We start from the raw sequence: 288358 nt of genomic DNA, 5'->3' as shown, positions 1-288358 counted from the left end.
TAAAACTCAGGATATGATGTTTCTCATACAGTTTGATTTACCATTGAAAATCACCCATTGCCCCATAGCCTAAAGCCCTCATGAATCCAGACTAAATAAGGGAGGCAGAATAATAAGTTCCTTTTGCCGCATGCTTCCTAACATAGTAAAGGGTGATAATATTTTGTTTCAAGCCTGACTTGGACAGAGAGAGGATTTTATGAATGATGTCTCTGTCAAATAAAACAATATATTCTGCCCTCTTTTTTTTTTTTCAAGTATTTACTATGAAGGTACAGTAATCAAAAGAATGGGGTTTTGGCGTAAGGACAGACATGTAGGAACAGAGTGTCTAGAAATAGACCCACACATATACAGGCCATTGGATTTTGACAAAGGTTCCATGATAATCCAATGGAGAATAGTCTTTCCCACAAACTTTTAAAAGATCCTGAACACTTACAAGATATACAAAAAATAATTCAAAATCATAGACCTAAATGGAAAAGCTAAACTATAAAATTTATAGAAGAAAACATAGGAAAACCTTTGTCACTTGGGTTAGGCAAAGTATTTTTAGACAAGACACTAAAAGCATGAACCACAAAAGAAAAAAAATTGGTAAACTGCACTACATCAAAATTTTAAATTTCTGCTGTTTAACATGAAAAAAACAAGCTATAGACTTAAGAGAAAATATTTCTATAACACATATCTGAGAAAAGACTTGTATCCAAAATAAATAAATGAATCTTCCAATTAAATTATAAGAAGGCAACCCTACAAAAACTGAACCAAAAATTTGAATAGATGTTTCACTAAAGTTATATGTATAGAAAATAAGCACGTGAAAATAAGCTTAGTATTATTTTTCATTACAAAAGTGCATATTAAAACCCCCAATTCAGGGGAGGGATAAATTAGGAGGTTGGGATTAACAGATACACACCACTATACATAAAATAGATAATCAACAAGGACCTACTGCATAACACAGGGAACTCTACTCAATATTCTGAAATAACCTATACAGGAAAAGAATCTGAAAAAGAATAGATACTTAACAATCTGTGTTTCATTAATAAGAGAGATGAGAATGGTATATGTTTCCAGTAACTTTCTTAAAAGTGATATACGAAATATCTGGTGTCAAGTCCTCTGGTGCATGTTTTTAAACTGAAGTATAATTGAGTTAAAAAATAATATTAGTTTCAGGTGTACAACATTTTGATTCAATATTTTTATAGATTGTACTCCATTTAAAGTTATTAGAAAATAATTGCTATATTTCTCTGTGCTCTACAATATATCCTTGCTGCTTATAAATTTTACAGATAGTAGTTTGTATCTCTTGAACACATACCCTTATCTCACCCCTCCCTCATTCCTTCTCCCTTCTGGTAACCACTAGTTTTTCTCTCTATCTGTGAGTCTGTTTCTGTTTCGCTATATAATCCCATTTTTTAATTTATTTAGGATCCATGTATAAGTGATTACATAGAATATTTCTCACTATCTGAATCATTTCACTAAGCATAATACTCTCTAAGTCCATTCACATAGTTGCAAATTTCATTTTTTATGGCTGAGTAATATTCCATTGTGTGTGTGTGTGTGTATATATATATATATATATATATATATATATATATATATATATATATATATATACAAAATCTTCTTTATCCATTCATCTGGTGATGCACATTTAGGCTGCTTCCATAATTTGGTTATTATAAATAATGCTGCTATGAACATTGAGGTGCATGTATCTTTTCTAATTAGTATTTTCATTTTATTCAGGTATATACCCAGGAGTAGAATTGCTGGGTCATATGGTAGTTCTTCTTTTAGTTTCTGAGAAACCTCCAAACTGTTTTTCACAGTGGCTGCACCAATTTACATTCCCACCAACTGTGTAAAAGCGTTCCCTGTTCTCAACATCCTTGCCAACATTTGTTATTTGTCATCGTTTTGATGATAGCCATTCTAACAGGTGTGAGGTGATATCTCACTGTGGTTTTGCATTTTTCTGATGATTAGTGATGAGCATCTTTTCATGTGCCTTTTGTCCATTTGTATGTCCTCTTTGGGAAAATGACTATTCAGTTCTTCTGCCCATTTTTAATGGAGTTGTTTGGGTTTTTTTGCTGTTGAACTGAGATATTTATATATTTTGGATATTAACCCTTTATCAGTCATAACATTTGCAAATATTTTCTCCAACTCAGTAGGTTGTCTTTCATTTTGTCGATGGCTTCCTTTGCTGTGCAAAAGTTTTTATATTTTATTATGCTGCATTTATTTATTTTTACTTTTATTTCTTTTGTCTTAGGAGATAGGTCCAAAAAATATTGCTATGATTTATGTCAAAGAGTATTCTACCTATGTTTGCTTCGAGGACTTTTATGGTTTCTGGCCTTACAGTTAAGTCTTTAATCTATTTTATTTTGTTTATGTATATGGTATGAGAAATTGTTCTAATCTCATTTTTTTCCATGTAACTGTTCAATTTTCCAGCACCACTTATTGAAGATAATGTCTTTTTCCATTGTATATTCCTGCCTTCTTTGTTGTAGATTAATTAACCATAAGTGGGTGGGTTTATTACTGGGCTTCCTATTTTATTTCATTAACCTATGTGTATATTTTCATGGCAGTACAATTCTGTTTTGACTACTGTAGCATTCTAGTATAGTCTGAAATCAGGGAGCATGATACCTCCAGCTCTTTCTTTTTTCTCAGGATTTCTTTGGCAATTTGGGGTCTTTTATGGTTCCATAAAAAATTTCAGATTATTTGTCTAGTTCTGTGGAAACTGTCATGGGTATTTGATGGGGATTGCATTAAATCAGTAGATTGCTTTGAATACTATGGACATTTTAATAATATTAATTCTTCCAATCCAAGAACATAGGATACCTTTCCATTTCTTTATATCATCTTCACATTCATTCCTCAATGTTTTATAGTTTTCAGAGCATAGGTCTTTCACCTCCTTGGTTAAGTTTATCCCTAGGAATTTTATTCCTTTTTAATGTGAATTTAAATGGGATTGTCATCCTTTCTCTTTCTGATTGGTCATTAATATTGAATAGAAAAGCAACACATTTCTATATATCTTGTATCCTGCAACAGTACTGAAATCATTTTTTAGTTCTAATAACTTTGTAGTGCTTTTTGGGGAGACTTTGGGGTTTCCTACGTGTCATCATGTCATCTGCAAATAATGACAGGTTTATTTCTTTCCTTCCAAACTACATGCCTGTTATTGCTTTTCCTTGTTTGATTCCTGTGCCTAGGACTTCTAATACTATGTGAAATAGAAGTGGTGAGAGTGGGCATCCTTTTCTTTCCCTGATTTAGAGGAAATGCTTTTAGATTTCACCATTGAGTGTGACGTTGTGGTAGGTTTGTCATAAATGGCCTTTATTATGTTGAGGTATGTTCCCACTATGTCCACTTCCAGGAGAGTTTTTATCATAAATCGTTGCTGAATTTTCTCAAAAGCTTTTTCTACATCTATTGAGATAATCACATGATTTTTATTCTTCAATTGGTTGCCTTATTGATTTTCTGTCTGGATAATCAATCCATTGATGTCAGTGGGGTGTTAAAGTCTCCTACTATTATTGTATTATTGCCCAGATCTCCCTTTATATCTGTTAGTATTTTCTATATGTAGGTGCTTCTATATTGGGTGCATATATGTTAATGAGTGTAATATCCTCTTCTTTTACTGATCCCTTTATCATTATATAATACCTGTCTTTCTTTATGGCATTCATTTTTTTTAAACATCATTATTGGAGTATAATTGCTTTACAATGGTGTGTTAGTTTCTACTTTATAACAAAGTGAATCAGCTATACATACACATATATATCCATATCTCTTCCCTCTTGTGTCTCCCTCCCACCCTCCCTATCCCACCCCTCTAGATGGTCACAAAGCACCAAGATAATCTCCATGTGCTATGCGGCTGCTTTCCACTAGCTATCTATTTTACATTTGGTAGCATATATTAGTCCATGCCAATCTCTCACTTCGTTCAAGCTTAACCTTCCCCTCCCCATCTCCTCAAGTCCCTTCTCTAAATCTGCATCACTATTCCTGTCTGCCCCTGGGATCCTCACAACCATTTTTTGAAATATTCCGTATATGTAAGTTAGCATATGGTATTTGTTTTTCTCTTTCTGACTTACTTCACTATGTATGACAGACTCTAGGTCCATCCACCTCACTACAAATAACTCAAATTCGTTTCTTAGTATGGCTGAGTAATATTCAATTGTATATATGTGCCACATCTCCTATATCCATTCATCTGTCCATGGACACTTAGGTTGTTCCATATCCTGGCTATTGTAAATAGAGCTGAAATGAACATTGTGGTACATGTCTCTTTTTGAATTATGGGTTTCTCAGGGTATATGCCTAGTAGTGGGAATACTGGATTGTATGGTAGTTCTATTTTTTCATTTTTTAAGGAACCTCCATACTGTTCTTCATAGTGGCTATATCAATTTCCATTCCTACCAACAGTGTAAGAGGGTTCCCTTTTCTCCACACCCTCTCCAGGATTTACTGTTTGGAGATTTTTTTTTTATGATGGCCATTCGAACTGGTGTGAAGTGATACCTCATTGTAGTTTTGATTTGCATTTCTCTAATGATTAGTGATGTTTAGTATTCCTTCATGTGTTTGTCAGCAATCTGTATATCTTCTTTGGAGAAATGTCTAATTAGGTCTTCTGCCCATTTTTGGATTGGGTTGTTAGTTTTGTGCATATTGAGCTGCATGAGCTGCTTGTAAATTTTGGAAATTAGCCCTTTGCCAGTTGTTTCATTTGCAAATATTTTCTCCCATTCTGGGTGTTGTCGTTTCGTCTTGTTTATGGTTTCCTTTGCTGTGCAAAAGTTTTTAAGTTTCATTAGGTCCCGTTTGTTTATTTTTGTTTTTATTTCCATTTCTCTAGGAGGTGGGTCAAAAAGGATCTTGCTGTGATTTGTGTCATAGAGTGTTCTGCCTATGTTTTCCTCTAAGAGTTTTATAGTCTCTGGCCTTACATTTAGGTATTTAATCCATTTTGAGCTTATTTTTGTGTATGGTGTTAGGGAGTGTTCTATTTTCATTCTTTTACATGCAGCTGTCCAGTTTTCCCAGCACCACTTATTGAAGAGGCTTTCTTTTCTCCATCGTATATTCTTGCCTTCTTTATCAAAAATAAGGTGACCATATGTGTGTGGGTTTGTCTCTGGGTTTCTATCCTGTTCCATTGACTTATATTTCTGTTTTAGTGCCATTACCATACTGTCTTGATTACTGTAGCTTTGTAATATAGTCTGAAGTCAGGGAGCCTGATTCCTCCAGTTTCATATTTCTTTCTCAAGATTGCTTTGGCTATTCAGGGTCTTTTGTGTTTCCATACAAATTGTGAAATTTTTTGTTCTAGTTCTGTGAAAAATGCCAGTAGTAGTTTGATAGGCATTGCAGGGAATCTGTAGATTGCTTTGGGTAGTAGAGTCATTTTCACAATGTTGATTCTTCCAATCCAAGAACATGGTACATCTTTCCATCTGTTTGTATCATCTTTAATTTCTTTCATCAGTGTCTTATAATTTTCTGCATACAGGTCTTTTGTCTCCTTAGGTAGTTTTATTCCTAGGTATTTTATTCTTTTTGTGGCAACCATATATGGGAGTGTTTCCTTAATTTCTCTTTCAGATTTTTCATCATTGGTGTATAGGAATGCAAGAGATTTCTGTGCATTAATTTTGTTTCCTGCTACTTTACCAAATTCATTGATTATCTCTAGTAGTTTTCTGGTAACATCTTTAGGATTCTCTATGTATTGTATCATGTCATCTGCAAACAATGACAGCTTTACTTCTTTTCTGATTTGGATTCCTTTTATTTCTTTTTCTTCTCTGATTGCTGTGGTTTAAACTTCCAAAACTATGCTGAATAATAATGGTGAGAGTGGGCAACCTTGTCCTTTTCATGATCTTAGTGGAAATGTTTTGTTTTTCACCATTAAAAACGATGTTGGCTGTGGGTTTGTCATATATGGCCTTTATTTTGTTAAGGTAAGTTCTGTCTCTCCCTACTTTCTGGAGGTTTTTTTTTTTTTTATCATAAATGGGTGTTGAATTTTGTCAAAAAGTTTTTCTGCATCTATTGTGATGATCATATGGTTTTTATCCTTCAATTTGTTAATACGGTGTATCACATTGATTTATTTGCATATATTGCAGAATCCTTGCATTCCTGGGATAAGCTCCACTTGATCATGGTGTATGATCCTATTAATGTGCTGTTGGATTCTGTTTGCTAGTATTTTGTTGAGGATTTTTGCATCTCTGTTCATCATTGATATTGGCCTGTAGTTTTCTTTCTTTGTGACATCTTTTTCTGGTTTGGGTATCATGGTGATGGTGGCCTTGTAGAATGAGTTTGGGAGTATTCCTCTCTCTGCTATCTTTTGGAAGAGTTTGAAAAGGATAGGTGTTATCTCTTCTCTAAATGTTTGATAGAATTCACCTGTGAAGCCAGCTGGTCCTGGAATTTTGTTTGTTGGAAGATTTTTAATCACTGCCTCAATTTCAGTGCTTGTGACTGGTCTGTTTATATTTTCTATTTCTTCCTTGTTCAGTCTAGGAAGGTTGTGCTTTTCTAAGAATTTGTCCATTTCTTCCAGCCTGTCCATTTTATTGGCATATTGTTGCTTGTAGAAATCTGTCATGATCCTTGTTGACCATTGAGGGGAGCCAGGTCTTTGTGTTGAGATGGAGACATCTGGGAGACCTCTTGCCAATTAATATTCCCTGGGGTTGGGACTTCTTTGGGAATCCAATGTCCTGGACTCAGCTCTCCCACCTCAGAGGCTCAGGTCTCACCCCTGTCCGGAGCACCATGACCCTGCAAGCTGTATGGTGTGGAAACAAAGGGAAAAATAAAGAAAACAAACAGACACACAGAAGGACACACACACACACACACACACACACACACACACACACACACACACACACACATACACAAAGGAGAGAAAACAAAAAAGAAGAAAGCAACCAAATAAACGAACACAAAAGTGAAAACAAACACTGAAAATAAATAACAAAAGCATAAAACCCAAAACAAATTAAAAGCAGAAAGCAAACTCTAGGTAGGTCTCTGGACCTTCTGTGTGCACTGTGGGGCCAGCTCAGACTCTGACCTGGCCTTACTCCTCCATGTACTTGCCCCCAAAGTCCACAGGCTCAATTGTGGGAACACTCATTATCTATTCAGATATTCCACAGATGCAGGGTTTACCAGGCTGATTGCAGGGATTTAATCTGCTGTTCCTGTAACTGCACAGAGAGAGTTCCCTTTCCCTTCTTTGATCTCACTACTCCTGGAGTTCAAATTTGGTTTTGGCCCTGTCTCTGCACTGGGTCACCCTCAGGCGTCTGTTCCCCACCCAGGCAAGGGGGGGCAAAAGCAGTGGCTAATTAGGGCTCACTTGCTCACTCAGGCCAGGGAGAAGAAGGGATATGACAGTCACAATTAGGATATTCAGGGACTGACTTCAGCAGCAGAGACCAGCAGGAAGTTGCAACAGTCTGAGGTGTGCCATTTGCTCTCCCTGGGAATTTGGCCCCAGCTCGCAGGACCCTTGGCAGTGGTGGGTTGCACAGACTCCCATGAAGATTTGGTCGGTGACCTGCGCTTGCTCACAGGAACCCTGGTGGCAGCAGCGGCTGTGGTAGGTAGCCGTCGTGCCCACCTCTGGGGTCCTAGATAGCAGCTGTGGCTTGCACCCAGTCCTAGAGGTCATGTAGGTGGTGCCCTGCTCTCTGTGAGCACACAGAGAAAGAAGCTCCTATGGTGGGCACACCCCTCTCCTCATGAACCCACAACAATGGTCTTGCCTCTCTGGAAGGCCCAGGTTTCTTCCTGGACTCCCTCAGCTATGGCGCACTAGCCCCCTCAGGCTGTCTTCATGCAGCCAACTGAAGTTCTCTTCCTGGGGTCTGACCTCTGCCTAAGCCTCAGCACCCAGTACCCACCAACCCTGGCAGGCAAGCAAGCGTCTCAGGCTGGGGAGTGCTGGTTGGCACCGATCCTCTGTGCGGGATTCTCTCCACTTTGCCCTCTGCACTCTTTTCGCTGCACTCTCCCCTGAGGCTCTGAAGCTCTCCCATGTCCCTGCCAGCCAGGGGGCTACCTAATGTGTGGAAACTTTTCCTCCTTCACACCTCCCTCCCAGAGGTGCATGTCCTCTCCTAATTCCTTTGTCATTTTTTTTTCTCCTGTTTTCTGTTGCCTTACCCAATTATTGGAGATTTTCTTGCCTTTTTGGAAGTCTGAGGTCTTCTGCCAGTGTTCAGTAGGTGTTCTGTACGAGTTATTCCACATATAGATGTATTTTTGATGTATATGTGGGGAAGAAGGTAAGCTCCACATCTTACTCCTCTGCAATCTTCCCAAAACTCCCATCCTTTCACTTTCAATCTTTGTTTGTCTTTCACCCTAAAGTGAGTCTGTCATAGGCAGCATAATGTAGGTTCTTGGGGGGGGGTTTTATACAATCTCTAACTCTGTGTCTTTTGATCAGCACATTTATCCCATTGACATTTAAAGTAATTATTGATAGGTATGTAATTACAGACATTTTAATCCTTGTTTTCCAGTTGTTTTTGTAGTTCTTCTTTGTTCATTTCTTCTTCTTTTTGTTTTTCATTCTGTGGTTTGATGATTTTCTTTTGTAGTATGCTTGAATTCCTTTCTTTTTATTCTCTGTGATTCTACTGTATGTTTTTGATTTGTGGTTATCATGTAGTACAAGTATGTTGGCCCATAACTATACATATCTGCTTTAAACTGATAGTCATTCAAGTTCAAACTCATTCTAAAAGATCTACATTTTTATACTCCCCTCCCCCACATTTTGTGATTTTTGATATCCTATTTTACATCTTCATACTTACCCTTTTACTATTAATTGTGGTTATAATTGCTTTTACAATTGTTTGTTTTTTAATCTATGTACTGGTTTTTTAAGTGATCTTCAATCCTTTTATATATTTAGCTTTTGTATTGTTATTTTCCCTTTCCTATAGATTCTCACTTCTTTTCTATTTAGAGAAGACCCATCGATATTTATTTTATTGTAGGTTCAGTAGTTCCGAGTTGTTTTAGTTTTTTCTTGTCTGAGAAATTCTTTATCTCTCCTTCTATTCTAAATGATAATCTTGCTGGGTAGTGTATCCTACATTGCAGGCTTTTCTGTTTGAAGATTTTGCATATATCATGACACTCTGACCTGCAAATTTCTTCAGAGAAATCAGCTGATAGCCTCACGGGGGTTCCTTTCTAACTGACTCTTTGTTTTTCTCTTGCTGCCTTTACAATCCTCTCTTTAAATTTCACCTTTTTAATTACAATATGTCTTGGTGTGAAATGGTTTGAGTTTGTCTTGTTTGGGACCCTCTGTGTTTCCTATAACTGGATACCTATTTCTTTCTTTAGGTTTGGACACTTTTCAGCCATAATTTCTTCAAATACATTTTTGATCTCCCCTCTCTCTCTTCTCCTTCTAGAACCCCTATTATGCATAGGTTGCCATACTTTATATTAACCCATAGGTCTCATATGTTGCTTTTACTTTTTTTTTTTCACTTGTCTTTCCGTCTGCTGTTCTGATTGAATGATTTCTATTATTCTATCTTCCAGATCACTTATTTGTTTTTCTGTATTACTTAATGTGCAATAACATCACTTCTAGATTGGTTTTTATCTCAACAATTGACTTGTCTATTTTTGATTGGTTCATCTTTAAAGTTTCTAGTTCCTCGTTACAGTGATCTGCATTTCTATTGATAACCTTTCTTAATTCCTTTAGCATTGTAATTACCCTCTTTTTGAACTTGCAGTATAGTAGATTGGTGAGGTCTGTTTCCTTTTTTGTTCTTTTAGGGGATTTCTCTTATTGTTTAAATTGGGAGTAGTTCCTCTGCATTTTCATTTTACCTAACTTCCTCTCTATATATAAATTTAGGAGAAACAGTTAACTACTGCGGCCTTGAAGGGGTGTTTTAATTTGGGAACATCCCTTTGTAGACTGTGTGTCCAATATTTTTGGTGCAAAGGCTGGTTTTGGTATGGATGCCAGCCACATCTTTCCTCAGAATGTGCTGACTGTTATCCCCTTGATAGGGCATGTGGTTGGTGTTTTGGTGTCCAGAGACTGTGCTGGATGTGAAGCAGGTCTTCCTCTTTGCTTCATGGCTATCTCTGTACCTGTAACCTGTGTGGCATGGTGTCTGCTCTGCAATTGTTAGGGTAGAGGCCCTAAGGGTTTGAGTCCATTAGGCTCCATTGCCATTGAGTAAATGTCCTACCTTAAAGGAAGTGATTGTTGAAGCATGTGAAGCCAATGAGGTCTCAGCAAACTTATGCACTGCCCATGTATGTGTCCATGGTTCTGCTCAGAAGCAGCCCAAGGTCGAGTCCTTTCTCTGCTGTGTTTGTCCCAGATCTAGTACAAGACTTTGATGTGGAGTAGGCTGTGGTTTGCGATTTAGGGTTGTGGCTGCGGGAATTGAGTTGGCCTTTGTGCTTCCTGAGATCTGGGCTGCCTCTATGGCAGACTTCTCCCAGGACCTGTCTGCCCCAGATCTAGGGCTAAGCTACGGCATGGAGTGGGTGGAGGCAGGGTGCTTTTGCTGGGCAAGGAAACACTGCATATTCCTGCCCAGGTCCTGTCTGACCAAGATTCAGTGTTAGCACATTCTTGTGGTGCCGACCACTGTGTACACTGACAGGGTTTGCCCATCTAGTTTCACCTCCTTGTGCACAAACTGACAGTGTCTACACAGACTTGCCACCCACACCAGTGCATGCACTGAATGGTGTCCACGGCTCTGCCTAGATCACACCCCAGGCACCTGGGTCTGTCTCTTTGTAGCTAGACTGAATCTTTGCCTTGATCTTGTGCTAGGCTGTGATGTGGAATGAGCAGAACTGGGATGTTCACCCCCTCAGATTGGGAAATATAGTGAGGTGGCAGCAGCCAGTGCAAGGCTCTCTCTTCTCTGATTTTTAGCAAGCCAACATGCTCACACTCTTCATGAATAGAGTCTAGGTTTCTCCAGCCCTTCTATCTGTCCCAGTAGATTTCCCAGGAGGCAAGGGGGCTTGTCTCCTCTGTGCTGGACCTCAGGACTAGGTTTCCCAGATTGTGAGTTGACCTACTCACAACCCAGGGTGAGGGTCCACCTGTATGGATCTTCTTCTTCTTACAGATCCCTCCCAGGGGCACATGTCCTGACATGATGCCTTTATTTACTTGTCCTACCCAGTTACATGGAGATCTTTTTTGCAGCTTTGGTATTATAGGAGTTCTCCTGCCACTTTCCAGTTAGTTTTCCATGAGAATTTTTCCACGTGTAGATGTATTTTTGAGGTATTTGTAGGGGAAGGTGAGCTCCAAATTCTCCTATTCTGCTGTCTTGACCCCCTCTCAATAGTTATTTTAATAGTCATCTTTATTATGTGAATATACTGCAATACACTTAAGCCATCTTGTTTAACATTCAGTTTTGTTCTTTATATTTGCCTTTGATTCATTTGACAAATATTTAATAAGTGTTTGCCATATGTCAGGCACTATGTATGTCACTAGGAATATAGCAGGGGTATGTGTGTGTGTTTGTGTGTGTGTGTGTGTGTGTGTGTGTGCGTGTAGTCTTCATAACGCTTCAGTTCAAGCTATTATAAATAATGCTACCACAAAAAAACTCGAATAATAAATCTATATCTGTCTTTTCTCAATATGTCTTTTGCATAGACTCAAGAGTGGAATTACTAAGTTAGAGGATATGAACATTACAAGGCTGTTGATATAAATTGCCAAATATCTCATTAGAAAGGTTGTATCATTTTATGAGCTTGTAAAAGTTATTCAGGCAGGCATCATGTCTGTCTTCCTTATACAACTATATTCTCATCACATAAGACAATGCCTGGAACATTTTAGATGGTTTATACATGTTTTTAAAAAGTAAATGAGTAAACAAAACCTCATCAACAATCTATTAGATAGTGGCTATCTCACCTCTCTTCGCCATAATGTAGTTTAATGGCTAAAAGTGTACTTTCAAGCCAGGCTACCTGGTTGTGCATTTTTCCTTTGTTTCTTAGTAGCTTTGTGAGCTTGGGCAAATTACTTGACCTCTGTAAGTCTCAATTTTCTCATCTGTAAAGTGGAGCTAATGCAATTGTTGACCTCTTAGGGTTGTTGTAAAGGTTAATACACTGATCCTTAAATATTGCCTGCCATATAATAAGCACTCAATAAATGTTAACTCTAGCTATTTTTATAGTTTTTAAAATTCTATATTAAAAGACTAAATTTACCAGTATAGTATCTCATTTTTATATGCTGAAGTCACTTGATCATGATTATATATACACATTCTGAGTCTTAGAGTTTCTCTTATTAATTTGTATACATTCTGTGTTAAAAAAAAGAAAATGAAACAAGCAAACAAACCTTAGAATCTTGAGACATATAGATCTTTTTGAATTCTGATTCTATCACTAACTTTGTGAATTTGAGGGAGGTAATTAACTTCTCTGTGCCTCCATTATGTTGTCTATATCATGAAGATAGCAAAAACGTCTACTTTAAAAGCTTTTGCTAATGATTAAATGACCTATACTTACAAAGCACTTTTTAAACTTCCAGATATATAGTACAGTAATGGCTCAATCAGTGTTAGTTATTTCCACATCTCACCAAGACTGTGACCGTCCTCTTGTTTCAAAATCACTTTCCATCCCTATTCCTTTTCCCATACTACTTCTAGACTAGTCTTACAAAGGACAGCTTTGCTCACGATATTTATCTCTCTCTGCTCAAAAACCTAGACTGTCTCCCCATTACTTACTAAATTAAGTCCAAACTTAGCCTAGCATTTTAAATCTTTCCACTTTCTGATTTCAAATTACCTTTACCGCCTTCTCTACATCAATGCCTCTTCCCCAAATTGGACCCCTTGCTGTTCTCTGAATCATCACTTTCACTTCTCCACACATTTACTGTTATGGACTGAGCATTTGTGTGCTCCTAAAATTCATAGGTTGAAGACCCAACCCCCAGCGCAATGGTATTAGGAGGTGGGGCTTTGGGGAAGTAATTAAGTTTAATGAGGTAATGAGGGTAGAACCCCCATGATGGTTTCAATGCCCTTATGAGAAGAGGGAGAGACACCAGAGCTTCCTATCTGTCCGCCATCTGCAAGCCATGAAAAAGCTCTAACCAGGAACCAAAACTGACTGGCACCTTAATCTTGGGCTTCCTAAACTTCAGAACTATAGAAATAAATGTCTGTTATTCAAGCCACCCAAGCCTATGGTATTTTGTTATGGCAAAACAACCTAAGACACTTACTTATGCTAATCTCTTTGCTTGAAATGCCTTTTATTCCATGTATATCTAGCAAAATTCATGCAAGTCTGATTCAAATGCCATCTGTTCCAAGTAAGGTTTCTTGTCCCCTTGATGAAAAGATGTGCTTAGTGCCTCCTCTGAAGACAAATTGCAGTACTTTGTATACTTGTGTTATCCTCCATGGGACAATAAGCTGCTTAAGGCAGGGACATTGTCTCCTTTATCTTCCAGTGCTAAATACCCAATCGGTGCTCAACATCAACTTGTTAAATTGAAAACCTAGTAATTATAACTGGAACGCAAAAAAGAAGACTAATTCCTGGGCTTGTTTCTCAGAATTCCAATACTAAGTTGCTTTGGTGAAAAGTAGGGGACTGTTGAATACGTTCTAGGAAGAAGATGAAAAGATTACTGAAAATATTTTTAGAAATGTATTTATTTGATAAAAAAAGTTTTATGGAGAACCTACTGGGTATATGTAAGGTGATTCTGTTGTAAGCATAGTCTTTGGTCCTAAAAGCTTAAAGCTTCTCAGACTAATATGTTTCAACTCATTTGCCAGGCAAGAGAGAAAGGGAGGCAGAGCAAGTGTGCAGGCAAGAATGGGTTAAAAAAAAACTTGCCAAAAGTTTTATAAAGATGCAATAGAGTTAGAGGGAGTAAAACAAAAACAAAACAGAAACTTGATTGAGATGTCCAAATACAAGAAAACCACAGAATTTCTCCCTTCTTCCTACCCTGGCAGCCTAGCCTGAATCACTCATTCATCTTTTATTCATTCATTTGTTCTATTCAACAAACGTTTACTGAGTGACTATTATGTGGAGAACTGTGCTTGGCCTGTAGGGGAGAAAGGGGAGCTCACAGTCTGGGAGCAGAGGTAGCTACATAAATAACAATTATACTAGCCAGACAGCATAAAGAGTGTGTATTCTGGGAGATCAAGAGAAGCAGGGGCCATTGGGCTGGAGTTAACTCACAGAGTGAAGCAAATCATAAAGTTTCTTCCTGCTGCTATTCAGGCAGCTCCAGAATCCGTGAGGAGCATCTCTGACATTTGCGGAAATTATGGCATTTGTGATCCTTTGACTGCATATTTTCTTGTCAGTTTTTCTCCAAACTGGTGCAAAAAGGGTTCGGGGTGGCATTTGGGGATTTTACTTCCCTTTGTTTTTGTTTTCATTCTTAAATTTGAATTCATTATATGTGCTGTCCATTCTTTCTCTGAATATGGTTTCCCCAATTTTAAAATGGTAGTTGGTAGGAAAAATACAGTACCATACACTACACAGCTTTTGCTTTATTGCCAGTGTTTCTGACACAGTCATGGATGCCTTTTTATTATAAAAGCCTAGCTGACCAGTTTTTCTGTACATCTGAGAGTTTGATTTATTATAATCAGCTGCCAAATAAGTTCTTATACAAATAATTCCTATCTAAAGAAGGTGTTTCATTTCTAGGGGTTTTATATCTTATGAGCCAGTCAACAGCACTTGTGGCACAGCTTCTAGGTGACAATGTATCAAGTGCTTTGAGGAATTTTTGAAACAGCACATGCAGCCCATGTGCACAAACAACAAAACACTCACAGCTATAATCAGCCATAAACGGCAAAAGATTCAGGATAAAGGGAGAAAGCAAGCCAGATCAAGCTAATGGAACTAGTAGGCTGACCACAGACCACCATTTGGTGGGCACCAGTGTCTCATCACAAAGGCAACTAAACATTCAAGTTACATCTGTCTGCTCCGTCTCAAATCATTGGGACAGATGGTCTCCATTCCTTAAGCCCTTTGCTTCTAGAACACAGCATGAAGAAGACAGATCTGGTGTTGGAATTGGATTGATGAAGATTTGAATCCTGGATCTGTCACGTACTAACTCTGTGGCTGTGAGTAATTAATTGATTTCCCTTCTCCCATTGTGCAGAATGGAGATGGCAATCACACCTGCTTCACTGAATTATTTTGAAAATTCAATGAAATTATAAATACAAAGTGCATGGAAGATAGTTTATGTACCCAACAAATACAAGCTCTTTTCCTTCTGACCTTTTCATGAGATGCAAAGAACACAGCATTTAGGAGTCAGAAGATATCAACTAGTTATGTGACTCTGGTCAAGTCATACAAACTTTCCAGGCCTCAGTTTTCTTACCTTACTTACAAACTTGTTGGAAGTGCTCCAGAGCAAAATGGATGAGAATATAAAATTATTTTGCAAAACCATTATGCAATGGAAATGTAAGGTGTTCTCATTAGTATGCTCAGCAGCACTTCTATTATCATGAGGAAGATAATCTAGTTATTGCCACTCTCCTAAATTTATTTTCAACCTTCCTTCCTCCTAAATTTATTTTCAACCTTCCTTCGTCCTAAATTTATTTTCTAATAGAATGAGTCAAACCTGCTGCTGTTGCTAATTAAAATGCTCTTATAGGTGAATGAAAATATCACTCGCCGTGTGCGTGCGTGTGTGTGTGTGTGTGTGTGTGTGTGTGTATGTATGTGAATGGGTGATTGAGGGGTTGGGCATTTCATATATCAATCTACTCTTTTAAGCACCTCATTTCTTGGAAGTTTGAATTTCAGGCCATTTTTTTTCCTCTGAGGCTCAGAGTAAACTAATTAGATTTGTTTTGTCCAGTATGTGTGTTTCTTTTTCTTATAAATGTATTTTTATTGCAGAAGAAATTATGCAAACTAAAGAAAAGAATAAAGTAACCCATTGCCCTAGCACATCCACTGTGAACTTTTTGGCATTTTGATACTTTTGCCAAGTGTTTCTCTCCATTGTGAAGGTAGAAATAAAATCAAAAGGAGAGAACAATACACAGCTCAATAAAAAACAGATTTCCCTAAAATTAACAGCCATTCAGGAATCTTTTTTGCCTTGTCATTCTGTCCTATGCTCACAGGCAAGGACTCTCTTACACTCTGGATATTCCTTACAAAAGCCCTTGTCAAAGTGTGGTTTTAGAACCACCTGCATCAAAGTCATCTAAGAGCATGTTAAAAATGCGGTACCACAGGACCCACCCAAGACCCATTGAATTAGAACATCTTGCAGTGGTGCTGCCAAACTACATTTTTAACAGGCTCCCTAGATGATTCTATAACAATAATGAATGTCTCAAATAAATTTAATAGAAAAACTTTATAAAATATGCAAACATGGTAAAAAATTCAAACAGTTCAGAAGAGTATACAATGAAAAATAAACCTTCATATATCCCTGGTTGTACACTGCTCTCCTACCCAGACACAACCACTGTTACCCATTTGTTGAATACCCTCCTAGAAGTATTTTTTTAGCATATATAAGCATTACGACTATATAAATATGTATATGAATATGTATATGTGTATATATACATGTATATATATGCTTGATAATCTGCATGTCAATAAACTAGACAATTGTGATACACACTCCAGTTACACAATCATTATAGATACTGCCTAGTATAGTGTTTGGCATGGAATAGCTGCCCCAAATACTTTTTAAATTGAGATATAATTATAATATCATATATTTCACTCATTTAAAGTATAAAATTCAGTGGAATTTAGTATATTCACAATGTTGTGCAACTATCATCACTATTTAACTTGAGAACATTTTTATCATCCCCAAAAAGAAACCCCATACCTATTAGCAGTCACTCCCCATTCTTCTTTTCCCCCAGCCCCTGGCAACCACCAATCTACTTTCTGTCTCTTTGGAATTGATTATTCTTGACATTTCATATAAATGAAAACATACAGTAAGTGACTTCTTGTGTCTGGCTATGTGCACTTAGCATATTTTCAAGGTTCATCCTCATTGTACCATGTACTAGCACTTTATACTCACTTCCCTCAGCACCATTTGTTTAAAGACTATTCTTTTCTCCATTGAATTATTTTGGCATCCTGGTTGAAAACCAATTAACCACGAATACATCATATTATTTCTGGACTCTAAATTCTATTCCATTAATCTATAAATCTATTCTTATGCCAGTACCACAATGTATTTATTACTGTAACTTTGTAGCAAGTTTTGAAACCAGGAAATATGAGTCCTCCAATTTTATTCTTATTTTTCAAGATTGTTTTGGCTATTCTGGGTACCTTACATTTCCATATACATGATTTTTTTTCCATTTACTTAGGTCTTCTTTAATTTACTTCAACAATATTTGCAGTTTTTTTCCTTTTGTATTGAAGTATAGTTGATTTACAATGTTTCAGGTGCACAGCAAAGTAATTCAGGTACACACATATATTATATTATATATATATATTTTTTTCAGATTCTTTTCCATTATAGGTTATTACAAAATATTCAATATACTTCTCTGGGCTGTACAGTAGGTCCTTGTTTATCTATTTTATATATAGTAGTGTGTATATGTTCATCTCAAATTCCTGACTTATCCCTCCCCCCTTTCTTTTTTGGTAACCATAAGTTTGTTTTCTATGTCTGTAAGTCTATTTCTGTTTTGTAAATAACTTGATTTGTATATTTTTTTAGATTCCACATATAAGTGATATTGTATGATATGTGTCTTTCTCTGTCTGACTTAGGAGACACTAGGTCCATCCATGTTGCTTCAAATGGCATTATTTCATTCTTCTTTATGGCTGAGTAATATTCCATTCATATGTATGTATGTGTATATATATGTATATATGTGTGTGTATATGTAACATATATATATGTGGTATATATATATATATATATATATATATATATATATATATATATATATATACCACATCTTCTTTTTCCATTCATCAATGGACATTTAGGTTGCTTCCATTCTTGGCTATTATAAATAGTGCTCCTATGAACATTGGGGTGCATGTATCTTTTCGAATTAGAGTTTTCATCTTTTCCAGATATATGCCAAGGAGTGGAATTGCTGGATCATATGGTAACTCTATTTTTAGTTTCTTAAGGAACCTCCATACTTTTCTCTATAGTGGCTGCACCAATTTACATTCCCACCAACAATGTACAAGAGCTCCTTTTTCTCCACACACCCTCTAGCATTTATTATTTGTAGACTTTATTTTTATCAGAGTATAGTTGCTTTACACTGTTGTGTTAGTTTCTGCTGTACAGCAAAGTGATACAGCCATGCATATACATATATCCCATCTTTCTGGATTTCCTTCCCATTTAGGTCACCACAGAGCATCGAGTAGACTTCCCTGTGCTACACAGTAGGTTCTCATTAGTTATCTATTTTATACATAATAGTGCATATATGTCAATCCCAATCTCCTAATTCATCCTACCCTCACCCTCTTTCCCCCTTGTTATTGATATGTTTGTTCTCTTCATCTGTGTCTCTATTTTTGCTTTGCAAATAAGATCATCTTTACCGTTTCTCTAGATTCCACATGTATGAGTTAATATATGATATTTCTTTTTCTCTTTCTGACTTACTTCACTCGGTATGACAGTCTCTAGGTCCATCCACGTCTCTGGAAATGACACAATTTTGTTCCTTTTTATGGCTAAGTAAGATTCCTTTGTATACATGTACCACATCTTCTTTATCCATTCATCTGTTGATGGACACTTAGGTTGCTTTCATGTCCTGGCTATTGTAAATACTGCCACAATGAACATTGGGGTGCATGTATCTTTTTGAATTATGGTTTTCTCTAGGTATATGCCCAGGAATGGGATTGCTGGTCACATGGTAGTTCTATTTTTAGTTTTTTAAGGAACCTCCATACTGTTCTCCATGGTGGCTGTATCAATTTACATTCCCACCAGCAGTGCAAGAGGGTTCCCTTTTCTCCACACCCTCTCCAGCATTTATTTTTTGTAGATTTTTTGATGATGGCCTTTCTGACTGGTATGAGGTGATACTTCATTGTAGTTTTGATTTGCATTTCTCTAATAATTAGTGATGTTGAGCATCTTTTCATGTGTTTGTTAACCACCTGTATGTCTTCTTTGGAGAAATATCTATCTACGTCCTCTGCCCAATTTTTGAATGGGTTGTTTGTTTCTTTGATATTGAGCTATATAAGCTGTTTGTATATTTTGGAAATTAATTCCTTGTCAGTTGCCTCATTTGCAAATGTCTTCTCCCGTTCTGTAGGTAGTCTTCTAGTTTTGTTTATGTTTCCCTTTGCTGTGCAAAAAGGTTTAAGTTTAATTAGGTCCTATTTCTTTATTTTTGCTTTTGTTTCCACTACTCTAGGAGATGAAGCTAAATTAATAATGCTGCCATTTTCAATTTTCTACATACATGCTTTGAAGTTCTTTTGTCTACTTTATCCTTATATATTTGATTATTTTTAAGTTACAGTAAATGTAATTATTTTCTTAATTTCATTTTTGAATTGTTTATTCCTAGTGTATAGAAATATAATTGATTTTTGTATATTGATCTCATATCTTGCAACCTTGATGAACTCATTTGTTAGCTCTAATAGTTTTTTAGTTAATCCTTATGATGTTTTCTATATAGAAGATCATGTCATCTGCAAATAGAGGTAGTTTTATTTCTTCCTTTCCAATCATGGATTACTTTTATTTCATTCTTCTTCCTAATTGCCCTAGTTAGAATCTCTAGTACAATGTTGAATAAAAATGAGAGTCCTCATCCTTGTCTTATTTCTGATCTTATGGGGAAAACATCTAGTCTTTACCATGAAATATTAAGTTAGCTGTGGGATTTGTGTACAGGCACTCTATAAGGTTTAGGAAGTTCCTTTACATTCCTAGTATGTTGAGGGTTTTTACCATTAAAGGGTGTTGGATTTTAACAAATGCTTTTTTCTGTGTCTATTGAAATGAACATATGGTTTTTATCCATTAGTATAATAATATGGTATAGTACATTAATTGATTTTCACAGGTTGAACCAACCATGCAATCCAGGGATAAATCCCACTTGGTCATGATATATAATCCTTTTTATATGTTGTTGGATTTGTTTTTTTTTTTTTTAGTATTTTGTTAATGATTTCTGTGTCTATATTCATAAGCAAAATTGGTCTGTAGTTTTATTTTATTGTCAGGTTTTGATATCAGACTAATACTGGCCTTAAAAAGTGAGTTGAGTGGCATTCCCTCCTCTTCTATTTTTTGGAAGAATGTGTGAAAATTTGGTATTAATCCTCTTGTTATTGATTTCTAATGACATACCATAGTCAGGGTAGATATTTGGTATGATTTCAATCTTCATGAATTTGCTAAGAATTGTTTTATGGCTTAACATGCGGTCTATCCTAGAAAATGTTCTGTATGCTCTTGAGAAGAATGTGTATTCTGCTGTTGTCTGATGGATTGGATTGTTCTGTGTATGTCTGTTAGTGTTATTTGATCTATAGTGTTTTTCAAATTTGCTGTTTCCTTATAGATTCTCTGTCTGGATGATATATCCATTGTTGATAGTGGAGTACTGAAGTCCCCAGATACCACTGCATTACTGTTTATTTCTCCTTTTAGCTCTGTTCGCTTTTGCATTATATGTTTAGGTGCCCAATTTGGTGCATAAACATTTACAATTTTTATATCTTCTTGACATATTGTCCCTTCATCATTATATGACCTTCTTTGTCTTTTTTTTACTGATATAAGAATAGCTACCCCTGCCTTATTTGGTTATCATTTGCTTGAAATATCTTTTTCCATTCCCTCACTCTTAGTCTATGTGTGTCTTTAAGGCTAAAATGAGTCTCTTGTGGGCAGAATTGTGTTAGATTTTATTTATCCATTCAACCATTCTTTGTCTTTTAATTGGAGAATTTAATCTATTTACATTTAAAGTAATTATTGATAGGTAAGGAATTACTATTGCCATTTTGTTGATTTCTGGTTGTTTTGTAGATCCCTTGTTCCTTGCTTCTTAACTTGTTGTCTTTTTCTGTGTTTTTGATATCTTTTGGTATCAGTATGCTTTTACTTCTTTATCATGTTCTTTTGTGTAACTGCTTCAGGTTTTTCCTTTGTGGTTTCCATAAGGCTTACAAGAAAAACCTTAAAATGATAACACCCTGTTTTAAACTAATAACAACTTAACGTCAATAGTATTCATGAGTTTTACACTTTTACTTCTCCTCTCCTTCACATTTTAGGTTATTGATGCTACAATTTATATGTTTTATATTGTGTAACCAATAACAGATTATTGTAGACATGGTTATTTTTTACTATGTTTTTTTCTTAACTTTTAAACTGGTGTTGAAAGTGAATTACACACCACCATCACCATATTGCAGAATCTAACTTTAACAATATATTTACCATTACCACTGAGTTTTATGTTACCTTCTTATTTTATTTATTTATTTATTTTTCGGTACACAGGCCTCTCACTGTTGTGACCTCTCCCATTGCAGTGCACAAGCTCTGGACATGCAGGCTCAGTGGCCATGGCTCACGGGCCCAGCCGCTCCATGACATGTGGGATCTTCCCAGACCAGGGCACAAACCCGTGTCCCCTGCCTTGGCAGGTGGACTCTCAACCACTGCACTACCAGGGAAGCCCCTTTCTTATGTTTTTATGATGTTGATTATCATTCTTTTATTTCCACTCAAAGAACTCCCTTTAGGAAGATAGGTCTTAAAGGGGGTATGGCAGATCTAGTGGTGATGAACTCCTTTGGCTTTTGTTTGTTCAGAAAAACCTCTATTTCTGAAGGACAGCTTTGACAGGCATAGAATACTTGATTGACTTATTTTCCAATATTTTGAATATATCTTTTCATCTTCTCCTGACCTGAAACATTTCTGTGAAAAAAGCCACTGATAGTCTTATGGGGGTTCCTTCGTATGTACTTATCTCTTTTCTCTTGTTGCTTTCAAAATTATTTCTTTATCTTTGGATTTTGACAATTTAATTATAATGTGTTTCAGTGTAAACTTATTCAGGTTCAACCTATTTGGCATCTTTTGGGCTTCATGGATCTGAATGTCTTCCCAGGTTTGGGAAGTTTTCGGCCACTATTGCTTTAAATATACTTTCTGTCCTGTTCTCTTTCTCTTTTCCTTTTGGAATTCCCATAATGAGGATATTGTTTCTTTTGTTTGTCTCTTATAAGTCCCACGGGCTTTCTTCACTCTTTTTCATTCTTTTTTCTTTTTGTTCCTCTAATTTCAAATGTCCTGTTTTCTACGTCACTGATTCTTTCTTCTGTATGGTCAAGTCCACTTTTGAAGTTCTCTATTGATTCTTCACTCCAGTCATTGTATTTTTCAGCTCTGGAATCTCTGTTTAATTTTTTATTGTTTCTATTTCCTTGTTGAACTTCTCATTTTGCTCATTTATGGTTTACCTAATTTCATTTAACTGTCTGCCTGTGTATTCTTGTAGTTTACTAAACTACTTTAAGAGAATTAGTCTGAATTCTTTGTCTGACAGTTTATAGGTCTCCATTTATTTAGGGTCAGTTACTGGAGTTTTATTAATTTCCTTTTGTGTTGTCATGTTTATCTTATTTTTCATGATCCTTGATTTCTTAAAAGGGTATCTGTGATTTTTAGTAAGTGGTCTCCTCTTTCAGACTTTACAGGTTTGCTTTGGCAGAGACAGTTCTTCAGCAGTCAGCTCAATTTGAGTGTCTGGGCATGTCTGCTGGTAATGTCCTTCTGCAGGTGGGACTTGCTATAAAGGACTATTTAGGGGTGAGGTCACTGACCAAGCTCTGATATCTGGGGGAGGGAATGCTGCTGACTGAAAACAGTTGCATAGGACTGCTGGCTTGGTTCTCTGCCCAAGTGAGATGGAAGAATGGGCTCCATGGTTGACTGGGTTCTTTCATAAGGTTTTCTACACTGTCAGAACTGGGTACTACACTCAGAAGTAGGCAGGGCTATGAATTGTCTTTCCTAATATGACAGGGCAGCAGGACAAGCCACAGGGCCTGCCCATCTTGCTGTTTGGAGACCAGAATTAGGCAGGACTCTGCATTGAATTCTACAGCCAGACAAGGACACCAGTTTTGCTCTGCAGATGAGGAAAGCCACAGGTTGTGCTCTCTGTTCAAGTGCCATTGTATGTAGTATTGGTTGGGCTATACAGCTTTGGCTATTTCTCTGGTCAGGCAGGCCAAAGACTGTATTCAGCAATGGGAGAAGCTATGAATTAGTTTCCCTGCCTGGGTGGAGGAGGAGAACCAGCTCTAAGGCTTGCAAGGTTTTTTTTTTGTCATCTTGACTGAAGCCAACCTGTGTCCCAAGTAGTCTGGCCAAACAGGGATACTGATCTTGCTCTGCAGATGATCAGCTCTGCCTGCTGAACTTTGTTCATGTGTCACTGAGCTACACAGCTTCCAGTTGTCCTGACCAGCCTTTTTGATCTGGCAGAGCTGTAAGTTACACTCAGTAGTTGACCAGGATATGACTCAGGTTCCCTGCCTGGGTGGGATAGGAAAGCTAGTTCCAAGCAACCTACCAGATATTCCAGATCAGGCATTTTGGTCAGGAGGGGCCAGGAGCTATACTCAGCAGTGGCAGGGATACGACTTAGCTCCCTGCATGTGTGGCATGGGAGGGCCCACTCGAAGCAGGCTCCCAGGTGTTCCAGATCAGACTTCCTGGTCAGGAGGGGGCCAGAAACTACACTCAGAAGTACGTGAGGTTGTGACTTAGTTCCCTTTCCTGGGAAGAGCAACTGAACTGACTCCACGTCCAGCAAGACTCTTTGCTTGTGATCTTGAATCAAGCCAACCTGATCCCCACATTCCCTGGCTGAACAGGGTACTGGCTTTGCTCTGTGGATGATCAGTTTTGCCTGTTGTACTCTCTGCTTGAACGTTGTTGGGCTACACAGCTTCCAGATATTCTAGCCAGCCTTTCTGGATCAGGTGGGGCTTGGAGCTACACTCAGAAGTTGGCAAGGTTATGACTCAGTTCCCCTGCCTTGGTGGGGGCCAACCAGATAACAGTGTTGATAATGTTCTTCTTCTGAGGACCCAAATCAAGCAGACCTGAACTTTGCCAAGTTCCCTGGTCAGACTGTGCCACCATTTGACTCTGCAGATGAGCAAAGCTGCTGGTTGGGACTACTACTTGGGTGCTGCAGGAAGGAACTTGGTTTGCTAAGATCTGAATGTTTGTTGTTTCAAGCCCTTCCCGCCTTCTCCATCACAATCAGATTCCTAGTGGTCAAACCCTGCATATTCTGCCATATTCCCCACAGGGCAAGATCAGAGTGGGGGCTCCCTAGAAGTGGCACACGATGCTGGAGGAAATGGATGTCCTCCTGGGCTCTTTTTTCCCACTGGAGGAACTATAGACTCAGAGGGGCCTTCTCAGTGCAGCACTACACGCGTCTGGGGGAGAAGCAATGCAGTTTGCATGTAGCCACTCTTCTTATCCTTTTAATTCAGTCTGTCTTGGTCTCTGTAGTGCGTGAGGGTGCTTCAGCCTCACATCCATGTTCTAGAATTTTCTCAGTGGTGTCTTGTCAATGAATAGCTGTTAGTTTTTCTTCTTGTGAGGGGAAATGAAGTCAGGAACAACCTATGTTGCCAGGTTGGTGACATCACTCCAGTATTAATTCTTTCTAAATGTTTGTCAGAATTCTCTAGGGAAGCCCCCTGAGCCTGTACTTTTCTTTGTGTGTAGTTGTTTTTATTACTAATTCAATATTTATACTTACTGTAGTTCTGTTCAGATTTTTCTATTTTTTCTTGAGCCAGTTTTAGTAGTGTGTTTTTCAAAGAATTGTTCATTTTATCTATGTTATCTATTTTACCAACATGTTCATGGTATTCCCTTATTATCCTTTTTATTTTGGTAAGATAAGAAATAACATCTTTTTCATTCCTGATATTAGTAACTTGAATTTTTTTTCTTAGTCAGTATAGCAAAGTTTTGTTTATTTTATTGAACTTTTCCAAGTACTAATTTTCTGTTTCTTTGATATTTCCTTATTACTTAAAAAAATTCTCTATTTCAATAAACCTACACACATATGGTCACCTTATCTTTGATAAAGGAGGCAGGAATGTACAGTGGAGAAAGGACAGCCTCTACAATAAGTGGTGCTGGGAAAACTGGACAGGTACATGTAAAAGTATGAGATTAGATCACTCCCTAACACCATACACAAAAATAAGTTCAAAATGGATTAAAGACCTAAATGTAAGGGCAGAAACTATCAAACTCTTAGAGAAAAACATAGGCAGAACACTCTATGACATAAACCACAGCAAGATCCTTTTTGACCCACCTCCTAGAGAAATGGAAATAAAAACAAAAATAAACAAATGGGACCTAATGAAACTTAAAAGCTTTTGCACAGCAAAGGAAACCATAAACAAGACCAAAAGACAACCCTCAGAATGGGAGAAAATATTTGCAAATGAAGCAACTGAAAAAGGATTAATCTCCAAAATTTATAAGCAGCCCATGCAGCTCAAAAAACCAAAAAATCCAATCCAAATATGGGCAGAAGACCTAAACAGACATTTCTCCAAAGAAGATACACAGACTACCAGCAAACACATGAAAGAATGCTCAACATCATTAATCATTAGAGAAATGCAAATCAAAACTACAATGAGATATCATCTCACACCAGTCAGAATGGCCATCATCAAAAAATCTAGAAACAATAAATGCTGGAGAGGGTGTGGAGAAAAGGGAACACTCTTGCACTGCTGGTGGGAATGTGAATTGGTACAGCCACTATGGAGGTTCCTTAAAAAACTACAAATAGAACAACCATATGACCCAGCAATCCCACTACTGGGCATATACCCTGAGAAAACCATAATTTAAAAAGAGTCATGTACCAAAATGTTCATTACAGCTCTATTTACAATAGCCAGGAGATGGAACTAACCTAAGTATCCATCATCAGATGAATGGATAAAGAAGATGTAGCACATATATACAATGGAATATTACTCAGCCATAAAAAGAAACGAAATTGAGCTATTTGTAATGAGGTGGATAGACTTAGAGTCTGTCATACAGCGTGAAGTAAGTCAGAAAGAGAAAGACAAATACCGTATGCTAACACATATATATATGGAATTTAAGATAAAATTATGTCATGAAGAGTCTAGGGGTAAGACAGGAATAAAGACACAGACTTAGTAGAGAATGGACTTGAAGATATGGGGAAGTGGAAGGGTAAGCTGTGACAAAGCAAGAGAGAGGCATGGACATATATACACTACCAAACATAAGGTACATAGCTAGTGGGAAGCAGCCGCATAGCACAGGGAGATCAGCTTGGTGCTTTGTGACTGCCTGCAGGGGTGGGATAGGGAGGGTGGGAGGGAGGGAGATGCAAGAGGGAGGAGATATGGGAACATATGTATATGTATAGCTGATTTATTTTGTTATAGAGCAGAAACTAGCACACCATTGTAAAGCAATTATACTCCACTAAAGATGTAAAAAAACCCAAACAAACAAATTCCTTGTGATCCTGCATGAAATAAGCTACAGCTATATAGTAACACAGGATTCTAATTTTTGAAATGAATGATAGATGATTCAATGAAGCATTGATAAAGGAAGGAAAAGCATGTTGCTTAAGGAAAAATTTCTTTATAACATGGGATAGATAGATAGGGATGCATGGAAAGAAATGAGGGAGGGATAGAGGGAGGAAGGAAGGATAGATGGGTGGATGGATGGGTAATAGGCAGATAAATTGATGGATGGATAAATGGATAAATGGACAGACAGACTGAGCTACCCTCATCCAAGGGCACAGCCAAGGTCGCTATAACATCAATAACTATGGTCATCCTGCACTGTGTCTCCATTCACTGAAATAACCCAGATTAGTAAAAGCAGCTGGCCTTTTCTGTTTTTGATTAGGAACTGGAAGAAAGCTATTCAAAAATGTTAGGATAATTCTAATATTTTGACACCAAACAGCTTCCGGATTAGGCAAATCAGAGAGGGAAACTACCTTACAAACTAAATGATTGTGTTGTTCTGGAGAATGGATAGCTCTTCAGATAAGAGAGAAAAGCAAAATCAGTTTGGTTCTGAGGCAAATGATGGGCACAGATGAAAAAAAAATGTGTCTACTGATGAGAGACATCAGCGTATTCCAGATCTGAACATACATATCTGAAAACCTGTCCTCATAAAAACACATTTGGAAGGAGGCAGAAAGCTCTTCAGAGGCCCTTTATTTTACGGAAGGGAAAAGAGTGGTCCAAGTAGAGAAGTAAGCTGCTGGGCAAGGCCACAGGCTGGCTGGCGGGACAGCAACATGACCACTGGCATTGATCCAGCCATCCTGTTACTCTGCCATGATGCCTCTGAACTCATCCTGAAACCTCTCCCTGTCTCAAACTGGGTCATCTTCTCACTCCTATGGGCTAATGTACTATTCACTCTTAGTTCTTTCTTGCCAGTCCCACGGAGACAGCCCATTACTTATGATAGTGGCAGAAACCACCTGCCCCATGACCCACAATGTCAGAGGCAGCTCAGGGAGGACCCTCGAGCCTGGCCAGGGACCTGGTTGCAGGTCAGATGTTTCACAAAGCTGCTCCTGTACTTCTTCTTAGGAAATCTCTGTCTATCCTGGAAAACATTCCAAAATGATGCACGTTACAGAAGGAATGAATATGAAAGTATTCATATGACAGCTGAACTAGCTTTTAAGCCATTTTACTTATAAACAGGATTTATCTGATTGGAGATGTGAAGGTGGCTTTTCTAGAGCTTTCCATCCCCCAAGAAATGCTTAGAGTGAAAAAAAATAAACTAAATGGTTTAGAGAAAAGAGAAGGGCTTGAGGGAAGTACTATTGATTTTTTTTGGAAATTAGATTACCACATTATTGCTTTTTAGGAGGTTATATCCCTATTAAACAATAATTTATTCTTCAACAAACTTCTTTGACAAAAGTTTTGTAATTGGAAGCAGGAATGAATGACTGAAACTAAGCATGCTTTGCAAACAGTGAAATAAGGCAAACTGTATCCCCAAATAGTTAATAAATTATTAAATAGCTACAAAAAAGAAAAAAAATATTCTCTATTTCACTTATTTCTGCTCTCATCTTTATCATTTCCTTCTTTCTGCTTGCTTTGGAGTTAGTTGTTTGCTCTGCTTGTTCTAGTGCCTTAAGATGGAAAATTAGGGTACTAATTTGGGATCTTCCTCCTATCCAGCCTAGATGTCAAAGAATACCATTTCAGTAGTGTATTCAACAGCAACCTAAATTTATTACTTTTTGATCCTGGGTAAATCCAAGAAACCACATTTGTCACTCTCGTACCTAGGCTGTAGAGCATCTTAGAAGTGCTGAGCTAGAGTGAAAATGCACATTAGGTCCCACATTCTTAGAAATTCAATATGATAGCTATTGGTATTTAAAATATACTTTTCAAGTTTTTCAACATTGAAGAATTGGCACTCACACATACATACTTAGTGGGAGTGAAAATTGATAACTTCCTGGAGGACAAATTGGCAATATCTTTCAAATTTTAAATGTATATCCTTGACGACCCTATGACCTAAAAATCCCACTTATAAGAATCTATCATGTGTGAATACTGATATAAATTCACATGGTTATTCTTTCTAGTATTGTTTATAACATGGGAAAATTGGATGTGTTTCAAAAGACTATCAATAACAGACTAAATGCATTATTGCACATCCACAAAATGGAACATTAGGTAGACATCGAACAAAATGAGGTATGTATTGTCGTGGAAAGAAATATTGTTAATTAAATAAAATCTCATTATGTTTGAAAAAATCAGGTATACAATATGTATAGTAAAGAAAAATGTGCACAAAATTATTTTTACATACATAAGAAAGTATTTGGAAAGATACACTCTAAAATATTAATGCAGGTTACTTTGAGGGGTGGAATGGAGAGAAAAGAGGTGGGTGGGGTGGGATTTGACTTCTTACTAAAACAGTTCAGTAATATTTGAGTTTGTTACAGTAAGCATGCATCCTTTCATAAAAAAATAGTAATAATACAAGATTTTCACATTTTAAGTCAAGAACTAAACATTGATCTGTACACTGAACTGAAAGGTATAGGCACTCTATATCCCTCACTCTCTATAAAAGTTACGGGAAACAAAGTTGGGGTGACTGAAGATAACTTTCAAAGCCATACAATACCTTTTTCTGATGGTACAAACTGAATTTCTCTTACAAAGTTTATCTTATTTCAATACCTATAATTTACATTGAAGGGCTCTTACTTTGATCTGATATTAAGCCTCTTTTTAGAAACACTCCTAAAAGTCTCCTACAATGGAGTTAAACTAATCTTCTTTAGAAAAAAGGTAACAATTCAACCACCTATTCTGTATGAGAGAATAGCCCAAGGCAAGGTTTTGGAGACAAGGTCCTGAGGAGGGGGAAGGAAATATGGAAAGCATAAGATGGTGAAAAATAAAAGGAAGAAACACAAGGGATGCCAAATATTCTGCTGTTTGGGTTTGGAGAGCTAAAGTGTACACTTCAGAAATAACTGGCAGAACTCACTTTCTTGGTGTGTACAGAGCTTTCACACACGGCTGCACTCTCTCCCCCAAACCTCACCCAACCTATGTTTCAGTGCCAGATAAAGTTAAATCAAGTAGGATGAGGTAAGAAAGGTTTAATTCTACTTGAGTTACCATTGACATTATCATTTATTTCACAAGTATAAAAACAAGCTACAGGGGACTGTTTCTGAAACAGAGTCTTTTCTCAAAAAACAGTAAAGTGTACCAACTAACTAAAAGGAAGCTCTGCTTAGTAGTTTAATTCTTCAGAGAGAGGAGTAAGGAAAAAAATTCCTTTCTTCTCCCACACAGGCTACTGTCTTCCTAATTAGGCTAATGAGAGATTTCTAGCCCTCTAAAACTCTGTGTCCTGAGTCAGTCTCCACTTAGCAAGGCCTCCCCATTTCACTGGTGCATAAGAATGAATTTGGCTTCTTAACCAGAGTTGAATGTACTCCACCCACACAAATTTAAAGCTCAAGAAGAGGCTCAATTTTTTTTGTCATGTCCATTTCTTCTCTTTTCTTAATTTCAAAGTCAAAAAAAAAAAAAAAAAGAAAAAGAAAAAACAGGGCTATAGCCATAAAATTTCCTCTGCACTGACCATTGGGTATTCTTAGTGAACTGTAGGAGTACTGTTTATTAGGTAGAAATATCAGGGTCATTTTTAATCATCAATTATGTTAAACTAATCTCTCTGTGGCCACAGCACCCTAGACACATAGGACGCATTCTGACATATAATCTTAGAGGCTTACTGGCATTTTTTTCCTTGCTTTGTTAATTGCTACAAACTACTTACCTAGAATTTTATAAGAAAGTTCTCAAAGGACAGTGTATCCAATAATAACTCTCCAAGGATCATGACACTTCTAAAAGTAATTTCTAATTTTGTTTCTATAAGGTGTATATTTCCATAACACAATGACACCAATTTTTAAGATTGTAGATTCAACCTTACATCCAAAGACAAAGAAGATGCCACTACAAAATGGTAGGAGGGGGGCAATCATGATAAAATCAAATCCCATACATGCCAGCTGGGCAACCCACATACTGGAAAATAATTCTACCACAGAAGTTCTCCCATAGGAGTGGAAGTTCTGACTGAGCCCCACATGAGGCTCCCAGTCTGGGGTCTGGCAATGGGAGGGGGAGCCCCCAGAGAGTCTAGCATTGAAGGCCAGCAGGGATTGAACACAGGAAATACACAGGACTGGGGGAAACAGAAACTCTACTCTTGAAGGGCACACACAAGTCTTGTGCACACCAGGACCCGGGCAAGAAAGTGGTGATCTCATAAGCGACTGGGGCAGACTTACCTGATAGTAGTGGAGGGACCCCTGCAGAGATAGGGGGTGGTTATGGCTCACTGTGGGGAAAGGGACACTGGCAATGGCAGCTCTGGTGAGTGTCATTAATATGGGTCCTATAGAAGGCTGCCATTTTCTCACCAAGACCGGGCCCCACCCAACACCCTGCATGCTCCAGTGCTGGGACACCTTATGGCAGACAACCAATAAGTTGGGAACACAGCCCCAACAATCAGCAGAAAGGCTGCTTAAAATCTTCCTGAATAAACAGCTGCTTGATAATAAACAAATCCCCAGACACAGCCCTGACAACCAGAGGGATAAGACCCAGCTCAACTTGCCAGTGGGTGAGAAACAGTCCTTTGCACCAGGAATCCTGCACAAGCCTCTTAGCCTCATCCACCAAGGGGAAGACATAAGAAGATAGAAGAACTATAAACCTTCAGCATGCAGAAAGGAAACTGCAATCACAGAAAGTTGGACAAATGAGACAGCAGAGGAATATGTTCCAGAAGAAGGAAAAAGATAAAATCTCAGAAGAACAACTAGGTGAAGTGGAGATATACAATCTACCTGAAAAAGAATTCAGAGTAATGAGAGTAAAGATGATTCAGGATCTTGGAAAAAAATGGAGGCACCAATCGAGAAGATTCAAGAAATGTTTAAGAAAGACCTAGAAGAACTAAAGAAGAAACAGACAGAAACGAACAATACAATAAATGAAATGAAATGAAAAATAAACTAGAAGGAATCAATAGTAGAATAACTGAGGCAGAAGAATGGGTAAGTGGCCTGCCAGACAGAATGGTGGAAATCACTGCCATGGAACAAAATAAAGAAAAAATAATGGAAAAATGAGGACAGTCTAAGAGACCTCTGGGACAACATTAAACACACCAACATTTACATTATAGGGGTTCCCAGAAGGAAAACAGAAAGAGAAAGGAGAAAAGACCTGAGAGAATATTTGAAGAGATAATAGCTGAAAACGTCCCTAACATGGGAAAGGAAAGAGTCATCCAAATCCAGGAAGCACAAAGAGTCCCAGGCAAGATAAACTGAAGGAGGAACAGGCTGAGACACATAATAATCAAATAGACAAAAATTAAAGACACAAAAAATATTAAAAGCAACAAGGGAAAAGCAACAAATAACATACAAGGGAACTCCAATAAGGTTATCAGCTGATTTCTCAGCAGAAATTCTTCAGGCCAGAAGCGAGTGGTATGATATACTTAAAGTGATGAAAGGGAAGAATCTACAAACAAGAATACTCTACCTAACAAAGTTCTCATTAAGATATGATGAAGTAATCAAAAACTTTACAGAAAACCAAAAGCTAAGAAAATTCAGTACCACCAGACCAGCTTTGCAATGAATGCTAAAGAAATTCTCTAGGTGGAAAAGAAAAGGTCAAAACTAAAAACAAGAAAATTATGAATGGAAAAGCTCACCAGTAAAGACAAACATACAGTAAATGTAGGAAACCATTTGCACACAAATATGATATCAAAACCAACAATGGTGAGGAGAGTACAAATACAGGTTGTTGGAAATGCATTTGATAGTAAATGACCAGCAACTTAAAACAGTCTTATTTATACATAGACTGCTATATCAAAACCTCATGATAAATGCAAAACAAAAATGTAAAATAGATACCACACAAAAAGAAAAAGGAATACAAAGACAACACGAAAATTAGTCATCAAATTTCAAGAGAAGAGAACAAAAGAGGAAAGGAAGAAAAAAGACCTATAAAAAAACAATCAAAACAATTAACAAAATGGCAGTAACAGCATATGTATTGATAGTTACCTTAAACATCAATGAATTAAAAACTCCAACCAAAAGACATAGAGTGGCTGAATGGATACAAAAACAACAATCATATATATTCTGTCTACAAAAGACCAACTTCAGATCAAGGGACACATACGGACTGAAAGTATGGGGATGGAAAATTATATTCTGTACAAGTGGAAATCAAAAGAAACCTGGAGTAACAGTACTCATATCAGACAAAATAGACTTTAAAATAAAGACTGTTACAAGAGACAAGGAAGGACACTACATAATGATCAAGAGATCAATACAAGAAGAAGACAGGATTGCGGTTGGGTCTGAGCTCCTGTGGTGGGAGCACCAGGCCAAAAATGATAGACTAACAAGGAAGTTCAGACCCCAGGGAATATTAATCATTGTAAGGTCTCCCAGAGGTCCTCATCTCTGCACCAAGACCTGGCTCTACACAAGAGCCTGCAAACTCCAGTGCTAGAAGCCTCAGGGCAAAGAACCAGTAAGATAGGAAAGGAGCCCCATCCATCAAAAAAAAATTAGATGCAAAAATATATGTTACTGAGGAAGGAGCAAGGTAAAAACCTACAAGACCAAACAAATGAAGAGGAAATAGACAACCTATGTGAAAAAAAATTCAGAGTAATGATAGTAAAGATGATTCAAAATCTCAGAAATGAATGGAAGAAATGATCAAGAAAATCAAAGAAATGTTTAACAAACACCTAGAAGAACTAAAGAAAAACCAAACAGTGATGAACAACACAATAACTGAAATGAAAAGTACAGTAGAAGGAATCTATAGCAGAGTGACTGAGGCAGAAGAACGAATAAGTGAGCACGAATTTAGAAACATGGAAATAACAGCTGAGGAGCAGAATAAAGAAAAAAGAACGAAAAGGATTGAGGACAGTATCAGAGACCTCTGGGACAAAACTAAATGCACCAACATTCAAATTATAGGGATCCCAGAAGAAGAAGAGAAAGAGAAAGGGTCTGAGAAAATATGTGAAGAGATTATAGTCAAAAACTTCTTAACATGAGAAAGGAAATAGCCACCCAAGTTCAGGAAGAGCAGAGAGTACCATACAGGGTAAACCCAAGGAGAAACACAGCGAGACACATATTAATCAACTAACAAAAATTAAACACAAAGAAAAAATATTAAAAGCAGCAAGGGAAAAGCAAAAAATAACAAACAAGGGAATCCCAGTAAGGTTATCAGCTGATTTTTCAGCAGAAACTCTGCAACCAGAAGGGAGTGGCAAGATGTATTTAAAGTGATGAAAGGAAAAAACCTACAACCAAGATTAATCTACCCAGCAAGGATCTTATACAGATTTGACAGAGAAATCAAAAGGTTTAGAGACAAGAAAAACATAAGAGAATTCAACATCACCAAACCAGCTTTACAACAAATATGAAAGGAAATTCTCTAGGTGGAAAACACAAGAGAAGAAAAAGACCCACAAAAACAAACCCAAAACAATTAAGAAAATGTTAATAGGAACATACATATCGATAATTACCATGAATGTAAATGGATTAAAGGCTCCAGCCAAAAGACACAGACTGGCTGAATGGATACAAAAACAAGAACTGTATATATGCTATCTACAAGAGACCGTCTTCAAACCTAGGGACACATACAGCATGAAAGTGAGGAGATGGAAAAATTTCCCAGGCAAATGGAAATAACAAGAAAGCTGGAAGGAGGACCTTCAAGATGGCAGGGGAGTAAGATATCGAGATCACCTTCCTCACCACAAATACATCAAAAATACATCTACATATGGAACAACTCCTATAGAACACCTACTGAACACTGGCAAAAGACCTCAGACTTCCCAAAAGGCAAGAAACTTGCCACATACCTGGCTAGGGCAAAAGAAAAAAGAAAAATCAGAGACAAAAAGTGTAAGGATGGGACCTTCACCTCTGGGAGGGAGCTGTAAAGGAGGAAAAGTTTCCACACACTAGGAAGCCCCTTCACTGGTGGAGATGGGGGTGGGGAGGGGGGAAGCTTCAGAACCACGGAGGATAACAAAGCAACAGGGGTGCAAAGGGCAAAGTAGACACATTCCAACACAGAAGATAGGTGCCAACCAACACTCACCAGCCTGAGAGGCTTCTCTGCTCACCCGCTGGGGCGGGTGGAGGCTGGGTGCTGAGGCTCAGGCTTCGGAGGTCAGATCCCAGGGAGAGGACTGGGGTTGGCTGCATGAACACAGCCTAAAGGGGGCTAGTGCACCACATCTAGCAGGGAGGGAGTCCAGGAAAATGTCTGGACCTGCCTAAAAGGCAAGAGACCATTGTTTCAGGGTGCTCGAGGAAAGGAGATTCAGAGCACCACCTAAACTAGATCAGAGACCGGTGCGAGCCATGGCTATCAGTGCAGACAACAGAGACGGGCATGAAATGCTAACACTGCTGCTACAACCACCAAGAATCCTGTGTGCAAGTACAGGTCACTATCCACACCTCCCCTCCCAGGAGCCTGTGCAGCCTGCCATTGGCAGGGTCCTGTGATCCAGGGACAATTTCCCCAGAAGAAAACATGGCATGCCTCAGGCTGTTGTAATGTCACGCCAGCATCTGACACCACAGGCTCACTCCGTATTGTGTATCCCTCCCTCCCCCAGGCCTGAGAGACCCAGAGCCCACTAATCAGCTGCACTTTTAACCCCCCCTGTCTGGGCAAAGAACAGATGCCAGAGGGCAACCTACATGCAGAGGCAGGGTCAAATCCAAAGCTGATCCTCAAGAGCTGTGCAAACAAACCAGAAAAAGGGAAATTTCTCCATGCAGCTTCAAGAGAAGTTGATTAAATTTCCACAATCAACTAGATGAACCCTGCAACTGTGGAATACATGAATAGACAAACAATGATGCCAAAATTGAGGTGGTGGACTTTAGGAGTAACTATACACTTGGGTTTTGCTGTATGTGACCAACTAGTTTCTGATTTATATATTTATCTTAGTTTAGTATTTAGCACTTGTTATCATTGGTGGATTTGATTATTGATTTGGTTGCTGTCTTATTTTTTAATTACTTTTAAATACTTTATTTTAATAATATTTCCTTAATTTTTATTTTAACAACTTTATTTTATTTTTCTTTCTTTCTTTTTGTTTTTCTCCCTTGTCTTCTGAGACGTGTGGCTGACAGGGTCTTGATGCTCTGGCTGGGTGTCAGGTCTGAGCCTCGGAGGTGGGAGAGCTGAGTGCAGGACACAGGACCACCAGACATCTCCCGGCTCAACATAGTATCAATTGGCATGAGCCCTCCCAGAGATCTCCTTCTCAAAGCTACGACCCAGCTCCACTCAACAAGCAGCAAGCTCCAGTCCTGGACACCCCGTTCCAAACAACTAGCAAGACAAGAACACAAACCCACCCAATAGCAGAGAGGCTGCCTAAAATCATACTAAGTTCACACACGCCTCAAAACACACCACCCGACGTGGCACTGCCCTACAGAAAGACAAGATCCAGTCACACGCACCAGAGCACAGGCACCAGTCCCCTCCACCGAGAAAACTACAAAAGCCACTGAGCCAACCTCAACCACTGGGGGCAGACACCAAAAATAACAGGAACTAAGAATGTGCATCCTGCAAAAAGGAGACCCCAAACACAGTAAGTTAAACAAAATGAGAAGACAGGAAAATACACAGCAGATGAAGAAGCAAGGTAAAAAACCTACCAGACTAAAGAAATGAAGAGGAAATAGGCAGTGTACATGAAAAATAATTCAGAGTAATGATAGTAAAGATGATCCAAAATCTTGGAAATAGAATAGAGAAAATACAAGAAACGTTTAACAAGGACCTAGAAGAACTAAAGAGCAAGCAAAGGAGGAGCTTCAAGATGGAGGAAGAGTAAGATGCAGAGATAACCTTCCTCCCCACAAATATATCAGAAATACATCTACATGTGGAACAACTCCTAAAAAACACCTACTGAATGCTGGCAGAAGACCTCAGACCTCCCAAAACGAAAGAAACACCCCACGTACCTGGGTAGGGCAAAAAAAACAAAAAACAAAAACAGAAACAAAAAAACAGAGACCAAAGAATAGGGACAGGACAAGCACCAGTGGGAGAGAGCTGTGAAAGAGGAAAGGTTTCCACACACTAGGAAGCCCCTTTGTGGGCAGAGACTGCGAGTGGTGAAGGGGGCTAGCTTTGGAGCCATGGAGGAGCGCACAGCAACAGGGGTGCAGAGGAAAAAGAGAGATTCCTGCACAGAGGAGCGGTGCCGACCAGCACTCACCAGCCTGAGAGGCTTACCTGCTCATCCGCTGGGATGGGTGGGGGTTGGGGGCTGGGCGCTGAGGCTCGGGCTTTGGTTGGATCCCAGGGAGACGACTGGGGTTGGCTGCATGAACACAGCCTGAAGGGGGCTAGTGCACCACAGCTAGCCGGGAGGGAGTCCGGGAAAAAGTCTGAAGCTGCCAAAGTGACTAGAGACTTTTTCTTGCCTCTTTGTTTCCTGGTGTGAGAGGAGAGGGGATTAAGAGCGCTGCTTAAAGGAGCTCCAGAGACGGGCGCGAGCTGCGGCTACCAGCGCAAACCCCAGAGATGGGCCTGAGACACTAAGGCTGCTGCTGCAGCCACAAAGAAGCCTGTGTGTAAGCACAGGTCACTATCAACATCTCCCCTCCTGGGAGCTTGTGCAGCCCGCCACTGCCAGGGTCCAGTGATCCAGGGACAACTTCCCCTGGAGAACGCATGGCACAACTCAGGCTGATGCAATGTCATGCCGGCCTCTGTCATCGCAAGGTCACCCTGCATCCATACCGCTCCTTTCTCCCGGCATGAGTGAGCCAGAGCCCCCAAATCAGCTGCTCCTTTAACCCTGTCCTGTCTGAGAAAAGAACAGAGGCCCTCAGGTGACCTACACGCAGAGGTGGGTCCAAATTCAAAGCTAAACCCCTGGAGGTGTGCAGACAAAGAAGAGAAAGGGAAATTTGTCCTAGCAGCCTCAGCAGCAGCGGATTAAATATCCACAATCAACTTGATGTACCCTGCATCTGTGGAGTACCGGAATAGAAAACACATCACACCAAACTGAGGAGGTGGATTTTGGGAGCAACAATATATATATTTTTTCCCTTTTTCTCTTTTTGAGAGTGTATATGTGTAAGTATCGGGGTGTCATTTTTTCTGTATAGCTTTGCTTTCACCCTTTGTCCTAGGGTTCTGTCCGTTCTTTCATGGGTTTTTTTTTAAATAACTTAAAAAAATTCTTTCTTAATAATTACTTTTCATTTTAATAACTTTATTTTATTATAGTTTTAAATTTAATTTAATTTAATTTTTTCTTCTATCTTTCTATCTTTTTTTTCTCCCTTTTATTCTGAGCCGTGTGGAGGACAGGCTCTTGGTGCTCCAGCCAGGCGTCAGGGCAGTGCAGCTGAGGTGGGAGAGTCAAGTTCAGGACACTAGTCCACAAGAGCCCTCCCTGCTCCACGTAATATCAAACGGTGAAAATCTCCCAGTGATCTCCATCTAAAGGCCAATACCCAGCTCCACTCACCACACAGCAAGCTACAGTGCAGGACACCCTATGCCAAACAACTAGCAAGACAGGAACACAACCCCATCAATCAGCAGAGAGGCTGCCTAAAATAATAATAACACCACAGCCACCCCAAAACACACCACCAGACATGGACCTGCCCACCAGAGGGACAAGATCAAGCCTCATCCACCAGAACACAGGCACTAGTCCCCTCCACCAGGAAGCCTACACAACCCACTGAACCAAACTTAGCCACTGGGGACAGACACCAAAAACAACGGGAACTACGAAACTGCAGCCTGTGAAAAGGAGACCCCAAACACAGTAAGTTAAGCAAAATGAGAAGACAGAGAAACACACAGCAGATGAAGGAGCAAAGCAAAAACCCACCAGACATAACAAATGAAGAGGAAATAGGCAGTCTACCTGAAAAAAAATTCAGAATAATGATAGTAAAGATGATCCAAAATCTTGGAAATAGAATGGAGAAAATACAAGAAATGCTTAAAAAGGATCTAGAAGAACTAAAGAGCAAACAAACAGTGATGAACAACAAAATAACTGAAATTAAAAATTCTCTAGAAGGAATCAATAGCAGAAAAACTGAGGCAGAAGAACAGACAAGTGACCTGGAATATAAAATATTGGAAATAACTACTGCAGAGCAGAATAAAGAAAAAAGAATGAAAAGAATTGAGTACAGTCTCAGAGACCTCTGGGACAACATGAAATGTACCAACAATTGAATTATAGGGATTGCAGAAGAAGAAGAGAAAAAGAAAGGGATGAAGAAAATATTTGAAGAGATTATAGTTGAAAACTTCCTGAATATGGGAAAGGAAATAGTTAATGAAGTCCAGGAAGCACAGAGATTCACATACAGGATAAATCCAAGGAGAAACATGGCAAGACATATATTAATCAAACTATCAAAAATTAAATACAAAGAAAACATATTAAAAGCAGCAAGTGAAAAACAACAGATAACACACAAGGGAATCCCCATAAGGATAACAGCTGATCTTTCAGCAGAAACTCTGCAAGCTAGAATAGAGTGGCAGGAAATATTTAAAGTGATGAAGGAGAAAAACCTACAACCAAGATTACTCTACCCAGCAAGGATCTCATTCAGATTTGACAAAGAAATTTAAATCTTTACAGAAAAAGCTAGGAGAATTCAGCAACACCAAACCAGGTTTACAACAAATGCTAAAGGAACTTCTCTAGGCAAGAAACACAAGAGAATGAAAAGACCTACAAAAGTAAACCCCCCAAAATTAAGAAAAGGGTAACAGGAAAATACATATCGATAATTACCTTAAATGTAAAAAGATTAAATGCTCCAACCAAATGACATAGAGTGACTGACTGGTTACAAAAACAAGATCCATATATATGCTGTCTACAAGAGAACCACTTCAGAACTAGGGTCACATACAGACTGAAAGTGAGGGGATGGTAAAAGATATTCCATGCAAATGGAAATCAAAAGAAAGCTGGATTAGCAATTCTCATATAAGACAAAATAAACTTTAAAATATAGACTATTACAAGAGACAAAGTAGGATACTACATAATGATCAAGGAATCAATCCAAGTAGATATGACAATTGTAAATATTTATGCACGAAACACAGGAGCACCTCAATACATAAGGCAAATACTAACAGCCATAAAAGGGGAAATCGACAGTAACAGTATCATAGTAGGGGACTTTAACACCCCACTTTCACCAAAGGGCAGATCATCCAAAATGAAAATAAATAAGGAAACACAAGCTTTAAATGACACATTATACAACATGCACTTAACCGATATTTATAGGACATTCCATCCAAAAACAACAGAATACACATTCTTCTCAAGTGCTCATGGAATATTCTCCAGGATAGATCATATCTTGGGTCACAAATCAAGCCTTGGTAAAAATAAGAAAATTGAAATCATATCAAGTATCTTTTGTGACCAAAATGCTATGAGACTAGATATCAATTACAGGAAAAAAAATATGTAAGAAATACAAACACATGGAGGCTAAACAACACACTACTTAATAACCTAGAGAACCATGAAGAAATCAAAGAGGGAATCAAAAAATACCTAGAAACAGATGACAGTGAAAACACGATGATCCAAAACCTATGGGTTGCAGAAAAAGCAGTTCTAAGAGAGAAGTATATAGAAATACAACCTTCCTCAAGAAAAAAGAAACATCTCAAATAAACAACCTAACCTTACATCTAAAATAATTAGAGGAAGAAGAAGAAGAACAACAAAAAAACCAAGTTAGCTGAAGGACAGAAATCATATAGATCAGATCAGAAATAAATGAAAAAGAAATGAAGGAAAAAATTGAAAAGATCAATAAAACTAAAAGCTGGTTCTTTGAGAAGATAAACAAAATTGATAAACCATTAGCCAGACTCATCAAAAAAAAAAAAGAGAGAGCAAAGAATCAAATCAACAGAATTAGAAATGAAAAAGGAGAAGTAACAACTGACACTGCAGTAATATAAATGATCATGAGGGATTACTACAAGCAACTCTATGCCAATAAAATGGACAACCTGGAAGAAATGGACAAATTCTTAGAAAAGCAGAACCTTCCATGACTGAACCAGGAAGAAATAGAAAATATAAACAGACCAATCACAAGCACTGAAATTGAAACTGTGACTAAAAATCTTCCAGCAAACAAAAGCCCAGGACCAGACGGCTTCACAAGCAAAGTCTATGAAACATTTACAGAAGAGCTAACATCTATCCTTCTCAAACTCTTCCAAAATATAGCAGAAGGGGAAACCCTCCCAAACTCATTCTATGAGACCACCATCACCCTGATATCAAAACCAGAAAAAGATGTCACAAAAAAAGCAAAGTACAGGCCAATATCACTGATGAACATAGATGAAAAATTCCTCAACAAAATACTGGCAAAAATAATTTCAATAGCACATTAAAAGGGTCATACACCATGATACAGTGGGGTTTATCCCAGGAATGCAGGACTTCTTTAAGATTCAGAAATCAATCAATTGACACACCATATTAACAAACTGAAGGATAAAACCATATGATAATCTGAATAGATGCAGTAAAACCTTTCAACAAAATGTAACACCCATTTATGATCAAAACTCTCCAAAAATTAGGTGTAGAGGGAACTTACCTCAACATAATAAAGGCTATGTATGACAAATCCACAGCTATCATCATTCTCAATGGTGAATAACTGAAACCATTTCCACTAAGATCAGGAAGAAGACAAGGTTGCCCACTCTCACCACTATTACTCAACATAGTTTTGGAAGTTTTAGCCACAGCAATCAGAGTAGAAAAAGAAATAAAATGAATCGAAATTGGAAAACATTTAAAACTGTTACTGTTTACAGATGGCATGATACTATACATAGAGAATCCTAAAGATGCTACCAGAAAACTACTAGAGCTAATCAATGAATTCGTTAAAGTAACAGGATAAAAAATGAATGCACAGAAATCTCTTGCATTCGTATACAATAATGACAAAATCTATGAAAGAGAAATTAAGGAAACACTCCCATTTACCACTGCAACAAAAAGAATAAAAAACCTAGGAATAAACCTACCTAAGGAAACAAATGATCTGTATGCAGAAAACTATAAGACACTGATGAAGGGAATTAAAGATGATACAAACAGATGGAGACATATACCATGATCTTGGTTGGAAGAATCAGTATTGTGAAAATGACAATACTACCCAAAGAAATCTACAGATTCAATGCAATCCCTATCAAATTACCAGTGGCATTTTTTATAGAACTAGAACAAAAGATTTCAGAATTTGTATGGAAACTCAAAAGACCCCAAATAGTCAAAGCAATCTTGAGAAAGAAAAACGGAGCTGGAGGAATCAGGCTCCCTGACTTCAGACTATACTACAAAGCTACAGTAATCAAGACATTATGGTACTGGCACAAAAACAGAAATATAGATCAATGGAAAAGGATAGAATGCCCATAGATAAACCCACCCACATATGGTCATCTTATTTTTGACAATGGTGACAAGAATATATAATGAAGACAGTCTCTTCAAGAAGTGGTGCTGGGAAAACTGGACAGCTACATGTAAAAGAATGAAATTAGAACACTTCCTAACACCATACACAAAAATAAACTCAAAATGTATTAGAGACCTAAATATAAAGCCTGATACTCTAAAACTCTTAGAGGAAAACAGTCAGAACACTCTTTGCCATAAATTACAGCAAGATCTTTTTGGATCTCTCTCTTAGAGTAATGTAAATAAAAACAAAAATAAACAAATGGGACCTAATTAAACTCAAAAGCTTCTCACAGCAAAGGAAATCATAAACAAAAGAAAAGGAAAACCCACAGAATGGGAGAAAATATATGCAAACAATGCGACTGACAAGGGATTAATCTCCAAAATTCACAAAAAGTTCATGTGGCTCAATATCAAAAAAACAAACAACCTAATCAGAAAAATGAGCAGAAGACCACAACAGACATTTCTCCAAAGAAGATATACAGATGGCCAACAGGCACATGAAAAGATGCTCATCACCACTAATTATTAGAGAAATGCAAATAAAAACTATAATGAGGTATCACCTCACGCCAGTCAGAATGGCCATCATCAAAAAGACTACAAAGAGTAAATGTTGGAGAGGGTGTGGAGAAAAGGGAATCCTCCTACGCTGTTAGTGGGAATGGAAATTGGTACAGCCACTGTGGAGAACAGTATGGAGGTTCCTTAAATATCTAAAAACAGATCTACCATATGATGCCACCATCCCACTCCTGGGCATATATCTGAAGAAAACCATGGCTCAAAATAATGCATGCACCTCAATGATCATTGCAGCTCTGTTTACAATAGCCAAAATGGAAGCAACCTAAATGTCCATCATCAGATGAATGGATAAAGAAGATGTGGTACATATATACAATGGATAAATAACATAAATAACAGTAGAAAGGAATATGGAGGATATCTATAAACCTATACGAATTTCCAAAATATATTAAGTGTAAAAGCAAAGTGCAAGAGAACACAGAATATTCGATCATTTATGCAAGAAAAGAGGGAAAATAATAAAGCATGCATGTATCTGTTTATCTTTACATAAAGAAACACTGAAAGGATGAACCAGAAAACAATGAAGTTGGCTACCTATAAGGGGTGTGGGAAAATGGGGTAGAGAGGATACTGAAGGGAGTGATAGTTCTCTGAGTATACCTTTCTGTACAGTTTTGACTTTTGAAAACACTGAAATTCTATGTATTCTTAAAAATAAAATTAATACAATAGGTGAAGATCGTCAAAAGGTTCAAACATCTAGCTATAAGATAAATAAGTAATGAGGATGTAATATACAGCATGGTGACCATAGTTAATACTGTATTGTATATTTGAAAGTTGTTAAGAAACTAGATCTTAAAAGTTCTCATCACAATAAAATAAATTATAACTTGTGTGGTGATGGATATTAAACTAAATTTATTCTGGTAATCATTTTGCAATATATACATATATCAAACCATTACGTTGTACACCTAAAACTAATACAAGCTTATATGTCAATTATATCTCAAATTAAATTAAATTAAACCAATAAGAATAGAAAGGGGGAGGTAAAATTCAAATGAAATTAAACAAACCCAAATGAACATCAAATGAAAAACATAACCACACTAAAGAGAAACAACAACAAACTTAGTCATAAGTCATCCAGCATCCCTACCTGACTGAGGAAACTGCACGTCACCTAGAGTTCATGGTCCTGAAAGTACATTGTTTAAGTGGAAGATACTTTAAGTATTCTGTTTGGGGAAGAGTGGTATGTGAATTTTATGTAGACATAGGCATTTAGAAAAGTGTATATGTGGGAAGGATACTGGGTAGCCAATAGGGGAATAGCGGACATGATATGTTACGCTGCATCAATTTGCCCTTATTATGGCTACATCAATTTCCATCTGAAGGATCACTCCTCTTCCCATTTTCTATTCAAGTATTTCTTACAGAGTTGACTCTAGCCCCAAGAGTTAAACATGAGGGAAAAGGTAATGTTTGGACCTGTTACTGCCATCTTGCCATCATGTAGAGCCTGAGAATGGGTCAGCATTGAAAATAGATCTGAAGGATGGAGAAAAAATGTCCTCATGATACTGCCTAAGACATGAATCCAGTCAACAAACCCCCTTTGCTTGTTTAAGTCAGTTTGAGTTAGGTGTTAGCATTGCAACTAAAAAGATCCTAATGGATTTGCTACAACACCATGGTTAAAGACATTATTTAGTTCAGTGCCCCTTATATAAGGTTATCCTATGTTAAATACTTTCAAAACTTCAGCATCAGCAAAAAGCATCTCTTGCAGAACTGGCATGCTTCTTGTCACGTAATTGTTATCTAATCTGCTGAGTTTCTCTTCTTGCCTTCCCTGTCAGGAAGCTCAGAGCTCAATTTAATGTTCAATTAAATGACCTGTTAGCCCTGGCTCTCAGCACACTTTCCTTATCATTTTTCACAGTTTTGTTTTTGTGTTTCAATTTTAACGGCCTTATTGCATACATATTTATTACTATAAATAACCTTGAATCTCCTTTAGAAGAATGAAGAATAAAATCAGTAATAGTGTCTGGCAAGAAAACACACCATACATCTGTTAAGTAAAAATTGCAACTATTAACAAAGAGAATGTATTTTTTGTCAGAATCTGAATAATCAGAGGAAGTAAAATACAGTGGCTTACTTTACAATACTAAAAGAAAATGTAAAATACCTATGTTTAGAAAATATAACAAATGTATCTGAGAGTCTTGAAGCAAAAGGAGAGAGAAAGGCAAGGCTTGGCTCCTAACCTGTGCTTAGGCAGGGAGATGGGGCATGGAGATGAGGGAAAGAGATAAAGAAACAGAGGCTGTTGTAGGCTTGAATAGAGCAGGTTCTAATTCTAGAAAAATCCAGTGGTAAAAGAACATAAACCTTACCTTCACAAATAGGTCCCCAAAATTTTCAATCTATCTCTCCAAGTAAATAGGAGGGCACTGGGGGAATCATGGGAGAAACAAATTGTGGTCTGCTTCTTCTACCCCTCACCCTACCCTCCAAGTCAACCTAAGAAGATTAAACCAAGTTGAGCCTGGTAGGACTAAATTATTTCAGGGCACCAGTCAACAAAAATGCATTCTTTATCCTGGTAGCTAATGTTTAAAAGACAAATGCAGAATGAAGTATACTTTAGTGGGAAGAAGTTTCTTAAAGTATTATGATGTATAAGCAGTGATCAGATATTTTATTAAGGGATGGGGTAGATGGGAGGCATGAAAGAAGCAAAAGCATAAGAGTGATGAAAAAGGTGTGGCCAATGAGAAAGCAAGTTTTGAAGTCTTTGCAAAGTTGTACTAGGGTCTATCTATTTACTTTTAGGAAGTTGAGAAAAACAGAAGAGGTACGTGGAGATTCTGACTGCCAGGCTCTAGATGCATTTCTGAACCTCATATGAAATTAAATTTCTACATGTATATGCATAGCTGCTATAACCTAACATGGCCTACAAATGTTAGGGGATATAATTTCTGTTATTCTACTTGATTTCAAGCTTAAAATAAATTTTCCAATATTTAGAGACTAAGATTTTCATTTGTCCTTACTGTAGAAAAGATTAAGTTGTCACCTTAACTTACAGACAGATGAATTCTCCTGATAAGTCCTAAAAATACTGTAAGTTTTCTTCTTTATTTTCTTGAATTCCCATGCCTTTTAATAACATTAGAAGAGTAATCCTAAAGTGGGAAAACATTACAGTTCAAATATCAAGGTTATATGCATAAACAAATGATATCTTGATACGCCTTTTTTACAACTGGCTCCTGAACAATGTATAGCAATTTTCAATGAAATATGAAAGAAGATATATGTGTGTATAAAAGCTGACACAATTTCATATCCATAAATGATCAAGCAAGGTCTAATGTAAAATGTTAGAAAGTTGCAGCCTTTTTATTTAGTACCCAGAGAATGCTAGTAATTTAACATGATATCTTGATAAATGTTGCTCACAGAGTTTTAACAAGAATAAAAATAAATAAAATTTCTATGTCATGTTTGGCATGCTGTAAATTCAAAATGATAGCTATTTCTTTAGCAGCACTATGAGGGGGAAAAACACTATAAATGCAGTACTGGATTTGGTCTTACACAAAAAATGTAATACAATAAAAACTTTAATGTCAAAAGGAACAGTATCTTAAAGAAAACATTTATAAAATAAATTATGGTATAAACTCCATAATGCAGGCAGAAAAAGAAAATACTAAAAATCTGACTACTGAGGACCTTTTCTTTCAATTTCAGCTTTTGAGTTTTTAAGTACACGTGAATCAAATATACACACAACTTCTACTTAATGCCATTTCTGTCTTGAGAAGTGCAAAAAACGTCAGTAAATATCATATTTCTTACATCAGAAAATAAGCCGATGAATCCCAAAGTGCTTGGGAAGTGTTGGCAGGACAATTGTTTTTTTTTTTTTTTTTTTTTTTTTGCCACTGTGGCTATAGCAAACTATGCTCTTTCTGCATAAATCTTATGTAACTCACAACTACCAACACTATTTACTGTTAAAAAAAAATCAAACACAGGAAAACCTCTTTCTCCTTTTCTTGTAGTACGGAATTTAATGCAAAATAAATTCTCATTTCCAAACCATGCTTGCATTTGGATATTTAATCAAAGTTTCTTGTATAACTTTTATTTATTTATTTTTAAAATATTTATTTATTTATTTATTTGGCTGTGTTGGGTCTTCATTGCTGTGAGCGGGCTTTCTCTAGCTGCAGCGAGTGGAAGCTACTCTTCCTTGCAGTGCGCGGGCTTCTCATTGCAGTGGCTTCTCTTTTTGTGGAGCATGGGCTCTAGGTGCACGGGCTTCAGTAGTTACAGCATGTGGACTCAGTAGTTGAGGCTCAGGGGCTCTAGAACACAGGCTCAGTAGTTATGGTGCTGGGCTTAGTTGCTCCACGGCATGTGGGATCTTCCTGGACCAGGGCTCGAACCCGTGTCCCCTGCATTGGCAGGCAGATTCTTAACCACTGCACCACCAGGGAAGTTCCCTTGTATAACTTTTAAAATGGTTGTTTCTTGCTACACTGCTTCCATGATGTTTAAAATGATTTTATCATACTAAAAAACAAACAACATTTTTGCTATAAGTGGTATCAATTTCAGAGGGAGAGAATTTGAAAAGAGAACTCAAATGTGACCTGAGAAATATTAGTTGATAGGAAAGAAAAGAAGCAAATAAATCTAATTGGTCACATTCTGACAATTTATTAAGAAACTAATGCACTTTGTACATTCTCTAAAACTGTCCCACATAAACTTAGATGCTTAATAAGACATTTTTTGACGAGTAAATTAGTTCATGTTATTACACAAACAAAATGAAAGCAAAAGTCATCCAAAGAAGTTCTATTGTACACGGTTTAGAAATGTGAATATAAAACAAATTCGAATGTGTCTATCATATACATATGTATATATACATATATATGTCTATATTCCTAAGCATTCAGCTAAGACTTCTTGCTGGTCAATAAACTAAAAGGTATATAATTTGTGGAATATTATCTAACTAAGCAATCTTGAATTTCTATATTATAAAAATTATTTTCCTTTGTGTTTTTCTTCATATTTCAAAGAAGCTTATGCCTATAATTTAGGGTTTACTATACCTTCAAGTATTAGCAATCAAACTGAATTTTAGATGATCAAGCTTTATCATTTCATTCAAATTATATGATGGACTTCACTATATTGTATGACTAAAACCAGGAGCAGTGCATCCATGAGCATAATGTATTGATAATAATGTATTTGATAATAATCACTATCAATGACACTACACTCTTGCATAGGAAGGCAGGTAGCACACTACTGAATTATTCTGTTAATTCATTTTGAGATACACGCCAAAAATACTTGAATAAGCTTTGAAATGTAAGAACCTGTTCTAAAGGAGTTTAAGTGTAGTTGACAAATCTATACCTAATATGGCTTGCATTCTTGTTGAGGAATAACATTGTGATAAATAGGTTCTCTGTGTCCTGAAATCTAGTCAAAGGATCTGGAGACTTTGACTGCACTGATAGTTTGCATTCAATCTTTCTGTGCTCTTGTTTCTCTATCAATAAAATAGGAATAGAGTCTGGGGCTAGGGGGGAGACTACTTATGTTATATGGACTATGTAATATGAGAAACAAGAATACAGATAAATATGGGCTTAACAACAACTGCCTCCCTCCACACAATTCTGTCATAAAAGTTCATTGTGAAGTTCATTGTGATGAAAGAGCTTGGAAGTTTTTAAGAGAAAATGTAGATTGAGAAGTAGTAAGGAAGGAGCTGTGCAAAAAAACAAAAAACAAAAAAAAACACAAAAAGGACACTTTTTTTTTTGATAATCTGATACTAGGGGCACGTTGTGTAAGTTCCTTGCCCCAAAATATCTTCCCTGATAATAACTGATTTTAAAATTATTCTCATCTGGCTAGACTGCCTGAAAATCCAGCAACTAGAAACTCATTTGATTAATGGACCTCTTCCTTGAAAAATGTCAAATTATCTATTAGCCACTGACAGAAAAATGTGAATTAATTTAATAAAATCGCTTTCCTTTCACCTTTTTAGCTGAAAATAGCTGCTCTGTGAGAATGGAAGTTCTGATTCATGGAAGGGGAAGGGTAGAGGTCCTTTTGGAGCACAGAATCCTTCTGGATTAAGCTTTAATCATTGGAGTCCTCTGTGAGCTACTCAAGTAGGATAGCATGCAGGAGCTGGAAAGTCAGGAGGAAGAGAATGTAGAGAATGCCAAAGACATACTTTGCCTAGTTTAAAGCCTAAGTTTTCTAGTTGATCTTAAAGCCAAGGTAAGTGGTTCTTTTCCTTCTTCATATATGAAGGGCCTCTTACTGTCAGGAAAATGCTACTCAATCAGTATGAATAAGTTTCTGTGGGAAGTACTATTTTAACATGACGTTTCAAAGAGGAGACATTATAGACCAGAAGTCCCCAACCTTTTTAGCACCAGGGACTGGTTTCATGGAAGACAATTTTTCCATGGATCGGGGGTGGGGGGGCGGGGTGGTTCAGGTGGTAATGCAAGTGATGGGGAGCGATGGGGAGCAGCAGATGAAGCTTCGCTCGCTTGCCCACCCACCGCTCACCTTCTGCTGTGTGGCCTGGTTCCTAACAGGCCATAGACCGGTATGGGTCTGTGGCCCGGGGGATTGGGGACCCCTGTTATAAACACCAAGCATCTATTCTTAAGGTTTCAAGTTGCCTATACATATAAAATCTCTTTGGGCTAACCAGAGGTGCTATCAAAATGCTTTACTATGTTTAATTACCAATGGCAATGAATGACAAAAATCAAAGTTTAGGCATTCATGGATCTAAGAAAATAGGCTAAAGTTTGATTTTCATGAAAGAATTAAAACCATTGCTTTTTTCCACAAAATCACCAATACCAGCACTACATTTTAATTTTCATACAAATGGTTTCCTGAGTTTATTCATAATAATATGTGCTTTAGTACAATAGATGGTAAAGTCTATCTGGGAAAATCTGGTTTTTCCCTTCGAGAAAAACAATACAATATCCTCTCCTTTCCAGAACAACAATAAAACCCCCAAACTGTGCTATGATTAAATACTACCAAGAACCATCAACTAGAAAGAAAAGCAATGCAAAATATTGTTCACAAATCCATTAGAAACCAAAGTATTCTAAAGTCTCAAAGAAAGGATTTGTTTATACTGGTTAAGTATTTGTAGAAATCCCATCAAAAAAATGTCCCGTTCATATCTGCTCTTGTTGCTCTAGAGTTCTAACCAAAATAGACATGGTTAGGTATCCCTACCTGGGTTCCTCCTACAGAATGAGGGTGTAATTTGAAGTTTTCCCTTATAATAAGGTTGCCCCCTACTACTGTTAAGCTACCATGTTTGAATTTTCCAGAAGAAAGCTCTCACAATTATTGGAAAAATCCACTAGCACATCTGCATCTTTTATACACTGTCAATCCTCACTGAGTGATAAGGAATCATGCTGTTCATTGCTTATTTCTGATCACGTTCCTTTCAGGAAGGGACTGTATGACATGATCTTTCTGAGCATACTCATTGAAAAATTAAGATCATCTACTTTCAAAAACTACTGATTATTGAAAGACTGAAAGTTATTTTGTGGTCATTTTTCATTTTCCAACTTTACTTACCCTAATTCTACTACTACAAAAGCATACATGGAAAGAGCATCTCTGTCCTGAAAAGCTGAACACCAAAATCTTACCTCTGAGTTTGTCATATCAATTCTGATAAGAAGATATAACATCACAAACAAGATAATGACAAGAGGAAAATAAGCCAGAATATAAGAACACAAACTGTCGCACACAAGTACTTCTAGTAATAAAGCAAAATGAGGAAAGAAAAAGCCAAACTGGGACATAAAAATCTACAAGATATGATCCCAGTATGTTTCTAAGTAATGTTTTACATGTAACACTAGATGTTCTTTAATGTCTTTCCATTATTGCAAAAAGACACCTCAAAATAAGGATACATACTTTTATATATCACACACAAGAAACAGACCTTTGTGAATGGAATATACATCACTTACATTATAAAGAGAATTATGTATAGTTTCTTTTATTAAATACTGAAGTTACAAGTCTCCTAGACTAAATTGTATACTTCAGCACTCAATAATCACCTCTCTCTGAACTAAGCAAAATAAAATACACAGCAAACAGAATACCAAGCATGCACAAGTAGATCACTTATATTCACTAAAGAAAAGTATAATATCCTCCAGTTTACATTCATGAGTTCCTTCTGTCAGTAGCAGTAGCAGTAGCAGTAGCAGCAGTAGTAGTAGCAGTAATGGTATTTAAAGTAGTAGTAATGGTATTTTCTTCAACAACACAAAAAGATTCTTTCAAATTCCATCATTTAGAGAAAACAATACATACTACGCAGTGGTTCTGAATCATAAAATTTAATAATAGGACAAATTTGGCCAGAGCTTTTTATTATAAATATGATTTTAAAATGTGTTCAAATTTTATGCATATCATTAACATTACTTCCTATTTAAAAAGACTTTATCTTCTTGAAGTAAACTATTATGTAGCATTATCTAAAGTTTACTGAAGTGCATTATAACTATATGATGTGTGCTAAGCTCACAAGTCCACTATAGTAAAGTTTCAACTATATGACCATAGGATTAAAGATATATTAATATGCTACACTGTAATTCAAAGCACATGGAAGTCCAAAAAACAACAGTGTAGTTCATTATAAAGGGACAGATGATAATTAAATCCAATTGGTTAACTTGAAAGTCAGCTTACATAACACCAAGGTAGTGCCAACACCATGTACTTTATTTTCAAAGGCTTAACTATGACCTATTTAGTAGATTACAACACCAATATAAAGCCTTTGGCTAAAATTTTCTTCACTTGTACTACAATTCCATTAGATGTAAAATTTACAGAAGCCTTATGAAAACCTTTATTTCTAGATGAGGCCCTTTATGGATAATACACAGGTCTGTCGGCACACATTATCTGTGATTTAATTCTCCTGTAAAATTTAGCATCAACCATATTAGGAGTTAACATATTAGCATAAATGATTTTTTAATCTGGCACCAAACTACTATGTTTACATTTTAGTAACTACAGAGAGTCAAATGAACGGAGTCCTTTGGTTACACATAATAAGCTTCTACAATACATTTTTTGTTTGTTTTTCTTAAAAAAAAAAAGAAGCCTATCCTTTCAGGATCTAATGTTAAAAAATACTGACATTGCTTGGCATTATACTATTATACTTCCATCTTAATTGTTGGTAATGATTCCCCAAACCATTATTTTACACAACCAGAAAAACTATTAAAGTAACTTTATTTGAAAGGAACTTTAGAAGTTAGTGTGCAGAGAAGTTGGTAGGACCTTGTAGACACCAATTTTATACTTAAATAAACACTTGGACACTACTGAAAAACAATGCGGTATGAATATTGTGGACCTGTATATGTTTTTAATCTCACTCCCCCTTAAAAAAAGGAAGCTTAAACAGAATATTCAAGTAATGTAGTAGAAAACAATGCCTTTGATATAGGATTAGACAAAAAGCCACACATTTAAATTTTTATTCATCCAGTTAGGCTGAGGAACACTAAAAATCTTACAGACCAGTTGATGTTCGCTTTTTCATGCTCCGTCGCTGAGCTAAGCTTGAAGCAGCAACAGGCTCTAGGACTGGTTGAAAGGTCTTGTGAGTCAGGGCAGAATATGTGGCGACCACTGCTCCCTAAAATAATGAAAAATATCACAAAATGAATAACAATCTCTGGAAGTAAGAAAACTTCCACATTATATCATGAGAAATTTAACTAGACTACAACTTTTTCTCCCCAGGAAAATAATTGAGAATCCTTAATCTGTGCATTGATGCTCCCTTGATTAATTAACACTTGATTACTTGTATATTTTTTGCTTCAATAACTATGCTTCTTACAAATTTTTAAAACACTAAAATGTATTATTTTTATCAGTCTTTCAAAACTCTTTGAATTTGCTTTTAAATATCTTTTTAATCTTATTTTTAATAAGAATTGTATACATTTAAGGCATATAACATGTTATTTTGATATCTATAGTAAAATGATTACTACAGTCAAGCTAATCAACATATTTTCTCTTCACACAGTTATCACTTTTTGTGTGATGAGAGCACCTGAAATCTTAGAAAATTTCCAGTACTCAATATAGTATTATTAACTATAGTCATCAGGCTTCACATTAGATCTCTAGACTTATTCATCCTACATAACTGTAACTTTGTATACCTTAACAAATATCTCCCCATTTCCACCACCTCCGTGCCCCTGGTAACCACTGTTCTACTCTCTGTTTCTACATATATGACTTTTTTAGATTCCACATATAAGAGAGATCATGTACTATTTTTCTTTCTGTGTCTACATTATTTCACTTAACAATAATGTCTTATGGGTTCATCTATGTTGTGGCAAATGGCAAGATCTCCTTTTAAAAAGCTGAATAATATTCTACTATATATAATATATTCCATACACACACACACACAGACACACACACACATCACAATTTCTTTACCCTCAGAGATTATCTGCATTCCCATGTTCATTCCAGCAATATCACAATGGCCAAGATATGGAAACATCTTAGTGTCCATCAACAGATAAATGGATAAAACACTAAACTTTAAAATCTAGGTTCAATGTCTATAAATATGGAAACCAATGGTTATTAATTTAGGAACCACTAGCCATCTTTTGGTTCCATACAAAACTTGAATTTAGTCTGCTCCTAGCCCCAGTATCTCTTAAGAGCAAGTCAAATACAATCAAGAAAATTTTATTTATCATCAGTAGGGCAGTAGCTAAAGAAGTTTGTTACTTAAAAAAGCAAACCAAAACAAAAAATCTATAAATATACCTTTAAAAAATAAAGATACTTTAAAGTAATTATATGTGTCATCAGTGGATGGCATGCAATGGCATTATTAGTATCAAGCATTTAGAAAGTGCTTAAAAGTATGTTTGTTTTACCTTAACAACATGTGATGTATCATTTCTACTTGGCTGATCATTTGGCAACTGATCTCTGTGGGTTATCCATGAGTGTTTTAATACTTGTTCTGTAGTGTACCGCTGCTGTGGGTCCATATGCAGCATATGGGAAAGCAAATCCTAAATTAAAATGAAAAATATATATATATACATACATGAAACTACATATCATTAAAGGTTTTAGTAAAATATATCATTTCACATTTTCTCAAAGTATGAGAGGATTAATAGCTTTGCAATCTGTTTTAGTTGACCTATCATTAGGGTAAACAAAACCCATATACTGCATAGTTAACTGTCAAAAGAGAATCTTAAAACAGATTTTTCAAAATACAGCATATCCTTATTTACCATTCTAAAACCAGGGGATACCAATGCTGTGTAACTTGAATGTGGTTAGTGAGGGAGGAGAAAAATGTAAAGTAGCAGGAACTATGGTGGAATATGCTAAATGGTCAGGAGGAGAAAGGAACTATAGATCTTTGCTGGTAATCTGGGCCCCAAAGTATAAGTGTATCTGTATACAGATACAACATCATAGAATGGGGGTCCCATGTTGTTAATATGCTCAGTAACTGGTGGTTTACTGTATAAAATACTAAAGAAAGCAAAACATAAATCCAAGGTTAGCAGCTGATTTCTAGCAATGTAGTGGTCAGAATATCATATATTTTTCATCAGAGTAAATGTAAATATGCTTATTTTCTCTATGTTGTAATAAAAACTTATAAATGTAATATAACCTCATAGTAAAACACAATTTTAAATTTATTAAATGATGTAACAATTTAAAATAAACTCTCTACCAAGCATCTTTTATAGAAAGGAGAATTAAACTCTCCTTAACAAGCATCTTCTAATATAGAAACAAAAGCATTTGTGAACTTTTTATCACTAGCAGAGGTAGTGAGAAACCAAAGACTACACTGTAATGTCAGAATTTGAAGAATAATGTAATTGGTTGAAACTATGTAGAGGAGTAGAACAACCAATCAAAAAAATCTATTGGAAAAAGAACATATGTGCAGAAATAAATGAAAAAATAATATTAAAAAGAACATAACAGTGAATTACATCAATAAAACAGACATAAATGATAATCATAAAAATGATTAAAGTTCCCAGAACTTCTGTGCCTCTGGCCAAGATGTAAAACCAGGAACTGGATTCACTCACCTGGTTGAAACCCAGCCCCTCCAAAAAAACATACCTATAAAATATAGGAAGCAACAATTTTCAAGAGATCAGATATTAGGCAATGAAGGAAAGTAACCCCTAAAAGATGGGAAACAAATCAAGTAAGCCCTATGATTGCTCTAGCTTAGAACCTTGAAAGAGTTTTCAGGATGCTGGGTAGGTAAGGAAAACTCAGGCAGAGCCTGGCAGATTCCCTGTGGTGATGAAGCAGAACTGAGAGTCAGGGAAGACCAGGGCAGAAAAAGCAAGAAAGATTAATGAAGAGGTAAGAGGAGCAGAGAGAGAACCCTGTAGGGGGTCTCTTTCAAGTGTCTTCATTACAAACCCATATGTGGTGAAAAAAATAACAAAGGTCATGGGAAGAACTGTATGAAAGGATTAGAGGGAAATGGGAGTTCATGCAGGGTGAAGAATATTGCCTGTTCCCACCAGTCAGACTGGAAAAATCTCATATTCATTGAGTATTTGGTAGAGAACTTGAAAGAAACCTGCCTGAGTAGTGAGTATCCCTAGATTAAACACTACTCTGGTCCTGCCTAAAAATATCTTAAAAGGAAGGCACAAAAGTATCAATTGTTTTCCCTAATTTAACTCAGAAAATAGCTCAAGAATGGGAATACAAAAGCATCCAGCACTCACCAAGGTAAAATTCACTATGTCAAGCTTCTTATCCAAAATTACAAGGCATACAAAAGAGAAGGAAAATACAATGCAAAATGAAAAGAAAAAAATCAATCAATCAAAATTGACCCACAACTGAAACATATGTTCAAAAGTTAAGTAGAGAGACATAAAAAGAAACAAATAAAACAGAGATGAAAACTAAAATGTGAGACAAAAAAAATTAAAAAGAACCAAATAGGATTAATGGCAAATTTAAGATGGCAGGTAAAAAGACTGGTGAAGACACGGCAATAAACACTATAAAAAAGAAAAAAAAAGTGCAAAACAAGCAAGCAAAAGAGCAGAGCATCAATGAGCTATGGGACAACTTCAACTGACAAAGCACACAACTACAATTAGAGTCCCAGAAAGTAAGAGGGAAGAAAACAATATTTGAAGAAATAATGTCTCTAAAATTTCCAGATTTTATGGAAACTATGAACCCACATATCAAAGGTCAGTGAACCCCAAGTAAAAGAAATAAAGAAAATTACACCAAGGGACATCAAACCAAATTGCTCAAAACCCAAGACAGAGAAAACTTTAAAAGTAACTGAGAAAAGAAAAAGACATGTTACATATGATGAAACAAAGATAAAAATAAAAGCCCCATAGGCACATACATTAAGCTGCCCTGGGACAACCCCACCCACCAGTGGTGAGGTACCAGCCCTAGGTCCCCCCAGATCCTGCAGACAGTCACCTAGGCCCCTGGTCCCCCCTACTAGCAAGGCAGCACCAGCCTTGGGACCACTGGGGCTGAACAACCACTCATGCCAGGACCCAGCCCTGCCCAACAGTGGGCTGGCAGCCACCACAACACAGGGCCTGGCAACCAACTGGGCTGGGAGCCAGCCCTGTCTGCCAGCACACCCAGAGTAGTGGCCCCACCACAACAGAAGAACCCACGCAGCACACACATGGGGCACCCCTAGGACATATAGCTCTGGTGACCAGAGTGGAGTATGCTGATTGGCCCCATAGGATATCTCCTACATAATGCCACTTCTCCAAGATCAGGAAACATGACTGACCTACTTAATAAATAGAAATAAACACAGAGAACTGGGCAAAATGAGGAGACAGAGGAATATGTTCCAAACAAAGGAACAAGACAGAATCTCAGAAGAACTAAACAAACTGGAAGAGAGCAACCTACCCAATAAAGACTTCAAGGTAATGATCATAAAACTGCTCAATGAACTTGGGAGAATAATGGATGAACACAGTGAGAAGTCTAACAAAGAGTTACAAAGTATAAAGAACCATAAAACAGAGCTGAAGAATACAATAGTTGAAATTAAAAAAAAAACAAAAATAACACTAAGAAGGAATCAAGAGTACATGACATAATACAGAGAAACAGATCAGTGAACTGAAGGAGAGAATAATGTAAATCACCCAAGCTGAACAGAAAAAGGGAACAAAAGAATTTAAGAAATGAGGATAGCTTTTAAAAGATTTCTGGAAAAAATACCAAGAGTACAAATATTCACATTATAAGGGTCCCAAAGGAGAAGAGAGAAAGGGACACAATTTATCTGAAGAAATATTAACTGGAAACTTCCCCTACCTGGGAAAGGAAATGGACATCCAGGTCCAGGAAGCAACTGAGTCCAAAACAAGCTGAACGAAAAGAGATCCACACCAAGGCACACTATAACTAAAACGGCAAAAATTATAGATAGGGAATCTTAAAAATGGCAAGAGAAAAGCAACTAGTTACATACAAAGGGATTCCCATAAGACTTTCAGTTGACTTTTCAGCAGAACCTGCAAGCCAGAAGGGAGTGCCAAAGTGATGTATTCAAAGTGATGAAAGGACAAAACATACAACCAAGACTACTCTACCCAGCAAGGCTATCTTCAGATTTGAAGGAGAGAGAATGTTTTACAGAGAAGCAAGCACTAAAAGAGTTAGGTATCACTAAACCAATGGCTCTCCAAGAAATGCTAAAGGGACTTCTATAAGTAGCAAAGACAAGACCCAAACTAGAAATATAAAAATTACAAAAGGCAAAATCTCACTGGTAAAGGCAAAGGCACAGTAAAAGTCAACCACTTATAAAACTACTAGGAAGGTTAAAAGACAAGAGTGGTAAAATCACCTATATATACAAATAAAGTAGTTAAGAAATACACATAAAAACATGGAAAATATGATGTTAAAAACATTAAACATAAGAGGGGTATAAAAATGCAGGGTTTTTAGATGAGTTCAAACTTAAGAGATCATCAACTGAAAATAATCATATATAGTGAAATACGAACATCATGGTAACCACAAAGCAAAAACCTGTAACAGACACACACACACACACACACACACACACACACACACACACACACGAGAGAGAGAGAGAGAGAGAGAGAAAGGAATCCAAACATAACACTAGTGATAATCATCAAATCACAAGGGAAGAGAGCAAAAGATGAAGAAAGATAAAAAAGACAAAAACAACCAGAAAAAAATTAACAAAATGGCAATAAGTATTGATACATACCTATTGATAATTATTTAAAATGTAAATAAATTAAATGTTCCAATCAAAATACATAGAAAGTGGCTGAATGACTAAAAAAAACAAGACCATCTATATGCTACCTATAAGAGACTCACTTCAGATGTAAACACACACAAAAACTGAATGTGACATGATAAAAAAGGTATTCCATCCAAATGGAAATGAAAAGAAAGCTGGGGTAGCAATACTTATATTAGATGAATAGACTTTGAAACAAAGACTGTAACAAGAGACAAAGAAGGACATTACATAATGATGAAGCGGTCAATCCAGCAAGATGTATATCAATTGTAAATATATATGAAACCAAAGTTGGAATACCTAAATACATAATGCAAATACTGATATTAAAAGACAAATTGACAGTAACACAATAATAGTAGTCAATGTCAATATCACACTTACATCAATGGAGAGATCATCCAGACAGAAAATCAATAAGGAAAAACTGGTCTTAAATGACACATTAGACTAGGTGAAAATAATACAAATATACAGAACTTTTTTATCCAAAAACAAAAAAACACACATTTTTTTCAAGGGCACATGGAACATGCTCCAAAGACAGTTCACATGCTGGGTTGCAAAACAAGCCTCAATAAATTTAAGAAGACTGAAATCATATAAAGCATATTTTCCAACAATGGTATGAGACTAGAAATCAAGTACAAGAACAACAACAAAAAACTTAAAAAAAAAAACCCACACATGTGGAGTCTAAACAACATGCACTAAACAACCAATGGATCGCTGCAGAAATCAAAGAGGAAATCAAAAAATAATTAGAGACAAATGAAAGCAAAAAACACAATGATCTACAATCTATGGGCCACAGCAAAAGCAGTTATTAGAGGGAAGTGGATAGTGATCCACACCTATATCAGGAAGCAAGAAAAATGCCAAACAATCTAACCTTACACTTAAAGGAACTAGAAAAAGAAGAAAGAAACAAAACTCAAAGTTAGTAGAAGGAAAGAAATAATAAAGATCAGAGCAGAAACAAATGAAATAGAGATTAAAAACCTCTAGCCAGACTCATCAAGAAAAAAAGAGAAAGAGCCCAAATCAATAAAATCAGAAGGGAAAGAGGATAAATAACTAATAGCACAGAAATAAAAAGGATCATAAGAGATTATTACAAACAGCTATACTCCAAAAAATGGACAATCTAGAAAAAAATGGATAAATTCCTAGAAACATACATTCTTCCAAGACTGAACCAGGAAGAACTAGAAAATGTGGACAGACCAATTACCAGTAATAAAACTGAATCAGTAATAAAAACAATTCCCAATAAACAAAAGTCCAGGACAAATGGCTTCACTGATGAATTCTAAAAGCATTTAAATAAGAGTTAACACACATCCTTCTCAAAGAATTCCTAGAAAATTAAACAAAAAAGAATACTTTTGAACTCATTTTATAAGGCAAGCATAACCCTGATACCAAAACCAAAGATACCACCAAAGAAAGGAAAATTACAAGCTAATATCACTGATGAACATAGATAAAAACCCTCAATAAAATATTAGCAAACTAAATTGAACAACCTATTAAGTGGAACACAAAATGATAAAGTAGGATTTATCCCAGAGATGTAAAGGATGCTTCAGTATCTGCAAATCAATCAATGTGATACACCACATTAACAAATTGAAGAAGAAAAATCATATGATTATCTCAATAGATGCTGTAAATGCATTTGAAAAAAATTAAACATCATTTTTTTTTTTTTTTTTGGTATGCGGGCCTTTCACTGTTGTGGCCTCACCCATTGTGGAGAACAGACTCCGGACGCGCAGGCTCAGCGGCCATGGCTCACGGGCCTAGCCGCTCCGCGGCATGTGGGATCCTCCCTGACCGGGGCACGAACCCATGTCCCCTGCATCGGCAGGCAGACTCTCAACCACTGCACCACCAGGGAAGCCCCTAAACATCATTTATGATAAAAACTCTAAACAAAGTTGGTATAGAGGTAATATACCTCAACATAATAAAGGCCATATATGACAAACCCACAGCTAACATCATAGTCAATGATGAAATCTAAAAGTGTTTCCTCTAAAATCAGGAACAAGATAAAAACGTCCACTCTCACCACTTGTATTTAACATAGTACTAGAAGTCCTCACCAAAGGAATCAGACAAGGAAAAGAAATAAAATCAATAAAGAACACAGTCCTTAAGTGACACATTACACCAGATGGACTTAACTGATATCTATAGAGTGTTCCATCCAAAAGGATCAGAATACACATTCTTTTCAAGTGCACACTGAACAGTCTCCAGGATAGATCACATGCTAGGCAACAAAGCAAGCCTTGGTAAATTTAAGAAAATTGAAATCATATCTAGCATCTTTTCTAACCATGATGCTATGAGATTAGAAATCAACTACAAGAAAGAAACTGCAAAAAGAACCACAAGCACATGTAGGCTAAACAATATGCTCCTAATCAACCAATGGATCACTGAAGAAATCAAAGAAGAAATAAAAAAAAATACCTAGAGACAAGTGAAAATGAAAGCATGAAGATCCAAAAGATATGGGAAGCAGCAAAAACAGTTCTAAGATGGAAGTTTATAGCAATACAAGCTTACCTCAGGAAACAAGACAAATCTCAAATAAGGAAGCTAACCTTACACCTAAAGGCACTGGAGAGAGAAGAACAAACAAAACCCAAAGGTAGTAGAAGGAAACACAAAGATCTGAGCAGAAATAAATTAAATAGACACTAAGAAAACAATAGAAAAGATTAATGAAACTAAAATCTGGTTCTTTGAAAAGATAAACAAAATTGATAAACCTTTAGCCGGACTCATCAAGAAAACAAGGGAAAGGGCCCAAATTAAGAAAATTAGAAATGAAAAAGGAGAAGTTTCAACGAACACCACAGAAATACAAAGGATCATGAGAGATTACTACAAGCAACTATATGCCAATAAAATGGACAACCTAGAAGAAATGGACAAACTCTTAGAAAGGTACAATCTCCCAAGACTTAATCAGGAAGAAATAGAAAATACGAATAGACCAATTACATGTAGTGAAATTGAATCTGTGATTTAAAGCTCTAAACAAAATACCTATGACATTATTCAAAGAACTAGAACAAATAATCCTAAAATTTATATGGAACCATAAAAGACCCAGAATTGCCAAAGCAATCCTGAGGAAAAAGAACAAAGCAGGAGGCATAACCAACCCTCCCAGATTTCAGACACTACTATGAAGCTACAGTAATCAAAACAGCATGGTACTGGCACAAAAGGAGACAGATCAATGGAACAGAGCTGAGAGCCCAGAAATAAACCCACACACCTATGTGCAATTAATCGTTGACAAGAGAGGCAAGAATATACAATGGGGAAAAGACAGTCTCTACAGCAAGTGATGCTGGGAAAGCTGGACAGTCACATGTAAATCAATGAAGCTAGAACACACTCTCTCACAACATACACAAAAATAAACTCAAAATGGCTTAAAGACTTAAATATAACACAAGATACTATAAAACTCCTAGAAGAGAGTGTAACAGGGAAGAGCCAATCCTGACTCCATGTTGGATCTGTTTCTTTACTTTAACCTTTGCTTCCTGTTACTTTTGTTCACTGACAGGATACTGTCTATACATAATGGCCTGCCTTGCAGAACCCTGCCCCTCTGCGTGAATGTTAAACCAAAGTGCCTTTGTTCAGGGAAACATCCTGATCCTGTCTACCTGTGAATGGCTGCAAAAAAGAAGAAATTAACACATCTCCTCCCCAAGGCTGGCCATTCCAGGAGATATTTGCAAGACACAGCCTTTTTATTTTACTTCCTCACCTCCTCCCTCTTTCTCTTCTATAAAACAAGTGGGCATCCAGACCCCGATAAGATGGTTTTTTGGAGACATTAACCTGCCATCTTCTCGGTCTGCCAGCTTCCCAAAAAAAGTCATATTCCGTGCCTCAACACCTCATCTCCCAATTTATTGACCAGTCATGCGGCAAGCAGAGTGAGCATGGATTCGGTAACAAGAACACAGGCAAAACATTCTCTGACATACATTCTACTAATGTTTTCTTAGGTCAGTCTCACACAGCAACAGAAAAAAAAGCAAAAATAAATAGGACCTAGTCAAACATATAAGCTTTGGAACAGTAAAGGAAACCATAAACAAAACGAAAAGACAACCTACGGACTAGAAGAAAATATTTGCAAATCATGTAACCAACAAGGGTTTAATTTCCAAAATATACAAATAGCTCCTACAATTCAATAACAAAAAAACACAAATAACTCAAATGAAAAATGGGCAGAACACCTAAATAGACGTTTCTCCAAAGAAGACATACAGATGGCCAAAAGGCACATGAAAAGATGCTCATTATCACTAATTATTAGAGAAATGCAAATCAACATTACAATGAGGTATCATCTCAAACCAGGCAAAATGGCCATCATTAAAATGTCTACAAATAATAAATGCTAGAGAGGGTATGGAGAAAAGGGAACCCTCTTACGCTGTTGGTGGGAATGTAAATTGGTGCAGCCATAATGGAAAACAGTACAGAGGTTCTCAAAAAACTAAAAATAAAGGTGCCATATGATCCAGCAATCCTACTCGTGGGCATATACCCAGGCAATACTATAATTCGAAAAGATACATTCACCTCTATGTTGATAGCAGCACTATGTACAATAGCCAAGACATGGAAGCAACCATTGCTAAGTGTCCATCAACAGATGAATGGATAAAGAAGTTCTGGTACATACGTAGAATGGAATATTACTCAGCCATAAAAAAATAATGAAATAATGCCATTTGCAGCAACGTGGATGGACCTGGATATTATCATGTTAAGTGAAGTAAGTCATAAAGAGAAAGACAAATACCATATGATATCACTTTTACGTGGAATCTAAAATACAATACAAATGAACATATCTACGAAAAAAAAACTAACAAATACAGAGAAGAGACTTGTGGTTGCCAAGGTGGGGAGGGTGGGGGAAGGAAGGATTGGGAATTCTGGATTAGCAGATACAAACTATTATATGTAGGAGGGATAAACAACACGGTCCTACTGTATAGCACAGGGAACCATATTCAATATCCTGTGATAAACCATAATGGGGGACTTCCGGGAAGATGGCAGAAGAGTAAGACATGGAGATCAACTTCCTTCCCACAGATACACCAGAAATACATCTACACGTGGAACAACTCCTACAGAACACCTACTGAACACTGGCAGAAGACCTCAGACCTCCCAAAAGGCAAGAAACTACCCATGTACCTGGGTAGGGAAAAAGAAAAAAGAATAAACAGAGACAAAAGAATGGGGATGGGACCCGCACCAGTGGGAGGGAGTTGTGAAGGAGGAAAGGTTTCCACACACTAGGAGCCCCTTCGTGGGCAGAGATTGTGGGAGGCAGAGGGGGGGAGCTTCGGGGATGTGGAGGAGAGCGTAGCCACAGGGGTGTGGAGGGCAAAGCGGGGAGATTCCCACACAGAGGATCAGGGCCGACTGGCACTGACCAGCCCGAGAGGCTTGTCTGCTCCCCCGCCGGGATGGACGGGGCTGGGAGCTGAGGCTTGGGCTTCGGTTGGAACGCAGGGAGAGGACTGGGGTTGGTGGCGTGAACACAGCCTGCAGGGGGTTAGTGCACCACGGCTGGATGGGAGGGAGTCTGGGGAAAAGTCTGGACCTGCCGAAGAGGCAAGGAACTTTTTCTTCCCTCTTTGATTCCTCAAGCGTGAGGAGAGGGGATTAAGAATGCTGCTTAAAGGAGCTCCAGAGACGGGTGTGAGCCGTGGCTAATAGCACGGACCCTAGAGACAGGCATGAGACACTAAGGCTGCTGCTGCTGCCACCAAGAAGCCTGTGTGCGAGCACAGGTCACTATCCACACCCCCCTTCCAGGGAGCCTGTGCAGCCCGCCACTGCCAGGGTCCTGTGATACAGGCACAACTCCCCAGGGAGAATGCACGGTGTGCATCAGGCTGGTGCAACGTCATGGTGGCCTCTGCCGCCGCAGGCTCGCCCCGCATTCCGTGTCCCTCCCTACCCCTGGCCTGAGTGAGCCAGAACCCCAGAATCAGCTGATCCTTTAACCTCATCCTATCTGAGCGAAGAATAGACGCCCTCCAGCGACCTACACGCAGAGGCGGGGCCAAATCCAAAGCTGAGCCCCTGGGAGCTGTGAGAACAAAGAAGAGAAAGGGAAATCTCTCCCAGCAGCCTCAGAAGCAGTGGATTAAAGCTCCACAATCAACTTGATGTACCCGGTATCTGTGGAAAACATGAATAGACAACGAATCATCCCAAACTAAGGAGGTGGACTTTGACAGCAAGATTTATGATTTTTTCCCCTTTTTCACTTTTTGTGTGTATGTGTATACTTCTGTGTGTGATTTTGTCTGTATAGTTTTGCTTCCACCATTTGTCCGAGGGTTCTATCCATTCGTATTTTTTAAAAAAAATTTTCTTAATAATTAGTTTTTATTTTAATAACTTTATTTTACTTTATCTTTGTTCTTTGTTTCCTTCCATCCCTCCTTTAGACAACGAATGATCCCAAATTGAGGAGGTGGACTTTGAGAGCATGATTTATGATTTTTTCCCCTTTTCCTCTTTTTGTGAGTGTTTATGTGTATGGTTCTGTGTGAGATTTTGTCTGTATAGCTTTGCTTCCATTTGACCCAGGGTTCTATGCGTCTGTTTTTTTGTTTTCTTTTTCTCTTAATAAATATTTTCTTTATTTTAATAACTTTATTATATTTTATCTTATTTTACTTTATTTTACTTTATCTTCTTTCTTTCTTTTCTCCTTCCTTCGCTGCTTCCTTCCACCCTCCCTCCCTCCCTCCATTCTTTCTTTCTTTCTTTCTTTCTTTTCTTCTTTCTTTCTTTCTTCCTTTCTTTCTTCTTCTACTAATTCTTTCTTTCTACTTTTTCTCCCTTTTCTTCTGAGCCATGTGGATGAAAGGCTCTTGGTGCTGCAGCCATGAGTTAGTGCTGTGCCTCTGAGGTGGGAGAGCCAACTTCAGGACACTGGTCCACAAGATGTCCCAGCTCCACATAATATCAAACAGTGAAAATCTCCCAGAGATCTCCACCTCAACACCAGCACCCAGCTTCACTCAACGACCAGCAAGCAACAGTGCCGGACATGCTATGCCAAACTACTAGCAAGAGAGGAACACAACCCCACCCATTAGCAGAGAGGCTGACCAAAATCATAATAAGTCCACAGACACCCCAAAACACACAACCAGACGTGGACCTGCCCACCAGAAAGATAAGATCCAGCCTCAACCACCAGAAAACAGGCACTAGTCCCCTCCACCAGGGGGACTACACAACACACTGGACCAACATTGGCCACTGGGGACAGACATCAAAAACAACGGGAACTACGAACCTGCAGTCTGCAAAAAGGAGACACCCAAACACAGTAAGATAAGCAAAATGAGAAGACAGAAAAAACACACAGCAGATGAAGGAGCAAGATAAAAACCCACCAGACCTAACAAATGAAGAGAAAATAGGGAGTCTACCTGAAAAAGAATTCAGAAAAATGATAGTAAGGATGATCCAAGATCTTGGAAATAGAATAGACAAAATGCAGGAAACATTAAACAAGGATCTAGAAGAAATAAAGATGAAACAAACAACGATGAACAACAAAATAAATGAAGTGAAAAATACTCTAGATGGATTCAATAGCAGAATAACTGAGGCAGAAGAACGGAGAAGTAATCTGGAAGATAGAATAGTGGAAATAACTACTGCAGAGCAGAAGAAAGAAAAAAGAATGAAAAGAACTGAGGACAGTCTCAGAGACTTCTGAGAAAACATTAAATGCACCAACATTCGAATTGTAGGGGTTCCAGAAGAAGAAGAGAAAACGAAAGTGACTGAGAAAATATTTGAAGAGATTATAGTTGAAAACCTCCCAAATATGGGAAAGGAAATAGTTAATCAAGTAAAGGAAGCACAGAGAGTCCCATACAGGATAAATCCAAGGAGAAATACGCCAAGACACATACTAATCAAACTGTCAAAAATTAAATACAAAGAAAACATACTAAAAGCAGCAAGGGAAAAACAACAAATAACACACAAGGGAATCCCCATAAGGTTAACAGTTGAACTTTCAGCAGAAACTCTTCAAGCCAGAAGAGACTGGCAAGATATATTTAATGTGATGAAGGAGAAAAATCTGCAAAAAAGATTACTCTACCCAGCAAGGATCTCATTCAGATTTGATGGAGAAATTAAAACCTTTACAGACAAGCAAAAGCTGAGAGAGTTCAGCGCCACCAAACCAGCTCAACAACAACTGCTAAAGGAACTTCTCTAGGCAAGAAACACAAGAGAAGGAAAAGACCTACAATAACGAACCCAAAACAATTAAGAAAATGGGAATAGGAACATACATATCGATAATCACCTTAAATGTAAATGGACTAAACGCTCCAACCAAAAGACACAGATTGGTGGAGTGGAGACAAAAACAAGATCCATATATTTGCTATCTACAAGAGACCCACTTCAGACCTAGAGACACATACAGACTGAAAGTAAGGGAATGGAAAAAGATATTTCATGCAAATAGAAACCAAAAGAGAGCTGGAGTAGCAATTCTCATATCAGACAAAATAGACTTTAAAATAAAGACTTTTAGAAGAGACAAAGAAGGACACTACATAATGATCAAGGGATCAATCCAAGAAGAAGACATAACAGTTGTAAATATTTATGCACCCAACATAGGAGCACCTCAATATATAAGGCAAATACTAACAGCATTAAAAGGGGAAATCGACAGTAACACATTCATACTAGGGGACTTTAACACCCCAATTTTACCAATGAACAGATCATCCAAAATGAAAATAAATAAGGAAACACAAGCTTTAAATGACACATTAAACAAGATGGACTTAATTGATATTTATAGGACATTCCATTCAAAAACTACAGAATACACATTTTTCTCAAGTGCTCATGGAACATTCTCCAGGATAGATCATATCTTGGGTCACAAATCAAGCGCCTTGGTAAATTTAAGAAAATTGAAATTGTATCAAGTATCTTTTCCTACCACAACGCTATTAGACTAGATATCAATTAAAGGAAAAGATCTGTAAAAAATACAAACACATGGAGGCTAAACAATACACTATTTACTAACGAAGTGATCACTGAAGAAATAAAACAGGAAATAAAAAAATACCTAGAAACAAATGACAATGGAGACATGATGACCCAAAATCTATGGAATGCAGCAAAAGCAGTTCTAAGAGGGAAGTTTATAGCAATACACTCCTCCCTTAAGAAACAGGAAACATCTCGAATAAACAACCTAACCTTGTGCCTAAAGCAATTAGAGAAAGAAGAGTAAAAAAAAAACCAAAGTTAGCAGAATGAAAGAAATCATAAAAATCACATCAGAAATAAATGAAAAAGAAATGAAGGAAATGATAGCAAAGATCAATAAAACTAAAAGCTGGTTCTTTGAGAAGATAAACAAAATTGATAAACCATTAGCCAGATTCATCAAGAAAAAAAGGGAAAAGACTCAAATCAATAGAATTAGAAATGAAAAAGGAGAGGTAACAACTGACATTTCAGAAATACAAAAGATCATGAGAGATTACTACAAGCTAATCTATGCCAATAAAATGGACAACCTGGAACAAATGGATAAATTCCTAGAAAGGCACAACCTGACAAGACTGAAGCAAGAAGAAATAGAATATATGAATAGACCAATCACAAGCACTGAAATTGAAACTGTGTTTAAAAGTCTTCCAACAAAAGCCCAGGACCAGATGGCTTCACAGGCAAATTCTATCAATCATTTAGAGAAGAGCTAACACCTATGCTTCTCAAACTCTTCCAAAATATAGCAGAGGGAGGAACACTCCCAAACTCATACTACAAGGCCATCATCACCCTGATACCAAAACCAGACAAGGATGTCACAAAGAAAGAAAACTGCAGGCTAATATCACTGATGAACACCGATGCAAAAACCCTCAACAAAATACTAGCAAACAGAATCCAAAAGCACATTAAACGGATCATACACCATGATCAAGTGTGGTTTATTCCAGGAATGCAAGGATTCTTCAATATACGCAAATCAATCAACATGATACACTATATTAACAAATTGAAGGAGAAAAAACATATGATCATCTCAATAGATGGAGAGTAAGCTTTCGACACAATTCAACAACGATTTACGATAAAAACCCTCCAGAAATAGGCATAGAGGGAACTTTCCTCAACATAATAAAGGCCATATATGACAAACCCACAGCCAACATCATCCTCAATGGTGAAAACCTGAAAGCATTTCCACTAAGATCAGGAACAAGACAAGGTTGCCCACTCTCACCACTCTTATTCAACATAGTTTTGGACGTTTTAGCCACAGCAATCAGAGAAGTAAAGGAAATAAAAGGAATTCAAATCGGAAAAGAAGAAGTAAAGCTGTCACTGTTTGCAGATGACTTGATACTATACATAGAGAATCCTAAATATGCTACCAGAAAACTACTAGAGCTAATCAATGAATTTGGTAAAGTAGCAGGATACAAAATTAATGCACAGAAATCTCTGGCATTCCTATATACTAATGATGAAAAATCTGAAAGTGAAATCAAGAAAACACTCCCATTTACCATTGCAACAAAAAGAATAAAATATCTAGGAATAAACATACCTAAGGAGACAAAAGACCTGTATGCAGAAAATTATAAGACACTGATGAAAAAAATTGAAGATGATACAAATAGAGGGAGAGATATACCATGTTCTTGGATTGGAAGAATCAACATTGTGAAAATGACTCTACCACCCAAAGCAATCTATAGATTCAATGCAATCCCTATCAAACTACCACTGGCATTTTCCACAGAACTAGAACAAAAAATTTCACAATTTGTATGGAAACACAAAAGACCCCGAATAACCAAAGGAATCTTGAGAACGAAAAAGGGAGCTGGAGGAATCAGGCTCCCTGACCTCAGACTATACTATAAAGCTACAGTAATCAAGACAGTATGGTAGTTGCAGAAAAACAGAAAGATCAATGGAACAGGATAGAAAGCCCAGAGATAAACCCACGCATATATGGACACCTTATCTTTGATAAAGGTGGCAGGAATGTACAGTGGAGAAAGGACAGCCTCTTCAATAAGTGGTGCTGGGAAAACTGGACAGGTAAATGTAAAAGTATGAAATTGGATTACCCCCTAACACCATACACAAAAATAAGCTCAAAATGGATTAAAGACCTAAATGTAAGGCTGGAAACTATCAAACTCTTAGAGGAAAACATAGGCAGAACACTCTATGACATAAATCACAGCAGGATCCTTTTTGACCCACCTCCTAGAAAAATGGAAATAAAAACAAAAATAAACAAATGGGACCTAATGGAACTTCAAAGCTGTTGCAGAGCAAAGGAAACCATAAACAAGACCAAAAGACAACCCTCAGAATGGGAGAAAATATTTGCAAATGAAGCAACTGAAAAAGGATTAATCTCCAAAATTTACAAGCAGCTCATGCAGCTCAATAAAAAAAAATAAACAACCCAATCCAAAAATAGGCAGAAGACCTAAATAGACATTTCTCCAAAGAAGATATACAGACTGCCAACAAACACATGAAAGAATGCTCAACATCATTAATCATTAGAGAAATGTAAATCAAAACTACAATGAGATATCATCTCACACCGGTCAGAATGGCCATCATCAAAAAATCTAGAAACAATAAATGCTGGAGAGGGTGTGGAGAAAAGGGAACACTCTTGCACTGCTGGTGGGAATGTGAATTGGTTCAGCCACTATGGAGAACAGTATGGAGGTTCCTTAAAAAACTACAATTAGAACAACCATGTGACCCAGCAATCCCACTACTGAGCATATACCCCGAGAAAACCAAAATTCAAAAAGAGTCATGTACCAAAATGTTCATTGCAGCTCTATTTACAATAGCTCAGAGATGGAAACAACCCAAGTGCCCATCATCGGATGAATGGATAAAGAGGATGTGGCATATATATACAATGGAATATTAGTCAGCCTTAAAAAGAAACAAAACTGAGCTATTTGTAATGAGGTGGATAGACCTAGAGTCTGTCATACAGAGTGAAGTAAGTCAGAAAGAAAAAGACAAATACCTTATGCTAACACATATATATGGAATTTAAGAAAAAAAATGTCATGAAGAACCTAGGGGTAAGACAGGAATAAAGATGCAGACCTACTGGAGAACAGACTTGAGGATATGGGGAGGGGGAAGGGTGAGCTGTGAAAGGGCGAGAGAGAGTCATGGACATATACACACTAACAAACGTAGTAAGGTAGATAGCTATTGGGAAGCAGCCGCATGGCACAGGGATATTGGCTCGGTGCTTTGTGACAGCCTGGAGGGGTGGGATAGGGAGGGTGGGAGGGAGGGACATGCAAGAGGGAAGACATATGGGAACATATGTATATGTATAACTGATTCATTTTGTTATAAAGCAGAAACTAACACACCATTGTAAAGCAATTATACCCCAATAAAGATGTTAAAATAAAAAGATGTGGCACAAATATACAATGGAATATTACTCAGCCATAAAAAGAAACGAAAATTGAGCTATTTGTAATGTGGTGGATTGACCTAGAGTCTGTCATACAGGGTGAAGTAAGTCAGAAAGAGAGAGTCAAATACCGTATGCTAACACGTATATACGGAATTTAAGAAAAAAAATGTCATGAAGAACCTAGGGGTGAAACAGGAATAAAGACACAGACCTACTAGAGAATGGACTTGAGGAAATGAGGAGGGGGTAGAGTAAGATGTGACAAAGCGAGAGGCATGGACATATATACACTACCAAACGTAAGGTAGATAGCTAGTGCGAAATAGCCGCATAGCACAGCGAGATCCGCTCGGTGCTTTGTGACCGCCTGGACGGGTGGGATAGGGAGGGTGGGAGGGAGGGAGACGCAAGAGGGAAGAGATATGGGAACATATGTATATATATATAACTGATTCATTTTGTTGTAAAGCAGAAAGTAACACACCATTGTAAAATAATTATACTCCAATAAAGATTTAAAAAAACATATTGGAAAAGAATATGAAAAAGAATCTATCTATCTATCTATCTATCTATCTATATATATATATGTAACTGAGTCACTTTGCTGTACAGCAGAAATTAAACACAACATTGTGAATGAACTATACTTGAATATAATTACAAAAGAAACACTCCCAACAAATAAAAATCCTGGACCAGATGGCTATACAGGCGAATTCTACCAAACATCGAGAGCACAATTAGCACCTATCCTTCTGAACCTAGTCCAAAATATTGCAGAGGGGCTTCCCTAGTGGCGCAGTGGTTGAGAGTCCTCCTGCCGATGCAGGTGACCTGGGTTCGTGCCTTGGTACAGGAAGATCCCAAACGCCACGGAGCGGCTGGGCCCGTGAGCCATGGCCGCTGAGCCTGCCTATCTGGAGCTTGTGCTCTGCAATGGGAGAGGCCACAACAGTGAGAGGCCTGCATACCGAAAAAAATAAGAAAATAAAAATAAACAAAAACAAAAATTGCAGAGGAAGGAACACATCCAAACTTATTCTGTGAGGCCACCATAACCCTGATACTAAAACCAGACAAAGATATCATAAAAAAAGAAAATTACAGGCCAATATCACCAATGAACAAAAGACACAAAAATTTTCAACAAAATATTAGCAATCTGAAAACAATGATACATTAGAAGAATCATACAAGAAGATCAAATGGAATTCTTCCCAGGGATATGAGGATTTTTCAATATCTGCAAACCAAACATTGTGATACACCACACTGACAAGTTGAAGAATAAAAACCATATGATCATCTCAACAGATGCAGAAAAAGCTTTTGACAAAACTCAACATCAATTTATGATAAAAACTCTCCAAAAAGTGAGGATAGAGGGAACCTACCTCAACATAACAAAATCCATATGTGAAAAACCCACAGTTAACATCATATGCAACAGTGAAAAGCTGAAAGCTTTTCCTCTAAGATCAGGAACAAGACACGGATGTGCATTTTGCTACTTTTATTCAACATAGTGTTGGAAGTCCCATCCACGGCTATCAGAGAAGAAAAAGAAATAAAAGTAATTCAAATTGGAAAAGAAGTAAAATGGTCACTGCCTGCTGATGACATGATACTATACATAGAAAATCCTAAAGATGCTACCAGAAAACTACTAGACCTTATCGATGAATTTGGTAAAGTTTCAGGATACAAAATTAATGCACAGTAATCTCTTTCATTCCTATACACTAACAATGAAAGATCAGAAAGAGAAATTAAGGAAACATTCTCATTTACCACTGTATCAAAAAGAATAGGAGCTTTAAGATGGCGGAAGAGTAAGACGAGGAGATCACCTTCCTCCCCAGAGATACATCAGAAATACATATGCATGTGGAACTGCTCCAATAGAATACCTACTGAATGCTAGCAGAAGTCCTCAGACCTCCCAAACGGTGAGAAACTCCCCACGTACCTGGGTAGGGCAAAAGAAAAAAGAAAAAACAGAAACAAAGAATAGGGATGGGACCTGCACCTAGAGGGAATTGTGAAGGAGGAAAGGTATTCACACACTAGAAGCCCCTTCACGGGCAGAGACTGTGGGTGGTGGAGGGTGGAAGCTTCAGAGCCACCGAGGAGAGCACAGCAACAGGGGTGTGGAGGGCAAAGCGGAGAGATTCCTGCACAGAGGATCGGTGCCGACCCGCACTCTCCAGCCCGAGACGCTTGTCTGCTCACCCACCAGGGAGGGCGGGGGCTGGGAGATGAGGCTTGGGCTTCAGAGATCAGATCCCAGGGAGAGGACTGGGGTTGGTTGCGTGAACACAGGCTGAAGGGGGCTAGTGCACCACGGCTAACTTGGACGGAGTCCAGGAAATAGTCTGGACCTGCCGAAGAGGCAAGAGACTTTTTCTTCTCTGTTTCCTGGTGCGTGAGGAGACGGGATTAAGAGTGCCGATTGAAGGAGCTCAGAGATGGGTGCAAGCCAGCACTATAAGCGCGGACCCAAGAGACGGGCATGAGACGCTAAGGCTGCTGCTGCAGCCACCAAGAAGCCTGTGTGTGAGCACAGGTCACTATCCATACCTCCCCTCCCAGGAGACTGTACAGCCCGCCACTGCCAGGGTCCTGAGTACCAAGGAAAACTTCCCTGGGAGAATGCACGGTGTGTCTCAGGCTGGTGCAACATCACGCCGGCTGCTGACGCCACAGGGTCGCCCCACATCTGTACCCTCCCTCCCCCCAGACTGAGTCATAGCTTCCGAATAAGCTGCTCCATTAACCCCATCCTTTCTGAGGGGGAACAGATGCCCTCAGGTGACCTACACGGAGAGGCGGGTACAAATCCAAAGCTGAGCCCCTGGAGCTGTGTGAACAAAGAAGAGAAAAGGAAATCTCTCCCAGCAGCCTCAGAAGGAGCAGATTAAATCTCCACAATCAACTTGAGGTACCCTGCATGTGTGGAATACCTGAATAGACAACGAATCATCCCAAATTGAGGGGGTGGAGTTTGGGAGTAAAGATATATTATTTTTGCCCCTTTTTCTCTTCTTGTGAATGTGTATGTATATGCTTCTGTGTGTGATTTTGTCTGCATAGCTTTGTTTTCACCATTTGTCCTAGGGTTCTCTCCATCCATTGTTTGTTTACTTTCTAAAAGTATTTTCTTAATAATTCTGTCTATTTTGTATTTTAGTAAACTTATTTTACTTTATTTTATTTTATCTTTTTTCTTTCGTTCGTTCTTTCTAAATTTTCTCCCCTTTATTCTATGCCATGTGGATGAAAGTCTCTTGGTGTTCCAGACAGGAGTCAGTGCTGTACTTCTGAGGTGGGAGAGCCAACTTCAGGACACTGGTCCACAAGACACCTCCCAGCTCCAGGTAATATCAAATGGGAAAAAACTCCCAGAGATCTCCATCTCAATGCCAAGACCCAACTCCACTCAACGACCAGCAAGCTACAGTGCTGGACACCCTATGCCAAACAACTAGCAGGACAGGAACACAGCACCATCCATTAGCAGAGAGGCTGCCTAAAATCACAATAAGGCCACAGACATCCCAAAATATACCACCAGACGTGGACATGCCCACCAGAAAGACAAGACGCAGCTTCATCCACCAGAACACAGGCACTAATCCCCTACAACAGGAGGCCTACATAACGAACTGAACCAAACTTAGCCACTAGGTACAGACACCAAAAACAACGGGAACTATAAACCTGCAGCCTGCGATAAGCAGACCCCAAACACATTATGTTAAACAAAATGAGAAGACAGAAAAAACACACAGCAGATGAAGGATCAAGGTAAAAACCCAACAGACATAACATATGAAGAGGAAATAGGCAGTCTACCTGAAAAAGAATTCAGAATAATGATAGTAAATATGATCCAAAATCTTGGAAATACAATAGAGAAAATACAAGAAACTTTTAACAAGGACCTAGAAGAACTAAAGAGCTAACAAACAATGATGAACAACAAAATAAATGAAATTGAAAATTCTCTACAAGGGATCAATAGAAGAATAATGGAGGCAGAGGAATGGATAAGTGACCTGGAAGATAAAATAGTGGAAATTACTACTGCAGAGCATAATAAAGAAAAAAGAATGAAAAGAACTGAGGACAGTCTCAGAGACCTCTGGGACAATATTAAACACAACAACATTCGAATTATAGGTGTCCCACAAGAAGAAGAGAAATGGAAAGGGACTGAGAAAATATTTGAACAGATTATAATTGAAAACTTCCCTAATATGGGAAAGGAAATAGTTAATCAATTCCAGGAAGCACAGAGAGTCCCATACAGGATAAATGCAAGAGGAAATACGCCAAGACACATATTAATCAAGCTATCAAATATTAAATACAAAGAATATATATTAAAAGCAGCAAGGGAAAAACAACAAATAACACACAAGGGAATCCCGCCCCTAGGGTTAACTGCTGATCTTTCAGCAGTAACTCTGCAAGCCAAAAGGGACTGGCAGGAAATATTTAAAGTGATGAAGGAGAAACACCTACAACCAAGAGAACTGTATCCAGCAAGGATCTCGTTCAAATTTGATGGAGAAATGAAAACCATTACAGACAAGCAAAAGCTGAGAGGGTTCAGCACCACCAAACCAGCTTTACAACAAATGATAAAGGAACTTCTCTAGGCAAGAAATACAAGAGAAGGAAAAGACCTACAATAACAAACCCAAAACAATTAAGAAAATGGGAAAAGGAAGATACATATCGATAATAACCTTAAATGTAAATGGATAAAATGCCCCCAACAAAAGACGCAGACTGGCTGAATGGATACAAAAACAAGACCCATATATATGCTGTCTACAAGAGACCCACTCTGACCTAGGGACACATACAGACTGAAAGTGAGGGGATGGAAAAAAATATTCCATGCAAATGGAAATCAAAAGAAAGCTGGAGTAGCAATTCTCATATCAGACAAAATAGACTTTAAAATAAAGACTTTTAGAGGAGACAAAGAAGGACACTACATAATGATCAAGAGACTGATCCAAGAAGAAGATATAACAATTGTAAATATTTATGCACCCAACATAGGAGCACTTCAATACATAAGGGAAATACTAACAGCCATAAAAGGGAAAATCAACAGTAACACAATCATAGTAGGGGATTTTAACACCCCACATTCACCAATGGACAGATCATCCAAAAGGAAAATAAAAAAGGAAACACTAGCTTTAAATGATACATTAAATAGATGAACTTAATTGATATTTATAGGACATTCCATCCAAAAAAAATACAGAATACACATTCTTCTCATGTGATCATGCAACACTCTCCAGGATAGATCATATCTTGGGTCACAAATCAAGGCTTGGTAAATTTAAGAATTATAAATTGTATCAAGTTATTTTCCGACCACAATGCTATAAGACTAGATATCAATTACAGGAAAAGATCTGTAAAAAATACAACACATGGAGGCTAAGCAATACACTACTTAATAACCAAGTGATCACTGAAGAAATCAAAGAGGAAATAAAAAAATACCTAGAAACAAATGACAATGGAGACACGACGACCCAAAACCTATGGGATGCAGAAAAAGCAGTTCTAAGAGGGAAGTTTATAGCAATACAATCCTACCTTAAGAAACAGGAAACATCTCAAATAAACAACCTAACCTTGCACCTAAAGCAATTAGAGAAAGAAGAACACAAAACCCCCAAAGTTAGCAGAAGGAAAGAAATCATAAATATCACATCAGAAATAAATGAAAATAAAATGAAGGAAACGATAGCAGAGATCAATAAAACTAAAAGCTGGTTCTTTGAGAAGATAAACTAAATTGATAAACCATTAGCCAGACTCATTAAGAAAAAAAGGGAGAAGACTCCAATCAATAGAATTAGAAATGAAAAAGGAGAAGTAACAACTGACACTGCAGAAATACAAAAGATCATGAGAGATTACTACAAGCAACTCTATGCCAATAAAATGGACAACCTGGAAGAAATGGACTATTTCTTAGAAATGCACAACCTTCCAAGACTGAACCAGGAAGAAATAGAAAATATGAAAAGACCAATCACAAGCACTGAAATTGAAACTGTGATTAAAAATCTTCCAACAACAAAAGCCCAGGACCAGACGGCTTCACAGGCGAATTCTATCAAACATTTAGAAAACAGCTAACACCTATCCTTCTCAAACTCTTCCAAAATATAACAGAGGGAGGAACACTCCCAAACACATTCTATGAGGCCTCCATCACCCTAATACCAAAAGCACACAACAATGTCACAAGGAAAGAAAACTACAGGCCAATATCACTGCTGAACATAGATGCAAGAATCCTCAACACAATACTAGCAAACAGAATCCAACAGCACGTTAAAAGGATCATACACCATGATCAAGTGGGGTTTATCCCAGGAATGAAAGGATTCTTCAATATATGCAAATAAATCAATGTGATACACCATATTAACAAATTGAAGGAGAAAAATCATTTGGTCATCTAAATCAATGCAGAAAAAGCTTTTGACAAAATTCAACATGCATTTATGATAAAAACCCTTCAGAAAGTAGGCAGAGAGGGAACTTTCCTCAACATAATAAAGGCCATATATGACAAACCCACAGCCAACATCATCCTCAATGGTGAAAAACTGAAGCCATTTCCACTAAGATCGGGAAAAGACAAGGTTGCCCACTCTTACCACTAGTATTCAACATAGTTTTGGAAGTTTTCGCCACAACAATCAGAGAAGAAAAACAAATGAAAGGAATCCAAATTGGAAAAGAAGTAGTAAAGCTATCTCTGTTTGCAGATGACATAATACTATACATAGAGCATCCTAAAGATGCTACCAGAAAACAGCTAGAGCTAATCAATGAATTTGGTAAAGTAGCAGGATACAAAATAAATGCACAGAAATCTCTGCCATTCCTATACAATAGTGATGAAAAATCTGAAAGTGAAATCAAGAAAACACTTCCATTTAATACTACAACAACAAAAAAAATATCAAGGAATAAACGTACCTAAGGAGACAAAAGACCTGTATGCAGAAAATTATAAGACACTGATGATTGAAATTAAAGGTGACACAAATATATGGAAAGATATACCATGTTCTTGGAGTGGAAGAATCAACATTGTGAAAATGACTCTTCTACACAAAGCAATCTACAGATTTAATGCAATCCCTATCAAACTACCACTGGCATTTTTCACAGAACTAGAACAAAAAAATTCACAATTTGTATAGAAACACAAAAGACCCTGAATAGCCAATGCAATCTTGAGAACGAAAAATGGAGCTGGAGGAATCAGGCGCCCTGACTTCAGACTATACTACAAAGTTACAGTAATCAAGACAGTATGGTACTGTCACAAAAACGGAAATATAGATCAATGGAACAGGATAGAAAACCCAGAGATAATCCCAAGCACGTATGGTCACCTTATCTTTGCCAAAGGAGGCAAGAATATACAGTGGAGAAAAGACAGCCTCTTCAATAAGTGCTGCTGGCAAAACTGGACAGGTACACATAAAAGTATGAAATTAGAACAGTCCCTAACACCATACATGAAAGTAAACTCAAAATGGATTAAAGACCTAAATGTAAGGCCAGACATTATGAAACTCTTAGAGAAAATCATAGGCAGAACACTCTATGACATAAATCACAGCAAGATCCTTTTTGACCCACCTCTTAGAAAAATGGAAATAAAAACAAAAATAAACAAATGGGACCTAATGAAACTTAAAACCTTTGCACAGGAAAGGAAACCCTAAACAAAACCAAAGGACAACCCTTAGAATGGGAGAAAATATTTGCAAATGAAGCAACTGACAAAGGATTAATCTCCAAAATTTACATGAAGCTCATGCAGCTCAATATAAAAAAAAAAATCCCAATTCAAAAATGGGCTGAAGACCTAAAGAGACATTTCTCCAAAGAAGATATACAGATTGACAACAAACAGATGAAAGAATGTTCAACATCATTAATAATTAGAGAAATGCAAATCAAAACTAAAATAAAATATTATTTCACACTGGTCAGAATGACCATCATCAAAAAATCTAGAAACAATGAATGCTGGAGAGGGTGTGGAGAAAAGGGAACACTCTTGCACTGTTGCTGGCAATGTAAATTGATACAGCCACTATGGAGAACAGTATGGAGGTTCCTTAAAAAAATAAAAATGGAACTACCATATGACCCAGCAATCCCACTACTGGGTATGTACCCTGCGAAAACCATAATTCAAAAAGAGTCATGTACCAAAATGTTCATTGCAGCTCTACTTACAATAGCCAGGACATGGAAGCAACCTAGGTGTCCATCAATAGATGAATGGATAAAGAAGATGGGCACATATATACAATGGAATATTACTCAGCCATAAACAGAAACGAAATAGAGTTATTTGTAGTGAGGTGGATGGACCTAGAGTCTGTCATACAGAGTAAAGTAAGTCAGAAAGAGAAAAGCAAATACCGTATGCTAACACATATATATGTAATCTAAGAAAAAAACAAAAAAGGTCATGAAGAACCTAGGGGCAAGAGGGGAATAAAGATACAGACCTACTAGAGAATGGACTTGAGGATATGGGGAGGGAGAAGGATAAGCTGTGATAAAGTGAGAGAGTAGCATGGACATATATATACTTCCAAACGTAAAATAGATAGCTAGTGGGAAGCAGCTGCAGAGCACAGGGAGATCAGCTCGGTGTTTTGTGACCACCTAGACGGGTGGGATAGGGAGTGTGGGAGGGAGGGAGATGCAAGTGGCAAGAGATATGGGAACATATGTATATGTATAACTGATTCACTTTGTTATAAAGCAGAAACTAACACACCATTTTAAAGCAATTATACTCCAATATAGATGTTAAAAAAAAGAATAAAATACATAGGAATGAACTTACCTAAGGAGGCAAAAACCTGTACTCTGAAAACTATAAGAAAATGATGAAAGCAATGGAAGATGACACAAACAGATGGAGAGATATACCATGTTCTTGTATTGGAAGAATCAATATTGTGAAAATGAATATACTACCCAAGGCTATCTACAGATTCAATGAAAACCCTATCAAATTACCAATGGCATTTTTCACAGAACTAGAACAAAAAATTTTTAAATTTGTATGGAAACACAAAAGAACCTGAATAGCCCAAACAAACTTTAGAAAGAAAAACAGAGCTGGAGGAATCACACTCTGTGTCTTCAGACTATACTACAAAGCTACAATAATCAGAACAGTATGGTACTGGTACAAAAATAGAAATATATATCAATGGAATAAGATAGAAAGCCCAGAAATAAACACACACATCTTTGGTCAATTAATCTACACCAAGAGAGGCAAGAGGATAGAATGGAGAAAAGACAGTCTCTTTCATAAGTGGTGCTGGGAAAACTGGATAGCTACATGTAAAAGAACGAAATTGGAATATTCTTGAACACCATACACAAAAATAAACTTAAAATGGATTAAAGAACTAAATGTGGGGTTTCCATGGTGGCACAGTGTTTAAGAATCCACCTGCCATCCATGAACACAGGTTCGAGCCTGGGTCTTGGAAGATCCCACATGCCATGGAGCAACTAAGTCTTTGTGCCACAACTTCTGGGCCTGTGCTTTACAGCCCGCGAGCCTAGAGCCTGTGCTCCACAAGAAGAGAAGCCACCTCAACGAGAAGCCCATGCACCTCAACGAACAGTAGCCCCCACTCCCACAACTACAGAAAGCCTGTGCACGGCAACAAAGACCCAACACATTCAGAAATAAATTAAATAAAATTTTAAAAAATGACCTAACTGTATGACTGGACACCATAAAACTCCTTGAGGAAAACACAGGCAGAACACTCTTTGACATAAATTGCAGCAATTTCTTTTTGGCTCTGTCTCCTAGAGTAATGAAAAAAAATAAATAAACAAATGGGACCTAATTAAACTTAAAACCTTTTGTACAGAAAAGGAAACCACAAACAAAATGAAAAGACATCTTACAGACTAATTAAAGGATTAATCTCTGAAATATACAAACAGCCCAGGTAGCTCAATATCAAAAAATGCAACAACCCAATCAATAAATAGGCAGAAAATCTAAATAGACATTTCTCCAAAGAAGACATACAGATGGCCAACAGGCACATGAAAAGATGTTTAACGTTGCTAATTATTAGAGAAATACAAATCAAAACTACAATGAGGTATCACATCATACTGGTCAGGATGGTCATCATCAAAATGTCTACAAACAATAAATGCTGGAGAGGGTGTGGAGAAAAGGAAACCCTCCTACGTTGTTGGTATAAATGTAAGTTGGTGCAGCCATTATGGAGAGCAGTATGGAGGTTCCTAAAAAAAATTAAAATATTGTTACCATACGATCCTGCAATCCTACTCCTGGGCATATATCTGGAGAAAAACATAATTCAAAAAAATACATGCATCCCAGTGTTCATTGCAGCACTATTTACAATAGCTAAGACTTGGAAACAACCTAAATGTCCATCAACAGATGAAATGAGAAAGATGTTTTATATACAATGAAATAATACTCAGCCATGAAGAAGAATGAAATAATGCCAATTGCAGCAACATGGATGGACCTAGAGATTATCATACTAAGTGAAGTAAGCCAGATAGAGAAAGACAAATATCATATCATTTATATGTGGAATGTAAAAAAAGGGATTCAAAATTAACATATTTATGAAACAGAAACAGATTTACAGATGTAGAAAACAAACTTATGGTTACCAAAGGGAAATGGTGGCGGGGGAGGGAAAAATTGTAGGTTTGGGAGTAATATATACACACTAATATATATAAAATAGATAAATAACAAGGACCTACTGTATAGCACAGGGAAGTATACTCAATATTTTGTAATAACCTATATGGGAAAATAATCTGAAAAAGAATATATACATGTATATATACAACTGAATCACTTTGCTGTTCACCTGAAACTAACACAGCATTGTAAATCAACTATACTTCAATTAAAAAAAAAGAAATAAAATACATCAAATTGCAAGGGAAGGAGTAAAACTGTCACTATTTGCAGATGACATGATGCTATATAGAGAAAATTCATGTCTCCATTTATTAGCACAAATAAATTTAGTAAAGTTGCAGGATACAAGATTAATATTCAGAAATCTACTGCTTTTCTATACATGAATAATAACCTATCAGAAAGAGAAAGCAAGAAAACAATCCCATTTAAAATCACATTAAAAAGAATAAAATACTTAGGAATAAACTTAACCTGGGAAGTGAAAGACTATCCTCTGAAAAGTGTAAAACATTGATGTAGGAAACTGAAGACAATAAAATGAAATGAAAGATATCCTTTGTTCTTGGATTGAAAGAATATTGTTAAAATGTCCATACTACCCAAAGCAATCTACATATTTAATGCAATCTCTATCAAAATACCCATGACATTTCTCAGAGAACTAGAACAAATAATCTTAAAATTTATATGGAACCAGAAAAGACCCCAAATTGCCAAAGCAATCTTGAGAAAAAATAACAAAGCTGTAGATATCATGCTCCCTGATGTCAAATTATACTACAAACCTACAGTAATCAAAAAATTATGGTACTGGCACAAAAACAGACACATAGATCAATGGAAAAGAACAAGGCCCAGAAACAAATTGATGCATATATGGTCAATTAATCTCCAACAAAGGAGGCAAAACAATACAGTGGGGAAAAGACAGTTTCTTCAATAAAAGGTGTTAAGAAAACTGAATAATTACATGCAAAAGAATCAAACTGGACTACTTTCTCACACTGTATACAATAATAAACTAAAAATAGATTAAAGAATTAAGACCTGAAACCATAAAACTCCTAGAAGAAAACATAAACAGTACACTCTTTGACATCAGACATAGCAATATTTTTTGAACATGTGTCCTCAGGAAAAGGAAACAAAACCAAAAATTAAGAAATGGGACAACATCAAACTAAAAAAAAACTTTTGCACAGAAAAGGAAACTATCAAGAAAACAAAAAGGCTGCCTACTGAATGGAAGAAAATATTTGTAAATAATATTACTGATAAGGAGTTAACATCCAAAATACACAAACAACTCATACACTCAACAGCAAAAGAACAAAATCTGATTAAGAAATGGACAGGAGACCTGAATCAACATTTTTCCAAAGGCCTACAGATGGCCAGCAGACTAATGAAAAGATGCTCAACAACACTAATTATCAAGGAAATGAAAATCAAAACCACACTGAGATACCACCTCACATCTGTCAGAATGGTTATTATCAAAAAGACAACAAACAACAAGTGTTGGCGAGAATGTGAAGAAGTGTTGGGAGAGAATGTGGAGAAGAGGGATCCCTCATGCACTGTTGTTGGTAGGACTGTAAATTGGTGCAGCCACAAAGGAAAACAGTATTGAGGTTCCTCAACAAATTAAAAATAGAACTGCCATATGATCCAGCAACTTCATCTGGGTATTTACCCAAAGAAAACAAAAAACACTAATCCAAAAAGTTATATGCAGTCCAATGTTCATTGTGGCAATTTTTACAATAGCCAAGATATGGAAGCAACCTACATGTCCATCATTAACAAATGCATATATATGTGTATATATATGTGTGTATATATACACACACATTCAATGGAATTTTAATAAACCATTAAAAATGAAATCTTGCCATTTGCAAGAACATGAGTGGATCTAGAAGGTACTATGTGAAGTAAGTCAGAGAAAGACAAATACCACATGATATCACTTATATGTGGAATCTACAAAAACAAAATGAACACACATAACAAAACATAAACAGTGTTATAGATACAAAGAACAAGCAGGTGTTTGTGAGAGAGGAGGGGAGTACAGTGAAGAAAGAAATAGGTAAGGGAGATTAAGAGGTACAAACTTCTAGTTGTGCAATAAATGAGTCATGGGTATGAAATGTACAGTGTGGGAAATATAGTCAATCTTTGGTGACATATTGTAACTAGACATCGTGGTGACCAATTTGAAATTTATAGAAATATTGAATCACTATGTTGTGTAACAGGAACTTAACACAGTGTTGTAGGTCAATTATATTTCAAAAACAAACAAGCAAATTCAAAGAAAAAGAGATCAGATTTGTGGTTACCAGAGGCAGGGTGTGGGGGAAATAGAACTGTGTGAAGTAGCTAAAAAGTACAAACTTCTAGTTACAAGATAAGTAAGTACTAAGGATGTAATATACAACATGATAAATATAATTAAAATGCTGTATATTTTATATGAAAGTTGTTAGAGTAAATTCTAAGAGTTCTCATTACAAGTAAAAAATTGGGTTTTATTTATTTAATTTTGTATCTATATGAGATGCTGTATGTTCACTAAACTTACTGTGACAAATATTTCATGATGTATATAAGTCAAATCATTATGTTGCACACCTTAATCTTATACAGTGCTGTATGTCAATTATATCTCAAAAAACTGGAAATTAAAAAAAAACACAAAGAAATGAAAATCTAGAATTTTATACTGAGTATCTTTCAATAATATCTTTCAATAATATCTTTCAATAATAATGGAGAAAATTACCAGGGATTAAGAAGGTCATTTCATAATGATAAAGGGGACAACTAATCAAGAGGTCAAATTTATAAACGATTTATGCACCTAAAAACAGAGCTTCAAAATACATGAAGCAAAAACTGATATATCTGAAAAGAGAAAAAGACCAATCCATAATTATGGTTCAAATATGAAAGTAGACATCACGACAGTGTCTACAGACACTAATAGATTAGTAAGGAGATTTTATGAAAAACTTTATGACATCATATTCAACAATGAACAATTTCCTTGAAAGGAAAAGAATACCAATGCTCACTCAAGGAGAAATAAAGAAAACCCCAAGCCCAGATGAATTCACTGGTGAATTATAACTGTAAAATAAATAAAGGAAACCTCATTTAAAATGGAGTCTTGCCTATAGGTTGCCCTAGTTTGCTTGTCCTGAATTGCAATTCTCTGCTTCTCCCCAAATAAACTCATTTTCCTGGTAAAATAACTGGCTCTTCTGTTTTTTTTTTAAGGTCAATATAACAAATATTTTAAAAGCAATTCCAATTCTAAATAATTCTTCCAGAAAATTGAAGAAGAGGTAATGTTTCCCAACTCATTTAATGAGGCCATTATTACCCTGATACCAAAATCAGAAAGATATTACAAGAAATCCACAAACCAAAATCCCTCATCAACATAATATAAAACTTGTGAACAAAAATTTAGCAAATCAAGTTCAGTTATATATACATATAAAAAAGGATAACATATCACGACGAAGTGTTTATCCTGGGGATACAAGGTTAGTTTAACAATTGAAAACCAATGTAATTATAAATGTTATAATAAAAAACAAAAAAAAAACATGTAATTTACCTCAACAGATATACAAACAGCATTTGAAAAAATCCAACATCCATCCCTAAGAAAAATGTTCATCAAACTGGGAACAGAATGGAACTTCCTCAACCTAATTAAAAGCATCTATGTAAAATCACAGCCAACATCATACTTAATGGTAAAAAAATGAATGATTTCCCTCAAGACCAGGAACAAAATAAGAATGTCCATCCTCTTCACTTCTGTAACACTATACTGCAAGTTCTAGCCACTGAAAATAAAGAAAATACATCCATGAGAAAGAATTAAAACTCTTTATTCATGAATGGCACGATTGTGTACATTGAAAAACTGATGAAATCTACAAAAAAGCTATTAGAATGTCATTTTATCAAAGTTGTAGTATACAAGTTCAATATAAAAAAACAATTGTATTTCTAAATACTAGCAGCAAAAAAAATTGGAACATGAAATTATAAACAATGCCATTTATGATAGCATGAAAAATAGGAAACAGGTAAAATACACAATAAAAGATGTGTAAGATGTGTACATTGACAACTATAAAACACTGATGAAATTAAAGAAGGTCTAACGAATTGGAAAGAGATACCATGTTCATGGATCAGAAGACTCAGTGTTGTTAAAATGTCAGTTCTCCCCCAATTGACTTATAGATCCAACCCCATCTCAATCAAAATCCTAGTAGCTTTTTTTGGTGGAAACTGAAAAGCTGACTCTAAAATTCATAAAGAAATGCAAAGGACACATTTCAAAACAACTCTGAATAAGTAGAAAACGGTTGGATGATTAGCAGTACCTAATTTCAAAACTTAATTATAAAGAAACAGTAATGAAGGCAGTGTGGCAACGGAGTAAAGACAAACAGATTAATGGAACAGAATAGAAAGTACAGTAAGTCCCCCACATACAAACCTTTAAGTTGCGAACTTTCAAAGATGCGAACATGCATTCGCATGTCCAATCATGTACAAGTGGCTATGCTTTTGTGTACTTTACTGTACAGTACTGTATAGAGTACAGTAGTACAGTATCTTTATTTCAAGCCCAGGATGTCTGGAAGTAAGTGTAAAAGCAGTGGTGATGTAGCTGGTACTGCTAAGAAGCGCCAGGAATTGGAAGCCCAGAGAAAGGACAAAGAGAGATAATAGGAAGAAGAAGTAACTGAAGAATCAAAGAGATTCACGACACAGGAAATGGCAAGGGGATTTTCTTTATTTGAGGAGGCACTGTTAGTTTCTGAGGCACAGGATCTGAATGTAGAATGGTACACGAAGGTTGCAGCAGCCGTTCAGAATGCAATCCAGTGCTGTGTCATTTATGACGAGAAAAAAAGAGCTACTACCAAGATATCACTGGATCATTTTTTCTAGAGGGTAGATAAAATTGAATCCAGCAAGGAACCAGAACCTGTGTCATCAACGTCAAGCATGAGTGAAATTGCAGCTTTCCCTCTGTCTCCTACTGCTGATGATCCTTCAGCTCTACCATCTCCCACCTCCTCTCCCTCCTCCAGTCAGTAACGCTTCTTACCTCTTCACTCAATGCCAATGCCCTGTATGCCAGCTGTTGTACTATACTACTGTACTTTTCAAGGTACTGTACAATTAAAAATGTTTTATTTTTTGTTTGTTCATTTTTTATGTATCATTTGTGGGAAAATATTATAAAGCTATTACAGTACAGTACTATAGAGCCAATTCTGATAGTTGGGTACCTATGCTAACTTTGTTGGACTTACGAACAAACTGGACTTATGAACGTGCTCTTGGAACGGAACTCGTTCATATGTAGGGGACTTAATTTATAGAAATAGAACCATGCATATTTAGGCAGCTGATTTTTGATCAAGATAGAAATGTAATTCCACAGAGAATGGATAGTATTTTCAACAAATGGTGCTAGAATAATCAGGTGTCTGTGTGGAAAATTTAGTTTTGAACCATATATTTGCACCAAAAACAAATACTGAATCAAAATGTATCATAGATCTAAAGATAAAACCTAAAACTATAAAACTTCTAAAAGAAAACACAGGGGCAAACACTTGAAATTTTGGGCAAGGCAAAGATTTCTTAGCTATAACACCAAAAATATGCTGCAGAGAAGAAAATAAAAGTGAAACACTGTCTTTATCAACATTAGAAACAATTAAGAGAATTAAATGACAATTTATAGACTGAGAGAAAATATTTGTAAGGCATAGCTCTGATAAAGGACTTACATCTAGACTATATTAGGAACTCTCAAAACTCAATAATAAAAAAAGTGACCAAAATAAAAGAAGAGGGTAAAAGATGTCAATGGGCAATTCAAAGAAGATAAATGGATGGCAAGTAAGCACATGAAAAATGCTCAACATCGTTAGTTACTAGGGAAGTGCAAATTAAAATAATATGAGATACCATTACATACATTTTAAAAGAGCTAAAATTAAAAAAGAATGATCATTATCAAGTGTTGGTGGGGGCTTCCCTGGTGGTCCAGTGGTTAAGAATCCGCACTTCCAATGCAGGGGGCGCAGGTTCAAACCATGGTTGGGGAACTAAGATCCCACATGCTGCACGGCCAAAGAAGAAAAAAAAAAACAAACAACAACAACAACAAAACAAACAAATCAAGTATTGGCAAGGATATGGAAGAACTAAAACTCTCATACACTGCTGGTGGGAATGTAAAATGGTACAGGAACTAAAAAACAGTTTGGTGGTTTCTTAAAAAGTTAAATACATGATCCAATCATTCTACTCCTGAGTATTCATACAAAAATGAAAGGCATGCATCCATGTAAACACTTTCACATGGATACTCACTGCAGCTTTACTGGAATATCACAAAACTGCCAACAACCCAAATGTCCATCAACAGGTAAATGGACAAACTGTTGTGTATCCATACAATGGATTATTATTCAGTGATGTAAAGTAACAAATATTGATACACTCCAACAACATGGATGAATCTCAAAATAATTATGAGAGAAAGAGACAAAAAAGAGTATACATTATATGCTTCCATTTATAATCATTTCGAGAAAATGTAAACTAACCCATAGCATCAGACAGTAGGTCCCTGGCTGCCAGGGAGTGAGGGGCGGGGGATTGTGAGTTCAGGATGTGAGGCAGGAGGGAAGGATTATAAAGGAACATGAGGAAACTTTTAGGGGTGATGCATATGTTTATTATCTTGATTTTGTGATGGTTTCATTGGTGTGTAAATATGTCATGACATTAAATTATATACTCATTTTGTTGTGTAGCACCCCTCAGTAAAGTTGTTTTAAAAAATCAATGGTCTAGCCCAAAACAATAGGTTCCTCTACTCCCACTCACCAAAGTATGTTTCAACATATAAACTAACTATACATACTAAAATTTAACACTACTCTGCTCCTCATTAAACCTTATTTGAGCTTTAGTACTTTCCTGTGGATTCTGAGGGTTTACTGAAAGGTACAGGTAGTGATGGTGAGAGAATGAAAAAGAATTTTAGGAGATGGGCCTATACAAATATTGAAATATACTACTATGGCTTTAATTTCACTCATGAGGGTTTTTATTGCTAATGGGAATTTCAAAGATTAACATTTGATCATCAAAGTGCTTTATACATTCTTAATGATATTAGCTAACACTAACTGAACACTTATTATGACTATGTGCTACATTTATTAACCTGGTTTATCTTCATAACAACCCTGAGGTAGGTACTATTACTATCTTCACTTTACAAATGTGAAAACTAAGGCATGAAGAGGTTAAGCACCATTCCCAAGGTCACATAGCTTTTAAGTATGTAACACATAACTAGTAAGTAAGGATAGGCATCCAGGCAGTCAGTCAGAGTCTGGCTCATAAGTACTAAACTATACTACCTCTCAATCTTCCCTATTAAACTCAGTATTGATGTCTGAATTTTACATAATTAATTGCTGCTTTCTTTCTAAAGTAATAACTATCATATACACACAATAAGTGCTCAATGTTCACAGCACTAAGTAAGCATTCATGAAAAATATCAAAATCTGTTTCAGAAAAAAAAATCAGTTTTTCATAACAAAGTTCAACAATATTGCTTTATTATATATTCATTGAAAAAATTTAACTGAAATTAAGGACAGTTAAAGCTAAGATGGCCATACAATTTGTTATCCAAAATGGGAAAGTTGAGAGCCAAAGGCATAAACCAGGACTGTTCCAAGCAAACTGTGATATATGGTGAACCCTGTTAAAGCAAAAAGGATATAATTATTTCTGGGGTAAAATTCAGCTAAGTTATATAAGACTGAAATTGTCAATTTATATTTGGAGACAAAGACTGATTTCCAAAAACAAAGTGGATTCTCCTTAAATGAAAATGAAAATGCAGTAAACATGGCCATATCCTAAATGCTTATAAAACTTTTTAATTATTGTTTCCTTGGAAAGATGAACAAAATGCTGTTTAGTTTACAATATCAAATAGCTTCATAGCACAGTATCAACATTTTGCTACTTTCTTTTAAAGAACTTGAAGTTGTTTTAATAGGGCTTAATCTATCTTACTTCTTTTTAACCTCCCTGAAAAATAAGAAGTAAAATCTCCTTGACAGAATGACGAGAGGATGGATGACAGATGAAAAAGCAAATGTGTCATTATCTTAGGTAATATTCACTGAATTTTCTTGATAGCTAAGAGGAAAATGAGCTCACCCACAGTACACAAAAATCTGTCCCTACATTATGAATAATTTTGCACTTTTTTCAAAGTAGATATAGTAGTGTTGGCCAGTTTTAAGAAAAGATACTGAGCTATGACAAGAATGATCACTTATATACAATCACTGGGTATTTAGTTAGATAATCTAGTTGGAAGAAAGCCATTACTAATTAAAATGATTAACTTAATCTAATCTAGACTTAAAGATTTCCTATTTTTTAAATATCCATTTTAAGTAAAAGTCAGCAAAACTCTAAATTCTTTGAACAAACACTAATACGGGAGAATAGCAATTTTCCTATTCTTCTCACAGTACTCAGATGGCAAATTCATTAAAGCTTGGAAACTACTGATTAATAATTCATCACTTCTATTTCAAATTTAATCATGTGACTGAGATAAACCATTATTTTCACTGCAGTTATTACTAATTATACTGCAAGCATTTTAATTTGGTCAAATGTATTACAATTCATACTTCCTCAGTATAAAAGACTGAGTTCCATACATAAGTAACACTTTCTGCCCTGATTAAAGGTAACAACAAATTATCCCTCACAATTAAATAAGAATAAAATTCTAATTATTGAATTTGCTAGTGCATTTCCCTAGCTTTGTTTAGACATTGTAGTCTTTCTCTAGTATTATTTGGCACAAGGTGTTTGAAAGCTATAGTACTAGAAGTTCTAGAAGTATTTCAGTATAGTGTTTTCGTTTTTGTTTTAAATTTTTATTGGAGTATAGTTGATTTACAATGTTGTGTTAGTTTCACATGTACAGCAAAGTGAATCAGTTATACATACATCATATATCCAATCTTTTTTTTTTTACATTATTTTCCCATATAGGTCATTACAGAGTATTGAGTAGAATTCCTTGTGCTATACAGCAGGTTCTTATTAGTTATCTATTTTACATATAGTAGTGTATATATGTCAATCCCAATCTCCAAATTCATCCCCCCCCCATTATCCCCTGGTAACTGTAAGTTTGTTTTCTACATCTGTGACTCTACATCTATTTTGTAAATAAGTTTATTTGTACCTTTTTTTAGATTCCACATATAAGTGATATCATATGATATTTGTCTTCCTCTGACTTACTTCACTCAGTATGATAATCTCTAGGTCCATCCATGTTGCTGCAGTTGGCATTATTTTGTTCTTTTTTATGGCTGAGTAATATTCCATTGCACATATGTACCACATATTCTTTATCCATCCCTCTGTTGATGGACATTTAGATTGCTACCATGTCCTGGCTATTGTAAATAGTGTTGCAATGAACATTGGGGTGCATCTATCATTTTGAATTATGGTTTTGTCTGGGTATATGCCCAGGAGTGGGGATTGCTGGGTCGTATGGTAGCTCTATTTCTAGTTTTTTTAAAGAAGCTCCATACTGTTCTCCATAGTGGCTGTACCAATTTACATTCCCAACAACAGTGTAGGAGGGTTCTCTTTTCTCCACACCCTCTCCAGCATTTATTGTTTGTAGATTTTTCGATGATGGCCATTCTGACCGGTGTGAGGTGATACCTCATTGCAGTTTTGATTTGCACTTCTCTAATAATTTGTGATGTTGAGCATCTTTTTATGAGCTTTTTTTTGCCACCTGCATGTCTTCTTTGGAGAAATGTCTAGATCTTCCACCCACTTTTTGATTGAGTTGTTTGTTTTTTTGATATTGAGCTACATGAGCTGTTCATATATTTTGGAGATTAATCCCTTGTTGGTTGCTCCATTTGCCAATATTTTCTCCCATTCTGAAGGCTGTCTTTTTGTTTTGTTTATGGTTTCCTTTGCTGTGCAAAAGCTTTTAAGTTTAATTAGATCTCACTTGTTTATTTTTGTTTTTAGTTTCATTACTCTAGGAGGTGGATCAAAAAAGATCTTGCTGCAATTTATGCCAAAGAGTGTTCTGCTTATGTTTTCCTCTAAGAGTTTTATAGTGTCCAGCCTTACATTTCAATATAGTGTTTTAACTGTAAAGCTGCTGTTCAATATAGACTAAGTAACAAGTAATAAGCTTTGGTATACTTAATTTCCATATTATAGGAAAGAAGTAGGTGAACGATAACACCTTTCCTCTGAGCCTTAAAGGGTTATAGACCTCTTTCTTCTCCATTCCATCCACATAATCCAAGCTAATCAAGCCTTTCTTCCTCCAGAAAGTCTTCCCTAACATGTGGTAGACTGAAAAGAGTACTGGAATGAAAATCAATTCCAGCTATGCCACTCAGTGTATGACCATGGACAAGGTAAATTCTGCACACCTTGGTTTATCTCTCTGCAAAATGATGGACCAGATCCCACCTAGCTCTAGAAATCTATGACTTTTAAATATGTGAACAAAAAACTTCACTTAAAAGCAACTTCAAGCCAAAAATGGTAAAGAAATATTTACATAAAACCTGACCACTTATTTCGAATTTATAGCCATTCACAGTGGTACATATATACAATAGAATATTACTCAGCCATAGAAAGGAATGAAATTGGGTCATTTGTTGAGACGTGGATGGATCTGGAGACTGTCATACAGAGTGAAGTAAGTCAGAAAGAGAAAAACAAATACCGTATATTAATGCAGGTATGTGGAACCTAGAAAAATGGTACAGATGAACTGGTTTGCAGGGAAGAAATTGAGACACACATGTAGAGAACAAACGTATGGACACCAAAGGGGGAAAGCCGCGGGGGGCTGGGGGTGGTGGTGTGATGAATGGGGCGATTGGGATTGACATGTATACACTGATGTGTATAAAACTGATGACTAATAAGAACCTGCTGTATAAAAAAAAAAGAAAGAACCAAAACAGCCAAGACAATTTTGAAGAGGAAGAAGATGTGGTAGTGATAAGGTGTGGAGACTTATTTATGCAATAACAAGACTTTTAAAATAAAAGTAGTGTAATGTTGGCATGGGAGTGGGCAAGTACTGTATGTCAATGTAACAGTTCAGAGTGCTCAAGAAATGACCCACATATAATGAGAACTTGGTGTTATTATAAATTGGCATTATATTGATTAATCAAAAAAAAAACGACCACTTATTTCAAATTTATAGTCATTCACAATGGGAAAATATTTATATTTCTATATTGGACAAAAAAAAGCTTAGAGTGTAAATTAACAATGCAAGGTATACTTGAGGAAAAGATTAAATAGCTTGTGAAAAGAGTATTCAATTAAGTATTTATTATGCTAGGTATGATAGGAAATGCAAAAGTGAATATGACATTTAAAGCTCCCTGAGTGGGAAAAGTAAAAATGCATACAAATGAATATATAACCAGGGAGAAAGTGATTAAGTACTAATACTCTAATAAAAGTACATACAATGCAGTAATAGGAATGCAGTTGAGGAAAAGCACAAGTTGCTCTTTTTAAAGAAGGCAAGGGAGGAAGCCACAAATAACCGTCCTGTAAAAACTTCTACTGGGCAATTCTTTTTTTGGTCAAGGGTGCATGTATTTGAAATAAGTGACATTTTACTTACTTAAATTATTGTAAAATTTAGATAGAAATGCCTTGTAATTAATCAGGTATTACTGTGTTTATTTTTTAATATATTGTGACACCATGAAAATTTCATTACTCTCTTGCCTCTTCTACTTTTGTTTTGTTTACCAGATTCTTCTCCTTGTCCCCACTGTTTAACAAAAGGGAAGCAGCAATGTCAATGTTCTCAATGCTGAAACTATTGTAGCAATAAGACACACAAAGCTAACATGACTTCCACTATCACCCCCACCCCCACCCCATTTAATTGAATGAACAAATTCTAGGAACTGTGCATGGACAGGAGGCAAACAGAATCATTTTCTATATGCTTCTGATAGTGATACTCACCAATGTCAAGAAAAGCACTGGAAAGGGAAAAACAACTTATAAGGAACTATAATTGAGTAAAACAATTGTCATGAGGTGACAGTAAATGTTACAGTTCTCCCAACTAAAGGGAACTAGTATAAGGAGTTATGGGTAACTGAACAATAGTTTACCTTCATCACTAATTTAAAACAGACAAGAAATTATCGAACTGTTAAAATGTACAGATTTTTTTTAAAGTTCATATAGCTCATTTGCTCAGTAATCTGCCACCATTTTCAGAAAAATTCCAAAGACAGAACTAAAGTAATTTAATCCATAAAAAGGGAATACATGAAAGACCTTGTGAAATATTTCAACATCCCCCAATATATTTTTCTATGTTAATTTCTCCAGAATATCAGACTAAATGAGGTAAGAATAAAACTGAATTTTGATATCTATTATTCCTTAAGCATTACACAGACGCAAACATAAAACACATAGAACATGGAAAACCAAAAATCTAAGCACAAGTGGCATATAAATCTCTATTTCAGCATTAGATTCACTGTTGCTAGTTATTTTTTTTTAGAGGAACACAAGAGTTTCATGTGTATAGCTTTAAACATTGGAATTGTTCCTTGGGAAAATGTACTTTTTGACGCATGACCTGGCTGATTAGAAAATACATATATTTAATGAATAATATTAGTAGTTTAAATCACTTTATAAAGGGAAATCTGACAAATTATAAATAAACCAAATTGCATAGAAATGGAATTTTGGAATTGGAAGGAACCAAAGGGAGAACTTAATCCCCAAATTTTACAGATGAGCAAACTGAGGCAGGCAGTTAGTAGATCAAAAACTAGCACTCAGTTCTCTTGGCTTCCAATCAGGTGTTCCTTTTACTACACCACACAGCACACTTGTGTTACGGCTAAGATCCAAACACAATCCCCTCCCTGTGTTTCTAATGTTTGAAAGGTAATGATAATCAAATCCCTGATTTTTTTATTCTACAGTGATCAGGATACAAGATTTACTACATAATGTATCCTACAGATTAGCTAATGTCCCTGAGACAATTAGGTTTTATCATTAGCAGATATTAAATACAAGCAAATCCTTTTGTCTTAAAATGTTTTCTACTTCAAAATGTAGCTTAAAAGCTTCAGGGCCCTATAAACCACATGCTGACAACTTTGGGTTGTTGTTTTAAAACTTAAAATTTTTAGACTATAAATGTAAGAATTAATATTCAAGCCTTGACCTATTATTTTTTCCCTAAATTAAGTAAGGCCAGTTACTTTGAAACTTCACTAATAACGACAGCCACTAGCCACCTGTGGCTATTAAGCACTTTTAAAATGTAGGTACGTCCAAATTCAGACGGGCTATAAGTATAAAATACACACAAGAATTTGAAAAATTAGTATGAAAAAAGAATGTAAAATCTCACTAATTTTTAAAATATTGATTAGATGTTGAAATATTTTGGATATACCAGGTTAAATAAAATATATTATTAACATTAATTTTGCCTGTTTATTTTTTTTTAATGTGACTACTAGAAATTTTAAAATTACATACGTGGCTTGCATATTGAACATTTCTATTGAACAGCTCTTAGCCATCAATCGTATATATCTAGGTACAACTGATAAAAAGTTTGTATATTCTCTAAGAATAAGTTAACATATAAAAATCACCTACATAATCACTAGTCAATGTCTGTGCTAAAGAAGATATGATGTGTAAAAACATATTAAATGCAGAAACCAACTTTAGTTGGCTTTATGTATTTTTCCTCAGTAGATTTACATTTTTGGTTTTGGTTAATACTGGAAGTGGTTTATATTCCCTGATCACATGTGAACTGATAAGAGAGAAATGTGTCCCAGAAGCATGGCAAAAAAAAAAAAAAATTCAGCCTTTGTCTTCTTCAATCCACACATATATGTGAGTTGACTTAAAAACAAATACTGTGATTTAAAAACAAATACTGACATAAAACACCATCAGATACTCTGCAAATGCAGACTAGGCTATAACTTAAAGATTTCAGGAATTAACAGTAATTCAACAAAACAAAACATCTATAATTTATACCTTTGCTCCATCTGAAATACTGTCCCAGTTTCCACCACTCAAAGAGAACTTTCCATTGCCTATACGCAGCAGTATCTCTTCAGGAGTATCATTGGGACCATTAGCAAATGGAGTATATCTATTAATAAAAAAAGATTTAAGTATACATAAGGGCCTAACATATATATTAAATCTAATTGAAGTGATGAGTATAGAACTACAAGAATATATTTACTATAGCAAATTAAGAATACCACCTAAAATTTCCCTTTACTGTTCATATCAAATTTTATATTTCAAACAATAAACTTAATCCTAATGAATTATTTAATAAAATGAAGAGTCTTGCCTATAGCAATCATTTTTTTTGCCTTTGATCAGTTAATCAATGTAAAATAAAATAAAGGTAGCTTTTTATGTAGCTCTACATTCTGAAAATCAGACCAGAATGAAACATGCAAATTTTATATTCTCACGGGCATAAGTTAGCAAACCAAATATACCTACTATGAAGAAATTGTTAATTTTATATATTCATAATATATTTATTGAATTGGCTCAAATTTATTCATTAGCATTTTATCAATATTATCAGTGAAAACAAGTTAACAATAGTTTTAATTAATGTTTATGAAAAACTGGTTAAATATTTATATCAATGTAACAGAAAAATCCTCTATAGCCATTAAAATTATTACATGGATCAGTATTCACAGACAGGAAGACAAATACATTGTATGAAGTTAAAATAGTTTAAAAAATAATTATAGAATGACAAAAAGTGATCAGTTTTATACCATTGTAACAAATGGAACTAAAAATGGTATTCAAATTTGGGAACAGAAAGACTTATGGTTAAAAAGTATGAGGAAGATGTCTTAATATGTTAATGTGTTAATCCTCTCATGTAACCATTAAGTTGACAAAAACACACATACATATGCACACACACAAAATGTTTTGTTTAGTCATAAAGTAAATATTTGAAAGCAGCTATCTAGAAATTGTATCCCATGGTTTGAAACCAATACTGCTGATTGCTGTTCACATGAAAACTTGAGCTACCCTTAACTTTAGCACTTGCTGTGGTCTATAACTATTTTGCCTATGTCTAAAAGTACGTGGAATATACTGACATGTAATTATCACCAAGCCAATAAATAATTTAGAGTCACCATTTTCATAACTTATCTTTATAAAGCTCCTGCTACATCAAGCATATTTAATTATACTAAATGGCTTCTTTAAAAACTCACACCTAAGTACAATTATATTATAATTCTTCAAATTTCATTCTACACATTAGACTTTGCTAAACCTAGCCTTTATCTACGGCTACACATTTTTACTCCTAAATAAAAGTGCTACTCATTATTAAAACAGCACTTGTATTATTTATAAATTAACAATATTAACACAATCCAATGGTTACATTTTTTAGTATTTCTTTATCCTTTTAAAAGAAGGCAGCTGTGCGTGTTTCTGTAGTTTAGTATTGTCACCACTTTATTTAGCTTTGTTATAAAGCTCGATCTTACTAAATCTCTATTGCCAAGAGAACCAAAATTCAAGTACTTAAAAAAAATTAACACCAGCAAGTTCAGGGGTAAGCATCTGCTGAACCATGAAATTATTTCATGCTCAAGTAAACATTTTCAAAAAGTAATACACTCAAATGTAAAATATCAAAATAAAAATAAATGCTTTATTTTGAAGTTTTAGTTCTAACTGAACAATCTTTTAATTATATATCTAAATAATGCCTCCTTAAACACCTTATGTTTTTTAAATTTTATAAGTATATAATATTTTGAAATATTGATAGCATTTTCCTTAAGGTTATTTTCATCTGTCCTCTTTCTAGATGAAAATATACAGGTGAAATTCAAATAATGATGTGAATTAATTTGAGTATATAAATTTCTTACCCAGCCAACATTGTGTAAAAAAGGACTCCCAGACTCCAAATATCACAAGCAGCATCATAGCCTTGTTGCATAAGAACCTGAGAAAGAAATACTCATCTGGTACTACTCAGTATAAACTCAGTTTTCTCATCTAAAAGAAAGTTGTGCTTCTAATAATCTCACAAATGTTCACAATTTAGCTCATTTTAATCTTTTCAAAAATAAATTCACAATGTTAAAGGGAAAGTCTTCTGCAATTAACAAGCATTCAATAAGTGGCTATTAATGTGATTAAGCAACATGAGTGATACAAAAAAACAGCCTTTAAAGATATGATCCCTGACCTCAATGAGCTTTCACTCCTCCTCTCAGGAAATCCAGACACATCAAAATTTAAAATAATATGTATAGAGAGCTTAATATATTCTACACAGAGTACTGTCTTTTAACCCTAACACTGACTCTATGAGATAGATATTACTTCCATTTTGAAGATGAGGAAACTGACGTAAATGGTAAGTAATTTGCCCAATATCACAAAACTAGTGAGTAGTGGAGCAGGCATTCTTACTCTAGTGTCTGTGATTTTAATATCTATGATAATTGCCTCCTTATTACACAAGAGGTGGTAAGATAATATATAATCTCATGAAAGCAAGATGAATTTATATTTTATATACAAGGCTCATGTCTTAAAAAAAATCAGTATATTTCTGGATCGCAAACACACATTTGATAAATTCTGAATGGTTTTGTTAATTTTTCATATAATAATTTAGGTAGCTTTTTTCTTTTGAGACTAGTATTAATAAAAATCAAATAACATATTTATTATATATTCATGTGAATATTCTCTGTGAAGTTAATAGCTAGTCTGAGGTGAAATGAGGCCTTTTTTTAAATTTAGAAAAACAAGCCCACTACTAAAGCCTTTAGACATAGGAACAAAATAGAAACATTATTAATGCGTTAACACTGGGGACTGTATAACCACCAGAATGGACATTTCATTTATAAAAGGCTAAAAATATTAATGTTTAGCTTTGACAATGGCCAGACTTGAATAATACGTATCTAACTAACTTAAAATTCAAGATATAATGTTTTTTTCATAGTCAAAGTGTATTTATAAGAGCACACGTATCTGCAAACTTGGGAAGCTGAATAGGCTATCAAAATACCTATTTAACTGGCTTATGTAAATAACACTAGTGGAGACTACAAAGGCCCTAATAAATAATGAGGTAGAGCTAAACAATTCACATCACGATAAGCCTAACCTGGCATCCTCTAGTGAAACATAAACCTCTCCTGCTTTTTTCCCTTATCTCTTTCCTTTTCTCATCACTTCCTTTTTTTTAAATACATTTATTTATTTAATTTATTTATAATTCTTGGCTGCATTAGGTCTTTGTTGCTGTGCGCAGGCTTTCTCTAGTTGCGGTGAGTGGGGGTTACTCTTCGTTGCAGTGCACGGGCTTCTCATTGCAGTGGCTTCTCTTGTTGTGGAGCATGGGCTCTAGGCATGTGGACTTCAGTAGTTGTGGCTTGTGGGCTTCAGTAGTTGTGGAGCACAGGCTCTAGAGCACAGGCTCAGTAGTTGTGGTGCACAGGCTTAGTTGCTCTGCGGCATGTTGGATCTTCCCGGACCAGGGCTCGAACCCATGTCCCCTGCATTGGCAGGATAATTCTTAACCACTGCTACATCAGGGAAGCCCTCTCATCATTTCTTGCAGTTCTGGGCATCACCATGTTTTCCCTGGTTCCCTTAGGACAATATTTTTAAAGGTTCCCGGATGATCCAATGCAAAGCCAAGGCTGAGGGACTGCTTAGTGAACTAGTTGGACAGGCAAGGGTTAATCAGTGAGTCAGCTATAGGTATTTCATACTCCCAAAACCTTCAGAGTTAATGAGAAGAAAGGCACTGGAGGGATCATATTGCTTAATCTAATTAGGATCAATCATGAAAAACTTGGTTTAGCTTTACCACACACTTAAACCCATTTTGTAGCTGTAAAGAAGAGGCAGTCTACTTTTGTTCTAGATCTCAATGTCCTATTAATAGTAAGAACATACAGCCATAAAAAAAAAGGCAAGGTAGCGGGATGAAGGAAAGAGTACAATGTAGAAAGTAACGTGCTTCATACCTTCTTACTTGCATCAAGTTAAATACAAAGAAGATAGAAGTCAAAATTAAAGTAGTTAATGACTTTACTTTCTCTCTCATTTGGCTTCCCAAATCATCAAAATGTAACATAGACAGAGATGCTCATTCAGATAAATTCATATTTGGAGGAAAACATATGACAGCCTAAAGCCAGAGCAAAGCAGGGTAATTTCACATTTACTTTTTAAAAAGAGTTGCAGGCATAGCATCCATCCAATATATTGTAAATTCCTTTAGTTCAGGATCATTCTTAGACCTCAGTAGACATTAAATGTCAGTTGAATAATATGATAGATTTGCTTTTATAAAAGAATAAATATTTTTTGAGATACATTAATTTTTGTGACATAGGTATAGTACAAAAGCACATCTATTAAGTAAATAAGCCTTAAGAGGTTGACTGAATTGATGCATATCAAAAAAGTGAATGAATATTCCTTATTGTTCAGCTGAAATTAGTACTACTAATTAGTTTCTCTTTTAGCAAATAAGGGATCTTAATGAACTGTGATGAATAATGAATTTATACTCTCATAAATGCTATTATTTATTCAAATATCTGCATGGATACTTGAATCTTTCTGATTCTAGTTGAAAAGATAATGCATTTCACTTCACTAATAATTTTTGAAGGGGTCTGAAATTTTAGAAACAAATCTTACCCCAAACCTGTTTTACATTTATAACAATTTACAAATATGCATTGATTGCTAGCAGAGGCTTCAGCTCTTGATAATAAAACTTTTCAAAGCATTTTGAAAATACAAATTATAACCTAGCCAAAGGTAGTTCAGACACTAGAGGCATTAGTTACAGACAAGTGGTCTCCACATGCCCACCTAAAAACCTTCACTATTACAATGGTGAGAGTGTCTTACTACAATGGAAGTCTGTTAGGATAAAAAGCATCAATGGGCTGTATTCTACTCTGCAGATTTGTACTCATTTACCTAGGAAAATGTTTACCTAGCCATTAATCTAAAAATGTTTACCTAACCATTAATCTAAACACAGACATACTGTATATTTTTCATTTTAATGAAATGAGAAATATACAGTATACCCTATATTTAACAGAAGAACCTTAATCTCAAATTTCTATCTTCCTATTCTATAAAACCATTAAAATGCCCTAGAAAAGCTAATTTTTTATGCCTAAGATATCTCTTACATCTGGGGGCAGTACAATAACCCCTTCTTGGATCATGCATGCATCCCAATTTTTGTTTTGGGACATACAGTTTCTATATATTTTAATGTGATAAAAATTTGTACATTCATTATTCTATGAATATAATTAAAATATAGATTAGAGCACATTCTCTGCATACATACACAATTTCTTACAGGGAAAATCTTATCATAAAAACCCTGTAAAGCAGGTGTTATACTTCTTCCTCAACATTAACATCTTAAAGGAAGATTTAATAAATTTTAACATGGGAACTTTTCACTATTTTCCTATTTTCTATGTTTCTATTTTCATCACTAGAAATATTATTTTTCTAATAGCTACATTAAAATACAGATTTGTTGATATTTCAATATAAGAAATATGCTGCGTCTTGTATTATATTTGATGTGCAATATTATCCATAAAGGACTAGTATTTAATGCAAAAAAAACATGCACATGAGATAGGAATTCATCCTCAAATTATTTTATTCTTCTTCTGACTTGGAAAATTCAATTTTTCTAACCTGAGGATATCTGTGTATTTTCATTTGTGTTAAACATCCGATAATTCATATGACTTAGCATTATTCATAACATATAAGAACAGTTCTTGACTTTTACAAAGAAAACTTATAAACAATCTATATGACCAATGCCATCCCTGATTCATTTTTCATCACCCATACTTTCACTGCTGTGGGAGTTGCTACTGTCAAAGCTCCCATCCCCATTATCAGAACTGACAGACTGCTGGAGCTTGCCAAATGTGAAACGTGCACCCCTTGACTTCCTCATCTTCACCTTTCCTGTCTCTTCTAAGATCTACATACGAATGTTATTTGCCAAGAAAAACCCTACCGCTTATTAAAAAAACCCTGTGAAGCTGTTTTCTCCATGAATTAGAAGATCTTAAAGATAATCGGGGATGGCATTGCCCATGTTATGTATAATGCTAAACAATATAAATCACTTCATGTTCAGCACAAACCAAAATATCTGAAAATCTATCCTGGCTTTGTTACACAGTGAATGCTGATATTAAGTATTTTGAGCCTCAGTTTCCTCCTTTAGAATATTTAATATGTTTAAGGTGAGGTTATCTTCACTCTCTGCCCTGCTCTAAAAGGGTATGATTCTGAAACCACCATGTAACCCAGCAGAATAGAATAATCTGATTATTACATTCAGGTTGGTTTCAGATGCTAGTTATTAGTTTGAATATTTATATTGGGAGTTATCAGAATTCAATGATTTAAAGAGCTTTATAGCTGGGAAAGGACAAGATAACTCAGCTTTTACCTACCTACCATAACATATACATGATATCAAATACATTTAACTAAAGGAAAAGAATGAAAGGCAAATACTGAAGTTTTAAAGAATACCTCAGGTGCCACAAAGTTTGCAGTGTAGCATGGAGTTAAAAGAAGTCCATTTTCTCCTCGAAGTTGTTTTGCAAACCCAAAATCACAGATCCTAATGGAGTCTGCATTGGCTGATTCATCCACGTATAAAATATTACTGGGTTTAAGATCACGATGAACAACCTTGAACATTAAAAAAAAAGCTTTACAATTCTATAGCTAACTAAATATCTGTGGAATAAAACATTGTAAGTTAATATATTTCCAGGAAAGGGAAATGTCTCAATGATAAAATTTTGAAAATGATACTTTCTCCAACCATGATGGCCCTGACAACCTGAAGTACACAGACAAAATTATCTCTATCAGACAGATGTGCCAGGTTTTTTATTTTTGTTTTTTTCTTTTTGCGGTACGTGGGCCCTCACTGTTGTGGCCTCTCCCGTTGTGGAGCACAGGCTCCAGACACGCAGGCTCAGCGGCCATGGCTCACGGGTCCAGCCGCTCCGTGGCATGTGGGATCCTCCTGGACCGGGGCACGAACCCGTGTCCCCTGCATCGGCAGGCGGACTCTCAACCACTGCGCCACCAGGGAAGCCCCAGATGTGCCAGTTTTTATCAAGCCACCAGTTTTGTTAACCACTTCCAATCTCAAAACTCAATTATCAGTTCCACTTGTAGATATAATGGACTAAGACCCTACTCAACACCCCCTCCCCACGGTAAACAACTATAAAACCTAAGTAGAAAAATCAACTACCTTGAAGGTACTGGGGAATGAGCAAAAGGAGACAAGACTCTGGTGGGGAGTACATACTTGTCACAAAGCAGATTTTTCAGCACAAACCCTCCTAAGAAAATTACCCACTGAAAACAAAACAAAAAATAATCACTGGAGAAAAATAACAGAATATAACAAATCTCCGTACGTTAATACACAAATGTGCAGTACACAATCCAAAATTATCTGATATACAAAGAACCCCTCCCCCCAAAACAGATCACAGTTTCAAGAAAAAAGAAAATCAATTCCAACTCCAATATAAACCATGTTGGACCTAACAGCAAGCATTTTAAAGTGGCTATTATTGTGATATGATAGATGTGCTAGGTAATGCTATGGTGGCAAAATAACATATAAATGTCTCAAATCAACATGTACACCTTAAACGTACACAATGTTGTATGTCAATTATAGCTCATCAAAATGCCTTTGTTCAACATTCACAAGACTAAATAAATATAAGAGAAATTTAAAAAAATAACGTAGTAAAACACTTTCAATGCATGAAAACTCGGCAGAAAAACAGAAACAGTAAGAACCAAAGGAAATGCTAGAAATGGAAAATATTCTGAAATTCTCTGTGATGATTTTCTTTCTGATACACTATCTACTTCATTCAATCTAGTCCTATTTTTAATCAGCAGTTTACTACATTAAAAGGTCTTTCAAGACAAGGATCAAGACTTAAACTCATGGTTGAATCTGCAATACCTTTTATAATGTCTGGCATGTAGAAATGCTCAACACGTTTGTCATTAATTTACCTAATTGATGTAGTGTTTAATTTCTAAAATAATAAACAAAAGAGATGTTTATCATTTTCTTCTTCTCAAAAATTCTGGTCATCCTTTATTTTACAGTGTGTTGATAAAGACAATCAAGGAATTAAATTATTATAGAACTACTCCTTTAGCATTATACAATTTACATTTCAAAATGCTGAAAACGTACTCTGTAAAACCACACTCAAAAATGAGTTCTGGCCCCTGTAGAATTTTCATTATGTCATTTCTGAGTCGTTCATTGTTTTATTGTTTATATGTAAGTGGGTACATATCTACTACTACAACTATTCAAACTTACATTTTTAAATTATTTGTGACTCTCTTTTCTTGTTTAGCTATATATATAATAAAAGTTACCTTGTTTTGATAACTCAGTTCATTTGCTTTCTTTATGAAGAGATAGGAAGCAAAATAACAGGCCTGCACCTCCACTAGAAATTTCAATATAGTAATACTTCAAATGTTTAGAATCCAAATTTCTTACTGTATTGGGGGAGGGGCTGGCAACAATCAAGTTATGCAGTCTTGCCAGAACTTTCATGCTAGGCATAGTATAATCTGAATAATATTCACAACATGCCCTTGGATAACTCTTTTATGTTTCACTTTTAAGTTTGATTAGGTTTAATAATTTAAAAGTCAAGGTTAGATATATAATTCAAACCACTTTTAAAACTAATATGCTATTAAATTAGGGCTAACAGGTAGAGTGAAGAAAATTAATAAGGTATTACCCAATTTCCTAATCCTATAACCGTCACTAAATTATGAATTTTATTAGGCTATTCCGTATAAAAATATGTGATAAAAAGTAATTCATTTTAGGTGTCATATCCTATATATTATTTTGTGAAGATATAAGCCCCAGAATTAAAAGGAAGACTATAACTACAACTTACTCCTTGACAATGAAGATAGTCAACTGTGTTAGTTATTATAAACAGTACATCACTAGCTTCCCGTTCTGAAAAACATTTTTGTTTGAGAATACGGTCAAGTAGCTCTCCTCCTTTCATCAAATCCGTAACAAGGTAAACATATCTACCATCATCATAAACCTAAAAAAGAACATATTTTCAAAATGATATTATTTATAATTACAATTCTGAAATGTTTTAAATTATATTTACTTTGCTTTTCTAATGAACCTCTAGTGTTAAAAAATATTATTCCTTTAGTATTAATATAGTGCAGGCTCTACTGAAGGTTAAACTGGCTAAATGGACTCTTACACCATTCTGTGAGACCATGTTAAACATATAATTGTATTAGCTTTTGAAGTTTTCTGTTATACTTCATCAAAGAATATAAATGGAAAAATAGAACTTTGTGCCTCTCAAATGGCATCTGTCTCACTTTTTTACTGTATTATAGGCACTTTCCTTCCTTAATGATAGTAAGCTTCCTTCTGGCAGTAAATATATTATTTGTTTTTTAATATCTTCCCCATAGTCTATTATCTGACATGGTGTCTTAAATATTTGTTGAATTCAAATACTATATCAAGGAGAATATATTAAAAATATGTACACCCTTTTATTCAGAGCACGTGATATCTACATCTACACATACAAACACATATGTGTAGACATATATCTATCTATCCACACACATACATACATTTACATATATATAAAATACTATTTAAGGATTATAAATCAAAATGTATATCATATTATCTGAAACAAACTGATCAAGGTGATGGTTTATTGTCTGCCTTTTCTACAGAGGAAAGAGCATTATTTTCTTTACATGAAAAGTCAGCATTCAGTAACATCTATTACTATGAGTCATATGTTCACTTTTAAAAAAGTAGACTAATACTATTTCAGCCAAGCAACAATACACAGTGCTACAGCCAATTGCTGTACAATCAAGAAAGTAAAATCTCCTAGAATTTGGCAGATTCCCAATCTCCTGTATCTTCTATACTTGTAGTACTAGAGAATAATAAATGTTGCTGGTGATAATGTTAACTAGTTAACAGCTAGAATACATTCAAGTAATCAGGACACTCTCATTTACCAACCGTCATAGTTCCTTTCTGACGTTTTATAAGAAGGGTAGTAGTATAAAATCATCAGGGGAAAAAGAAGAACTGAAGTGGCAAATTTAAGAGTCTTAAGATTTTGTGGCATGAAAGTAAACATACCATGGACATGAAAAGTTTCAATAAGAAAATAAAGTGCCAAGTCATAACTTCATTAGCTTAGCTGATACACAGATTTTAAATACCTACATCCTTTAAAGTGATAATGTTAGGGTGTTGTCCATAGCGCATCAAAATTTCAATTTCTTCTGAGGGGTCTCTTTTACTTTTGTCAATGATCTAAGAAATAAGACAAGAAAAATCTCAGAGGAAAAATATTTTCTTTGTCTAAAAATGAATGACATAATTTAAATTTGGTTATATTTTCAAGCAAATAATAAAACTCCAGAGTAATGTTTGTCTCACATTATTTTAATATTTAAAAATTTCCTATAACTGAAACAATAAAAAACAGAGCACTTTCTTCAACATTATATTCCATCTAACTAAAACTATACTGATAATTTGATCTAAATGTGACAGTAATTGTCACAATTGCTCAATCTTAACATACTACATTAAAATAAAATTATTCAAAAGCAAGACATTCATGAAACACACTGTTCCTCCAAAATAAGTCTTTTTTTATTGAACAAAATAAAGTCTTGGAAAGAAATTCAAAATGAAAATATTAAGTCTTAAGAGGTTTTCCTCATCATTTTATCTTTGCTTTCTCCACTTGCTCCACTGAAAAACTGTCTGTCAGTTGACCTGCAATTTAACTTACACATATAAAACAAACAAAAAAAAGTTAGCCTCAGAGACAATACCTTCACTGCAAATTCCATGTTGGTAGCAGTGTGTATGCATCGTTTGCAAACAGAATAGGAGCCAACACCAATATCCTCTTTCAATTCATACGCTTCACCAAATTGTGCAGCATTTCCATTTATCTGTTTTTGTTAAAAAGTAAAATACAAAATAGAATGATATGGTTTCACATTTTTTATCTTCTCTCCTAAGTATACATTCTTCTTAAATCTTTTAAAAATCAAGAATAATTCTAGAGAAGTTTTATCAGTATTTATAAATGGTTTACACAGATTCTGAACTGATCCTAAATTGTAGACTTTCTAGATCCCCAAAGCCAATACGATAATTAAATCAACTAGCTAATACATCACCCATTACATTTTCTTGCCAAAAGAGATCACATAAATATAATTAAAGGTTACTACTGTCTGCTTTTTTCCAAAACATATGGAGACATCTTTAATTCATTATACAGAGATAAATGAAGCAGTTGAAAATCACTTAAAAACCACTGTAAATCCATTAGCAATAACTGAAAGAAATAATTATCCCCAATCTGAATAATCTAAGTGGAATTTACCTGAACAATTGGTAATACATTTGCACTTGTGATTGGAGTGATTTTGTATTCTTCTGCAATAGAAGTTGCAACAAAGCTGAATCCTTTGAAGAGTTGATGAGCATTAGCACTAGCTGGCAAACCAGGAGAATCTAATGTCCAAATAATTATATTTAATTAGAACTACACAGAATTTTATGATATGAAATGTGAACATTTCTTTGAATATAAAGGAAACCATTAAATGTTATCATCAGACATACTATATTAGGTATTTGATTTATTTTATATTATCTGTTTCCCCATACTATTATGCAAGCTCCATGTAGATTATAATTTTTGTCTGTTCTGTTCACTTCTACACTGTCACTGCTTAGTACATAGTACTAAGTACATAGTAGGTATTCAATATTTGTTGATGAATGTATGAAACAGATGCCAATAAAAGTAAACCTCATTAAATTGTAAACTATAAGAGTCAGAGTGATATATCTCATATCTTACCTCTTATCCCCATCCTTTAATGCATTAGCATGTCAAAAAACTTTTAAAGTAAGAAAAAAAGAAAACGTTCACCCTTTGCTCTAGTCTCTGCTTCCCTAGTAAATACTTCCCATGTAAAGCCTCTGTTTGAAAGGTGTCCAAGCAATGCTGTATATAGGATCCACACTTCCACACAGGGCAAACCACCCTCTGCAAACTTACAATTCTTTTAGTTTTTACCTAAGAAGCTAGTTTACTTTTTTAACCATCTAACTGAATAAAAGCCCTTATGTTACACATAAACATGCATTACCTTTAGGTGTTTTTGCAGTAAATTCAGGATCAAAACAAAAAGTATCATCTGGTTTTCCAGAAGCCGGTTTGAAAGGAGGCTGAACTTCTCTCTTATATAATTTCTAGAAGAAATAACAGAATAACACAGAAATGTATTAATACTTGAAAAATTATTAAAGCAGAACATGATATTCACAGTCCTTAACAGAAGACTCACAATTTCATAAATGAAATTTCAACAGGCTTCAGATACCTGTTAACCAAATTCTAACCTGTTAACCAAATTCTGTGTATCATCTAAACTTGAGAGATAATGTACAGAATCAAATGAGACCAAGAAACACAGCAGCAATGCCACAGGTTGCATTCACGAGGAATAATTCTGTTCAGTTTTGGATTTCAAAAACTGACTTGAATTCTCACTGGTAAAATAACCATACAGAACATATCACAATGTTACCATGCAGAAATAACTAATAACATTCTAGGATATCAAAATTAATAATTAGTCTAACTCCAAGAAATATGCATTATACCTATTTTGTTTTCACATAATAATATGTATTAGATGCACTGATTAGAGCTCTTTTTATAGAATTCAAAAATTGAAACTTGTCTAACAATCTAACTTCCTAAAATTTATGTTTTGGAAAGACATATAAAATATCTTACAACATAACTATTTTTTGGAAATCTACTTTTTTAAAAGCTCACAGTCTCACAGTGAGGGAAAATTAATAGAGGATTACTTTAAAGTAATTTTCATTTATTTAAACATGTACACATTCCACTCTTATTATTTAAGAAGAATAAACAAACTGTTTAGATATAAAAATAATGGAAAAATCATTTCTAGTTTTTCTAGTTAAAGAAAAAGGAAGAGCAGAGAAGCATTAGAAAAAAATGACAAGGGAATGCAAGGACACCGAAAGAGGGATGCACACAGATGTGACAAAGGGCAGACTCCCATGCAGTATGTTCACTGTGTGGCCTTTCAGGTTATTAATACTATTAATGTGTTGCAGTTTTACAACTATAAAAACTAAATCAAAATATTAACTTCTGAAACCTGTTCTACAAGCCAGAAGAAATAATAATTTGGTCAGTGACTAGTGGCTCTCTACCTCTGCCTTAGAAACCAAAAGAGACACTTTTTCTTTAGGGATAATTTTCAATACCAGTGCCAGAATTAAATAATCAAAAACACTTACCTATGATGATTAATAGTACATAAAATACATAAAGCTGAGTTGTAAACAACAATAAAAAGTGAGCTTTTCTAAGAAAAGCTCATTAGTCTGGGAGTTGCAACTTAAAAAAATTTAATACATGACTTTGCAGAATTTCACAATGTTTCTGTTTTCATGTTCTCTCAAAATTTAGTAAAATACCTATATACAAAGATTTTCACTTCTTAACAAATTAAATTTGTTCTAATACATGACAAAGAACCATTCGAAATCAAATAACATCTTAGATTCTTTAGAATTCATTTTTCTATAAGAATCTGTCCTATGATTCATCCCCCTTCTCCTTTCTCTTCTTCCCCCCACATTCCCCAACCTAGAATAGGGGAGAATATTAACCATATTTAACAGGTAAGACAAATGAGCAACAAAAATTTACTACATATCATCCACACATCTACTGGTTCAAGGTAATTGCATGAAATGCTACACCTGTAAATAAAATCTCATACTAAAAATAAAACAAATGGATTAAGTTCATCAGCAAAGTCCATATATTACCATTTACTCTTGAGTTTTTGCTTTTATTAAAGGTACTCAGTAACGAACTTGCTACTGAACTTACATTCCAGTCAATATTTGCAAAAAAAAGATGTCTTTTGATTTCGTCAACTCCTTCTGAACCTATAAAAATGGAAAGAATGTTTTTACCAGTCTGAATTTTTTAATCTGCTTACCTGGCTTCCAGGCTATTATCTGTAAATAGGAGTACACACATTTCATAGATTCCTTGAAGTGAAAAGTTTACAATTTCTTATCTTATGTTTTATTAATTGGTCCTCTGAATTCAATATAATAAAAAAAAAGTTGATGTTCATGCTGAAGCACATAGGGTATCATGAAATACTAAAATACCTTCTGAATCAAATAAAAATCATGTCTAACATAGCATTAAAATTTAAGCAATTTTCATTTTCATTTTTTTTTTTTTTTGCGGTACACCGGCCTCTCACTGTTGTGGCCTCTCCCGTTATGGAGCACAGGCTCTGGACGTGCAGGCTCAGCGGCCATGGCTCACGGGCCCAGCTGCTCCATGGCATGTGGTATCTTCCCGGACTGGGGCACGAACCCGTGTCCCCTGCATTGGCAGGCGGACTCTCAACCACTGCGCCACCAGGGAAGCCCCTTCATTTTCTTCATAATTCAATTTATGATCTCATATCTATAGGCCAAATTAAAAATGCAATGAATAAAGTGGCATCGAAATTTTAACACATGGACATAAACAGGATAATAGGATCACATTTGGATCCAGGGAAAGGCTACTAGAAAGTAGCCAAATAATGAGCAGTTATGGAAACATAACATTTATCTTGATGAATATTGGAAGGGACAAAATAATTATCTTCAAATATCTAAAAGGATTACCTATAGAAGGGAGAACTCTGTGAATTATGTCAAAAGAGACATTCATATGATATAATGATATATATTAAATATAAGTTCTGAATAACTAGACCATTCCATTTTTAATGATGGGTATAACAGAGTTTACTGGAATCTTTGCATACATAAAACATAGAATTCTACGTATAAACACTTAACAGTAGTAAACGAACTTAGGCCAGAAAACATAAAGTCATAATTATTCTCCCAAAGCATGTAGTATATTGTTATAAAAGCTAAGAAAATAAATAATACCCAATCTATTTGCTGGATTCCTTTTGAATAACATCCTTAGAAGACTTTGTGCTTCAGCACTAAGAAACTGCGGCATTCCAAGTTTTGCTCTGGAAAAGAGGATTTCAGAAAATTTCATTTAAATCTAGCCATACTTCTAAATTTATAAATCCCAAAAATAATTTTAAAGAATGCTATCACAATGGCAAATAATGTCCCCTATACGGTGGAAGGGAATGAGACAGTGAAAAATGTTCTTTTGTGTCAAATGAAAACCATAACAAGTTTCTCAAAACTGAAAGCAAGGAATTTTTCCCAAAAGAAAAAAAAATGTTTACACTTACTTTAATATCATATTCATGGTCTCATTTCTGTCTTTACCTTGAAATGGCAGAGTACCAGTAAGCATTTCAAACTAAAACAAACAAAAAATACCACAAGTCAACTTAGTAAAACTTAGAATTTACAATGAAATTCTTCAGGAAAAAAAATGAGACTTGTAATACATGATCATCAAATCATGCAGAATCTACATGATAGTAGGTCAAAACAGGACCAGAAAACTAGGTCACTTAAGGAAATACACCTCTGGTACCCCACAGTATATAGGCCAAATGAGAGGTGATTTGTAGCAAATGTAACCAACCATTTTTTCAATCCTAAATTCCTCAAACCAAAGCAATGTGGAAATAGACACAAGGCATTTTCTTTTAAAACAAAGATAAGCTTTTAAAGCAAACATTTAACAGTGAAAGAAAAGCAAAAATAAGTACTGAGCCATTTCAAATTCATACATGCTCAAGAAAGATAATCATTCTCATTCCCTTTGCTCTCTTTACGAAAAAAAAAAGGAACCAAACAAGAAGCTACACACACAGATACACACACCACACACTGATATATGTATTTTAATTTGAGACAGTTGTACACAGCATAATGAAAACTTTTTCCCTAAGGGAGTTAATTGAAATGTGGATAACTAGAACATTAAATAATCATATTTAAAAGAAAAAGTAGGTCTGAAAATGAAGACCATTATAGCTCACTAGAGAGAAACGTTTTCATATCCCTAATATTTAAATCTTAAGCTTAGATTCAAAAATGGCTTTGGCCTCAGTCCTCTGTTCATTTATTTGAACTTACAACCTTAGTTAGCTTATGCATTCAACTCTCTCCTGATGACTGATGACTCTCAAATCGATTCCAGTTTCAATCTCTCTCAATCCCCAGTTTTCCCTTCCAAATCTAAAGTAATGGTTCTCAACTGGAGCCTGAAGAGATAGGGGTAGGAGTCATAGAAAGGGAATGAAGACGAAGGGAAGTATGGTGTATGGGGATCATCTCTCTCAAGCTCCAGTCCCCTGCCCCCAAACCTAAAATAATGGTTCTCTCCTGGGGACTGGAGGAATAAGAGGTGGAAAGGCAAGAACAAAAAGAAAAAGAGAAGGATAGTACATTGGAATCACACCTTCCCCTCAAATAAACTATATGCTGGCTGGCAGAGTAATTTTTTGTTGTTGCTGTTGTTGTTGTTGTTGTTGTTTTTTAAGGTCTTCAGATGATTCTGATGCTCTCTCCACTGCCCTCTCCTAATTCATTATTATCAAGGGGTTAAACACTAACCCACAGTAACCTATGCAACGTGTTAAAAATAAATTATATCCCCACTTTCAAAATCATCTGTCCTTCCAAGCTATCTCTTTTCTATTGAACTACCTTTCTTTCGATCCCCTGAAGTTTTTAGAGGTATCTCTATCTTTGACCTTTCCCCTCTGCTTCATCTGTGGCATTTAATCTGTTACTAAGGTCAGCCACTTCTTACCTTGAAATGTCTTTAAGATCTCCTTTTTTTCATTCTATAATCTTACAACTGTCTTCAAAGGAGAACTTCTTGGTCTCCCTACTTTCAGTTTCCTCCATTTGCAAGCCATTTATATAATGCTACCAAGGCTAATTTTCCTAAAATACATTTTTTCTCTAATTACTGTCGTGTTCAAGAATCTACAAAAGTTTCCAACCACCCAGAGAATTGCGTGCAAATCCTTATAGGCTTATAGCCTCATTTCCTCCACCTTCACCCTCATTCTCCACTACTACTCTAGTCAAACTGGTTCTCCAGGTCTTTCCTAATACTATCACAATACTATTCTTCTTGACACACAGCTATTTGAATTTTATCCATTCTTTAGGGCTTAATTTAAGTTCTATCTCCTCCGCTTTTCTTACATCAACTTATATGAATTCTTGCCTGAACTTCTAAGGTATTTCCAGGCAGTTTATTTAGCTATTCCATTTGTTTCCCCAACCAGATAGCATGCTTTCTTAGGTCATGGAAAATGCCAAATATTGTACTTCTATCTGTTCCCACCCCACTGCCCTTACCAAATCCCAGGCTTATAATAGCCACTTAATATATTGATACATCATACGGTAATTCAGTGATAAAGAGGCAAAAATGGATTATCAGGCTTCTAGAGCAAATTGTATCTGATTCAACAGCTATTCACTTATCACCCTACTTAATACTACAAATTCTATGCTTAATCTTATGCCAAATCAGTCAGTCCATATGCTCATTATGCTAGATACTGTGGGAGATTATAAGTAGTAGAAGACAGGATTGCCCTCCTTAAGAGGTTTACAATCTTTCTAGGGACATGCTTGAAAAAATGTGACAATAAGATAATATACCATAAGGTGCTAAATTCTGTGATACCTAGTTAAAATACCATGTAACTACTAAACACAGTATTCTGAAATCTAAAATCTGGTAGGCCTTTATCTAAGTTTTAAATTTGAATAACTTGTAAAAGAATGCTGCCATTTACCTTTTAATCTAGCAACTAAAAGAAATCAGAACACCAAAACCCTAATTTTTATTGTATAACAGCTAGCCAATCAAGTTTTTTAACAGTCATGAACTTGAGAACCCTATTCTCACCCAACACATCCCAACACTCAGATTAAAATTCTAAACAATACTAATTGTATATTGGCATAATTAAAAAAAAACACTACTTACCATAAGGACACCATATGACCACCAATCAGCACTCTGGGAATGACCTCTTCTATTTACTACTTCAGGCGCCATATACTCCACTGTACCACAAAATGAGTAGGCCTTCTTCTCCTGATCTACTGATTCTTTGCTGAGTCCAAAATCTATAATAACAATATTACACAAAAAACATATCTGAAGATCTTCAGAAAATAGAAAATACCAAAAGAAACTAAACGATGAATTAAACCTACTCATGATGGCCTACGATTACCATTAAGAAAGCTCCTTACCTCAGTTAAACCTCATCCTCAAAATACATGTTTTCATGTCTATACAGGAATATGATTCAACAATTTTGAAAGGACAATTAAATTAAATCAACACTGTCATAGTGATCTAATTTTTAAAACAGACTAAGACAAAAAATGATAGTAATTTGCACTTTTTAAAATATTAGGAAAGCAAATTTTGCTTTGGTTTTGGTGAACTTCCACTTTGTTTTATGGTCTTAGAAGAGCTAAAGGTACTAATATATAAAAATCAATCTTATTTCTATATACCAGAGATAAAAAATTGAAAGGTGAAATTTTAAAAGTACTATTTATAACATCACCAAAAAACCCTCATGAAATCCACAGGTATAAATATACAAAGAATGCATATACAAGATCTGCATGCTGAAAACTATAAACATCAATGAAAGGAATCAGAGTAGATCTAAGTAAATGGAGAGAGATACTGGTCATGATTTGGAAGATTCAATGTTGTTAAAGATGTCAATTCTCCCTAAACTGATCTACAGAGTCAATGAAACATTAATAAAAATCCCAGCAAGATTTCTTCTGTAAAAATCAACAAGCTGAATTTAAAATTTATATAAAAAGACAAAGTAAATAGAATAGCCAAAACAATTCTGAATAAAAAAGGAAAATTCAAGGACTCACACTACCTGACTTCAATACTTACTATAAAGCTATAGTAATCAAGACAGCGTTGTACTGGAGAAAGACTACACACACACATACATATATGAATGCAACAAAACAGCGTCCAAGAATAGACTGACATATACAGTCGCTCTGCTATTCTTGTTTTAAAACTGCAAATTTGTTCCAATGCGATTGATACCTTATTGTTACCTTTCAGAGATTTATACCACTCCACAAATGTCCTTTGCTGTACTTTTCTGACAAAACTGACATTTAACACTAGAGTTTGCTTGGCGAATATAACATGAATTTCAAATTTCAGCTTGGTTTATGTGCAATTTTGCCCACAAGAAATAATAGGTGAAACACTAGAAAACTGCACCTAGTTGAACTGAGCCAAGCAGAAATACATACATGCACACACGTCAAATATCTACCAGCTATTTCAGCACATCATGTGTGTTACAAGCCACTTCTGTTCACCTGTAGTATTAGAACTCCCAATTCCAGATAATTTACCTCCCACTACTTCACAATAACTTACAAACTGCAACCTTTCTGATGCCAATTATACAAGCAAATTTCAGGATTTTTTCAAGGTAAGGTACCATATTTATTGTAGTATTTATCTATTCTTAATCAGTTAGAACATATAAAACAATGCCATTATTTTTAACAGCCTCCTATCTTTCTTTAATGTGTCACTGGTTATATATTTTAGTGTTAAACCCCGAACACCATTTTCTCCATAAGTCATATTTTTTACTATGCAATTATGCATAGTACAGTGATTTTTAAGATCATATGTGTTGCATTATAACAGAACTGGCTATATATATAGCCAACTGATTTCTGACAAAGATGTAAAAGCAATTCCATGGAGAAAAGGTCAGTCTTTTCAACAAATGGTGCCAGAATAACAGAATATTGATATACAAAAATCCGTCCTCATACCATACGTCATAAACAAACATTAATTCAAAATGAATAATAGACCTAAGTGTAAAACCTAAAACTACAAAATTTCCAAAAGAAATACAGGATAAAATCTTTGTGAGCTTGGGTTAGGCAAAGATTTCTTAGATACAACATCAAAAGTATAATCCAGGGCTTCCCTGGTGGTGCAGTGGTTAAGAATCTGCCTGCCAATGCAGGGGACATGAGTTCGAGCGCTGGTCCGGTAAGATCCCACATGCTGAGGAGCAACTAAGTCTGTGCGCCACAACTACAGAGCCTGCGCTCTAGAGCCCGTGAGCCACAACTACTGAAGCCCACATGCTACAACTACTGAAGCCCGTGCGCCTAGAGCCCGTGATCTGCAACAAGAGAAGACACTGCAATGGAAGCCCATGCAATGCAACGAAGAGTAGCCCCCGCTTGCCGCAACTAGAGAAAGCCTGGATGCAGCAACAAAGACCCAATGCAGCCAAAAATAAATAAATAAAATAAATATATATATTTTAAAAAGTATAATACATAAAAGAAAAAGTTGATAACTGGATTTTATCAAAGTCAAAAAGTGCTCTTCAAAATATATTGTTCAGAAAATCAAAAAGAAACTAGAGACTGGGAGAAAATATTTGAAAATCACATATCATATAAAGGACTTGTATTCAGAGTATATTTTTAAAAACTCAAATTCAGTAATAAGAAAACAAACAACCCAATTTTTTTAATGGACAAAAAAACCTGAACAGACACTTCTCCAAAGAAATACATGAAAAGATGCTCAATGTCATCATTTGTTAGGGAAATGCAAAATAAAATCACAGTGAGGTACTACTCTATGCCTTTTACTAGAGCTAAAATAAAAAAATACTGACAATACCAAGTAATGGCACGGATGCAGAGCAACTGGAACTCTCATACATCGCTGATGGGTATGCAAAATGGTACAAGCACTTTGGAAAACAGTTTGGAGGTTTCTCATTAAGTTAAACACACACTTCCCATATGATCAACCAATCCCACCACTTGGGTATTTACTGATGTGAAATAAAAAATTACGTTCACATAAAACCTGTACAAAAATGTTTCTAGTTGCTTTATTTGTCACTGTCAAAAACAGGAAACAACCCAAAAGCCCTTTAATTGGGGATTGGATAAACAAACCATGGTACCATCATAAAATGGAATACTACTCAGCAATAAAAAAAGAAATTACTGATACACACAACAATATAGATGAATCTCAAATGCATACTAAATAAATAAAGCCAGATTCAAAAGACTATATACTGTCTTCCTATTTATATTATTTTGTGGAAAAGGCAAAACCATAGGACCAGAAAGCAGATTGGTGGTTGTCAAGGGGTAAAGGGAGAATTGATTTATAATGGGAAAATTCTGGGGGGTGAGGGAACTGTTTTATATCTTGATGCTGACTGTATGCACTTGTCAAAGTTTGCAGAACTATACACAAAAAAGTAACTTTAAAAAATAAACTTTTGTATTTTGAGGCAACTGTAGACTCACACGCAATTATGTGAAATACTACAGAGATCCCATTTACCCTTTAGCCAGTCTCCCCCATGGTATTATCTTACAAAGCTATATTACAACATCACAACCACAATAATGACAATGATGCAGTCAAGATACAAATTAGTTCCATTATCACAAGAACAATGAGTTTTACTCTATGTAAATTATACCTTAATTCTATAAATGAAAAAATTATAAGCCCTATAATTCTCTTTTAAAATAAAATACAATATTAATACTTAATTTTAGGACCCCTTGAAACTGATTTTTTAACCATAATCAATATTTTCATTTAAAAATTACTTATTCTTGTATAATAACTGAATGCATTATGATTTTCAGCATAATTTTAAAAAATCTTTTCAATGTACTATGCTCTTTCTCCACATTTTAAGGCTTTTAAACTCTGCAATTCCATTTCAAAATTAAATTTAATGAAACCTAGTCTCTGAGGTCAGTTCAGCTGAATATAACAACATACCTTGTAGAGAAGAACACTGGCTTCTTTGGCCAGTCCACAGAGAAGGAAGAGGGGAAGAGAATTTTCTTATCCTCTGTTACCTTTCAGAGATTACACCACTCCATAAAGGTCCTTTGCTGTACTATTTCTGACAAAACTGACATTTAACACTAGAATTTGCTCAGCAATCAACGGACAAAAATTTTTACAATAATAAGAGTTAGCTACAAGATTAAATAAGACATATGTTAATCAGTGTTTTTTCCAAAACACTAATTTGAAAAGAAAATGTAGAAATCAGCTATATAAAGGGTTTTTGGTGGGGGGGGGTGAGATATACCTTTGTTTCCTTATATGACTCTTTTAAAGACGTTAAATTTTAAAAGCATGTCCAAAACACAACACTTTTATGAGTATCTACTATATGTAAAAGTAATTTCAGTGCCTAATTTTCAGATAGCCATAAAAATTACTTAAAACTATTTTCTTATGTATACATTTTTTTCTTAAATATTCAGCTCAAGTACTGTGTGATTTAATTTCTGACACTGCATATTTTATCTTCCCTCTCTTTATAAAAATTACTTCTGAATTATGTCCCTCAGAAGTGATTCTGGAGACTCCAGATTCCCTTTCCCACCCAGGTTTGTGATACTCTTACATCCATCCTTGTCCAAATGCCCTGACCCTCCACATCCATAGCACCCTCTCCTCACACCTGATTCCCAGTTCTGGTCTCTCCTGCCTTTTCATTTACAGGGCTGTGTTGTTAATTGAGTTAATGTCTCAGAGAAATTAGATCCTTTGCCTAAAATGAGAACCCTAAGGGCTCACTGAAAGTACTACACATGACTTAGCACATTTACCAGACCAGCCAAAGCATGCAAACTTGAACAAGGAAAACTGAACTCAGGAAGAGACAGCTATGGAATCTTTCTGTCTGCTTCTAAAAAGATGCCAATGTGACCTGTGCTTCCTCTACAAATTCCACAGGCTGTGATAGAAATGAATAACATAGTTCACCAAATAAACCAAAAGAATAACCATAGTTCATCGAGCAAATAGTACTCGATGATAGTATTCAAAATGGAAGGAAGGAGATAGGAAGAGAAGGAGGGAAAAAAGGAAGGAAAGGAAGGAGGAAAAAGGCACAGCAGGTAAGAAAGCAAGAAAGGAAGAAAAAGAAAATAAAGAAAAAGAAAGGAAGTATAAAAATAAAAAGAAATTAAAGGAAAGAATGAAAAAAAATGAAATGTCTTAAAACACTTGCTATGAATGGTCACACTTTAACCAACCTTACTGGAATGTTGTGAGGTTACATCCATAAATTTATTATTCATTACAAGACTTTGAATTCTGTTATGATCATGAAACTGTAAATTATCTAATATTTATCATTGTGTACTTTCTTTAAAGAAATATTGGTGTCACTTTAAAGGAAAATAGATTAAATTGTTTAAAAATATATATAAATCACAGTTTCTTCCTGTCACAAGCCTTGTGTCCCTTGCTTATAAATTAACATTGATTCTAACTACTCTTTACTCCTCAGCCCGTTTAAGTCCAAAAGGTGTAAAAGCAGAATTCATATTATAAGACTAAATATAAAACAAGTTGACATCATTATTCACCCAATTAACCTTAATGTAGAAGAGAGATATAGGTAGAATTTATTCTACTCTTTCCCCACCTTTCTTCCTCACCCATGACAAAACAGGCATAACTTATTAAGAAAAATGAAAAGAATTAAATTCTAATTAGCATTGCAACTAAAGATTGACTGTTGTAAAATAAAAATTATGTATTATATAAAATTTCAAAACTCTACTGTTCTCTTCATATTTCTCTTCCTTATCCTCTTTGAATCTCTTTAAATCTGCTTTGCTTCTTTCATATAGTAGAAAGAGAATCAGGCTATGAATCAAAAAAAGATTTACTAAACTTTACTTGAACTTTGTCACATTTACTTGAGCTTTCAAGTTAACAACTTTATACTTTATTTTTACATTGAAGAAGTATACTTAGGAATTTAAAGCAACTTACCTTTAAAGTGTACTGGTCCAAAATTCTCTGTAAAGCCCACATCTTCATTTTATCTCTGTTTTAACATTCTGATAATTAAATACAGAATTTACTATCTATTTAAAACATAAGTGACCTTTTGAGATTGGCTCACTCAGCACAATGCCCTTGAGTCCATCCAAGTTGCTGTATATATCAAGAGTTATTTCCTTTTTATTGCTGGGTAGTATTCCATTGCATAGATGTATCACAGTTTGTTTATCCATTCACTCTCTGAAGGACATTTGGGACATTTCCAGCCTTGGGCTATTACAAACAGAGCTGCTATGAAAATTCATGTTTAGGTTTTTTGTGTGCATGTAAGTATTTATTTCTCTAGGATAAATGTTCAGGTGTGTGACTACTATACAGTTCTATTTATATCATATTCTTAAAATAACAAACTTAGAGATATAGAACAGATAAGTGGTTGCCAGGATTTAGGGAAGGTGGGAAGGGTGACTATAAATGGGCAGCACAGGAGAGTTCTTTTGTGGTTATAGATCAGTTTTGATTATTGATTGTGGTGATGGTATTTGACTCTACATATGTGAATAAAATGTCATGGAGATATACACAAAGACAAACAAAAAAAGAATATGTGCAAAAACTGGTGAAATTCAAGTAAAGTATATAGTCTAGTTAGTTGTAACTGTACCTATCAATTTCCTGGGTTTGATAATGCACTGTAATTTTGTAAAGTGTCACCATTGGGGGAAGCTGGGTGACGATACACAGGACCTCTTGGTACTGTTTTTGCAACTTATTGTGAGTCTATAATTATTTTAAAAGTAAAGGTTTTTTTTAATGGTATAATAAGGATACCTTATGCCTAAAGGTCCTGTGAAAATTATCAGTGTTTCACATACAGTAAACACTCAACATTCAAAATAAAGTAAAATAAAATGTGTTTTTACAAAAGAAAGAATAAAATGAACCTCTTATTATGAAACACTTGGTTCAGAAGTTTATAATTCACTATATTTCAACTGTGATAACTACTTATGATAAATCTTTCAGCCTAGACTGAAACAAAAATGATGTGATTTTTCCTAGAAAACCAAATGTCATTTCTTAATGAGGACAGTGACTCTACCATATAATTTTTTGGTATTACAATTAGAGCATACTGAGAGTTATCTTATCCACCCTTTAAATGAATTTTAGTTCACCAAAGAAATAAACAAAATGCAAATTAAATCAAGAAAGAGGGAAAAAAACAGGCTTAGACAAATATATATATTAAAATAACAAAAAATATAAAACAGGCTTAGGGTAGAATGAGAAAATTTGCATACCTGTTAACTTGATATGTCCTATTTCATCAAGCAAAATGCTGTAAAGCAAAATTCACATTCAACAACGTGGGATAAAATATTTTTACATAAAACATTTACATAAAAATCATCATAAAAGAGGTCAATATCTATTTGATATACTGGAAAATTTTGAAATGACTAATTTAAAATCAATGGGTATCTTATGAAGATTACTTTTTAAAGTAAGTTTCATATAACTGCATAATTCACGTATATTTTCATATAATCTTTAAAATATAAGACTTAATGGAGAAAAAAGTAGTTATAGAAATACTGGTAACAGGGATACATAAAGACAATATAGCTTTACTTTTCTGGCTTCAGGTCTCTATATACAATTCCTAATCGGTGCAGATGATCCAAAGCAAGGGCCAGTTCTGCGAGGTAGAATTTCACATCTTCCTCTGTAAACAGAACCTAGAATAAAATAATAATTTACCATTTGATCTTTTTTTTTTAATGTTGAATTTATTTAAAATTTCTTCTTTAAAAACCAGTAAACAGACAAGTCTAGGCAAACAAGAAAATAAAAGAAGTATATAGATGGAACTAAACTATTTAAGAATCCTTCTCAGACTTCCCTGGTGGTGCAGTGGTTAAGAACCCGCCTGCCAATGAAGGGGAAACAGGTTGGAGCCCTGGTCCGAGAAGATCCCACATGCCGCGGAGCAACTAAGCCAGTGCGCCACAACCACTGATCCTGCGCTCTAAAGCCCTCAAGCCACAACTACTGACCCCATGTGCTGCAGCTACTGAAGCCCACGTGCCTAGAGCCCGTGCTCTGCAACAAGAGAAGCCACCATAATGAGAAGCCTGCACACCACAACGAAGAGTAGCCCTCGCTCACTGCAACTAGAGAAAGCCCGCATGCAGCAACGAAGACCCAATGCAGCCAAAAAATAAAAGTAAATAAATAAATTAAAATAAATAAATAAAATAAAATATACTGAAAAATTTTTTTAAAAATCCTTCTCTTCAACATTTTAATGTAGATCTTCCTAAAACATATTATGTAGCTTGCATATCTTTTTACCCTGAATGTACTGCACAGGATTTACCTTTTTAAAAATGAGTTAGTGTCATACTTCGGTTATTATATTTAGTACACTACTATATAGGGATGCTCTCAGGATCTTTGCAGTATATTAGATATTTTGTTTTAGCATTGGTAATTCCACTATTTCCACTATTTTCTCTTTCACTGTCTACTATCACTTCTCAGGAATTTTGCTTTTAGCAGCTCTACTAACCTAAAGCTTCAATTATACCAACAAAAGTTGTCAAATTAGTAACTCATATTAAACACGGTTCTAAACCCAATCTCTGACCTAAGGGGTAGCTCCAAGACTCTTCTGCTAGTAGAATACATGAGCTTAAAGGCACTGAATTCCTCAATCTTTTTCTGCCTGGGAACAGAGGTGCTATGATGAAGTGAAAAGTGCACTGGACTTAGAATTAGAATTAGCAGTGTAATGTTTGACATTTCACTTAGCCCTCGGGGCTTCAGTTTCCAAATCTGTAAAATAAGGATAATAGTATCTGCTACATCTACTTAACAAGGTTGTTTTAAGAGTCAGCTTAGTTTATGTGGGGAAAAATACTTTGTAAATTGTAAAATCCTATGTGTGTAACCATGAGGTATTATTGTTATAGGTTTATGTCTATATCCATTCAAAAGTGAGTGTTAATTTACACACAAAATTGGGCATTACTCAACCATTAGATGTAATTGTTAAGATTTATCAAGGGCTTCCAATTGGCAAAACAAATAACTTGTCTAGAAATTGGTTATTTTCATTAAAGAAATATCTAGATTATTAGGAAAACTCAAAATTTTAATGAAATATCATAAAATCTTATAACTGGCTTGCCCACTTAGAATTATGGCCACTGAATTACATTATGCAGACTCAGGTACTAGTAAAATTTCTGAGAATGAACAATGAAAGATAAATTTTGATATTATACCCACTTTTTAAAATGTTCTATAGAAAAACAATGATTGTTCATTATCTAAGTTTCAGGAGAATTCATTTGAATATTATAATGGTAAAAGTATAAGAACATCATTTTCACTTGGTATTTTATTAAGAAGAAAAACAGATGTTACCTATTTCACTTCTGAGGAAGGCTAATCAAAACGTTCATGGAAATTTAACACATAAGAAAACCCTAAACAAAAGTCTTTCAAACGCTAAAAGAAGAAAACTGCCTAGTTTACAGTTTATGACAAGCATATTACCTTGTCATGAAATTGTCTCTGAGGAAAGCTTCATGATGGACACAAATAAGAAACTTATTAAGTAACTATCACGTGCCAGCCACTTTTCATTATGTTATTACAATCTGTTATTACAATCTTCTAAACAACCCTATGAGGTAGGTATTATCACCACCTTACATATGGAGACTCAGAGTGATAAAGTAACTTGCCTAGAAAAACACAGTAAGAAGCAGGCAGGATTTGAACTCAGAAATAATTGTCCCTAAGAACTACCTCTTCCCCAGAAGCCACTTCTGCCATATGTTATGTTACAACTTTTTAAGTTTCAGGTTCACTACCATTAATGTTTTTCTATTCACTAATTATCCTGAGTCTCCCCCTAAATAATAATCATCTAAAGCCCCAGCACCGTGAGGTAAGGACTGCTAGTCTTTCTGTCTGCTCTTCAAGTCGTTCACGTATGTATCTATGAGGGTGTGTGTTTTAACATATTTGAGATCACACTACATAAACTATTTAGTGGCCTCCTTTTTCCCCACTTAATATTATATTATAGGCATTCTTCTATATCTTTAACTTATTAATAAAGAGTTTTCAATAGCTGTACAATCTCAACATACTAATTTACTATAATTTACCTAATGTTCATTTAGGTTATTTCCAGTTTTTCACTATTATAAATAACTCTGTAAATGCATATATATTTTTGATATTTATGGTTATTTCCCCAAAATGGATTTCTGAGAAATAAAAAAGCAAATACTAGGCAGTCAAGGAGAATAAATAGTCCAAGACTCTCGACATACAGAACAAAATTATTTGTCAAAGGGTTACAATAACTTACATTCCCATCAGCAGCTTATGAAAGCATTTGTTTTACCACATCCATGATAGCATTGAATATATCCTTTTAAAATATCTTTTCTAATTTGATATATAAAAATGGAATCAATTGTTCTGATTCTTAGGCTATATAATTTTCCATGTCTAGTGGCCTTTCCATTTTTTTAGTGAATTATCAGCAATGTTTTTGCCTATGTTCCATTATTTACTTACTGTTTTTTCAATTGGTACAAGCCCTTTAAATATTAAAAATGTCAGTCCTCCATCATATTATTTGTAAACATTTTCCCCACTTTGTGCTGGTTTTTGATGTTCAGTAATTCTTAATTTTATGTAGTCAAATTTATATATAATTTCTGTATGATTTTACTTCATTATTTTAATGATTTAGGAGACCTCCATTCAATAGTCAACTACACATTCAGTTGCATTTTCTTTTAGCATGAGAAGTTTTCCAGATTTAGCTCTTTAATGTAAGTAATATTTATCTTTGTATGTGGTAGTGATAACAATTTAAAATGTTTTTTTTCTGAAATTCCTAACCAATTTCTCATATACGGTTTACTGAACAATCAATCTCTTTGCCATTAACTTGTGATTCTTCCTCTATTATAATAATATATGGTAAGTCATATATACCAGAATATTCCTGGACTATACAGTATGTTTCTAATCTTGTGTTGATACTGTGATGGTTTGCTTATAGCAGTAGCTTTATAAAGTTTTAAACAAGAGGTAGGGCAAGGAAATGGTGTTCTTTATTTTCAAAATGTCTTAGTTCTTTTCACTTGTTTACTTTTCCAAACACGCTGATAGAATCATCTGTCAATTCAAACAAGAATTCCTATTGGGACTTTGTTTGAAATTTTGTTAAGTCTACAAATTGATTCTGGAAGAAATGGAAGTTTTATAATTCTCAGCCATTCATCTCATTGTATTTTCTTGACATTAGCAAAATATGGTATGATCTAAGAAGTGTGTGTGTGTGTGTGTGTGTGTGTGTTTGTGAGGAGAGAAATTTGGGGAGGTGCTGTTCCCTTTAAAATATATATGATATACATTATAAATTTCTTTAACAAATACAAAAATGTATTTTTAAAAGTCTTTTTCTAAGGCATAAAGTTCTCATTTTTGATGATATAGCAGTTTTTTGTACATACACATGAAGTATAACCAATAAAAAACTTATTAATAAGCTGTCTATAGAAGTAACCATTAAATCATTTCTTAGCAGCCTGTTCAATGAATATACGAATTTATTGTCTTTTGGGAAATGCATTTAAAATGCTTGTTCTTACCTAATATTCCAGACTTAGGAATCAAAACTTACTGACTGCATCTCTGTGCTAGTATGGGTTTAGATAGTCCCACATCGAGAATGGAGGTCTGAAGAGTTTAAAAGAAAATTAGAAATGACTACAAGTAAGAATTTCTCAAACATATTCTTCACGCTTCTACAATCTAACACAAGAAATCATGAATACTTGTTATACTATTGTCCCTCTGTGTCTTGGAACCAGCTTTTAATAAGGTCCTTTAAAGACCCACTGGGAAGGGGGTCCTAGACAGACCCCATCACATACTGAACTCTGTTTTACAGTAAAGAATATACCAAGGTCACAGTCTATGTTCATGCATGGAATGTTCTATACTGGAGGTAGACAGGTAGAGGCAGACAGAGAGACAGGTTTTAGCCACTTAAGCACTAGCTAGCATCCCAGAATCACACTGTTCCTTTCTCACAGCAAGTTCTAGAATTCTGAGAATCAAGAGTAGTTTTCTCATATTTTAATTATGGAAGTGAAATGTTGAACCACTATTACCCAATTAAAATTCTACTCCCAGACTACCACTTCAAGACAAAATGAGGTAGACAAAGACAGGATTTAATCTCCCATCTGAAACAACTAAAACACAGGACAAAATATATGAAATGACACTTTTCAAGACACTGGACATCGCAACAAAGGACAGTGAATATTGAGAGATGGAAACAACCATACAACTGTCCTAGCTCACTACCTGGAAAGAGTTCTTAAGCAGCAATGCAGGGAGGGCAAAGTCAGGCCAGAGCCTGGAAGGCTCCTGAGTTGATGAGATGGAGCTGAGAGAGTGGGGAGACAAGAAGGACAGAATTCATAAGATAGAGTACAGAAGGGAGAATTACAGAGAGAGAACCGTAGAGTTATGTAGATGGTCTCTCTCAAGTATTCAGCAGAGAAATGCTCAGCGCATGTGAGTGAGGAAACCTGAGCCAGAAAAATAACCAATGGAAGTATTAGAGGGACTAATCCATGGAACTCACACAGGGCCAGGAATAGTTCCTATTACCTCCACACAGAGCAGAAAACCTCATAATTCACAGGGCACTGGACAGAGTAATCAGATGCTTCACAGTGGTGTAAAATCATCCCGATTAGACACTGCTCTGGTCCAGTTTAACAATCTGAAATAAACTAGTTCCGCACAAATTCCAGAACAAAGTTCAATAATATTTATAGGAATACAAAACAATCCATCACCTAACAAGGTGAATTTCAGGATGTCTGCCATCCAATGAAGAATTCCCAATCATGGATCTAAGGAAACTACTTGAGCCCAGGAAAAGAACAACCCTAAAAGATTTTTAAAAAAGAATTCACAGAGCTCACAAAGGACCAGGATAAGTCCTGTACCAAACAGTGAGAGTGAAAAATCTCATAATTGATAGGCTGGTTAGAGTACTAAGAAGGGTCATGTTTCAGTATTGGGAAAAATTAATCCTAAATTCTGCTTTGGTACCACATAACAAAGGTTAAAAGCAAGACTCAACAGGTTAACTGCATCCCAGAACAAAGCTAAATACTACTTATAAGAAAACACAAGTATCTAGAGTACAAGAAAATTAAATTCATAACACCTGCCATCCAATAAAAAATGACCTGCCATCCAATAAAAAATGACCATACAATTATGCTGCCACTGAAGCACAAAAGCAACCATAGACAATACTTAAACAAATGGGTGTGGTTGTGTTCCAATAAAACTTTATTTACAAAAAAATCAACAGGCCATATTTGGCCTGAGACTATAGATTCCTGACTCCTGAGTTAAAAATTTATACTATAAACCCTAAAGCAACTATTAAAATAAGACAACAACAAAATGTTATTTTGATAAAAAGCCAACCAAAGGTATAAAAATAAAATCATGTAAAATAATTAATTAAAAATAAGGCAGCAGGGCTTCCCTGGTGGCGCAGGGGTTGAGAGTCCGCCTGCCGATGCAGGGGACACGGGTTCATGCCCCAGTCCGGGAAGATCCCATATGCCGCAGAGTGGCTAGGCCTGTGAGCCATGGCCGCTGAGCCTGCATGTCCAGAGCCTGTGCTCCGCAACGGGAGAGGCCACAACAGTGAGAGGCCCATGTACCACAAAAAAAAAAAAAAAAAAAAAGAGGCAGCAAAAGAGAAATAAAAGAACAAAGAACAGAAGGGACAAAAATAACTCCGTGAATAGAAAGATGGAGATTCAAACCCAACCATATCAATAGTCAGATTAAATGTTACAAGTCTGACACACCCATTAAAAAGCATAGATTTTCAGACTGTATAAAAGACAGGGACAATTACATGCTGCCTTAAGTACTGCACATTAAATATAAGGACAAACAGATTAAATAAAAATATGGAAAACAATATACTAAACTAACACTAATTTTTTAAAAACCTGGAGTGCCTGTATTAATATTGACGTAGATTTCAAAGCAAAGAACATTAGCAGGGATAAAATAAGTCATCTCATAATGACAAAGTGTAAATTCACTAAGAGGGAATGATAACCCTAAAGGTTTACACACTTAATAACAGAACTTTGAAATACATGAAGCAAAATCTGACAGAAATTCAAGAAGAAATAGATAAATCCATAATTATAGTAAAAGGTTTCAATCCCTGTCTCTCAAAAAATGTTAGAACATGTAGAGAAAAAATTAGGAAGAATATAGTAGACTTAATACCACTATCAACCAACTTAATCTAATCGACATTTACAGAACCTTCTACTACCCAAAAGCAGAATACACATTCTTCTCAAGTACACATGGAACATTTACCAAGATATACCATGTTCTGAAGCATAAAATAATTTAAGTGAATTTAAGAGAATTCAAGTCATACAAAGTGTGCTTTATGACTACAATAAAATTAATTTAGAAATCAATAATAGAAATTTATCTGGAAACTGCCTAAATATTTTTAAATTAATTAGCATACTTCTAAATAACCCATGAGACAAAGAAGAAATAAAAGGAAATTAGAAAATACGGTGAACTAAAAGAAAATAAAAACATAACATATCAAAATTTGTGAGATGATGCTAAAGCAGTATTTAGAGGGAAACTTGTAACACTATATGCTTATATTAGAAAAGAAGAAAAGGTCTCAAATCAATAATTTCTGCTTCCATCTTAAAAACCAGAAAAGCTAGTGAAACACAAAATTAAGTAGAGAAAAATGAAGTAATAAAAATTAAAGTGGAAAACAATGAAACAGAAAACAAATACAATAGAAAAAATCAGTGAAACCAAAAGCTGGCTGATTCTCTAAGAAGAACAATAAAATTGATAAACCTCTAGCAAGGCTAAGTGAGATAAAAAAAGAAGACACAAAATACCAACATCAGGAATGATGATATCAACATCACTAACGATTCTATACCTATAAAAGTCATAAGGGGATATTATGAAAACTTTATGCCAGTGAATTTGATAACTTTGATGAAATGGACAAATTCCTTAAAAGACACAAGATACTAAAGCTCATTCAAAAAGTAAGATGAACCGAATGGCCCTAAGTATATTAAATAAATTGAATTTATAGTTAAACACCATACCATTAAAAAAACACTTCAGGCCCATATAGCTTCACTAGTGAATACTACCAATCATTTAATGACAATTTAACATTGAACTTTTCCAAAATATTGAAGAGGAGAAAATTCTACCCAACTCATTCTATGAAACCAGAATTGCTCAGACACCAAAATTAGATATAAACAATAAAGAAAACTACAGTCAAATATCTCTCATGAAAATAGATGCAAAAATTCTTAACAAACTTTTAGTAAATAACGTCCAATAATATGCAAAAAGGATAATACATCATGACTACATGGGGTTCATCCACAGATGCAAAGCTGCTTCAACATTTGACAATCAATCAATGCAATTCACCATATTAAAATATTAAAGAAGAAAAAAACATGATCATCATCTCAATAACTGCAAAAAAAAAGGATTTGACAAAATCTAACATACATTCCTGATAAAAACCCAAAAACTAGTAATAGAAGGGAACTTTCCCAACCTGATAAAGAACATGCAAAAAGACCTATACTTAACTTTGTAATTTATGGTGAAAATATGCTTTCCCCCCTAAAATCAGAAATAAGGCAAGAATGTCTGCTCTTACCAATACTTTTCAACACTGATCTGGAGGATCAAGCCAGTGTAACAAAGACAAATAAATGATGCCCATAATGGAAAAGAAGAAGTAAAACTCATGTGCAGACTACCAACAGAAAGTTCTAGTTGTAGTCTACCAAAAAGTTGCTAGATAAAATCAGTAATTTTAGTTATACTGTGGGATACAAAGTCCAATATACAAAAATAGTAATCATATTTCCATCCAATTTGAAAATAAAATTAAGAAAGTAATTCAAGTTACAACAGCATTTTTTAAAAAGAAAATACTTGGAGATAAATCTGACAAAAGACATGCAAGACCTGTACACTGAAAATGACAAGACACTGCCGAGAGAAATTACAGAAAACTTAAATAAATGGAGAGAGATACTATGTTCATGGATTGGAAGACTCAATACTGTGAAAATGTCAATTATCGGAAAATTGAACTACAGATTCAATACAATCCCAATCAAAATCCCAGCAGGCTTTTTTGTAGAAAGTGAAAAGCTGATTTTTAAATTGATATGGAAATGCAAAGGACCTGGAAGAGGCAAAACAACTTTGAAAAAGAAGAGCAAAGCTCAAGGATTTGCAGTACCTGACTTTAAGACATATTATAAAAGTACAGTAATCAAGAAAGTGTTGTATTGGCATAAAGACAGACAAACAGATCAACTGAACAGAACAGTGTCTACAAATAGATCTTCACATATACGGTCAATCGATTTTCAACAAAAAATGCAAGGTAATTGAGTGGAGAAAGCACAGTATTCTCCAATGATGATGCTAAAACAATGAGATATCTATATACGATAAAAAGGACTTCAACACATATTTATCACCATATATGAAAATGAACTCAAAATTGATTATAAACATAAATGTAAAACCAGAAACTACAAAACTTCTAGAAAATATAAGAGAAAATCTTTGTGACCTAGGATTAGGCAAATATGCCTTAAGCAGGACACCAAAAAACACAATTCATAAAAGGAAAAAATATATATAAATCAGACTTCATCAAAATTAAGAACTTCTGCTTTTTGAAAGACCCTGTAAAGAGTATGAAAAGACAAGTCATAGACCAGAAGAAAATATTTTCAAACATACATGATAAAAGACTTACCATCCAAAATATATAAAGACTCAAAATTCAGTAAGAAAATTACCCAATAGAAAATGGGCCAAAGATTTAAACAGACATTTCATCAAAAAAGATAGATATATGTCAACTAAGCACATGAAGAGATGCGTAACATCATTAGTTATTAGGGTAATGCAATTCAAAACCACAATATGGTATCACTACACACTTACCAGATGTTCAAAATTAAAACAAGACTGACCATACCAAATGTTGGTAAGGAGATGGAGCAACTGAAACTCTCATATACTGCTGGTGGGAATGTAAAAATTATATAACAAATTATATAACAATTTTCTTTGGAAAACAGTTTGACAGTGTCTTTAAAATGTTAAAATATAGACCTACTATATAACCCAGTCATTATATTCTTAGGTATTTAACCATGAAAGACGAACACATGTCCATACAATCACTTGCACATGAAAGTTTGTAGCAGCTTTATTAGTAATATCCAAAAATTGCAAAAAAACACACATATCCATCAACAAGTGAATGAATAAACAAATCATTGTATATCCATACAGTGGAATACCACTCAGCAATAAAAAGGAACTACTGATACGTGCAACAACTTGGATGAATCTCAAAATAATTATGCTGAGTTTAAAAGCCAGACCAAAAAAAGAACACATACTATATGATTCCATTTATATAAAGTCCTAGAACATGCAAACCAAACAGTGACAGAAAGCAGATTGAGTAGGGGTCAGGCAGGAGGGAAGCATTAAAAAAGGGCATAAGAAAACTGTTGGGGATGATGAATAAACTAAATATTTTTATTGTGCTGATGGTTTCACAAGTTTATACAAATGTCAAAAATTATCAAAGCATGTACTTTAATATGTGCAGTTTAGTGTATGTCAACTGTACCTCCATGAAGCTGTTTTAAACATGAATAAATTAAACACTACTCCCAGAGGCATTTTGGTAGCTTGAGTAGCCAAAGTCCTAGGTTTGCCCCTAGCTACTTCATCCAGTTATTTATACTGATCTTGTGCCTAAGAGAAAAATGAGTAACACATTGAGATGATCTAAATGACAGGCAGACAGAAAATGCCATTAACTGGCACATTCACTAAATACTATGTAACAAAAAAAGAATAATTAAAATTTCCGTAGGAAAAAAATTAGCAAAAGAAAAAAAAACAATTATTCTTAGTTTTGTTTCAATAAAGTATAGCAAAAATTTACAAATACTCACTTCTTTGGATAATCTTGTGAAGACATCTCCTCCCCTGAGAAAATCCAGTATTAAATACAGCTTCCCTTCAGTCTGAAAGGCTAATTAGAAATTAGAATGTAGTAATAATAATTTTTAAGGCTTACAAAGCTTAGCATAGTTTTTAATTAATACATATGTTTAGAATTTTATTACTGAACACTATAAAACAATTAAGCATTTACTCACATGGTCCATGATTGGATAACATTATCTCAAAATTAAAACTAGTGTTGAAAAAGCTATAAACCCCTTGCCAGAACATAATCAACCTTGGATGTAGCTTTACACAGAAACTTGTACCACCGTCGTTTTGCTGATTTATGGAGCACCATGTTCTACTGCAATTGCCTTAACTCTACTTCCCCACCTACTGAAAATCTACTAATTCTGTCAAGCTCAACAAAAATGCCACCCCCTCTATTTAGCTTTCTTCTATTAAGGATTTCCCTCTTTTCACATTTCCCTGTAGCATCCTTAACCTCTTCCCCATCAGAATTACTTGTTACTACTTTTGAGATCTCATTGCACTTTATTTATGTCTCTCTTATGGTACTTAATCCATTTTGATTTATACAATTAATTGGACTCACATGTCTGTGTTCCCTATAGATTATAAATTTCTTGAGATCAGAGATTATTTCACCTCTAGAGCCCACTGAATTGAATAGAATGTTTTGAACACAACTGGTCTTTAGTGATTAATCTAATGATATCCTAGAGACTCAAGGAAGGAAATCTTTAGATAATACGACTACTCTCATTCCATTAGGGTAATGGGGAATAAAAGAATAATAGGTGGAAAATTCTAGAGGAATTTTTACAGAGAGAGTTGGGTACATACTATAATGCATTATTTGTCAAAATTACCTAAGAATAAAATCAATAGCTGCTATCTTTTTAAATTTCAAAAATTGAGAGTGACATAGTAGATTGGATCAATGATTTAATAATGTATATGCCACTGAATTCTCCAGGAAAGCCAAATGCCACAATCTCATGCATACATTAAACTAGCAATGGAGCCATGATTAAAACTCAGAACTGCATGGATTAGAAGAATTAATATTGGTGACCCAAAGCAATCTACAGATACAATGCAATCACTATCAAAATAACAATGGCATTTTTCACAGAAATAGCACAAATAGTTTTAAAATTTGTATGGAAACACAAAAGACCCTGAATAGCAAAAACAATAATGGAAAAGAAGAATAAAGCTAGAGGCATCACACTTCCTGACTTTTAGACCATGCTAAAAGCTACAAAAATCAGAACAGTATGGTACGGTCACAAAAAGAGCCATACAGATCAATGGAACAGAATAGAGACCACAGAAATAAACCCATGCACTTATGGTCAATGAATCTACGACAAAGGAGGCAAGAATATACAATGGAGAAAAACAGTCTCTTCAATAAGTGGTGCTGGGAAAACTGGACAGCTGCATGTAAAAGAATGAAATTAGAAAATTCTCTAACACCACATACAAAAATAAGCTCAAAATGTATTAAAGACCTAAACCATAAAATTCCTAGAAGAGAACACAGGCAGAATACTCTTTGACATAAATCGTAGCAATGTTTTTTTTGGATCTGACTCCTCAGGAAATGGAAACAAAAGCAAAAAATAAGCAAATGGGACCTAATTAAAATTAAAAGCTTTTGCACAGCAAAGGAAACCATCAATGAAATGAACAAACCTACTGAATGGGAGAAAATATTTGCAAATGATATGACCAATAAGGAATTCATATCCAAAATATATAAATAGCTCATATATCTCATCATCAGAAAAAACAAACAACCCAATTAAAAAGTGGGCAGAACACCTGAATGGAAATTTTTCCAAAGAAGATATACAGATAGCCAACTGGCACATGAAAAGATGCTCAACATCGCTAATCATCAGAGTATCAAAACCCCATATCAAAACAACGATGACGTATCACCTCACACCTGCCAGAATGGCTATAATCAAAAAGTCTACAAATAACAAATGTTGGAGAAGATGTAGAGAAAAAGGAACTCTCATACACTGTCAATAGGAATGTAAATTGGTGCAGCCACTGTGGAAAACAGTATGGAGGTTCATCAAAAAAATAAAAAATATAACTATCATATGATCCAGCAATTCCACTCCTGGGTATATATATGAAGAAAAAGAAAATATTACCACAAAAAATATATGCACCCCAATGTGCACAGCAACATTTTTTACAATAGCCAAGATAGGGAAGCAACCTAAGTGTCCATCAACAGGTGAATGGATAAAAAAGATGTGGTGGGAGGAATCGGGAAGATGGCAGAAGACTAAGACGCGGAGATCACCTTCCTCCCCACAGATACACCAGAAATACATCTACACGTGGAACAACTCCTACAGAACACCTACTGAACGCTGGCAGAAGACCACAGACCTCCCAAAAGGCAAGAAACTCCCCACGTACCTGGGTAGGGCAAAAGAATAAACAGAGACAAAAGAATAGGGATGGGACCCACACCAGTGGGAGGGAGCCATGAAGGAGGAAAGGTTTCCACACATTAGGAAGCCCCTTCTCAGGCGGAGACCGTAGGTGTCGGAGGTGGGATGCCTCAGAGCAGCGGAGGAGAGCACAGCAACAGGGGTGCAGAAGGCAAAGCAGAGAGATTCCCACACAGAGGATTGGTGGAGACCAGCACACACCAGCACTAGAGGCTTGTCTGCTCACCCACCGGGGTGGGCGGGGCTGGGAGCTGAGGATCGGGTTTTGGTTGGAGCGTAGGAAGAGGACTGGGATTGGTGGCGTGAATACAGACTGCAGGGGGTTAGTGCACCACGGCTAGCCGGGAGGGAGTCCGGGGAAATGTCTGGACCTGATGAAGAGGCAAGAGACCTTTTCTTCCCTCTTTGTTTCCTGGTGCGTGAGGAGAGGGGATTAAGAGTGCTGCTTAAAGGAGCTCCAGAGATGGGCATGAGCCGCGGCTAATAGTGTGGACCCCAGAGACAGTCATGAGATGCTAAGGCTGCTGCTGCGGCCACCAAGAAGCCTGTGTGTGAGAACAGGTCACTATCCACACCTTCCTTCCAGGGAGCCTGTGCAGCCCGCCACTGCCAGGGTCCCAGGATCCAGGGACAACTTCCCTGGGAGAACGCACTGCACACCTCAGGCTGGTGCAACGTCCCGCCGCCCTCTGCCACTGCAAGCTCACCCTGCATCCGCACCCGTCCCTTCCTGTGGCTTGAGTGAGCCAGAGCCTCCGAAGCAGCTGCTCCTTTAACCCCTTCCTCTCTGAGTGAAGAAGACATGCCCTGCGGCGACCTACACGCAGAGGCAGGGCAAAATCCAAAGCTGAGCCCCAGGAGCTGTGCGAACAAAGAAGAGAAAGGGAAATCTCTCCCAGCAGCCTCAGAAGCAGCAGATTAAATCTCCACAATCAACTTGAAGTACCCTGCATCTGTAGAATATATGAATAGACAAAGAATCAGCCCAAATAGAGGAGGTGGATTTTGAGAGCAAGATTTATTATTTTTTTCCACTTTTCCTCTTTTTGTGAGTGTGTATGTGTATGCTTCTGTGTGAGATTTTATCTGTATAGCTTTCTTTCACCATTTGTCCTAGGGTTCTATCCATCCGTTTTGTTTTTTCTTTTAAAAAAGTTTCTTTCTTAATAATTATTTTTATTTTAATAACTATTTTATTTTATCTTACTTTATTTTATTTTATCCTTTCTTTCTTTCTCTCTGTATTTCTTTCTTTGTTTCATTCTTTCTTTCTTTCATTCTACATTTTCTCCCTTTTATTATGATTCATGTGGATGAAAGGCTCTTGGTGCTGTAGCCAGGAGTCAGTGCTGTGCTTCTGAGGTGGGAGAGCCAACTTCAGGACACTGGGCCACAAGAGACCTCCCAGCTCCACATAACATCAAAAGGCAAAAATCTCACAGAGATCTCCATCTCAACACCAGCATGCAGCTTCACTCAATGACCAGCAAGCTACAGTGCTTGACACCCTATGCCAAACAACTAGGAAGACAGGAACACAAACTCACCCATTAGCAGAGAGGCTGCCTAAAATCATAATAAGTCCACAGACACCCCAAAATACACCGCCAAACGTGGACCTGCCTACCAGAAAGACAAGATCCAGCCTCATCCACCAAAACACAGGTACTAGTCCCCTCCACCAGGAAGCCTACACAACCACTGAACCAACTTTAGCCACTGGGGACAGACACCAAAAAAAACAGGAACTATGAACCTGCAGCCGGCAAAACGGAGACCCCAAACACAGTAAGATAAGCAAAATGAGAAGACAGAAAAACACACAGCAGATGAAAGCGCAAGATAAAAACCCACCAGACCTAACAAATGAAGAGGAAATAGGCAGTCTATCTGAAGAAGAATTCAGAATAATGGTAGTAAAGATGACCCAAAATCTTGGAAATAAAATACACAATATGCAAGAAACATTTAACAAGGACCTAGAAGAACTAAAGATGAAACAAGCAATGATGAACAACACAGTTAATGAAATTAAAAATATTCCAGATGAGATCAATAGCAGAATAACTGAGGCAGAATAACGGATAAGTGACCTGGAAGACAAAATAGTGGAAATAACTACTGCAGAGCAGAAGAAAGAAAAAAGAATGAAAAGAACTGAGGACAGTCTCAGAGACCACTGGGACAACATTAAACGAACCAACACTCGAATTATAGGGGATCCAGAAGAAGAAGAGAAAAAGAAAGGGACTGAGAAAATATTTCAAGAGATTATAGTTGAAAACTTCCCTAATATGGGAAATGAAAGAGTTAATCAAGTCCAGGAAGCACAGAGAGTCCCATAAAGGATAAATCCAAGGAGAAACATGCCAAGACATATATTAATCAAACTATCAAAAATTAAATACAAAGAAAATATATTAAAAGCAGCAAGGGAAGAACAACAAATAACACACAGGGAATCCCCATAAGGTTAACAGCTGATCTTTCAGCAGAAACCGTGCAAGCGAGAAGGGAGTGGCAGGACATATTTAAAGTGATGAAGGAGAAAAACCTACAACCAAGATTACTCTACCCAGCAAGGATCTCATTCAGATTTGATGGAGAAATTAAAACATTTACAGACAAGCAAAAGCAGAGAGAGTTCAGCACCACCAAACCAGCTTTACAACAAATGCTAAAGGAACTTCTCTAGTCAAGAAACACAAGAGAAGGAAAAGACCTACAATAACAAACCCAAAACAATTAAGAAAATGGGAATAGGAACATACATATCGATAATTACCTTAAATGTCAATGGATTAAATGCTCCCACCAAAAGACACACACTGGCTGAATGGATACAAAAACAAGATCCATAAATATGTTGTCTACAAGAGACACACTTCAGGCCTAGAGACACATACAGACTGAAAGTGAGGGATTGGAAAAAAATATTCCATTCAAATGGAAAGGAAAAGAAAGCTGGAGTAGCAATTCTCACATCAGACAAAATAGACTTTAAAATAAAGACTATTACAAGAGACAAAGAAGGACACTACATAATGATAAAGGGATCGATCCAAGAAGAAGATATAAGACTTGTAAATACTTATGCACCCAACATAGAAGCAGCTCAATACATAAGGCAAATACTAGCAGCCATAAAACGGGAAATCGACAATAACACATTCATAGTAGGGGGCTTTACCACCCCACTTTCACCAATGGACAGATCATCCAAAATGAAAATAAATAAGGAAACACAAGCTTTAAATGATACATTAAACAAGATGGACTTAATTGATATTTATACGACATTCCATCCAAAAGCAACAGAATACACATTTTTCTGAAGTGCTCATGGAACATTCTCCAGGATAGATCATATCTTGGGTCACAAATCAAGCCTTAGTAAATTTAAGACAATTGAAATTTTATCAAGTATCTTTCCCAACCACAACGCTATGAGACTAAATATCAATTACACGAAAAGATCTGTAAAAAATACAAACACATGGAGGCTAAACAATACATTACTTAATAACGAAGTGATCACTGAAGAAATCAAAGAGGAAATCAAAAAATACCTAGACAAATGACAATGGAGACACGATGACCCAAAACCTATGGGATGCAGCAAAAGCAGTTCTAAGAGGGAAGTTTACAGCAATACAATCCTACCTTAAGAAACAGGAAACATCTCGAATAAACAACCTAACCTTGCACCTAAAGCAATTAGAGAAAGAAGAACAAAAAAACCCAAAGTTAGCAGAAGGAAATAAATCATAAAGATCAGATCAGAAATAAATGAAAAAGAAATGAAGGAAACAATAGCAAAGATCAATAAAACTAAAAGCCGGTTCTTTGAGAATATAAACAAAATTGATAAACCATTAGTCAGACTCATCAAGAAAAAAAGGGTGAAGACTCCAACCAATAGTATCAGAAATGAAAAAGGACAAGTAAGAACCGACACTGCAGAAATACAAAAGATCATGAGAGATTACTACAGGCAACTCTATGCCAATAAAATGGACAACCTGGAAGAAATGGACAAAATCATAGAAATGCACAACCAGACAAGACTGAATCAGGAATAAATACAAAATATGAACAGACCAATCACAAGCACTGAAACTGAAAATGTGATTAAAAACCTTCCAACAAACAAAAGCCAAGGACCAGATGGCTTCACAAGCAAATTCTATCAAATATTTACTGAAGAGCTAACACCTATCCTTCTCAAACTCTTCCAAAATATAGCAGAGGGAGGAACACTCCCAAACTCATTCTATGAGGCCACCATCACCCTGATATCAAAACCAGAAAAGGATGTCACAAAGAAAGAAAACTACAGGCTAATATCACTGATGAACATAAATGCAAAAATCCTCAACGAAATACTAGCAAACAGAATGCAACAGCACATGAAAAGGACCATACACCACGATAAAGTGGGGTTTATTCCAGGAATGCAAGGATTCTTCAATATATGCAAATCGATCAATGTGATACACCAGATTAACAAATTGAAGGAGAAAAAATATATGCTCATCTCAATAGAGGCAGAGAAAGCTTTCAACAAAATTCAACACCCATTTATGATAAAAACCCTGCAGAAAGTAGGCACAGAGGGAACTTTCCTCAACACAATAAAGGGCATATATGACAAACCCACAGCCAACATCATCCTCAATAGTGAAAAACTGAAAGCATTTCCACTAAGATCAGGAACAAGACAAAGTTGCCCACTCTCACCACTCTTATTCAACATAGTTTTGGAAGTTTTAGCCACAGCAATCAGAGAAGAAAAGGAAATAAAAGGAATCCAAATCGGAAAAGAAGAAGTAAAGCTGTCACTGTTTGCAGATGACTTGATACTATACATAGAGAATCCTAAAGATGCTACCAGAAAACTACTAAAGATAATCAATGAATTTGGTAAAGTGGCAGGATACAAAGTTAATGCACAGAAATCTCTGGCATTCCTAGATACTAACGATGAAAAATCTGAAAGTGAAATCAAGAAAACACTCCCATTTACCACTGTAACAAAAAGGATAAAATATCTAGGAATAAACCTACCTAAGGAGACAAAAGACCTGTATGCAGAAAATTATAAAACACTGATGAAAGAAACTAAAGATGATACAAATAGATGGAGAGATATACAATGTTGTTGGATTGGAAGAATCAACATTGTGAAAATGACTCTACTACCCAAAGCAATCTACAGATTCAATCCAATCCCTATCAAACTGCCACTGGCATTTTTCACAAAACTAGAACAAAAAATTTCACAATTTGTATGGAAACACAAAAGACGCCGAATAGCCAAAGGAATCTTGAGAACGAAAAAGGGAGCTGGAGGAATCAGGTTCCCTGACTTCAGACTATACTACAAAGCTACAGTACTCAAGACAGTATGGTACTGGCACAAAAACAGAAATATAGAGCAATGGAACAGGACAGAAAGCCCAGAGATAAACCCATGCACATATAATCACCTTAACTTGGATAATCAAGGCAGGAATGTACAGTGGAGAAAGGACAGACTCTTCAATAAGTGGTGCTGGGAAAACTGAACAGGTACATGTAAAAGTATGAGATTAGATCACTCCCTAACACCATACACAAAAATAAGCTCAAAATGGATTAAGACCTGAATGTATGGCCAGAAACTATCAAACTATTAGAGGAAAACATAGGCAGCACTCTCTATGACATAAATCACAGCCATATCCTTTTTGACCCACCTTCTAGAGAAATGGAAATAAAAACAAAAATAAACAAATGAGACCTAATGAAACTTCAAAGCTTTTGCACAGCAAAGGAAACCATAAATAAGACCAAAAGACAACCCTCAGAATGGGAGAGAATATTTGCAAATGAAGCAACTGACAAAGGATTAATCTGCAAAATTTAAAAGCAGCTCATGCAGCTCAATAACAAGAAAAAGCCAAACAACCCAATCCAAAAATGGGCAGAAAATCTAAATAGACATTTCTCCAAAGAAGATATACAGATTGCCAACAAACACTTGAAAGAATGCTCAACATCATTAATCATTAGAGAAATGCAAATCAAAACTACAATGAGATATCATCTCACACCGGTCAGAATGGCCATCATCAAAAATCTAGAAACAATAAATGCTGGAGAGGGTGTGGAGAAAAGGGAACACTCTTGCACTGCTGGTGGGAATGTGAATTGGTACAGCCACTATGAAGAACAGTATGGAGGTTCCTTAAAAAACTAAAAATAGATCTACCATATGACCCAGCAATCCCACTACTGGGCATATACCCTGAGAAAACCATAATTCAAAAAGAGTCATGTACCAAAGTGTTCATTGCAGCTCTATTTACAATAGCCAGGAGATGCAAACAACCTACGTGTCCATCATCGGATGAATGGATAAAGAAGATGTGGCACATATATACAATGGAATACTACTCAGCCATAAAAAGAAACAAAATTGAGTTATTTGTAGTGAGGGGCATGGACCTAGAGTCTGTCACACAGAGTGAAGTAATTCAGAAAGGGAAAGACAAATTCCATATGATAACACATATATATGGAATATAAGAAAAAACATATGTCATGAAGTACCTCGGGGTAAGACGGGAATAAAGACACAGACCTACTATAGAATGGACTTGCAGATATGGGGAGTGGGAAGGGTAAGCTGTGACAAAGTGAGAGAGTGGCATGGACATGTATACACTACCAAATGTAAAATAGATAGCTAGTGGGAAGCAGCCGCATAGCACAGGGAGATCAGCTCGGTGCTCTGTGACCACCTGGATGGGTGGGATAGGGAGTGTGGGAGGGAGGGAGATGCAAGAGGGAGGAGATATGGGAACATATGTATATGTATAAGTGATTCACTTTGTTATAAAGCAGAAACTAACACACCATTTTAAAGCAATTATTCTCCAATAAGAAAAAAATAAGAGAAAAACAAAAAGATGTGGCGTACACACACACACACACACACACACACACACACACACACACAGAGATTATTAATCAGCCATAAAAAACAATGAAATATTGCCATTTCAACAACATGAATGGACATAGAGAATATTATGCTTAGTGAAAATCAAAGACAAATATTATATGATATCACTTCTAAGTGGAATCTAAAAAATAAAACCAACTAGGGAATATAACTAAAAAGAAACAGACTCATAGATATAGAGAACAAACTAGTGTTGACCAATGGGGAGAGGGAGGGGGATGGGGCAAGATAGGGGTAGGGGATTAAGAGGTACAAACTACTATGTATAAAATAAGTAACCTACAAGGATATATAGTACAACACAAGGATTCATCACCAATATTTTATAGTAAATATAAATGGGATATAACCTTAAAATTGTGAAACACTATATTGTACACCTGAAACTTATATAATACTGTAAGTCAACTATATCGCAATTAAAAAAAAAGAAAAACCTCAGAACTGTCTGACTCCAAATTCATGTTCTTTCCATTGTACCTATTGCTTCTCACTTGTATTCCTCTCCTGCCAAACATAAGAAAAAATAACTCAAATAGACTAATATACCATATGGTCCTCTTCAACAGAATGAGGAAGTAAGATTAATATGCTCATTATGAACATGTAAGAGGGGCCCTTCCAAACACAAAAATGTTTTGAAGAAATTGTCACAGTAGTTTATAGCCTAAGATCCCTGGAGGTATAGCCTAGTACAGAAATACTACTAGACAAGTAATCAGAAGACACTATCTTGTTACCTTAGACAAGTTAACCAACAAATACAGGAAAGACAACTAAAAGCTAGATATTAATTCTTATTTCAGATAAATACATTTTACATAGTTGAATGTATTAAATCATTCCATATTCATTTCCTGTTTGAAGTATTTATATCCTGTTATATTATTGTCTGAAAGGAAATCTTAGTTCTCTAATTCCATATTTTTTTTAAAAAAAGATTACATACCATAGTGCAACTTGACAATAAATGGATGATTTACTTCCACCAGTATATCCCTCTCCATCTTTGTCCGAACTCTGTCTCGAACTAAAAATTACAGAAGGGTAGAATATATTGCTCTCGTATATAATTTCAGTAGAGATCCCATCAGTAATTCACCCAACAAAAATACAGAAATATAAAACATAACTTTATAAGTGCCCAAATTTGCAGTCTATATTCCTAGACAGTAATTACCATATTCTCAGAAAGCTAACAAATTCAGTTTAGATCTAGAGATGTGTTAAGGAGACACAAAGTTATTTGGTGAATAAGCATTTATTATATATTAGTCTCCAAATTGTTCAAATGAGTTTATTGATTAAAACTGAGCACAGTGTTATTGTTATCACAGCCTGGAAGACAGTGTATATAAGTGTATGCAGGTGGCTGTGCTTTCTCAATATGCAATACCAAAACAGATAGAAAAAATAAGAATCTTGAAATAAAAGAATATAGTTTAATAAAATAAGTTCACTTTAAATAAAACATGTCACTTTTTATCCCATTAAATTTTTACTAGGGTACACTCTCACTAAATTAGGGTATATGCCAATATCAAACCTAGAAATATCACTTACCACTAGAAATCTGTAACAATTACTAATGTTAAAAGGAAACTAAATCTACTCATCTTATATAAGCAGTGCACAGCATATTTCTTAAAACAAGCTTTACCACATTCTATTTTAATAAGGTTTCCAATTTTCTACCTTTTAAAGAAGCTTTCTTTAACACCTTCATTGCATAGAGCTGTCCAGCATCAGGACCAGTCTTCTTTCTAACAAGAAAAACCTAATAGGAGAATTAAAATTAAAACAGTGAAATTCACATCCCAAGCCATTCCTGCTAAACATATACATTAGCACATACATACGGCCCTGCATTTTCTCTAATTTTATAAAGATATACCTTTCTCTATAAATTATACTTGGTTAATATTTTCTCACTTTCAGTCACTTAGTGAATCACACTCCCGTACATCCTATTGTGGAAAAGAAAATTTAAAAGAACATTTGAGAAGTTTCTGATGTAAGAGATAAATAATATAACGAAAGACAATTTGAGCTAAGGGAGCTCCTTATAAGACCCAAGCTCCTTTTTGTTACCTTAATAAGGAGCAAACAAATGTGATGACCATTAATTTGATACCTTCATTTCTACTTCCCTATTGGTCCATTTTAGAAGTTACCAGGTATTTTATTTTCTAATAAGAAATCAGGCAATTCTTATCTGTCTGCCAAGAAAAAGAATCAAGATGGCAAATATTTCAATAAAGAAATGAAAGTTAAATTATTTAAAGTTACCAAGTAAGCTTAAGTAATAATATCTCATATTTTCAAACCAGTATTATGACTCATTAAAAGCTAAGTTTTAAAAAGCCTCAGTTATGAAGATAATTATGAGTATATTACAGTTTTATGAGTTATTTATTAGCAAAGGGTTGTTTCAATTTTTTAACTATTTAGTAAAACGTGTTCACTGCCTTACCTGCCATCCTCAACTCTAACAAGTTCTATTCAAGTGTTGCTTAACTTTAAAATGTGGTCAAGTAACTAACTTGTTCACACAAAACTGCAGATGGGAGAGATTTTAACTAATTTTTTGTCTTGCCTCTTTCCTAAGGTAGAGCTTAAAACCCTTTAATCCAAATATTTTATGTGATAATTATGTATCAGCCAACTGGGCAGGTGAGGGGGTGGAATCTTTACTTCATTTAATCTCTGCTTCTCCTATTCTTTATATCAGACCTAAACTCAAGGACCATTTCAGGTTTACAGTTTTCATACTCATCTAGTGTAGTGCTTCTCACACTTTCTGTGTAGACCAACCAGTCTTTTTTCCCCCTTTTCTCCAAGTCCATTGCAGACCATACTTCTATAAAATATAATCAAAATGAATTATTTAGAAAATTGAAATTTAAATGTCATAAAATACAATCCCTTTTTATACTAATTGATTCTACACATAAAATTACTTTGTCAAATTTCTGTAAAAGTTGCTAAATGCTTACTCTCAGTTTTTGAACATGTCTTACAGTAAGCCAGTAACAGTTCATACCACACTTGGAGTAGACTAATCAAGAGAATTCACATATTAACAGATGGCTGGGTTTTGCAACATAAAACTATCTTTGGAGAAAAGAAAAGTTCAGGGCTTGAACCAAATCATAAAATTGCATATCACCATAAACATTTCTGTACTGAAAGAACTAACAAAGCTACTACCCTATGTTACTTTCATGTCTAATATCTACTCTGAACTCCAACAAGATCTCCCCAAACAATGTAGAACCCCAAGGAAGTGTGCATTGCCACAGAAGATTTCAGTAGCTTCATTCCATGGAGTTATTTTTAGTGCATTTAAACTTGGAGAGGATAGTCCTAAAAATCCATGATTTTTCACTGATGAAAATAGTAAGCAATGGAACAGAATGTCAAATTTAACACACCTATAGCCTACCCTCGGTCTCCTTTATAATGAAGATTCACTAGAAAATAAAATTAGTATTTTATAAATGAACAGTGCTAAATCAGGCTTTTTAATCACAGAAGAATATATTCAATCTGGGTTAGAGAGAATACAAACACAAACTAGATTACCATGGGGTTCTAAATGTCATATAAAACTTATTGAGTGAGCTAAAGAAGCTATGACCCCAGATGCACATTTTCTTACCTGTATTTTTCAAGTTTTCTGCTGTTGGCAAACAAGTGGACTTGTACGTATTTGTATAGCTGATTTCAGTCTATATCAGTTTTTTAAACAGCAGGTTAAATTAATTGCCATAACACACACACACACACACGTTTCAAAGCTAAGCAAATGGCATTAACCCTAAGCACCAGACTTAAAGTTTTCATTCAGTTTTACTGACATGGGCAAATAAAGGTAGATAAACAGTTTCCTCTTTCCTAATCAATATCATGTGACCAAGATGTTGACAACAAAGGAGTCAAGTCATTTCGTGAGTGTTGACTACACCACAAGTAAGAGAACTATCTTTCTCAGTCTCTTCCAAGAAAGCAATTCTCAATATTTTTGGTCTCAAGAATTCTTTTACTTTGCTGTACAGTAGAAACTAACATAACATTGTAAAGCAGCTATACTCCAATAAATATTAAAAAAATAAAAATAAAAACCTTAAAGATGATAAACATAATAAAAAAAAGAATTCTTTTACAATCCTAAAAATTACTGATGACTCTAAAGTACTTTTGTTTTTGTGGGTTTTATCTATTGATATTTACTATATTAAAAATTAAAACAGAAAAAAATTAACTATGTATTAATTCATTAAAAATAATAAATACCTGTTATATGTGAATATAAATATTTTTATACAGATAACTATATTTTTTCCAAAACAAAAAAATCAATGAGAAGATTGACACTGATCTACATTTTTGCAAGTCTCTAATATCTGGCTTAACAGAAGACAGTTGGATTCTCATATCTGCTTCTACATTCAATCTGTTGCAATTAAGTTATTTTGCTTAAATTATAAGAAGAAAATCAGGCCTCACACAGATATGTATTTGGAAAAGGGAGTACTATTTTAATAGCCTTTCCATATAATTGTAGTTATTCTTTTTTGATACGACACAATAATTTGACAAGTGGCAGTTTCTTAAAGATTAGCTGCAATGAAAAATCTGAAACCACATCAATTAACTGTCCATATTCTTTTATATAATAATCCATGATCTACCTGACACTTTGAATGGATTTTGTACTGATGTCTGATTTGATAACATCATGTGTTTGGTCAACTCAAAAACATTGAGTCACTGAGTTATTCAGATCTTCCAAATGTTGACAGTAGCAATCTCATCAGGAAAGTCTTTTGAGTATTGAGAACAGTTGAGCCTACAGTGGCAAATAAAAATTTTCCAAAATTCTAATTTTTTGCTTCAAAGCTCGAATTTTATCATTGACAAAAATATTATCAGTTGTTTTCCATGAAATAACAGGTTCACTCCATTCATTTTTGAGAAAACATCTAGCAAATACCCAAGTCTAAGTAACCATAGTTTGTCGATCATTCTTTCAAGTAAAAATGCTTTTCCATGAAAAAAGTGTCTAATTTAGCTCACAACTCAAAAAATTACAAAAGTGCTGTCTTGAGACAATCATACTTTTGGTATGCAGCTAAAGTACTTTGTGTACTTCTCAATTTCATCACACAATATTAAGAAGATGTGTACTCAAGGGTTGATACTTGATAAATTTAATCACTGTTAAAACCTCATCGAGGACATTCTTAAGTAAAACACATTTTTTTAACTGTAAGTGGGTGACAGTGAAGAATATGATTACTGATGTAGTTTAAAATCACTTCCTTGACTGTGCCAAAGTGCCAAAAGTTTTACGAATAATATCTTAGTATTATAAAACAGTCTTGACCTTGAGAACCCCCTGAAAGTGTCCTGTGGATATCCAGGGGTAGTAGACCCCACTTTGAGAACCACTGTTCTAGAACACAGCCTTTAGTGGAGTTGAAAAGAATGGAATACAGAGGGTAAAAAGAGACAATTAAAGAAGAAAGAAAAACCCAAAGCACAAAGCAGCCACTTTTCCCCTATCTCTTAAAACACTCACTAGTATCTCAATATGGTATCTAATAGAAGCCATCATTCACAGTCTAGAGATATAACTGTTTATTTGTTCATTACCTGATTTGTTCTTTTCAGGTCTAATGAGTGAACTTTCCTAGCACAAGAAAACATCATCTCACTCTGCTCTCTTCCCATCATCAACTACAGAAGAAGCTGCATGACTTCAAACTACTGTTTCTAAAAACATCTCTTTCCTGATCAGAGAGGTTTCTTTTCAGTCACTCTAATCCAATTCTCAGAAATTGTTCAGAAGAGAAATGAATGAGTGAATTACTCCAATATACTTTTCTCTCTGTCATATGGACTTTTATATTTTCCGTTAAGAAGTGTTTGCTGAAGTGAACTGCAGAACTGCACAGCTTTAACACTGATTGAAGAGAAAGGACCATTTGCAAGAAATTTTAAGTTGTAAACACATATTTTTAAAACTATCTCTTGACAGCTAATCAATTACTAAGGAGGGCAAGGGTTTGATATTTTCAAAAATCGATTTTTAAGTCCTATATTTAAAGGCTTTACTATCACAAAAGCAAAAATAATATGAAGCATGAATGTTAAAATGTATGTATGCTTTGTGTAAATGATTTGACATGTGAAATATACGAAAGGCTAGTCTGACAATGTCAAACATGTTTTCAAGTGTTTTATTTTATTGTGTTTTAAAATAAGTAATGTAAGTTGTTTGGTATACTTCATTTAAATTCACACATTACTTGATGTGCTTAGTACAGAATTTTATATGCATCTTTTATGATAATGCATGCTTCTTTAAAGTACAATTTTGCAACTGATTTTCGTAGGATTTTCCCGATTAAATAGACTATATAGATGTTCAATGTCACAAAGCATTATATAGGTTAAAATTCCATTTATTGCATTTTAACAATGGGACTTTCACAGAAAAACTTATAAATAAGACTGCAGCCCAAAGTTTCTTGGAATTGCTCCTACACTTATCTGATTCACAGCCTTGGCCAAATTCCTGAATAGGTTCAGCATATAACAAGTCCCACCCACACAATGCCTACGCAAATGACATAATACTGACAAGCAAGTATGTTCACATCCTAGGAAGAAAAAAATAAGCCACCTCCTTAATATTTCTTTGGTTGATGAACTGCACAAGGATCACTATTCTGTATTTTAGTATTAGGAATTTTTTAAAGGCTTCTATGATATCCTTGTTAAACCAAAGTTCCTGTACAAAGCTGAGTGTTCCCTGATTTTTTTAAGGACTGCATTGACAACTTGTCAGCGTGTTGCTATAATTAATGTGAAGATGTTACTGAAGACATTTTATTATGTTATACTGTATTTTCTTCATGAAGCCCCATAAGAAAAATTTCTCTGGTCTGTTTGATCTGTTTCTTAAAGATACTGTCAATAATCATACAATTAAATGTTTCAGCCTCTTTATAATGGCTGCCAAAATATTTGTCTTCACTTTTGCCCCATTTCTAGGCCCTTATACCATGCATCTGTGAACAACAGAGTTTATTCCTGGCTTCATCTCATCTTTCCTGCTCCAATTTTTCTGCTTCCATCATCTTCCCCACTTATTTTAAATTTTATTTTATTTAGTATTCATCTATGAAAGCCTTAAATCCTTTCTGGAACAAAGCTGGATATAAATAAATACACATATGAATAAATTTACATATATCAAATGACAAAACAAATACTTTTAATGGCTTGAAATGATTGCCTGGTGATATTTTATTTGAGTCGCTATGTAAGCATTTATATATTGGGGATGTAAAAGAACTTCATCTCTGTTCTAAAATTAACATCATAAAATATAATGTAAAATATTTGTTTATATACTGTACTTCTAGTAACTTTAAAAAATAAAGGTGTTCAAAATGCACATGCCTACTCTACAGGTCAGTTCTATAAATACACCCCCCACACATACAATCTATTGAAAGCTCCTTCTAGTTTTACTCTCCCTAGCACAACTATTCAAGTCCTATCTCCTTGTCATCATATACCTCCTGTACCAATTCACTGCCAAACCATAATCCACCTTAGCTTGTACTTTTTGTGTCCTGAAAATGTTTCTCTATATTTTACATGTTGTATTCTATACCACACAGGTATCAGATTACTTTAAGACAATTATGTCTACTTTATATTAACCAATGTTGTTTTTTAAAGTGTTATACACAAACCAAGTGTTCAATAAATGTCTTTCTTTTATAATGTTTCAGAGCATAATAAATAAGCAATGCTCAACTTCCTTACTTTCCCCTTTGAAACTAAATCTCAGCCACCCTGAAATTAGTAGTTTCTCATTAACTTCCTCCCCTTAAATTGCCACTGTTGCTGTTTCCTAAAGGCTGTTACTTAATATGTGTATGCAATACTTTTCATGTCTTAGATGTTAGGTATACAAAAGTCAGGAACCAGACCTACATACATCTTTTCCAAGAATCATATACCATTAAGCCCTTAATAACCAATTTTAATAATGAGTGTCAGAGTTTATCTTCCTCAATTTTGCTTTTTCCCTTGAAATTTAAGCCCTTTGAAGGCAGGAGTTTCACATAATCCATATATCACCCAGTACTTACCATAGCTGTACTTTACACACATATTTGCTTTAAAAGATGATAGATTAATTTATGTATTCAGTACATGAATTGATACATACATTCTGGCTTCTGTGATAGAGCTAAGGAATACAGATGAAATCACCAAGAAAGAAAGCTAAGGTCATGCCAGCATGTGAAAAGAGAAACAAGATCTCTTTTACAAATTCAAACTTTCTTGATTTAGGCAGCTAATAAATAGCATGCTATATTTTGTCCTAGAGATATCAGTGATCCCAGGGGATTAGAAAACCTTTATTATTACAGAGAAGAATAAAGAAATTGAACTAAAAATACAACAGAAATAAAAAGCAGTAAAATTAGAGCCGCCTTTGTGTGTATCCTTTGACAATTTAGAAACAGCACATTTATCAGATTTCTACCTATGTGTATACTTTTTTTGTTAAATGTTTAGAAGAAAAACAAATGGGGAAAAAGGCATCCATTACCTTTCCAAAGGATCCCTGACCAAGAACTTTGAGTAACTCAAATTGTGCAGGATCTGCTTTCTCATATCCTTCCTTAACGTGATGAGTAATAGGGATTTCTTTAACAACTCCTTCATCCTGAAAAAAGAAATCCAAGCAATACTCAAATATACTTACAACATCTTATTATTAGCTCCATTTAGAACCAGAAATCACAACAGAAATAATTTAATACCTAACTCCTTAAATCTAGCACAGAGTTTTATGGGCTACTAGCATCCCCATTTCCTGGGTTTTCTAACACATAGAGATAGAACATCACCACCACCACCCCTATTATATAATTTCATGTAAACAGAAGCATGTAAAATCTATGCTTCAGCTTCTGTTCCAACTAGGTAGAGACAGAAGTAAAACATCAACAACTAACAGAGTCTTAAGAACCTCAATGGAGTATGACTTATGAGGTAGATGCAGAGAAAGTCAAGAGATAGATAAAACCTTGTAAATTGTGGGACATGACAAAAAATGTGAACCTCAAGAGTTCTTTTAAATAGTATTTCACTATACCATTTTAAGTAGTCAGTAATATATGAATATTTAAATGTCCAGCTAGCCATATCAATGAAAAAGAAACTAGCCTAGACAGACAAAATCTGCAAAGCCCAAAAATATGTTTCCAGGCCATGAGCCTACTTTTATTGAAACTTTATATATAAATTATATGCCAGATTTACTACCACCTGGGTCAGGCAGAAGGAAGTCACCTTGGAAGTGTTTCTGCTCCTTCATATAGGACTCTATATCAAGACTACACTCAGGTGAACTGTAATTCTAGTCCCTAGCACAGTAGCTAGGATGAAAAAAAAACCCTCAAATGTATTATATATCACAAAATAACAAAAGCTGGGATATATTATCCAACCTTCTGACACTATAGGGGAGAAAACTGAGACACACAGAGTTTAAGTTCACATGACTAGTTAATCATGATGTCTAGAAGTCTTGGTAGCTTTCCATTATATCATATCAATTCTGGTCTGGATGGCAAGAATGTTCCCAATCCATTCACCCTTTAATTAACTGATTAATCAATGGCGACTGTGGTCATAATGGGCAAGAGCATGGTCCCAAGTAAGGTGGCTTCATGGCAGCTAAAATAACTGCCATGTTACATAAGTAGTCAGACATTTACTCTCAAAGAAGGGTATCCAGCAGAGGAGTTTTAGCTTTAGGTATTAAGAACCACTAATCAGTCAGAAATGAAGTATCTGTTCTGAAAATATGTCCATGGATGTTTCTTATACATCAAAAGAGTATTTCACTGGACTCTTTTTTTTTTTATTTAACATCTTTATTGGAGTATAATTGCTTTACAATGGTGTGTTAGTTTCTGCTTTATATCAAAGTGAATCAGTTATACATATACATATGTTCCCATATCTCCTCCCTCTTGCGTCTCCCTCCCTCCCACCCTCTCTATCCCACCCCTCTAGGTGGTCACAAAGCACCGAGCTGATCTCCCTGTGCTATGCGGCTGCTTCCCACTAGCTATCTATTTTACATTTGGTAGTGTATACATGTCCATGCCACTCTCTCACTTTGTCACAGCTTACCCTTCCCCCTCCCCATATCCTCAAGTCCATTCTCTAGTAGGTCTGTGTCTTTATTCCTGTCTTACCCCTAGGTTCTTCATGACTTTTTTTTTTCTTAGATTCCATATATATGTGTTAGCATACGGTATTTGTTTTTCTCTTTCTGACTTACTTCACTCTGTATGACAGACTCTAGGTTCATCCACCTCACTGCAAATAACAATTTCGTTTCTTTTTATGGCTGAGTAATATTCCATTGTGTATATGTGCCACATCTTCTTTATCCATTCATCTGATGATGGACACTTAGGTTGCTTCCATCTCCTGGCTATTGTAAATAGAGCTGCAATGAACATTTTGGTACACAACTCTTTTTGAATTATGGTTTTCTCAGGGTATATGCCCAGTAGTGGGATTGCTGGGTCATATGGTAGTTCTATTTGTAGTTTTGTAAGGAACCTCCATACTGTTCTCCATAGTGGCTGTACCAATACACATTCCCACCAGCAGTGCAAGAGTGTTCCCTTTTCTCCACACCCTCTCCAGCATTTATTGTTTCTAGATTTTTTGATGATGGCCATTCTGACCGGTGTGAGATGATATCTCTTTGTAGTTTTGATTTGCATTTCTCTAATGATTAATGATGTGGATCATTCTTTCATGTGTTTGTTGGCAATCTGTATATCTTCTTTGGAGAAATATCTATTTAGGTCTTCTGCCCATTTTTGGATTGGGTTGCTTTTTTTTTGTTATTGAGCTGCATGAGCTGCTTGTAAATTTTGGAGATTAATCCTTTGTCAGTTGCTTCATTTGCAAATATTTTCTCCCATTCTGAGGGTTTCACTGGACTCTTTTAAATAGCTATGAGAGTGAGTTTCCCCTTTTCAAGGCGTCTTTTTTGTAAAAAGTCAAGGACCTTTTTTAATGCACATACATATGTTCTGTAGCTGACATTTTGGAATTATATTAAAGTATGGCATATCTTTATGCACTTTTGCAATACATGTACATCAAAAGCAACGTCAAATTGTATACTCTTATTAATATTATTTTAACTGATTTTATACCACATATTATGAATGTAGTAATAGTCTTCAAAGAATGGTATATAACAAAAGCATACTGGAAGTTTTCTCCAGTGTAAAGAACACTGACGGAAGAGTCACAGCCTAATTTTTCCTCCTAGTTCTCCCATGCATAAGCTAAGCAGCCTTGGCCAAATCACAAACTACTCTACTTCAGTGTTCTCACATGACAAACAGATTATGTTAGACTGTTCTTTAAAGTCCCCTTCAAGTCTGTGATATTATATTGAACACAATATAATATTTTTATGTTTAAGAAGGCACTTCAGTTTCTGCCACATTTAAGATCATCATTATAAACATGGGTCATGACATCGGTTTTTAAAAACATTCAGAGCTAGGAAACAACTGTACTCTATCCTACTTAGTTTCACCAAACCTAAGCAAGTCTTCAAAAGGAAATGTCTGCTCAATGCCTCTTCTAATTAAAATCCACATATGCCCATCTTTTAAAAATGCAATATCTCTTTCAATTTTCAGCAGCATTACACTATAAAATTTCAAACATGAAAATGCTATAAGAAAAGACATCTTTTTCCAGCAGACAGCCAGCAAAGAATATTGTTACACTGTGTCCTAACAACTTATTACCTTGTCTTTCTCTCCCACTAGACAGGTAAGCAACCTGTATCCAGGTAATATCACATTCATGTCTGCATTCATAATGCTTAGCACAATATTTGTTTGACCTTATGGGAGCAGACAGCCAAAAAAATCCAACCAATTTCATAAAAAGGGAATGAAGAGAAACTTATTTTCTAAAATAAAGATTTGTAACAGTAAAATTAATCAATAAGAAACTTCAAAATTATTTTTAAATACCTTTTTAAATAACAGAAAAATATGTATGAATAATTTATTTTTAAACATATAAAGGTAATAGGGAAACAGGAGATTCATTCTGAATAATGGAATTATGTCAATTTTGAATATAACTGACTTTGTGATGACAATATATCTAAATTGAATAATATAAGCATTTTTCCTTAGATATGAGGAATATAAATAAACATTTTTCCAGATAATTCATGATTTGGCCACGCCACATGGCATGCAGGAACTTATTTACCCAACCAGGGATCAAACCCGCACTCCCTGCAGTGGAAGTGCAGACTCCTAACCACTGGACCACCATGGAATTCCTCATGATCAGTATTTTTATTACACTGTGTTGTACTCAACACAAATGAAGGGTATAATGACCCCAGAATCTGCACTTTTAAAAAAATGGTGATATTAACTTACTGATTGCTCATCTGCCTGTTATAGATATATGTTCCTAGACAAACAACTATATGTATATTACTAAATTATAGATAGTTTGCCTTTAAGTAGACAGTTGTTTACAATGCTCTAGTTTCAAAAAAATCACTTATAAAATATTCATTCAATATGCATGTTTGGTTCCCACCCTCAGAGATTATGGTTCATTAGAATTAGGATGGGGTGGGGGGAAGGAGTCAAGATGGCAGAATAGGAGGAGACAGAATTCATCTCTCCTGTCAAGTGCATAAAGAATACATCCACAAATGGAACAATTCTCATAAAGCACCGGATAAACATTAGTGGAAGACTTCAGACACCTAAAAGGACAAGAAAAACCCCCTTGCAATGGGGTAGGATGAAAGAAAGAAAAAAAGTAAAGGGGACTCAGGAAGGTGAAGTTCTTGTTGTTGTTTTAAATTTTTTTTAATATATATTTTTCTATTTTTACTTTGATTTTTTTTGTTGTTTTGTGTTTTTTTCTTGTATTTAGCCCTTTTTTCCATTTTTGATCATTTTTATGTGTTTTATGTTTCTTTGCTTTTTTTGATGTTTGCTTTCTGTTCTTATTCTGCTTTTCTTTTTTTTTTTTCCTAGTTTAGCCTTTATTGACTGCTTTCATTTTTGAGTTATTTTGTTTGTTCTCGTTTTATGTTTTCTTGGGGTTTTTGGTGTGTTTCTTTGTTTCTGTTTGTTTGCTTTTGTTTTAATCAATTGTCTTGGGTTTGGTTTGTATGTTTGTTTTCTTTCTTTTCCTGTGTTGTTGTTGTTGCAGTTTTTTGGGTTTTGTTTCTGCTATTTGCATTGGGTTTTGTCTGTCTGTTGGTTTTCTTTTCCCTTTTTTTCTTTTTTCTCTGGCCACAATGCGCTGCTTGCAGGCTCTTCATTCTCTGGCCAAGGGTCAGGGCTGGGCCTCCTGGGTGGGAGTACTGAGTCCAGGATGCTACATCACCAGAGGATTCCCAGGCCCAGGGAATATTAAAGTACCGTGTTTTTTTTTGTTTTTTGTTTTTGCAGTACACGGGCCTCTCACTGCTGTGGCCTCTCCCATCGCGGAGCACAGGCTCCGGACGCGCAGGCTCAGCGGCCATGGCTCACAGGTGCAGCCGCTCCATGGCATGTGGTATCTTTGCGGACCGGGGCACGAACCCGTGTCCCCTGCATCAGCAGGCAGACTCAACCACTGCACCACCAGGGAAGCCCCAGGCCCAGGGAATATTAATTGGTGTGTGTTCTCCTGGAGGTATCCATCTCGACACCAAGCCCTGGCTCCGCCCAACTGCCTGCAGGCTTTACTGCTTGACACCTCATGCCAAACAACCAGCAACAGAGGAACACAGCCAAACCCATCAGCAGACAGGCTCCTAAAATCGTACTAAGCTCACAGACACCCCAAAACACACTAACTGTTGGGGCCCTGCCTATCAGAGGGAAAAGACTCAGCTACACCCACCAAAGCACAGGCACCAGTCCCTCCCACCAGGAAGCCTACACAAACCCCTGCACAACCTCACCCACCAGGGGGCAGATAACAGAAGCGAAATGAACTACGACCCTGGAGCCTGCGGAAAGCAGACCATGAACACAGTAAGTCAGACAAAATGACAGAGAAATATGCTGCAGACAAAGAAGCAAGGTAAAATCCCACAAGACCAAATAATGAAGAGGAAAGAGGCAATCTACTTGACAAAGAATTCAGAGTAATGACAGTAAAGATGATCCAAGATCGTGAAAATAAAATGGAGGTATGGATAAAGAAGATACAAGAAATGTTTAACAAGGACCTAGAGGAGTAAGAACAAACAATCAGTGATCAACAACACAATAAATGAAATGAAAAATACACTAGAAGGAATAAACAGCAGAATAACTAAGGCAGAAGAAGAGATAAGTGAGCTGGAAGACAGAATGGTGGAAATAACTGCCATGGAGCAGAATAAAGAAAAAAGAAAGAAAAAGAAACGAGGAACGTCTTAGAGACAGCACTGAATGCACCAACATCTGAATTATACGGGTCCCAGAAGAAGAAGCAGAAGAGAAAGTGTCTGAGAAAATATTTCAAGAGATTATAGTCAAAAACTTCCCTGAAATGGGAAAGGAAATAGTCACCCAGGTCCAGGAAGCACAGAGATTCCCATACAGGATAAAACCAAGGAGAAACATGCCAACACATATTAATCAAACTAACAAAATTAAATACAAAGAAAAAACATTAAAAGCAGCAAGGGTAAAGCAACAAATAACACACATGGGAATCCCCATAAGGATACAAGCTGATTTTTCAGCAAGAACTATGCAGCCAGAAGTGAGTGGCAGGATATATTTAACGTGATAAAAGGGAAAAACCTATAACCAAGATAACTCTACCAGTAAGGATCTCATTCACATTTGATGGAGAAATCAAAAGCTTCACAGACAACCACAAGCTAACAGAATTCAACACAACCAATCCAGCTTTACAACAAATGCTAAAGAAACTTCTCTAGGCGGGAAGTACAAGAGAAGAAAATGACCTACCAAAACAAACCTAAAGCAACAAACCTAAAGAGCTAACACCTATCTTTCTCAAACTCTTCCAAACAATTGCAGAGGGAGGAGCACTCCCAAGCTCATTCTACAAGGCCACTATCACCCTGATACCAAAACCAGAAAAAGATATCACAAAAAAGAAAATTACAGGCCAATATCACTGATGAACATATATGAAAAAATCCTCAATAAAATACTAGCAAATTGGATCGAGGGGAAGATGGCAGAAGAGTAAGATGTGGAGATCACCTTCCTCCCCACAGATACATCAGAAATACATCTACACGTGGAATAACTCCTACAGAACACATACTGAATGCTGGCAGAAGATCTCAGACCTCCCAAAAGGCAAGAAACTCCCCACATACCTGGGTAGGGCAAAAGAAAAAAAAACAGAGACAAAAGAATAGGGACAGGACCTGCACCAGTGGGAGGGAGCCGAGAAGGAGGAAAGGTTTCCACACACAAGAAGCCCCTTCGCGGGCAGAGACTGCGGGTGGCGGAGGGGGGAAGCTTCGGCACTGTGGAGGAGAGCACAGCAACAGGGGTGCAGAGGGCAAAGTGGAGAGACTTCCGCACAGAGGATCGGTGCTGACCAGCACTCACCAGCACTATAGGCTTGCCTGCTCACCCACCGGGATGGGCGGGGCTAGGAGCTGAGGCTCGGGCTTCGGTCAGAGCGCAGGGAGACGACTGGCAGTGAGAACACAGCATGAAGGGGTTAGTGCACCATGGCTAGCCAGGAGGGAGTCCAGGAAAAAGTCTAGACCTGCAAATGAGTCAAGAGACTTTTTCTTCCCTCTTTGTTTCCTGGTGCGCGAGGAGAGGGGATTAAGAGCACTGCTTAAAGGAGCTCCAGAGATGGGCGCCAGCCATGGCTAACAGCGTGGACCCCAGAGACGGGCATGAGACGTTAAGGCTCCTGCTACTGCCACCAAGAAGCCTGTGTGCAAGCACGGGTCACTCTCCACACCTCCCTTCCGGGGAGCCTGTGCAACCCGCCTCTGCCAGGGTCCCGGGATACAGGGACAACTTCACCGGGAGAACACACGGCGCGCCTCACGCTGGGGCAAAGTCACGCTGGCCTTTGCCACCGTAGGCTTGTCCTGCACTCCATACCCCTCCCTCCGCCCGGCCGGAGTGAGCCGGATCCCCTGAATCAGTGGCTCCTTTAACCCCGTCCTGTCTGAGCGAAGAACAGACACCCTCAGGTGACCTACAAGCAGAGGCGGGGCCAAATCCAAAGCTGAGCCCCAGGAGCTGTGCGAACAAAGAAGAGAAAGGGAAATCTCTCCCAGCAGCCTCAGGAGCAGCGGATGAAATCTCCACAAACAACTTGATGTACCCTGCATCTGTGGAATACCTGAATAGACAACGAATCATCCCAAATAGAGGAGGTGGACTTTGGGAGCCAGATTTATTATTTTAGCCCCTTTTCCTCTTTTTCTGAGTGTGTATGTGTATGCTTCTGTGTGAGATTTTGTCTGTATAGCTTTGTTTTCACCATTTGTCCTAGGGTTCTATCCATCTGTTTTTTCTTTTTTTTAACTTTTTAAAAAATCATTTTTCTTAATCACATTTTTTTATTTTAATCACTTTATTTTATTTCACCTTACTTTATTTTATTTTCTTTTATCCTCTTTGTTTCTTTCTTTTTATTTGTTCGCACTTTTATTTTGAGCCATGTGGATGAAAGGCTCTTGGCGCTGCAGCCAGGAGTCAGTGCTGTGCCTCTGAGTTGGGAGAGCCAACTTCAGGACACTGGTCCACAAGAGACCTCCCAGCTCCACGTAATATCAAACAGCAAAAATCTCCCAGACATCTCTATCTCAACACCAACACCCAGCTTCATTCAATGACCAGCAAGCTACAGTGCTGGACACCCTATGCCAAACAACTAGCAAGACAGGAACACAACCCCATCCATTAGCAGAGAGGCTGCCTAAAATCATAGTAAGTCCAGAGACACCCAAAAACGCACCACCAGACGTGGAACTGCCCACCATCAACCACCAGAACACTGGCACTACTCCCCTCCACCAGGAAGTCTAAACAACACACTGAATCAACGTTAGCCACTGGGGACAGACACCAAAAAACAATGGAAACTAAGAACCTGCAGCCTGCAAAAAGGGGAACCCAAACACAGTAAGATAAGCAAAATGAGAAGACAGAAAAACACACAGCAGATGAAGGAGCAAGATAAAAACCCACCAGACCTAACAAAGGAAGAGCAAATAGGCAGTGTACCTGAAAAAGTATTCAGAATAATGATAGTAAAGATGATCCAAAATCTTGTAAATAAAATAGAGAAAATGCAAGAAAAATTTAACAAGGACCTAGAAGAACTAAAGATGAAACATGCAATGATGAACAACACAATAAATGAAATTAAAAATACTCTAGAAAGGATCAATAGAAGAATAACTGAGACAGAAGAACAGATAAGTGACCTGGAAGATAAAATATTGGAAATAACTACTGCAGAGCAGATGAAATAAAAAACAATGAAAAGAATTGAGGACAGGTACAGAGACTTCTGGGAGAACATTAAACGCAACAACATTCGAATTATAGGGGTTCCAAAAGAAGAAGAGAAGAAGAAAGGGACTGAGAAAATATTTGAAGAGATTATAGTTGAAAACTTCCCTAATATGGGAAAGGAAATAGTTAATCAAGTCCAGGAAGCACAGAGAGCCCCAGACAGGATAAATCCAAGGAGAAACACACAAAGACACATATTAATCAAACTTTCAAAAATTAAATACAAAGAAAACATACTAAAAGCAGGAAGGGAAAAACACCAAATAACACACAAGGGAATCCGCACAAGGTTAATAGCTGATCTTTCAGGAGAAACTCTGCAAACCAGAAGGGAGTGGCAGGACATATTTAAAGTGATGAAGGAGAAAAACCTACAACCAAGATTACTCTACCCAGCAAGGATCTCATTCAGATTTGATGGAGAAATTAAAACATTTACAGACAAGCAAAAGTAGAGAGAGTTCAGCACCACCAAACCAGCTTTACAACAAATGCTAAAGGAACTTCTCTAGTCAAGAAACACAAGAGAAGGAAAAGACCTACAATAACAAACCCAAAACAATTAAGAAAATGGGAATAGGAACATACATATCAATTATTACCTTAAAAGTAAATGGATTAAATGCTTCCACCAAAACACACACACTGCCTGAATGGATATAAAAACAAGACCCATATATATGCTGTCTACAAGACACCCACTTCAGACCTACAGACACATACAGACTGAAAGTGAGGAGATGGAAGAAGATATTCAATGCAAATGGAAATCAGAAGAAAGCTGGAGTAGCAATTCTCATATCAGAAAAAATAGACTTTAAAATACAGACTATTACAAGAGACAAAGAAGGACACTACATAATGATCAAGAGATCGATCCAAAGAGAATATATAACAATTGTATCTATTTATGGATGCAACACAGGAGCACCTCAATACATAAGGCAAAGAGTAACAGCCATAAAAGGGGAAATTGACAGTGATACATTCATAGTAGGGGCCTTTAACACCCCACTTTCACCAATGGACAGGTCATCCAAAATGAAAATAAATAAGGAAACACAAGCTTTAAATGATACATTAAACAAGATGGACTTAATTGATATTTATACGACATTCCATCCAAAAGCAACAGAATACACATTTTTCTGAAGTGCTCATGGAACATTCTCCAGGATAGATCATATACATCATATCTTGGGTCACAAATCAAACCTTGGTAAATTTAAGAAAATTGAAATTTTATCAAGTATCTTTCCTGACCACAACGCTATAAGACTAGATATCAATTACACGAAAAGATCTGTAAAAACAACAAACACATGGAGGCTAAACAATACACTACTTAATAACGAAGTGATCACTGAAGAAATCAAAGAGTAAACCAAAAAATACCTAGAAACAAAAGACAATGGAGACACAACGACCCAAAACCTATGAGATGCAGCAAAAGCAGTTCTAAGAGGGAAGCTTATAGCAGTACAATCCTACATTAAGAAACAGGAAACATTTCGAATAAACAACCTAACCTTGTACCTAAAGCAATTAGAGAAAGAAGAACAAAAAACCCCCAAAGTTAGCAGAAGAAAATAAATCATAAAGATCAGAACTGAAATAAATGAAAAAGAAATGAAGGAAACAATAGCAAAGATCAATAAAACTAAAAGCTGTTTCTTTAAGAAGATAAACAAAATTGATAAACCATTAGCCAGACTCATCAAGAAAAAAAGAGTGAAGACTCAAATCAATAGAACTAGAAAAGAAAAAGGAGAAGTAACAACTGAAACTGCAGAAATACAAAAGATCATGAGAGATTACTACAAGCATCTCTATGCCAATAAAATGAACATCCTGGAAGAAATGGTCAAATTCTTAGAAATGCGCAACCTGACAAGACTGAATCAGGAAGAAATACAAAATATGAACAGACCAATCACAAGCACTGAAATTGAAACTGTGATTAAAAATCTTCCAGCAAACAAAGGCCCAGGACCAGATGGCTTCACAGGCGAATTCAATCAAACATTTAGAGAAGAGCAAACACCTATCTTTCTCAAACTCTTCCAAAATATAGCAGAGGGAGGAATACTTCCAAACTCATTCTACGAGGCCACCATCACCCTGATAACAAAACCAGACAAGGATGTCACAAAGAAAGAAAACTACAGGCCAATATCACTGATGAACATAGATGCAAAAATCCTCAACAAAATACTAGCAAACAGAATCCAAAAGCCCATTAAAAGGATCATACACCATGATCAAGTGGGGTTTATTCCAGGAATGCAAGGATTCTTCAATATACGCAAATCAATCAATGTGATACACCATATTAACCAACTGAAGGAGAAAAACCACATGGGCATCTCAATAGATGCAGAGAAAGCTTTCGACAAAATTCAACACCCATTTATGATAAAAACCCTGCAGAAAGTAGGCATAGAGGGAACTTTCCTCAACATAATAAAGGCCATATATGACAAACCCACAGCCAACATCATCCTCAATGGTGAAAAACTGAAAGCATTTCCACTAAGATCAGGAACAAGATAAGGTTGCCCACTCTCACCACTCTTATTCAACATAGTTTTGGAAGTTGTAGCCACAGCAATCAGAGAAGAAAAGGAAATAAAATAATCCAAATCGGAAAAGAAGAAGTAAAACTGTCACTGTTTGCAGATGACCTGATACTATACATAAAGAATGCTAAAAATGCTACCAGAAAACTACTAGAGCTGATCAATGAATTCGGTAAAGTTGCAGGATACAAAATTAATGCACAGAAATCTGTGGCATTCCTATGCAGTAATGACGAAAAATCTGAAAGTGAAATCAAGAAAACACTCCCATTTACCACTGCAACAAAAAGAATAAAATACCTAGGAATAAACCTACCTAAGGAAGCAAAAGACCTGTATGCACAAAACTGTAAGATACTGATAAAAGAAATCAAAGATGACAAACAGATTGAGAGATATACCATGCTCGTGGTTGGAAGAGTCAATATTGTGAAAATGACTACACTACCCAAAGCAATCTACAGATTCAATGCAATCCCTATCAAATTACGAACAGCATTTTTCACAGAATTAGAACAAAAATATTTACAATTTGTAATGGAAACACAAAAGACCCCGAATAGTCAAAGCAATCTTGAGAAAGGAAACCTGAGCTGGAGACATCAGGCTCCCTGACTTCAGGCTATACTATAAAGCTACAGTAATCAAGACAGTATGGTACTGGCACAAAAAGGGAAATATAGATCAATGGAAAAGGACAGAAAGTCCAGAGATAAACCCATGCACCTACAGTAACCTAATCTATGACAAAGGGTGCAAGAATATACAATGGAGAAAAGACAGCCTCTTTAATAAGTGGTGCTGGGAAAACTGGACAGCTACATGTAAAAGAATGAAATTAGAATACCCCCTAACAACATACATAAAAATAAGCTCAAAATGGATTAAAGACCTAAATGTAAGGCCAGACACTATCATACTCTTAGAGGAAACACAGCAGAACACTCTTTGACATAAATTGCAGGAAGATCTTTTTTTAACCCACCTTCTAGAGTAATAAGAATAAAAACAAAAATAAACAAATGGGACCTAAATAAACTTAAAAGCTTTTGTGCAGTAAGTGAAACCATAAACAAGATGAAAAGATAACCCTCAGAATGGGGGAAAATATTTACCAATGAAGCAACTGACAAGGATTAATCTCCAAAATATACAAACAGCTCATGCAACTCAATATCAAAAACAAAATCCAATCAAAAAATGGGTGGAAGACCTAAATAGACATTTCTCCAAAGAAGACATACAGATGGCCAACAAACACATGAAAAGACACTCAACATCACTAATTATTAGAGAAATGTATGTCAAATCTACAATGAGGTATCACCTCACACTGGTCAGAATGGCCATCATCAAAAATCTACAAACAATAAATACTGGAGAGCGTATGGAGAAAAGGGAACCCTCTTGCACTGCTGGTGGGAATGTAAATTGATACAGTCACCATGGAGGACAGTATGGAGGTTCCTTAAAACACTAAAAATAGAATTACCATATGACCCAGCAATCCCACTACTGGGCATATACCCAGAGAAAACCATATTTCAAAAAGATACATGCTTCCCTGGTGGCGCAGTAGTTGAGAGTCTGCTTGCCGATGCAAGGGACACGGGTTCGTGCCCCGGTCCCTGAAGGTCCCAAATGCCGCGGAGCAGCTGGGCCCGTGAGCCATGGCCACTGAGCCTGCGCGTCCAGAGCCTGGGCTTCGCAACCGGAGAGGCCACAGCAGTGAGAGGCCTGTGTATCACACACACACACACAAAAGATACACACACCCCAATTGTTCACTGCAGCACCATTTAAAATAGCCAGGACATGGAAGCAGCCTATATGTCTATCAACAGAGGAATGGGTAAATATGATATGGTACATGTATACAATGGAATATTACTCAGCCATTCAAAGGACCAAAATTGGGTCATTTGTAGAGACGTGGATGGACGTAGAGACTGTCATACAGAGTGAAGTAAGTCAGAAAGAGAAAAACAAATATTGTATATTAACACATATATGTGGAATCTAGAAAAATGGTATAGATGATCTTACTTGTAAAGCAGAAATAGAGACACAGACATAGAGAACAAGAGTATGCATACCAAGGAGGAAAGGGTGGGGGTGGGATGAACTGGGAGATTGGGATTGACATATATACACTACTATGTATAAAATAGATAACTAATGAGAACCTACTGTATACCACAGGGAACTCTACTTGGTGCTCTGTTGTGACCTAAATGGTAAGGAAATCCAAAAAAGAGGGGATATATTATGTATACATATGGCTGATTCACTTTGCTGTACAGCAGCAACTGACACAGCAGCCTAAAGAATCTATATTCCAAAAAAAAAAAAAAAAAGGATGTAGGATGGGGCTCAGGCATATGTATTTTTTAAAATGTTCCCAGATGATTCTAATAAATTGTCAGAATTGGGGAACACTATTTAGGTGCTTCTAAGATATATAGTTAGATTGATAGATAGATGTGCACACAAATATATACACACATATACACACACACACACACACAAATGGCTACTTATTACAGAAGTGCTGTTGTATTTGTATGCCACTAGCTCTTTTGTAGTGCCAAATTATCTGGTATCCTCCTGTTCCATCACTTCCAATATTGGTCTTTCTTATTTCATCTTCTCCCTGCCCCATTCTTGTCTATTGCCTAAAAATTCTCAGCTTTCCCGAGGTTATATTTATTGATGCTTACTATTAAAATATTCTTTTTTTTTCTCATCTGCAATCCTCCTTCCTCCCTCTACCTTCCTTTCTTCTGGTTCTGCACCATTCTGAAAGCTTAAGAGTGTCAGCAATCTAGCTCAAAATAAGGTAGTAATGTACTTATCAGTGATCCATTTGTTTTTCCTGAGTGAATCATCTTCCAAAAAATTCTTCCTATTCTGGTACAATAAAGTTGTGATATATCACCTTCTCTTCTCATAATACACTCTTTTCTCTATATTCTCTCACTCAAAAAATCAACAACATTCATGAAGCACATGCTATGTATCAGGCACTATACTACACACTGGGGATACAGAGATAAAATGTGGACTTGAGGAGAGCAAATGTTGTTAGAAATATCATGTCCCTTAATAAAACAAAAAGGTATACAATATGTTATGGGATGGAACATGTCCCCTCAAATGCATATGCTGAAGTCCTAACCCATAGTACCTCAGAATGTGACTGTATTTGGAGATAGGGCCTTTAAAGAGGTAATTAAGGTAAAATTAGGTCAATAGGGTGGGCCCTAATCCAATATGACTGGTGTTCTTATAAGAAGAAGAGATTAGGCACAGACACACACAGAGGAAAAAGCATGTGAAGGCATAGGGAGAAGACAACCATCTACAAGCAAAGCAGAGAGGTCTCAGAAGAAACAAACCCTGCCAACACCTTGATCTCGAATTTGCCTCTAGAATTGTGAGAAAACAAATTTGTTATTTAAGTCACCTAGTATGTGATACTTAGTTATGACAGCCCTAGAAAACTTATACTCAGTATACCTAATCATAGGTATCTGTGTAAAAAAAGTTGGTACTATAAAATTAAGATTTAATGACTTTGAAATAGGGACTACTATTCTTTTCAACATCAAATGACAAATTTGAGGCAAGGATCATTATATGTTAGATGTTTTTTTTTGATCTTCATAGTAATTGTTGATAAACAGAAAAACTATGAAGGCTTAACCACAACCAAAATAATGTGCTCTGACCTCTAAAATCTGCAATCATCTTTTTCAATTCAGGGAGCCAACAATGCTATAACACTGGAGAAACATACTGTGATGACAATCTATTAGGAAGCCATACTATATAACTCTATTACAACAGTTTCATAGGACTGTGGAACTCAGCATAGATACCCACAGAAAACACACAAAACAAAAGGAGGGATTTTTAAAGCCTAAATTTTTTGGTTTTTATGTAATAATGCAACATCCACCTACCCGTTCAAACATTTGCTTTATTTGTGGATAGATAGGCCAGTTTGATCACTCTGAAATTCCAAGAAGCATTAAAACTACAGATTTGTTAGAAGATACATGCAGAGCTCTGGAAAAGCATCTTGACATACCGTTTTCATGCAATGAATAATCCAGGGTCATTGAAAACCAAGCCAAGTGTCAGCATACTTTGAAAGAAGGCTAACAGTAATAATAATTTACATGTCAAAACGCCACTAGAGTGAACTAAACACATCAAATGATGTACACACTGGAAAGTAATTGCAGGATACTTAGGTTTGCAAAATTGTATCAATTTGTAGTGATGTCTGAAAAACAAAAAAGGGTGACAAACTAGTTCCCACTGGGGTTGGTTTATTCTATTCAATACTTACTAGAGTCAGCTCTTTAGTTCCCTCATATATAAAATGGGAATAAAACCTACCCAATCCATTTCAGATCTTGGTTATAAGAGTCAACTGAGAATTCTGAAACACCACAAAACACCTATAAAAATTAAAGCTATTAAACTTATTTGTACTATTAACCTTTGCATCCCTTGTGGTGCAGCATACAACTCCACTTTATAGTTGCTGCCCACCAACATTTAACTGAACAATAATTGTTTTGCAAATCTGTAGTAGAAGGGTTCCAATTATTATTAATTTTTAAAGAATTATTTATTTATTTATTTATTTTTGGTTGCATTGGGTCTTCACTGCGGCACGCGGGCTTTCTCTAGTTGTGGTGAGCAGGGGCAACTCTTTGTTGTGGTGCGCAGGCTTCTCATTGTGGTGGCTTCTCTTGTTGAGGAGCATGGGCTCTAGGTGCGTGGGCTTCAGTAGTTGTGGCACGCGGGCTCAGTAGTTGTGGTTCACAGGCTCTAGAGTGCAGACTCAATAGTTGTGGCACATGGGCTTAGATGCTCCGTGGCATGTGGGATCTTCCCGGACCAGGGATCAAACCCGTGTCCGCTGCATTGGCAGGCATATTCTTAACCACTGTGCCACCAGGGAAGTCCCCCAATTACTTTCTAAACAGGGTGAGTGAATAAAAAGCAGAAGCAAGCATCAACTTTGAAAGGGAAGAAAAATACTGAAGCAGAGAAAGGCTAAATGTCCATCAAAATGGAAAGACAAATAGTGGAACGAAAAACACCATATAAGGAGCAGACCCTCCATCTTAAAATACTCCCTACTTATGGCTACACAAAAGTTTAAGTAAAACACCCTTGTGAGACTATTTTTTAAAAGATTCTTATGAGAGATACACGTCAAGAATGGTTTCTAAAATTCGAAACTGATGGCTTAAAAATGTCAGGAAATCAGTTTTAATTTTTGAATATATATTTTCAGTTAAAAGTTACATTTACATTTCTGGATAATAAAAATATAAATCAAATTAGAGACTAAAATATTGCTGACCTTGTGCTAATAAAATATACAAAATCTTCTTTTAAAATTTCTAAAACACTGGTAGCATTAAAAATATGTACTTTATTTCAGGGAATGATAACCATTCCATACAAACTTTAAAAGTAAATATAGGGGAGACCTTCAAGATGGTGGAGGAGTAAGACGTGGAGATCACCTTCCTCCCCACAAATACATCAGAAATACATCTACACGTGGAACAACTCCTACAGAACACCTACTGAATGCTGGCAGAAGACCGCAGATTTCCCAAAAGGCAAGAAACTCCCCACATACCTGGGAAGGGCAAAAGAAAAAACAGAGACAAAAGAATAGGGACAGGACCTGCACCTCTGGGAGGGAGCTGTGAAGGAGGAAAAGTTTCCACACAATAGGAAGCTCCTTCACTGGCAAAGACAGGGTGTGATGGGAGGGAAGCTTCAGAGCCATGGCGGAGAGTGCAGCAACAGGGGTGCAGAGGGCAAAGCAGAGAGATTCCTGCACAGAGGATCAGTGCCGACCAGTACTCACCAGCCTGAGAGGCTTCTCTGCTCACCTGCCAGGACGGGTGGGGGCTGGAAGCTGAGGCTCCAGCTTCCGAGGTCAGATCCCAGGGAGACGACTGTGGTTGGCTGCGTGAACACACCCTGAAGTGGCTAGTGTGCCACAGCTCGCCAGGAGGGAGACCGGGAAAAAGTCTGGAACTGCCTAAGAGGCAAGAGACCATTGTTTCGGGGTGTAAGAGAAGAGGGGATTCAGAGTACTGCTTAAATGATCTCCAGAGATGGGCATGAGCCACGGCTATCAGTGCAGACACCAGAGACAGGCATGACACACTAAGGCTGCTGCTGCAGCCACCAAGAAGCCTGTGTGCAAGCACAGGTCACTATCCACACTTCACCTCCCAGGAGCATGTGCAGCCCATCACTGCCAGGATCCCATGAGCCAGGAACAACTTCCCTGGGAGAACACACAGCGCACCTCAGGCTGTTGCAACGTTACTCCAGCCTCTGCCTCCGCAGGCTCACCCTGCATTCCACACCCCGCCTTTCCCCCGACCTGTGTGAGCCAGAGCCTCTAATCACCTGGTACTTTAACCCCATCCTGTCTGAGAGAAGAACAGACGCCCTCAGTGGACCTACACACAGAGGCAGGGCCAAATCCAAAGCTGAACCCCAGGAGCTCTGTGAACAAAGAAAGCTCTGTGAACAAAGAAATTTCTCCCAGCAGCCTCAGGAGCAGCAGATTAAATCTCCACAATCAACTTGATGTACCCTGCATCTCTGGGATACCTGAATAGACAACAAATCATCCTAAAATTGAGGCAGTGGACTTTGGGAGCAACTGTAGACTTGGGGTTTGCTTTCTGCATCTAATTTCTTTCTGGTTTTATGTTTATCTTAGTTTAGTATTTAGAGTTTATTATCATTGGTAGATTTGGTTATTGATTTGGTTGCTCTCTTCCTTTTAAAATGTTTTTATATATAGCTATTTTTTTTCCTTTTTCCCTTTTTGTGATGGTGTATGTGTATGCTTCTTTGTGTGATTTTCTCTGTATACCTTTGCTTTAACCATTTGTCCAAGGATTCTGTCTGTCCGTTTTTTTAATTATGTTTTACATTTCTTTTAATTTTAATAATTATTTAAAATTTTTATTTTAATAACTTTATTGTATTGTATTATATTGTATGTTTTTCTTTCTTTCTTTCTTTTTTCTCCATTTTCTTCTGAGCCGTGTGGCTGACAGGGTCTTGGTGCTCCAGCCAGGTGTCAGGCCTGTGAGTCTGAGGTGGAGAGCCGATTGCAGGACATTGGTCCACCAGAAACCTCCCAGGTCTATGTAATATCAAATGGTGAAAGCTCTCCCAGAGCTCTCCATCTCAATGCTAAGACCCAGTTCTACTCAATGACCAGCAAGCTACAGTGCTGGACAAGCTATGCAAAACAACTAGCAAGACAGGAACAAACCCACACCCATTAGCAGAGAGGCTGCCTAAAATCAAAATAAGGTTACAGACACCCCAAAGATAAACCACCGGACATGGTCCTTCCCACAAGAAAGACAAGATCCAGCCGCATGCACCATAACACAGGCACCAGTCCCCTCCACCAGGGAGCCTACACAACCCACTGAACCAACCTTAGCCACTAGGAGCAGACACCAAAAACAAAGGGAACTACGAACCTGCAGTCTGCAAAAGGGAGACCCCAAACACAGTAAGGTAAGCAAAATGAGAAGACACAGAAATACACAGCAGATGAAGGAGCAAGGTAAAAACCCACCAGACCAAACAAATGAAGAGGAAATAGACACTCTACCTGGAAAAAAACAGAGTAATGATAGAAAAGATGATCCAAAATCTTAGAAATACAATGAAGAAGCTACAAGAAAAGTTTAGAAAGAACTGAGAAGAACTAAAGAGCAAACAAACAATAATGAGCAACACAATAAATTAAATTTAAAATTCTCTAGAAGAAATTGACAGCAGAGTAACTGAGGCAGAAGACCGGATAAGTGACTTGGAAGATAAAACAGTGGAAATAACTACTGCAGAGCAAACAAAGGAAAAAAAGAATAAAAATAATTGAGGACAGTCTCAGAGACCTCTGGGACAACATTAAATGCACCAACATTCTAATTATCGGGGTCCCAGAAGAGGAAGAGAAAAAGAAAGGTACTGAGAAATTATTTGAAGAGATTATAGTTGAAAACTTCCTTAAAATGGGAAAGGAAATAGTCAATCAAGTCCAGGAAGTGCAGCGAGTCCCATACAGGATAAATCTAAGGAGAAACAAGCCAACACACATATTAAACAAAGTATCAAAAATTAAATACAAAGAAAACATATTAAAAGCAGCAAAAGAAAAACAAAAAGTAACATACAAGGGAATCCCCATAAGGTTAGCTACTGAACTTTCAGCAGAAACTCTTCAAGGCAGAAGGGAAAGTCAGGACATATTTAAAGTGATGAAAGGGAAAAACATAAACCAAGATTACCCAGCAAGGTTCTCATTCAGATTCGAAGGAAAAATTAAAACTTTGACAAACAAGCAAAAGCTAAGAGAATTCAGCAGCACCAAACCAGCTTTACAACAAATGCTAAAGGAACTTCTCTAGGCAGGAAACATAACAGAAGGAAAAGACCGACAATAAACCAAAACAATTAAGAAAATGGTAATAGGAACATACATATTGGTAACTACCTTAAACGTAAATGGATTAAATGCTCCAACCAAAAGACATAAACTGGACAAGTGGATAAAAAACAAGACCCGTATGTATGCTGTCTACAAGAGGCCCACTTTAGATCTAGGGACACATACAGACTAAAAGTGAAGGGATGGAAAAAGATATTCCATGCAAATGGAAATCAAAAGAAAGCTAGTGTAGCAATTCTCATGTCAGAAAAACTGGACTTTAAAATAAAGACTATTACAAGAGACAAAGAAGGACACTACCTAATGATCAAGGGATCAATCCAAGAAGAAGATATAACAATTGTAAATATTTATGCACCCAACATAGGAGCACCTCAATACATAAGAAAAATGCTAAGAGCCTTAAAAGGGGAAATTGACAATAACACAAGCATAGAAGGGGACTTTAACACCCCACTTTCACCAATGGACAGATCATCCAAAATGAAAAAAATAAGGAAACACAAGCTTTGAATTATACAAGATGGACTTAATTTATATATATATATATACACATATATATACACACATATAAGACATTTTATCCAAAAACAAGAGAATACACTTTCTTCTCAAGTACTCATGGAACATTCTCCAAGATAGATCATATCTTGGGTCACAAATAAAGCCTTGGTAAATTAAAGAAAACTGAATTTGTATCAAGTATTTTTTCCGACCATAACACTATGAGACTAGGATCAATTGCAGGAAAAAAACTGTAAAAAATACAAACACATGGAGGCCAAACAATCCACTACTAAATAACCAAGAGATCACTGAAGAAATCAAAGAGGAAAAAAAATACCTAGAAACAATTGACAATGAAAACAGGATGACCCAAAACCTATGGGATTCACCAAAAGCAGTTCTAAGAGGGAAGTTTACAGCAATACAATCCTACCTCAAGAAACAAGAAACATTTCAAATAAACAACCAAACATTACACCTAAAGCAACTAGAGAAAGGAGAAAAAAAAAACCCCAAAGTTAGCAGAAGGAAAGAAATCATAAAGATCACATCAGAAATAAATGAAAAAGAAATGAAGGAAACAATAGCAAAGATTAATAAAACTAAATGCTGGTTCTTTGAGAAGATAAACAAAATTGATAAACCATTATCCAGACTCATCAAGAAAAAAAGGGAGAAGACTCAAATCAATACAATTAGAAATAAAAAACGAGAAGTAACAACTGCCATGGCACAAATACAAAGGATCATGAGAGATTACTACAAGCAACTCTATGCAAATAAAATGGACAACCTGGAAGAAATGGACAAATTTTTAAAAACCACAACCTTCTGAGACTGAACCGGGAAGAAATAGAAAATATGAACAGACCAATCACAAGCACTGAAATTGGGACTGTGATTAAAAACCTTCCAAGAAACAAAATCCCAGGACCAGATGGCTTCACAAGAAAATTCTATCAAACATTTAGAGAACAGCTAAAACCTATCCTTCTCAAAATCTTCCAAAATATACCAGAGGGAGAAACACTCCCAAACTCATTCTAGGAGGCCACCATCACCGTGATAACAAAACCAGAAAAAGATGTCACAAAGAAAGAAAACTAAAGGCCAATAACACTGATGAACATAGATGCATAAATCCTCAGCAAAATACTAGCAAACAGAATCCCCAGCACATTAAGAGGATCATACACCATGATCAAGTGGGGTGTATCCCAGGAATGCAAGGATTCTACAACATATTCAAATCAATCAATGTGATACAACATATTAACTAATTCAAGGAGAAAAACCATATGACCATCTCAATAGATGGAAAAAAAGCTTTGGACAAAATTCAACACCCATTTATGATAAGAACCCCACAGAAAGTAGGCATAGAGGGAACTTACCTCAACATAATAAAGGCCATATATGACAAACCCACAGCCAACATCATTCTCAATGGTCAAAAACTGAAACTGTTTCTTCTAAGATCAGGAAAAAGACAAGGTTGTCCACTCTCACCACTATTAATTAACATAGTTTTGGAAGTTTTAGCCACAGTGATCAGACAAGGAAAAGAAATAAAAGGAATCCAAATCGGAAAAGCAGAAGAAAAACTGTCACTGTTTGAAGATGACATGATACTATACATAGAGAATCCTAAAGGTGCTCCAGAAATCTACTAGGCCTAATCAATGAATTTGGTAAAGTAGCAGGATACAAAATTAATGCACAGAAATCTCTTGCATTCCTATACATTCATGATGAAAAACCTGAAAGGAAATTAAGGAAACACTCCCATTTACCATTGCAACAAAAAGAATAAAATAGCTAGGAATAAACCTACGTAAGGAGACAAGAGACCTCTATTTAGAAAACTATAGGACAATGATGAAACAACTTAAAGATGACACAAACAGATGGAGAGATATACCACGTTCTTGGATTAGGAGAATCAATATTGTGGAAATGACTGTACTACCCAAAGCAATCTACAGATTCAATGTACTCCCTATCAAACTACCAATGGCATTTTTCACAGAAGTAGAACAAAAAAATCCACAATTTGTATGCAAACACAAAAAACCCGAAATAGTGAAAGCAATCTTGAGAAAGAAAAACGGAGCTGGAGGATTCAGGCTCCCAGACTTTAGACTATATTACAAAGCTACAGTAATCAAGACAGTATGGTATTGGCACAAAAACAGAAATATAGATCAATGGAACAGGATAGAAAGCCCAGAGATAAACCCCGTCACATATGGTAACCTTATTTTTGAAAAAGGGGGCAAGAATATCCAATGAAGAATAGACAGCCTCTTCAATAAGTGGTGCTGGGAAAACTGGACAGTTACATATAAAAGAATGAAATTAGAACACTCCCTACCACCATACACAAAAATAAACTCAAAATGTATTAAAGACCTAAATGTAAGACCAGACACTATAAAACTCTTAGAGGAAAACATAGGCAGAACACTCTCTGACATAAATCACAGCAAGATCCTTTTTGACCCAACTCCTAGAGAAATGGAAATAAAAACAAAAGTAAACAAATGGTACTTAATGAAACTTAAAAGCTTCTGCACAGTAAAGGAAAACATAAACAAGACAAAAAGTCAACCCTCAGAATGGGAGAAAATATTGGCAAATGAAGCAACAGACAAATTAGTAATCTCAAAAATTTACAAGCAGCACATGTAGCTCAATATCAAGAAAACAAACAACCCAATCCAAAAATTGATTGAAGACCTAAATAGACATTTCTCCAAAGAACATATACAGATTGTCAACAAACACATGAACGGATGCTCAACATCACTAATCAGTAGAGAAATGCAAATCAAAACTACAATGAGGTATCACCTCACACCAGTCAGATGTCCATCATCAAAAGCTCTACAAATAATAAATGCTGGAGAGGATGTGGAGAAAAGGGAACCATCTTGCACTGTTGATGGGAATGTAAATTGATACAGCCACTATGGAGAACAGTATGGAAGTTCCTTAAAAAACTAAAAATAGAACTACCATACGACCCAGCAATCCCACTACTGGGCATATACCCTGAGAAAATCATAATTCAAAAAATGTCATGTATCACAGTGTTCATTGCAGCTCTATTTACAATAGCCAGGACATGTTAGCAACCTAAGTGTCCATCAACAGATGACTGAATTAAGAAGATGTGGAACATATATACAATAGAATATTACTCAGCCGAAAAGAGAAATGAAATTGAGTTATTTGTAGTGAGGTGGATGGACCTAGAGTCTGTCATGAAGAGTGAAGTCAGAAAGAGAAAAACAAATACCTTATGTTTACACATATATATGGAATCTAAAAAAGAAAATAAATGGTTCTGAAAAACTTAGAGTCCAGACAGGAATAAAGACACAAATGTAGTGAATGTAATTGAGGACATGGGGAGGTGGAAGGGTAAGCTGAAACGAAGTGAGAGAGTGTCATGGACATGTGTGTGTGTGTGTGTGTATATATATATATATATATATATATATATATATATATATACTACCAAATGTAAACAAGATAGCTAGTGGGAAGCAGCTACATAGCACAGGGAGATCAGCTCAGTGCTTTGTGACCACCTAGAAGGCTGGGATAGGGAGGGTGGGAGGAAGACGCAAGAGGGAGGAGACATGGGGATATATGTACAGCTGATTCAGTTTGTTATAAAGCAGAAACTAATACAACATTGTAAAGCAATTATACTTCAATAAAGTTGTTAAAAAAAAGATATAGCCACTCTTTGCAACACACACACACACACACACAAAATTAAATATAAATGGGTCATAATCTACCAAATATGATACCTATGCTTATTTTGACAATGTAAAAAATTAACTCATTTCAGTCATCTACTAATGAAAAATCATAATGTATTTTTTCTAACCTGGAGAGTGTTTGAAGAATTATGGGACCAAATGGTGAAATATGATATCAGGTATGTTTTATCAGTGACCTATTACTGAATGCTTACCAAATGTGAAGGCTCTCTTCAGCCCTCAGGGAGATGGACAAATTCCTCATAACAAATCTAGACATATTAAAATTGTATTAACTATAATTCAGCTTTGCCAATCATATGCTATATATATGGAGTGTGGGAAGCATTTTATTTAATTTTGCTTGTTTTAATTGAGGAAATCAAATGGCCATGAAAGTCTAAAGTGACAATAATTTCAATGGAGCAGACTGGTTATCTAAAACACTCAATCACAAAGCAGCATCAGGCCAGGATAGGCAATAGGTAAACTTCAAATTTAAAGAATACTGTTTCAAAGAATCTATGCATCATACAGCAGTCTCTACAATCGACCATTATGTAAAAAAATAAAAAAAAACAAAGCCACCCACAAAAAAACACACAGCTGCCAGCATCACATTGGAATAGACAACCACAACAAAAAATAAATAAATAAATAAAAACAAATCCTATATATGAAAATATTAAAAAGGGGGAAGATAAATTTATATGGTTGAGAAACACTTAGGATTAGAAACCAAGATGGGGGAGTAAAAGAACGTGCTCTCACTCCGTCTTCTGAGAACACCAGAATCAAAACTAGCTGCTGGACAATCATCAAAACGAAGACACTGGAACTCACCAAAAAAGATACCCCACATCCAAAAACAAAGGAGAAGCCAGAATGAGATGGTAGGAGGGGTGCAATCACAGTAAAATCAAATCCCATAACTGGTGGGTTGGTGACTCACAGACTGGAGAACACTTATACCACAAAAGTCCACCCACTGGACTGAAGGATCTGAGCCCCATGTCAGGCTTCCCAACCTGGAGGTCCAGCAACAGGAGGAGGAATTCCTAGAGAATCAGACTTTGAAGGCTACTGGGATTTGATTGCAGGACTTCAACAGGACTGGGGGAAACAGAGACTCCACTCTTGGAAGGCACACAGAAAGTAGTGTGCGCATCAGGACCCAGGGGAAGGAGCAGTGACCCCAGGGGACACTGAAACACACCAAACTGCTAGTGTTGGAGGGTCTCCTGCAGAGGTGGGGGATGGCTGTGGCTCACTGTGGGGACAAGGATACTGGCAGCAGAAGCTCTGGGAAATATTCCTTGGTGTGAGTCCTCCCAGAGTCAGCCATTAGCCCCACCAAAGAGCCCAGGTAGGCTCCAGTGTTGGGTTGCCTCAGGCCAAACAACCAACAGGGAGGGAACCCAGACCCACTCATCAGCAGTCAAGTAGATTCAAGGTTTACTGAGCTCTGCCCAGGAGAGCAACAGTCAGCTCTACCCACCACCAGTCCCTCCCATCAGGAAACTTGCACAAGCCTCTTAGATAGCCTCATCCACCAGAGGGCAGACAGCAGAAACAAGAAGAACTACAATCCTGCAGCCTGTGGAAGAAAAACCACATTCACATAAAGGTAGACAAGATGAAAATGCAGAGGGCTAGGTACCAGATGAAGGAACAAGATAAAACTCCAGAAAAACAACTAAATGAAGTGGAGATAGGCAACCTTCCAGAAGATGAATTCAGAATAATGATAGTGAAGATGATCCAGGACCTCGGAAAAACAATGGAGGCAAAGATCGAGAAGATGCAAGAAATGTTTAACAAAGACCTAGAAGAATTAAAGAACAAACAAACAGAGATGAACAATACAATAACTGCAATGAAAAAAACACTAGAAGGAATCACTAGCAGAATAACTGAGGCAGAAGAACAGATAAGTGACCTGGAAGACAGAATGGTGGAATTCACTGCTGTGGAACAGAATAAAGAGAAAAGAATGAAAAGAAATGAAGACAGCCTAAGAGACCTCTGCGACAAAATTAACCACAACAGCATTCGCATTATAGTGGTCCCAGAAGGAGAAGAGAGAGAGAAAGGACCCGAGAAAATATTTGAAGAGATTATAGTCAAAAACTTCCCTAACATGGGAAAGCAAATAGCCACCAAAGTCCAGGAAATGCAGAGAGTCCCATACAGGAGGAGCCCAAGGAGAAACACACCGAGACACATAGTAATTAAATTGGCAAATATTAAAGACAAAGAAAACTTATGGAAAGCAGCAAGGGAAAAACAACAAAACTCACACAAGGTAAGTCCCATAATGTTAGCAGCTGATTTCTCAGCACAAACTGTACAAGCCAGAGGAGAGTGACATGATATACTTAAAGTGATGAAAGGGAAGAACCTACAACCAACATTACTCTACCTGGCAAGGATCTCATTCAGATTCGATGGAGAAATCAAAAGCTTTACACACAAGCAAAAGCTAAGAGAATGCAGCACCACCAAACCAGCTCTACAACAAATGCTAAAGGAACTTCTCTAAGTGGGAAACACAAGAGAAGAAAAGGACCTACAAAAACAAACCCACAACAAACAAGAAAATTGTCATAGGAACATACATATCAATAATTACATTAAACATGAATGGATTAAATGCTCCAACCAAAAGACACAGGCTGGCTTAATGGATAGAAAAACAATAACCATCTATATGCTGTCTACAAGAGACCCACTTCAGACATAGGGACACATACAGACTAAAAGGGAAGGGATGGAAAAAGATATTCCATGCAAATGGAAATCAAAGGAAAGCTGAGTAGCAATACTCATATAAGATAAAATAGACATTAAAATAAAGAATGTTACAAGAGACAAGGAAGGACACTACATAATGATCAAGGGATCAATTCAAGAAGAGGATGTAACAATTATAAATATATATGCACCCAACACAGGAGCACCACAATACATAAGGCAACTGCAAAGAGCTATAAAAGGGGATATCGACAGTAACATAATAATAGCGGGGGACTTTAACACCTACCTTACACCAATGGACAGATCATCCAAAATGAAAATAAATATGGAAACAGAAGCTTTAAATGACACAATAGACGAGATAGATTTAATTGATATCTATAGGACATACCATCCAAAAACAGCAGGTTACATTTTCTTCTCAAGTGCGCACAGAACATTCTCCAGGATAGATCACATCTTGGGTCACAAATCAAGCCTCAGCAAAGTTAAGAAAATTGAAATCATATCAAGCATCTTTTCTGACCACAACGCCATGAGATTAGAAATCAATTACAGAGAAAAAAGACATAACAAACACAAACATATGGAGATTAAACAATACGTTACTAAATAACCAAGAGATCACTGAAGAAATCAAAGAGGAAATCAAAAGATACCTAGAGACAAATGACGATGAAAACACGACGATCCCAAACCTATGGGATACAGCAAAAGCAGTTCTAAGAGGGAAGTTTATCACTATACAAGCCTACCTCAAGAAACAAGAAAAATCTCAGTCTAACCTTACACCTAAGAGAACTAGAGAAAGAAGAACAAACAAAACCCGAAGTTAGCAGAAAGAAAGAAATCATAGAGATCAGAGCAGAGATAAATGAAATGGAAACAAAGAAAACAATAGCAAAGATCAATAAACCTAAAAGCTTGTTCTTTGAGAAGATAAACCAAATTGATAAACCATTAGCCAGACTCATCAAGAAAAAGAGGGAGAGGACTCAAATCAATAAAATTTGAAATGAGAAAGAAGTTACAACAGACACCGCAGAAATACAAAGCATCCTAAGAGACTACTATAAGCAACTCTATGCCAATAAAATGGACAACCTGGAAGAAATAGACAAATTCTTAGAAAGGTGTAGCCTTCCAAGACTGAACCAGGAAGAAATAGAAAGTAGGAACAGACCAATCACAAGTAATGAAACTGAAACTGTGATTAAAAATCTTCCAACAAACAAAAGTCCAGGACCAGATGGCTTCACAGGTGAATTCTATCAAACATTTAGACAAGAGCTAACACCCATCCTTCTCAAATTCTTCCAAAACATTGCAGAGTAAGGAACACTCCCATACTCATTCTATGAGGTCACCATCACACTGATACCAAAACCAGACAAAGATACTACAAAAAAAGAAAATTACAGACCAATATCACTGATGAATATAGATGCAAAAATCCTCAACAAAATACTAGCAGACAGATTCCAACAACACATTAAAGGATCATACACCATGATCAAGTGGGATTCATCCCAGGGATGCAAGGATTCTTCAATATATGTAAATCAATCAGTGTGATAAACCATATTAACAAATTGAAGAACAAAAACCATATGATCATCTCAATAGATGCAGAAAAAGCTTTTGACAAAATTCAACACGCATTTATGATAAAAACTCTCCAGAAAATGGCATAGAGGGAACCTAATTCAACATAATAAATGCAATATACAACAAACCCACAGCAAACATCATTCTCAATGGTGAAAAACTGAAATCATTTCCTCTTAGATTAGGAACAAGACAAGGATGTCCACTCTCACCACTATTATTCAACATAGTTTTGGAATTCCTAGCCATGGCAATGAGAGAAGAAAAATAAATGAAAGGAACACAAATTGGAAAAGAAGAAGTAAAACTGTCACTGTTTGCACATGACATGATACTATGTATAGAGAATCCTAAAGATGCCACCAGAAAACTACTAGAGCTAATCAATTAATTTGGTAAAGTTGCAGGATACAAAATTAATGCACAGAAATTTCTTGCATTCCTATACATTAATGATGAAAAATCTGAAAGAGAAATTAAGGAAACACTCCTATTTACCATAGCAACAAAAATAATAAACTACCTTGGAATAAACCTACCTAGGGAGACAAAAGACCTGTATGCAGAAAACTATAAGACACTGATGAAAGAAATGAAAGATGATAGCAACAGATGGAGAGATATACCATGATCTTGGATTGGAAGAATCAATATTTTGAAAATGACTATACTACCCAAAGCAATCTACAGATTCAATGCAATCCCTATCAAATTACCAATGGCATTTTTTATGGAACTAGGACAAAAAAATCTTAAAATTTGTATGGAGACACAGAAGACCCCGAATAGCCAAAACAGTCTTGAGGGAAAAAAACGGAGCTGGAGGAGTCAGACTCCCTGACTTCAGACTATACTACAAAGCTACAGTAATCAAGACAATATGGTACTGGCACAAAAAAAGAAACATAGATCAATGGAAAAAGATAGAGAGCCCAGAGATAAACCCACGCACCTATGGTCAACTAATCTATGACAAAGGTGCCAAGGATATACAATGGAGAAAAGACAGTCTCTTCAATAAGTGGTGCTGGGAAAACTGGACAGCTACATGTAAAAGAATGAAATTAGAACAATCCCTAACACCATACACAAAAATAAACTCAAAATGGATTAGAGACCTAAATGTAAGAACAGACACTATAAAACTCTTAGAGGAAAACATAGGAAGAACTCTCTCTGACATAAATCACAGCAAGATCTTTTTTGACCCACCTCCTACAGTAATGAAAGTAAAAACAAAAATAAACAAATGGGACCTAATAGAACTTCAAAGCTTTTGCACAGAAAAGGAAACAATAAGATGAAAAGAGAACCCTCAGAATGGGAGAAAATATTTGCAAACAAATGAACGGACAAAAGATTAATATCCAAAATATATAAACAGCTCATGCAGCTCAATATTAAAAAAACAAAAACCTAATCCAAAACTGGGCAGAAGACCTAAATAGATATTTTTCCAAAGAAGACATACAGATGGCCAAGAAGCACATGAAAAGCTGCTCAACATCACTAATTATTAGAGAAATGCAAATCAAAACTACAATAAGGTATCACCTCACACTGGTCAGAATGGCCATCATCAAAATCTACAAACAGTAAATGCTGGAGAGGGTGTGGAGAAAAGGGAACCCTCTTGCACTGTTGGTGGGAATGTAAATTGATACAGCCACTGTGGAGAACAGTATGGAGGTTCCTTAAAAAACTAAAAATAGAATTACCATATTACCCAGCAATCCCACTACTGGGCACATACCCAGATAGAACCATAATTCAAAATACACATGCACCCCAATGTTCATTGCAGCACTATTTACAATAGCCAGGTCATGGAAGCAACCTAAATGCACATCGACAGATGAATGGATAAAGAAGATGTGGTACATATATACAATGGAATATTACACAGCCATAAAAAGGAACGAAATCGGGTGATTTGTTGAGAATTGGATGGATCTAAAGACTGTTATACAGAGTGAAGTAAGTCAGAAAGAGAAAAACAAATATCGTATATTAACACATATATGTGGAACCTAGAAAAATGGTACAGATGAACCGGTTTGCAGGGCAGAAATTGAGACACAGATGTAGAGAACAAACATATGGACACCAAAGGGGGGGAAGCGGCAGGGTTTGGGTGTGGTTGTGTGATGAATTGGGCGATTGGGATTGACACGTATACACTGATGTGTATAAAATTGATGAGTAATAAGGACCTGCTGTATAAAAGAATAAAGTAAAATTCGAAAATTAAAAAAAAAAAAACCAACGCTCACAATGACCCCAACTCTGGCCACATACTAAGCCCTGACACCTGGCACAGGGTGAGGTTTAACCCCAGTGGCAGACAAGCCCTAAATCTTAGTAGCCCCTGGACATATGCTCAGGCCCCAAATTCTCCCATGAACCCAGTCTTTCATGTGGAAAATTAAACCTCTCTAGCCCTGCTACAGTTCCCAAACTTAGCCCTACTCTCCAAAACTTTCCCTACAAAAAACCCACTGGGTTTTCTAAAGATTCTTACTACTAGAATCTAGAGGCACAAGAAAACAGATGGACTAAACAGATGGGAAAGGCCCCCGAGTGGTAAGCTTGTTGATGCTGGAAGGTCCCTTAGAGAGCATCCCACCTCATCTCCTCATTTTACAGCCAGGCCCAGAGAAGTTAATAAGTAACTTGCTCAAGGTCACACAGTGAGTCCACAGCAGAACCAGAATGGGAACCCAGGCCTCCTCTCAATCCAGTGCTCTCTCTGTCCTGCCTCCCTCAGAGAGAGTAGGGAGCATCACTCATCTGGTAAAACAGCTCCCAGAATTTCCTTTGGGAACCCACTTTTCCCCTGTTCTCTACCCAGGATTTTGGTCAAATCCAATCCACGCAGCACCAAGTATTCCCATGGCCCTGTGATCAGTTATGGGCTAGACTCAGGAGCCAGGTGAGGCAAGGCAAAATAATTTTAAAATAAAATAAAATTTATATGGTTAGTGTTTCTTATCACCCAGATCATTTAACTGACACAAAATGAATATTTGAACTCTCACACAGCAGAAATACATAATGTTTTAAGGACCAATAACTCAGGCCACAAATTAAATCAAATCCTTGGAAGTGATTCTAGGTTCCTTATTCTGCAAAACTTTAGATTCCCCTTTCTAGCCATTGAAGTTGACTGCCTAATGTAAATCACATTAACATCGAGCACTATATTTTTACTGTCTTTCCATTAAAACTGTACTTCTTGGCTCATTTTTTAAGATTAATTTTTATTGGAATATAGTTGATTTACAATGCTGTGTTAGTTTCTGCTGTACAGCAAAGTGAATCAGTTATACATATACATACATCGACTACTTTTTAGATTCTTTTCCCATATAGGTCATTACAGAGTATCGAGTAGAGTTCCCTGTGCTATACAGTAGGTTCTTATTAGTTATCTATTTTATATATAGTAGTGTGTATATGTCAATCACAATCTCCCAATTTATCCCTCCCCCCTTCCCCTTTGGTAACCATAAGTTTGTTTTCTACATCTGTGACTCTGTTTTGTAAATAAGTTCTTTTGTACCATCATTTTTTTAATTAAATTTAGAAAGGTAAATATTTAGCAATAACCCTATGTATATGTCTATGTGTTTACATTGGCTACACATGTACACATACATACATACACACACACATTTTTTTCCCTCCTGTGTTGTGGGGCATGGTATTTCTCTGTTAATTTATTAATACTGAAATGCACACTTCCCCATTGCCTTTGTATTTCCTTACACTCTATTGTTTATAAACTAACAACATAAATATTACTATGCCTTAGCGCATATGATCTGCAGATAAAGCTCTAGATGATTTTGATAGAAGTTTACATTTAATTACATTCAAAATTAACATAAAAGTTATTATGTAAATTACAAAAGCTAAAATGACAACATTTTACCTCCCATCTTGTTAATCAGAACTGAGATTATTGTTATAACATCAGTATCTGCAGAGAAAGTTGATTTTTACATAGGACATTTCAAAGGAGAGTCTTGGACAAACCCAATTTTAATCTCTCTGCTGGTTCCTATCTGAGAAAAATTCACTTTAACCGGTTTCAGGGGGAAAATAAAGACATGAAGGATGATTTTATCCACAACTAAATAAGAAAAGAACAGTGCTTGCCTTATTTTCCACTTCTTTGCATCTACACAATACACAACTGGCCTAACATGAGGCACACTGGGTCATTAAGCCTTGATTCTGCTACTTGTTAGTTTTATGGCCTAGTATAAATCATAATAACCTCTACAGGTCTCAGTAGACTTATCTATACAATGAAGGTATTATAGAATACTATCTCTGAGGCTCCTTCTAGGTTTAAACAAAATCTACAATTCTATGAAAATATCTACAGAAATGATAATCAAAATAACAACATCGATGGGGATGTCTACTTTAGTCAGACCCTCCCTAAAATCTTAAGAACTCTCTTCTGTATAACTAGATCTTGTAAAATGAGAGACTAGGATTGCAGGCCTTGCATAGAATGACCTAATAGCTAAGCAGTCTTTTAAACTAGTTAGAAATTTCTGAAATAATTTACATGCAATCCTTTTTGAAAGCCAGGAAATAGATTTTAAATGACCTCAGTTTATCCTTTTAGTTAAATGTTTTCTCGTTAGATCTCCTTTCTACCCTAAAGTTGAAGACAGTCTTATTTAATTCAGTGGATTCTATATTTAAATAATCCAGTTACTCATATACTGGTAATAAAAATTTCATCCATTACATTTAAAATGCATAAATTTCATGGCATGCAAATTATGCCCCAATAAAGTTGTTAAAAAAAACTTTATGGATAAGAATTTCTGGCAAGAAAATCTGGCCTATATTTTGAACTGTTGCCATTTTATTAATAATTGAATTTGCTTATTAACTTACCTAAATACATTTCTTTGATAGATTTTCTCCTTTCATATTATTCTCTTTCCTTATAGTCTAAAAATGTAGCTTAATAAGTTAACATGGGTACTTACTTGGCAAGAATCTGCTTCTCCCTCTTCCATTGGCTCATCAACCATTTTAAGACCATTCACCTGAAAAATATTGTTCAAAAACTGAAGTTCAAGAGTAATAGAACAAGAGTAGTAACTAAGAAAAATATAACCCTAGGCACTGCCCTTCACAATTTAACAAGATCCACACTTACTGAAACACAAAAGGACAAAGGACACATAGAAGGTACTTAAAAAAGGAACATTATTAATATGATTTCCAGATTGTCTTTGAAAATCCTTGAATTTCAGAGCTGTGTATTTCATTTCATATTGTTTAGAGCTTTGCTATGGTGAATGAACATATACTGAACATATGACCTGTATACATTCACTAGGACTGTCCCAAACCAAATATATATGAGACAGGAAAAATACCACAGAGGAAATTTATTGTGAGGATATATTCAAAGCAAATTAGGATGGGAAGAGTTTCATATAATTGCACTGTTGTGAATTCCTTTCCTTTCGATCAGTTCAATTAAAATTTGAGTTACTCTACAGAAGAAATAATAAACTATAGGAGAAAAATATAAATGGCCATGGAAACAAAATTATTTCAAAATACAAAGCTTAGTGTATAATACTACTCTTCAAGCAATACTTCAGGAATGAGTAAGCATAGAGAACTTAGATCAAGGGTCTGCAAGCTGTAGCCCATGGGCCAAATCTGGCCCACTGTTTTTATAAATAATATTTAACTGGAACACAGACACATCCATTTGTTTCCATGTTATCTATGGCTGCTTTCTCACTTCAACAGCAGAGTTGAACAGTTGACAGAGAACCTATGCCTGCAAAGCCTAAAATATTTACTGTTTGGCCCTTTACAGAAAAAGTCTGCCAACCACTGATTTAAAATGTTTGAAAATTAAGCAACAGCAAGATGGTCTAAAAAATAAATTTTACCACTGTCTATTTATGAGTCCACAGAAAATTTTTTAAATATTAAAAAAGAAAGAAGAAAAAAGTAAATTAAATAGAGCTTCTGACGACAGCCAAGATGGAATAAGACCATCTCTCCTCTGATTATTAACTAAAAACTTTGGACAAAACACAAAAAGCAACTACCTGAGGACTCTGAAAACTAAATAATAGCAAGCAGATTAGGAAGGGAAATCAAAATTTGAATAGTAACTAGTACTCTGGTGAGTTTCTTGGGTTTATTTTTCACCTTTATCTCTTGATTTTGAACCAAGGAGAGACTGAGTCATGGAACACCTGTATGAACAAAATTTCCAAGAGAAATCCCACTTCCTAAACAGAGGACCAGAAAAAGACACACTTTTAAGCTGGTGAGCATAATGAGAACCCTACGTTTTCTTTCTTTCCCACTTTTTTCCCCTTTTTTGACTGCCATTCCTGCTCCAAGGCAAGCCTCATTCATGAGAAAACCTCTCTCTCTGGTCAGAGGAACCAGAAAAAGAGGCTCGTATAAGAATAGTATGGGGAGTAATCCCTGTTGTTGTTTTTTTCACTCTCTCCTTCACTTCACCCCAACAGGCAGCCCCAACAGTGCAAAGCTATGTAACAGCATGAAAGGCTAAGACTATGCAAGAAATTCAAATTTCTGGTCAGAGGAAGAAGAATAAAAGGTCCATGTCAACTGGAGAATCCGTAGAGGAAATCATGGAGGAGATCAAATGGGAAAAGGATATTCCCTAATTCTGTGTATGAACAGACACAGTCCTGGCCTCAACAGCAAACTGCACATGTGTGGAATAGAACCAAAGAAGTCTAAAACAGGCTTTGAAAATGGAACTGCAATATCAATCACTGCTCAAGTCTCAGACTAAACCACTGACTTAGCACAGGCACTAAGTGGCAAATGCAGGGTGCTGACCCAAACACTCTGAAAACATATTTAACATTGGAACCAACATCCAAAAGAGAGAGATAAAACTTGGGAGTCTGAACCTAACCACACAGACTGTCTGCTGAAACAATCAAAATCAGCAGGTATCAATTCCAGGACAACTCCAATGTTGAAATAGCTAACAAGGACTTTAAGCAGCTATTATAACTATGCTCTTTTGGGTGAAAATAAATACACTTGAATGGGAAGATTAAAAGTTATAGACAGAGAAAAAGAAATTATAAAAAATCAAATGTAAATAACTTTAAAACTAAAAATTACAATGTATGAAATATTTTTAAAATGCTGGATGGGCTCAATAAAAGAATGGAGATGGCAGAGGAAATCATAAATGAAGACAGATCAATAGAAATTAACCAATATGAAGAAGAGAGTGAAAATTATTAAGAGCAAATGAACAGAGTCTTAGAGACACGTGGAACAATATCAGAAGATCTAAAATCTATATCATTAACATCACAGAAAAAATTAAATAAATAATGGCAATTCAATTCACATAAAATGTTAAGAGGAAAGTCTGTAGAGACAGAAGGTAAATCAGTGGTTCCTTAGGGCTGGGGGATGGGGAGATGGGGGTGATAGCTAAAACTATAGTAAAAGCTTTCTATTTGATGTGACAAAGAAGTTCTAAAATTGACTGTGGTGATAGTTGTACATATTTGTGAACTGTATACTAAGTATACACAAGGTTGTCCATTTTAAAAGGGTGAATTATGTGATATGTGAATTATGCTTCAATAAAGCTATTTTTTTTAAAAAAAGGCTGAGAATTTCCCAAATTTGGTGAAAACTATAAATTTACAGTTTTAAGAAGCTCAGTGAAACCCAAAAGGTATAAAATTAAAGAAAGCCACCTCAAGACATACCTGAATTAAACTACTCTAAATCAAAAGAAAAAAGGAAGAAGTTTTGAAAGTAATGAGAGAAAAACACATTACATAGACATCAACTTAAATAACTGCAGACTTCTTATGAGAAATCATGGAGGTCAGAAACCAGTAAGAGAATATTTACCTGAGATAAATGGAAACTTATGTTAACATAAAAATCTCTATACATGAATGTGTATAGCAGCTTTGTTCATAACTTTTTTGGAAACATTCCAGATGTCCTTCAATGTGGAGAAAGAATAGACTACTACTCAATAAAAAGGAAAAGACTATTGATACTTGTAACAACATGGATAAATTTTAAATGCATTGTGATGACAAAGAATCCAAACCCAAAAGGCTAAATATTGTATGATTACATGTATATGAGACTGAAAAATGCTATAGGGAAAGAATTCATATCACTGGTTTCCAGGGGAAGGGGAGAGAGGAAGGCGGAATACTATCCAGCAATGAAAAGGAATTATCTATTGATATATTCAACAACATGGGTGAATCTCAAATACATTATATAGTAAATGGGAAAAAACAGCCTTAAAAGGCTACATACTGTATGATTCCATTTATAGGACATTCTTGAAAAGGTAAAACTATAAGGCATGGAGAATGGATTAGCAGTTGTCAGAGGTTAGGCCCAGGGGTAGGCACCAATGGGAATCACGGGGGGTGGCGGGGGGGAATGATGGGACTAATCTATACCTTGATTGTGGTGGTGGTTACACAACTCTACGTATTTGTCCAAGCTCAGAACCTTACATGAAAAAGAGTGAATTTTACTGTAGGTAAATTTTAAAATTAACTTATTAAATAGTAATTTACCCTGCATTATTTACTTGGCTAGCATCTTTCTTCTAAAATCTCAACAAGAACCAAATAAATGATGGTTCATCACCAATTATGTCCTTATCTTACTTGACCTTGCTGTAGCATGTCACAGTTGACCAACCACTGTCTTCTATTTGCGTTTTTGTGATACCATACTTTAATTTTCTTTTACTCCAATTTCTTTGCTCTTTTCAGTATCCTTGAAACATTGTAGATCCTCAGGAAATGGACTTGGCTCACCTTCTCATCTCGCTCCTCATTCTTTCCCCAGATAGCTAATTTACTGACATGACTAACATTTACTCAGACACTACTCTTCTGAGCTCCTGATCCATATAACGAACTGCCTATTTGACATTTCCACTTGCTCATCTCACATGTCTCAAAAATAACCAATACAATAACAAATTAGTGATCTTCCCCCCACACACACATAAATCTGCTTTCCCCCAGGGTTCCTGATTTCAATAAACAGCACCACTATTTATCATCTTAACTCAAAAGCACATATAGACTATGGGGAATGAAAAAAAACACGGTAATGAAATCATCACTAGCATATAGGAAAAGGCACATTCAGCAAGAGAGTCCACAAACCAATATTAAGACAGAAATACTGAAATTTCAGAATACTGAAATTTTACTACAAAATGGCTCTCAGGACTATCTGTAGAAAAAGGTAATACTGCTTTCCTCTGTTACCTCAGTTACTGGTTACTTCCAATTCATACCATCTTATGATTAATTTAGCATGAAGCATAAGAATATTCATTCCTATAAAGGACCTCAGTATTCAGCGATATTTACTATAAATTAAGTCATTTTTACCTGCATGAAAACAAAAACATTTTCAGAATTCTCTGGGATGATAAACCTTTATTTCAAAAATAAAATTTATAATTTGAAAAAGCAGGCAGATAGGCTGTTTTCCCCAATTAAGTGCCAAATAGGGAAGAAAAAAATTCCTACATAAGATTCTGAAAAGCTTATCAACAATTATAAAGATAGTAATAATTTACTCAAATACTCAAACCCAAGTGAACACCCTCTCATATCAGAGCCTAGTGGAGAATTCTTTTAAATTATTTTCATCCTCTCAGAAAATAATTAAATAGATCACTTTAAAAGATTCTGGACAAATAGAAATACTAAACTGAGTCAAAGTACTCACCTGATCTCAGAAAATCATATAGGTCACCCCAAAACTATCATTTTCTTACTGCTAATGACAAAAGCAGCTCATCATGGAAAATTAAACTGAGAAAAAATATTTTCCCTTCAGATCCTTAGAATTGGAGGTGGTGTGGGAAATGAACACATAAGTGCACAGAGTTTTGTAAAAAGACTGCAATCTGGCCATGCTAACACTATTAAGCATACATCTGTTTCTCAGTGTCAAACTCAAGAAGCTCATGACTTGGTGTTGACAGATATACTGAAGAAAGAAGTAGAGAGATAAACAAGCAAGGAAGAACAAGGTACAAGGTAAGTGAGAAGTATGGGTGATGTAAATCATTAACAAAACATACCTAGGACACCAGTATTCACAACAAATTTGATAGTATTATAAACTTTCAAGTAGTCTCCAGGATCCCCAAATTCCACCCAGTAGACAAAAGTCCTATATTTATATAGTACCTAATGTTAAAAATGTTTAAGAAGTTCACATATAAAGAAAATGTTCTCTCTCAAATAAGCTTCATGTTTACAGGTTAGTTGCTAAAAGATTCAGAAACAAGAGTTCTTCAATTATTTTCACTTCATTTAAATAGCTACAGCAAATCAGATCTAAATTTGGAGGTGGGTCCACATCTGCCTAAAACAAAGGTCTTTGTCTGTATATAGGCATACTTCAGAAATATTGCAGGTTCAGTTCTAGACCACCACAATAAAGAGATTATTGCAATAAAGCAAGTCACACAAATGTTTTGGTTTCCCAATGCATATAAAAGTTATGTTTACACTATATTGTAGTCTATTAAGTGTGCAATAGCATTGTCTTAAAAAACAATGTACATACCTTAATTTAAAAATAGTTTATTGCTAAAAACTTCTAACCATCATCTGAGCCTTCAGTGAATTGTAGCAGTAACATCAAAGATCACTGATCACAGATCTTAGCTGCCGACATGCCATCCAGACTAAGGAAGACCCAAACACTTAAGGGCCATGTGAGCCATAGCCATGACTGCACTGGCAAACACGAGAAGTATCCAGGAGGCCAGGGTAATGCTGGTGGCATGCATCAACACAGGATCAACTTTTACAAATATCATCCAGGTTACTTTGGGAAAGTTGGTATGAGTTGTGAAAAGAACTATGTCAGGAATGAATGACATGTGACCTGAGGACCTCCATGTTTGCTGTTCATGCTGGACTTTTGCTGAACGCTCTAAGTTAAAACTGCTGAATAGTTCCTGTGTTGCTAAAAGCAAAGAATAATGCTGAGAACTGGATTTTTTCTGGACTAAAGAAAACAAACCTTTCCCTAGTAATGAATGAGATACATTTCAAAACCCAATTGCATGTAAAGAACAATTTTACCCTCCAATCCAAATTCTTGGTAAACAACCTATGAAAGCCTATGCTAACTGCCCTCTTTTTCCTATTAAAAAACCTGTTATTTTCTTCCAGTGGGACACTATTCTGGGTTCCTCCAGAATCTGTGATCCCCGAATTGCAATTCTAAGACCCCAAATAAACTGTCTTTCTGCCTCTTTACAGTTTATGGTCCTTTTGGTTGACATTTTTGGTGTCAGAATTGGGATCCAAAGCAGTCTTCCTCCCATCTCCAAAGCCGCCGTGGATTCGAGCAAGATACTTGCATGAGCCCCTTGTGCTCTGTCGCCTCCCCAGTGGCGTTGGGTCTGGGTAATAAGTCCTCTCAGTCCCAAACCCCCCTCCTAGGTTGAGAGTCAGGCCCATATTGTGGGTGTCTTTTGTTTGGTCAATTGCTTAAGGGCTTGCTCCCTTTTGGTGAGTGCACTATAATGGGATGTTCATAGTCTAAGACTGTTTTGGGGGAGGATTCTCGCCCATCTGGGCCTCCAGCTGGGTACCTGTACAAAAAGTATGGTGCTGCCTCTTGTGCTTAGCTAGATGAATGGCAATGGTATACCAGAGATAACATCTGGCTACAATGGGGAACTTCTGAAATTTCAAAATTGGTCTTTTTATGTGCACAATTAGAAGCTAAAGGGTTTAAAACTAAACAAATAGAATGGGAAGCCTATTTCAATTAGTACATTGAAGCCTCCCAGTGAGCTCATGAAACCCAAAAGGTTTGCAAATCTAAAACTGCTTCACTTCAGGATACTGTTTCCAAACTCACTGCTGCAAATAAAGATCTATGTTCTCATCTAAATACTCCAGAAAAGGCTCAAGGGCCCTCTTCCTCCCCTCTTTCTCCTTTGGCTCCTACGTATCCTAAACTTGCTGAGCTGCCATTCTATCTTTCTGTTTCTCCTATTCCTCCTCCAAAATCTTTACCCCCACCTCCTAGCCCTCCAATAAAAACCTTTCCCTTTGTCACTACTTTGAACACTGATGGCATTTGCCATCTGGTAGACTACAGGCCTTCATCCCCTGCAGAATTACGGGTCATAGCCAAGGAATTTCCCAAGGTCACTGAGGATCCCCTCCGCTTTGCAGAATTTAACCTTGTGATATAAACCTATGATCCAGGCTTCTCTGACTTGTATCAACTAAAAGGAATCTTAGTTGGAGAAAATCAAGCCAGACACTGCAAACTACTGCCAGCTGGCTTCACCCTTTAGATGATATCCACAGAAAGGATATCAGTGTGATGGCACCAGCTTCTCAGGTGGCTCAAGCCCTTCATGAAGCAATTCCTTAGGCTTTTCCGCACCCCACTGACGGGAAAATTCAGTCTACTACACAAAGACCTGATAAAACTGTCCATGATTATCATTCATACCTAAAATTAGTATTCTGGGAAAACTCCAGACTACATGCTGGGGTAAACAATATTCAACCCTCTTTAATTCAATCTTTGTTGGGGACTAGATGAGGAACTTGGACTGCTGATGAAATGGGTACGATCAAATTGGGAAACAGTGGTCTCTCCTGATCTAGTCAATTTGGCTAATCAGCTATCTAACAATCAAATGTACAAAAAAATGTAAGACCACTAAAATCATGAATTTGCAACTGCATCAACTGGCTGCTGCTGCTCAGTGACCACCTCAATGGAAAGACCAGAGTTCCCATAAGGGCCACTTCCAGGAGCCAAGTGCCCACCACTATTGTAAGTAGACTGGCCACTGGAAGAATTGCCTAAAGTTAAAAAGAAGGTCCTATTAGCAGCCCGAGACCCTTGCTCTGACTTTTTTCATGAACTTTCTGAGAAATTTGAGAAGTGCCTCCTTTTTGTAGACTCATGAATAGGGATGCTCTGAGGAAAGTGTCGGGGTCTTCCCAGTACTCCCATTGGGAGAACTGGACCTTTTTATAGGAGCCACGGCTATTACTGTTCTTATGGACACAGGAGCAACTTTGTCTGTCTTGAATCCCACCAGCCTCAAGGCCCCCCTTCTTCAGAGTACAGAAAAAGTACAAATGGTGGCCCCCTTGTCTTTCAAGATAAGCTCTCTTTAGGGAACTCACCAGTTCCTTCTTGCTCCTTCTGCTCATGTACACCTTTTGGGCTGAGACCTCCTGGAAAAATTAAAACCTAATATTTCCTCTTTCCCAAAAGGGGAAATACACTTACATATCCTTGACTCCTCAAGATCTACTTCTAACTCTAGTCCTAATATTGAGATCCCCTCCTTGCTCCTGTCTTGTCAACTCCCAATCACAAGGATTTGCTAAATTCTGTTCTTCCTATCTATGGCCCACCTCTTTAAATAACATAGGATGCATTCATTCAGCACCACCAATTAAGATCCAGGTAGACCCTAATAAAACTTTGCCTCACCTCGGATGATACCCTCTCAGGCTTGAGGTCCTGGAAGGAATTTATCTCAATGTAGAGGCACACCTCCAGAAGGGCCTAATGAGCCCATGCCCCAGTACCTGCAACACACCAATTCTTCCCGTATGCAAGCCTCATGGTCAAGGTTGGCATTTTGTTCAAGATCTTCAAGCTATAAACAATACAGTCATACCGTGTCACCCTGTGGTCCCCAACCCTCATACCATTCTCAAGTTAATCCCTCTAAACACACAGTTCTTTACAGTCAGAGATTTATGTAGTGCTTTCTTCAGCATTCCTTTCCACCCAGATAGTCAGTACCTGTTTGCCTTTATGTGGGAAGGACATCAATTTACTTGGACCGTTATGCCCCAGAGCTACACAGACAGCCCTACTTATTTTTCACAGATCCTGAGACAAGACTTGGCCAATTTATATTTTTCCCAAGGCTCTACTTTACTCCAATATGGTGATGACCTTTTGTTATGCTCCCCCCATTGAGAAAGCAAGCCTCAAGGATAGCCTACAGCTCCTCACTCAGCTAGCACATAAAGAACATAAGGTCTCAAGGGCTAAGTTCCAATTTGTTCGAGATATAAACAAAGAAGAGCAAAGAGTGTTTCTGCTCACCACCCAGTTCTACAAGGATTAAGTCACAACCCACTGCAGTCACTGACCAACAGCACGGTCTGAGAGGAAATTAAGACAATAACAGGATGCTCTGTGCTTTGGACAAGCAGGCCCCTTAAATAGTTAGATATATATCTCAGGAAGAATTTTAATGAACCCAGATTCTTGCATCTTCCCATACATAGAAAAGCACTGAAATCATAACTTGAGATATCTGTTCTTCGTGACTAGCAGTAATCTTTAAGGAAGATGCATTATGCTTGCCTGCACATATTCTCCAGCTAAAAAATCATATATATACTGGCTTCTCCCCTACCTCCGTGGAGCAGTTCCCTCAGACCTATGGAGAGGCTGTCTCCTGGGCATATAAAAAGGTGTTCATTAAGGTCCTTGAATAAAACTTCAACTCACAACTCTTATGTTGTGTGTTTTTCTTTAAGTCAGCAAAACCAAGGTAGGATGCTTGAGTCATTTGTTTACCCCTCAAAGGCTAATGCTGGATACTACACACATCCAAGGCATATCACAGTTTCCCCTTCCTGTCACCAAATGCCAGTTGAGAGGCTTTTCCGGGCTAGCAGGCTATTATAGGAGTTGGGTCCCCAATTTCTCCTTTTATGCAAAACCCTTTTATTCCCTTTTAAAGGACAAGAGACGCAATCCTCTTGTTTAGAATCATGAGGCTGAGTCAGCTTTTAAAACTTTAAAAACTCAGTTGGCCACAGCCCCTGCTTTAGGAAATCCTAATTATTCTCTTCCCTTTATACTATGAAGTTAATGGAAATACCCTTGGAGTGCTCGTTCAGCTGCATGGAGACAAAAGCATGCCTATCGGCTATCATAGCCAACAGTTGGAACCCTTAACTCAAGGACTTCCACCTTGCCTTTGAGCAACAGCAGCCACTGCTGCCCTTCTGCAGACTACAGAACAGACAGTTATAGGGTCTTCTTTACAAGTGTTTGTCTCTCACTATGTTGAGATACTCAGTAACTCACACTATACACAACACAATCTGCTAGCTGACTTACATCTTATGAAATCTTATTGCTTTCCTCTCCAAATGTCACTTTGTCTCACTGTAACTCCCTAAATACTGCTATTCTCTTACCATCACCAAGAGATGAGACCCCACATGACTGCATAACCACAACTGATCTTTTGACTAGTCCACATCCAGATTTACAAGAAACACCTTTAGACAACTCCGATGCTTCTTAGTTTTCCGATGACCTCTACTTACGAAATGATGATGGGCATCTGAAAACTGGGTATGCTATCACTATTCCCTTCACTTTAATAGAATCCAATGCTTGGCCCTTTACTTCTTCAGCCCAACAAGCTGAACTATAAGCACTCACTCATGCCTGTACTCTGGGCTCTGGCAAACACACTAACATTTACACAGAAAGCAGGTATGCTTTTAGAGTAGCTCATGACTTTGGAATGCTCTGGAAACAGAGGTCTCCTGACCTCAGGGGGGAATTAAATTTAAAGTGGCCCCTTTATTAAGGCCTTACAGGATGCAATCTTGCTCACAACAACTGACAATAATAATGGTCCTAGCATGTCCCAAAGACAACACTGAGGAAGGAAAGGGGACTAATGAGCAGATAGAGCCACTAAGGTGGCAGCATTACAAGATTCAGGCTCCATAAAGGAACCTCCTCCTGTTGGTCATTCTATTTACACCATGTTACCTACTACTTGGAAGGACACCAAGATTGAAAGGGTATTATCAGAGATGGGCAATTGCATGCTACAGCTAAGGAACAGAGGTGAGTTTCTAAAGGATGCACATTTGATCAACATACTGGGCTTTGGTATGGGCCAAATGGTTGCCCTGCTCTTTCTGAAGTCACTCAAGAAACCATGTTAAGATTAACATATGAAATGACTCATTGGGGAACTGATAAAATGAAAGCCTGGGGAAAACAATACTTTTTGAAACCTTTTCCCACAGTAGCAACCAAAATATGTCAGAGGTGTCAGATCTGTCCTAAGTAAAACCTACTCATACTTCTCAAGGCCACTTTCCTTTGCCTCCTTGTTCCTTTGCTGTCTGGCAACTGGATTCTATCCAGCTGCCTCACTCTCAAGGATACAGATATGTTCTGGTGATGGTCTGCATGTATTCCCATTGGTTAGAAGCATTTCCTTACAAACGAGCAAATGCCCTTGCAGTAGACAAAATACTGTTGGAAAGGACTATTCCTACTTGGGGAATGCCCTTGGAATTACATAAAGATAAAGGTACCCACTTCACTGGACAAATTCTAAATGCTGTTTGTGATCTGTCCTGTATTACATTTCCACTGTGCCTATCATCTTCAATCTTCTGGTCTAGTAGAAAGACCAATGGCATAATCAAAACTCAATTGGCAAAACTCTCTAAGGCCTTCAGCCTTCGTTGGCTTAAATTGCTACCCATAGTTCTATTAAACTGAAGATCTATACCCTTTGGAAAACAGAAACTGTCACCATTTGAAATAATCACTGGAAGGCCCATGATTCACGACTCAGGACTGTATGAGCCACTTCTAGTCGAGGGAGACCTTTTACATTATTGTTAAAGTCTCATTACAGCTCTAAAGAAAAATGAGCACCTGGTTGAAAAATCTTTTCACACTGTGCTCCCAGGGGACAAAGGTATAGACCACCACAATTTACAACCAGGGGACTATGTTTATTGGAAAAGACATCTTTTAAAGGACTCCTTACGGCCCAGATGGAAGGGACCCTATCATAATACTTTTAACCAACCCCTATGCTGCTAAACTTAAAAGCACTGATTCTTGGATTCATTTTTCACATTTTAAAAAGGTGTTTCCACCTGAGTGGGCCTCTGAAACAGTTGGAGACCTAAAGCTGAAATTGACCCAGAAGTGAAACAGATGACACCTGATATAGATGGCTCTTCCAAGACTCTGGACCAGGCCAGTACTCTCCATGATCCCCAGAAATGAAATTTCTCTCATTACCCTTGTTCTAATTGTGGTCACCATAGAGTTGTGATATCTCCTTCATCATGTAATATCTGGTGATGCATCAACCTACCACTCTCCTTATACTCCTTCTTTTATTAGACACATTTTCAAAGAGTGAAAATTTTCATGAATGGGTTTACACCTAGAATGACAGTTCAGAAAAAGTGACCCTGGCCCTTTGGTCCCCTAATTTTGAAGGACTGGAGAACTGAACTTTTGGGACTCTTCCTTGTGGCTACAGGTTTCTTAATGCTCTGTGCCCTACTACATACAGTGGGCATCCTCTGTTGGTGGTAATTCTATGAAAACCATAGATCTTGCTTTAACTCTGCTGGGAATAAGCCTCTGGCCCCAATTCTTGGCCATCTGATTAATCTGTTCAGCTTGGGATTCTTTCAATAACCAAGGCCAATGAGGCACCCTTACTCCCCTTTATATTAAAATGGCTGACTTTTCTTGGCATAGTTCTTTCACTAGAGTTATGTTGTTATAATGTCTCTCTTAATATCCATACAGACCCCTTACGCCTGGGAAAATAATCCCTTAGTCCACATTTCCCAAAGTCTAGCCACTGCAGGAAATCAAACAGACTGTTGGATATATCATCAGTGCTCCAGACTACTCACTGAGTACTGAGATCCCCTTACCTTAGTTACCTCCAATCTTACTGGTATCCCCCTACCATGTCTTGTTTAGAATTCATCTATTCTCCTAGCATATTGTGTCCATCTACTCAAATCCACAGTTCCCTTTCCCTGTTTGGTCAACAGAACTAGACCAAATGCCCAACAGTTCCTTAGGAACATTTGTTCCAAGAGAATCCTGAGGTTACCTGGAAACATCAGATCCAGCTTCCAAACACCCACATTTACCTCACTGTGCAACAACAAAACATATTATCATGATAACCCCCATTTTGTTTTCAGGATTAATATAATGTTCTTAAAGCAGCTGGCACAGTGTCTGACATGTGCTCAATAAATACCTGATGTGTGAATGTTTTCTTGCCAAAAAGAAAATACAGGAAAAAAGTATATGAAACATTTTAGTTAATAATTCACCAAAGGTGCATAATGCTACCTGTGTGCAAAATAATATATCTGTGAGTCAAAACTTACTGCTACATCATCATATGCTACTGATTTAATAGATTTAGTTTTGACATTCTATCGTGGGAACATTACTCTTAAATAATGATAGAATCATTTTTGGTCAACTTGAAAACAATCTTCCAAATCAACCCATAAAGGTACATACATTCATGCATAGATGCCTTACTTTAAGAATCACAAATTGGAGTGAAGTGAGAAGTTATCTTTGCATATTTTTACTATAACACACTTTATCAATTTCACTAACAGTCTTTTAGTTGGGCATTTCCAAAAATAAGTCTTTTTGTTTTGCTTTCCACATAGAAGGTTTAATTTGTATCCTGAGTTTTAAACTACTAAATATTTTCAAAGGTTTATTAATAGTTATGGCCATTTCCCCAGTAGACTTTTTATATTTTTAATATTTTAGATTGAATTCTACAATCAACAGACTACTTATAGATGATTTGATAGCACCTGCAATATTCATTAAAATGATTTGCTTTGATCTTTATGGTTTTCTAATTATACAATATTCCTGTTGTTTTTATCCCAATAGGTTAGTCCTTTCAAACATACCCACCTAACCACTGTCACTGCTTCAGGGAAGATTTAAGAAAGGGCAATTGTGTTTCAAATCGATCTGAAAGAGTTATTATTTGGGGTTTTTTTTTTGCCTGCACCACACGGCTTGTGAGATCTTAGTTCCCTGACCAGGGATAGGAAGAGTGGAGTCTTTTTTTTTTTTTTAACATCTTTATTGACGTATAATTGCTTTACAATGGTGGGTTAGTTTCTGCTGTACAAGAAAATGAATCAGCTATAAGTATACATATATCCCCATATCCCCTCCCTCTTGCGTCTCCCTCCCACCCTCCCTATCCCACCCCTCTAGGTGGTCACAAACCACCTAGCTGATCTCCCTGTGCTATGCGGCTGCTTCCCACTAGCTATCTATTTTACGTTTGGTAGTATATATATGCCCATGCCACTCTCTCACTTTGTCACAGCTTACCCTTACCCTTCCCCATATCCTCAAGTCCACGTGCTAGTAGGTCACACACTGGACAGCACAGGAATTCCTCTGAAAGAGTTATCTTTTTAAAAGAGAGTCTCGGGTTGGGAAAAAGAGAACCACCTCTGAGCTATTCGGTTAGTCAGGTATTTAAAAACAAATATGAGACTCTGCTATAAAGTAAAATAGCTGATAAAACACATCCATGTTCAAATCAAAGCATAATAACAGAGTCCAAATTTAAATATGAATGATCATTGAAGTATTTACCATTTCAGGTTACCTGTGCTTTTTTCTTTCGTATTGTTGACAATAACGTTATTTTTTAAATTAATTTTTATTGGAGTATAGTTGCTTTACAATGTTGTGTTAATTTCTACTGCAGAGCAAAATGAATCAGCCATACATACGCATATATCCCCATCTTTCTGGATTTCCCTCCCATTTAGGACACCACAGTGAATTAAGTACAGTTCCCTGTGCTATACAGTATGTTCCCTTCAGTTGTCTATTTTATTTATAGTATCAATAGTGTATATGTGTCAATCCCAATATCCCAATTCTTCCCACTCTATCCCTTTCCCCCTTGCTATCCATACATTTATCCTCTGTGTCCCTATTTCTGCCTGGCAAATAAGGTCATCTTTACCATTTTTCTAGATTCCACATATATGCGTTAATATACAATATTTGTTTTTTGTTTTCTCTTTCTGACTTACTTCACTCTGTATGACACTCTCTAGGTCCATCCACATCTCTACAAATGACCCAATTTCGTTCCTTTTAATGGCTGAGTAATATTCCATTGTGTATATGTACCACATATTATTTATCCATTCCTCTGTTGATGGACATTTAGGTTGCTTCCATATCCTGACTATTGTAAATAGTGCTGCTATGAACACTGGGGTGCATGTGTCTTTTTTTAACATCTTTATTAGAGTATAATTGCTTTACAATGGCGTGTTAGTTTCTGCTGTATAACAAAGTGAATCAGCTATACATATACATATATCCCCATATCTCCTCCCTCTTGCATCTCCCTCCCACACTCCTTATCCCACCCCTCTAGGTAGACACAAATAACCGAGCTGATCTCCCTGTGCTATGTGGCTGCTTCTCACTATCTATCTATTTTACATTTGGTAGTGTATATATGTCCATGCCATTCTCTCACTTCATTCTAGCTTACCCTTCCCCCTCCCCGTGTCCTCAAGTCCATTCTCTATATCTGTCTTTATTCCTGTCCTGTCCCTAGGTTCTTCAGAATCACTTTTTTTTTAGATTCCATATATATGTGTTAGCATACAGTATTTGTTTCTTCTCTTTCTGACTTACTTCACTCTGTATGACAGTCCCTAGGTCCATCCACCTCACTACAAATAACTCAATTTCGTTTCTTTTTATGGCTGAGTAATATTCCATTGTATATATGTGCCACAACTTCTTTATCCATTCATCTATCAATGGACACTTAGGTTGCTTCCATGTCCTGGCTATTGTAAATAGAGCTGCAAGGAACATTGTGGTACATGACTCTTTTTGAATTATGATTTTCTCAGGGTATATGCCCAGTAGTGGGACTACTGGGTCATACAGTAGTTTTATTTTTAGTATTTTAAGGAACCTCCATACTGTTTTCCATAGTGGCTGTATCAATTTACATTCCCACAAACAGTTTAAGAGGATTCCCTTTTCTCCACACCCTCTCCAGCATTTACTGTTTGTAGATTTTGATGATGGCCATTCTGACCAGTGTGAGGTGATACCTCACTGTACTTTTGATTTGCATTTCTCTAATCATTAGTGATGTTGAGCATCTTTTCATATGTTTGTTGGCCATCTATATGTCTTCTTTGGAGAAGTGTCTATTTGGGTATTCTACCATTTTTTGATTGAGTTGTTTGTTTTTTTGTTATTGAGCTGCATGAGCTGCTTGTATATTTTGGAGATTCAAAGCAATCCCTATCAAATTACCAATGGCATTTTTCACAGAACTAGAAAAAAAATTTACCATTTGTATGGAAACACAAAAGACCCTGAATAGCCAAAGCAATCTTGAGAAAGAAAAATGGAGCTGGAGGAATCAGGCTCCCTGACTTCAGACTATACTACAAACCTACAGTAATCAAGACAGCATGGTACCGGCACAAAAACAGAAATATAGATCAATGGAACAGGATAGAAAGCACAGAGATAAATCCACACACCTATGGTCCCCTTATCTATGACAAAGGAGGCAAAAATATATTAGGTTGGCCAAAAAGTTCCTTCAGTTTTAAAGTAAAAATAAAAGACACATTTTTTATTTTCACCAAGAACTTTATTGGACAACATATTCACCATTTTCTTCCACTACCTTCTTCCATTTTTCAGGCAATTTCATAATTCCATCTTCCCAAAACTTTTTATTTTTTTGAGCAAAAGAACTCTTCCAGGTGCCTTTTACAGTCTTCCAGGGAATTGAAATTTTTTCCATTAAGAGGATTTTGTAAAGACTGAAATAAATCTGAAGGTGCAATATCTGATGAATATGACAGATGAATCAGAACTTCCCAGCCAAGCTGTAACAGATTTTGCCTGGTCATCAAAGAAACATGCAGTCTTGCATTATTCTGATGGAAGATTATGCATTTTCTGTTGACTAATTCTGGACGCTTTTTGTCGGGTGCTGCTTTCAGTTGGTCTACTTGGGAGCAGCATTTGTTGGAATTAATGATTTGGTTTTCTGGAAGGAGCTCATATTAGAAGACTCCCTTCCAATCCCAACATATACACAACATCACCTTCTTTGGATGAAGACTGGCCTTTAGTGTGGTTGGTGGTGGTGCATTTCACTTGCCCCACAATCTCTTCCATTCCACATTATTGTACTGTATCCACTTTTCATGGCCCATCACAATTTGTTTTAAAAACAGAACGTTCTTGTTACATTTCAGTAGAGAATTGCATGCAGAAATACGGTCAAGAAGGTTTTTTTCGCTTCACATACGTGGAACCCAAACATTAAAGTGATTCACATAACCAAGCTGGTGCGAATGATTTTCAGTGCTTGATTTGGATATTTTGAGTATGTTGGATATCTCCCACATGGCATAATGTTGATTGTTCTCAATTAATGTCTCGATTTGATCGCTATCAACTTCAACTGATCTACCAGACTGTGCAGCATCGTCCAGCAAGAAATCTCCAGCACAAAACTTCACAAACCAGTTTTGACATGTTTGATCAATCACAGCACAAATCTGTTTTTGCACTTCAGTTGCGCTTTTACCTTTCTTGAAATAATAAAGCATAATACACTGAAAACGTTGCTTTTTTCCTTTCATCTTCAATATTAAAATGGCTACACAAAAATTCACCTATTTTGATAAGATTTTTTTTACATGCATGCTATGACAGCTGTCACAATGCAATCTAACAAAAATGTTTTGAATGAAGTTAATGACAACTAAGCACTACTAGAGCCATCTTACAGAAAAAACTGAACGGAACTTTTGGCCAACCCAATATAATGGAGAAAAGACAGCCTCTTCATTAGGTGGTGCTGAGAAAACTGGACAGCTAAATGTAGAAGAATGAAATTAGAACACCCCCTAACACCATACACAAAAATAAACTCAAAACGTTCCTATTCCATTTTTTAAATTGTTTTGGGTTTGTTATTGTAGGTCTTTTTCTTCTCTTGTGTTTCTTTCCTAGAGAGGTTCCTTTAGCATTTGTTGTAAAGCTGGTTTGGTGGTGCTGAACTCTCTCAGCTTTTGCTTTTCTGTAAAGGTTTTCATTTCTCCATCAAATCTGAATGAGATCCTTGCTGCGTAGAGTAATCCTGGCTGTAGGTTTTTCTCCTTCATCACTTTAAATATGTCCTGCCACTCCCTTCTGGCTTGCAGAGTTTCTGCTGAAAGATCAGCTGTTAACCTTATGGGGATTCCCTTGTGTGCTATTTGTTGTTTTTCCCTTGCTGCTTTTAATATGTTTTCTTTGTATTTAATTTTTGACAGTTTGATTAATATGTGTCTTGGCATGTTTCTCCTTGGATTTATCCTGTATGGGACTCTCTGTGCTTCCTGGACTTGATTAACTATATCCTTTCCCATATTAGGGAAGTTTTCAACTATAATCTCTTGAAATATTTTCTCAGTCCCTTTCTTTTTCTCTTCTTCTTCTGGAACCCCTATAATTCGAATGTTGGTACATTTAACATTGTCCCAGAGGTCTCTGAGACTGTCCTCAGTTCTTTTCATTCTTTTTTCTTTCTTCTGCTCTGCAGTAGTTATTTCCACTATTTTATTTTCCAGGTCACTTATCCATTCTTCTGCCTCAGTAATTCTGCTAATGATCCCTTCTAGAGTATTTTTAATTTCATTTATTGTGTTGTTCACCGTTGCTTGTTTCCTCTTTAGTTCTTCTAGGTCCTTGTTAAATGTTTCTTGCATTTTCTCTATTCTATTTCCAAGACTTTGGACCATCTTTACTATCATTATTCTGAATTATTTTTCAGGTAGACTGCCTATTTCCTCTTCATTTGTTAGGTCTGGTGGGTTTTTATCTTGCGTTTTCATCTGCTGTGTGTTTTTCTGTCTTCTCATTTTGCTTATCCTACCGTGTTTGGGGTCTCCGTTTTGCAGGCTGCAGGTTCATAGTTCCTGTTGTTTTTGGTGTCTGTCCCCAGTGGCTAAAGTTGGTTCAGTGGGTTGTGTAGGCTTCCTGGTGGAGGGGACTAGTGCCTGTGTTCTGGTGGATGAGGCTGGATCTTGTCTTTCTGGTGGGCAGGTCCACATCTACTGGTGTGTTTTGGGGTATCTGTGGCCTTATTATGAATTTAGCAGCCTCTCTGCTAATGGGTGGGGTTGTGTTCCTGTCTTGCTAGTTGTTTGCTAGGGTGTCCAGCACTGTAGCTTTCTGGTCGTTGAGTGAAGCTGGGTGCTGGTGTTGATATGGAGATATCTGGGAGATTTTCGCCATTTGATATTACGTGGAGCTGGGAGGTCTCTTGTGGACCAGTGTCCTGAAGTTGGCTCTCCCACCTCAGAGGCACAGCACTGACTCCTGGCTGGAGCACCAAGAGCCTTTCATCCACACGGCTCAGAATAAAAGGGAGAAAAAGTAGAAAGAAAGAAAGAAAGAAAGAAAGAGGATAAAATAAAATAAAATAAAGATAAAAGAAAATAAAGTTATTGAAATAAAAAAATAATTATTAAGAAAAAAATTTTTTTTTAAAGTAAGGAAAAAAAACAGACGGACAGAACCCTAGGACAAATGATGAAAGCAAAGCTATACAGACAAAATCTCAAACAGAAGCATACACATACACACTCACAGAAAGAGGAAAAGTGGAAAAAATAATAAATCTTGCTCTCAAAGTCCACCTCCTCAGTTTGGGATGTTTCGTTGTCTATTCAGGTATTCCACAGATGCAGGCTACATCATGTTGATTGTGGAGATTTAATCCACTGCTCCTGAGGTTGCTGGGAGATATTTCCCTTTCTTTCCTTTGTTCGCTCAGCTCCCGGGGCTCACCTTTGGATTTGGCCCCGCCTCTGCGTGTAGGTCGCCAGAGGGCATCTGTTCTTTGCTCAGACAGGACAGGGTTAAAGGAGCAGCTGATTCAAGGGCTCTGGCTCACTCAGGCCGGGGGGAGGGAGGGGCACATAATTCAAAAAGGGTCATGTACCAAAATGTTCATTGCAGCTCTATTTACAATAGCCAGGAGATGGAAGCAACCTAAGTGTCCATCATTGGATGACTGGATAAAGAAGATGTGGCACATATATAAAATGGAATATTCCTCAGCCATAAAAAGAGATGAAATTGAGTTATTTGTAGTGAGGTGGATGGACCTAGAGTCTGTCATACAGAGTGAAGTAAGTCAGAAAGAGAAAGACAAATACCGTATGCTAACACATATATATGGAATCTAAGAGAAAAAAAATGTCATGAAGAACCTAGGGGTAAGATGGGAATAAAGACACAGACCTACTAGAGAATGGACTTGAGGATATGGGGAGGGGGAAGGTAAGCTCTGACAAAGTGAGAGAGTGGCATGGACCTATATACACTACCAAACGTAAAATAGATAGCTAGTGGGAAGCAGCCACATAGCACAGGGAGATCAGCTCGGTGCTTTGTGACCAGCTAGAGGGGTGGGATAGGGAGGGTAGGAGGGAGGGCAATGCAAGAGGGAAGAGATATGGGAACATATGTATATGTATAACTGATTCACTTTGTCATAAAGCAGAAACTAACACACCATTGGAAAGCAATTATACTCCAAAAAAGATGTCAAAAAAACCTATAGATAACATCATAAAAAAATAAAATAAAATAAAGTCAAAATGGATTAAAGACCTAAATGTAAGGCCAGACACTGTAGAACTCTTAGAGGAAAATATAGGCATAACACTCTTTGACATAAATTGCAGCGAGATCTTTTTTGACCCTCCTCCTAGAGTAATGAAAACAAAAACGAAAATAAACACATGGGACCTATTAAATTTAAAAGTTTTTGCACAGCAAAGGAAACCATAAATAATACAAAAAGCAACCCTAAAGATGGGAGAAAATATTTGCAAACAAAGCAACTGACAAAGGATTAATCTCTAAAATACCTGTGCTTTTGAATGTTAACTCACCTTTATCAAGACTCAATGTCACATCTTCCCTTTTTTCCTTCCACCTTACCACACACAGACTTCTATCCATAAATACTGTCTTACTTAGGTGTCTGTCGCATTCCTCTATCACACTGTAAGTTCCCTGAGGAAAGGATCATGTCTTATGACTCTTGTAACCCCAATATCTAGCATATTATCTATAATATAATTGATCCTGGAAAAATATTTGTGGAATGGAATGACTGAATTTGTAATCTGAAAGAATTAAATGTAAAAATAACTTCAGTAATAAGTAGCTGCTATAGGTTTTCCTTAGTTTTTATTAATTTTCTTACTTGAAACATTTAAAAGCAACTTTGAAACTTAATTTCATGAAGTATTTCCAGTAGTCATTTTGCTTATCATTTCTGACTGAATTTTAAATTCTAACAGCCAACAGAAATTGAACTTCTTCAAAATCATTTTGAAAACACATAGCTTTGGTCATTCGTAAGATATTTTTCAGAAAAAAATGATAAATTCTTGATAATTCATATACTGCATGGGAGTTATTTCAAAGGTTCATTTTTTTTTCAGTAAGGTTCATAACCCTAAATTTTGTCAGCAGATAAGTACAAACTTAACTTTGCAAACCACATTTTAAAGCCAGTTGTCTAAACTGGGCCCCATAGGCTAATTTTTTTTTAATATTTTTAAAGGATTGTTTAAAACATATTCAATAGAGATTATAAAAGGCAAACAAACTCTAAAATATTTATCTGACTCTTAACAGAAAAAGTTTACCACTCCTTGGTCTAAACTATATAATTTTTTAGTAATTAGAAGCATTTACTTTTAAAAATGCACAAAAGAGTACCAAATTGGCCTAGCAAAGAAATAACAAACTAAAATTATCTACTCTATGGGATTATAACTGCTGCAGTACACACAAATATTGCTTCATCCAGATTATATTCATAATTTCATACCACTCCACCTGTATTTTCAATTTACTTTTACTCCAATGTCCCTTGTACCCTGTAAATTAAAAAAAAAAAAAGGCCATCAGAATGGATTCTTATTTTCCATGCTTTTTGAAACCAATAACTTTATTGACAGAAACTTGTGATAATCACCTCCCTTAAGGCAGGAAGAAGAGTATGTTAGATTTTTAGAAGTTGTTAGCCCTAATAAGAGACTAATGAATATTTAGTTCACTTTTTGGAACTGGCATAATTCAGTCAAATCATTTTCAGTATTTCACTGGGTCATACTAAGTGTTACAAGGATTTAAAACAAATAGAGTCAAGTACACTGCTTTTTAAAAACAAAGAATCTAAAAATGTAAAAACTGAAATAATGATGATGACATTTCTGTTTCTCTCAAATTAAAAAGAAACAATGACTCTAAAGTTACTAAATTTATTCAATTGAGATGAGTCTTCAAAATAATACCCTAATTCAGGATCACTCTGTATCTTCAGAGACGTTGTTATTTCTAGAAAAAGAGTCATGCCATGGCCCTCTTAATAATCTCTCTGCAACACAGAGCCCAAAAGTTTAAATAAAAGGGCCTAAGTCAGTCCTATGTTATCTAGCCAAGCCCATGTTTCCCAGCCACTGCTTACATTATCTGTTAAAATTGGTCACGTAAGCTATTATTTATCTTGCTACCCAGCTTCTGAATAATCTCATTATGAAAACAATGAGGATAAACCTAATTTCAAAATTTTACTACTACTACTACAATAGCCATTTATGTTCTCTGCCATATTTTAGCATACACCTCAGAAACTTGGAGGTGAAATATACAAGATCAAACACAACCATCACTAGCAACTTGAAGGGTAACTTGCTAACCCAGAAAACCAACATGTAGACTCTTCATTATTTCTATATCAATAACTAAGAGACCCAAATTCAAAGACAATTCATTAAGAAAATATATTTCCTTTCCCATGTAGCAAAAATGGCTGTAGAAGAGTACTAAATAAAAGCAAAAGGGACACATGCCCCCAAATAATAATCTTCCTCAACTGCCATAATCCACTGCCAGGAGTGGAGGTACATAAAGCAAAAATAAGACAAATAGAATTGCCATACATACTGAGGCTCCACTCTTGATAGCTGATTTGAATAGGAGGAAATCTATTAATATTTTTTAAAACTATCAATATTTTTAAAAAGCAAAGGAGTTGGAAGGAGTTATCAGTGAACCTGTGAGTAATTTCACAGGAGTATGGAATTAAGACATTAATACCCCAGAAAAATTAAAATTTTAAAAAGCTTTCTGTCAGCCTAAATGTGTTGGTCTTTGTGACATAATATACTGTCCTTTCAGACATTTCCTTGTGACTATGAAGAATGGATGGATATACAGTTAATTGGTTTTCAGTTATCACAGTAGAAACCCGGAGCAATAACCAAATGAATCCTATCTAGTAACTAACACAATAACTTACACAGGTAGGCATTTAATGATCATTTGCTTAATTAATGCATGCAAAATAATATTTAGAACCAATTAAAACCAATCTAAGTATCATCATGCTTTTAAAAGGACTGGTAGTTGTGCAAATGATAGGTTACTATGAGTTGAGCTAAGCATATCAATATTATATATACATTAGAAGGTATCTGTGGAACATTTTAAAACTTTGGTCCAGTGACAGTAAAGCAGCTTCCCTGGTTACTGTTCAGGCAGGAATATGTTTACTCTGTGTGGTTGAAATCAGAGCTAATGACTTTAATGGTTCTAAATAGCTCCAAAATGTTCCCCATGCCAAGGCACTGGCCATCTGGCCAGTCTCATAGGAACTACAACATATGCTTTGGAAATTTTACTTTCAAAGGATACACATATTGTGTGTAGTACAGATGAATGCACATATATATATGACATGTGTACACACATAGCGTTCTTTAGCAGTAATTCTTCTCACCGTAGTAACTTCTTAGAGATATGAGGTCCATGAAATTTCATTAAAATATAACCTTGGGGAATGTGAGATAAGTCTAAATTGTCCGTTGAGTTATTTATCTGGCTAAAAGAAGTACTTTGTCTAGGACACCTAAATCTTAGAGTTAAGACAAGAGTTGAAAACAATAAATTTATTATTCTTGTCAAATATTATACATAAAGAACATTTTATTTAATTCTCAAAATAATCAGAGATAAACACATTAATTTCCATTTTATATATGAGGAAACTGAAGACCTTTACTCTGCTTCTGCACTTTTCTCAGAAATCAGTTGAGCCTATTTGTGTATATCTGTTTCTGGGTTCCCTATTCTGTTCCACCGATCTATGTGTCTATTCTTCCAATACCACACTGCCTTAATTACTTGTTACTGCATTACCATCCCATATAGAGTGATTTCTTGCACTTTAGTCTTCTTTTTCAATATTGTTATAGATATTTTAGGTCCTGTACTTTTACATATGAAATTTAGAATAAACTTGTCTATGTCTACATAAAACCTTGTTGGATTTTATTTACCTTCATTTTGAGTAAAAATAGCTATTGAATCAGCAGCTCTGATTTACTGATCTGATATGGTTGTCAACAACTTGTCTGTATCTTCTCCTTATCTTCAATATCGTCCTTATAAGGGAGACAACAATGTATAGAGGAAAAAGCATGAATTTAAAACGATCTACGTTCAAATTCCAGCTGTGCCTTCCACTGATTTATATGTCTTTCTCATCTGTCTAAAAGATGAGATGTATCAAAAAGATACACCTTTTCTCACCAAACTGTTTTGAAGAGTGAATAAAACTGAAAAGATAATACATGCTCAATAAATGTCATTTATTTCTCCCTTAAGTTAAGCGATACATTTAAGATGGAATGGAGTCCAATGTCTTTTTGGGTAAAAAAAATTACACTGGGTGTTAAAATTACTATTTCCTCTTAAAGTCTGTCCCCAACCACTTTATAGGAGAGAGAGACAGGTCCTATAGTAAGAATAATTATTTGCCGCCTTTGAAATTTTTGTTAGAGATGTGATAGGATATTTTATTCACAACGGAGTCACTATCCCCTTACTTAGCTAGAAATAAGGTATGCAGATTATTTAGCTTCCAAATTATAAGGCTAAACTGTATCAAAAATCAGCTGGGACACTATATTTTTTTTCTCTTATGGAAAAGCAAATTCCTCAAAACTACACAGCAAGAGCATACAAGACAGTTCAAATACTTCCTTTGCCCCAGTCATATCTTAGAACAACAACAGAATAAAACATACAGAAAATCATTACAATTCACAGAAAATTTATTTTAGAGCTAATTGCTAGCTTAGGAACTGATATGCTTTTTTCCTGTTGAATAATGAGAACTATATGACTATTTCTCTTTTTACTTTGGCCTAGAGCTATGGTTCTTTATCCTTGGCTGTACATCATAATCATCTGGGAAATGATGCCCAGGCACCCACCAGATAGTTAAATATGAATCTCTGTGTTAGGCACTAGCATGGAAAAAAATTTTTTTTAATTCCCAGGTATATCTGATCTATAGTCAGAACTGAGAATTACCAGCCCAAGGAAATTCAAGGCCAAATTTGCAATTCAACTATATTTTAAATGTGTAGCAAACCTCTAGAACCTGCTTACCTGTGTTCTAGTTCGCCCTCCAACTCCATCCTCCATCCTTTCCATATACCTTCTACTTTATGTTTTCCTGTATCCTGAATATCAAAATGATTTTTATTGGATTTTATTTCCTATAAACCATCTCAAATACTTGATGAAATGAAGCAAGGAATAAGCAAAACACACTCTCCCTCTCAATCTCTCTCTCTCTCTCTCTCTCTCTCTCTCTCTCTCTCTCTCTCTCTCACACACACACACACACACACACACACACACACACACAGCAGGACCTACTTCAAATGTACAGATATAAGTTAAAATCCAGCAGCAAAATCAGTTACATAGAATGCCTCCAGGGCAATTCAGAAAACATCTCTATTATCTACAAAAGCCAGTTTAAGCTTAGCTCTAAATCTCTCTCCCATTCAACTCCCTTCCCACCTAAAAACAAACAAAATAAAACAATATAGACAAAGAAAAAAAACTACTATCATCAAGAACAGTAAATAATCTTTAGAAATACCATAAATGTGTAAATATTATACTGCAAATTCTGACAAAGTACTAAAATGTAAGACTTCAAGATTCGAAGTACTTACCAGATCCTGAGAACTGCTGCTAAAGATAATGACAGCATCCACCAAGAGAGAAATAACAAGAAGGGAAAAAATCTTATACTTCCCTCTCAAAATTATACATGAGAGAGACTGAGAGGGGTGGTACTGAAACAACAATATGGCCTGAGAAAGCAACGGCACCAAGTCAGGCCTTATTTTGGAATGGTGAGGTAATGATTACCTCTCGATGAAATAATCAAGGTAGGGAAATATAGAGGTCCTGCCCTGAAGGAACTGACCTGAATATTTCCAGACCAGGCTGGTTCAAAGGAAGATAGTCTTGGAGAAACTGGGAAGGCACCAGTGGTGGTGAAGGGTCAGGGCCCTGTTGGCCACTCCCCACTTTCCAGTCCAAATAAACCTGGTGAAAGTATATAAGAAATACAGATGTCCCTGTTCTCTTTTCCACATTCTAGAAAGAAGCACCAGTCACTATTTTCAGCACAGCCCTCTGCACTGGGGGCTGCTATTTAAGATGAATATTGATAAAGCAAAAATTACAGGCCTGAGCACCATTTTAAAAGCACTGAAAAACTTTTTAGCTAGTAGTAAGTGCATTCACCATTAGTAGTAAAGATTTTAAACATGCCAAGCATAACCAGAAATCTTTAGAGTGGCTTGCTCTTGTTCAAGGCACTATGGTGGTGGGGGGGTCATTTTAGCTTTCTATCTCCCTATGCTGCAAATATCTATTTATATTTGTCCAGTGGCTAGCATAGACCCTTTTATTGGCAGACAAGCATTAAATATCTGTTATATTGAATTAAGTCCTACCACAACACTCCTAATTTCTCTTACTCCCCAACATCTAATCAGTTGCCAAACTATTTTAAGTCTGCAAGGTATCTCCCATCAGTCTTCACCTTTTACCCCTTCTGTCCTAGTTTAAAAATCTCATTACTACTTCCACTGATTAATATTCCCTACCCTCAGTCTCTCCCCAACTCCAATCTATCCTATACACTGCCATCCATTATCGCCAGCATAGGTCTGGTCATGTCATTCATGAACTCAAAAATCTTCAGTAGCTCCCATTTACAGAACAACACTGAAAACCCTTAAACTAGCTTTAAAAGCCCCATACAATCTGGGCCTTGCCTACCTTTAGATGAATACCTCATCTCACACTATATCCCCATTCTCATATCACAGACATATCCTAGCAATATCAGATTCCTCCTTCCTCCAAGAACACCTCCATGCCTTTGTTTATATTGTCCCCATCCACCAGAAATATGTTCCTTTAATCTGTCTGTGAAAATATAATCCACTCTCCAACGCCCTGCTCGAATTCCACCTGTTTCACAAGGCCTTACTAGATCCATCCCTAAACCACCACCACAACCACCCCATTGTTGATGGTCTTGTGATCCGTATAATAGCAGTTTCTGTGTATGTCTATCTAGCCCACGTGAATGTAAACCCATGGGGCTGGGATGGGATTCAGGATGTTATATCTTTAGACACTTCACATTACAATGCTATGTACTGCACTGCCTTGTACCAAATAAACACTTCATGAATTGAACCAATTCCTACCATGACAAAAGTTTAGAATAGGAAAAAATAAATGTCAGTGAAACACCTCACTGGCCAGTTATAACAAATTAAATTATTTTTCTCTCTTTATCCCCCAAAGTAGTCCTAAATATGACTTCATATTTCATCCTTAATCATCCTGTGATTACAAATGTGATCACCATACTTAAATGAAATAATCAGAGCTACGAAGGAGGTCTTAAGAAAAACTGCTCATAAAAGGGAAAGCTGGAGCTATGACCATGGCTATCTAAATCCTAAGATTTTAACATAGTTGACAATAATTCAGAGTTTAGGGGCAGAGCAAGGGGCATGATGATGACTATGGGGAAAGAGAAGGAACTGGAGGCCTACTATGTGCAAAGCACCTTGCCAAGTGAATTAAACACAGTACAGTATTCAGTTTTTACATAACAACTCTTGAAGATGGTTCTTCTCCCATTTACAGATGAAGAAATTGAGGCTCAGAGAGGTTAGGTAACTTGCATTGGGCCACATAGCTAGTATACGTTGGAGGTGAGATTGGAACCCAGATTAAACTGGCCTCCAAAGCCCATATTCTTTCCCCTATTACTACAGGGTCTCATGAAGTTAATTAAAACTAGCAGTTTTTCCCAATCTGACATATATTTGACATCCTAGTTAAATTTTTAGAGTCTGTGGCTTTAGCTCCAAACTGTTTTTAGCAGTGAACTGTATTATTTTCAAAGCTAACTTCTTAAACAAAAGCAGTATTGCTAAAGAAATAAGTACCAATTAAAATTTAATATAATATGATGATATGATATAATATACAATTTGAAAACTCTATAGTAAACTCCATCAGGAACCAAGCACTCCCTCACCAAAACACAAAACGCACAAACCATGTACATGGCACTACCTCATGAAAAGTCCACTTTACTAAAACAGGCTATTCTTAATGACCCTTGTCCAGGAATGACCAATACCTATCACACCTCCTAATTCTTGCTTGAAACCTCTGAAACATTTTCCCACAGGACAATTTTACAAACAGTGATTAGGCTCTTCATCATTATACCTCTTCCCTGATCCTGACAGAATCCAGGCAACAGGTAAAATATGGCTGCCTGAGGGTTGATACCCTTTGAAGTCCTTATTCCCAGTAGACCTAATTGAGACAGTCCCTGTAAGAGTTCTCACAACCAAAGCTTCTTGCTTATCCTATTTCCCCTCTCCCAAGAACCCTCTTCTCAGGAGTCAATAGAGCCCATATTTCCATTTTTCAGGCGCATTCTCCACCTCTCACTGGAGCCAACCTAATTCTTGTTTGAAACCTCTGACACATTTTCCCATAGGACAATTTTACAAACAATGATTAGGCTCTTCATCACTATACCTCACTATTGTGCACTGGTCTAAAAATGTAACTATCCTTAATAATTTTTTCCTGTGAAAAAATATGTTGAGTCTAAACAACCAACTCTCACACTTCTGAATGATAATTCAAAGGTTAACAGCTGCCCATGAAACAAGACAGGTAAAAGATGTTGAAAAACACTCCACAATATATAATAGTGTATATAATCTTTAATTTTACCAAGATTTAACACACACAGAAATAGACATTAAAGTTTCCTTTGACATTAAAGTTAACAGATTCTTACTTACATTTTCTTTAAGGACTCCAACACATTTTCAAAAAATATATTCTACAATGAAAGCACCCTTAGTCCTAAAAACTATCACGATTGAGGGCTGCAAAGCTCATGCTCAAGGTTAACATTTCTAAAGCCAACATCAACAAACATGTAATTAAAATAAATATAAATTCTGGGAAGTAAAATTGTTTCCTTCTTATCAAAAGAATACCATTATAAACAAACATCAATAACAACAACAACAACAACAACAACAACAACAAAACCCTCTTCTAAGTACTAAGCAGGTCTAAGCAGATTCAGATGTAGCATTTAGTTTTCACCAAGAATATTTTTAATTAAGTCACTTGCAGGGTTAAATCTAACCAATCATAACTGTTTTAGACAAAGAAGGCAGAAATACTATCTTTACCACATTACCTTCACCTTTCGTTTTACTTCATAGGGATTAACAATTTCCACTCCAGTATTTTTCCAAATTGCTGAGGTAGAGAGACCCATTGTTAAATCTCTATAATACCTAAAACATACTGCAAACAATAAAAAAAACCATATGCAGTAATTACAATTTAAAACATTTCTACATTCAAAGTTAACAAAAATAATGAGTAGGCATGCGAAAGCTCCCCCCCCATCCCAACCTTATATCCAAGCATTTAACTGTTTTTATAAACCAGATGCCTGGAACTACAAGTCAATAGATTACATACATAAATAAAACAAAATTCCTCTCCCCTTGAATAGTCTTCTAGAAAATTCTTGCAACTATGAAACATTCCAAGAAGAAATAAACCCCTCTTCATTTATCCCATTCTTAAGAGATGTAGAATATTAAAATGTACTTAGGAATTCCTTATTGTACTAGTAAAATATTTCCTATAAGTAGAGAGGGTTCAACTTTAGACTCCTTCCATGTTTCCACTACATTTCTTGTTAAATGTTATTCTGGCATGTAACTTTAACCCCAGTTCACTTGGAAATTTGAAAAGAAAAAAGAACAAGTTAGACAGCAGTCCAACGTGTATTTTTTTTTATTTAATTAATTTTATTTATTTATTTTTGGCTGTGTTGGGTCTTTCTTCCTGTGCGTGGGCTTTCTCTAGTTGCAGCTAGCGGGGGCCACTCTTCATCGCGGTGCGCGGGCCTCTCACTGTCGCGGCCTCTCGTAGCGGAGCACAGGCTCCAGACACGCAGGCTCAGTAGTTGTGGCACACGGGCCTAGTTGCTCCGCGGCATGTGGGATCTTCCCAGACCAGGGCTCGAACCCGTGTCCTCTGCATTGGCAGGCAGATTCTCAACCACTGCGCCACCAGGGAAGCCCTCCAACGTGTATTTTTAAGGATGAAGCAAGTACTTCAAGACAAATTTGCACCTAGAGATGTGGAGGCTTGCAAGTCCTACCTCAAAATATCCTACTGTGAATCAATTTGGCATTCAGTATTTTTAGGTCTGTGATTGTGATGGTCTCTACTGTACTACTAGGCTGTCAATGATTAGGTTATCAGAAAAATATCTGACTTTCTATCCACAAAGTCTCGTTTTTGTGTTTAAATGTCTCTTGCTTTAATAACAAGAACAACAAACAACAAAGCAGCAGTAATAAAAACAAAGTACCTGTGCACATCTAAGTTCTCACTGTACAGCTGACCAAAGCCCAACCAGAACAGTTTCAAAGTAAGAAGAACGGAAAAGAGGCAAACCAAAATACTTCGGTTGAACCTCGCTGTCTTACCAAAGATTGGTCTCATAAGGGCTGGGGTTTACTTTGCGTGTTCTTTTACTGACCAACGGGGCGGGGACAACAGTTGGGCAAGGGAGAAGGGGCGGGAGGAAGAGGGCAGTAGAATTCAGGGGACCGCAAAGGAGGCTGCAGAACATCACCTGAATGTAGATAAAGAAACCTCGCCTCCAGTTAATCTCCACTTAGGTTGTTACAAAGAACCACAATAAGCCACAAAGAAATGAGAAAAGTAAGGAGCACTCATCCCTATGTGCATATCTCCCCAGAGTTTGTCACTCTGCTGTGTTTCTGTTGCGCTGGGTTCCTAAGGCGCCCGGGGTTCAATAGAGAGCTGCAGTCAGCAGCTGTCCCCCAAAATGTTCCCAACTAGCAAACTTGGCGCAGCGTAGAAAGAGGGACACGCGGAGCCAGGCGCGGCACCTGGCGCCTCCCCCAGTTCCACTTCAGGTCGCAAAGTGAAGAAACTTAGTCACAACTCTGGCGTGGCCCGCGAGGCAGTCACTCCGCCCGAGGCCGAGCCCGGGCCCGGGCTGCACTCACTCCCAACTCGAGAGCCCGCCGCCCAGTCCCCGCCGGCTCCCAGGCGAAAGCTCGGTTTGGGCAGAGCGTGCTCCGCCGCCCCGCAGCCTCAAGGAGGCTGGCCTGGGCACTTCGCTTCCCAGCCCCACGCCCCTTCTCTCTCGGGCCCCCGGCAATGGTCCTGAGAGAAGGAGGGTGGCAGCTCCAGCCCCTCCTGGCCACCGCACTAACCTCGCAGCTGCTTGCGCTGCCGCCGAACAGCTCCATTTCTCGGTCCCAGAGCTCGTCTTGAGGAGCGAACGGTAGCATCGCCCCTTCAGGAGCACTCGAACAGGAGCTGCCAACCGCCCGCGCGGCCGCGCATCCCGTCTTTGGAGCTTGCCTGCCACTGCCGCCGCCGCTGCCGCCGCCGGGATCCCCAGCCTTGCCTTCTGCGACAGCTGCCCTCGCCGTGGGGTCCCTCAGAGACTCGGAGCGAGGGGTCGCCGCCGCCGCAGGCTGCTGCTCCCCATAGAGAAGACAACTCTGTGCTGCCTCTCCAAGAGCTGCCGCTTGGCTCGTGCTCACCACTGCCGCCGCTGCAGCCTCCGCGACAGTCGCTCAGCGGTGACTCCCCCCGCGGCCACCCCGCTTCCTCGGGCCCCCTCCCAGCTCCCAGTTCTATCAATATGGCGGCAGCGGCGGCTTTACCTGTGCGGCGCCTGGAACCCCCCACCGCGGCGGCACAGCAGCGTCACCCGAACGTCAATGGAGATTCCCCAGCCTGGGGTGAAGGGGGGGGTGGGAAAGAGGGGGTGGGTGGGTGTGGGAGACGGCGTGGTGGGGGGTGGGAAAGAGGGGAGGGGGGCGTGCTGGGCGGGGGAGGCGGGAGAGGAGTAGTAAAATCCTCTGCTAGCTCCTCGGTAAACCTGCCCTCTCCACGGAGCATGCGCGGCGCTGTTCACACATGCTCAGCAGGCCCTCTCAAGTCTACCGAGCAGTCTTGCCGGCGGGAGAATTCCCAAAAAGGTTGGGGGAACCGGGGACCCTCCTGAGCGTTGGAGGGGTCAGTGTCAGGGGAGGACTCCAGGAATATCTGCTTGCCGGGCTCGCAAAAGCAGGCGCCCTATACACCCAACCACGCCCGTTTTGGTACTTAGTGACAAATACTAGGGCGGGGGTTTTAATCCATTTTACATTATCCTCCTAGAAGCTGGTGACAGGAATAAAATCCTTTTAAAATAAATCAATACACCTGCGCTCCCTAACTCCCGGCCCCCCGCTTGTTCCGCTCACGGTGTTGGTGTTTACGCTGGTTGTCTTCATATTATTGATGACACACAATGTTTCCAGTATTCACATACACCACCACTTATTGGACTCTACTTGTGGCAGTAAAGGCAGAATGTATGAAGCTAACCTCACCTCCACCCCGCTCTGAGTATATTGGACCTATAGTGACAGTAATTATCATTTTTCTCTCTTCTCCAAATCAAACATTTACTGCTTTGCTACTCTAAGCCACACGCTGTACTAGGCGCTAGCAATTTAACTGAGATAAAGGACAGCCTCATACACGGGAGATGATCAAGATCCTGCTCATGGAAATACTTCAGAACTTAAAGTTAAAAAGTTATTCCATATTTGACACTTAAAAGAACTTAAAAAGCAACTGTAACAGCGACTAAGCCAGCTCAGTATCTTGGAGAGGTTTCTAATGGTAGACATAAAGCACCCCCTCCCACCTACTACACCTAGGGCTGTGGTGCTGTGCTCGCGGAAAACGTTGAACTGTGCCCTCTATTTATTTCACCATCTAGTGTCCAGCGTTAGCAAAGTAAAGCGGACCACAGAGATTGTCCCTGAATCGCAAACAAAGATCACTAGTAGGTCACTCCCACCTACTCTGCTTAAAATTCCAGGGAGAAAGTGAGCTTTATGAATATGATTCTGTGAAAATGAAAGTTTTGAAAGTAGTGGGGGCATGGGGCTATAAACAGTGAAAATATGTGAGTGTGTGCGCACACGCACATAAACTCCCCTTTGGCTGAACTGACAACGGTCTTAGGCCAATGCTTCTGAGATTTGGATATCATCTTTTCTTGCCTACTCAAAGGCTTTGTTCTGCAATCCCCCACCCGCCCCTTTCACAACATCTATTTTCCTCCCTTTACTGGACATTTCCCAACAACAAAAAACATGCTGTTACTGACTTCAACTTGCTGGACCACTCATTAGCATTTGATGCAGTTCATGACTCTTTAAACATTTTCTTCACTTGGCCCCCAGAACAAAACATTGTTCATTTTCCTCCTCCATCATTGGCCATTTCTTCTCAGTGTCCTTTGCCAGATCATCCTTCGCCTTCCTAATCTCTAAAAGTTGGAACTTCAGGGCTTAGTCCTTGACCTCTACCTTCCCCAACATTCTAGGCATTTCCATATCCCATCCTGTTCCATGGCTTTAAATCCCATCTGTATGCTGAGGACTCTCAAATTTTACCTCCAACCATAAACTCTTTCTTGAAATCAAGACTTGTACATGCAACTGCCTATTCTGTTTGGATACCTGGTAGGGATCTCAAACAACCCATTCAAACTGAATTCTTGATTCGACCCTAACCAACCAGCTCCTCACCTAGTCTTCTTCAGAATAATTAATGACCTCCACCATCCACTAGTTTTTTGCTCAAATGTCACCTCAGAGTCTTTCTATGACCATCCATTTTAAAACACCATCCCATAACTATCTAACCTCACCCTGCTTTTTCTTCATAACACCAATCAACATGTGGTATATTATTTATTTATGTATTTATTCCCTCCAGCACCTAGCACAATAATTGGAACATAATGAGGCTTAGTAAATATTTTCTGAATGAATGAATTTGTCCTTTGCTCTTGTTTTATGCATTTGATAAATACACCACATCAACTATATTAAGGAGCTTCCTCACTATGAATGTATTACTCTGCTTCTATATACAATTTAACCTTCATATATGTTCATTCATTCAACATTCCCCTTAGCATATAAACATATATATGTCTCTCTTATTAAAAAATTAATGAAAATCCCTTCCTCAACTCAATGATTTTAATAGACTCCCATTTTTCAAATCTTCCATCAGTTAACAAGTCTTTTTTCTTCTATCTCAAATATTTTTTCAATGTCTGCTCTATCCCACTGCCATTGACTCAGTCCACCTTGTAAAATATTTACTTGAACCAATGATAACAATGATTCCTCTTAACTGATCTCTCTGACTCTAAATTTATACTGTCCCCAATCCATCCTCCTCACTTGGCAGCCCATTGATCAAAATTCTCCAATGTTTCTTCTATCATCTCCAGTAAAATATCCAAACTCCTTAGCTCTAAATGCAAATGTTTAAATGTTTTCCCCATCTGGTCTCTGACTATCTTCCTAGCTTCATCTACCAGTTCATATTCCAGTCAAATTTATGCATATGTTATTGTCTCCTCCCTATCTTAGTATTCCTAGACAACTTTCTCTTAATAGCAGTCAACATTAACTACTACTTACTGAGAGCTGACTATGCTCCAGACATATGCTCTTCATGAATTCATTTAGCCCGCATAACAACTTGTGAAAATTTATATTATCTATATTTTACAGACGAGGAACCTGAGCCTAAGGTTCAGTGATTTCCCCAAGACCTCACAGATATTAAATGAAAAATCTAGAATTAAAACCAGGTCTACCTGGTGTCAAACCTTCTACCCCACTCTGGTGCTCTGTGAAACCTCTCTGAGCTTAACTTCCCCTCTTCATTCCATCCTTCCACTCATCCCAGGGATAAATTAGTCACCCATTCCTCTGTACTTCCATAATATCTTTTCCATATACTAATTTTAGCACTTCTTTATCTTTCTTTACCAGAGAACTTTGAGCTGTTTTATGTTACTGTATTAACATATTGAGCTCTGCATTCACAGCATATGGCTGGTGCTCAATAAATATGTTGGATGGACAAACAACACGTCTCTACTTTAGCCAGACACTGTATTAAAGCTGTGATCTGATATAAAAATGTATGACAGTACTTAACTCTGCAAAGTTTAATGCCTATTTGTTCTGTGTTGACTCCCTGTATAAAAGATGTATTGTCTGATTTTAAGTTATTAGTAACCAGGGACTATTAGATCTAATTTCTACTAGCCGAGAAGACCCTTGAATTGTTGGTGAAAAATATGATGACTTTACTTAAGCACAAAGGCATATACTAAGGAAGACTGGAACTTCTAAATCTTCTACAAAGTACATGAAGAGTGGAAATTCTAATTCTTCTACAAAGTACACACAGCAGAGTTTGTTGCTTTCCCTTCAGTCTTCAGGACATTTTTGCCTCAAAATTTCTATATGCCTATGTATCTCTGGATTTCCAATTATTGTAGCATAGCATTAAAAGTTTACAAAATATTTGGCAATATTTTGGTGGTTCTGTAACTGGGATGTACTATAACTAGTTTCTAAATAATATATTGTTCAAAATAACTATACTCCAATATAAAATACATTTAAAAATTAAGAAAATAATGCTCAGCTACAAAAACTAAAAAAAAAAAGATAAGATGGACTCTACCATCATTAGAGCATGTTTTCTGAGTATTTCCAGGACTAGGGAAAGGGTACACAAACCTCCACACTGACTTCTTTGGCCTGTGACAAATGGCACACACTGGATGATCAGGGTCAGGTGTGAAAGTGGGTGATCATGCAATTTAGCTGAAAAAAGTTAACTGACCCATATGGAGATAAAACACAACCCATCTTGGCTCCACTAAGGGGGTGTGAAATATGAACCAAGGACCGTTGATCAGAAGATCACATAACACCCACAGATCCTACATTGTGGTTCTGATTCCAAAACTGTGACATATACAAAGTAATGCATATTTAGGGTATAATATAAAAAGAGCCACACAATCTCTCAGTAATCTCTGCTTAGTTCCCCGAAGTTTATAATCCATAGCTGGAAAGTGATGAGCCAACACAGAGCATAAAAGCACTATTAGAAAGATATTCAAATATTTTATTTTGGAGATACTCTGATTGAAAAATATAAAAATGGGATCTATGTAGAGAAACAGGAAACGTTTGTTTTAGCAAATACTTATATTTAAATCATTCCTTAGGATTGTCAGATAACTTTTGTTCTCTAAAAATACTAAGTAACTTTGGTCCCTCTACAAATCAACTTCAAAAGGGGGAGCAAGTCACACATACTTGTGAAATATGTTTCATTATTGCATTTTTGTTGAGATGAATGAGATTAAACAGTAAATAGATGATAGATATGACCATAGTTTAGTAATTATTCCTCTTTGGACAGTAAAGTTTATAGTACACAGAGAGTAAAATCACTTAATAATACTAGAGAGGGGGAAGAGTATTAACCATTGTTTGTAGTCTAACTCCTAAGATTTTTATGAAAGATACTTACATTTTACCATTTAGCTAGAACTCCAACTCATTTCATTTTAACAATGGCACAGGTTACAAAGGAGTTCTTCTGTATTATGTACAAGCAAAATATCAAAAAGTAAAATTTTATTTTCTTTTTATTTCTAAATACCTTTAAATCCAGCCAACATATTTGGTTATAATGACATTTTCTGGAAAAAAAAACAGCTGATCTTAATAGTGGGTTTGCCAAAATGTTAGAATGATGGATCTACTAAACAGGAAATGAATTCCGAGGATGACATACATAAATGTAATAACCAGCCATAGTTGACAAAACAGATACATTTTTATAAGCCCAAGCAATAGCACCAGATTTGAAGGTAATCTGGCTGCCCACATCCTTCACAGCATTATTAACCAAGGTAGAGCCAATTAATTTGACTGGTTATATAATGTTTCTTCCCTAGCTCACAATTTTTCAATTGGGTCCCTTGCAAATCTTAGAATTTTTTTGAGGAGAGTTCTTTCTGAGATAAAAGTGGACCATTCTTTGATTAAGGATATGAGAGTAATCATGTTACCCTGCTAAGACTTCAAACATAACTCATAAATCTGTAAAGCAATAAAAAATGGAAATTTGTGCATCCACCAATTTACCTAGTGTCAGACTGTCTTTTGCATATAATTTTCAAGACTCTTGTCACCTACAATAAAACATGTGATTAGAGTTCCCATGACTGAGGTAATGATAAAAGATTTCCCTGGGCCCATCCATACATGTTCACTAGGTTCCCCTGGTATTTAAAGTTTCTAAATAGGAATTATATTAAACTGAACCAGATAATTTCAGACTTATGGTCATGGTCTTATTAACATTGTACTCTAAGTCGTTGGTAAGATTCGTGCACATCAGAATCACCTGCAGGGCTCTGTCAAAACACAGGTTGCTAAGCCCCAGTATTTCTGATTCATTAAATCTGGATTGGGGACTGACTGTTTGCATTCCTACCAAGTTCCCAGGTAATACTGATGCTGCTGGTCTTAGAGTCAAACTTTGAGAACCACTGTTTTAAGTTAGAATAAGCCAAAGTAAGAGACAGATATTTTAGAGAGTAATTTTGTTCAAAAAGCCTATATGATTCATTCAAATTTCAGATTTTTAAACTCATATAAAAAATTTTAGGTATTGGACAGTAAATGCGAATTTAAACTGCAAAAAAAAATCTACAAAGGAAATCTTATAAAAGGTACAAACTCCACTGAAGCCCTTTAAGACCTCATCATATAAAAACAGTTGGCAAGCTAACAAATTATTATTAGTATATACAGTTGAAGGTAATAAAAGTGCCTTTTTTGTGATGCCCTATATTAGGAGTTCAACTGGGAAAATAGGCAAATTTGGGGGTGGCTACAGAAGAAAAAGATATATATATATATATTCAGATTCAGATTGGGCACAGACCGGGACAGGTGACAAAGCTTCTAGGTTACTTATGGTCAACAAGTCAGAGATAAGCAAGTTGAAATTAGGAAGATACATAGACATTGATATGGGCAGAGGGTTCTTGTCCAGGGGATCAGGACAACTTCAGGTAAACGTAGTGTAGTACCCTGGATAGCTCCCTGGAGGAGAATTTGCTTTGAGTTTAAGTCTAGCCTCACCAAAGACTTTTCATTTTCTATTTAGAACCTCACACTTTGTTAGAATTATGAACGTTCAAGGAGCTCACACATTTATGAAAGGGGACCCCGTGGATACTAGGGGGCAGAGGATTATTTTAATTTCCCAAGTAACATTCAGAACCCGTATCAGAGACATCTAGAATCCCAAGTAGGCCTATGTCAGGGTTCTGACATATTTAGACAAAACAAGACATTTAAAACCAATAATTGGAGACAGGAGAAGATGGCGGAAGAGTAGGATGCGGAGATCACCTTCCTCCCCACAGATACATCAGAAATACATCTACACGTGGAACTGCTCCTATAGAACACACACTGAATGCTGGCATAAGACCTCAGACCTCCCAAAAGGCAAGAAACTCCCCAACGTACCTGGGTAGGGCAAAAGAAAAAACAGAGACAAAAGAATAGGGAAGGGACCTGCACCAGTGGGAGGGAGCTGTGAAGGAGGAAAGGTTTCCAGACACCAGAAGCCCCTTCACGGATGGAGACTGCGGGTGGCAGAGGGGGAAAGTTTCGGAACCATGGAGGAGAGCACAGCAACAGGGGTGCGGAGGGCAAAGCAGAGAGATTCCAGCACAGAGAATCGGTGCCGACCGGCACTCACCAGCCCGAGAGGCTTGTCTGCTCACCCGCTGGGACGGGCGGGGTCTGGGAGCTGAGTCTCGGGCTTCCGAGCTTAGATCCCAGGGAGAGGACTGGGGTTGGCGGTGTGAACACAGCCTGAAGGGGTTAGTGCACCATGGCTAGCTGGGAAGGAGCCCAGGAAAAATCTGGAGCTGCCGAAGAGACAAGAGACTTTTTCTTGCCTCTTTGTTTCCTGGTGCATGAGGAGAGGTGATTAAGAACGCTGCTTAAAGGAACTCCAGAGACGGGCGCGAGCCGCAGCTACCAGCGCGGACCCCAGAGACGGGCATGAGACGCTAAGGCTGCTGCTGCCGCCACCAAGAAGGCTGTGTGTGAGCACAGGTCACTATCCCCACCGCCCCTCCCGGGAGCCCGTGCAGCCTGCCACTGCCAGGGTCCCAAGATCCAGGGACAACTTCCCCGGGAGAACGCACGGGACGCCACAGGCTGGTGCAACGTCACGCTGGCCTCTGCCGCCGCAGGATCGTCCTTCATCCGTACCCCTCGCTCCCCCAGGCCTGAGTGAGACGGAGCCCCTGAATCGCGGCTCCTTTAACCCCGTCCTGTCTGAGCAAAGAACAGATGCCCTCAGGCGACCTAAACGCAGAGGCGGGGCCAAATCCAAAGGTGAACCGCAAGAGCTGTGCGAACAAACAAGAGAAAGGGAAATCTCTCCCAGCAGCCTCAGAAGCACCGGATTAAATCTTCACAATCAACTTGATGTAGCCTGCATCTGTGGAATACCTGAATAGACAAGGAATCATCCCAAATTGAGGAGGTGGACTTTGAGAGCAAGATAGATTATTTTTTCCCCTTTTCCTCTTCTTGTGAGTGTGTATGTGTATGCTACTGTGTGAGATTTTGTCTATATAGCATTGCTTTCACCATTTGTCCTAGGGATCCGTACGTCCGTATTTTTCTTTGTTTTTTACTTTTTAATTTTTTTTTCTTTTTGACCCACCTCCTAGAGAAATGGAAATAAAAACAAAAATAAACAAATGGGACCTAATGAAACTTAAAAGCTTTTGCACAGCAAAGGAAACCATAAATAAGACCAAAAGACAATCCTCAGAATGGGAGAAAATATTTGCAAATGAAGCAACTGACAAAGGATTAATCTCCAAAATTTACAAGCAGCTCATTCAGCTCAATAACCAAAAAACAAACAACCCAATCCAAAAATGGGCAGAAGACCTAAATAGACATTTCTCCAAAAAAGATATACAGATTGCTAACAAACACATGAAAGAATGCTCAACATCATTAATCATTAGAGAAATGCAAATCAAAACTAAAATGAGATATCATCTCACACCAGTCAGAATGGCCATCATCAAAAAATCTAGAAGCAATAAATGCTGGAGAGGGTGTGGAGAAAAGGGAACACTCTTGCACTGCTGGTGGGAATGTACATTGATACAGCCACTATGGAAAACAGTATGGAGGTTCCTTAAAAAACTACAAATAGAACTACCATATGACCCAGCAATCCCACAACCGGTCATATACCCTGAGAAAACCATAATTCAAAAAGAATCATGTACCAAAATGTTCATTGCAGCTCTATTTACAATACTCAGGAGATGGAAGCAACCTAAGTGTCCATCATCAGATGAATGGATAAAGAAGGTGTGGCACATATATACAATGGAATATTACTCAGCTATAAAAAGAAATGAAATTGAGTTATTTGTAGTGAGGTGGATGGACCTTGAGTCTGTCATACAGAGTGAAGTAAGTCAGAAAGGGAAAAAAAAATACTGTATGCTAACAGATATATATGGAATCTAAGAAAAAAAAACAGCTCATGAAGAACCTAGGGGTAAGATGGGAATAAAGACACAGACCTACTAGAGAATGGACTTGAGGATATGGGAAGGGTAAGCTGTGACAAAGTGAAAGAGTGACATGGACATATATACACTACGAAATGTAAAATGGATAGCTAGTGGGAAGCAGCCACACGGCACAGGGAGATCAGCTCGGTGCTTTGTGACCACCTAGAAGGGTGGAATAGGGAAGGAGGGAGGGAGGGGGAGGCAAGAGGGAAGAGATATGGGAACATATGTATATGTATAACTGATTCACTTTGTTATAAAGCAGAAACTAACACACCATTGTAAAGCAATTATACTCCAATAAAGATGCTAAAAAATAAAACAAATTTTTTTCCTTAATAATTATTTTTTAATTTAATAATTTTATTTATTTTATCCTTTTTCTTTCTTTTTTCTTTCATTTTCTCTACCTTCTATTTTGAGCCGTGTTGAGAAGAGTCTCTTGGTGCTCCAGCCAGGCGTGAGGGCTGTGCCACTGAGGTGGGAGAGCCAACTTCAGGACACTGGTCCACAAGAATACTCCCAGCTGCATGTAAAATCAAATGACAAAAATCTTCCAGAGATCTCCATCTCAACACCAACACCCAGCTTCACTCAATGACCAGCAAGCTACAGTGCTGGACACCCTATGCCAAACAACTAGCAACACAGTAACACAGACACATCCATTAGCAGAGAGGCTGCCTAAAATCATAATAAGGCCACAGACACCCCAAAACACACCACGAGACGTGGACCTGCCCACCAGAAAGACAAGATCCACCCTCTTCCACTAGAACACAGGCACTAGTCCCCTCCACCAGGAACCCTACACTGCAACAACCTTAGCCACTGGGGACAGACACCGAAAACAACAGGAACTACGAACCTGCACCTGCGCAAAGTAAACCCCAAACACAGTAGGATAAGCAAAATGAAAACACAGAAAAACTCACAGCAGATGAAGCAGCAAGGTAAAAACCCACCAGACCTAACAAATGAAGAGGAAATAGGTAGTCTACCTGAAAAAGAATTCAGAAGAATGATAATAAAGATGATCCAAAATCTTGGAAATAGAATAGAGAAAATGCAAGAAATATTTAACAAGGACATAGAAGAACTAAAGAGGAAACAAACAATGATGAACAACACAATAAAGGAAGTATAAAATACTCTAGAAGGTATCAATAGCAGAATAACTGAGGCAGAAGAACGGATAAGTGACCTGGAAGATAAAATAGTGGAAATAACTACTGCAGAGCAGAAAAAAGAAAAAAAAATGAAAAGAACTGAGGACAGTCTCAGAGACCCCTGGGAAAACATTAAATGCACAAACATTTGAATTATAGGGGTCCCAAAGGAGAAGAGAATAAGAAAGGGACTTAGAAAATACTGAAAGTAATTATAGGTGACAACTTCCCTAATATGGGAAATGAAATAGTTAATCAAGTCCAGGAAGCACAGAGAGTCCCATACAGGATAAATCCAAGGAGAAACACACAAAGACACATATTAATCCAACTGTCAAAAATTAAATACAAAGAAAACATATTAAAAGCAGCAAGGGAAAAACAAAAAATAACATAGAAGGGTATGGTTAACAGCTGATCTTTCAGCAGAAACTCTGCAAGACAGAAGGGAGTGGCAGGACATATTTAAAGTGATGAGGAAGAGAAACCTACAACCAAGATTACTCTACCCAGCAAAGATCTCATTCAGATTTGATGGAGAAATTAAAAATTTTAAGGACAAGCAAAAGCTGAGAGAGTTCAGCACTACCAAACGAGCTTTACAACAAATGCTAAAGGAATATCTCTAGGCAACAAACACAAGAGAAGGAAAAGACCTACAATAACAAACCCAAAACAATTAAGAAAATGGTAATAGGAACATACATATCGATAATTACCTTAAATGTAAATGGATAAAATGCTCCCACCGAAAGACACAGACTGGCTGAATGGATACAAAAACAAGACCGGTATATATGCTCTCTACAAGAGACCCACTTCAGACCTAGGGACACATACAGACTGAAAGGGAGGGGATGGAAAATGATATTCCATGCAAATGGAAATCAGAAGAAAGCTGGAGTAGCAATTCTCATATCAGACAAAATAGGCTTTAAAATAAAATTACAAGAGACAAAGAAGGACACTACATAATGATCAAGGGATCAATCCAAGAAGAAGATATAACAATTGGAAATATTTTTGCTCCCAACATAGGAGCTCCTCAATACATAAGGCAAATTCTAACAACCATAAAGGGGGAAATCGACAGTAACACAGTCATAGTGGGGGAATTTAACAACCCACTTTCACCAATGGACAGATCATCCAAGATGCAAATATATAAGGAAACAAAAGCTTTAAATGATACATTAAACAAGATGGACTTAATTGATATTTATAAGATATTCTATCCAAAAACAACAGAATACACATTTTTATCAAGTGCTCATGGAACATTCTCCAGGATAGATCATATCTTGGGTCACAAATCTAGCCTTGGTAAATTTAGGAAAATTGAAATCATATCAAATATCTTTTCTGACAAGAACGCTATGAGACTAGATATCAATTACAGGAAAAGATCTGTAAAAAATACAAACACATGGAGGCTAAACAATACACTACTTAATAGCGAAGTGATCACTGAAAAAATCAAAGAGGAAATCAAAAAATACCTAGAAACAAATGAAAATGGAGACACGACAACCCAAAACCTATGGGATGCAGCAAAAGCAGTTCTAAGAGGGAAGTTTACAGCAATACAATCCTACCTTAAGAAACAGGAAACATCTTGAATAAACAACCGAACCTTACACCTAAAGCAATTAGAGAAAGAAGAAAAAAACACCCCAAAGTTAGCAGAAGGAAAGAAATCATAAAGATCAGATCAGAAGTAAAGGAAAAAGAAATGAAGGAAACTATAGTGAAGACCAATAAAACTAAAAGCGGGTCTTTGAGAAGATAAACAAAACTGATAAATCATTAGCCAGATTCATCAAGAAAAAAAGGGAGGGCTTCCCTGGTGGCGCGGTGGTTGGGAGTCCGCCTGCCGATGCAGGGGACACGGGTTCGTGCCCCGGTCCGGGAGGATCCCGCATGCCGCGGAGCGGCTAGGCCTGTGAGCCATGGCCGCTGAGCCTGCGCGTCCGGAGCCTGTGCTCCGCAACGGGAGAGGCCACAACAGTGAGAGGCCCGCATACCGCAAAAAAAAAAAAAAAAGAAAAAAAGGGAGAAGACTCAAATCAATAGAATTAGAAATAAAAAAGGAAAAGTAACAACTGACACTGCAGAAATACAAAGAATCATGAGAGATTACTAAATGCAACTCTATGTAAATAAAATGGACAACCTGGAAGAAATGGACAAATTCTTAGAAATGCACAACATGCCAAGACTGAACCAGGAAGAAATAGAAAATATGAACAGATCAATCACAGGCACTGAGGTTGAAACTGTGTTTAAAAATCTTCCAACATACAAAAGCCCAGGACCAGATGGCTTCACAGGTGAATTCTATCAAACATTTAGAGAAGAGCTAACACCTATCCTTCTCAAATTCTTCCGAAATATAACAGAGCGAGGAACACTCCCAAAGTCATTCTACAAAGCCACCATCACACTGATACCAAATCCAGACAAAGAGGTTACAAAGAAAGAAAACTAGAGGCCCATATCTCTGATGAACATAGATGCAAAAATCCTCAACAAAACACTAGCAAACAGAATCCAACAGCACATTAAAAGGATCATACACCATGATCAAGTGGGGTTTATTCCAGGAATGCAAGGATTCTTCAATATACGCAAATCAATCAATGTGATACACCATATTAACAAATTGAAGGAAGAAAGCCGTATGATCATCTCAATAGATGCAGAGAAAGCTTTTGCCAAAGTTCAATACCCATTTATGATAAAAACCTTGCAGAAAGTAGGCATAGTGGGAATTTTCCTCAACATAATAAAGGCCATATATGACAAACCCATAGCCAACATCATCGTCAATGGTGAAAAGCTGAAACCCTTCCCACTAATATCAGGAACAAGACATGGTTACCCACTCTCACGACTCTTATTCAACATAGCTTTGGAAGTTTTAGCTGCATCAATCAGAGAAGAAAAAGAAATAAAAGGAATCCAAATCGGAAAAGAAGAAGTAAAGCTGTCACTGTTTGCAGATGACATGATACTATACATAGAGAATCCTACAGATGCTGCAGGAAAACTACTAGAGCTAATCAATGAATTTGGTAAAGTAGCAGGATACAAAATTAATGCAAAGAAATCTCTGGCATTCCTATACACTAATGATGAAAAATCTGAAAGTGAAATCAAGAAAACACTCCCATTTTCCACTGCAACAAAAAGAATAAAATATCGAGGAATAAACCTACCTAAGTAGACAAAAGACCTGTATGCAGAAATTTATAAAACACTGATGAAAGAAATTAAAGATGATACAAATAGAGGGAGAGATATACCATGTTCTTGGATTGGAAGAATCAACACTGTGAAAATGACTCTACTACCCAAAGCAATCTACAGAATCAGTGCAATCCGTATCAAACTACCACTGGCATTTTTCACAGAACTAGAACAAAAAATTTCACAATTTTCATGGAAACACAAAAGACACCGAATAGCCAAACAATATTGAGAATGAAAAACAGAGCTGTGGAATCAGGCGCCCTGACTTCAGACTATACTACAAAGCTACAGTAATCAAGACAGTATGGTACTGGCACAAAAACAGAAATATAGATCAATGGAACAGGAGAGAAAGCCTAGAGATAAACCCAAGCACATATGGTAACCTTATCTTTGATAAAGGAGGCAAGAATATACAGTGGAGAAAAGACAGCCTCTTCAGTAAGTGGTGCTGGGAAAACTGGACAGGTACATGTAAAAGTATGAAATTAGAGCACTCGCTAACACCATACACAAAAATAAACTCAAAATGTATTAAAGACCTAAATGTAAGGCCAGACACTATCAAACTCTTAGAGGAAAACATAGGCAGAACACTCTATGACATAAATCACAGAAAATCCTTATTTTTGAAGTGCAGGCTCATCGGCCATGGCTTACAGGCCCAGCCGCTCTGTGGCATGTGGGATCCTCCCGCACCGGGGCACGAATCCATGTCCCTCACATCAGCAGGCAGACTCTCAACCACTGCGTCACCAGGGAAGCCCCGCAAGATCCTTTTTGGCCCCCTTCTAGAGAAAGGGAAATAAAAACAAAAATAAACAAATGGGACCTAATGAAACTTAAAAGCTTTTGCACAGCAAAGGAAACCATAAACAATACCAAAAGACAACACTCAGAATGGGAGAAAATATTTGCAAATGAAGCAACTGACAAAGGATTAATCTCCAAAATTTACAAGCAGCTCATGCAGCTCAATAACAAAAAAACAAACAACCCAATCCAAAAATGGGCAGAAAACCTAAATAGACATTTCTCCAAAAAAGATATACAGATTGCCAGCAAACACATGAAAGAATGCTCAAAACCATTAATCATTAGAAAAATGCAAATCAAAACTACAATGAGGTATCATCTCACAGCTGTTAGAATGGCCATCATCAAAAAAATCTTGAAACATTAAATGCTGGAGAGGGTGTGGAGAAAAGGGAACACTCTTGCACTGTTGGTGGGAATGTAAATTGATACAGCCACTATGGAGAACAGTATGCAGGTTCCTTAAATAACTACGAATAGAACTACCATACGACCCAGCAATCCCACTACTGGGAATATACCCTGAGAAAACCATAATTCAAAAAGAGTCATGTACCAAAATATTCATTGCAGCTCTATTTACAATAGCCAGGACCTGGAAACAACCTAAGTGTCCATCAACAGATAAATGGATAAAGAAGATGTGGCACATATATATAATGGAATATTACTCAGTCATAAGACAAAACGAAATTGAGTTATTTGTAGTGAGGTGGATGGACCTTGAGTCTGTCATACAGAGTGAAGTATGTCAGAAAGAGAAAAACAAATACCTTATGCTAACACATATGTATGGAATCTAAGAAAAGGAAAAAAAAGGTCATGAAGAACCTAGGTGTAAGACAGGAATAAAGACACAGACCTACTAGAGAATGGACTTGAGGTTATGGGGAGGGGGAAGGGTAAGCTGTGACAAAGTGAGAGAGTGGCATGGACATATATACACTACGAAACGTAAAATAGATAGCTAGTAGGAAGCAGCTGCATTGCGCAGGGATATCAGCTAGGTGGTTTGTGACCACCTAGAGGGGTGGGATATTGAGGGTAGGAGGGAGGGAGACACAAGAGGGAAGAAATATGGGAACATATGTATATGTATAACTGATTCACTTTGTTATAAAGCAGAAACTAACACACCATTGTAAAGCAATTATACTCCAATAAAGGTGTTAAAATAAAAAAACAATAATTGGCTTTCCATCCTAAAACTGAAGATTATTTTTATTATTTTGTTCCTGCATTTATTGGTTCAGAGTTCATTTAGCTCCTAAATTATTTATTGAATTGACCTGAAGTCTAGTTTCAAGAGATTTTCAAAGTGAATGTTATAGAGAATAATCTTGTAACTCTTTAGCACACTCTTAGAAATACAGCCTATATAATCAGGAAAAGTTCTTAAAGGCAACACAGTTTCTACCTAACTTCTGTGCTTTCTACATCTTTGAGTATGATCTAGTATATGTAATTGGACATTTAATACAAGCAAGATAAAATGTATTTTTAAAATAAAAATTGTATATGCTTAAGGTGTTCAATACGATAATTCGATATACATAGTGAAAGGTTTACTACAGTCAAGCTAATTAACATATATTCTCACATTTACCATTTTTGATGTCTGATGAGAGCACCTGAAATCTATTCTCTTAGCAAATTTCCAGGATTCAATACAGTATTATTAACTAGAGTCATCATGTTGAAGATAATCTCTAGACCTATTCAGCCTACATAACTGCAACTTTGTACCCTTTGAACAATATTTCCCCATTTCCTTCACCTCTTTGCCGTTGGTAACTACCATTCTCCTCTCGGTTTCCATGTATTCAACTTTTGTGTGTGTGTGTGTGTGGTACGCAGGCCTCTCACCGCTGTGGCCTCTCCCGCCGCGGAGCACAGGCTCCAGACGCGCAGGCCCAGTGGCCATGGCCCATGTTCCCAGCCACTCTGCGGCACGTGGGATCCTCCCGGACCGGGGCATGAGCCCATGTCCCCTGCATCGGCAGGCGGGCTCCCAACCACTGTTCCACCACGGAAGCCCTATTCAACTTTTTTAGATTTTACGTATAAGTGAGACCATGCAGTACTTTGTTTTTGTGGCTGACTTATTTCACTTGGCATAATGTCCCTCAGATTCATCCATATTGTTACAAATGGCAGGAGTTCCTTATTTTTTATGATTGAATAATATTTCAAATATCACATTTTCTTAATCCACTCATCCATCAATAGACGCTTAGGTCATTTCCATATCTTGACTACTGTGACTAATGCCGAAATGAATATGGGAGTCCAGATATCTCTTTGAAGTACTAATTTCATTTCCTTTGTGTATATACCCTGAAGAGGGATTACTGGTTCATATGGTAATTCAATTTTTAGTAAAATTGACCCTTAATCAGAGGTCCTGCAATGGCATTTCTTATCTTTTGGATTTTAATCCCTTTCAAGAAAAGAATTTAAGTTAAAGCCTTACTTAAATTAATAGCTATTCAAAATGAATCTAATTTCATACCTTAGAAACACTTTGTTGTTTATCAAATGGCATTTAAATGAGAAAAAATCTCATTAAAAACATAAATATTATACCTTAACTCAAGGAAGATTTGACCTCCTTTTAAAAATAATAAAATATTAATATTGCAATACATCTTAGAACTAAAATAGATGACTAGGCTTATACACAAGGATATACAGTGCCAAAGGAAACTCCTATATGACCTCTCCCTAAATATTCTTTAAACAAATTGATTTTTTAAAAGATATCACCCAGAATTCCACTTCAGCCTAGGATGTAGAAAAGATGGTAACTGCATCATTTCTGTCCTAACAACAACAAAAAAGGCAAATAAAGAACAAAGTAATAACTTTTCTTGAACCCATCAGAAAGCTGAGGTTACAGGGCAACAGAGTAGCCTAAAATCCAAAGACAAGCCTTCCAAGGAGAGATGGAATGCTAGCACTGGTTCACCCGTAGCACAACACAGGAGTAAAAGATATATGATGCCATAAAGCAGTAAGGAGAATTGAGTTAAATTTTAAAATGATTTTTCTAAAGTCCAAATGTGGAGTGCCATGATATTATAAAACTTGGAACTGCAAAGACCAGGGAAGTTTGCATCCACTCTCAGGCTGTTCTCCACAGACTTACACCTGGTGATCATGAGAAAGATGGGTGGCAGGGCAGAACACCAGGTAAAGCCTCTCTGAATATTGCAGGCCTGGAAGAGAGGGGAAGCCATTGCTACAGAAAAGGCAAAAATTCTGCACAAATGCTACTAGCTGGTAGGGGGAGGTGCGGCAGTGCACACTGTTGCCCCTCAGGAAATGTGTGAACACCCAGTTTCCAAAGAAGGGTAAAAGGAAAAAAAAATCCCCCTGTTCCTTAGGAGAGTGGCAGAAAGCTGTCCCAGACCCAGACAATTAGAGGCTTCCTAGCAATGAGAAGGGGCAGAAAACTCTCCTTCAAAGGCCCACCAAAGATATAAGGCAATATTTAGCTGCCATGCAGAGGAGAGGCAGTATGGCTGAGAAAACTCCACTCTGGTAAACCAAGGTACACAAGGTCTGTCTAAGACTGAGGCTACACCGGGACAACAGAGAAATCCCCTTGTCCTACCACTATGCTAGCATGTACCAAATAAAAAGCAACAGCAAATTAATTTAATATGGATCATACTGTAAAATTTAAAATTATAAAACTTTTAGAAGAAAGCATACGAAAAATATTTGTGACTTAGGGTCACAAGTCATAGATGAAGAGTTCTTAAATATGACATCAAAGCTATGATCCATAGAAGAACAAATTGATAAATTAGACTTCATCTAATTAAATTTTTTTCTGCAAAAGATCCTATTAAAAGTATGAAAACATAAGCCACAAACTGGGGGAAATGTTTGCAAATTACGTGTCTGACAAAAGCCTTGATCCAGAATATATAAAGAATTCTGTAAACTCAAAAGGAAAAAAAAATACCAAAAAAATTGAATTTAAAAATAGGAAAAATACTAGAACAAACACTCCACCAGACAGAACATATGTGCCAATAAGCACATGAAAAGATATTCAACACTGACAACATCAAATGCTGGCAATGATGTAGAACAACAGGAACTCTCATTCATTGCTAATGGAAATGCAGAATGGTACAAGCTACTCTGGAAGACAGTTTGCCAGTTTCTTAAAAAACTTAACATGCTCTTAACATATGATCCAGATATTGTGCTCCTTGCTATTTACCCAAAGGAACTGAGAACTTATGTCTACACAAAACCCTGCACATGGATGTTTATAGCAGCTTTATTAATAATTGCCAAAACTTGGAATCAATCAAGATGCCCTTCAGTAGGTGAGTGGATACATAAACTGTGGTATATCCAGATAATATATTATTCAGTGCTAAGAAGAAATAAGCTATCAAGCCATTAAAATATATGGAAGAACCTTAAATGTATATTACTAAGTTAAAGAAGTCAATCTGAAAAGATTATGATTTCAATTATATGACATTCTGGAAAAGGCAAATCTATGGAGACCATAAAAAGAACAATGGGGGCTTCCCTGGTGGCGCAGTGGTTGGGGGTCCGCCTGCCGATGCAGGAGACGCGGGTTCGTTCCCCCGTCCGGGAGGGTCCCGTGTGCCGCGGGGCGGCTGGGCCCGTGAGCCATGGCCGCTGAGCCTGCGCGTCCGGAGCCTCCGCTCCGCGACGAGAGAGGCCACAGCTGTGAGAGGCCCGCGTACCGCAAAAAAAAAAAAAAAAAAAAGAACAATGGTTATCAGGAGTCAGTGAGGAGGAAGGGATAAATAGGTGGAGCAAAGAGGATTTTTAGGGCAGTGAAACTATTCTGTGTGATACTATAATAGTGGATATGGGCCATTACATATTGGTCAAAACAGATAGAATGTACACCACCAAGAGTGAACACTAAAGCAAACTATGGACTTTAGTGATAATGATGTTTCAGTGTAGGTCCATCAGTTGTAACAAATGCATCTGGTGTGAGATGTTGATAGTGGGAGAGGCTGTTCATATATACAGGCAGGGAGTATATGAGAAATCTCTGTATTTTTCTCCCAACTTTGCTGTGAGCCTAAAATTGCTCTTTAAAGTGTCTATTTTTTTAAAAATAAGATATTCAACTGCTATGGTATGAATGTTTTTGTCTCCCCAATATTAGATAAATACTTAGAATTGATAGCATTAAATGCTTATATTAGAAAAGAAGAAACTTCTCAAATAAATAAAGTTCTACCTTAATAAAGTAGTAAAAGGAGAACAAATTGAGCTCAAAGCAAGCAGAAAGAAGGAAATAATAAAAATAAGACTGAAAATCAATGAAATTGAAGACAGAAAACAATATAGAAAATCAATAGAACCAAAATCTGATACTTTTTGAAAAGGTGAATCAAATTTATCAGCCACTGTCTTCACCAATCAAGAAAAAAAGGTAGAAGGCACAAGCTACAGATATCAAGAATGAAGTAAGAAATATCACTAAAAATTCTATATATATGAAAAGTATAATAAAGGATACTAAATCAACTTTATGCCAATAAATCCAATAGATAAGAGTGACCAGTTTCTTTCATTTTATATTTTTTAAATTTTTTACTTAAAAAAAATTATATTGGAGTATAGTTGATTTATAATGTTGTGTTAGTTATGACCAGTTACTTGAAAGAAGCAAACAAAAGCTCACTCAAGATTCAGTGGAATATTATTCAGCTATAAAAGGAATGAAATATTGAAACATGCTACAACATGGATGAACCTTGAAAACATTATGCTAAATGAAAGAAGCCAGACACAAAGGACCACATATTGCATGATTCCATTTATTTATTTATTTTTAATTTTTGGCTGTGTGTGGACTTTTCTCTAGTTGTGGTGAGAGGGGGCTACTCTTCATTGCACTGCGTGGGCTTCTCATTGTGGTGGCTTCTCTTGTTGTGAAGCACGGGCTCTAGGAGTGCAGGCTTCAGAAGTTGCAGCATGCAGGCCCTAGAGCACGCAGGCTTCAGTAGTTGTGGCATGCAGGCTCAGTAGTTGTGGCTCATGGGCTCTAGAGCACGGGTTCAGTAGTTGTGGTGCATGGGCTTAGCTGCTCCGCAGCATGTGGGATCTTCCCAGACCAGGGATCGAACCAGTGTCCCTTGCATTGGCAGGCAGATTCTTAACCACTGCACCACCAGGGAAGTCCCCTATGATTACATTTATATAAATGTCCAAAATAGGCAAGTTCATAAAGATAGAAAGTAGATTAGTAGTTTCCAGGGGCTGGGGGGACGGGAAAATGAGGAGTGACTACTAATGGGTAGTGGGTTTCTTTTGGGGGAGATGAAAATGTGCTGGAATTATATAGTGGTGTCAGTGATAAAATCTCGTATATATACTAAATTCTACACTTCAAAAGGGTGAATTTTATAGTATGTGAATTATATATCAATAAAAATAAATAGATATCATGAATATAATCCTGTATCTATTAGAGTAATGAATTCATAGTTAAAAACATTCCAACAAAGAAAATTTAGGTCCAGATAGCTCAATAGGTGAGTTCTAACACATATTTAGTTAATAACTAATACCAGTTCTACACAAGCTCTTCCAGAAAATAAAAGGAGGAAACACTTTCCAAGTTATTTTTAATTCCAATATTAACCTGATACCAAAACAGAGAGAAATAACAAGAAAATAAAAATACAGTATACTTCAAGAACATAGAAGCAAATATCTTCTCCAAAATATGAGCAGAGTCCACAAGTAAATTAAAAAAAATAAAAGGCATTATGGCCAAAAGATATTTCTCATGAGAATGAAAGATTAGTCCAATATTGGAAACACAATCAGTGTACTTCAACAAATTAAGAGACTGAAGAAGAAAAAATCACATTGTTTCAATGACGCAGAAAAAGCATTTGACAAAATCTGACATCCATTCATGATAAAAACTCTCAGAAAATTAAGAACAGAAAGAAACTTCCTCAACCTGAATAAGGACATCTATGAAAAACATACAGCTAACTTCATACTCAATGATAAAATACCGAATGCTTTCCCCCTAAGATCATGACCAAGATCATCAGCATTATTTATAATAGCCAATACATGGAGCCAACCTAAGTGCCCATCAATGGACAAATGGATAAAGATGTAAGATACACACACACAAACACACACACACACACACACACACACACACACACACAACGGAATGCTACTCAGCCATAAAGATGAAATCTTGCCATTTGTGACAACATGGATGAAACTTGAGGGTATTATGCTAAGTGAAATAAGTCACATGGGGAAAGACAAATACCATATGATTTCACTTGTATGTGGAATATAAAAAAACAAATCAACAGAAAACAAAAACAAAATATATGAACAAATGAAGCCAAACAAAAACAAACATGTTGATACTGAGAACAGAGTAGTGGTTACCAGAGCGAAAGGGGTGGGGAGGAGGGTGAAATGCGTAAAGGTGGTCAACCAGATGGTTATGGATGGAAACTAAAATGTTGTGTGTGTGAGCACACTGCAGTGTATACAGAAGTAGAAATATAATGTTGTACGCTTGAAACTTATATAATGTTATAAACCAATGTTACCTTAAATTAAAAAAAAAAAAAGTCAGGGAGAAGAAAGGTAAGAATGTCCATTCTCACCACTGCTGTTTGACATTACACTGGCACTTCCAGCCAATGAAATATGAGATGAAAAATAATTAAAAGGCATATAGATTGGAAAGGAAAAATTAAAACTCTTTATTCATAGAAAACGAGTATCTCCTCAGAAAAACCAAAAATATATATTAAAAATCTACTAGAACTAGTAAGTGAGTTTATCAAGGTAACAGGTTACAAGACCAATATGAAAAAATCATTTTTATGTCTAAATACTAGCAACAAAGAATTGGAAATTAATATTAAATAAACTACCATTTATAATAGCATAAAAGAATGTGGAACACTTAGATATAAACCTAACAAAATATTTTCAGACTTTATGTGATGAAACTACAAAGCACTGATGAAAGAAATCAAAGAAAACCTCTGTAAATGGAGAGATGGACTGCATTTGGATTCAAAGTCTCAATATTATTAACATAATTTTCTCCAATATACTCTATTGATTCAATGCAATTCAAATGAGAATCCCAGCACGATTTTTATAGAAATTTGTAAGCTGATACTACAATTGATATAGAAAGGCAAAAGACCTAGAATAACCAAAACAACTCAAAAACAAGAGTTAAAAAATGTGCAGTGTCAGACTTCAAGACTTATTATAAAAATACAGTAATCTAGAGAGTGTATTATTAGATATAGATCAATGGAACACAATATAGACTCAGAAATAGAACGATACATGCATAGTCAACTGTTTACAAAGTTGGAAAAGCAATTCAGTGGAGAAAGAGTAGACTTTTCAACAACAGGTGGTGTAAAAATTGGGTATCCATGTGGAAGAAAATGACCTTTGATCCACTCCTTATAGCATATACAAAGAGTAACTCAATATGGATCATAAACATGAATGTAATACCTAAAACTATAAAATTCCTAGAAGAAAGAATGTAAAAAGGAAGAAAAAATTTGTGACATTTTTAAGGCAAATGTTTCTTAGATTTAACACTAAAAGCATTATCCATAAAAGAAAAAATTGGACTTCATCAAAATTTAAAATGTCTGCTCTTGTAAGATATGATTAAGAGAATGAAGAGACAAGCCACAGGGTAGGAGAAAATGTTTGCAAATCATATATCTGACAAAGGATTTGTATCCAGAATACATAAGGAACTCTCAAAACCCAATAATAAAAAGAAAAATAACTTTTTAAAAGTGCAAATTGTTTGAACAGACAACTCACCAAAAAGATATACTGATGAAGAAAAAGCATATGAGAAAATGCTAAACACAATTAGTCATTAGGGAAATCCACATGAAAACCACAATATGATGCCACTGAGCACCTATTAGGGATTGAATGTTTCTTTTCTCCCAAAATTCATATTTTGAAACCATAACACCAATGTGATGGTATTAGGAAATGGGCCTTTGGGAAATAATTGGGTCATGAGGGTGGAGTCCTCATAAATGGGATTAGTGCCCTTATAAAAGGGACTCAAGAGAGCTCTCTTGTCTTTTTTCTGCCGTGTGAGGATGTAATGAGAAGACAGCCATCTAAGAACCAGGAGGCGGGCCCTCGCCAGACACCAGATCTGCCAGCACCTTAGTTTTGGACTTCCCAGCCTCAAGAAATGTGAAAAATAAATGCTCTTTGTTTAAGCCTCTCAATCTATGGTATTTTGTTGTAGCAGCTCAAATGGACTAAGACAATACCTAATAGTATGACTAAAAAAACAAACAAGAAAAACCTGACAATACCAAAAGCTAAAGAGAACACACAGCAACTGGAACAGTCTTTGATTGCTAAGTGGAATGCAAAATTTTACAGCCACTTAGGAAAACAGTTTCCTGTAAAGTTAAACATGTAATTATCAAATAACCTAGCACCTTACTCCTAGATTTATCCAAGGAAATTAAAATATATTTTCACATAATAACTTGCATGTGAATGATTATAGCAGCTTTAATCCTAATCTCCAAAAACTGGAAACCACCAAAATGCCTTTCAACTGGAAAATGGATAAATAAACTGTGGTATATTGAAAGGAATATTAGTCAGAAATAAAAATGAAGGAACCACTGGTACCTGCAACACATGAATGAAGTGTAAATACATTATTTTAAGTGAAAAATCATACCCTCAAAAAGCTTCATACTCTCTTATACCTTTTGTGTGACAACTTGGTAAAGGCAAACTGTAGGGGCAGAAAACAGATTAGTGGTTGCCAGGGGCTGGAGGTGAAAGGAAGGGCTTTGTTCAAAGAGGCAGATGTTTTGGTGGGTGATGGAAAAGTTATGTATTTTTGATTATATGTCTTTATGTGTTTATCAAAACATAGAACTATACCCTAAAAGAGTGTTTTATTGTATAAGTATCCTTCAATAAACCTGACTTTTAAAAAGGGCATCAAACAGACCAAAATAAAGGAAATACACACACACACACACACAAAATGTGAACAATAGTAAAGGGTAATGTAAAGAGAGTTGAGGAGTGTGTAAGGAAGTACAAAGAGTGGATTTTGCAAAAGGGCATTTTGAGGCCCAAGGAAAGTATTTAAAGGGCAGGAAACCTTGTGACCAAACTAGCCTTGTTACCTTGGTTATGGGTGTGGGTGTTTATGTGCTAATTATACAAGAATACCTCAAATCCTTTTAGCAATAGCCTGTTCTGTCACCTGATTTTTCCCTCCCACTAACATACTGAGTCACTGTCCTTCCAGAGTATTTGTGCAGTGCAAGCAACACATTCCCTACAATAGTGCACAGCATCCTAAAATGGGAGGCCCAGAGGGATAGCTCTGATATGCTACACCCTAGCATCAACTGTTCCACCTAAAAAATTTTTGTTGGATATACCCAGAAAGGAGCACATTCAAATTTAGATATTTTACATTTTATATATGTTTCTTTAAATGAGGCCACAGTAGAGCATAAATTGCTTTATTAAATGGCAAAGAAATTGCTTACCTTTTAACATATTTTACAAAAGGAATAAAAATCATTATTTGAATGATTTTAATTTCCTTTAGAAAGTGTTTGAAATATGTATAGTTAAGAATGTATGTTTGGGAAAGACAATATCGTTAAAATGTAACATTCATATTCAATATCAGAGAAATAAATATGCTGTACATACAGATTTAATAAACACCGATATTGCAAATATTTTCTTAAAGTAAAAGCTAACGCTACTTCTTGCACACTGCCTTTTGTAGTTTCTTATGACCATTTAAGCCTGTGCACATTCTCACATTATCACAAATTCAAGATGGAAGTATTTCAGAGAAAGAAGCAACACTTTAATCTTCTTTGAAAAGAAAAGATAGCTATAATACCAGTCTTCTCAGTAACTAACATCTCTTTCAAACAGGTGGCTACATGCCATTGCTAATTATCCCATTGCTTAATCTTAATTGTACCTCTTTTTAGAAGGTAGATTAGTAGTGAAAGAATTGTATTATTTATTAATACTTTGTTTACATATATAATTTATTTACTCTGCCTATGCCCCAAAACAATTTGAGGAGCCACATTGTTTAAACTCACTGGAGCAAAGAAATAGGAATTAAATAAGTGACTCAAATTAATAGAAATTAAATTATCCATAGATGTCATCCATCCTCTTTGCTTGCAAAACATAAAATCTGTAATAACAAGCTGATTGCCTCCACAATACCTCATCTCCTTCAACCTCCCTTCCCAACCCCCTCCTGCTTCTGCCTTCCCACTTCCTTCTCTCCCTATTCCATGTTCAGGCTTCCTGAGCCCCTTTGCACTCTCTCCATGCCCTTCTACCGTGCTTCTTCCCTCAAGAACTCACCCTTTCTCTCTCCTTTGCATTCTCTCCTTACTCCCTCATTCCCTTCTCATCAGGCCCAGTCCCCTAACCTTTTGCCACCTTCTCACTCATTCCTTATGTCTGCCCTGATCTCCTGCCCTCCCTCCCTTCTCCTCTTAGGCCCTCATCTGATTTGGGGAACACTCATTTACTACCTCCCTATTACTACTTTGATTACCAACTCTTAGCTGCCACTATGCCTTCTAAACACTCCCACCTGCCTTTCAGTGTGTCTTTTTATTATCTGCAACTAAACTTATTCCAAAGTGGCCATCCCACTGGGCGTGTTAGACTCCAGTTACTCGCCTCTCATGGCATATGGTCTATCATGCTTTCCTCTGAGTTCCCATTCTGACATAAACAGTGGTGATCATATATTCTGATTGCTATTCTTCTTACAACAGAATATAATGTAAACATGGATGCTAGAACATCTGAGTATCTTTAATAAAATGGGTAAAGAATTATTTAGAACATATTGTATGTTACATAATCCAATTTCCAATTTTATTAAGGTGGTAGAAATAATATTCCCTTGCTGACCAACAAGCAGGTTTTTAATACAAGGAATTTGAAAAAAATGTATCACATCTCCTGAAAAGACTTGATTTCAATACAGAAGTGATACATGTAATATCAAGTTGCATATGGAAACCTTCCAATTCTACTCATGTTCTATGATAGTGATTTATATTGCCTGGATAAGGTAGCATTGTGGGACTTCCCTGGTGGCACAGTGGTTAAGAATCTGCCTGCCAATGCAGGGGACACGGGTTTGAGCCCTGGTCCGGGAAGATCCCACATGCCACGGAGCGACTAGACCCGTGCGCCACAACTACTGAGCCTGCGTGCCTAGAGCCCGTGCTCCGGAACAAGAGAAGCCACCACAATGAGAAGCCCGCGCACCACAACGAAGAGTAGCCACCGCTCACCGCAACTAGAGAAAGCCCTCACGTAGCAACAGACCCAATGCAGCCAAAATTAAATAAATAAATAAAATTTTTTTAAAAGATAGCATTGTGAAGTCTAAATACATTTCTCCTTTAGTCATTGGGGTGGAGAACTGGTAGTAGGTAAGCTTTGAAAAAGAGATGATCAATAATTTATGCAAAAGGAGAAAGAACTTTGGGCACAGAAGATTTTTCAGGCAGAGAAAAGTACTCTGTATGGTATTATAATGATGGATACATGTTATTATACATTTTTCCAAACCTATAGAATATAAAGCACTAAGATTGAACTCTACAGTAAACTATGGGCTGTGGGTGATTATGATGTATCAGTGTAGGTTTATCCATGGTTAAAAAAAAAAAAGTACCGTTCTGGTGAGTGATGTTGATAATGGAGAAGGCTATGCATGTGTGGCAGCAGGGGATATATGGGAATCCGTACCTCCCTCTCAATATTGCTATAAACCTAAAAGTGTTCTTAAAATTTTTTCTTAATAAAAGAAACTACAACTTAGGGCCATACTCTCTTCAAATTCCTGAAAATGTAGTGACTATCATAAAATCTCTATTAAATCACTTGTCTTGCAATACTGAGCTCCAGTTACCTGAAAGAGTCAGTATAGTACATGTAGTCAGAAAAATTTTCATCCCGACATCAGCAAGGAAAGAGGGGTCATCAGACTATTAGGCCTTCATAATGGCCCACCCATGGCTACCATCTGCTACTGGCAGAGGGCATTCTTAATCTATTTACCCACCCATAGTATGCTTTTCTTCCTAGCATACTGAATCTCTCTCCTACTACAGAGATTTCAGGCAGTTGCTACTTTGGTAAACTCTATATGAATGACTAGACAGAAGAGTGGAGTCTTTAGAATTTATTCAGTACTTGCATCTATGTTAGCTCTTCAATTAAGGATACTTTTCAGTCTTAATTGTGTTACTCTGATATGGCTATCCATCTACTCAGGCCTGAATTAATGTAACCCATTTGTTTCATCTGAATTATAGAAAGAGAACAATGCACTATTGATCTCAACTTGATTAGAACCAGCACTAAAACCTTTATCAGAAGCACAGGGCTGTGCTTAGATTAGATCACCTCCACCTAGCATAGAAGCTAATATACTTGCAATTTTAAAGCAAATTACTTTCACTTTTCTACTTATACTTCTAACAATAATCTGCATTTTGATTTACATGCCTAAAGGATAAATTAGAATTAGATCAATTATATATGGTAAGTCCCATTTACCTGAATAAAGATCCTGATTTAGAAATATTCATTCATTATGATAAATAATCCTATCTTGTTTTCAGAGATAAAAATCAAGCTGCCCGAAAATATTTAATGAACCTGACCTTATAACCATTATAGAAATGAACTGTGTATCATCCCTGACATATGTTCTGGCAGGTCTTCTTTTTCAATCATTGGAAGAACTTGTTTATAGCTAAAATATTTATGGTTGTTCCCTGCTTTAGTCTGTCCTAGAACTAAGTGAATAAAATAAGTAAGGATAATTTATAGAAAACAAAATACAAGTAAAATATCACAATATAAAACTTGTTTTACATTGCCAGTACTTCTCCCCATCGAGCCTGAGTTGTCAGTATTATGGTCAAATACAAGGCTGCAAGGAGGCTGGCTTGACCCCAAAGGAAAAATCAGAGAGTGACAATTTCTTCAACTCCCTTCTAGTGTAGAATGCCATTTTTCTAAAACAGATTTTTTCAGGGGGCAAGGGGGAGGTAGGAACTCCTAGTCTAAAGAAGGCATAGACTTTTGTCCCCAAGGGCTGGGAGTCTTTAAAGCCAGAAAAGCTCACTCTGTGTATAGTATGTCAAGAAAAGGCCATAACCACTGTGTTGCCAGAAGTATTTGGCTACAAACTTTTGTCAGCACAACGAATCCATTTGGAAATCCCCGCATTGTAGCATCTGGTCCAGGATGAGCTACTCTTTCTGCAAAACCTTCAGTAGAAGATATCTCTGCCAAACCCCACCCTCCATTCCTTTACTTTCACTTCCTGCCCATTTCTTCAGATAATACCTTATTGCTACAGAAGATTCCTTTACTATTTGTTCCTTCCAGACCTATCTCTATCAGACCTAATCTCTGTTTAACCTACTACTTTTGGTTATTCATTTACATTCTCCTCTTTCTTGATCCAGCCTAGGACCAACTCTACAGGGAAGATCCTAGCCCTCATCCTGGGTACAAGATGGTCTCACCCACAGTTATTCTGTGCAGAAATAGAAATTAGCTGCCAGAAGCCTTGTTTTGGACACATAATTTACGAGATATTCCTTTCACAATGTCCTAAGTGTGCATAAGTAGAGGAATCCTCAACAGTTCCATCTTGATTCTGCTTTATGTTTAGTATTAAGGTATCTTCATAGCGTTGTTATGAAGCTCAAGTAAAATAATACATGTGTAAGAGCTCTGCAAATAAAATATTAGAGAAATACAATAAATTATGCCATTTAATTATTTAATTTTCTGTTTCAATGGATCATTTTTCCAGCTGACTTTCATAGTCATTTGCAGTATCTTATTTTGTAATTACAGATTTAATAATATGTAGTGTAATATGAAATCTGCAATATGTATTTTTTATCTTGGTGTAGTTAAAGTCACAAATCTATTCTCTAATCTAACACTATCAGGAGAGATAAAAGTTGCCCTTGGTAGAGAGCATATTACCTCTTCAAAATATTATTCACCAATTTCTGTATTAATTCATTCTTCTATTAATCCAACAAATATTTTCTAAGCATCTACAGGCACTCTACTAGGTAGTGGTGATAGAGAAATGAACAAAACATGGTAGCTTATGTTGATAAACAGTCTAGAAAATGTAATGTGATATCCTGGATGGAAACCCAGAACAACAAAAAAAAATAACATTAAATAAAAACTTAGGAAATCTGAATAAATTATGGACTTTAGTTAGTAATTATGTATCAATATCAGTTGTGACAAATGTACCTATTAATGTAAAATGTTAACAATAGAGGAAATTGGTGTGGGATATATGGAAACTCTCTGTACTATCTTCACAACTTTTCTGTAAATCTAAAACAGTTTTAGAGTAAAAAGTTTATTACAAATGAAATGGTCTAGTGGGAGAAGAATACTGGAGAATGGATAAATAAAAGTATATCTGTGTGATAAATTTTATAATTATAGGTATAATGTGATTTAGGAGTACGGGAAAGGCGACAGTACTCAGTGTTGTGGCAATTGGGGACAGCCTCAGTGACAGAGATCTTTGGAGAGTTTCCAAGAGATTAGTCTTTAAGGGAAAATGGAGATTTGCTTGCATCTGTCCTGAAGATGGAAGGAGGGAGAGCAGGGAAAGGGGAAGATTAGTGGAGATATTCTAGGCAAAAGGAAACAGCATATACAAAAGTCTTAAAGCATGAGAAAGCCTGTTGCTTTGGGGGGACTGAATATAATTTCTTTGTGTTGGAACAGAAGGTGAGTTTGTGTTTATGTGTATGTGTGTTTTGGCATGCATGATACATAATGTTTCTGAAAAGTATGGATTTACAATGCAGTCACTTCTGTTCGTGTCCATTGTATTCACTCTGGCAATTTGACCATTTTCTCTTGGTAGATCACTTGTTCTACCTTTTCCTGTTATTTCATCTACATATGATTATCCAAGTAGTTAAATGATGGAAATTAGCAATATTTAGCACTCAACTGAGATATATTATTTCCTCAACGATGAATGGTCATTTCCCAGAATAGAACTAATGCAAGGTGGGTTTGACCGACTTTTGAAAGATTCCAGACAACTGGGGATTGCAGATTTCATCAGGGAACAATATACTATAAATATTTATGCCAGAGTGCTCACACCAAACACTCAACAGGACGATCCATTTCAGATTGTGTCTGAAAGATTATAAAATATGTTTGGGCCTCACTATATTTCATTTTAGCTTCTCTCTCGATGTATCTTTCAAGTTCTCTCATAACTTTATGACCTTTCCTCAGTCTTCTATGATGACTCCTCTTTCTCTGAGCACCTCTAAAATATAGACATTTTTTCCCTTTTATTTCTCTCTCTCTCTCTCTCTCTCACTCTCTCTCTCTCATACTCTCTCTCTCATATCCAATCCATCATCTACTCCTATAGCTTCAACCAGCCCATTATACCATTATACACTGATAACTCCTAAATCAATGTCTTCAGTCAGACCCTCTCCCTGACTCTGAGTGTAATCTTTGAACACCTGCTAAACACCTTTACATGAAATCCCTCAGTCATTTCAAATTCAATGTGTAACCAACCAAATTCATTATTTCTCCCCATCATCTTCCACACAGCCATTTATGTTAGAAACATTGTAATTATCTTTCACTTCTCTGCCTTCCTCATTTCCCACATGCAGTTGACAAGTTCAGTCAGTTCTCCACAAATGAAACCATCCTATCTCCTTTTCTGAAAACATTCACCAGATCTTCAATATGCCTAAAATAAAATCCAAACTCCTTTCAATGGCCTATTAGGCTCTGTGTATCTCTCCAGCCTAATTTTACTACTAAATTCCAGTCACACTGACCCTTTTCCCACCTTCTTCCCCATGCCTCAGATTTTGCTTAGCTAATTCCTACTCATCCATGGGTGCCCAATGTAACTGCTCCCTTCCTTTCCTTAGGAAAGCTTTTTCTGGCTCCACCCCTTCCACTAGATTAGAATCTCCTGCCAAACACTTTCAAGCCACTCTATTTTACTTTTGTATCACTTATTAATAATAATTTTACTAATATCTATTGAAAACTTACTATGGGACAGGTGATTTTTATATCTCTATTTAATAGATGAGGAGGATTTGAAAGGTTAAATAACTTGTCCTAGGTCACACAACTAACTGAGAGAACCTAGATTCAATTCCCAGCTGTTTCAGAGCCAGTGCTCTGAACTACCATATTGTACTGCATCAACTTCACTGGGACAAGAACTATATTTGTCTTGTTCGATGCTGTATCTTCAACAGCCAAGTTAGTTTCTGACACATATAAGGGGCTCAATAAATCTTTGTGAAAAAATTAAATGCATGTATAAATGAATTTCTTAGATCTGTCCTCTCCTCTCCATTCCTCCTTTTACTGGTCCCCACAATAATTTTTCATCTGGACTATTTCAAGAGCCTCCAAATAGTCTCCTTAACTTGCTTTCTGGACCTAAACTGGGAGTCTAACTTGTGAAGCCTCTGAGACTCCTCTTTTTATCTCTCTGTCTTCTCACATGCGCCTTTCCCCTGAAGATATGGTAGGAGATCAAGATATGTCCCAACCTTCAGAAGTTTACAGTCTAATGTGGGAGACAGACTCATATGTCAGAAATATTGATAGAAAGCAGATTGTATGTTGTCATTATGGAAAAGGAAAAGATTTATTCTTACAAGATGAGAAAATAAAAGAAGGCTTTTTAGAATTTAAGATTTAAGTTGGACTTTGAAGGAAGGGTAAGATGATCTTCCTAACATATATATCTGATCACATCATCTCCTGGCTTAAAAAGCCTTCACCAACTTCCCATCACATTCAGAATTAAATCTAAACTCAGTAGCATATAAGACCCTCTATGAACTGGTACCTGTATACCTCTCCAGCCTCATCTTCTGACAATTCTCCATTTACTTCTTGTATTTCCTTAACTATGTCATGTTGCTTAAGTTTATGTGTCTTGGTATAAGCCATTTCTGTACTTCTCCCTTCTCCTCCTTACCTACTCAAATGACTCCTAAATTTCTGTTGTAGCCTACTTCAAGGAACCCTTCCTCTCTGAAGCCTTCTTAACTCAACATATCATGCCAAATTCCTCTCCTTTTTGTTCTGATAACATCACATACCTTTCCCTCAGAGCACTTATAGTCTGTATACATACAAGTATTGTGATATCATTTTATTATTATCTGAGTCTTCCACTAAAATGTAAACTATAAGATGATAAGGTCATATCTGCTTTTTCTCACCACTGCATATTTCCATCATCCAGCACAGCACCTAGCACATAGTAAATGCTCAATAAACAATTTTTGGATGAATAAATATTGATCCTTTGTGTCACTTCTTTACTTTGTACATATCTCTCTTATTGCACTTACCTGTGTACATGACTATTCTACTATCTTGAAAGCAGAGCGGTTTTGATGAAATTACATACATGATATAGATGGAAGTGCCAAGAAAAGGCTTTATACATTTGCATGTTTTTTTCTATAAGTGAGGAAAATTGGGCCCAGATTAAAAGATTTTCTCAAAGTCACACAGCTAGTAAATATTACAAATTGGCTTCCAAATAAACCTTGTAACATAATAAATGTATTCAGAAACAGTGGCATCTATTCACTAACAATTTTTTTAATAGCTACTTCTCTATATAGACTTTCTGTCATCAACAAGTAGCAGTGTGATGTATCTTCTGACAGACTTGGATTTAAATTATGGCTTGTACCACATGTTGGCTATGTGATATTGGGAAATTTACTTAAGTTCTCTTAACTTCCAATTCCTCAATTTTTATGTTTATGTAACTGAAGCTATCTTGTAGAGTAGTTGTGAGAATTATAAAAGATAATATATGGAAATGCCCACTAGCAATTGGAAGGAGGGGGAGGTGGGGATGGAAGGTGCCATAGTAATGGTTAATTTTTGCAAATGTATGCCCATTCTGTTACTAATTTATATTGATCACACTAGGCCAAAATTTATATAATTGTGTTGTCTGTTTTTCTGTAGTTATACAAACACCCTCAATTTCAAAATTCTAAATTCACTGACTCTACAACTTATTCCATAGTCATGTTATCTGGGCTGATTTGCTTTCCTGTTTTCTTGATTTGCTAAGTAATGATTATAAATTAATTATGTTGCATTTTCTATTGTTTTAAAGCTCCGTTCAGCAATAAATGACTATTGTTGCCCTATTTCAGCTCACTGAAATAACGATACATGTTTGTAGCGGAGAAAAAAACCCTCCAATTACTCAGCCACCACTGTTTGTTGCCACTTGTTAGTATGCTGTGTATTATTTGACTTGCTGCCATTTCAAATGCTAATTTTAGAGGCTATTTTTCCTTATTACACATTTTTGGTACAATACCACACCAGTAACTATAGACAGCTTAGAATCTCTGTTATCTTTTCTCCTTTTTTAATAAGCTTGTTTTCACAAGGATAGTTTAGAATTGCTATTTGTCTTCAAACAATGCCTTTCTTATCAGGAATCAGTATACTATACATTGCATTAATTAGCATTATTGCAGTTAATGTTCACACACACATACACCAACAAATAATTTGAGAATTTAGGCAGTTTCTCAACAAATTTTACATTTGTAAATGTTTAACACCAACATTCTTTCCAGTTTTCAAGCAAAACTCACATTTTGCTTAAAATATTCAGGTACTATAATTGAGGTCAAACAGGTCATCTTTTTGTTTAAATCATGTGGATAATTGCTCCAATTCTTCACTTCACTTTGAGTGAAACAACTAATTGAGTGAAACTTCCACTGAAAATTTCAGTGAAAAAAAATAGTCACAAACCAGTGTTGAGTATCTTTAAGCCCAAACAAGTTGCTAATTGCCTGAAATTACCAGTTGTTTGGTTATCCAGCCTTAGTGCATTTAGATATAGCCGTGGTGAAATTGGAATAAAGAAAAATAAGCATCCCTTCAGCATGCCTACCACAGTGCTCAATCATATATATTCAGTGAGTTAGAACATTAAAAATTCTTACTTTTCTTCAATTGCTCATTTTATCTCTTGAAATAAGTTTATGTTATGAGAATTTATGTCAGTACAGAATAAAAAATGAGTTGAGGGGCAGCTTAGTAGCTCACTTTATTTTAGCAATTACCACAAATATCTACTTTGGACTTGGAGAAAAATTCTAGAGAAAGAAAACTAAGTAAAACTAGAATAATCTGATAAACCAGAAATGTGATGATTAAATAGAAATATTTTCACATATATCATGTTTATGTTGTTAGAACACAGCCTAGGATAAACAAATTACAAGTGCGTAGACACATTAAGAACTGAAAAAAAAAAGGTCATTGTTAAATATTTACAAATGTAAAAGAGCTCGGGAAATCTTAAAGTCTATGAAACTGTTTAACAACACCCCTGAGGGCAAATGCTATCAAAATTATAATGAGAAACAAAATAGATGTTTAGGAATCCAATTTTCTCCTTTGAACTGTTGATGCCAACGCAAATGAATCTTATTTCACAGACTTCTATTATTTAAAAGGCTTTCCAAAAATCTACTAATAGATTCACTTTGCCATATGGCCAATCTGCAATAAAGTCATTTCATAAAGTTAGCTGTTTGCTCTATTCAAAGAAATCTCAAAAGGGAAAAATTTTAAATCTATCTTTACTATTAAAGAAGTCTACTTTTTCCTTACTGTAGAGTGAGAAGTGTTATTACATAAAAACAAACTTCTGATTGCCCCACTATAATTAAAGCTTATCTCCTCTGGTCTGACTTGAGTGGATATGTTGAACAGTTGCCTGACCCACCCCTTCCACTCCTCATATGATATCTTTCCAACTATTTGAAGACGTGGTTAAGCTAACCCTTCAGTTCTCTTAGGCTTATTTTACAGAGAAAATTTTCTAAATCTTTCAAAGGAATCACTTTGGCTAGCTTACCCTGGTCCTTCTCTAAATACCCCACATCTCATTTAAGCCATAGATACTTAAGCAATATATTATAGAATATATATTATATATAGAATATATTATCATATAGAAGACATGATAAAAACCTAACTAATACAGAATACAAAAAGAACATTACATCTCAGCCCTTTCATGCTATTAATTTATCTCTATATCTATATAGGAGATAATGTTCACCATTTTCAGCCATATGGCACTTTATTACTGACGTTTTGACTCATGACTCCCACAGTCCCAAGGCAATTATTTCCTATACTTATACATACCAATCCAGAATCATCTTGTACTCATTTCTGTAATCTGGTATTCCTCCCTAAGTGAGTTTGCCTTTAATAGACTTTGTTTTGTTTATTTTTACCCACTTCAGCTTGTCAAAATTGTTTGGAATCCCAATCTTATCCCACCTCCTCAATCCCCCACACCCACCCACAAAGGCAGAATTCTTTGGACTTGTATGAGTTCCTTAGAAAAACTCTCAAGCATGATAAACCTATTTAGCAGATCTGCACAGTCATGATACTAAGACACTCAACATTTCCCAAATTTTTGCCCCTTAGTCACAGCTTAATAAAACCCAAAGCCTTGGGAGTTCCCTGGTGGTCCAGTGGTTAAGAATCTGCCTTCCAATGCAGGGGATGTGGGTTCGATCCCTGGCCAGGGAACTAAGATCCCATATGCTGCAGGGGAACTAAGCCCGTATGCTGCAACTAGTGAGCCTGCGTGCTCTAGAGCCTGCACACCACAAACTAGAAAGAAGCCTGTGCACCGCAACGAAGAGCCCACTTGCCACAACGAAAGATCCCACATGCCACAAAGACCCAACGCAGCCAAATAAATAAAAAATAAAAATAAAAGCCGAGATGGCTAAAGCATTATTTAAAAACAAAACAAAACAAAAAACAACCCAAAGCCCTGTTTCTAGATGTTCTTACCTGATTCTCAGGTCCCCAATGATATTTGAAGTGTGGAAGGCAACAGCACAGGCTTAAATTGGAGTTGGACCTATTGCCAGACGCTCTACTATGTGTCCTTCTAGAACTCATTGTGCCTCAAAGTGGATACTATCTATAAGTGTGTTCCCCCTGGAGTACAGCCTGAAAAAAAACATGTGACTGGGATGGAGAACAGTGGTGGAGCTGGAAAACACACCAGTTCAATGAATGGGAAGGGAGAGGAGATGGAGTGGGGGAAGAAGTTTCCAGAATAGGTGATCTTACCTTAACCCTTACTCTCTGGGGATGCAGAAAGTTTTATGCTTGCTGTAACAATAATAATAATAATAATGCAACTCTTTAGGTTAACTCTCTCTCTTGGACAAGGGGAAGAGAAGGCAGGAGAAAAATTGAATGAGACTTCACCCTCTATAAAGCCTGGGTTTTACGTATTTCTCAGGCATGGAAGGAGAAAATAGGCTGAATTATTCCCTTTTCATCTATTTTCTCCTGGGATCTTCACTTACTCTTTCTCACTTAAATTCCTGGCATTCCCATCTCAGAACTTTCTCTATCCCTGGGCAGTTCCTGGCATAAATATACCCTTCCACCTCAGCTCAGACCTTCTGGGCCTCCAGCCAACTGGCATGTCTCTTCTATCAATAATTAGATTATCCCTAATTATACAGCATTTAGATGTTACAAATATCATCATGAGTAATTAATTTGGACTGTGAACCTGATCGACAGCATCTACTATGCCATTCACATTCAATATATACTAAGTTACAATAAACCAGGGTATTACTATGTCAATGTAAGTTTGTGCTGAAACTTAAAATAGATAATACCAAGTATTAAGCGTTTGGGGAGATTGAAGTATGTACTAATTGAAAAGATACTTGGCATTTCAGTTTCCCTAGTATTGATGTAGGTAAAGTTAATTTGCAGTTTTAAGCACTTAGATTTATGTGGGACAGAGGACAGCTGGAGTCTGACATTGAAATTTTATTTTATTTATTTATAACATACTATACGTACTTCTAAAAATGATTAGAGGCAGCAGCTGACATTGAATTGGAGATGTGCTTTCATCAATTACTCTTGAAGTATTGCATTCAAATATTTTTTAAAAGATTCTGTATATTTTCACCATTTCTATTTTTACTTAAATATCCCCAAATAACTAGGTTGAAAAATGGTTGTATCCTTTTTATAGGAGTATTTAGTGATGATGAGGATTACAAAGTGTATTGCTGCAAGAGCAGATCTTTATTTTAAGGAATGGATGGGTGATAGAACATTTTTCTCCATCAAACTAATGTGTCCCTATCTCCCTCCTTTTCAACTCTCTCCAATAACACAATGTGATTCAAAAAAAAAAAAAGAGTTCACCCTATTAGAGGTAGATATGACTTCTATATGACATTGTCTTTTTCCTCATTCATCAGCATTACTTTTTTTTTTTTTTTTTTTTTTTTTTTTTTGCGGTACGTGGGCCTCTCACCGTTGTGGCCTCTCCCACTGCAGAGCACAGGCTCCGGACGCGCAGGCTCAGCGGCCATGGCCCACGGGCCCAGCCGCTCCGCGGCATGCGGGATCCTCCCAGACCGGGGCACGAACCCATGTCCCCCGCATTGGCAGGCGGACTCCCACCAACTGCGCCACCAGGGAAGCCCAGCATTACTTTTTGAAAACATTTCTTCACATTTGTTAGAATCCATTACCAAGGCCACCAAATTCATGACTGTTAATGACCCTGGATTGAATTAATAGTTGGCTATAAGCCTTGTAGCTGATATGAAGAAGAAAATGCAAGAAGAAACGAAAAAAAATCTAGGCTAGACAATCAGCTAGATGCTTTACACAATTTAAATCCTCAAAATCATAAAGTAGATAATATCCCCATTTTGCAGGTAAGAAAACTAAAGTTCAGAGGGGTTAAGTACCCACGGCTAATTAGTGGCATAGTTCACACTGGAATTGAAATCTGAGCCCAAAGGCTGTGTCTTTTCCATCTCTCACCACTCTGGTAAAGGGAGAACATAATGAAGAATGAGGCACAAAAACAGAAACTAATTTCCAATAGAGTGGCTACTCATTCCTTTCCCCACTATTCTTCTATTTTGACTGAACAATAAAACAAAATAATATAGTTTCTCTATTCAGTTCCAAAATATTTTTGCAGAGTTGAACGATTTCTAAATAAATTATGTTTATAAAAATGGATTCAGAGTTTTCTTTCCTGGATTTAGAAATAAAGAACAGAAAAATGAATCCTAAGGATTAAACCTTAGAACTGTTATTTCTAAGCATTAAATGCCATTAATATTCCAAGCCTCCAAATTTAGCCTGTGTTTATAATCTAATCATTTATACCGACACATAAACTCTTGAGACTCTATTCCAAAGATCAAATTAAAGGAAAACATTGTCAGGGTATATTATACATGATTAAACATGAGCTGACATGACTGTAGCATTAATATTTTAGCACCAATGTGCAATCAACTAAAGGTCTTTATTGGCTCTGTACATTGGATGACAGCTTGATGGATCTGAACAATAACTAGAAGATTTTATAACCAGAACATGCATGTAATAATTAAATATTTTAATATTTAACAACTTTTTGGAAGCATAGGTATACCCAACCTTGAAAACAACTATTATGATATCCTATCGCTCTCTCTAGCTACTACCGTTTTTTTTTTTTTTCTTTCATGGTCAAACTTTTCAAATGGTGTACATAAACGTTCTCCTTTTTCTATGTAACCTCCCTATACATAGTACTTCAATTTTTACTTTGCCCCACCCCACTAGGACAACTGCTTTCTCAGAGTTCACCACTAACCTCTTTCTTAAAAGATCCACATTCTGGGACTTCCCTTGTGGCACAGTGCTTAAGAATCTGCCTGCCATTGCAGAGGACATGGGTTCAAGCCCTGGTCCAGGAAGATCCCACTTGCCACGGAGCAGCTAAGCCCGTGAGCCACAACTACTGAGCTCACGTGCCACAACTACTGAAGCCTATGTGCCTAGAGCCCGTGCTCCACAACAAGAGAAGCCACCGCAATGAGAAGCCTGTGCACCGCAACGAAAAGTAACCCCTGTTGGCTGCAACTAGAGAAAGCCCATGCACAGCAACGAAGACCCAACACAGCCAAAAATAAATTAATTAATTAATTAATAAAAAGAAAATCCACATTCTCTCTTCACAGGACATTGTTACCCATCACCTCTATCTTGAAGCTCTTTCTTCCTCTGACCTCCATAACAGTATCTATCCTGATTCTTTTCCTTTCTTCCCACATATTTATTCTTTATTTACTTCACTGGTTATTCTTACTTCTACATGTTTCTGTGGACTTAGTTTTTAATGTCCCTGCCATTTTTTCACTCTTTACCTTAGAAATTTCGTTCATTTTCATTATCACATCTGTGTTGATGACAGCTAAATCTAGATCTTTGGGCAATATCCAGTCTCACACATCTTACTAAAAATGTTTACATGGCTAATAATCATTACTATAGATTCTTCAAGTCCAAAACAGAACTCATCATATTTTCCTCATAAATGTCCCTTTCCTGTCTCCCACCCTCTCTCGCTCTCTCTCATAACATTCTTCCATCTACAATTCATCATCTTACCCATTTTATCACGTCAATCACCAACTCCTATCAAATTCTTCCTTTCCCACTGTTCTTTTTTTTTTTTTTTTTTTTGTGGTACGCGGGCCTCTCACTGTTGTGGCCTCTCCCGTTGCGGAGCACAGGCTCCAGACGCACAGGCTCAGCGGCCATGGCTCACGGGCCCAGCCGCTCCGCGGCATGTGGGATCTTCCCAGACCAGGGCATGAACCCACGTCCCCTGCATCGGCAGGCGGACTCTCAACCACTGCGCCACCAGGGAAGCCCATTTCCCACTGTTCTTATGCCTTTAGGTCAATTGGACACACCTGCCCAAGCCACAGCTAGAGTGACATACAAAGCTACCACCAGCATTTTGCATTGTGCCTCCAGAATCTCACTAAATCCAAATTCCATGCTTTCACTGTACTACTTACCCTGTTATCCCAAATCACTATACATTGAGCACTTCCCTCTGCCAAGACTCTCCACTAAAATCTTAGTTACAAGGATTGGTGTTTTATATTTAACACTTATTGCCTTCCAAGACTCAATTTTTATCTTTGCTCTTCTGATAAGGCTATACAACATATCGAGTAGCCCTGCTAGGCAATAAAGATTACTAATGTTTTGACATAGTTAAGAACCCAGAAACTGTAATTCCACTGTCTACCTGCTTTCTTGGACTACATATCCCTTGGAAACACAATCAGTGGAAAAGCAGACTAATCAAGAGACCATCCTTATGTTACCTGCCCTATCCAGCCTAGATCCCATTATCTATCACTTCAGTATGCCAATGCCCTCACCTTTCATACTCACTGTCTTTAGGTAGCATCCACACAGTAAATTCCAAAATATATATCAACCCAAATGTCCACGTCTCTAGCCCTACTGTATTGAACTCATGAATGTTGTTGGATAAAATTACAAATTGGTCTAATGCAAATTCTTTGTCTCTAATCTTGACTTGCTTTCAATGTCACCCAGTTATCCTCCTATCTCCCTCTCTTTTAAGAGCTATTTCAAATCTTCTCATCTCTCCTACCACCACCACCCCTCTGCCCCGTAGTCTCTTTAGACAATCTCACCTCCTGCTTGTAGAGAAATTAAAAACCATCATATGAGAAACCCTCAAATTTTCTGCCATGCCACCTATAGACATACCTGCTCAGCTCTCAGTCTCTCCAGATGATCCACTTCTGCCACATAACATATATTCTTAATCTTACTGCTTCCTGATATCTCAGGGTTGCCACTCTATCAAGACCCCATCCAAAACTCACTCTTTTTCTCTCCTGTATCTTTAATCTTTACCTCCCTGCTAGTTCCCAACAGCACTGAAACATGCTTAAGTCTCTATTTCAAAAAAACAAACAAGCAAACAAACATGACTCCTTTTAATCTGATGTCCCCTTCTAGTTACTGAAATATTACTCCTTCTGCATAAGAGCCAAGTTTCTTTAAAGAGTTGTCTACACTCACTGGTTCAATGTCCACACCTCTTATTTACTCTGCCACTTACTATAATATTGTTTCCACTCCTCTGATCCATTGGAATTTCCACAGTCTACAATGACCAATTTATTGCTAAATCCAAAGGTTATATTGACCTCTCTCTCTTACCAAAACGCTTATTTGCCTTTTGGTTTCTACGACACTATCTTGTTCTAGTTCTGTGAAAAATGCCAGTGGTAGTTTGACAGGGATTGTATGGAACCTGTAGAATGTTTGGGTAGTACAGTCATTTTAACAACATTGATTCTTCCAATCCAAGAACATGGTATATCTCTCCATCTATTTGTACCATCTTTAATTTCTTTCATCAGTGTCTTATAATTATCTGCATACAGGTCTTTTGTCTCCTTAGGTAGGTTTATTCCTAGATATTTTATTCTTTTTGTTTCAGTGGTAAATGGGAGTGTTTTCTTAATTTTACTTTCAGATTTTTCATCATTAGTGTATAGGAATGCAAGAGGTTTCTGTGCATTAATTTTGTATCCTGCTACTTTGCAAAATTCATTGATTAGCTCAAGTAGTTTTCTGGTAGCATCTTTAGGATTCTCTATATATAGTATCCTGTCATCTGCAAACAGTGACAGCTTTACTTCTTCTTTTCCAATTTGGATTCCTTTTATTTATTTTTCTTCTCTGATTGCTGTGGCTAAAGCTTCCAAAACTATGTTGAATAAGAGTGGTGAGAGTGGGCAACCTTGTCTTGTTCCTGATCTTAGTGGAAATGGCTTCAGTTTTTCACCATTGAGGATGATGTTGGCTGTGGGTTTGTCATATATGGCCTTTATTATGTTGAGGAAAGTTTCCTCTATGCCTACTTCCTGGAGGGTTTTTATCACAAATGGGTGTTGAATTTTGTCGAAAGCTTTCTGTGCATCTATTGAGATGATCATATGGTTTTTCTTCTTCAATTTGTTAATATGGTGTATCACATTGATTGATTTGCGTATACTGAAGAATCCTTGCATTCCTGGGATAAACCCCACTTGATCATGATGTATGATCCTTTTAGTGTGCTGTTGGATTCTGTTTGCTAGTATTTTGTTGAGGATTTTAGCATCTATGCTCATCAGTGACATTGGCCTGTAGTTTTGTATGGAAACACAAAAGACCCCAAATAGCCAAAGCAATCTTGAGAAAGAAAAATGGAGCTGGAGGAATCAGGCTCCCTGACTTCAGACTACACTACAAAGCTACAGTCATCAAGACAGTATGGTACTGGCACAAAAACAGAAATATAGATCAATGGAACAGGATAGAAAGCAGGGAGATAAACCCACACACATATGGTCAACCTATTTTTGATAAAGGAGGCAAGAATATACAGTGGAGAAAAGACAGCCTCTTCAATAAGTGGTGCTGGGAAAACTGGACAGCTACATGTAAAAGAATGAAATTAGAACACTCCCTAACACCATACACAAAAATGAACTCAAAATGGATTAAAGATCTAAATGTAAGGCAAGACACTATCAAACTCTTAGAGGAAAACATAGGAAGAACACTCTCTGACATAAACCACAGCAAGATCCTTTTTGACCCACCTCCTAGAGAAATGGAAATAAAAACAAAAATAAACAAATGGAACCTAATGAAACTTAAAAGCTTTTGCACAGCAAAGGATACCATAAATAAGACCAAAAGACAACCCTCAGAATGGGAGAAAATATTTGCAAATGAAGCAACTGACAAAGGAGTAATCTCCAAAATTTACAAGAAGCTCATGCAACTCAAAATCAGAAAAACAAACAACCCAATCCAAAAATGGGCAGAAGACCTAAATAGACATTTCTTCAAACAAGACACACAGACTGCCAACAAACACATGAAAGAATGCTCAACATCATTAATCATTAGAGAAATGCAAATCAAAACTACAATGAGATACCATCTCACACCGGTACAGAATGGCCATCATCAAAAAATCTACAAACAATAAATGTTGGAGAGGGTGTGGAGAAAAGGGAACACTCTTGCACTGCTGGTGGGAATGTAAATTGATACAGCCACTCTGGAGAACAGTATGGAGGTTCCTTAAAAAACTAAAACTAGAACTACCATATGACACAGCAATCCCACCACTGAGCATATACCCTGAGGAAAACATAATTCAAAAGGAATCATGTACCACAATGTTCATTGCAGCTCTATTTACAATAGCCAGGATATGGAAGAAACCTAAGTGTCCATTGACAGATGAATGGATAAAGATGTGGCACATATATACACTGGAATATTACTCAGCCATAAAAAGAAATGAAATTGAGTTATTTGTAGTGAGGTGGAGGGACCTAGAGTATGTCATACAGAGTGAAGTAAGTCAGAAAGAGAAAAACACATACCGTATGCTAACATATATATATGGAATCTAAGAAAAAAGGTCATGAAGAACCTCGGGGTAAGATGGGAATAAAGACACAGACTTACTAGAGAATGGACTTGAGGATGTGGGGAGGGTGAAGTATAAGCTGTGACAAAGTGAGAGAGTGAAATGGACATATAGACACTACCAGACATAAAATAGATAGCTAGTGGGGAGCAACCACATAGCTCAGTGAAATCAGCTTGGTGCTTTGTGATCACCTAGAGGGGTGGGTTAGGGAGGGTGGGTGGGAGGGAGATGCAAGAGAGAAGAGATATGGGGACATATGTATATGTATAACTGATTCACTTTGATATAAACCAGAAATTAACACACCATTATAAAGCAATTATACTCCAATAAAGGTGTTTAAAAAAAAAAGACACTATCTTGCTTTTCCTCCTAGCTACTGCTTCATAGTCTTTTTTGGTGGGAACTCTACTTCCTTCAAAAGTCCCTTAAACATTGGTCTTTTTAAATGTCCTACCCTTAGCCCTTAACTTTTCTCATTTTACACTCTCTTCTCCATGTGATCTTATTACTGTATGTTAATATATCACAAACTTCATCCTCAATCCAGACTTCCCTTCTAAACTATTAGATTTCTCCACTTGAACGTCTTTCAGGCTACTCCAATTCAACATAACCAAAACTGAATTTATCAACACCCATCTCCAGCCCAAAAATATTGGAACAGCTCCTCCCCCTTTGTTTCTAGTCTCAGTAAATGGACTCGCCAACCAAATGTTTTCCTAACCCAGAAAGCTAGATGTCAACCTTGACTCCTCCTTCTTCACTGAACTTCTCACCATTCTCTAGACATGGTCAGCCCTTTCTCTAGACATTCCCTACACTCTGCTTTTGCAAATAGTGCTCCTGTGCCTAAAATGCTCCCCTTTCTTTCTTTTTTCTTAGGACATTTCCTACTTATCTCACTCAGTTTGACTCTTGCAGATTTTATATTAAGTATCCCTCCAAGACTTCACTCCTCTAGGTTTCCATTACCGACTATTCACAACTCTGCTGTGATAATTATTCCATTTATTTCATTGACTTCTCTGTATCCCCCATAAGACTGCAAGTAATGTGAAGGTAGAGGCTGTGCTTTGGTCATATTTGTATCCATGCATTTCATATAGTACATTGGCACATAAAAATTTATTGAATATTTTTTTAAATCTTAACAAAATGAATAGGGCAGACAAATGAAAACTAGAGAAAAATGTCAAAGATGTTTTGGTAAGGAAATATAAAAATTTCCAATCTATAGAAAATAGAGGTATTTTTTTCTCAACATAAACACTCTTTAATCACTTTTTATCTAATTATAAAAAAGATAGTGTTCATTGTAGGATTATCAGAAAATACAGAACACTTTTAAAAAGAAAATAATCTCCTACAATGGTATCATTATTCTGTTTTTATTATTTTAAAATATTTTTATAACAGGGACTTCCCTGGTGGTCCAGTGGTTAAGATTCCACTCTTCCATTGCAGGGGGCACAGGTTTCATCCCTGGTCGGGGAATTAAGATCCCGCATGCCGCATGGTGTGGCAAATATATATATATATATTATAACAAAAAGCTGTAAAGAATATTATAGCAAATTCCTGTGTCTTCATGATTATTATCCCTCAAGAACTCAGAGACTCCCCAACCTTTGTCACATAGTTTTCATTCCCATGAATTTTTTTGACTTAATGCTCAAAAACATTTTTGGGTCAACCCAGATCTGTTCTGCTTTAAAATTAAGTTGTTTTTTCCCTCTGCAAACTATTTCATAGTTATAGAAGACAAGTGGTCAGCATCTCTCTTTCCTCTACATAACCCCCTTACATTTTCTTGTATACAGCAACTACATTATCCCTTATTATTGTCTTCTTTGGACAGAGTAGCCTTAATTGTGTTAGGGCTGAGTCTCAGTCTTGCTGATTATTTTCAGGAGAGTCCCTCCAGTTTTTCCAAGTCTTAAACCAAATAGAATGTTATTTCCAAAAAGCAAATTAACTAAAGACTCATTTTATAGTAATAAAAGATATCCAGCTTAGAGGATGAGAACCTGCATTTTAACAAAACAACAGGAATGCCTTTGTCTTTTCCAATCCTCTATTCAGAACTACACAAAGGCAATGTCTTTATTTTTTTTCTTATTAATCCCAGTCTGCAAATGAGAGTGTGTAGGGGTTAAAAAAACACTAATGAATTACTCATGGTATACAACTTCTAGCTCTTTATCAATGTCACTCTTCTTTACAGCCAGATTCCACGTGAAGGCAATATTAATACTATGGAATTTCTGCAAGCTGATCATTCCCTTACAGGTGGCTTTTCACAAAGAAGTCTGTTAACCAACCCACAAATTTTGACAAAATTGTTTCCAATTAATTGATATTATACTCTACGCTTTCTCAAGACTTTTCTCCTCAGCTTTATACTCTATGCCCACAAGGAATAACAATGTCCTAGCCTCTTGTGAGTCAGGCTGGTTTTATATTTTTCCTCACTCTCTGTCAACCTTAAAAGTAAAGGACCAGAAAGGTGAAGAGATGGCCTGTGGTTACTAAGCGTCTTCTTTCACTACCATGACCATCATCTGTTCAACAAAGGGTGAAAAAAATAGATGCCATAGAGAGAAGACAGTATATTAGACTGGCTAGTATGCTCAGCTAAGCTATAAAAGAGAGAGAGAAGCTTTTTTGGCCTTGTGCTTATGTCTTCTTTTTCTACCTCTTCTAGCCCCTGCCTATACGATGCGTAGGCCTCCATTGTCTTTATATTATCACCTAGACTGTCTAGGTTCCCCACCCAAACCTGTTTGGCTGGAGTAGCCACTTATGCTCTGGCTATTTCTCCTCCTGTTTCTCACTAACAACCCTCACCTATTATTGTGTTCTTTTCTCTCAAGCATTTGCTAGGTAATTGAAACTGATCTGAGAAAATAACCCATATTAAGATAATAGATGATAAAAGCCTAATGAGTTTCTGCTTTGAGGTAGCAAGTTAGGACTGTGATAAGAGCCTTCCACATCTTCTTAACCCCAAAGTGCAATAGTTTCAGGCACTATGGAAGACTTGAGAGATTTCGGCCTTCTCTAGTACTCCTTAAATCATCCTGCAGAGGCCAACCAGAATCTCTTGAGCTTCTTTGCAGATTGATAGCAGGCACATAGTTTCCTTTTTCTCTCCTTTTATTCTTACCTATCAAACCTTATTACCACCTAGCAGGGTGGGATAGGGAGGGTGGGAGGGAGGGAGACGCAAGAGGGAAGAGATATGGAACATATGTATATGTATAACTGATTCACTTTGTTATAAAGCAGAAATTAACACACCATTGTAAAGCAATTATACTCCAATAAAGATGTTAGGGCTTCCCTGGTGGCGCAGTGGTTGAGAGTCCGCCTGCCGATGCAGGGGACATGGGTTCGTGCCCCGGTCCGGGAAGATCCCACATGCCGCGGAGCGGCTAGGCGCATGAGCCATGGCCGCTGAGCCTGCGCGTCCGGAGCCTGTGCTCCACAACAACAACAAAAAAGATGTTAAAAAAAAAAGAAAAGAAAAAAAAAACCTTATTACCTATCACTTACAATCAGTGAAAGTAAAGAACCTCTATAGTTTATCAAATATTGCCTGGGGCATCTCCTCCTTTCTTTCCCTCCTTAACATTGTGATTCTCCCTGTTTGGCAAGTGGTTAAGTGCCTGGACAAAGACACCTATGTTATTAATTATGGATATGCTCAAGAGTCCTCTGCATTTGGCTTTTTCTTTTTCTTAATAAACTGAAAGAATAAGTAAACCAGTAAAATGATCATGTTGGTTAGCACTTAGGGGCAAATGGATACTCTGGGTTCAGTGCTCCTTTCAATCCCACATTCCTGGCAATACCCAATTAGTGCCTGTGCATTGCAAGGAGAGGCCAAATGGGGACGTGCCTAGTCAGGTCTCTGTACATCCCTTGCAGAGACCCATTCACCACTACACTAATCAAATCATTCGGCTACACTCTGTGACTTACTTACATATATGTTAGGGATGGCATTTTAAAACGTTAATACCATGGATAAATCCAAACCCATTTGAGAACTGCGCATATGCTCAATTGAAAGCACTAAAGTTCAAAGTTTGCTTAGTTATTTCCCATAAACACAATTCTGAAAGCTCTTTTTGTTTATTTCAAGTCAAGAAAATCCATTTTCTCCCTGTTGGTTATTAACTCAAATGGTGGATGGGAAAGTTTTTAATTTTTATTTTTTATTACCTCACCTCAGATTTTTCTAGCTTAAGCTCTGTTTTATATAACACCTATCATAGAAATTCTAAAATGAAAAGTCATACAAATCATCCAAACAGGGTTTTTTAAGGAAAAATACTTGGTAGCATTAAGCACAACAATTTCTCCTTAGTATTGAGTTAAGTGGGCTTATTTTATAGTCTGTCATCCATTGCGTTTAAAATTACTTCTGTTTTTATACTTGCCATGAATCACTATTAGCTCTCCATCTCCCTTTCTATCTCTAGGTCTCTTTTCTCCCTCATACTCATACCTACATATTCATTTACAGTCCACATTGTCAGAGACTAAATGATCATTCTTTGCAGCTGCTGTAACCAATGCCACTTGCTTTTTCTGAGTCGTTGGAGTCAACTAGTGGTGCTAGAACCCTTCCTGCCCATCTGCCTAATTACTGACAAAGCACTGCATCAGAAATTGCAATTAATAATCACACAGAAGAAGCAGAAGGTATTAATTCTCTTGGGAGAGGGTGAACAAATAGGCAAAGATGATGAAGCATATTTCCCTTGCCTTTCAGCTGATATTTGTATTTAAATGAGCAGCTTTTTAAAAGCTAGTCATGGACTTTTACCTGAGATCTGGAGTGCATTTTGCAGCAACACTTCTCAGCATCCTGAAAAAGGCATGATGTATTGCTGCAGTAAAAGTGAAAATGCTAATGCACACATGAGTAATGTTTTTCTCCTCTGAACGGTATATACTAACTCAGGCTATGTGGAATCATTTACTGATGCACGCACTGATTGAAATCCAAATATTCTTTAAAATTAATAACCTGTTCAACATTCCTGGGGAAGATTATGGCCATGAAGGCAAATATTATTGTCTCCCTTGAAGAAATATTTCCACAATAGGTAAACTCTCTTAGATTTGCAATCAAAATTAGAAATCTGGTGTAAGCTCTGATATGACAAATACTTTACAAATCATACAAATTGCCTGTCTCAAACTTTTATCCCAATAAGTTCAGTGCATACACAAACAGCATTCCAAGAGTTTCTCTATTTGGGTAATGCATGAGATTCAAGCTTTCTTTTTAGTTGGAGGCTCTGGATATCCAATCTGGCAGACTGCTGTGGTCTTAAAAGGAATAGTCATTTGGGGGGTTAGATATAATGTTTAATTGATTTCTAGATTTTACTTATTATTTCTATGAGTATAGTCCTTGGCTGAATTAGAGTAGACTGAAGTGAGAAGCAGAGAGCCACCAGAGGAAATACTAGATTGAAAATAGGGATGCCTGGTTCATTGACAACCCCCAACTCCTACCTCTTTTCCTCTACTTACAGAGTAATAGAAGAAAATCACTTAACTGCACTGTTCCTGCTACTTCAAACTCTACAAGCTGGCAAAAAAAGAAAGTGTTCCATGTCTTAATTACACACGTTTTAAAAAGTCCAATCTGCATTATGTGTTCAATAAATACTTGTTGACAAGAGTGTCAATTCTCAAAGGAAATTGCAGGCTCCAAACTGAATCCTTACACTGCCATTTTTGCCCCTCTAGCTTTGTCTTCTCAAATTACAAATGAAGTCTACCTTCTAGAGCTGCAGGAAAAAAAGAAAATCAAATAGCTCATACTTGTGGAACAGCAATAACAAAAGGACCTAAGGATAAAGCAGTCCACAAACCAGAATCCCTTACTTCTGAATGTACCTAAAAGCACAGTTTACAGTAACCAGATATGAAGGTATATAGAGAGGTAAACAAAGCGGTTCATTATTCATCACTTAAGGCAGTCATATAAAGGGATGCATTTTCATTAACAGTGGGTTGAATCATTAGAAAACCTGAGCTACTCAATCCATATTCAGTGCCTGCTCTGCTCTGCTAAGTGAATACTGTAGGGGTGGGTAGATTGCTGTTAAATAAGATTCCAATTAAGAGTTTATTTTTCTTGTGAGCCCAAACTAGGAGCTCAAAACTTCAGAGGTACTTAAGTTTGATCAAGTTTTTAGCAGTATAAAGTTTTGAGTTGAGCCCAAAGATTTCAGATGTCTTAAAAATCCAATAACTTTCTAACAATAACTTTGAAGCTGTTAATTCTTCTTCCCCTGCTCACTCTCCTCTCTAATGGTGTTACCACATGATATGCCAGCTACCATTGCTTTCTGCCCACCCCATTCTCCTTCTTTTAGTTTTCGTATCTCCCTCTCCCTGCTCGATTTTCAAATTTAACATCTCCTCATTCAAAGCAGTGATTGAAAAGTTTCTTTGCAATCTGTTCTGTAGTCCTTGAATTCTGACAGCTTTGAGATGCTTCATTTCCTTTTTATTCTCTTCTTGAATAATCATTTTCCTCCTCCTTTCTTCCAGAAAAAAAATTATTTGGGGGAGGAGGGGTAAATAGGGAGGAAGCATCAATATTTTATTTCCTTCCCTCTATTCTTGGTAAACTATATATATACATATATATATATATATATTTTTTTTTTTTTTTTTAGAAATCTCTAACTCTCCTGGCAATAACTGTCTATCTCTATTTCCCTACTGACCATCATTCTCTTCTTTGTTTTTGGAATTCTCATTATTCATCTTTACTTTTTCTGCAATAATCTCTTCTATCTCTTTTTAAGTTTTTTATTCAACTCTTGAAATCCTCTTATCATTTTTTTTTTAATTTTTTTTTTTTTTGCTGTACGTGGACCTCTCGCTGTTGTGGCCTCCCCTCTTGTCATTTTAATCCATTTTATTATCTGTAATTTCAAGCTTTGATGGTTTACCACTCAGGAGTTTCATGACTCGTTTGCTGATACTTAATCTAGGCAAAATCATTTGGTTGAAATGATAACTAATTTTAAAAAAGAAAATAGAGATGATCTTTTAAAATACTTTAAAATATATTTTTTTCAGGATAAGTTTTGAATGAATCCCTCATTATGAAGAGAATGATAAGGGTTTCTGGAGATATTATCTTAGTCATCATTTACAGAGGGATGTTATACCATCCACTTTGCATCATCAGCCACAATCCCTTATGGAGAAGAACAGCAGCTTGGGTAGAACAGAATGAGTCAGTATGCCCTTTCTTATTCCCCTATGGCTTTTTCCGTCTGCTTTTTCTTTATTAGTGGGATTCTTAGTCATTAATAATAATAACAATCCTCTCAAAATATAACATCTTATAGTCCTATCAGCCTAGGTCAACTGTCCCCAACAATTAGATAATGATCTACTAGTAGATCTCAAAGCCTTACCTGGGTGGTCTCCAAGCCATGTAGATCAAGGGTTGAAAGGTTGATATGTAGGTCCGCTTCTCCAATCACATGTTCCTCTCTAAGATTTACAGAGAAGCCTAGTGGAGGGAGGTTGCATGCAACAATCTGGTTCAGGGGTAACTAATCATTTAAATTAGCAACTCGTATTTCCCTGCATATCTGCAACCATCACAACCTTCAGTTAAATACAAGTGGCTCCTCATCAAGAAATGGTTGCCATTTTATTCCTTTTAAGATGATTTTACAATCCCGAAAGAGAGAAAATAAAATTAGTATGGTGAAGGCTCATTCCTGGAGGTCTTGATGACTATGACCAAAATAAGAAGAGGCAGAGCAAAAGTGAAAGATTGCTTTCACCAAAAGTCACTCTCAAATTGTGGACAGTGGAATGACTGTTACTACCCAGTGATTAGGCACTACAAAAGATTTCAAGAGATCCAGTACAATAGTCTCAGAGGGGGTTGGGAAATACTGGGTGATTGTTTGAAATACAAGTCAACTAATCACCCAGTCACATTTCCCAGGACATTAAATAGACAAGTGGGATGGAATTATGCTATTCTTATTAAGCCATTCAACTGGAAACTGATAAAACAAAGGATAGGCCAGCAATGGATCTCTACAGCTCCCCTCCACCCCTTCCCTTGCATCCTCATTCAGAACAGGAAAGTAGGTAAAATGAACAAAATATTTCAGATTGGCAGCAAGCCATAGTGGAAGAAACATGCTATCTACAGATAAAATCAATGCCTTTAAACAGGAGGTCGCAGAAGAATGGAAACTTAACCAAATAGTAAATGAAGGCACCCCTGCAGCTGATGAATCAGAAGATGAAGCTATTGCTTGGAATGATGAAAGAAGACAAAGAAAGATCAAGTGGTGCCTGTGGATGAAGAGTCTATAACTGTTTGACGTAATAGAAAACTATCTTAATGTTATCATGAGCTTATTTAAAAATATTAAAGCTCCATTGGACAGAATTCCAGGGATGTTCTCCTCCAAAAGTTACATATCATCAAATCTGTCAAATATTAAAAATATTCCAAAGCAAGTATTGTGAATTTATTTTAAACTCTAGTCATTCCCTGTTAAGTATTTACTTAAAGGTTTGCAAATAAAGAGGAAAGAATAGGCTAGTTTAAAGGCCACAAATAGAAAGCTGTGTCTCACGGGGAGGGGGAAGGGAAATCTGGGATGAAGTAAGAGAGTAGCATTGACATATATACACTACCAAATGTAAAATAGATAGCTAGTGGGAAGCAGCTGCAGAGCACAGGGAGATCAGCTCCGTGCTTTGTGACCACCTAGAGGGGTGGGATAGGGAGGGTGGGAGGGAGATGCAAGAGGGAGGAGATATGGGGATATATGTATATGTATAGCTGATTCACTTTGTTATAAAGCAGAAACTAACACACCATTGTAAAGCAATTATACTCCAATAAAGATGCTAAAACAATAATAGTAATAAATTAAAAAAAAAGAAAGCTGTGTCTCATAATAGTAGAGATTATGGACGTCACAGCACTATCTACAAGAAGTGTTAATGAATAACCTCGATTAACTTTTTTTTTTTTGCGGTACGCGGGCCTCTCACCGCTGCGGCCCCCCACCCCCCACCTTTCGCCGCGGAGCACAGGCTCTGGACGCGCAGGCCCAGCGGCCACGGCCCACGGGTCCAGCCGCTCCGCGGCATGAGGGGTCCTCCCAGACCAGGGCACGAACCCGTGTCCCCTGCATCGGCAGGCGGACCCCCAACCACTGCGCCACCAGGGAAGCCCCCTTGATTAATTTTTTTATGAAAATTGGAATTTTACATAAGCTCCAGCCTCAAGGAGCAGGAGCTGAGCTGGACAGAAGGGGAAGACAAGTCACCTATTTAGAAAAGTATTCACATGCTAAGTTCAATAAGAATTTCTAGAAGAACCAAAATAAAAGCTATACTGATTACAACTGCTCCAAGTTGAATATTAGGAGGTTGGGCACTCAATTATAAGATTTTGGAATTTTAGGCAAGCATTTAGGAAACAACAAAATATAGCACTGAAGCAACATGCTTTAAACAAAATGGGAACTTATTTAATGGATAATTATTCAAATGTTACCCACTAGACTATCTGGACAAAATTTTCTATCCACACCCATTAGCCATCTGAAAGTACTGGGTTCTGAACTGTTGCAGAATTGTTAATACAAGATGCTCATGCCAATACCCAGAGCTATTGCAAAATATTTCTAGGTAATATTGTAAAAAACAGCACTAGACAGCACTGCTTTAAATTCCACCATGTGGACATTTACCATCTACCAAATAATTCTAGAAAATACCCACTCAAACTGTGACAAGAATAATATGAATGGTGAACAAGGCTGATTTTAAAGTAGCCAAAATAGGCTCACTTGCCTATCTGGCGTGATTTACGAGACATTGGGAAAGGCATATGCCCCAAATTACCGCTTTAACTAATGGTTGAAATTCCATCCTTAAGGATTCACTAATAAAAGTTTTCCAAATCTGGTAGATTTCAGCACGTCCTTTATCCCCAAATTGAAATGTAATTATTCCACAAGAAGGCCAAACACTGATCTTTTTATAATTATCAATTGTTAACACCATAGTACTTTAACAGTTAAATTCACAAATGTGACTACTAGTTGAGAGTACTACACTTTATGGTGGAAAGGACCCTTAGGGCAAGATTGCAGCAGAAGATATTAAAATAAAGGAAGGAGGAAGAAAAATTTGCTTACTTGATTTGTTATTGGGCCAAAAGTTGGTCCTGTGTACAGACCTTGATAATAGGTGATGCAAAATTCCTGTAAAGGCAGAATAAGAGTAAAATTATGGACACGGATATAGGGGTTAGCAATGTAAATAAAGGAATGACACATTCCATAGCGAGAAAGGAATGTGGAAATGCTAGAGAGTGAAAAGATAGAGATTTGAGGTGAAGAGAAGAAAAAGGACTCATTTATACGAACATCCTGGCAAGGTCAATGTAAGGACTACTGAAAGAGAAAGTGAGTTTGGAGTTTAGGACTTAAGGATACTTACTAGTAATCATTTGGAAATGGGATAGAGGTTTATAAAGAATCTCAACTTTTTTTGGTGACACTTGACTGCCGGCTTATAAGAATGGACAAAACAGACAGAAGTCTCAGACTACTAATGACAAAATATCATGTCTCACCTGAAAGCTGCAAATGAACCATAGGCTTTTCACATGGAGGCAAAGGAGAGGAATAATAAATATTGAAAATTTAAATTGCCCCCAAACTGTCACACTTGAAATAAACCTTTTAGGGCAAGTATGGTTATAATCTATATAATAGTATTGAGGAAATGACTAGCTCTACACCACTAAAATAAGAGTGGGTGATGGTGTATTTGTTCCTTAATTATACTACAACAACCTAAGAGGAAAATCCACCTTGAAAACTGAGTTTCATTATTCTGATTTATATTGGCTTAGGCAATATTTTAAATGTAAAGCTACATCTAATTATCTTTTTTAAAAAATTATTATTTAATTTATTTTTGGCTGTGTTGGGTCTTCATTGCTGCACGTGGGCTTTCTCTAGTTGTGGTGAGCAGGGGCTACTCTTTGTTGCAGTGCATGGGCTTCTCACTGCAGCAGCTTCTCTTGTTGCAGAGCACAGACTCTAGGCACGTGGGCTTCAGTAGTTGTGGCACACAGACTCAGTAGTTGTGGCTCGCGGGCTCTAGAGCTCAGGCTCAGTAGTTGTGGCACACAGGCTTAGTTGCTCCACGGCATGTGGGATCTTCCCAGACAGGTCTCGAACCTGTGTCCCCTGCATTGGCAGGTGGATTCTTAGCCACTGCACCACCAGGGAAGCCCATACATCTAATTAATCTTAAGGCTAAAAACAGATAGCTTGGTTAGTGACACTGAAGGGTTTGGTGATTTAGGATGATGGTCATTGAAAATAACATTCAGATCAAATTCTTCAGAGATTTATAAAAATACTACACATCCTTTAGATAAACTAAAAGTTTCCATTTTGTTTTAAAAAGGAAGAGTGGGGCTTCCCTGGTGGCGCAGTGGTTGAGAGTCTGCCTGCTGATGCAGAGGACATGGGTTCGTGACCCGGTCCGGGAGGATCCCACATGCCGCGGAGCGGCTGGGCCCGTGAGCCATGGCCGCTGAGCCTGCGCGTCCGGAGCCTGTGCTCCGCAACGGGAGAGGCCGCAACAGTGAGAGGCCCGTGTACCGCAAAAAAAAAAAAAAAAAGGAAGAGTGATTGAGGCACACATTTAACTTACAAATATATGTGGCAATTCTTAAATTATATTGACCAAAATAAAAGTAATGGTCCCAGGATTCACCAGCAAATTAAGAGAGACTGACACGTGAAAAATACAGGGTTGATTTTAAAACAAGAGACAAGACCTCACCACATTTGGTTCACCAATAATTATCTCTCAAATAAAGCTGATAAAAGAACTCTATGCCTATTTCTCATCATCATCATGAAATGGATTGGGGAGGAGCTATAACAACAAACCAATAAAGTCTGGCCAAGAGACAAAGAATTTGGCCATTAAGCAAACCCTCTGACATAGTTCACTTTTTCACTTGTGCAATATTCAGATGTAGCTATTATGCTTACTATCTAAACTTTTTATAGTACTTTCACAGTTCACAAAGCCTTTCACAAACATCATCTCTGTTAGTCATTACAACCAATAATTTAAGCTTGGTTTCCCATAGACTAACTAGCTTGTGCAAGGTCACAGCAACAGAGCCAGAACATAAAATCTGACCTTCGGATTCTAAGTCTCTCTCATGCTGCTTTTCCACAGTTGTCTCTCAATACGTATATATTTAAAAACTTACATAAAAAAATAATTAAGAATGTAGCTTTGGTAAATGGGGAGATAAATTTCCAGGCATCAGTTTGGTAACTAGAGAGGGTTGATAAATCCTGGTTATAGATCATGTCCATGTGCAATCTACAAAGTGACATTTATAGAGACTATTTCAAGTTATCAGGATATTTATATCCCCAAAGCAAATTACTGTAAGAATATTGGGCAACTGATTTCATGTTATGAAGAATTTACGCCAGATTAGCAACAAACAAAGAGCATCTCTTAGGAGATGGTTTCTTCCTGGGTGCTTGTATTTGGGTCCAGGTAGAGCTAAATTCTTCCAGTCTCATCATTAACAATCCAAGAGGATGAGGGGCTCCAATAACAATTCTGCCTTTTATTAATTTGTGACCTTGGATGAGTGACTTAACATATGTAAGCTTTACTTCTTTCAACTGTGAAATGGGGATTGTAATGGAGATGAATAGTTATAGCTTATATGAAAATACTTTGCATGTAATATGTCATTTTTATAAAATTAATTCTTAGTTTATTAATTAATTCATTAATTTTATAAAATTAATTCTTAGTCTGTGGATCAGAGAAAAGACACTCCCTTGTGCATAAACAGGAGGTAAGAGGGGCAGAACTAAGGCACTCCCTCTCCTTGTGAACATAGTGGCAGTAAGTATAGCTGATCTTAAAATAACATGAAGCATTGGACCCTTATACAAGGGTCTCAGCTATTAAGAACTCATGAATAAATCACCAGGAAGCCAGTAGGAAGGAATATCAATCAGGAAACAATTTATGTACTTGTCTTTCATTAGTTCTTGTTTTCCAAAACCAGTCACATAAGCTAGGTTTGCTCTCATAGATTTGGGGATCCAAATTTTATAATAAATTAACTTCTCTAGTTGTCTGAAGTTTTAGTTAGTTTGTTTACCATCATATAAATCTTTTCAGTTCCCTCTGTATACACATGGAAAATGCCTACAAAACAATAAATTCCTATTTCTAACATGTGTGACAGTTTCATAAAATCTCAGTCCTGGAAAGAAACCAAAATCCCATCTTTCTCAATACTATGAAGTTATTTGTACTCTCCACGCCTAAAAACTCTTCACAAACATAACAGTTGTAGAAATTTGTCCATACATCTTTATAACAAAGCTAATTCTGTGGTAGAGTACATTTGACAGAGTTAAAGCTCAGGCAAACTGTTACAATAAACTTCGATAGGATGTGTGAAATGGAGATAACTCTAGAAGCCCTAATGACTCCAGAGAATTATACCTTACTCAGTTGGAACTACTAAAAGCAGTAGATCTATGGCAAAATTTAATTCACCAAATTAGAAGCTGGTCAAGAAAATGCCTCTGGGATTTTATCAGCTTAAAATGGCCTAAAGAACATACTCTCTTCAACAGTCAAGTGTTGCTTAGAAATTTGCTATAACAATTGCTGTGATTCACGACAAGTAACCTACGTGAAGTAGCCTACACAGTATGGTATACTTCCCTGCATTTTTTTATTCTGCACATATTACATGATCCTCAAGGAAAAAATGTATGTAGATAGAACACATCATCTAATCACATGGATAGGCACATCCATGAATCACACCCAGGCTCACTAATGATTTTTTAAAACATCTGATTGATGTGGCAGCTTAGAAACCAATTGTATCCTTGTAGCTTCAGTTGCAAAAATCAATTTTGCACTGATTTAACAGATTGCTTTGGTGTGGGAGAAACACAGCAATCAATGGTGATGTCAGCAGCCTCTTTGTCATGCAGACCTAAAGAAGTTGGCTATAATCAGTCTTAAGCAAGGAGAAGCCACTGCTGTCATCATCAGCATTGAGTGCTCAGTTTCACTGGTGCTAAAACGATCTGATAAAAACAAAAGGAAGAAGACTTGGGCTTGAAACATGAAATGAAAGATGTGTATATTAAATATGTGAATTAGTGCTTAAAATGAAAACAGGAGAGATTTATAGAAAGAACATGGTTTATATTCTAAATATCATACAGAAGTGGATTGGAATTGTCATGGGGAACTCAAAGGGAAATGCTAGAGCTGGTGGCTGGGTAGGTAAAGGGTGGGAGGGCAGAATTCACCAAGTGTATTTGTAACATGAATATGAAAGACTATAGGCGTTACTATCTATTCATTCAATAAGTCCTTTTCATGGAGACTATTTGATATACACTATTTCTGAAGATCTTTAAACAAGATAAAAATGCAAGTTCATAATTATACAGGAATGATCCAGTTCAATCTTATTTTCATTCCGCATTCTTCCCAAGAGGCAACTTTATCACATTGTTCTGAATTTATAAAGAGTTTTTCTTCTAAGAATATTAAGCCATGTCAGATGTAGGATCACATTTCTTCCATCTCTATAAGGTAGCTGGAGGAAGGTAGGTAAAGGGAGGTGGAAGGGCAGATCTGATTATTTCTATAAACAGCAAACCTATGATTTGTAACAATTCACCCAGGTAATCGTAGGAAGTTGAATAAAAAGTACAGCCCAGAATTCAACACTGATTTCCAAGACAAAGAGAAAGAATGAAAGAATGCTCCCTGTGAGCATGTTTTGGGAAAGAGAAGTGTCATTTCATCCATGATAATGCTTATTTTCTTCATGAAATACTTTTCTCAGACAAAGTGAGATTCTTCAGAGTAGCTAACAAGAATAAATAAATAGCTGAATATGATCTTAGGAAGCACTGCTTTCTTCAGAGTGCCATATTAACTCTAAACTTACTTGATTGTATAAATTGGAGAGAATTATGTGAGCTCTAAACCCCAAGGCCTGAACCCTAACTCAGTTCCAGACAGAAAAACAAATCCCAATCTAATTTTATTCACTTAGAAATATTTGAGTGCCTACCACATGCAAAACACCAAATAAGAAGAGATAAAAGACATGCCCATGCCTGCTCATACTCTAAATAGTAGGGATAAGACATGCATACATACAAAAAAGTGGGTAGTTTAAATTGGGTCAAGAGAAAAGGAGGCAGTTAGGAAGCTGTTACAATACTGCAGTAACCCACGTTAAAAACAAACAAACAAGCAATAAGAAAAAAAAAAACCTAAAACATGAATTAGTGCAGTGGCAGTAGAATTAAAAAGGGAGAGGCTGATGTGAAAGATGTTTCAGAAATGATGAACGTGGCAACTAATTTTATGTGATGCATGAGAGGGGGCAAAGAATGACTCCTAAGTTCCTAGTTTTGATAACTAGGAGAATGATCATATCATTTATAGAACCAGGTAGCTCAAGAGGAAAAGTAGATTCATAAGGGAAACAGAGGCATTTGATTTCAGGCATGATGAATTTCTGGCAAAAGTTCTCCAATCTTATTTCTTCATCCTCCAAACCACTGATCTTTAAACTTTGTACACCCTATCAGTAACTTTTGGATATGTGTCCCCTAAATTTGTAGGGCAATTATATTAATGTATCAATCTAATTATATATAAAACTTATACAAAAAGTAGAAAATGTAAAAGAGTGAGTTAAAAGTAACTGTAAATAATTATACTATTGTTCTTACCATATTCCAATAGCTTGTTTTGCACAGCCCATGTTGCAGACCGCTTATCTAAATAATTTAGGTATACCTTGTCTTTCCAATTTGAAAAACTGAAAAAAAAATATTGATTTGTCTAACCGAGGTTATTGATAAGAAATTCAGTTTATAGAAAAAACATACTTTGAATTTCTAAGGTAAAAAAATAGTAAAATACTCATCATTAATAATGCTCTCTGAATTTCAAGCTTTGCCATCAATTCAAAAGGCATGGAGATTCCTATAACACTTTATCAGTTTCACATGTGTATCCTGCACTAGTGAAACTTTACAAAATGGCAAACTAAGACTCTCCAAAAAGACAGTACCCAAAATTAGAAGAGCAGGAAAATAAGTCCCTGTTGAGTACAGTTTCTCTTTGCTTTTATATTTTGTGAAGAAGGATTTTAATCTTCACAAAAACCTTATGAGGTACCATCCATCTGAAAAAAAGCAAAAACCCTGAAACCAGGGCTCAAAAGTATTAAATGACTTACCCAAGGTCACTTAGCTAATAGGTACTAGAGTCTCATATTTGAGATCAAGTTTTTACCTCAAGTTACTCTCTTTTTACTAGACCACAGCTGCCTTAAGTTCTTTTGCTTCCTTTTGATGTTTAAGGCTCCTTCAATCCTCCTATTAACACACATACTTTAAATTTCCACCTGGTCTCTAACCCAAGCTTAAAATGGACAAAAAATGTGACAGACTAGTATTTCTCTCCTTTTCTTTCCTATTAGACAAAGGTCATATTCTCATAATTTTCCAGCTTTTATTTCTGTCTATCACCCTGACTTCTGGGTCAGTTTTGTATCAAAAATGGCTGCTTCTGAAACATGAGCTCTGTCGACTGGAATTTTAGTTCCACTTCTGGGGTTGGTTAGGACAGTACAAGTGCTCTGAAGTCTGAGGGCACATAATTTATGCTTGTTAAATCCAGATAACTTGAACTGGCAAGACAGAGATCATTTCACCTTCAATAAGTTAGCAAGGGTTCACAAAGAACGAGTTGGGCCAAACTAACCTTATTTCCTTTTTTGATAGTGTGAATAGTCTGAAAGATTAGATGAATGCCTTATAGCTAGCATATCTGAATTGAACAAAACATCATCTTCCTGTTGTTAGGACAGACAAAGTGTGGCCTGAGGTAATAGGAGGATTTGTAGTTAGGTAACCAACCATTCCACCAAATGTATTAATTAATTAGTTGTTGACAAGAGTGGAAAGTTATAGGCTCTCCTATTTTATTCACATTGTTATAGGGGCCCGAAAATTAAAATAGAAAAGGAATGCTTTTTAAATTGGCAGATGACAAAACTGGAAGGGAGAGCACATGAGTGTGATGCCAATCTGAAAGGATGGATAAAATCTAGCCACATGAAATGGAAAAAGTAATTAATGCAAAATATCTTAGTTTATGAAATTATCTATACAAGGAGACCTGCCTTAACAGCAGTATCAATATAATGGTCACTGGAAGTTTTTTTTTTGTTGATTGTAATTGCAATAAGCCAGTACCTGCTGGAAAAAAATAAATCCAGGAATAGAAAACACCACCACCAATAGACAAAGCTAATGCAATTTAAAGCAAAGTTAATGTCATTTAAAACAGTACAGTCCAGATCAAGCTCTTAACACAGTTCTCTGAATGGAGCATACCATATCCACTGTGTATATATATGAGGGAGGGCACATTTGAAGAATCAGGACATTGACAAACTGTATGTAAACAAAGGCAGGAAACCATCCTTAAGGAAGAAACTGGAGGGTTGGGAGGTGGGGAAGGGGATTGTGTGCCCAGTAGCAACTTTCAAAAGTTTTAAGGTCTGAGAAATAAAGACTGATTTATTCTCATTTTGATAAGGCTAATATCTAAATCATCAATTAATAGCACTGTCAGTGTTTTAATAACTGAAACATGAGACCCATGTGGGGTAATGTAAATCAGATTCTTCCAGAGTGTTAAGTCACTACTTGTTTATATACATGATGTACTTTTGAGATTTTCTCTTATTCTTTCAGATATTATTATTATATGCTCTCATTTAGTTTTAAACAATAGTGACATAGCTCAGGAGCTAGAGGGATTCAAATTTAGAGCAACTACCAAATTTACTTCTATAGTTAGGGAGTTGCTTGATTCTGGAGAGAAGCTGAGCTATACCTGTAGTTACGGATAGATAGAAAGACCTATCTATCATATCTATCATAATTCATATTGCAATTATGAATGAGAAGAAAAGTAGGTAGGCAGTCTTCCTAGGTATGTCTGTGCTCAATAACTTGCTTAAAGGTAGGTTCATCCCTAGGATATTGAGAGCCCTAGGGGAATCACGTGTTGTTCTCCCTCTTTCAACATTTGTGTTACAAGAAGTAACAAGGAGTCTGAGAGTGAAAGAGTAGTCACTTAGAGGTCAGCCTCAGGGTGCATGTATGAAGGAGAGGAAAGGAAGCCACCCCTCCCTGTTGTAACTTGGAGCAGAAGGTGGGGGTGGCTGCAGAGGGGGAATGTGATGTTTATGTGTTTGCATACATATGCTTCAGGTCTTTTAGTACCAGTTGATGAAGTGCTTCCCTTACTTTCTATCTGCCCACAGGGGTACCTAAAAGTTACAACCCCATGAAGCTCAGTACCGCTTGTCATATTCTAGGAACAGTTCTGCCTACTGACTAGGGGAGACAAAATGCCCATTTTTCAGCTCACCTTAACAACCAGAACAATGCTTGAAGATAATGATTCAAAGAGAGATTATCTGCTTAATCTCTGTGTCTCTCTGTTTCTGAATGCCAATACTGGTGTACTTCTCTAGAACAGCAACCACACTTCAAATGGCTGGCTGTGATCAAAAGACAGCCTAGTGGTCCTCACAAGGGGTGTGTAAGACCTGCCTGTTTATTTCCAGTGCTCTGCAGGAAGAAAAATCAATGTTTGGCAAGGTTATCAGCTTGAATAGCAGAAATAAACATTTTCTTAAAAATGGAAGAATAAAAGAAAGCAATAACCAACAACTGTCTGTTAGAAAATGGATGCTAAAGAAAGCAAAGTTGAATTCTGGAAAGCTCTTTGAGTGTACTGAGAAAAAGGAGCTCCAGTCCCCAGGAATAACAAGTGACAAGTTAATCCTTCACTCTGGGGCTTCCACGCTTGTTCTAATAACACTCTTGAAAAACTACTCACCACAGAGAAGTTGGCCTTTGATAGGCATGCAGAGGCAGCAGTCTGCTTCAGTGGCAGGGCACAGGACAGGGAAGCGAGAGCCTAGGTTTTTCAGTTCCAACTCTGTCACTGACTCGTTTTGTCACCTTGAGCAAGTTCCTTCACCTCTAATACCGGATCTAACCACCTCACAGAGGTACTAGAAGAACACAATGAAATCACGGAGGTGGAAGCACTTTGCAAAGCAAAGAGCACTGTACAAGTGTGAGGGATTATTATCCAAGTAGATTTCATGCCAGCCTTTCTGGTATCACCCTCGAGGCCTCCTCAGCTTTGGCACAGGATCCCCAAATCCCTGGTTGCTCCCTCCAAGTCCTACCTGGCTTGGGAACAGAAGCTTTCACCACCCCTCCCACCCAGCCTTCTCTTGCCAGTTTCCTCCTTAATGATGCCAGCTGAATTTAATTATTCTTCATCAGTTTTAGTCTCTCCTAGAGAGGTCCAGTCCTCCTCAGGAAAAGACTCCATCTTCTATAACACCAACAACTCTTCAGGCGCAAACTACCTATGTGGTAGGTGTGAAGCAGGGTAGAAAGAAAGCTGGAACACTCTCCAGGGGAGAAATCTGTGATTTGAGTGAAACTTGCTTGAGAAGCTCTCAGTGCCCAGAACACACACACACACACACACACACACACACACACACACACACACAATCTTAATGAAAGGCTCAGGCTGTTCATATACCATAGCAATCAGAAATCTTACCTGATTGCTGCTCTGTGCTCCTGAGCCTGTGTTGGTCACTCTGTCTGCCTTCTCTCTACCACCTGTGAAGATTCTAATTCAATGCTGCCCATTTATACACTCCTGGGAGTGGCAGGACTCCAGGAATCTCTGTCCTCACCAATCGTAAGTCAGAATTCCCAAATTTTTGACCATGTCTGATTTAAACCTGTTTATGTAGACATTCCATCAGTGTTGTCAGCTTCCTAACTGAAGGCAGGACTTGGCCTCAAAATCAAGAAGCTGCTGTCTCATGCCTGCTGTCCAGACCCTGTACCTGGGTCCCCCAGTTCTCACAGACAATTCCTCTGGAGGACAAGTCTCACTCACAGTCAACATGAGGAGAATAAGAGAGAAGTCAAGTCCTACAGAACAAGGGGCTCAAGTGTATAATGGATCCAAAGGGAAAAACTAAGGTCAGAGACCCGTGTGCCATGTTAAAACAGAGGGAATAGGATACGGACAAAGTTAAAATTGGCAGTGGGTTTAATGCTTACAGATCCAGGCTTGGCACAAAAGCACATACCAAAGAAGGGTCCTAACATTCAAACAGAATTTGGTAACTTGACATCCTAACCGGCATGAACAGAAGTGGAGTCTAAAGATAAAACACAGGGGGAAAACAGGGTACAAACTGAGTCTAATAATAGTGCCTAACCTCTGATACACTCAAATAGGTCCCCATAGTACAGAAGCCATAATATGTCTGAAATTCTTAGGCTGGGAGTACCAATTTTCAGTACCTCACCTGGTATAGAAAAGCAAGAACTCTAGAGAAAGAAGTAGAGCTATATAAGGATTCAGAATTGAAGCCCAAGCAGGGTACAGTGTTCTGGGGTATTATACTGGGTCTAACTAAATCTTGGGACAAATGCTCTACCTAGATAGAATATAAAGATTGTCTTTCTGGTTTGAAGATTAGGGTATTCCAACTTATATTCAGTCCTGGATGACTTGTAGGCAAAATACTTCTCTTTCTATCTCTTGGTGCTCTCTATTGCTTCTTGCTCATTTACCTTCATACTTATTCCAAGTTCAGACTAGTTTGTCACAGAATATAACTCAGGACTTGAGATAGTATGCCAGGAAAGAGGTCTGCTATGGTAAGTCTACTCCTCACCACGTCAATGGCCATAGGGGACAAGAAGGGGAGAGGAAATAGTATTAACTCTTGGCAGGACTTGTCATGGTAAAACTCTTCCCTGCCAGAGGTGTCTCAGGGCTATATCTGATGTAGACCAGGCTTCTCATTTATAAAAACAACTATACACATCCCTGTTCTCCATGGAAATGAGAACTGATGAAAAGCATTTGGCAAAGTAGGGGCCAAGTGGTAGCAAAATAACATGCCAAGGGCTGAAGGTGTGAAATGGTGACCAGATGTTGAAATAGATTGTGTAAATAGAAATACAGGAGAAAAACTGAATTTGTTCTCAAGTGGCTCCATTTAAAATAACACCCACACGAAGCTTTCCTTGTAGAAGCTGGCATAGTGCCTACTTAGCACAGAGCCTGGCACATTGTATTGTAGGCACCCAATAAATGGTTTTGATTGAATAGAATTATAAATTACTCACTAAAACAGCCAGGCAAAACTTTCCAAGCTCTTTAATCACAGCTGTTAAAAGGACGTAAAGTTGTGGTAAAACTCCTCATATATTGAATCAACTACTTTGAGATGTTATTTTACATAGCTGAAGTTTTATTTTTATCCTCTCATGATTTAAATTCCTCAGTTATGTACAACTATTTCCTTAGGTGTAATGGGAAAAACTATCTAAGACCCACTGAGATTAGTGGGCAATGGAAGAAAGAGGAAGACAACCAATCAAAGATAGGAAGGAATCCAAGCTTCTTAGAGTGGAAGAGAACTATTCCTCACCTTGCTAATGTAATTATAAAGCTTATTCTTGCAAAAAGAAATGGCTAAGGGAAAAAAAGTGGGGGGGAGAATATATTAATGGATTTTTTTTTTTTTTTTTTGGCCATTGCTGTGCAGCTTGCGGGATCTTAGTTCCCTGACCAGGGTTTAAACCCCGGCCACTGCAGTGAAAGTGCTGAGTCTTAACCACTGGACCTGCAGGGAATTCCCTTCCTGGATTTTTAAAGTCAACAATTACTTTTCTAAACTCCCTTGATTATATTTAATATAAGCTCCTTTCCCAATCAAGACTATTATAATTCTTTTTTTAAAATTTTACTTAAGTGTAGTTGATTTATAATCAACTGTACAGCAAGGTGATTCAGTTATACATATATATCCTTTTCCATATTCTTTTCCATTATGGTTTATCACAGGATATTGAATATAGTTCCCTGTGCTATATAGTAGGACCTTGTTGTTTATACTTCTTATATATAATAGTTTGTGTCTCCTAATCCCAAACCCCCAATCCTTCCTTCGCCCACCTGCCCTCCCCCTTGGCAGCCACAAGTCTGTTCCCTATGTTCTGTGAGTCTGTTTCTGTTTCATAGATATGTTCATTTGTGTCATATTTTAGATACCACATATAAATGATATTATATGGTATTTGTCTTTCTCCCTCTGACTTATTTCACTTAGTATGATAATCTCTAGGTCCATCCATGTTGCTGCAAATGGCATTATTTCACTCTTTTTTATGGCTGAGTAATATTCCATTGTGAATATATATATATATATATATATATATATATATATATATATATACCACATCTTCTTTACCCATTCATCTATTGATGGACATTTAGGTTGTTTCCATGTCTTGGCTAACAATATTCTAATTGTTTAATATGCTCTGCCCCATAAAATAAAATAAGATATTGGACAGATGTACAGGCCTAAATTTAGGCATAGGCTGGTTATGAAGGAAAGCAGATTCCAGAGGCTTAGAGGTCTGAAAGTTGTTAAGAGGATGAAAGATGTGTAAGGTCAATTAGCTTTCATCTGAGAGCAACATCTATTTGTTTCTGGTTGATTTTAACCTATTTGCTGGGTGTGGTTGTACAGGTGTAGATCACAGCCAGAAGAAATTACGAAGATTATTGGTGAATTCTGCCCTTACTAGAAAACCAGTGTGGGAGATAGTAGGACACTATTGTCTCTTTTTACCTGGTCCCTTCTCTGAGAGGGAAAACAGTAGTCATTAAACATCTTATCCTGCAACTTAGTGACACCTCTTGGGGCCTATCTCTTGGCTGAGCTCACTCTTTGTATTTCCCCAAGTTTGCTGCCTTTTCCATCCTCCAGTTCCTCTTCCACTGACTGTTTTACTATTTCTCCCCTTTCTGCCTAGCCCTCTGCCCCTCATTTCTTGCCTTTTCCTTGGCTCCCTGGGATATGTTGGCCTCACAGAGCTATCGCCAATCATTTTCTTTAAAGTCATTTTAAACCAAGATTTTTCAGGATGCCCTTGACCCATATTTCATTTATAAACCAATAAATATCAAGTTGACAGGAAAGACTGGACAGAATCAAACTCAAATCCAAATGTTGAGAAAAATTTTCCATCTTCTCATTCAGTATTTTTCTAGTTTCTCAGTAGTATTTTTCTTTATTCTAATTGTGAATTATGCAGATTTATTAGAAGGACATTTCTTCTTCTGTATTTTATATACTATATATTTAAAAATGTCTAACACTAACAATGTTCTAAGTAATAATAACAGCATTGAATACTATAATTCAGTTGTATTGGGGAGGACATGAGGATGCCTCAAAGAAACTCTTGATAAAGAAGCAGCCTAGGGTAGAGAAAACAGCACTGAACTAGGAGTTGAGGTCTCCATTCTAGTCCCATATGCATCACTTAATTCCTGTGTAACTTTAGGCAAGTTACTTTCCTTTCCCAGCATAACAACAGCAACAATGATAATAGTTTATGTGTATTGCCTATTTACTATCTGCCAAGCAATTAAAGAAGCACTTTAGATGCCCTATTCTATTTAATCTTTACAACACCTCTACAAGATATAAACTATTATAATTAATATTTGTAGTTTAGGTAACCGAAACTCAGAGAAGTTGAGAAAATTGCCCAAAGTTTCACATAGCCTAAGGCTATGGACGTTTTCAGAACCAAAGTTCAAGCAGCTAGTAAGTGTCAGAACCAGGATTCAAACTCAGGTACGTCTGACTCCTTAGTTCACACTTTTAACCAGTAGGAAATGCTGCTGCTTTACAACATTTTTTTGAGCCTTAGCTTCCACATTCATAAAAATAAGGGGATTGGGTTGATTTCTAGAGTCCCCTGTAGCTCTAACATGTTAAGAGTCTCCCATCAAAGGAATATTGAAATCTCCAGTGGCAGCTAAAATAGCAGCTAAAAGCCAAAAAACCCACATCAGTTCTTTCCCTTACATTGCATGAAAGGGCCATGGCATGCCAATGCTTTTCTTAGTGATGTTGAGAAGAAGGAGGAATGTTTTGAGTCATAGGTCAAGGGAGGGAAGAGCTTAGCCTTTTCATCAGGAAACCGAAAAACTGGGAGAAATGTGTGGCTTTTCAGTTCAGATATGAAACATTTGCCAGGGGATAAATAAATATTCTCCTTCAAGAGTGAAGGAGACCAACCCTGCACAAATTGGTAACCAGTAACAATGTAGCAAACAGCCTCTGAATCTACTGAGAATTCAGCCAAAAGCCTGGCTTTGAAGGAGGGGAAGCCTTGATATATGAATTTCAGTGTCATAAATAACAACTTACTAACAGGGAATAATATTCCAGAAGAGAAATTCATGCCTTTGGTTGACATACCAAAAAGGCGTGGAGCACTGGAGACCAAGAGTTATTCTGGGAGTTATTCTCCCTCTACATTCTCTTCCTTTAAGATCTTGCCCACTAACATGGCTTCAACTATCATATCTATGTGGACAACTCCCAAATCTATATCTGCAGCCCTATCCTATCACACTAACTCCAAATCTGTATCACAGCTGCCTCCTGGACATTTCCACAGCGACATTTAGACACCACTTCAAACCCATCAAATGTCAGATTTATCACCTTCTGTTCCAAGCCAGTTCCCACTAAAGTGGGAAAGATGTTTTGACATCTATAAGGACAAGTACAAATATAAAGTATTGTTTTTCTCATTCAGGGTCAAGGACATTGTTTACCCAGGCACCTAGGCCTGGGACTTGGAGTACTTCTCCAAATCCAGGCACTTACTAAATCTAGGAGATTCTTCCCTTGTGAGATCTCTTGTATCTGTTCCTTCCTTTCCATTCTCAACAGCATTACCTCCAGACTGATGAATTCTAAATCTTTATCTCTCACCTTACATAAATGAATGTAAATATGTAAAGTACTTGGCATACAGTGGTGATCAAACAGTGTTAGACGTACTTTTAGGTACTAGACATACTCAACTTAGATGTCCATCTGGCACCTCAAACTCAACATGCTCCTAACTGAATGAATTTCCTTCCCTAAACCAGCTTCTCCTGATTTCCCAGTATCAGTTATTGACATCATAATCTACTCACTCAAGTCAGAAAACTGGGGGTGAGTTTTCTTTGAATTTTTTCCCTCTCTTGGTACCTACATGTAATTTCTCATAACGTCTTATCAGTAGTCTCTGGTATTTCTTTCAATATGTACCCTTTTTTATGTCCTCATAGGCACTGGCCTAAACAAAGGTCTTTTTAGATTTGGATTTAGCTCAACAACTTACTGTGAGATCTTGGACAAATTATTTAACTTCCTTGAATCTCAGTTTCTTCCCCTGTAAACATGGAGTTGTTTTCTGGATTAAATGAGATTATTATATGTATAGTTTTGATAATAGAGTTACCTCTCAAAAATATATTCCCTTTCCCCTCTCACAATCTTCCTCTTCTTCAAGTTGTTTAAAGTGTACAGTTGGGCAGCTGATTTGAGATCTTAATGTAGGCATTTATAGTTACAAACATCCATCTGAGCACTGCTTTTGCTGCATCCAATAAATTTTGTTATTTGTATTTCCTTTTCATTAACCTCAAAGTATTTTCTACTTTCTCTAGGATTTCTTCTTTAACCCAGTGGTTAAGAATATATTGTTAATGAAAAAAAAAAAGAAAGAAAGAATATATTGTTAATTTCACATATTTGTGAATTTTCGTTTTCCTTTTGTTATTGGTTTCTAGCTTCAGCCCACTGTTGAGGGAGAAGATACATTGTATAATTCCAATCTTTTTAAATTTATTAAGACTTCTTTTGTGGCCTAACCTATGGCCTAGGGAAAATGTTCAATCTGCACTTGAGAAGAATGCACAGTCTGTTGTTAGGCAGACTGTTTTGTATATGTCTATTGTGTTTAGTTGGATTATAGAGTTGTTCAAGTCTTCTATTTCCTTATTGATTTTCTGTCTAAATATTCTATCCATTACTGAAAGTGTGATATTGAAGTCTCCAGCTATTCTTGTAGAACTGTCTATTTCTCCCCTCCAGTCTGTCAATTTTTACTTCGTATATTTGGATCTGTTATTAGATGCATAAATGTTTATAATTGTTATATCTTCTAGCTGTACTGAACTAAACCTTTTATTAATATATAATACCCTTCTTTGTCTCTTGTAACTGTTCAGATTTAAAATCAATTTTTACTACATGGTTCAAAAGGATACATGTACCCCAATGTTCATTGCAGCACTATTTACAATAGCCAAAACATAGAAGCAACCTAAATGCCCATCAACAGATGAATGGATAAAGAAGGTGTGGTACATATATACAATGGAATGTTACTTAGCCATAAACAAGAACAAAATAATGCCATTTGCAGCAATGTGGATTGACCTAGAGATTGTCATACCTCAGTGTGACATACCTCAAACGTAAGTCAGACACAGAAAGACAAATATCATATGATATCGCTTATATGTGGAATCTAAAAAAAATGGGTACAAATGAACTTATTTATACAACAGAAGTAGAGTCATGGATATAGAAAACAAACTTATGATTACCGGAGGGTAAGTCAGAGGAGAGATAAATTGGGAGATTGGGATTGATATATACACACTACTATATATAAAATAGATAAGTAATAAGAACCTGCTGTATAGCACAGGGAACTCTACTCAATACTCTGCAAGGCCTATATGGAAAAAGAATCTAAAAAACAAATAGTGGATATATGTATATGTATAACTGATTCACTTTGCTGTACACCTGAAACTAACACAACATTGTAAATCAACTATGCTCCAATATGAATTTTTTTAAAATCTTAAAAAAATATTTCTCCTGTTACTTAGGTTATTAATTATAAACAGATACGTTAAAAGCTAAAAATATTCCCCAGAATAAATTAATAACTTCATGGCAACATTAAAAAAAGAAGTGGTACGTATATACAATGGAATATTACTCAGCCATTAAAAAAATGAAATAATGTCATTTACAGCAACATGGATGGACCTGGAGATGATCATACTAAGTGAAGTAAGTCAGACAGAGAAATATAAATATCATATGATATCGCTTATATGCAGAATCTAAAAAGAAATTAATACAAAATAACTTATTTACAAAACAGAAACGGACTCAAAGACTTAGAGAATGAACTTATGGTTACCAAGGGGAAAAGGTTGGGGGGAGGGATAGATTGGGAGTTTGGAATTGACAAGTACACATTGCTATATTTAAAATAGATAACCAACAAGGTCCTACTGTATAGCACAGGGAACTCTGTTCAATACTCTGTAACAATCTAAATGGGAAATGAATTTGAAAAAGGATAGATACACATATATGTATAACTGAATCACTCTGCTGTACACCTGAGATTAATGCAACATTGTTAACCAACTATACTCCAATATAAAATAAAATTTTTTTAAAAAGTCAATTTTTTCTGATATTATTATAGCTATCCCAGTTACCTTTTGGTTACTCTGCATGGAATATTTTTTTCCATTCTTTTATTTTCAACCTATTTGTGTATTTGGGTGTAAAATGAGTAATTTGTAAGCAGCATATAGTGGGACTGTGTTTTTTGTCCATTCTGCCAGTCTCTGTCTTTTTATTATTTTATTTACACTTAAAGTGATTACTGATAATGAAGGACTTTCTTCTGCCATTTTGCTGTTTTAACATATATCTTATATGTTTTTTTGTTTCTCTGTTCTTCCAA

General features: G+C 36.7%; 1 protein-coding gene across 2 annotated transcripts; it reads right to left on the bottom strand.

Moving 5' to 3' along the window:
- Nucleotides 1-52756: 52756 nt before the first annotated feature.
- Nucleotides 52757-216330, bottom strand: RPS6KA6 (ribosomal protein S6 kinase A6). Of its 2 annotated transcripts, none has more exons than XM_060137183.1 (22): nt 216253-216330; nt 184525-184584; nt 150755-150871; nt 143809-143890; nt 143063-143143; nt 132603-132682; nt 122053-122159; nt 121722-121759; nt 114508-114650; nt 111830-111900; nt 111507-111595; nt 110431-110489; nt 108638-108740; nt 107863-107993; nt 107300-107422; nt 106680-106769; nt 105340-105498; nt 102893-103054; nt 98185-98261; nt 96278-96395; nt 54199-54339; nt 52757-52916 (listed from the first exon to the last, which is right to left on the bottom strand). In XM_060137183.1, exons 1-22 carry the CDS (start codon nt 216328-216330, stop codon nt 52791-52793), a joined length of 2235 nt encoding a protein of 744 aa, XP_059993166.1. In that variant the 3' UTR covers nt 52757-52790. The 2 variants fall into 2 exon arrangements, with proteins under 2 accessions (XP_059993166.1, XP_059993165.1); XM_060137182.1 differs by lacking the exon at nt 216253-216330 and adding an exon at nt 214182-214262.
- Between the last annotated feature and the right edge of the window lie 72028 nt (nt 216331-288358).

The sequence above is a fragment of the Lagenorhynchus albirostris genome, chromosome X, assembly GCF_949774975.1.
Source record: "Lagenorhynchus albirostris chromosome X, mLagAlb1.1, whole genome shotgun sequence".
Taxonomy (NCBI): Eukaryota; Metazoa; Chordata; class Mammalia; order Artiodactyla; family Delphinidae; genus Lagenorhynchus; species Lagenorhynchus albirostris.
The sequence above is the reverse complement of the archived record's forward strand: the minus strand, read 5'-3'. Positions and strand labels throughout refer to the sequence as shown.

Bases quoted from the DNA above. Each gene is read 5' to 3' on its own strand.
- RPS6KA6 (XM_060137182.1), bottom strand. From the start codon at position 214,262: ATGGGTCTCTCTACCTCAGCAATTTGGAAAAATACTGGAGTGGAAATT. The intron at 121,760-122,052 runs GTAAAGCTATAT...TTTGCTTTACAG, and splicing joins AGAGACCTGAAGCCAGAAAA to CATTTTGCTTGATGAAATAG. The intron at 108,741-110,430 runs GTAAGTTCAGTA...TATTTCTTCTAG, and splicing joins TTGCAAATATTGACTGGAAT to AAATTATATAAGAGAGAAGT.